Source organism: Maylandia zebra, linkage group LG16 (genome assembly GCF_041146795.1).
Source record: "Maylandia zebra isolate NMK-2024a linkage group LG16, Mzebra_GT3a, whole genome shotgun sequence".
NCBI classification, from domain to species: domain Eukaryota; kingdom Metazoa; phylum Chordata; class Actinopteri; order Cichliformes; family Cichlidae; genus Maylandia; species Maylandia zebra.
Genome location: NC_135182.1, coordinates 33,167,833 through 33,437,679, shown reverse-complemented (window position 1 = coordinate 33,437,679; position 269,847 = coordinate 33,167,833). Strand labels below are relative to the sequence as shown.

The 269,847-nt window shown below is 39.9% G+C and overlaps 9 protein-coding genes and 2 pseudogenes across 19 annotated transcripts; 8 read left to right on the top strand and 3 right to left on the bottom strand.

The window, feature by feature from the left end:
- The first annotated feature begins 7,646 nt into the window (after positions 1-7,646).
- LOC143413090 (protein mono-ADP-ribosyltransferase PARP14-like) lies at positions 7,647-36,592 on the top strand (annotated as a pseudogene). The gene is made up of 14 exons (XR_013093663.1): positions 7,647-7,821; positions 7,937-8,037; positions 17,060-17,090; positions 18,496-20,033; positions 20,260-20,490; positions 20,637-20,858; positions 27,171-27,249; positions 27,448-27,597; positions 27,767-27,829; positions 28,047-28,223; positions 33,056-33,280; positions 33,380-33,666; positions 34,063-34,237; positions 35,669-36,592. The product of XR_013093663.1 is annotated as a protein mono-ADP-ribosyltransferase PARP14-like (transcript).
- An 11,306-nt stretch (positions 36,593-47,898) lies between these two features.
- On the top strand, positions 47,899-58,130 carry LOC143412915 (uncharacterized; annotated as a pseudogene).
- Positions 58,131-70,787: 12,657 nt separating this feature from the next.
- Positions 70,788-74,340, bottom strand: LOC143412914 (paraneoplastic antigen Ma3 homolog). The gene is made up of 2 exons (XM_076874718.1): positions 73,754-74,340; positions 70,788-73,045 (listed from the first exon to the last, which is right to left on the bottom strand). The coding sequence occupies exon 2, from the start codon at positions 72,417-72,419 to the stop codon at positions 70,788-70,790; it is 1,632 nt and encodes a 543-aa protein (XP_076730833.1). The 5' UTR covers positions 72,420-73,045; positions 73,754-74,340.
- Positions 74,341-74,524: 184 nt separating this feature from the next.
- LOC112436089 (protein mono-ADP-ribosyltransferase PARP14-like) lies at positions 74,525-95,888 on the top strand. The gene is made up of 14 exons (XM_076875350.1): positions 74,525-74,695; positions 74,842-74,942; positions 75,413-75,443; positions 75,903-78,112; positions 78,987-79,214; positions 79,354-79,575; positions 83,592-83,652; positions 83,862-84,011; positions 84,221-84,283; positions 84,513-84,689; positions 92,321-92,548; positions 92,634-92,932; positions 93,213-93,387; positions 94,903-95,888. The coding sequence occupies exons 1-14, from the start codon at positions 74,530-74,532 to the stop codon at positions 95,184-95,186; spliced, it is 4,395 nt and encodes a 1,464-aa protein (XP_076731465.1). The 5' UTR covers positions 74,525-74,529; the 3' UTR covers positions 95,187-95,888.
- A 6,308-nt stretch (positions 95,889-102,196) lies between these two features.
- esyt3 (extended synaptotagmin-like protein 3) lies at positions 102,197-115,098 on the top strand. Its single transcript, XM_004559205.5, has 23 exons — positions 102,197-102,728; positions 103,419-103,460; positions 103,773-103,907; positions 104,020-104,096; positions 104,195-104,264; positions 104,350-104,439; positions 104,522-104,577; positions 104,688-104,808; positions 105,010-105,186; positions 106,208-106,290; positions 106,671-106,719; positions 106,857-106,946; positions 107,081-107,143; positions 107,230-107,289; positions 109,640-109,711; positions 110,581-110,667; positions 110,916-111,065; positions 111,190-111,545; positions 111,680-111,778; positions 111,873-112,004; positions 112,148-112,253; positions 113,479-113,528; positions 113,873-115,098. Exons 1-23 carry the CDS (start codon positions 102,381-102,383, stop codon positions 113,904-113,906), a joined length of 2,547 nt encoding a protein of 848 aa, XP_004559262.2. The 5' UTR covers positions 102,197-102,380; the 3' UTR covers positions 113,907-115,098.
- A 2,575-nt stretch (positions 115,099-117,673) lies between these two features.
- Positions 117,674-121,764, top strand: LOC101464625 (extended synaptotagmin-3-like). Its single transcript, XM_076874717.1, has 11 exons — positions 117,674-117,682; positions 118,295-118,429; positions 119,036-119,122; positions 119,207-119,296; positions 119,351-119,421; positions 119,522-119,642; positions 119,834-120,010; positions 120,284-120,366; positions 121,260-121,308; positions 121,460-121,549; positions 121,687-121,764. Exons 1-11 carry the CDS (start codon positions 117,674-117,676, stop codon positions 121,762-121,764), a joined length of 990 nt encoding a protein of 329 aa, XP_076730832.1.
- Positions 121,765-121,843: 79 nt separating this feature from the next.
- LOC112436147 (extended synaptotagmin-3-like) lies at positions 121,844-128,825 on the top strand. Its single transcript, XM_076874716.1, has 9 exons — positions 121,844-121,849; positions 123,994-124,065; positions 124,225-124,311; positions 124,600-124,749; positions 124,894-125,249; positions 125,401-125,499; positions 125,821-125,952; positions 126,077-126,182; positions 126,684-128,825. The coding sequence occupies exons 1-9, from the start codon at positions 121,844-121,846 to the stop codon at positions 126,687-126,689; spliced, it is 1,014 nt and encodes a 337-aa protein (XP_076730831.1). The 3' UTR covers positions 126,690-128,825.
- A 1,512-nt stretch (positions 128,826-130,337) lies between these two features.
- LOC112433957 (extended synaptotagmin-3-like) lies at positions 130,338-154,121 on the top strand. The gene is made up of 24 exons (XM_076875347.1): positions 130,338-130,522; positions 130,629-130,957; positions 131,268-131,309; positions 138,769-138,903; positions 143,817-143,893; positions 143,997-144,066; positions 144,151-144,240; positions 144,326-144,381; positions 144,474-144,594; positions 144,796-144,972; positions 145,177-145,259; positions 145,487-145,535; positions 146,594-146,683; positions 146,824-146,886; positions 146,968-147,012; positions 148,873-148,944; positions 149,575-149,661; positions 149,954-150,103; positions 150,231-150,577; positions 150,711-150,809; positions 150,914-151,045; positions 151,177-151,282; positions 151,843-151,892; positions 153,319-154,121. The coding sequence occupies exons 2-24, from the start codon at positions 130,652-130,654 to the stop codon at positions 153,356-153,358; spliced, it is 2,487 nt and encodes an 828-aa protein (XP_076731462.1). The 5' UTR covers positions 130,338-130,522; positions 130,629-130,651; the 3' UTR covers positions 153,359-154,121.
- LOC143413089 (uncharacterized) lies at positions 131,796-134,328 on the bottom strand. Of its 3 annotated transcripts, none has more exons than XR_013093662.1 (5): positions 134,143-134,328; positions 133,198-133,331; positions 132,605-132,779; positions 132,295-132,460; positions 131,796-132,142 (listed from the first exon to the last, which is right to left on the bottom strand). XR_013093662.1 is itself a non-coding variant. In XM_076875349.1 (5 exons), the coding sequence occupies exons 2-4, from the start codon at positions 133,237-133,239 to the stop codon at positions 132,295-132,297; spliced, it is 396 nt and encodes a 131-aa protein (XP_076731464.1). In that variant the 5' UTR covers positions 133,240-133,286; positions 134,143-134,296; the 3' UTR covers positions 131,796-132,142. The 3 variants fall into 3 exon arrangements, 2 of the variants coding, with proteins under 2 accessions (XP_076731464.1, XP_076731463.1); XM_076875349.1 differs by having other exon boundaries at positions 133,185-133,286; positions 134,143-134,296; XM_076875348.1 differs by having other exon boundaries at positions 133,185-133,331; positions 134,143-134,295.
- A 527-nt stretch (positions 154,122-154,648) lies between the features above and the next one.
- On the top strand, positions 154,649-230,114 carry dnah7 (dynein, axonemal, heavy chain 7). Of its 3 annotated transcripts, XM_076875344.1 has the most exons (66): positions 154,652-154,970; positions 155,875-155,971; positions 156,097-156,277; positions 157,040-157,103; positions 157,841-158,021; positions 158,255-158,327; positions 158,474-158,599; positions 158,905-159,024; positions 159,640-159,823; positions 159,940-160,119; positions 160,201-160,473; positions 160,749-160,876; positions 161,228-161,306; positions 161,594-161,818; positions 161,910-162,056; positions 162,264-162,443; positions 164,543-164,683; positions 164,777-165,144; positions 166,080-166,266; positions 171,441-171,634; positions 174,746-174,944; positions 175,218-175,358; positions 175,719-175,931; positions 176,029-176,138; positions 176,948-177,116; positions 177,806-177,908; positions 178,845-178,972; positions 179,195-179,407; positions 180,406-180,504; positions 182,378-182,626; positions 183,617-183,766; positions 186,605-186,787; positions 188,499-188,675; positions 188,942-189,073; positions 191,520-191,741; positions 192,535-192,732; positions 196,339-196,494; positions 196,677-196,845; positions 197,942-198,068; positions 198,595-198,814; positions 199,006-199,632; positions 199,734-199,979; positions 200,203-200,432; positions 200,606-200,936; positions 201,016-201,362; positions 202,018-202,198; positions 202,481-202,666; positions 203,371-203,534; positions 206,655-206,809; positions 209,127-209,317; positions 210,996-211,129; positions 211,263-211,598; positions 211,757-211,883; positions 212,180-212,374; positions 215,570-215,662; positions 215,746-215,922; positions 216,122-216,283; positions 216,371-216,571; positions 216,722-216,883; positions 217,901-218,086; positions 219,898-220,035; positions 221,873-222,103; positions 225,162-225,314; positions 227,077-227,254; positions 227,990-228,093; positions 229,834-230,114. In XM_076875344.1, exons 1-66 carry the CDS (start codon positions 154,902-154,904, stop codon positions 230,038-230,040), a joined length of 11,997 nt encoding a protein of 3,998 aa, XP_076731459.1. In that variant the 5' UTR covers positions 154,652-154,901; the 3' UTR covers positions 230,041-230,114. The 3 variants fall into 3 exon arrangements, with proteins under 3 accessions (XP_076731461.1, XP_076731459.1, XP_076731460.1); XM_076875345.1 differs by lacking the exon at positions 192,535-192,732; XM_076875346.1 differs by lacking the exons at positions 225,162-225,314; positions 227,077-227,254; positions 227,990-228,093; positions 229,834-230,114 and adding an exon at positions 224,997-225,078 and having other exon boundaries at positions 154,649-154,970.
- A 1,343-nt stretch (positions 230,115-231,457) lies between these two features.
- Positions 231,458-266,960, bottom strand: slc39a10 (solute carrier family 39 member 10). 6 transcript variants are annotated; one of them, XM_004559198.4, is made up of 12 exons: positions 266,832-266,867; positions 254,460-254,768; positions 253,918-253,996; positions 249,210-250,397; positions 248,137-248,314; positions 239,201-239,376; positions 238,137-238,301; positions 237,867-237,975; positions 237,488-237,781; positions 236,865-236,945; positions 234,540-234,730; positions 231,458-234,370 (listed from the first exon to the last, which is right to left on the bottom strand). In XM_004559198.4, exons 4-12 carry the CDS (start codon positions 250,374-250,376, stop codon positions 234,218-234,220), a joined length of 2,514 nt encoding a protein of 837 aa, XP_004559255.3. In that variant the 5' UTR covers positions 250,377-250,397; positions 253,918-253,996; positions 254,460-254,768; positions 266,832-266,867; the 3' UTR covers positions 231,458-234,217. The 6 variants fall into 6 exon arrangements, with proteins under 6 accessions (XP_004559255.3, XP_004559257.3, XP_004559259.3 ...); XM_004559200.5 differs by lacking the exon at positions 254,460-254,768 and having other exon boundaries at positions 266,832-266,960; XM_004559202.6 differs by lacking the exons at positions 254,460-254,768; positions 266,832-266,867 and adding an exon at positions 260,840-260,957.
- Between the last annotated feature and the right edge of the window lie 2,887 nt (positions 266,961-269,847).

The window sequence follows — 269,847 nt, the reverse complement described above, 5'->3', positions numbered from 1 at the left end:
ACACTGTGCACCAGTCCAACACAATACTTTACTGTGAATGCACTTACACCTGCATCTGCACAAAACTACACGGTATTTTCATGCAACATTTGAATAACACAATTTTGTATATCCTTGTTTCTTTTGCAGGACATTTCACAATGTGAAAACACACTTCTGTAGCGCTATTCTGAAGTACTTCCGGTCCACTTTAGCTCCTGAGTATGAGTGCTATAAATGAACCTAAAGTAATGAGTCTGTTTTGAAAGTGTAAGCAGTAGAAAGTAAAAAGTTGTCAGAAAAATAAATACTTACATAAAGTGCAGCTACATGAAACTTCTACTTAGGTGCAGTAATCAGAATCTGAATACTTTGTTAATCCATAAGGAAATTATGTAGTTACAGTTGCTGCAAGTGTTAGATTTGTATTGTTGGATTGTTATTTATGCTTAGAAATATCTACTCATATATGCTTAGAGTTGTATAATCAATGTCATGTTGGTAGAGGGTTGATCCTTAGGAGTCTGCAAAGACTTTGTGTGCATTCCAGAGTGTTCTGGCATTCACACCCACATCCTGGGAGCATGGGAGAGGTCGTACCTTCTCTTATTGTTTCATGGTAGGATAAACATATCTATATCTATATCTGCTGGACTTCCAGACCAGCAGGTTTAGGGAAGTCCTTTATGGGGTCACATCTTGACCACACACACACACGCATACCTAAACACACACACATACCTACACATACACACAGACGGTACTCTTTGTATACATGTACACCTATGTAAGATGTCATATGTTAATGAACCTATGTATATTCACGTAACCTCAATAAAAGAGCAGTGTTATGAGGGAACGGACGAGAGCAACTGGGGTCGACCGAAGGAACGGCGTTTGTCCAGTTGGTCTCCCTCGTATATATGGGCGACGGTGGCTCAGGGGGTTGGGAATCGCATCTGTAACCGGAAGGTCGCCGGTTCGATCCCTGGGCTCTCTGTCCTGGTCGTTGTGTCCCTGGGCAAGACACTTTACCCTACTTGCCTACTGGTGTTGGTCAGAGGGGCCGATGGCGCGATATGGCAGCCTCGCTTCTGTCAGTCTGCCCCAGGGCAGCTGCGGCTACAACTGTAGCTGCTTCCACCAGTGTGTGAATGCGAGAGTGAATGAATAGTGGCATTGTAAAGCGCTTTGGGTGCCTTGAAAAGCGCTATATAAATCCAATCCATTATTATTATTATTATACGAGAATCACAAAGAACTTTGCCTACTCGTGTCTTGCTTTGCTGTGTAGTTAAATTGTCTTGAACGTTCCAGCGAATAGGTTTAAGCCAGCGGTCCCCAACCCCCAGGCCACGGACCGGTACCAGTCCGTGAGTCATTTGGTACCGGGCCCCGAGAGTTGAGGCTCAGGTGTGAAATGTATGGTTTTCAGGATTTTTATTGGTTTTTAGCATTATTTTGTTATCGTTTTTATCGTTTACTCGGTTTTCCTGGGTCTTTTCACGTGTGTTATGAATAAATCTTCTTTTTTTTGGTACCGGTACTAGTTTTATTTTATTGTATCTATCCACGACACCTTAAAGGCCGGTCCGTGAAAATATTGTCAGGCATAAACCGGTCCGTGGTGCAAAAAAGGTTCGGGACCGCTGTTTTAAGCTACAAACCTATCATTAAGACAATAACAGGCTGAACTACATTAAACATTACTGTCACGGTATTGGGTCGTGTGACCCAGCGTGTGGGTGTTAATGTATTTTGTATTCATTTGTGTTCTAGTTTCAGTTTAGCTCATCTAATTTATTTCTAGGTTGCTGTTTAGTCCTTTGTTTCTTAGTTCCTTTTGCCATCTCCCTCTGTACTAAGCCTCCCTGGTTCATGTTTCTGTTCATCCGTGTTTAAGGAATTGTGGTCTCATGTATTGTTTGAGTTCCATGTGTTATGTTCTGCCTCTCAGTCTGCGTCTTTGTTTAGTGGTTTATTGTTTCCTGTTGTATTTTGAAGGATTGTGTCTTATGTTAGTGTGTCCAGCTTTGCTCCCCTGTCTAGTTAACCCCAATCTCTCCCAGCTGTGTCTCCCTCCTGTTTTCCATTCCTTGATTACTTCCCTGTGTATATTAGCCCTGTGTTTGCCCTTGCTCAGTGTCGCGTCGTACCCTCAGATTCTGCCTGTGTGTTTCCGTTTCTCAGTGTTCATTGTTCTGTTCATGTTTTTTTCATTGCCAGCAATAAAGCTGTGGTTTTCTATTGAAATTTGGCTTCACGAGTCCTGCGTTTGGATCCTCACCTCTGCCTGCCTGCCTGCACACAGAGCCCTGACACATACGTTTGAATTTTTTTTTCTTATTTTCAGTCCCCCCCCCCCCCCCCCCCTGAAATTTGCGTGTCTGTCTGGTATGGAGCCCCACAAGGGACATGCGTCATCTGTTCCTTGTTTATTGTATTTACTTTCACTTCTCCTGTCCTGTCATTAGGTTCATGTGTGTCAGCTGTTCTCCCTCATGTGTTTCCACCTCCCCTAATCATCCCTGTGGGTATTTAGTCTCTGTGTTTCATCCAGTCTGTGTTGCGTCATCTGTGTTACTTCCCCATGTTTCCACAGTTCTAGCCTTCATACTCTTCTTCGTCATGGTCTTCAAAATTTCATAGTTCCAGTTTAGTTGTCTTGCCTGCACTCGCCTTAGCTTTTGCTTGCCTTCTTCAGGTTGTAGAAGCATATTTGTTATAGTTGTTGTTGCTGACTTCAGATCTTCCTCAGAAACATGATGTATCCTAAATCTGCCATGTGTTTTTTCTGATATGTTTGAATTTTTTTTTCAACGTATTTTTATTTTACCACCACCCCCCCCCACCCCCCCTGAAATTTGCGTGTCTGTCTCGTACGGAGCCCTGCAAGGGACATGGGAGAAAAAAAAGAAGATGAACTTCTGCGAGATCTTGCAACAGTAACTTGGTATCTCGCAAAACTATTCCAAGATCTCGCAAAAGTCAAAGTCCATACAACTCCAGGTCTGAAGGCCTGAAACCTTAGGAACAACCACAGTGATGGAGGATACACACCCATGTGAGAGATTCATAGATTTTTATTTTGAGCTTGGACTACACTGTAAAGACATTAAACAGTAGACACAGTTTTCATATAAGTGAGAGACATCTGAAGAGAGTTCTTAGCACAAGGGGACACACTCGTCACAAAGCGTACTCTGACCTAGCAGTCTTGGTTGAATTCATTGACAACCAATTGCAGTACTCTGGGCAGCTTCACGGGTACCGCTGGATGTACACTAAATGCAGGGAATATGGACTACGCGTGAGGAAAGAGGACGTGCGCTTGGTGTTGAAGGAGCTGGATCCTTGAGGGGTGGCACTGAGGCAAGCAAGATGTTTCAGGCAAAGGAACTATTTTTTAAAAGGGCCGAACTTCATCTGGCACATGGACTCCTACAAAAAACTGAAGCCATATGGCATCTGTATCAATGGGAGTATTGATGGTTCCTCAAGAAAAATAATCTGGCTTAGTGCGTACACAACAAATAGTCCGAAAGTGATCGGGGGGTATTACATAAAAGCCGTGCAGCTTTTAAAGGCTGCCCTAGAGTTGTGAGGGGCGATCTTGTCCTTATTTGCAGACATCAAAGACAACAGGTACTTTGATGGTGGGTTTCTTGACAAAAACCACCTTCAGTTTTGTTTCATGGGACTTATCCAGGTGAGTTAATAAATTATGTTTTGTTGCGTGCATGGATGTATGCATGTGTGAGTGAGAGATAAAGGGAACGGAGGAAGTGATAGAGAAGTAGTACACGAAGTATAGTGAAAGATGAGACCTGGGCCAGGTTGAGGGAATGGAGAGACTTGCAGGAAGAAAGAGACAGAAGAGGTTATGTGGAGAAGGGGGTAAATGAAATGAAAATTGTAATTGGCTCCTTAAGGAAGAGCTCAACAATAAAGATTACGGTAACGTCTATGTTCAAGATGTTGACGTGGCTTATGAAAACTTCTTATCTGTAATATTAAGTCTTTACAATAAACACTGTCAACCACTGCTAACCTACTGCATCACGGTATGGTACGGCAGCTGCACCAAAGCAGATAGAGTGAGGCTTCAGAGTGTGGTCAAGACAGCACAAAAGATCATCGGCTGCCCTCTCTACACGTGCATCAGCACAAAAACCCACAGACTCAAAAACAGTTTCTTCCCTAAAGCGATAACCACCCTGAACTCACACATGCACAGATAACACAGCCCCCCACTTCCCACTTCCTCTATGGACCACCACTGTGCAATACCAATTCTATGTGCAATAACTCAACTGTATATACATAACACTATTTATTACATATTACTTACGTCTTGTATATTGTACATTTTACATATATATATGTTTTTCCCTTTGTTAATACTGTCCATATGTACATAGTGCTGCAGAACTGTACCCCCCCAGCATGTTTACACTGAGTAGGAGATGCTCTGTATCTCATTGTACAACTGTATAGTGACAATAAAGGCATTCTATTCTATTCTAACCGGTGCATAAAACAAAGAAAACTGTAAACTCAAAAAACATGGCTAACAACGGGGATACTGAACTTTATGTAGACTTTATGTAGCTTCATGCAGTTTTTCTATTTAGCTACATTCATATAGTTTTTGAGTGTGGAGAAGGAAATGTGATGCAAGGGGCATGACAGTGTGACTGGATATAAAATTAATGGTGCCCCCATCAGCTGACCTGTTTTTCATGGGTTCCTTAGCTGTTATATCACAAGGCAAGCACCATCCAGTTTCATTATATGAGAAGGAAGATATCTCTATCTCTACAGCTAATATACCAAAACAATCTAGATGGATAAACAGCAGGCCAAAGGAAAATGTGTGTCATGGTGGGGTACGCCGGTTTCTTTGAGAGAACATAACCAAAAGCAAAAAATGAGAGAGGACACTGAACTTTAAACAAAAGCGAGCCTTTATTTGGGCTGATGGCAGGAGTAAAAACAAAAGCTAAGGCCAAACATTGACAGTGTACAGCTGATTGTGATTCAATTTTATTTATATAGCACCAAATCACAACAACAGTCGCCTCAAGTTGCTTTATATTGTACAGTAGATCCTACAAATATAGATACAGAGAAAAACCCAACAATCATTTGACCCCCCTATGAGCAAGCACTTCGGCAACAGTGGGAAGGAAAAACTTTCTTTTAACAGGAAGAAACCTCCGGCAGAACCAGGCTCAGGGAGGGGCGGCGCTATCTGCTGCGACCGGTTGGGGTGAGAGAAGGAAGACAGGACAAAAGACATGCTGTTGAAGAGAGACAGATAATTAGCAGGTATGATTCAATGCAGAGAGGTCTATTAACACATAGTGCATGAGAAAGGTGACTGGAAAGGAAAAACTCAGTGCATCATGGAATCCCCCGGCAGCCTACGTCTATTGCAGGATAATAAATGGGATTCAGGGTCACCTGATCCAGCCCTAACTATATGCTTTAGCAAAAAGTAAAGTTTTAAGCCTAATCTTAAAAGTAGAGATAGTGTCTGTCTCCTGAATCCAAACTGGAAGCTGGTTCCAGAGAAGAACCAGCAGAAGTGAATTATAATTTTACTGAATTTACGTTTTTTAATGCCTGTTAGGGCTGAATGAATATGATTTGATTTTTCTGGAATTTGTGTTTTCACTGCCTCACAGTGTGATTTCTTTTGTATATGTTTGGGTTCCATCTGGAAATTGTTTTCTGGTTCACAGATTCACAAACTCCGAAAACAAACAAAACAATTCTTGTTTTCAGCAGCCAATCACTTACTATATGTTAATGACAACAAAGCTGTAAGTCTTTTACACATGTATTAAACGTACCTTGCCACACAAGTCAACAACAAATTCCTGGAATAATTCATCATACAGAAGTGCACGTATTTGTAGATGTACATAAAGCACTTGGATAAGACAACTCTTTATTGCCGTTGCACAGTAACACCTAGTACAATAGTACACTGAAATTAGAAAATGTCCCATGTCGCCACAAAGCACTACTAAACACAACAAAACAACACAGTAACTTTAAAGTGATTATTATTTGTAATAATATCTTTCTTACTGCCACAAACCTGTTCGTCGGTGTCACTGTCAGATTAATACCCATGGTCAATTAGATCTGGGACGAAATCATCTGTCTCACTGTCAGATCCAAGTAATTTCACCTCTGAATCTTCGTCGGTTATCCTGACAGAGAAATCCTCTTCAGATGAGAACTGAACTGCTCACGGTACTTCATCTTTCGTGCAAATGTAAAATCTCAGAAGCTTCAATTTGGTTTGTTCGTAAAGTTTGCCAACAGTGTCATTTTAAAGGAATCTGATTTCTTTTAAAATCACAGATATCAATGATAAAGTCTTCAACTCTCCCTTTTGGCGAGTTCCCATCTGGGGAGAAGGAAAAAAACAAAAAAACAAAAAAAAAAACACACAGGTCCTTTCCCACTTCCAAAATCTGAGCTAGAGTTGTTTTTTCTACTGTTGCATGTCTTTTTCCTCCACCATTTCTGGTTCTCACTTGATGGTATTCAGTACTGCTTAAATGAAGCCATCCGATTTAAATTTTTATGCAGGTCCTCTCTCCTGTAGCGTTTCTCTTTCTTGCCATTCTTGCTTGTGGAACACACCGGATGGACCACACAGTGCACCTTTGGTTTTTGATCTTTCTTTCCGTGTTGCAATTTTATCTCTTAGGTTCTGCAGAAGAGTCTCTTTACCTGTGCTGTACTTAGTTTGTTGACAGAAGGACTTGACAGCTACTCTGTCACCATATGTAGTTATGCATGACGGATAGCACTGCCTTATCCACCTGCAGACATAAAACATTAAAGAAATGCTATAAATGAAATTCAGTTCCCAGAGGAACCCACCCGAGAGGTTAATAAAGTTTTATCTTATAAAAAAAAAAAAAAAGATTTCGTGAAGTAAGGTTTAAGTAAGATAAGTTCCACCAAGTATTTCGTGCCATGACGTCCACGTTACCATTATTCATGGCAAAGCCAGATAACAATATGAAATTTCTAAACATATGTTTACTTGATGTTTAATGAACCTGAACATAATTACAAGAGTTAATATTAAAGGCTTGCATATACAAATTCTGTTTTTCAACAAGTTACTCGCCTTCTCAACTCCAGTGTTTTATGCTATCTTGTTCTTTCACTTACTGAATTTATACGTACTTTGTCTTGTTGCATGTGCATGATGTCCTCTTGTGAGACCTCTCTTGACCGCAGGAAATGCTCTAAATCCTCCTCCATACCGTACCCTTCTGGTACAGAAACAGAACCGAAAAGTAGCAGGATCTTTTGTGAGATCTTGCAAAAGTTCATTAAAAATTTTTTCCCTCCCATGTCCCTTGCAGGGCTCCGTAGTCCGGTAACCGTTGTTTGGGTTACAAGTTTACTTATTTTTCTAATAATTCCACCTATGTAAATATTATATGAAACATTAAAAGCTTTTTGTTTTTTTAAAAATTGCATTTCAACATTTCTAACACTGAGACTTAGAGGTTGTTTTTTTTTAGTTTCCACTTATGGGCGGATACCAGTCCAAGTGTAGTCTACTTATACCAGTGAAGCAGAAAGTGAAAGAGTTTATTCTCCTTTGTGCGTCTTCCCGGCGTCTAACGATGGTCGAGGTATACTCCTATCCTCTGCTCGTCGGATTTGGAGAAACCAACATACCCAGATTAGAAATAATGTTGGTGAAGTACTTTAGTAGTGAGAAATCTGCCAGTGGTGACTGTGAGATCGAGTATGAAAATGGCAGCAGCACAGCGGTAGTGCGCTTCAGGAGAGAGGAGGGTAAGTTTGGCACCATAAAGTGAACTGAAAGTAATAATAACAACAATAATAATAGCTTCTACGCAGTATTATCGGTGGAGTTATTCACTGCAGATTTTTTTCTCTTGTGTCACAGATCAGAAAAATGTTCTGGCGAAAGAGTCTCATCAGATCAGTTTGGAAAAGGGTGTCTTGAAGCTGACGGTTTGTTTACCCACTGAAGAGAAATCTTCACAGGTATTATTCACAATAGGCTGGTGTAATCAAGGGAGATCTGCATACCAGTAAAATGTTCAAGAATAGTTTTGTATTCCCTTGTCAATATAAATACAATAATGTAAAATATAGTAATGTTACACTATTTGTGGGTGGAAGGATTACGATTAGTTTATATTAAACTGATCTCCGTCTTGGTTTTGAGCGGTTTTTCCGATTTTGGAAGTCGCGTGACTTAACATGAACTCAAAGCTGTTCTCGCTGATCTCGCTTCCTTTTTTTGTTTACTTCCCTTTATTTTTAGTCTTTGCACAAAAAAAACCCATTTACAATATAAATATGTGTAGGCTTATTCTTCTTATGACATTTTATATTTTCTTTTCTGGCAACACTTTAACATAAGGCTTACTTGGTACAAAAAAATGAAACATTCATTAAAAGGATATTGGGTCACATTTTCACATAAGAAAGCAGCATCTTTACATGAATCCTTCAGTAGTTCTAAAGATGAAAAAATGATTTTTAATTCAGTCTTCAACCCATTTAGGGAAGGTTTTTTGTTTTGCCATTTACACTGTGGTATTTGCCCATAACATTGTGTGTTTCTGTGTTTCTGCTGCTGGGTATTATCCATTGATTATTTTAAATTGCATTTCTTTAACTTTGGGTGGGATAGGTCATTTCAAAATGTTTATATTTGTTTGTTATTTTAATATTATCCCTTTTAATTTTGTTTTATTGTTGGTAATAAACTAATCATTTGATTCAGGTGGGTTGACCCAGGGTGATATCTAAAACCTGCAGGACACTGGCCCTCGAGGCCTGGAGTTCAACACCCCTGCTCTAGACTATAGAAATAAGATGTTTCCTCCTCCCCCCCATGTTCAATCCACTTGGCTTTAGACCTCACATATGCTCCTTTAGCCTTATCCAGGTACTTTGTCTAGTTGGGTTTTTTTTTGTTTTTTTTTTACATCAACAGTGAAGTCCAGGTTTTATTTATTTATTTATTTTTTGCCTGTCCCGTTTGGTTCTTTTGCTATGAGAATTATTGTCTAAAGGCGAGGAAAGATGCCCAACGGATTTACTTTACCAAACTGACCATCCCAGCCTTGCCGTAATGGTCTATTTGATTCACCTTTTATTGTTTATTTTATTTTCACTTGCTAGATATGGGACAGACTTGAATGAGGAAAAGAGAAGGGAGAAAGGAAAACGGGGGGAAGGGAAAAAAAAACAGTGGAGAAGAGGGACAGGGATAAAGGGCAAAAAAACAAAAACCAACTAAATAAGCAGACAAAAATAAAATAAAATACATATATCAATCACCTGTTGAGAAAGAAAAGTTGGAATGTTACATTTCAGACACTTCGATAAGTCTTCACATATCTCGCGCCAAAACTTCTGAACTGGTGGACAGAACCAAAGAGCGTGGATATAATTGTCCGGTGTATTGGTTTGACAGTGTGAGCAGTTGTTGGTAGACATAAAGCTCTTGAACATCCGATGACCTGTATAGTGCACTCTATGTAGTATTTGTATTGAATTAATTGAAGACTGGGATTTCTAATTAGATGAAAGGTTTTTAAGCAAATCTGAGACCAGAAGTTTAGGTCTAAGTTAACTGATAAATCCGCTTCCCATTTTGCAATAGGAAGTGATATTGAGCTGATCAGCTCCATCACCTAGTGGGGGTGGGGGGTCATAGTTTGGTCCCGCCTTCACTGTTGTGATTGGTGTGGGGGTAGGGACAGGCTTAGGGCGTCGGGGGGTTCCCCGGAGGCATCTTCCTTGGGGGGCTCAACCCGGGGTAGCGGTCATGTCCGGTTAGGGGCTCTGTTGGCTCTCAGGTGACTGTTTCCTCGCGGCTGCGTGCAGCGGGGCTAGGGGAGGGTCTGTGCTGACGGACGTGGGTTACTGACCTGGTAGCCTGGCTGCCCCTGGGTGGGTCCGGGATGGGCGTGAGGTTCTGGGGGCGCTCCGTCTCTGGGCTGGGGCCCGGGCCGGGCCTCGGGGGCTTGGGTCCTGGTTGGTGTGTTGCCGGGGTTGTGGGCGGGTGGGTGCATGGGGGCCCAGCCCTGGAGCAGGGTGCCGCCGGTGCATCGAGCCACCTGGGGGGCTCTTCAACTGGTGGGGAAGATTGTCACATCTCGCAGGAGCTTTCCTCTCCTCAGGAGCTCTCTCTGCAGGAGGGGGAGACACAGGAGAGGTGGAGGAAGATCTCAGCCTGGGTGTTTATTGTCTTATGTAGTCTGGAAGATGAGTGGATGGTGGGGTGGGTGCAGTTTTCTCTGTGGTGGGGTTGGGTGGACTGTCCCGGGCTCTGTGGGGCCGGGAGGCGCTGCTGCGCTGGGCCCCGGTCTGGATGGGCCTGGGCCCCCTTTCCCTGGCGGGTCGCGGAGTATGGGGGTGCCTACTGGGGTCAGCGGGGGAGCTGGCCCCAGGGAGGGGTCACTTGCCCCTCCCTTCCTTCCCTCCCCATCTCCAGCTGCCTCCCTCTTCCCGCTCCACCACAACCACCCACACATGCAGGACCTTGAAGTTGGGGTATGTCACCAGGGTGCAGAGGAGGCTACCCCCCCCTGTCCCCTTCTGGCTGCCTCTGCCTCAATTTTATCCCACAACTTAGACATTCACATTACTCACACTCTCATTACACATACATATAGGATCTTGGGGGTGGGCACGATACACGGAATCCAAAGTACCATGAGGGTGTACACCCCACCCCTGGCGTCATTGCCCACCTCTCAATGTTAAATACACGTAGACATTGAGGGCTAGCAGGACGGACCATGCGCTTACCTGCTGCTCTCTGGCAGGTAGCTCCATGCCCTCCTGGGTTTTAAATGCACCTTAGAACACACATGCATCAACACTACAATGAGCGGGTGGAGGGAGGTTTGGAGTCTTCTCTCACCCCCATTCTCTGCGACCTGCTGGAGCGGGGGGGGGGGGCTAGGAGGAGGAGTTGGCCGTCCGACTGCGGTCTGGAGTGTGGGGCCTCCCTGCTGCTGCGGAGTCGGGGCGGTCTGCCTCCCCCCACCGCAGGGAAAAGGGTAACACCACCTGGGTCTGGGTGCAGTTCCCCCCTCCGGCAAGGGTACCTAGACCCGGTTTGTTGAGTACGCTTGGGGAGTGTGATCGTGTGTACAGCGTCTCTTTATGTCTCTCTCCACGTTGGTTGAGTGTGGAGTAAGTGCATATGAGAGCATGAGGGTGGGAATGGATGTTTGTATATGTGTGTGCCTGTATTTCTGTGTCTATATGTCAGGTTGGGTGTCAGGCGCCACCTCTCTGGGGACATCTTAGGCCCTCCAAGGTTTGGAGGCCTATCTCCCCCTACCACCACTTCCCCTGCCAGTGGCGGACTCCCTCAGACATCGGTGCGTTGGTGGTTCTTTGTGTCCGGGGATGGGCGTCCAGGTACACACCGGCTCACTCCTTGGCGGCCGCTTATCGGGGCCTGGAGCCTGGGGCTCGCTCGGGCCACTTCGGAGGTGGGGTGCCCCCGGCCTCTCGGCCTGGGGCTCGGTCACTCAGGCACGGCTGGCTGCCGGCGGAGCTCACGGGCGCGTCACTGCAACCCCCCCTGGCTTCTGCTCCGCGGCTGCTGAGTGAGCCCTCATCTGGGACTCTCCTCAGCTCTTTCTGGGACAGTGGCGCGGCTGCCCCTCTGTTGGTCTTCCTTGGTCTCTTGTGTTCTGGGGGCCTCTGGATGTCTGGAGTTTTGATCTCCTCCATACCTGCTTCATGCCCTGGAGGACGGGGCTGTGGCCCCCCCACACCCTCTAGCAGATCATTACATGAAGGAACCTTTTTTTTAAAAAAAACAAGCGCGTCCATGCTCACAGGTGTACACACGGGTGATCACACCCACAAACTACACCCTTTTTGGCTCCTACCTCAAAGCACACTGTGTTCTGTTGATCTTATGTGCTGCACAATAATGTTTAATATTTAGTATTTACTGTCATATTCCCATATATCATTGTGATGTTGTTTATTCTATTACTCTTGTTCTCTTCTGCTTGTTTTCTTTTTTCCTTTCTCAGCAGGTGATCCAGGTGATTGATATATGCATTTTTTTTCTCTGCCCGTTCTGTTGGTTTTTGTCTTTTGCCCTTCTCCCCCGTCCCTCTTCTCAGCTGTTTCTCTTTCCCTCTTTCTTTCTCCCCTTCTTTCCCCCAGTCAAGTCTGTCCCGTATTCAGTAAGTGAAAATAAAATAAACAATAAAAGGTGAATCAAATGGACCATTACGGCAAGGCTGGGATGGTCAATTTGGTAAAGTAAATCCGTTGGGCATCTTTCTTTGCCTTTAGACAAGAATTCTGATGGCAAAAGAGCCAAACGGGACAGGCAAAAAAAAGAAGAAAAAGAAAAAGGAAGTGATATTGATTCATCTGTTTTAGAAAGCATTCTGTATATTTTGGATAGTAATTTGGGGGGTTTAAGAGTAAGAAATTGAACCACACTTGGTGGTGTTTGTAGTTCAACTTGACCCGGTTTAAATTTCTTTTTTACTATGGATTTAATTTGTTGATATTCTAAAATTCTTTTCTTGTTGATCCCATATTGTGTAACTAGTCCGTCAAACGTAATAAAGTCTGTTCCTTCTAGTACATGTTCTAAATATTTGATTCCTTTACCACTCCAATCTGAAAAGTTTATCATATTATTGTTTTGTAATATGTCAGGGTTGTTCCAGATAGGTGTACGTTTGCATGGGATTAATGAAGACGCCGTCAATTTTAGAAACTCCCACCATGCTGTCAGAGAAGAGCTGATGTTGATGCTTTTGAAGCATTCATGTCGTTGGATGTTTGAGCTGATAAATGGTAGGTCTGAGATCTCTAGATTATTGCAAAGTGCTTGTTCTACATCTAGCCAAGGTTCATCTAAGAGGGTGTGTTTTAGCCATCCTGAGATAAACTGAAGCCTGTTGGCTAAGAAGTAGTGCTGAAAGTTAGGTAGTTCTAGTCCTCCTTTATCCTTGGTCTTTTGTAGTGTTTTTAAGCTGATACGCGGGGGTTTATTTTTCCAAAGGAATTTGGACATACATGAATCTAGAGATCTGAACCAATCTTGTGGTGGTTTAGTTGGGATCATTGAGAATAAATAAATTTTTGGTAAGACCATCATTTTTATAGCGGCAACCCTTCCCATGAGTGATATGGGTAGACATTTCCATCTAACCAGATCACCTTCTACCTTCTTTAAAAGTGGGATATGGTTTAATTTAGTTAGATCTGCAAGCTTGGGAGAAACATTAATACCTAAATATTTTATATTTCCCGATTGCAGTAGTGTAGAAGAGGAATTATGGAGGGAGCAATTAATTGGTAGAACTGTAGATTTTGACCAGTTAATTGAGTAATCTGATATTCTTGCAAAAGAGTTTATCAATTAAATCACCCCAGAGATATTGGTTTGTGAATTTTGGAGAAAGAGTAACACATCATCCGCATAAAGGCTGATTTTATGTTCCACGTTCTTGCATTTTATGCCCTTAATTACTGAATTCTGTCTAATTGCTGCTGCTAGTGGTTCAATAAAAATTGCAAACAGTGAAGGGGAGAGTGGGCATCCCTGCCTGGTGCCCCTCAGGAGACAGAAGCTGGAGGATGTCTGGTCATTTGTTCTAACACAAGCTGTTGGGGAATTATATAATATTTTTAACCAGTTTATGAAAGAGGATCCAAAACCAAATTTGTGTAAAGTTGCAAATAGAAATTTCCAGTTAACTCTGTCAAATGCTTTTTCTGCATCTAAAGAAAATATTGTAGTTTCAATGTTTTTACTGTATGAGTAGTCTATCAAATTTAGTAATCTACGTGTATTTGTTGATGAGTGCCTACCTTTTATGAAACCAGTTTGGTCAGGATGAATTAAGAGGGGGGTTATTTTCTCCAGTCTCTTCGAGAGAGCTTTGCAGATTATTTTAAGGTCTACATTTATAAGAGATATTGGACGATAGCTTGAGGGATATACAGGGTCTTTGCCTGGTTTTAGCAGGAGATTAATGTTTGCAGAATTCATATTTGATGGAAGTCTGCCCTTTTCTTTGATTTCCAACAATGTTCTGTAGAAAACTGGTGCTAGAATCGACCAGAATTCTGCAGGAAAGCCGTCTGGACCTGGAGCCTTATTATTGGGCATACTTATCAGAGCTTCCTGGAGTTCACCTGATGTCAGTGGCGAATCCAGTGCCATTGCTTGAGTGTCCAATAATTTTGGAAGAGTTATGTTGTCCAATAACTGATCAATTTCCTTTTTAGATGGGTTTATTTGTGGTGAATACAACGTTTTATAGAAATCCCTGAAAATGTTGTTTATTTGTTTCGGTTCATATATTGTGTTCCCAGATGAATCTTGAACAGCACATATAGTTGTTTTTTCTTCATTTATTTTTAGCTGGTTTGCTAGAAATTGACCGGATTTATTACCATGTTCATAATTTTGTAGGCGTAGTCTTTGTACTAAGAATTTTTTTTTTTTAAATCAATTATCTCATTTAATTCTAGTTTTGTTTTGCGTATTTTGTTCAATGTTTCCTGATCTTGGTGGGACGTGTAGGCTTCTTCTAGTGATTTGATGGTTTTTTCTAATTCCTGAATATTTTTGTTTTCTTTTTTCTTGTTATGTGATGAGGAAGAAATTATTTTAACTCTCATCACAGCTTTCCCTGCTTCCCATAGAACAGAAGCTGATGTTTCGGGAGTGTCATTATAGTCTCAATATGAAGTCCACTCTTTTTTAAAATATTTAATAAAGTCTTCATCTTTAAGTAGTGATGTATTAAATCTCCAGTTTTTACTTGGCGTAGTATTATTCTTGTGCATTAGTGTTAAAGATACAGGAGCGTGATCGCTGACACCTATAGGGTGAATCTCAGTGTCTGAAATGTCGCTCAGCAGTGAGCTGCTGACCAAAAAATAATCACCTCCAAGAACAAGTGTGCCATCTAAGTGTTCAGAGAGTGCACTGAAAAAACCGTGAAAGAATGAGATAGATATCTATTTATTTATTTATTTTTAAAGACTGAGACTCTACAGTACGCAGTGGTAGCATCTCTTCCACAATGTAGCCTTCAATCATTTTTTTAAGCTCACCTTCAGATGCTTTCTGTGCTGCTAAAGTAAAATCAAGTTTTGCCTGCTTAGCAGGAGTTGCCGCGGTGTTATCCATGGATGATGAACAAGGATCACTCAGAAGTGTTCATCTATGCTCTCGTGTCAGGTGCTTCAGTAGATTACTCGTGCTATTAACAGCAGCTGATAGTTTTTTCTCCCCAGGACATAGCTTACATATTACTGTAATATTCTTGTCTGCTTGTTTCAGAAAAGTGAAGAGACGGGAATATGTCCATTTCATAAAATGGACATATTGCTGTTGGGAGGGAAACAGGAGGGAAACACAGCTGGGGCAAATCAGGCCTAACGAGACAAAGGAAGCAAAACCAGATGCATTTACATGAGACACGGACTTTCAAAGTAAAACAGGAAACATAACGCAGACTGAGCTTACAGACACTGGCTGTATCCCAATTCAGGGTCTGCAGCCTTAAAGTACGCAGCCTCAGATTTGCACATAAATAAGTGACATAATATTCAGTACTTAAAGTTTACTCTTCGGGCGCCCCTCATCATTTTTTCGGCAAAATTATCCACACCCACCGCCGCGCTATGCATTCTGGGATATGTTGGGCCACGAAGTCTACACCGCATTCTAATAATGCAAGGCAAGGCAAACATTCTAAACAACAGAATGTTTGCCTTGATTTCTTTGCAAAATAAAAACGTGGCCTTATGTTTAACGCTGTTTTTAAGCCTCAAACATTTAAAGAACTTATTAGAACAGCCAAATAAAAGGTGAAGAAAAGGAAATAACAAAATACAAAACAAGAACAATACCAGCTTCTTTTGGCCCTTACGAGAAGAAAAAGAATGCTTCAAGCAGGAATAAGCCTAGTGTCCTACATATGTCATTATAACAATACTCATACACATTATCAAAGTACTACCCTGTTTTTATGAGTAGCAATTATAACTCCCTCTAGCTCAACACATAGCTAAAACATTGCTTTGCAACCCTCACATTTTTTTTCTTTTTTTTTTACTTAACTTGTAGTGACTTTTTTAAGTGTATCTCACAGATCGATTCAAATTCAAATTCAAATTCAAATTTTATTTGTCACGTACACAGTCATACACAGTACGATATGTAGTGAAATGCTTGGACAACTGCTCGTGACCTAAAGAAAACAAAAAAGGAAAAGGCTATGAATAAGATAGGAAATAAATATGAAAAATTAAAAAGGGTAAATTTAACTAGGAAGGAATAAGATATAAATTAAGGTTAAAAATGAAATAACTGTACAACACAAATTAGAATGAAGGGTAAATTTAACTGGGAGAATAAGATAAAATATATAAATTAAAGTTGAAAATAAAATAACTGTACAACAAAATACACAATATAGAACTATATAAGAATGTATGAAGAAATATAAATATTCTTTTACTGTCTATTATAGCATAACCCTCCTTTAGGAATGCTCTTCTGCTGTTGTTTCATACTTCCTGTACCTTTATGGGCTCAAAATGTTGTCATAAATATTTTGTACTTGTAGATCAAATGCGCATTTGTGAACTGTGTTTTGTAACCTTGTAAACCAAAATATGTGAAAATTTTATATTTGTGCATCAACAGATGAGAATATAAGTTACAGATTTTTTGTTAAGGTCTGCTTACAGATACAAAGCAAAAAACTATGTGTAAAACTCTGCGCTCAGGCTCCCTGGCTGTGTGTAACTCTCAGCTTACATGTACAAAATTTGACCCGATTTTTCTTCCTTGCAGCTGATTGGTCAATGTCATGTCAATCACAAATTTAGCAATCCAATCAGAGAACAGATGGGTTTGGCTTTTTGGCTAGATTACTTTTAAGACCAACAGCTATTTATGGCACTGGTCACACAAGACTTCAGTATAATAAAAAAAATGGTGAATAAAATGTATATTTTTATTTGTTCCACACAGGAAGTCCAATTGGATAAAAACAACATGAAATGTAAGTACTGAAATATCCAACACACCAATCATGTGCCATGCATGCAGTGTTGGGAAGGTGCAGTGTTTTAAAATGTATTCCACTACAGATTACAGAATACATGTCCCAGAATGTATTTTGTAACGTATTCTGTTACATTACTCAATCAGAGTAACATATTTTGAATACTTTGGATTACTTAATATATTATCATGCTTTTTACAGCTACATGAATGTACTATTACTGTGTGATTTATTACTATTACTGAAGGTTACTCGCCATGCCAATACCAACTAGATTTTTAAATCTTAATATAAAATGAGTAACAGTAGGGTGGACCCTTGGCAGCAATCTCATAACGAAAACTATTCCGCGCATATATAAAACAGGTTCACGGCTCCGAACCGTAGTAAAGGGACCTGTGGCTAATACATTGGGTTCCGTGTCAGGCTCATAACCAAAAACTAGCTTTACTTTGTTGTCTGGGTTAACTTTGCTAGTGAGAGACAGAGAGAGGCATTGAAAGGCTGCTCCAACTGAACTTATTGTTTCGGAGGAAAACACGAACACGGTGTACAGTCGAGTCTTAATAGCTTACTTACAACTGGGCTCGTCAGGCACTCTTCTTGGCTGCAGTGGTTATTATTATATTTGCATGCTTCCAGCTCCCGTTTCTGGTCAGTGACACCTAGTATTTTTTGACTCTCCTTTATATCCCTGCCTCGTGCTCACAAGACACATAGCGGGTATGGCAGTCCATTCTCCCTGCAGCACGATGAAGCAAACATTCTTTAGGGCAGCGGTTCCAAAGCTTTTTTGAGCCATGGACTGGCCTTTAAGGCAACAAAATAATACTATATAATAATAATAATACAACAAAATAATTACAAAAGTACAATTACCAAAAAAACAGAAGATTAATTCATAACACACGGGAAAAGACCCAGAGAAACCGAGTTAGCAATAAAAATGATAAATAAAATAAAATAAAAACCAATAGAACTCCTGAAAACCATACATTTCATACCCGAGCCCCAACTCGCAGCTCGGTACCAAACGACTCACGGACCGGAACCGGTCCATTGCCCAGGGGTTGGGGGACCACTGCTTTAGGAATATGCCTCATATTAAATTAATTTTTGACTAATAATTTTAAAAAAATATTTTTTCATGTCATTAAGCGGGCCGCAAGTGAGGCCGCGAGATTGCAATACAGGCATTACAAAGTAACTGTATTCTGAATTCCACCTTTTTAAACAGTAACAGTAAAGGAATACAGTTACTCATATTTTGTACTCTAAATATGTAACACTGGTACATGTATTCCGTTACTCCCCAACACTGCATGCAGTGAACAGGAAGAAAAAGTCTTTCATATCTACAATGTTTCACATGTTTTTCAAGGTTTTTGTTTTTTTATTACAGCTGTTGAAAAGAATGAAGAGGCCACAGTTAATTGGTTTTCTAAATATTTTAAAAGAGCCCTCTATGGCAAAGAAAAGCCTTCACTAAAACTTCCTGCTGCCATCTCAGAGCCCATTGACAGTGCTATCCTGAGATACCTAGCTAAAAATAAATCAGCAGCACAGACCATTTGTAGTGAAATGGAAAAACATTTCTGCATCGTCAAGCTCCACCAAACCACTGTGACCTTGAGTCCTGTATCTTCTCTACTAAAGCAAAAGGATGCCAAAGCCATCATCAAAGAATGGACTGATACTGTGAAGTCAGCGTTTGCACAATCTGTGTCAAAGTTCAAATCTGTGAAGTTCTGTCCAGATTCAGATGCATGGAAAGAGTCTGAGAAAAAGATCAGAGAGATGTTACTGAATGAAAATGTGATCGTAGTACCTGATAAAAACAGAGGTGCTTTATCAGTGGCTGGTCCTGTTAGTGATGTCGACAGACTGGAGAAATCTCTTTCTGAAATTATTAACAAGATCCACAGGGAGAAATCAAGTAAAACCGAAGAGATCAAAGTGTCACCATCAGTTTTTCATCTCCTATGTCAGAATGGCCTCATGGACAAACTTCTACTTGTGTATCCAGAACTCAAATTGTCACCAGAGAGTCCTAATCTGAAAATAACTGGTTTAGGGGAAGAGATTAATGCAGCAATCAATGCTATATTTGATGCAGTACTTGCATTAAAACGACAGAATCTGGAAGTAGATAAATATGTGCTTGAACTGTTGAAGGATGAGCAACAAGAGGAGCTTACAGGTGCTCTCCTCACATCTCATCGAATAAACGCAGCGTTTGAAATCAGTGGGAACAGGGTGCAGCTCCTTGCTGTTTCTGACACAGATCTGTCTCATGCTCAGGATCATCTAGGACAGCTGTTAACATCTCAGTACATTAATGTTGAAGACAGTAATGTCCTGAAGAAGCCAGAGTGGCAGCAGCTGGTCAGTCACTTAGAGCAGGCTAACAGTAAGCCATGCAGAACTCGAATCAACACAACTGCTCAACAAGTCGTGGTGTCAGGCTACAAGGATAGTGTCAAAAATGTTCAGCATCAGCTTGGTGTCTTCTTAACACAGAACGCTCACATAGAAGAAACTGTTGTGGTCAAAGCTAATGCTGTCGTTGAATACTTGAAACATTTCAACACATCTTGGATGGAGAAAGTGAAAGACAAGGTGAGAGTGTCCTACAGAAATGAGGCCATCTGTCTGAGTGGATCCAGAGTGAATGTGACACATTGCAAGACTGTGGTTGAAGGTGCCGTCTCTGCTGTAGTCTTTGAAAGTCTGAATGTCTTCAAGTCTGGAGTGAAGAAGCTCTTCCAGGAAAATGAAGCGCTGTATGTTTCCTCAATCAAAACTAAAACTGGTTGCCTGGTTCAACTAGTCGATAGGCCAGTTCTGCAGCCTACTGGATCTGACCAGTACTTGTATCATATACAGTCCAAAGAGGGTCTGGACATCCTTCTTACAAAGGGAAATATAGAGGCTACCATGGTAATTTGGATTCTTATTATACTTAATCCAGAGCACGTAGTTACTTTATGCCAGATTTTTTACTCACACAAGATGCCAGACTACAAGAGTACACATGTAGATTAACTAATCACCCTATCCTCTAGTTATAAATTATCTTTAATAGTGAAGGGTTTGACGGTTTCTTTTATTATTGTTTTTTGTTTTATTGTTTATAATAGTTATGTTCACTTTCATAAACTTTTAGACAGAGGTGATTGTGAACAGTGTGCCTCCAAACCTCAACCTGAACAGAGGTGCAGTTTCAAAAGCCATCTTGCGTGCAGCTGGACCCAAACTTCAGCAGTCAATAAATGCACAGGGTGCTACTGGAAATGTTGGTGAGATCATTGTTACTGAGGGCTGCCAACTAAAGAACAAAAAGGTTTTTCACACAGTTGCACCTCACTGGGATAATGGACAATGCACATCTGAAAAGGTAATGTATTCTCATCATAAATAATATATTTTAAATAATCTCTACAGTCTAAAATTGATGACATATGAATATTACTGAAACTAAATGTCATTATATTTATTACTATCATTATTATTATTAAATAGTATTTATTTGTTGCCTTACAGTGTTTGCAAGGAATCTTTATGGATTGTTTGGACATGGCAGAGAATAATAATCTAACCTCCATATCCTTGCCTGCAATTGGCACTGGAGACCTGTGTTTCCCAACAGCTGTCGTAGCCTCCTTGATGTTGGATAAAATCTTAGAGTTTAGCAAAAAGAGAAAACCCAAGCACCTGAAGAAGGTTCATATTGTACTTTACCCCAGTGATAGACAGTGTATTCAGGTAAGAAAAGCTTGCACATTAATATATCACATTCAAATACACAGCAAGTCAAGTTTTTATTTGAACATTGGCTGCTTTTCCCTTGATTTTCACTCCAGTTCTTGTATCTGGCAATTTTCAGCAGAATATTTTTTTTAATTTGTTTTGTTTCTTTTGGCGCTTTACACTGATCTATGAATCATCCAAGCATAACAAAGGCAACTAACTGTTTTGTATTCACATCTTAGTCAAGAACCAACTTTAAATTATTTTTCTTTAAGCATGTCATCTGTTCCCATTTCTTTGCCTGACTACATAAAATATCACAGATAACACAGTTAGACAAACATAAAACAGGATTTTTCACAATTATATTCAAGCTGAAAACTTGGCATCTCAAAATGGTGCACAGTTTGTTCTTCAAAAAAATCTGAGAAAAATGGACAAGTGGAGGACAACGGAAGAAGTGGTGTGCATCTTCTTCTTCTAGATTCAACAAGGTGCAAGAAACATTCCTCGGAGATTCTGGGCCATACTGATATAATAGCAAATGTAATAATGATGTAATAACATATATAAATTATATAATTATATATATAAATTGGCTCCATCTTCAGCTTTAGATGTATAATTTTATGGCCCCCTTGTGAATCACTACCTTATCATGGTAGAGGAGTTTGTGTGTCCCAGGGATCCAAGAGGCTATCTTGTCGGTAGAGTCTCCCATGGTAAATTGGTCCTGGGTGAGGGACCAGACAAAGAGTGATTTTAAAAAAACCCTAAGAGAAGAAAATCCAGGGAATAGTTCACTCTGCCTGGGATAGGGTTACAAAATCAGCTACTGTGGCATGGAACATTACCTCTCTGATGGGAAAGGAGCCTGAGCTAGTACTTGAGGTCAAGAGGTACCAGCTAGATATAGTTTGGTTAGAGTTGCCTGAGGTGAGAGACAGCGGGCTCGGGGTGGGTATCTCCTCAGCTTGCTGCCTATACATTAGAGTTTTCCCCGATGGACGAGAGGGTTTGTTCTCTGCACCTTCGGGTCGGGGAACGGCTCATTACTGTTGTCTGTGTCTATGCGCTAGGGCTATCATGATTAGTCTACTAGTCACAATTACGTCGACTATCAAAATCGTCGACGACTAATTTAATAGTCGACGCGTCGTTTGAAGCTTTATAAGATCCCAAACAGCGCAAGAATAAGTAGTAGGATTTAAGAGTGTAATAATGGACTGAAACAGAAGATGGCAGCACTGCATGTACAAAGATGCCAGCTGCCGTTAAACCCCGAAGAAGAAGACGAAGCTGTGTCCAGTACTGTAGTTGTGTCCAAATTCAGGACCCGCGTCCTCCTGTGCCCGCATTAGTAGGCCGATTACGTTACAGCGACATGACGAAGACTGTCCAAATTCGAAGACTCCAACAAATGCGCCCTTCATTTAGTTAGTGGCCCAACCTATCCCAGAATTCATAGCGCAGCCCAGCGTGGCCCTGCTCAGTTTCCAACAATGGCGACAATTAGTTAGTTTTATTTTACTCTTAATATTCTTTCTGGGTCACAAAATAAATGTTTAACATATTTTCAGGCGAGAATGTAGCTGTGTAAACTTCCAATATCTGCTCAGTTTAAGACACATATTTTCAAAAGCGCTCCGTTTTCGGAAACGTCTGTTACCCACTAGCTCGATAGTTAGCCTCGGTTCAAGGCTCACTAGAGCCGGTGAGAACACCAGTCTCCCGGCAAATCGTTTTTTAAACCCACAGTATTTTATTTGTTCCCGAGTAAATCGGTTTGGCTGAGATTAAAGTTATATTTTTTACACAGCTGAATAAACAGACAGACAACTGTTTATCAGAAGTGTGAGATGCTCGAGAATTTATTCCGGTGTCCTGTTATATTTTAGATAGCAAGGAGCAGACAGCTGAGTTTATTAAACTTAACCGAAACAATCTGCAAATGTCATTAAAATTTAATAAACTATCATCTTGTCTTTATTTTTAGTTAGCACATACCGTAAACACTTAAAGCTGTAAGCTAATGATAGTTATATAAGAGCAGATGCATGCTGGTGCAATAAACTGTACGTTTTACGTCCAGTGGACACATGATCTGATTAGTCGACTAATCGCAAAAATAATCAGTGACTAGTCGACTATCAAAATAATCCGTTGTGGCAGCCCTACTATGCGCCAAACGCATGTGCTCCAACTATAGAAGGATCACACCCCTCAGCCTCCCAGGGAAAGTCTATGCCAGGGTGCTGCAAAGTAGAGTCTCTCCTTTAGTCAAACCTCAGATACAGGAGGAACAATGTGGTTTTTGTCCCGGTTATGAAACACTGGACCAGTTCTTTACCCGCTTGAGGGTACATGGGAATTTGCTTAACCAGTCTACATGTACTTTGTGGACTTGATAATGGATTGGATTTATATAGCGCTTTTCAAGGCACCCAAAGCGCTTTACAATGCCACTATTCATTCACTCTCACATTCACACACTGGTGGAGGCAAGCTACAGTTGTAGCCACAGCTGCCCTGGGGCAGACTGACAGAAGCGAGGCTGCCATATCGCGCCATCGGCCCCTCTGGCCAACACCAGTAGGCAAGTAGGGTAAAGTGTCTTGCCCAAGGACACAACGACCAGGACAGAGAGCCCAGGGATCGAACCGGTGACCTTCCGGTTACAGATGCGATTCCCAACCCCTTGAGCCACGGTCGCCCCTTGAAGAAGGCATTTGACCGTGTCCATCTGAGTATTCCATGGGAGGTGCTTCTAGAGTATCGGCCATTTGATCCTTATTGAACCATTGCAAGAGCTTAGTCCACATAGCCGGTATGAGTCAGATTTGTTCCCGGTGGGCCACGGCTGCCCTTTGTCACCAATTCTGTTCATACTTTTTATGGACAGAATTTATAAGTGTAGCCAAGTAGCAGAAGGCTTCCACTTGGGCGGTCTCAGAAATCCTGTCTCTGCTTTGTGCTGATGATGTGGTTCTGTTGGCTTCTTAAGGTGGTCTTCCAGGGCAGTGATGAAAAGAGGTGGTGATGTGTTTACCAATCGATCAACATCCATACCCTCACTTATGGTCACAAGCTTTGGGTAGTGACTGAAAGAATGACATTGCTGATACAATTGGTGAAAAGGAGCTTTCTCTGAAGGGTGGCTGTCCTTTCTCTTGGAGCTAGTGTGAGGAGTTTGGACATTTGGGAGGGGCTCAGAGTAGAGCCATGCACCTCCTGGGTGAGGTGCATGTCCCACCATGAAGAGGCCTCGGGGCAGACCTAGGATACGCCAACACGTTCTCACTCCCAAAGCGTAACATTTTACGCTAGGTGACAAATCGTCACCATATTACGTTTTCGGCTACCCACCACGTTCCTAAATGACGACCTCGGAAAAAAAAGGAAATATGAGAACCGTCTGGACTGAATCTACACGTGTTCGCTCTTTTTCTTCAAATCGCTTAGAAACACGCTATTTAACATCATTAAAGTCCTGGTTAAGGTCAGGAATAAGGTTATGGTCAGGGCTAGGGATAAGGTTAGGTTTAGGGCTGGAATACAGGGCTGGAACGTCTATTACCGCGGGAGCGTCATTGCACTGGATTCCAGCCATAAGAACGCCGAAGGTCTCCTTTCGCGTTCCTCAGGAACGCCGCGGGACCTGACAAAACGTCGACATGTTACGCCTCGGGAGTGAGAACGGGCTGGATACGCTGGAGAGATTTGTTAAATTTTTATTTGCTTTATACTTTGACTTTTACTCACTGGTTAGCTGTTGTTATAGAACTATATTAAGTTTGACAAAAAGGAAAGGAAATTAGAATTTCATTCCACATATCCTTCATTTAGCATGACTAAAGATCAGCTTAAAGGTTCCGTACATACAGTCTTCTATGATGAAACAGTACCTACGTTTTGTTGTCTGTAGCACAATACTGGACCCTGTTAATAGTATTAGTTTGGAAGTTGGAGTTTCCATATAATAATGTCTTCGTTTCTTAGCAATGCTGCTTCCCTGCTGACTTATTCATAGTGCTACTTCTTGTGGTGATGTCACATGCTATATTACATATCTAAAACACAGGATTGTGCCAAGGCCTCTTTAATGTCAGTTTTGATTCAATATTTTTAGACTGAGATTTCATAATATGCCAAAGCTTCATTGCATAGATTCTTGGACAAGTTCCAGAGTCTGCTACATATTGACATGATAGCATCACACAGGTGCTGCAGATTTATTAGCTGCTTGTATCCAAATTTCTCTTTCAAGTACATCCCAAGAGTGCTCTACTGGATTGAGATCCAGTAACTGTGGAGGCCAATGGTACAATGTTTTTCCAGTTTTCTATTCTCCAGGGCTGGTGAGCCTGTGTGAATTGTAGTCTCAGTTTCCTGTTCTTAGCTGACAGGTGTGGTCCCCACTGTGGTCTTCTGTAACTCATCTACTTCAAGTTCAGATGTGTTGTGCTTTCATAGATATTTTTCTGCATAACTTGATTGCAATGAGTGGTTGAAATACTGTTGCCTTCCTATCAGCTCAAAGTAGTCTTGCAAGTGTTCTCTGACCTCTGACATTAAAGGTATTTTCAACAGGGAATGCTGGATAATACTGGAACCTCACAGGATATTTTCTCTTTTTCTGACAACTATTTGTAAAACTGAGAGATGAGTATGTCGAAAAATCCCACTAAATTTGCAGTTTCTGAAACATGAAAATATGAATCCATCCTGCCTTTTATCATCGCTTCAGGGCAGCTGCTGATGGTGTAATGATACTGGGGGATATTTTCTTCTCTGGGCCCCTTAATACCAAGGAAGTGTAGACCCTAACGCTGGTGGGCCTAAATGTCACACCACGAGGTTTATTTTCAGAGAAGGAAACCAGGAATAAGTAAACACAATATACACAATAAAAAAAAAGTTCTGTTTAAACTAAAATCCAAAACAAACCTTCAATAAAATTATACTAAACCCAAGAAGAATGTTCATTATATTTTAAGAGAGACAGAAACAATTCCTCTTCTGACGGTGAAACCGCATCAGTCTAGTCCCAGGAACAAGGAATCTCTTCTCTCTGCTGCTTGTTTCTCCATTGAGCTCATCCTCTTTCGAGGATGCCAATGTTCACATTTTGGACAGAGAGGACAGATGGTTTGAAAGAGGAGTGAAAGAAGCCATCTATGTCCACTGTGAGCGACCATCTTTGAACAGAGGCGGGGGTTTACGACACCAACTCTCTGCCATCTATAATCCAGTTTTGAGATCCCTTCCCAGACGCCTTAACGCCCACTCACATCCTGGGCCATCTGACCTCAGGAATTCGCATGATAAGGTGGGGCCAGGTTTCACAATGAACACACCCGAAACTCTGGCTGACTGGGACCCACACCCAGTTTCACACCTTGGCTCAGGCGATTAGAGGATCATCAGGGGGTCCTTTTGTCCCTCTGTGGGGGGAAACTCCCACTAGCTTCTTCAGAACTGAAGAAGCTTCTCGGATGAGAGGTGAAACGTCTTCAAGCAACTTAAAGAAGTCCAGACGCTTTTCTTTGCAAGCTCCTTTGACTACGATGACCTGGATGACTGAGAACCTTCACAGACACATTGAGCTCATTGCACCACAACCCAGCTGTGGCCCACAATGTGAGTCCCTTGCTCACTGCACCAATGACCTCCCTGATGGCACCATCCTGTTAACAAACAGACACTGGACAGAAACACTGTCCGTGAAGCTGGCCTGGCTAATCTCCATTGTGACTCTCGCCCCAACAAAGCTTCACTTGGTGAGCGACAGTGAAACATGTCAACAGTACACCATGTCAAGTCCTCTCGAACATGTTTCTTGAACATGACAATGAGTTCACTGTACTCAAGTAGCCCTCACAGTCACCATATAAAATCCAATGGAGCAACTTTAGGATGTAGTGGAATGTACCTAATAAAGTCTCAGTGTAGACTGCGAATTAAAAAAATACTACATTCATAAAGTGAAGACATTGCTTACATGCCTTAAACGTGAATTCTAATCAAGAACATGGGAGGCATCTGATTAAATAGCAATTTAGATAAATTTTTAACCCGGCTATTAACGTGCTTGGATCTATTGCAAAATTCATTTTGATGTAGAGTCTTTGGAGAGAGACTCACAACACGGAAATGAAGTCTACAGCTGGCCTTAAGTGGCCTTTTAGGAAATTGAATGGCTCTTCTTTGTGAACTTTGTTTTTAAACTCTACGGGTTGCTGCTGGGTATATTGCATTGTTTAACTTCTGTTTTGGTTTAAATATTAGTGTTTTTTTCAGTTGAAGTAGATTGTTTTGTTTTTGCAGGCTTTCACTGATGAATTTAAGAAGTTTCCCAATGCCTCAGGTGATTCAAGTTCTACAAAAACTGAAGGCACATAACATTGTTTGTTTTTAATTTTTTATCACAAATTGCATATTTTCAAAAACCTTATAATGAATAGTCTTTTTGCTACTCAGCTAACAAATAGTTTTACCAACATTAAATCATATACGTTTGAAGTGAAAAGTGTATTTATTTATTTATCCATTAATTTAATTTGTTGGCTTTAGTTGTTCATGTTTTTTCAACTGTTCACGCCAGGACGCCCCTTCTCTAAGCTCACCTCAACCTCAGATATGCATGAGACTAAAATGGGAAATGTGACTATACAGGTAGTCACAGGAGACATAACCAGGGAGACAACAGATATCATTGTCAACTCTTCCAATGAAAGCTTTTCCCTTAAGTCAGGTAAATCATAGAAAAAAGTGGAATATTACAGTTTTGAAAAATAATTATAGTTATATGTATTCTCTCCTCACTATTGCACAGTGGACATAGAAGAATTAAGCATCTTTTTAAATTAAGTATGAAATTACAGAAAAGATGAATCCACCTAATTTTTTTTAACCTCATCCAGGAGTCTCTAAAGCTATTCTAGATGCAGCTGGTGAGGCTGTTGAAGAGGAATGTCACAATGTTGGTAAGAAATCACTTTTAGATTTTCTAACATTGTACCTCAGAGTAGACTCCACCTATAACAGTTTGTTTTTTCAACAATAAAAATGAAGCTGACTTAATATGAAGCCCAATTTTGTAATCATACTCTAAGATTGCCAATAAAGGAAATATGGCCTAATGAAGCATTCTTATGGTCATTAAGGGTAAAAGACATAAAGATCCACTATCTCCACATTTAGGTGCCAAGTCCAATCCAGGCATGATAATGACTCAGCCAGGTAACCTAAAGTGTAAGAAGATCCTTCACGTGGTTGGAGATTCTGACCCAGTAAAAATCAACAAGGTTGTGAAAGATGCACTTCAGATGTGTGTGAAAAGCTCCTACACCTCTGTATCATTTCCTGCAATTGGCACAGGTGAGATTTGTTCATGTATGTCAGAAGTTCATGATATGGGAAATCTACATACCATAGTTACGTTAAGCCCAAACCAGAAACGTGTATTATGAAACAGGTTATGTTTTGGATTGTGGATCAATAGACATGAAATCACCTTCTACTGACCAATCAATTCTCTGCACAATAGCGATTAAAACAATTACTCTATAAATATTAATGCATGAATTTGCACTAGTTAACTTTATGTCAAATTTGCACACAGTCTAAGCCGGATCTTTACTTACTGTCAAAGCTTTAAACACCAACATCATATGTAGCTGAAGGAACTTCTGAACTGAAAAACTATTGTCAGCAGAAAGTATAGTTGTTTGCAAATAGTATGTTTACACATGAAGCAAACTTTTCACTGACAGTAACTCAAAACTGTAAGACCAGAGTGACCAGTCTGTGCACTGCCTGAATTAAGTACAAGAAAACCTACAACTCATGGCCTCACACATGGATCTTGGAATGCCTAGAGCAGATGAAAAAGCACTTCGGACTACCTCAAAACAGTTCTGGCAACTCAGGATCCCACTGACACATCTTTCATAGAGGTGGCAGAGTGGGGGATAAGGGAATGACTAACCCATCACTGAGGGTGAGGTCACTAAGCCAGTTAAACAACTCCTCGGTAGCAGGGCCCCTGGGGTGGATGAGGTTTACCCAAAATTCCTGACGGATGCTTTAGGGCTGCCTTGGTTAACATTAGTGGTGCAACGGATCACGGTTGATCCAAAATCTGAACCGATCCCACTCCACGGTTCGGTACGCACGTGATCCGAAGAATTGAAAAAGAAAAAAGAAAGTATGTGCATGGTGCGCACGGTCAGTCTGTCAAGTGGTAGTTATGGCCAGCGCTAGCGGTCCAAGTAACGGAGCAGAGGAGTTTGCAGCATTTAAGCAGCCCTTTGCTGCCCAGTCCGACCGGGCTAAAGCTATTACTAAAGCTAATGGGGTGTTTAGCTGCAGACGGGAGGCCGTCGTCTGTTGTGCAAAACAAGGGGTTTAAACTGTGATGAACGTGCTTGAGCCACGCTATGATTTCTTGTTGCGCGTCCACTTCAGTGACATCGTTCCAAGCATGTATGAGCAGGAGAAGTTTAAAGTTATGGCTGAACTGTCCCAGGCATCTTCTGTTGCTCAAACTACAAATGGGTGGAGCTCCTGGGCAACGGAAAGCCACGTGACCGTCACAGCGGAGTGGTAGATACAAAGCCCTGCACTGCCCTATAGATTACATTAGATTAGATGAAACTTTATTTATCCCTCGGGTGGGTTCCTCCGGGAAATTCAGCACAGCACCGACAGAAGTTGCAAAAATGTGAGCAGAAATATACCACATATACACATTTATAAATACAGAGAATACAAAAGGGATAAATAGAATAAATAGGAATAAGAATACAAGGGAACGGTACATTTTAAGTATTGTGAGTCTATTACACCGTTGGATATTAACAAAAACTATTGCACAGTGAAAAGGCACTACAGCTACTTGTTCCCCTCTCCTCTGTCCCTGTTTCCCCTCCAGCGAGGAGTTAAACAGTTTGTTGCCGTGTGGGACAAAGGACTTTTTAAGTCTGCTGCTCCTTGACTTTGGGAGAAGCAACCTGTCACTGAACAGACTCCTCTGGTTGTTTATAGCCATGTGCAGAGGATGCAGAGGCTGCCCAGCATGGTCCATAATGTCCATATTGCACCTTAATTTGTTTTATATAAGTGCGTGGAATGAGTCTTCAGTTGAATGTTTTTTAATAGGCAAAAAATACTTAAATAAGTAAACGGCGAGTAGAATTTTTGTCTTTTTTTTCTATTTTTGCTGATCCGAAAATTGATCCGATCCATGACTTTAAAACCGTGATCCGATCCGAACCGTGAGATTTTTGATCCGTTGCACCACTAGTCAACATGCCTCTACAATGTTGAATAGAAATCTGGAGCGGTACCTCTGGATTAGAATAGAATAGAGTGTGGTTTTTGTCCCGTTTGCAGAACATTGGATGATTTCTTTACCCTCTTGAGGAAATTTGAGGGTACATGGGACTTCATCCAACCAGTGTACATGTGGTTTAATAGACTTTGACCATGTCCCTCTGAGTATTCTGTGGGAGGTGCTTCTGAAGTATGGGGTGTCTGACTATGAGCTATTTGGTCCCTATACAACCATTGTAAGAGTTTACGTCATACTTGCTTCTGGTGGATGTTGGTCTACACCATGTGGCTGCCCTTTGTCGTTGATTCTGTTAATGATTTTTATGGACAAAATTTCTAGGTGTAACTAAGTAGCAGATGGCTTTCATTTGGGTGGTATCAGAATCTTGTCTCTGCTTTTTGTAGACAATGTGGTTCTATTTCTGTGGGAGATCAACAAATGTATTGGGGCTGTAGCTGCAGTGATGAAAAGAGGTGGTGATGTGTTTACCAGTCTATCTACATCCCTACTGTCACCTATGGTCACAAGCTCAGGGTTGTGACCAAAAGAACAAGATCACGGATGAAAGTGGCAGAAATGAGCTTTCTCTGAATGGTGACTGTTATCTCTCTTAGAGATAGGGTGAGGAGTTCAGCCACCTGGGTCGGGCTTAGAGTAGGGTTTGTTCTCCTCCACATTGAAAGGAAACAGTTGAGATGGTTCAGGCAGGAAATAACAGCTAGATCTTTTTGCGCAGGATTTTTGTATACTCAGTATAAACAGCCATGTCATCTTCTTTCTACCTCACTCACATGACACACACAGCTTGCTCCCTGAGTCATTTCCTGTTGGGATTTTTCATTGCACCATTATCCAAGATGGGTAAAAGCTACTTCTTTCTAAATTAAGGTAAACATTATGTAGCGCCTCTACTCAGCACCAGTACACACTCACTTTAAATAGAGACCCTAGACATCTTTCTAGGTTCAGGAGGAGGTTTTGTTTTGGAGACTCACAAAAGGAGTTGGCTTGGAAGTGAATAACTGGGACCTTTATTGCCTCAGTACCATTTATACACATATACAACACAATAACCCAAATTGCACACTAATAGTGCATTTTAAAGGTGAATACATGTAAAACAAAACAAAATAAAGACATTTAAGTGGAAGATTTATACTGAACAGTATCAGAGCTCTTGGGAATGAATGAAACAGATTAAAGTGTTCCTGTTGTGACGTTTGAATTGTCCAGTCTGAATTGTCCTTTAAAGTCGTTGAAAACCCAAACAGGTGTACTGTAGGGGAATTGTCAGTGTGCAAACCCTATTATCCGGGTAGGAAAAGTAGTGCATAGGGCTTATCTGTAATCCAGGGTTGCTTGAATCAGTTTCTCAGGCAAATCCCACAATCCGATCGCATGGCTGGCCACACCATTTCACGATCATCCAGGATCTCATTTGGGCTGTTCTCGCCGTCAGTGGTTCTCCAGAATTCTTCTAGTAGTTCAAAAAAACCAATCGGGATTTTCAGACACAAATAACTTGACAGACCTTTGTGGTCAGAGTTCGGGGCCAAGATACTTTTTCCATGCGCTCCGACACGTACTTGACCGCCATCAGAGGGAAAATCTCACAGGAAGAGAGAGGTAATACTTCCTGCGCACTAGACGCAAGGTCATCAGAACACAAGACTGCATCACAGCGCCCCCTTGTGACAATAACAGGCTATAGCCTTAGATTACAAAAAGGGATTTTGCAGCCCTGTATTTCACATGGGTTACAATTACATTCATTTCATTAAAATAGTTAAATTTTCCAACTCATTTTAAACATTACTTTATTCCAATGCAATTGTTTGGTTAGCAAAATAAAAAAATGAATTCTGTATTCTTTTCATTTATAATCTTCTGTGATCATGATCTATGTGCTGCAGCCATGGTGGGTGAATTTCTGTGATCTTCAGCCCTTTTTATGCAGAAATTCCATATAAGTCTGCTTGATATTTGTTCTTCTTCAGTATGCCTCAAACACTAATAGGCACACAATACTGTAGCCTTTAAAATACCGTAATCTAAGCTCTGTTTTGCTAAATGAGGGCTACACACCTCTTAAGCTTTATGGTGAAACAAAAAAAGTCTAAATTTCCCTGGCCAGATAGTTTTTTGCAGTCTGCTTGGATTCACAAAAATTGCAGTCCAAACCAAATTGTTTGTATCTTTTAAGGTAGAGGGCATGAGGGTGTGCAATGGCAAAATAAGTAAAATATCCAAAGGCAGGTTCTAAGATGGTACGCTTCTGTAACAATGACTAAAGATTTTTTGACAGAGATGAACTTTTGAATCTGGATCATCCAGTTAACAGTGGGACCCATTATGTATGCAAGGGACTTAGGTACACAATAAAAAAAACAAAAAAAAAACTATGGAAATAAAGCGAAACCCATCATTTTTGAATTGGTATGTTTCTGTGTTTCATTTTTTTTCATTGTTATTAACCACACATTAAATTTTGGAATTTATGAATTGAATGTTACCATTTATGGAAACTTCCATTAAAAAAACAAAACAAACAAAAACAGTGTACATGAAATTTATGTTTCAGTAAGATAACTGATTAGCTAATATAAACTCTGTAACAACTTCTACTGTAAAAACTTCTGTAGTTTTTGTAGTCTTATGTCTATTCTTAGAAATGAAACTTGCTAGCGTATACACCTGATTATCAGACAACGTAACTACTAAAGTTCTGTCTGTGTAACTTGCATCAACTTAGAGAAAGTCTTTGATGCCCTGGAAATCTTACTGACAAACCTTGAGACTACACATATTCAGCATGTACCTTTAACAAATCAATTCTTCAAATTATAATTATAGTATTATGGGTTTTTTTTTTTAGGTCAAGGTAATGTAAAAGCAAGACTGGTGGCAGATGCCATGTTGGATGCAGTAATTGATGTGTTGAGCCAAAACTCTTTCGGTCCCCTGACCACAATCCGCATAGTTATTTTCCAGAAACCTATGCTAAAAGACTTCCACAGCAGCCTGGAACAGAGAGCAGCTACTGATCCTAATCCCAAGGAAAAACGAAAGGGGGCCTGGAGAGGCATTTGCAAAATCAAAGGTAAAAATATGTATAAGAAAAACCTACTAGGACTGTTCTAGTGTCTCCAGTTGGTGTTGAACCTTAATTTCTAATGTTTTTGATTTTTTTTTTTTTCAGAAATGTTTATGGGTGGAAATACTGATGCTACTTGCTTCCACATTTGTGGTGACACTCAGGCTGATGTAAAATTAGCCAAGAAACTGATCCAAAAACTTCAGACGATCAAAATTGAAGACAACACTGAGATGCTAAGCAGGAAAAGAGATGATGGCATTCCGGGGCACTGGGAACTCATGCCAGCTACCCCATGTCAGGTTTTTGCAATACAGGCCAATACATCAGAATATGATGAAATCCTGAAGCTGTTCCAGGCATCATGCAATCAAACTGTTGATGTTACAAAGGTAGCATTAACAATTTGGTCTTTTAATTTCTTATTTATCACTCAGATCACTAGAGCAGAAAGTTTTTGGTGGATGCATGGATAATGACTGATTATTTCAAAAAATGATTTTAATCAAATTTGTTTAAAATTACTTCCATAGAAAAGTTTTTTGGGTAATAAAATGTCCACAAAAGAATCTCTCACTCAAAATGTATTTAATGTATTTAAAATGTATTTTTGTACATACGTTCAGGGATTTATGCAGTCAAACTGTTATGAAATTAGCATTAAACATTATTTTTTAGCTTTTTAAAAAAAAGTCTCTTTCAAGGAAAACAGATTAACTTATTTTGACTAAAAGTAGTTAAAATAAACTTACATCAGTCTACACAAAAAGCACTTTTCTTCTTCTCAGATTGAGCGTATCCAGAATCCTGGATTGTGGAAGTGTCTACAGATCAAGAAGCGTGACTTGGAGTTGAGAAATGGTCATCAGAATAACGAGAGACGCCTTTTCCATGGTACCTGCAACACAAATGTGCCAAATATTAATAAGCGAGGTTTCAACAGGAGCTATGCAGGAAAGAATGGTGAGATGTTTGTGGACCATGTTTGTGGGTCATAACAGAAAACATCAAATATTTAAACTGAGATGTTTGACTTTTTATAAAAAAAAATATTACCTCATTTTGAATTTAGCAACACAGCTCAAAAAAGTTAGGGACACAAAGAGACTGGAAAATAAGTGGTCCCAAAAAGCAACAGCCAAAGGGTCATTTTGCAACTAATTAGTACAACTGATCAGTAACATGAAAGGGTATAAAACATACCATCTTAGAGAGGCAAAGTTTCCCAGAAAAACGGGCCTAGGTTCAACAGTGAGCAAACTGTTGAACACTTTCAAAAAAATATTAATCAATGTGAATTTGAGAATACTTTGAATACTTCATTATCTACAGTACATAATATCAACAAAAGACTGAGAGAATCTGTCTTTGGAATAAACAGCTTCCACATTTGGAAAGATATCACTAATGCGGAAAGATATATACAGGTTTTAGAGCAACATATAATTCTCATTCAAGACCCAGCTACAGTGGGGCACAAGGCAGTGTACTCCTAGTAACAGACCCAAGCCTGGATAAATGGCGAGGGTTGTGTAAGGAAGGACATCCTGTGGAAAATCTTGTCCAAATCAAACATGCAGATCATAAAGATTGAGATTACCATGCCAGATCCATTGGGGACTGGGTTAACACCAACCACCTCTGGTGCTGTTGGAGAGAGGCTATTGTGGAAAGTGTGCTAGTGTGTGGGTAAGGGTGATTTCTCAAAGACAATAAAGAGGACAGGTGCAATTCGTGTTAAGCAGCAGCAAAGGGGAGCGAGCTGTTTGATATGACAGATAGGAGGAGGACAGATGCATTGTTACTGCAGGAGATGAGGTGGAAGGGAAGCAAGGCCAGGACCTCTGGAGATGGATTCAACCTGTTCTACCATGGTATAGACAGGAAGGAAAACAGATTAGGTGCAATCTTGAATTAAGAGTATGTGAATAGTATCATCAAGGCAGAATAAGGTTGAAGAGGATGTCAGACCAGGGTAATGTTAAATGTATGTATGTCTTATAGGTGTGATGTCAGAAGAGAGAGGAATTCTGGAGTAAGTTTGATGAGGTGTTAGACTGCCATGAGTTGAGAGAGAGCAGTGACTGAAGTAACTGAATTACACTCAGTTTGAATGTCTGTCTCCACAGTATGTTGCATTGTAAATAGAATCTTAGTTTATGAGATTAGCAAATCATTCCTTTCTGTTTTATTTAAAAAAATGTTTTGCCCCCGCTTTTTTGAAATTGGGTTTTAGTATTTAAGTTTGGAGTGCTGTGACTCCTACTATTATTATTATTAATAGTAGTAGTCATTACTATTATTATTATTAATCATAATAATAATCATAATGGCAGATAATATGTTATATCTTTTTCATTGATTTCTCTTCTTTTCTCTCTCTTCTATTTTCAGCTACATGCTACGGCAATGGCACATATTTTGCTGTCAATGCAAGTTACTCTGCTAGCAATACCTACTCCAAGCCTAATCAGAACGGGGAGAAGTTTATATACGTCTGCCGAGTTTTGACTGGTGACTTCACTGTTGGAAAACAAGGCATGATTGAACCACCAGTGAAAGGCCCCGCCTCCACTGACCTGTACGACAGTGTTGTGGATAAAACCCCCAATCCCACCATGTTTGTTGTCTTCCATGATGCCCAGGCGTATCCTGAATATTTGATTACATTCAAGTGAATTAGATAAAAACCTCAAGAAACAGCTCTTAGAACAGTCTGTAGCCTGATTTTTACCTGCACTGTTTTTGATGCATGTGTACATCAGATCAAGAATCATTTTTAGCTTTATAAGAAAACGGAAATTTGCTGCTGTTCAAATAAACAAGCCCTCAGAAAAAAATAAAGCACAACAATTTAATCTTTAGTATACAATACTTTAAAATGACTTACCTACATTTTGTCTCTAATTTATGACTGTTAAAGGAAAATATGTCATAGTCTGGAATTTTTATATGTTTGTACTTTTTTTTCTGAACAGCATCTGTTCAATGTTTTTAGTAATTTCTTTGAACATATATAAATATCTTCCAATTAGACACAGGTAATAAAGATGCTCTTGTTTTCAATGAAAGTGATTGAGAGGAACAGCCAGCCAGATCTGAAAATCTGTCCATAATTTTGATGAATTTCTAGGTATAGCCAGCTGGAGGACGGCTTACACTTAGGTCGTTTTAGAATCTCATTCCTGCTTTTTGCAGATGATGTGATTTTGTTGGCTTCACCAGGTGGTGGCCTCAAGCTTGCACGATTTACAGCTGGATGGGAGGCAACGTGAGTGAAAATAATCGTCTCCAAATCTGAGGCCATGGTGCTCAGCTGGGAAAAGGTGGAGCGCACACTCTAGGTCAGGGATAAGTTACTGCACCAAGTGGAGGAGTTTAAGTATCTCGGGATACTAGGGGAGAGGGAGATCAAACTAAGGGTCAAAATGTTTCCAGATATCTTTCAATATTTCAATATTCTCTTGTTTAACCTTCTTTAGTGCATCAGATTGGGTAATTATATTACTCTTTAATACTGCTTTATATGCATCCTCCATCAGGGGTGGTGCTACTATTCCATTTAATTTTGTATCTGTTTAATTTACCGTTTCATCTTGAACCTTTGGATTGTTTAAGATATTCAAGTTCAGTTTCCATATGGTAAATTATTATTAAAACATTATTAATGCAAATTGTCAACCAATTAGGTGAATGATCTAAAATATCAACTGTTTGGATTTTGTGCCTGTTTCCCTTGAAAGAGGTCATAAATGTTAAAGTCTGTCATATAAGTTCATCTTGAACCTGGTTTGAGATAAATGGTTAAAGATGAATGCTGTCTGTCTCATAATGACTCAGTGACTCAATGTGAAGAGAAATTGTAGAAGGCAAAGGAACTCAGACTCAAGATATCTTAATACATGTGCACACATGGACGACCCCCCCTCATCGCCCAGATCCATCCCGCAGCAACGTGTGCAGGGCAGATATGAGTGAGAGGGAAGACCGCCCAGTGCATCCAGAGCTTTCTTTATTTATCCTTCAAGGAAGTAGGAGTGGCATGTTCAGAATACAAAAACATTTCCATATTAGGAAAAAGAGACCGTTAGCTTGCCTGTTGACAAAGGAGGTAGTATGTATAGAAATGCAGACATTCCATAAAAGGGAAGAGAGAGAGGGGGAGCGCCAGTCTGTCTGTTTAAAACCGGATGTCACCACATTCCTCTAAACATATGGCTTCAATCTCTCTCTCTCTGTGTTGGCTCCAATTCACAAACTCCTCTTCTTTAATGAAGCTACAACTAAGCATAATTCACAAAATTAAAAAAAATCTCTCAACACTCAATAACTCGTAATGACTCACAATCACCTGGTTGTGACTATTCTTTGCCCCTCGGAACTGGCAGGTACATAACCACCACAAAAAGCTAACTACTACAAATAAGAACATACGGCAAGAGAATGTCCAATAGAGCTTCCAAAGTAGGAAGTTTGTTGATAGAGAGCAGCTTTGATGAACGAGATTCCTTTGCCCAAGAGTCCTGGCACAGTCTACACTAAGGGTGTCAAACTCATTTTGCACGCCTCGGTTTTCTGATAAATGTGTTTCCTATAGAAAGACGCACCTTTTCCTTCCTCAACTTTGATAAGATTTCATTACTTTTAATTGGATTAAACATTTCATTGACATTAAAAGACAGAACGTTTATGGCTTGAATGCTGTCTGCTGTGATCAACTGCAGAGTCTTTGTTTGCAAGCTCTTATGTTTATGTGAAATTTTCTATGACTTAACTTTTTAACCCTCTCAAGGCAGACGTTGCCGATTTGCAACAGTTAAAAACTAACAACCTGATTACCCCACATACATATTTTATGAGTTTTTTTTACTCAGAAGTACCACTGCAGGACTTGGTTGTGCATTAGCAACAAAAAACTTAATTTGAGCCTGAGAGGGTTAAATTCAAAACTCCATTTTGCTCACAAAAGGACTAAATAATATATACACAGATATATCCAGTTCAGGGGATAATTATTTAATCTCCTGCTGAATATGCTCACTTACAAAGAAAGGAATGGTGGACTATAGCAGACTTTTCTTGGATGTTTTAACTAATATAATAATTAAATTCAGGTGTTCCAATCACTTCAGTGGCCACAGGTGTATAAAAACAAGTACCGAGGCATCCAGATTGCTTAAAGAGTCTGGATCTCAACATTTTATTGCACAAGTGTTCTTTTCCACTATTGAACTGAACAAAAGGCAGTCAACAGCTTAAGAAGAGCTTTGAATGTCCTTCAAGAAGTCTGAAGAAAAGTATTTAAAGCAATTTCAAAAAGCTTCTTTAAGAGAATTTAGGATTTCTTGAACAATAAAGGTAGTCATATCAAATATTGACTTGAAAACTCTGTTTTTTTGCCATTCAATTCAATTCAATTTTATTTTATTTATATAGCTCCAATTTACACCACTGACCTCAAGGTGCTTAATATTTTAAGATAAACACCCTACAATAATAGAGAGAACACCCAAAAATCAAACAATCCCCTATCAGCAAGCACTTGAGACAGTTGGAAGAAAAACTCCCTTTTAACAGAAACACATCTCAGGCAGAACCCGGCTCAGGGAGGGGCGGCCAGAAGAGAGCAGGGAGACTGTATTTGCATTCATTGTCTCCATTTATTGTTGCACCCATTTCCAATTTTCCCAGAAAATTAGGTCAAAACTTTTCACACTGTTTAACACAGAAAACATAACACAGCAGTACTGTGGTTTGATATAAACATTGTAGTAACTGTCTGACAGTCTGATAGCTGGAACTGTCCACAGAGACCGAGTTAAAAAGATGAACAGTGATGAAGGGCTAACCACTCTCTCCTTACACTAATGCTCATGTTGTTGAAAAATGAAAATTGAGTAAAGTGAATAATTTTTTCTTTCTTTGTAATTTATAGTAAATTTCTGTGTTTTATTCTAATGTTTCCATATTTGCAGTCTATTTAAAAGTCGAGCATCTGTTTCAGAAATGTGCAATTCTGGAAGACTTAACCAAACACAGACACAAAAACATACATATCAACCAACCAAATCCACCTCATCTAGTATATGCAATACGTCAACGTTTTTTGTCTCCTACTAATGTAACAAAGCCTTCAAGATAAAGGAATGGCTATTTTATTGTATGCCATATTTGACATAGCATCCTACCTCATGTTATTTTATATTACTGTACCTGGGGTTTTTTATTGTTGCATTTATATTTTCTTTGTAATTATGACTTTAAAAATGCATATGAATACACCAAAAGAGTTTACTTTTTTGTTTTTCACAGAGGCTGGATGCAGTTAAATTATTAAAAGCATTACAATTTGAAATATGAAACCAATGAGCAGTACATTTTAAAAGACCTGCGTCTTTAAATGCTTATGTAAATGTTTGTACCCCTGTTATCCCATCACTACAGCAGAGGGAGACAGAGAGAAACTTTTTTTTTCACTCAAATCATTTCCCAGCTCAAGAAACAATAAGCTTTAAAATATATAGAGACTGTTCAGTGGCCTTTAGTGCGTTTGACCCTTAGGACAAAAAACCTTTCCACAGGTTCATAAAATGTTACATGTGTAAATTTCACATTGACAAAAAATAGTTAATAAATTCTTGTTGACTTGGACTATCTATCCACTCTTGCTCGTCTCTTTTTGCTCTCTCTCCCTCTCACCTTCTTTGCTCAAGCTTTGTGCCATCAGCAAAAGGTAAATGTAACAGTTGAACAGAATTTACAACCCAATAAAAGGCTGTCACGATACAGCAACAAGATGCAGACCAGAGGCAGGTGAAAGTTTAACTAAGGGATAGCCCTTTATTGACCTGATATAAAATCCACATAAGAGATAAACACATAAGACATAAAACTAAACTGAAAAACAAATGCAAAGTATCAAAGTCACTAGAAAGCTGATACACTAGGAGAGAAACACTATGGGAGCAAATCATGAACAACAAGACATAGGACGTAAACTCAACACAACGCACAGACAAGAGATTATCACAATAAAATAGGAAACATGACTAATGTTGAGACTGAGACTGCAACCCCGACTAAGACATGCAGACTTGACACTGATAGAAGATACACATGGTTACAGAACACAGATCTGACTGAGGGAGCACGGGAACCACAAAACATAATAACTAAATATTATGAAACCGGGAAGAAGAGCAAGAATAGAGATTACAAAGGATATAATAAATGCTAAACAGAATCACTTATATCAATATACAAATTCAGCAACACTTTTTACATAACAGCGACAATGATCCTGTGATATCAGAACACTTTACACTTTTCCTGGCTGACATTTCAGTTAATGTATATTTTAAATCTGAAATGTGTCATTAAATTACCTAAAAAATTACCTAAACTCTCAGACTATGACTCACTCTTGTTCTTTCAGAAGAAAGCACTGAGGTGAAGGAGAAAGCGAAAGGGTGAAAACAGGATACTGACCTCTCCAAATAGCCTCTCCAGGCTGTAGCAAAGTTTTTTTTCCCCCTTGTCAAACAGCACTGCTCAAGAGTCCTGCCCAATCTATGCCAACATCATTTATTGGAGAAAAAAGTATTGAGAGCACAAAGCACTGACCTACTTTTACTGGGAAGCAGTTAAAATTTTATAAACATTATTCAATTCAATTCAATTAAATGTTATTTATACAGCGCCAAATCACAACAACTGTTGTCTCAAGGACCTTTATATTGTATGGTAGACCCTAAAATAATACAGACAGAGAATGAAATGAAATGGCTTTTTGTTTTTCTACTTTAAAATTAATATTTAAATTTCATTTCTTGTTATATGTTGAGTATAATGAGTCATATAAATAATACAAAATAAAAATCTGATATAGAATATATTTCATACGTAAGTAATTACAGAGAAGCGGATGGATGGAAAATCCGAAGAGTTGTTTGGGAGCCAAAAAAGTGTTCTTTTTAGTTCTTTTTTTAAGAGGCGGTTCCATAAGAACTGTGATGAGCCAAGTCCACCACCAGGGGGCCGTGTTCACGTTGGTGAAGAAGTAACGCACATGTGCACAGACAGGTTGCAGAATCTGGTAACAAAAAACTGTACTTTATAGATACACATTTAATTCATATCTTACCTATTCCCCTTAACAATTATTTGTTTAAATAAATAAACTTTTGTTTTGTATATTTGATTTGGATTTTACTGACAGTTATATAAGTCAAGAAATGTCTTTTTGTGTGTGCGCTGGACTCTTTGCAGAGCTTGCCTGGTGTGGTAGATCCCAGCCTTTATTGATCTTCATCTTAGAACTTGTTCCTATACTGCCATGATTAATGGCCCCGTGCTTTATTTCAGTCCAGTTTTATACATACATTATGCAAGCCTTTAAAATTTTCCATCTCTGACAGGACAGCGATGTGTGAAAGTGAAAGACTGACAGCAGGCAGACTGAACCCGGCCTGCAACAATGGCTGGCGTACACTCCTATCCTCTGCTCATAGAGCTCGAAGAAACCAACATCCCCAGATTAAAGATTAAGTTAGTAATACTTTCAAAGTAACAAATCTAACGGTGGTGGCAAGTGTGAGGTGGAGTATGAAAATGGCAGCAGGACATTGATTGTGTGGTTCCAGAGAGAGGAGGGTAAGTTTGTAACAATAAAGTCATGCTTTATTTGGGCAGCTAAAAGATAATGTATTATTAGTGGAGTTAAGTAGTGACATGTGTTTGTGTTGTGTCACAGATCAGAGAAACGTTCTGGCCAAAGAGTCGCATCAGATCAGTTTGGAAAAAGGCGTTTTGAACCTGACGGTCCGCTTACCCACAGAAGAGAAATCATCACGGGTGCGAAAAGTTTGTAATGAATCATTTATCAACAGCTGTTCTGCTCTGTGTACCTTAAAGCTATTATTATATTCTGGTGATGGACAATATTTTACACAAAATGTCAATATAATCCAACTGTTATTTTTATTTTTTCTACACAGGAAACTCCATCTGACCAAATAAAAACAATACATACAAAGAAAACTAAAACATTCCTGTACTTATTATGCATGTAATTTAGGTATTTATGGGATCTAAAAATATTAATTATATAAATTATTTTATCCATTATTTAGTTTTCTTATGTAATTTTGTAAAATTGACTGCTAAATAATATTGTCTTTGCTTGCATATCTTTGCCAAAAAGTTTGTTGTTTAAAATATTCACCTTGTGAATATCTGGATCTGGCTAAATGAAGCACTATCCTGTTGTCATTTTGGGAAGTTCCTCTCAGACTGAATGATGATCAAACAGCATATTCTGTGTTTATTTATCTTTATTCCACCAAATGTGTTGCACGATGTTGCCGTTGTACGTGGCAGCTGATGAATGCTGTTGAGCTGGGTGGACAGGAAAAGGAGTGGAGGGAGGACTTCCCTGCATGTTTGTCAAACTAATTTTAATTTTTTGTTCTCAAAACATCAAAATATTGTCTTCACACAAATGCAATGACAAGATATGAGAGACAAACATTCTCAGCCTTGTTAGAGGATTAAAAAAGGATAATCCACTCAGAAAATTAAACTTGAAGTTCATAAGTTATCAGTAAATCTACAATGTGGGTCAGCCCTAGGCAATTAAACATTTTAACAGTTAAAACAAGTTCTACATCTAACAGGTGACAATTATAATGATGCAAGGATGAGAGTATGTGGCCTTGTCTCTTTAAATGAAAGTGTGGCAGCAGAGCTTTGAATGAGCTGGAGGTGGGACATTCACTTTGGATGAGACCTAAATAGGAGGCAATACAATAATAGGATAGTGTCATAAAAGTTCAGCAACAGCTTGGTGACTTCTTAACACAGAACGCTCACATTGAAGAAACTGTTGTGGTCAAAGCTAATGCTGTCGTTAAATACTTGAAACATTTCAACACATCTTGGATGGAGAAAGTGAAAGAAAAGGTGAGTGTGTCTTACAGAAATGAGGCCATCTGTCTGAGTGGATCCAGAGTGAATGTGACACATTGCAAGACTGTAGTTGAAGGTGCCGTCTCTGCTGTAGTCTTTGACAGTCTGAATGTCTACAAGTCTGGAGTGGAGAAGCTCTTCCAGGAAAATGAAGCGCTGTATGTTACCTCAATCAAAAATATAACTGGTTGCCTGGTCCAACTGGTTGATAAGAATGGTGACTTTAGACAAGTACCAAAACCTTTATATAAAGTTAAGACACCTAACGGAGTAGAAAAGCTGTTTGCAAGGCAGGTGGGGGTAGGTATTCATATACACATACACATAAGTTAAATGGTACCGCTAATACTGTCCCACAGCCGGGGCTGTCCAAATTCAGACGCTGCATCCACCTGAGGACCGCGGTCTAAGTGGGCTGGGTCCTCCGAAAACCGGGTAAGCCGGAAGTGAGCAACTGACAGTCTAGCCTTCAGAATTACGTCACAAGCTCTCTCGGTGGAGTGAAACTCTGCCGTCTGCTCCCTGCTATCTAAATATAACCGTACGCTGGCGTAAATTCTCGACCATCTCACATTTCTGTTTAATCAGTTTTCTGTTTGACGTTTATTCAGCTGTGTGAAAACCCCCGGAGGAACCCTCCCGAGGGATTAATAAAGTTTTATTTAATCTAATCTAATAACTTTAATTTTAGCCAAACCGATTTACTCAGGAACAAATAAAACACTGAAAAAAATCGAACAATAACATTTTTAGGTTATCTAAGTGACTTATATGTAACGTTTAACCTAAATAGCGGGGGTTTGAAAACAATGTGCCGGGAGTTCGCTGTTTTCGCCAGCTCAGATATTTGAAGTTTACATAGCTACATTCTCGCCTGAAAATATGCTATAAATTTATTTTGCGACCCAGAAAGATTAATAAGAGTAATATTAACCCGTGTGCGCCCGCCGGGTCTCAGGAGGCTTAAGCTCGGTGAGGAGACAGCTGGGTGGTGACCTGGTGTTACGCTGGGGGGTGGGGCTGGGTGTGACCCCCGAGGAGCACTTGTGTTATTACGATGACAGTGGCGAAGCAGCGGTGCGGGAAGCGGCACAGTGGGGACAGTACGTGACGGCGCAGTTGGTGCACACGTACACTCGACACTCGTGGCACAGGATCTTGGTCTTGACGTCTTTGCTCCTGGGACACCTTCGCCTCTTGACCGGAGAGGAGTCGCATGGCCCCGTGAGAGGTGGCGTAACGGTGATGGTGGTGGTACTAGTAGTATGAGGAGTAGTAGTAGTAGCAGCAGAAGCAGCATCAGTAGTACCTCCTCGTGGACCGCTTTGCCCAGTCGCTAGAGGAAGAGCCTTCGTTTGTTGAGCTTGCCCACCATCCAGTCAGGTCGGATTTCCCTCCAGAGCACGAACGCGTTGTAGGCCAAGACATCAACCATGTTGTGGAAAAGGGCCACGGGCCACCAGCAGGTCTTTCTACTGCAGCTGTACATGCTCACGACCTTGTCCAGGTTGTTGACGCCTCCCTTGGTGCGATTGTAATACAGCACCAAGGCTCTGCCCTTGACGCAGCGCAGCTCTCTGGGGATCTCGGGTCTTTGCTCATAGAGTGCCCATCACGGTGTGGCCTCTTTCGCAAAAGAGCCTCTCGGCGAGCTTGCACGAGGTGAAGAAGTTGTCGCAGGTGACATTGCATCCTGGCGACAATCCCTCGGTGAGGTCCACGACTACTCGAGTGGCAAGGTGCTTTTTGGGAGGGCCGCGCTTGTCGGGCATGCGGTGTAGACTTGCATCTTCCACGCATAGCTGGAACGTGCGTCTCAAGCCACCTTTATCTTGATCCCGTTTGTGGCCGGTTTGCTGGGCATGTACTGTCTGAACGGACACCTTCCTGATGCCGAGCGATTCAGAGAGAGAGAGAGAGAGAGAAGGAGGGGGAGATTGGGGTAGAAATGGAAGAAGAGACGTGAGTTTGACAGAGAACACACGTGGAAGCATGGAAGATAAAGTGATGTACAGTGGCTTGCAAAAGTATTCGGCCCCCTTGAACTTTCCCACATTTTGTCACATTGACTACAGAAGACACAAGACAGAAATCCAACCACTAATCATCAGCGACGACTGTGTGGAGAGGGTGGCAGACTTCCGCTTCTTGGGAGTCAGCATAGAGGGAAACCTATCCTGGAGTGTGAATACCTCTGAGCTACTGAAAAAGACACAACAGAGACTGTACTTTCTGAGAGTGCTTAGGAAGAACAACATCACACAGAGACTGCTGGTGTCTTTCTACAGAGCCTCCATCGAAAGCATACTAACGTACTGCATAGGCATATGGTACGCTAGCTGCACAGTGGCTCAGAGGAAAGCACTCCAGGGAGTAATCAACGGTGCCCAAAGGACAATCGGCTGCCCTCTCCTCAAACTGAAAGACCTACACAGTTCCCGCTGCCTCAAAAGAGCCCATAACATCATAAAGGACACCTCACACCCTGGACACTCCATGTTCGAACTGCTGCCTTCAGGTAAACGGTATAGAACAACATACACAAGGACTAACAGACTCAAACACAGTTTCTACCCAATTGCAATATCATGTCTCAATGCTACTAAAAGTAGATGACTTTCATTGCCCCTGTTGTCATTTGTGCCCTTGATGTTGGAATGCTTTCAGACATGTTTTGTTGGATGCGCTAACAAATTGATTGAGTGATTGATTGTTTGAGTGATATATCAACTAGGTCGTATGTTGAGTGTCTGTATGGGGCCTTAGGCCTGGATTGCTTGGGTGTATCTACGGTATGAGAATACTGTATTTTATATGTATTTCTATCTTTTATATCCTATCATTATAGTTTTTAAGTATTTAATTATAGTTTTTAAGTATTTATCTTTTGTGATGTTGCACTGACCAGAGACATCTTTCAATTTCATTGTACCTGTGACAATGACAATAAAGAATATTCATTCATTCATTCACATTACAGCCACAAACATGAATCAATTTTATTGGAATTCCTCGTGAAAGACCAACACAAAGTGGTGTACACGTGAGAAGTGGAACGAAAATCATACATGATTCCAAACAATTTTTACAAATAAATAACTGCAAATTGGGGTGTGCGTAATAAATCAGCCCCCTTTGGTCTGAGTGCAGTCAGTTGCCCATAGACATTGCCTGATGAGTGCTAATGACTAAATAGAGTGCACCTGTGTGTAATCTAATGTCAGTACAAATACAGCTGCTCTGTGACGGCCTCAGAGGTTGTCTAAGAGAATATTGGGAGCAACAACACCATGAAGTCCAAAGAACACACCAGACAGGTCAGGGATAAAGTTGTTGAGAAATTTAAAGCAGGCTTAGGCTACAAAAAGATTTCCCAAGCCTTGAAAATCCCACGCAGCACTGTTCAAGCCATCATTCAGAAATGGAAGGAGTATGGCACAACTGTAAACCTACCAAGACAAGGCCGTCCACCTAAACTCACAGGCCGAACAAGGAGAGCGCTGATCAAAAAAGCAGCCAAGAGGCCCATGGTGACTCTGGACGAGCTGCAGAGATCTACAGCTCAGGTGGGGGAATCTGTCCATAGGACAACTATTAGTCGTGCACTGCACAAAGTTGGCCTTTATGGAAGAGTGGCAAGAAGAAAGTCATTGTTAATAGAAAACCATAAGAAGTCTCATTTGCAGGCCATGTGGGGACACAGCAAACATGTGGAAGAAGCTGCTCTGGTCAGATGAGACCAAAATGGAACTTTTTGGCCAAAATGCAAAACTCTTTGTGTGGCGGAAAACTAACACTGCACATCACTCTGAACACACCATCCCCACTGTCAAATATGGTGGTGGCAGCATCATGCTTTGGGGGTGCTTCTCTTCAGCAGGGACAGGGAAGCTGGTCAGAGTTGATGGAAAGATGGATGGAGCCAAATACAGGGCAATCTTGGAAGAAAACCTCTTGGAGTCTGCAAAAGACTTGAGACTGGGGCGGAGGTTCACCTTCCAGCAGGACGACGACCCTAAACATGAAGCCAGGGCAACAATGGAATGTCTTAAAACAAAACATATCCATGTGTTAGAATGGCCCAGTCAAAGTCCAGATCTAAATCCAATCGAGAATCTGTGGCAAGATCTGCAAACTGCTGTTCACAAACGCTGTCCATCTAATCTGACTGAGCTGGAGCTGTTTTGCAAAAAAGAATGGGCAAGGATTTCAGTCTCTAGATGTGCACAGCTGGTAGAGACATACCCTAAAAGACTGGCAGCTGTAATTGCAGCAAAAGGTGGTTCTACAAAGTATTGACTCAGGGGGCTGAATAATTACACACACCCCACTTTTCAGTTATTTATTTGTAAAAAATGTTTGGAATCATGTATGATTTTAGTTCCACTTCTCACGTGTGCACCACCTTGTATTGGTCTTTCACGTGGAATTCCAATGATGCTACCGGAAATGTTGGTGAGATCATTGTTACTGAGGGCTGCCAAATAAAAAGCAAAAAAGTTTTCCATGCCATTGCACCTCACTATAAGGCTCAAGCCACATCTGAAAAGGTGAAGTACCTTACATTATAAGGTAATAGTTTAAGGTAAAAGGTTAAAAAGCCTGTTTGATCTAACTTTGATGATGAATGTCTTTATATATAACTGTCTTACAGACTTTGAGAGGAATCTTTAAGGACTGCTTGGACATGACAGAGGATAATAATCTAACATCCATATCCTTATCAGCCATTGGTGCTTTAAACCTTGGTTTCCCAAAACATCTGGTAGCCTCTTTGATGTTGGATAGCATCTTAGAGTTTACCAAAAAGAAACACCCCAAGCATCTGAAGAAGGTTGTGATAGTGCTTTACCCAGCTGATACACAAACTATCCAGGTAAGAAAAAATAAAAAGCTTTGAAGAAACACATTCTCAGTGCTAATCAGAAATTAACCATCAGCCTTTTCAACCACTAAAAACCATTGATATCAGCACTATTTTTCTTTTCTTTCCATCGTAATATTCTTGGAGGTAGAAGTGACCATATGGGGACTGTGTAATCATTAGACAATTTTAGCAATTCTATTGTTTCTTTTATTGTTGTAATTTTAAAGTTCATCTGAACAGGTCTGTCTTGTACATGTTTAGCCTCAATGGGACTACTTGTATAAATAAAAAATAGCAGCAAGTAACAAAAAACAAATAAATAAAAAAAACTTTTTTTTTAACTCATCAAAGCGTCTGTTAGTAATACTAACCATGCTGACTCAAGTTAACAGAAATAAACTTATTAACTTATTTTAGAATACAGCTTACTAAGAACTATGTTTTCTAACTATGCCTGTAAAAAACAGTTAGTAAAAACATTTGTACTAAATGTAATAATATACTGTATTTTTGTCCATATCCTAACTGACAATTAGTCAAAATTCAGGAAGTGCTGTTTTGTAATTATTTACTGCTGATAATTCATTATTTTTGTTTATTTCCAGGAGGCCCCTTTTCTAAAAATACCTTAACCTCAGAAATGTATGACACTAAAATAAGCAATGTGACTATACAGGTAGTAACAGGAGACATAACCAAGGAGACCGCTGATGTTAGTGTCAACTTCTCAAATGAAAACTTTACTATCATAGCAAGAACTACAGAGCTCGAGTTGTGCAAAATCATTATCATTAGTTGGTTAATATTCATTTTTTTTGTTGCTGTAAATATTTATATTTACATATACATATAAGTACTAGGGGTACGTGGTACGCCCGCCCAAGATGGCAGCTTAAGTTGGAGACGCGCACTCCTCTTCCCCCGAAACCTCGTTAAAAATAGGTCAGAGCCGGTTATTTGTCTTATTTGGGATCTGCCCTGGTAAATTCAGTGGAAGGAGTCAGAAGAATCATTACGTTTTACGCAACGATTCGATTATGCCGCGAGGAAAAACACACAACACTCAGGCTACTTCACTAACTACTATGGCGGAGACACCTGATGGAGTCGATGCCAGGTGTCCTTCCCAAGATGGTGTGGCGGCCGAGCTGACTTCTATAAGATCTCTGCTTGAGCAGGTAGCACAAGACATGACGGCGGTGAAAGGTGGTATCGAGTCTCTCAAGGAAGCTGTGAACAGTTTGGGTGTGAGAGTGGATGAAACAGAGACAAGAATTTCTCGATTGGAGGACGAAGAGGCTAAAGCCAGCTCAATATGTAAGATCTTGAAGATACAGAACCAGCGGCTGCAGGAAAAAGTAACGGCGCTTGAGGGTTCCTCACGGCGCCAGAATATTAGAATATCGGGTATTAGAGAAGGATCCGAAGGCAGTAATATTGAGGATTACGTGAAGAATCTGCTGTCTGAGGCTCTGGACATTGAGATGGGAGATTACTACGAAATAGATAGAATCCATCGAGTGGGGCCAGCTTTTCCGAAGCCCACTGCGGACTCCAGACCGAGACACATTATTGTTCGCTTCCTACGGGATAAAGCCAAGATGTCCGTGCTGGCGGCTGCCAGAAAAAAGGGGCAGATCGTTTGGAAAGGCATGAGAGTTCTTTTTTTCCAGGATTACGCTCAGGAGGTACAAGAAAAACGCAGGAAGTTTGATGAGGTGCGCCGCTTGTTGCAACAGTACAAGATTGGCTATTCTCTTCGTTTTCCGGCTGTTATGACTTTTTCAGTGGATAACCAGTATCATCAGTTTTCCAACCCAGCTGAGGCTAAGCAATTTCTAAGCGGCCTGGATTTGGCTAACATTCCGGGTGATGTAGATTAAGAGGATTTGATAAGCTATGGGTTGGTTTACTTCTGAGGGGGGGGGGGAGACGTAAGGAGGGACACCATCTGGGAATTTTTTTTGAGTGCCACGGACCTGCGATTTTTTATGTTTTCATGTTCTTTTGTTTTTTTGTTTGTTTTTTTTTTTTTTTTTTTTTTTTTTTTTTTTTTTTTCTTTTCTCGTGTTTGGTTTTGTTGTTGGTTTTGATGGTATGGTACCAACTGTCCTGTATAGACCTAATTTTTGGATCATTGGGTTGTCTCATGTTACTGGCTCTAAGAGTTGTTATATGGGTAAATGGGATATTCCTCTGGATAAATTTGTATAATAATTCGGCTCACATGGTGTTATGGAGTTATGTAAAATTGTGTCGTGGAATATAGCGGGTTGTCATAATGTTATTAAAAGGAAGAAAATCCTCACATATCTGAAACAGAAAAAGACTGATATAGCCCTGATTCAGGAGACCCATCTTGATGAGGCCGAATCATTAAAGCTTAAAAGAGACTGGGTGGCGCAAGTTTATTTTAGTGCATTTTCGGCTAGAAAAAGAGGGGTGGTCATATTGATTAGAAGAAACTTGGATTTTCAGGTCTTTAAGCATTATACAGATCAGGAGGGTAGATGGGTGGTTTTGGATGCATGTTTACAGGGGCGGAAAATGACATTGGTCAATATATATGCTCCTAATTCTCCTCAGCCACAATTTTTTCATGAAGTCTGTAACATGGTGCGGACTATAGGTAACACACACATTGTAATTGGGGGAGATTTTAACCGGGTCAGGGATGTCTTATTGGATAAATCTTCTTGTACTGGACTAAGCAAGGACCCAACAAACGCTGCGGTGGACGTGATGTCAGAGGAACTGAGTCTAGTAGATATATGGAGACTTCTTCATCCTCAAGAAAGAGATTATACCTTTTTTTCGCATCCTCACTCAACCTACTCCAGGATAGATTACTTTTTGGTGTCCCGTTCTTTGGCAAGTCAAACTATTGGGTCCTCTATTGGTAACATTGCTATATCGGATCATGCTCCCATTGACCTTGTTCTTACTGACACTGATAATATTAAACCGTCACCTAGGTGGCGCTTGAATAACTCAATACTGAAGAATAAGGGTCATTGCGAATGTATAAGGGAAATGATAAAGGAGTTTTGGTTGTACAATGAGGGCTCTATTGACGACGTTGGAATGACCTGGGATGCTTTTAAGGCCTATTTGAGGGGGCGCCTTATTCAATATTGCTCCTTGATTAAAAAAGCTGAGAGGGATAAGCTGATGAAGTTGGAACAGGATATCAAGGAGCTTGAAAAACAACATATGTTGCTCCCAGAGAGGGACTTATGGAACAAATTAATTAAATTTAAATTTGAGATGAATAGCATATTGGAGAAAAAAGTGGAATATGCAATGTTTTGTTTAAATCAGAAGTACTTTGAACAAGGGGAGAGAACAGGTAAAATGTTGGCACACAGGGTTAAGCAGATAAAATCTAGTAACCTTATACCATCTATTTTTGATCCTAGTAATAATAATAAGTTGACTACTAGTAAAAAAGAAATAAATGATATTTTTACTAAATATTATCAGGAGCTGTACACTTCTAATGGACTGGTGGAGGAACAGAGGCTGTCAGATTTCTTCTCTTCTATTAAAATTCCCAGCCTGTCGGAAGATCAAAGAAGTATATTAGAAGGTAAGATTACATTAATTGAAGTTAAGCAGGCAATCGGCAGCCTTAGAGTGGGTAAATCTCCAGGTAATGATGGATTTCCATCAGATTTTTATAAGGTGTTTGTGGACGAACTAGCTCCAAGACTACTGTCGGTATATCAAGATGCGTTTCAAAGAGGGAGACTACCGTTTAGTATGCGATCGGCAGTGATCACGTTATTACATAAAAAAGGGAAAGACCCACAGCATTGTGGGAATTATCGCCCAATTTCATTAATTAATGTGGATGAAAAAATTATTTCTAAGATATTAGCTTTTAGGCTTGAAAAAGTTCTTCCGTATTTGGTGCATAGGGATCAGGTCGGTTTTGTGAAAAATAGAAGCTCTGCGGATAATCTACGTAGGGTATTGCATATACTTTGGAAGAGCAGGACTAAGCTAGACCCTGTCGTTGCCTTCTCTTTGGACGCAGAGAAAGCTTTTGATAAAGTTGAGTATCCTTTTCTGTTTCATACCTTGAAGAGATTTGGTTTCGGTCCCTTTTTTAGGCAGTGGATTCAGGTGGTATACACAGATCCAATGGCTACAGTTATTACCAATGGGATAATGTCACCCTCATTTTCGTTAAGTCGGGGTACTAGACAAGGTTCACCCTTATCACCTCTCATTTTTGCTCTGTTTTTGGAGCCTTTAGCCATAGCTTTACGTGAATGTAAGAAAATTAGAGGGGTGGATTTGGGTCAAGAAGAACATAAAACTTTTTTGTATGCAGATGATATTTTACTAATTTCAACTAACCCAGAACAGGCCGTTCCTGCAATTTCCTCAATTATTGATTCTTTCTCTGTAATCTCTGGATACACTATAAATTGGTCTAAGTCTGAAGCTATGCCTATTTCTAAATTGTGTCCGCCTGTTATGAGGAGTTCATGGCATTTCAAGTGGATGCCCGAGGGTCTGACTTATTTGGGGATTAAATTGACCCCTGGTTTAGACAACATAATGAAAGTAAATATTTCCCCAGTGATTCAAAACATCCGTTCGCTGTTGCAGAATTGGGTTAAAATAAATCTGTCCCTTTTGGGCAGAATTAATTTGGTGAAGATGATTATTGCCCCTAAACTTCAGTACTTTCTTCACATGTTACCGATAGCAGTCCCACATAATTTGCTAAAGCTTTATAATACATGTGTAGAGGGTTTTGTGTGGGCAGGTAAAAAGCCATTGTTCAATCGGTCTAAATTATATGCTGCTAAAGAGAGTGGTGGGTTGGCATTGTCTAAGATGGTCTGGTATCATTATGCTTTCTCCCTCTCTCAGTTAGTTAAGATACATAATTCCTCTACTGATAAGCCATCATGGGTTGGGATTGAGGAAAGTCTTGTGGCCCCTTCGTCTTTAGAGGCCTTCCTTACTCAGAAGGGAAGGCCAGTACCGTTTAAAGATCCAGTACTGTCTTTCATGCAAGAGACCTGGCTTAGAGCTCACCAATATACCAACAGCAGCCCTTATCTCACCGCTAGAGCCTCTATTTGGTATAATAAGAAAGTATTAATAGGTAAGAAACCGGTCTGGTGGGAGGCCTGGGCTAGGACAGGTATTAATCAGATGGGGGACCTATTTGGGCAGACTGGCATGAAATCGTTTGCAGAAATCAGATGAGAATTCAATTTGGATCCAAGGGAAATTTGGAGGTTTTTTCAAATAAGACATTGTATTAAAGCCATTTTGAAAAATAATCTAGACCCTCCATCTAGTGTTCAGAAGATGTTTGCAACCCCTGACAATAACAGAATCAGGGCATCTAAATTTTATAGGAGCTTCAGAGAGGCACACGCTCCCAGTTTGGGGGGACTGAGGCGGTGTTGGGAGAAAGATCTGGGTATCCAGATCTCAGAGGACAGTTGGAAGATGCTGTTCTCATCATGGTATGTTTGCTCACCTGAAACACAGTCTCAACTTATCCAGTACAAGTTGCTTCACAGAAATTATTGGACACCCAGTAAATTAGTCAGGTTGAAGCTCGCAGATAAGGACATTTGTTGGAAATGTCAGCAGGAAGTCGGGACTCTAGTTCATATGTTGTATACATGTCGGAAAAATGATTATTTGTGGGATGGGATCATCAACTTGGTGAATGATATTTTTAAACTTAATCTTTCTAAATCTCCAGCTATATGCGTCCTGGGCCTACTACCTGACGATAACATTCTCTCAAAAAAACAGAGATTGTGGATGCGTCTGGCTTTTATAACTGGTTGCAGGGTAATTCTTAGGCATTGGAAGTCATCCAGCCCCTGCTCTTTTAAGGAATGGACCGAACAAATGTCTAGGATGGCATCATATGAACGGGTTATGTATAGAATGAAGGGAAGAGAAGATATTTTTGAGCAGGTCTGGGGTCCCTTTTTGCGGTACATTGACAATGTCTCTTAGACATTATGATAAATGGTCTCTTAGAGGGATATTTCATGTGTCATTGGTATTTTGGTTGTTGTCCTTTTTTTTTTTTTTTTTTTTGCACCAGGGGGTTTTACCCTTATTCGTTTTTGTTTTTGCTGATGTTTTCCAGGAGGCGGTGTATTATTTTGTTTCTCCTGGGTTTTATTTATTTTATTTATTTATTTATTTATGTAATTTTTTTTTTTTTTTTTTTTTTTTTTTTTTTTTTTTTTTTTGTTAGTGTGTTGTTTGTTTGCTTGTCTTAGTTTGTTTGTTTGTTTAGAAACGGACAGAGAACTGACAGTATGATTATTGCAGTTGTATATTTATTTATTAATGTTTCTGTCCATCCAAAAATATTAATAAAAAAAAAAAAAAAAAAAAAAAAAAAAGTACTAGGGGTGCAACGATACACAAAATTCACGGTTCGGTTCGGTTCGATACTTTGGTGTCACGGTTCGATATTTTTTCGATACAAAAAAAATGTTCATGCCTTTTTAATTTGTCATTTATTAAAATTATAAATATATATTTTAACTCAAAAGTACAGTTTTTAAATTTAACCCTAACCCTTGTGCGTGTTTTTTATTTTGACAGCGAATGCGCACCTGCGGACCACTTATGTGCAGCCCTGGTTATTTAGCTTGTCATATTGCAGCCACAGAAATTCTTTTGTCCATGAAACCATAAAGCTGCACTTTCTTTTTGCCTTATAGTCTGATTTGTCATAACTTCTCCGTTTTGTGGTAAGCTTTTCTTTGGCTGTCACTTCTTCACCCTGACCTGTCTTATTTGGCTCAGCAGAACTAAAATATAAATCCTGCTGCTTTTACACACGCACTCACATAATGTTCAGCGATCCTCTGCGTGATCAACCTCTCACATGTTTAAGCTTGCTGCGGGAGATTTCACTTGTCATGTTTGCATAGTAAGCTAACGATTAATAAGACGATGTCAGAGGAATTGGTGCACAAATTATCATCACTCACAGATCAGTGCTGTCGCTCTCTATACACAGTTCGCACGATTGCAAAGTGAAAGCAAAAAAACAAGCGCAAATTCAAACGCGATTTCAATATGTCACATATTGACAGTGGCTCACCGATGCCAATGACATAATTACCCAGCTACATTTCTGAAAGAATGCAAAAGCATTGACATATATTTTTCCTACAATAGCCCGACGGGCAGGGAAGAGATAGATTTTGGTAGCCCGACTGAAAAAAATCGCTAGCCCCAGGATGTCGGGCTAGCGATATTGCAAGCCCTGTATCTGATTGAGGAATCACTCATCTTTGGAAAAGAGAGTTTATTACAGAGAAATGTCTCTTTCCAAAATAAAAGCTATACGATCCGCTTCTTCTGGGCTATATTCTCAGCAGCATAAGGAGAATCATGTGCTAACAGCTGTCTAAATGACTCGGCTAAAGTTAGTAGCATGCTTGCTTTTTTTGTCTGCTTCCACTTGTCTTTGCACTAGGATGATGTCGGCGTAAATGTGCAGTCATATTCGTTGTGTTCCCACTAGTGCTTTCAGGTTAATCTCGTTGAAATGATCTTAACGCCACAACACGGCAAATCTCCGTTAACGAGCTACCGCCGATTGCCCTGTGCATGGGGCTAGACGGCCAACATGTTAACGAGCTAACTGCGCTAACACACTAGTTCCCACCCATGTAATTGAGCATTGCATGGCACATCCAACATACTGTTTTACTTTAGTCCATGACTCGCTTACCTTCAGGGTCATACGTCACATGAAAACCAAAATAATTCCAAACGCCAGATCTGAATGAGGGTGGAGGAGGTCCATGTTGCAAGGAGAGCTTAACTTCTGTCTTGCTAGCTTGCCCTGCGCTCTTCCTTCTGACTATGCTGTCTGTGTTGAGCGCTCAGTGGATCTGCGCTCGACAGTGCAGCCTAGGCGGAGTAGTCGAACACAGATTCACTGAGCGCTCAACACAGACAGCATCGTCAGAAGGAAAGTTGATAAAATAAATTACAAATGTTGTATTGTTCGATACATATGCGTACCGAACCGAAAGCACTGTATCGAACGGTTCAATATCGATACGAATATCGTTGCACCCCTAATAAGTACCATATATATTATAATAATCTTTAATTTAATATTATATATTATAAATAATGTATATTTATATTTACACATAAATATTTAAGTACAGAGGATATTATATAAAAATAGTCCCACATCTATAAATTATTTTTATAAAATAATACAATAATAATTATAAAAAGGTAACAAAGTAATTGTGACTTTTAGATTATATGTACAGTATGTATCCAATAGTGATGTAACCTTCTCCAGGAGTTTCCACAGCTATTGTAGAAGCAGCTGGTCAGGCTGTGGAAGTGGAATGCCGCAACTTTGGTAAGAAATCACACCAACTTTTTATAACGCTGTAACTCAGAGTTTACCTTTAGGTGTTGAGCCCATCCAGGGCTTGGTATTGACGAGCCCAGGTAACCTGAAGTGTAAAAAAAATCCTCCACCTGGCTGGACAGTCAGATCCAGTAAAAATCAACAAGACTGTGAAAGATGCACACTAGATGTGTGTGAAAAGCGCTTTCACCTCTGTATCGTTTCCTGCCACCGGCACAGGTGAGATTTAGAAAGCATGTTGTCACTGGCAGGTCACATATCCAAATGTCAGTTTTAGGCCACCATATTTTTGTAGGTTAAGCTAAACCAAGTCGACAGGCTGCAGCTTGTGCTGTACTAGAATGCAATCGTTCAGGAAGCTATGAGGAACGCTATGGTTATAAAGGCCTCCTCAGCTTCCTACAGTAGCTTTATAACTGATAAACACAGGGTGATGATCAGTCTGTTTGCAGCCAGCAAAAGGCATTTTGTTGTCTTGGGGTGAAATGTTTCCCCAAATGTATGATATGTTGTGCTCTTTCTCTATTGACATGCTTAAATTAGACACATTAGAAGAAGGCATTATACACCTAAATAATAATAAATAATATAAATTCTATCACTGACATGACATTTTCACCAAAAATTCTGCAACACAATTTCTTTTTTTTTTCAACGTTTCAGGCACATAAATTTTCCCTGCCTTATATTGGGAACATAAACTCAGAGCTGAATTCAAAAAATACACTTTTCTTTTTTCTTTTTTTTTTTTCAGACCAAGAGGATACAGAACTTTGGATTGTGGAACAGTCTACAGGTTAAGAAGCGTGACATGGAGGTGAGAAATGGTCACCAGAACAACAAGAAACGTCTTTTCCATGGCACCACTGAAACCACTCTGCCAATTATTAATGATCGTGGTTTCAACAGGAGATACACAGGACTGAATGGTGAGGCATTCGTGGCCATTTATTTTGCCTTTGTCAGAGAGCTGATAATACAGACATGTGGGAAATGGAGATGCTGCTCCTAAAGATATATTTAGAGACACAGAAGTAAGCCAAAAGGCCCCAGAAGGCTGAAAAATTAAAGAAAGAAAGAAGAAAAACCAAAAAACGTTCATGCTAACTGAAAACATTATTAGTTTAATTTAAATTTAGTGTTACACACCTATTTGTTATTACATTTTTAAGACCTGCAGGCTACAAAACACCTTCAAAATCAGCTTTAGTTCACAAATAGAAAGCAATGTATTGTTGACGTTCTCCTGTGCTGTCATAACCATACAGAACAGTTGCTCTATGACCAATAATAATAAAAGAAAATATGTCTCTTCCACTTTCAGCTACATGCTACGGCAAGGGGACATATTTTGCTGTCAATGCTAGCTACTCTGCTCATGACAGCTACTCCAAGCCAAATTCAAATGGGGAGAGGTTTATGTACGTCTGCCGAGTTCTGGCTGGGGACTTCACTCTTGGACAACAAGGCATGATTGTACCACCAGCAAAAGGCACCGTCTCCACTGACCTGTACGACACTGTTGTGGACAAAACCCCAATCCCACCATGTTTGTTGTCCTCCATGCCACTCAGGCTTATCCTGAGTATTTGATTACATTTAGGCAATGAGGAAGATTATAAATCATTGATATTACCTATTATGCTCATTTTAGCTCCATATTTTTATTCTTGGACTTTACTCAAGCGGCGTTCCATAATTCAGAGTTCAAAAGAATCCTTATATAGAGGGTTTACTGCAGCCCCATCAGTTCACCCTCTTCCTGAAACACCCCTTTTCTCCCTTGGCTTCTATGCCAAAGTCAGAAAGATGTGCATGAAATTATTATATTAAGCAAACAGATTGTCACTGACACAATAAAGACTCATATTCAATTCAATTCAATTTTATTTATATAGCGCCAAATCACAACATAAGTCGCCTCAAGGCGCTTCATAGATACAGAGAAAAAAACCCAACAATCATATGACCCCCTATGAGCAAGCACTTTGGCAACAGTGGGAAGGAAAAACTCCCTTTTAACAGGAAGAAACCTCCGGCAGAACCAGGCTCAGGGAGGGGCGGCCATCTGCTGCGACCGGTTGGGGTGAGAGAAGGAAGACAGGATAAAAGACATGCTGTGGAAGAGAGACAGATTAATAGCAGGTATGATTCAATGCAGAGAGGTCTGTTAACACATAGTGAGTGAGAAAGGTGACTGGAAAGGAAAAACTCAATGCATCATGGGAATCCCCCGGCAGTCTATGTCTATTGCAGCATAACTAAGGGAGGATTCAGGGTCACCTGGTCCAGCCCTAACTATATGCTTTAGCAAAAAGGAAAGTTTGAAGCCTGATCTTGAAAGTAGAGATAGTGTCTGTCTCCTGAATCCAAACTGGAAGCTGGTTCCACAGAAGAGGGGCCTGAAAACTGAAGGCTCTCCCTCCCATTCTACTTTTAAATACTCTAGGAACAACAAGTAGGCCTGCAGAGCAAGAGCGAAGTGCTCTAATAGGGTGATATGGTACTACAAGGTCATTGAGATAAGATGGGGCCTGATTATTTAAGACCTTGTATGTGAGGAGCAGGACTTTGAATTCAATTCTGGATTTAACAGGAAGCCAATGAAGGGAAGCCAAAACAGGAGAAATATGCTCTCTCTTTCTTTCATATGTAGAACAAACTGGAGGAATCAGCCTTCACAGCAGTCTTTAGCCTGAATTTTGGCTCAGGGATTATTTGTACACATGGTGTCTATTAAAATACCCACCCATGATCAATTAGCCTTTGATAGGCCTACCATACGGCAAAGCAAGAGTCCTGACAGCACAGCTCCTGCGAGCACTGGGAAACTCAAACCTCTACACCACAGTAACGCTGTGGTTCGTTGAATTTACTTTCTTTTTTCTTTTGTTCAAACAACTTCTGTTCAGTGTTTTTAGTAAGTTTTTGAGCAAATATAAATGCCTTTCAACCACATTCATGTCACAAGAGAAAACCGCCAATATAATGCAATCACAGATGCACTCGTTACACATTCTAAGATTTATTCAAACATGGATTATGGCATTTTATCTTGTCAATCAATAAAACAGAAGTGTGGTCAATGCAAATTTTGATTTGTTTTATTATTATACAACTTTCAGAATTGTTTGAAATTCATCATATCGGTGGCATTGTCTGTTTTTCTTTTTGTTTTGTTTTTCCCAAGTTTGTTTTTTGTTTGTTTTTAAGTCTGTTTGCAGTCTTCTATTAACATGCTAAAGTGCTAATTTTGTGTATCCAAAGAAGTGCAAACTCACAACTCTGTAAAAATGAAAGTAAAAGGATAGATAACCTTTTAATCTTCTCTTTCTCCTTTAGAACTGGCCTAGTTCTTTATGGCATGGATTGAACAAAGTGCTGGAAACATTCCTCTGACATTTTGACATGACAGTATTGCACAATTGCTGCACATTTGTCAGTTGCATCTCACAATGACAACCTCCCGTTCTACTACATGCCGAACATGCTCTGTTGGACTGAATGTACTTATGAGAGTGAGAAGCCACAATAACATTTCCCAGAAGCCAGCAAAAGCAACAGACAAAAAAACGACTTAGGAGATCCAAACCATTCGCAACCCTCAAGAGTACTGAAGATCTGCGGCAAGGAGTTTAAATTACTTTATTGTCTTATTTTGTTAATGTTTGAGATTCTGGATGAACTGTGTTTCATGTCTGTTGTAGACAGTGAATTATGGTATAGACAGAAACACTGACTTATTGGAAATGGCCAATAAGTCAGTATCAATGGCCAGGAGCAACCCACATTCAACCCACACATGATTTTTATTTTTCCCCACAGCGAGAGGTGGCAAAAGTACAGACTTTCCTTAACTGAGTAGAAATACTGGTTATGAGTGTTTAAAAATACTCTGGTAAAACCTGAAATACTGAAGCAACTTCTTCACTTAAGTAAAAGTAAGAAACGTCCGGCTCTGAAATCTACTCAAAGTAAGAAAGTAAAAAGTAGCTCTTTGAAGGACCATTCGAATAACAATTTTTGTACAAAGGTAGCAGGGCCTTGTACTAGGGGCGATCGTGGCTCAAGAGTTGGGAGTCCGCCTTGTAATCGGAAGGTTGCTAGTTCGAGCCCCAGCTTGGACAGTCTCGGTCGTTGTGTCCTTGGGCAAGACACTTCACCCGTTGCCTACTGGTGGTGTCCGGCAGCCTCGCCCCTGTCAGTGCGCCCCAAGGTGGCTGTGGCTACAATGTAGCTGCCATCACCAGTGTGTGAATGTGTGTGTGAATGGGTGGATGACTGAATGTGTAAAGCGCTTTGGGGTCCTTAGGGACTAGTAAAGCGCTATATAAATACAGGCCATTTACCATTTGTGCTATATTAATATAATAATAAAACAAAATTAGTGTATGAGAATACAAAAATTATCTTAATTCTTGCAAACTGTTAGGTGGGACACATAGTGCACAGTGAAAGAGATTTAAAAAAAATAAAAATAAAAAAATAACAATTTTCTGTCGCCTACATTGTAGAGAGTGACTTTGCCTCCAAACCTAAAAAAAGAGTATAGGCGTTACAGTCTGATCTGTGTAGGTGCTCAGTGTGGGTAAAAGAATCACAGCTCACAGTAATTTCTAATGTGAGCTTCCACAGGATTTCTTAGTGTACAGGCTGTGATCAGCTGACCCACTGCTCTTTGTAGATTTATACAACTAATTTTAACAAGATGTCAGCAGTTTCACAGCTATGTTGGGTTTCACAGCTGTTGGCATATAGCCTACCTACACTGAGAGTATATTGTTTACTGTCTTTATAATAGACTGTATAAAGGTGATATAAAGGTGGAATTCAGTGAATTAATCTAAGCATCATCAGCTTTAAATTATTTTCTGCTATGCTTGATGTAAACCTAAATCTGACCATGAGCACCACAGACACTGTGCACCAGTCCAACACAATACTTTACTGTGAATGCACTTACACCCGCACCTGCACAAAACTACCCAGTATTTCCATGCAACATTTGAATAACACAAGTTTCTATATCCTTGTTTCTTTTGCAGGACATTTCACAATGTGAAAACACATAATTTAACAAAACACATCATATACAAATGCAACATGTGATCAACATGATGGCATTACATGCAAGCTTTAAATTTACAATTTATTAAGCGTCACTGAGTAGTCATTTACATTGAGCTGTTAGATGCATTAAATTGGAAATTACCTGACACAAAAAAACTCCCTTCACTCCCTTCATGCTTCCTCCTCTTCTGCAGCGCGAGCTAGATTCTGAAGTACTTCTGGTCCACTTTAACTCCTGAGTATGAGTGCAATAAATTAATCTAAAGTAACGAGTCTGTTTTTGAAAATGTAAGGAGTAGAAAGTAAAAAGTTGTCAGAAAAAGAAATACTCAAGTAAAGTGCAGGTACAGTACATGAAACTTCTACTTAGGTGCAGTAATCAGAATCAAAATACTTTCTTAATTCCTAAGGAAATGATGTGGTAACAGTTGCTCCAATACAATAAAAACAGTAACAGGCTGAACTAAATTAAATAACATAACACATTAAAAAGTTACAAAATATAAGAAATAGGACCTCAACAGCTACAGGCCGGTGGCTCTGACATCCCACCTGATGAAGACCCTGGAGCGGTTGGTCCTGGCTCAGCTTCGGCGCCTAATAAGCTCATCACTGGACCCACTTCAGTTTGCCTACCAGCCTGGCATTGGAGCGGATGATGTTGTCATTCACCTCCTACATCGTTCCCTCGCTCACCTGGAGACCGCTGGAAGCACTGTGAGAATCATGTTCTTTGATTTCTTCAGTGCCTTCAACACTATTCTTCCCTCGGTTCTGAAGGACAAGCTGGTGAACTCTGGAGTGGACCATCACCTCACTACCTGGATCCTGGACTACCTCACCGACCGACCACAGTATGTGAGGACTCAGGGCTGTGTGTCGGACAGGGTCGTCTGCAGTACGGGGGCCCCACAGGGAACGGTTCTGGCTCCGTTCCTCTTCACCATCTACACTGCAGACTTCTCCCACAATTCCACCCAGTGCTTCCTGCAGAAGTTCTCTGATGACTCTGCAATAGTCGGCCTCATCACTGATGGGGACGACAAGGAGTACAGAGGTCTGACCCAAGACTTTGTGGACTGGTGCCAGCTGAACTACCTCCAGATCAACGCCAGTAAAACCAAGGAACTGGTGGTAGACTTCCGCAGGCACAAGCATTCTCCACTGCAACCACTGAACATCCAAGGTATGGACATTGAGGCTGTGGACAGCTACAGGTACCTTGGTGTTCATCTGAACAACAGACTGGACTGGACTCATAACTCAGACGCCCTCTACAGGAAAGGGCAGAGCAGGCTGTACCTGCTGCGGAGACTCAGGTCGTTTGGGGTGGAGGGCCCACTCCTGAAGAAATTCTATGACTCTGTTGTGGCTTCTGCTATCTTTTATGGTGTGGTCTGCTGGGGCAGCAGCATCTCTGCTGGGGACAGGAAGAGACTGAACAGGGTGATCCGAAGGGCCAGCTCTGTTCTAGGATGCCCTCTGGACCCAGTGGAGGTGGTGAGTGACAGGAGAACGGCGGCTAAGCTGTCATCCCTGATGGACAACATCTCCCACCCCATGCAGGAGACTGTGACAGCACTGAGCAGCTCCTTCAGTGGGAGACTGCGGCACCCACGGTGTGGGACGGAGAGATTTCGCAGGTCTTTCCTCCCCACTGCTGTCAGACTCCATAATAAAGACTTTAACTGATCAAGCACACACATCCATACATATGCAATAATACTAAGTGCAATAATCCTTTCTGTCATCGTTGTATTTTTACTCAGTTGTATATAGTATTTGTATTTGTATTCTATTTTTATCTTATTGTATATTTATTTTATTCTATTCTACTGTATATAGTATTTTATTTTATTCTATTCTGTACAGTTGTGTACTGTATTTATTCTTATTGTATTCTAATTTTTGCCTCATAACTTTTGCACTGTCCACTCCTGCTGTGACAAAACAAATTTCCCACGTGTGGGACTAATAAAGGTTATCTTATCTTATCTTATCTTATCTTAAATAGCTCTAATATATACAAATAGTTCAATTATAAACATGCAGAATATTACAGGTGTTGACAGTTGCTTATCGACACCAGAAGAAAATCTGATTCTTTATAATGACAGCTTTGTCTTAATTAACTTTGTTGTATGAAAGACTCAAACCGATTATGTTAACTGTGCATATTTTAAACCTCTATTGAAAAAAGGAAAAAGAAATGAAATGTTTGCCTTTTAGAGAAAGTCTAGTTGCGAATAAAAAAAGGGCAAATTTTAAAATTCAGTCAACATTTTTTTTTTTTAAACTTCTCCCCATTTGAATTTGGCTTTTTACAATTTACAAACTCCGAACACGTTGTCTTCAGGTTGTGGAAGCATATTTGTTGCAGTCGTTGTTGTTTAAGCCAGTTTCTCCTCATAAACATGCTGTATCGTGAATCTGCGATGTGTTTTTCTCAAAAGTTTGAATTTTTTTCTTTTCTTTTCTGTTTTCCCCCCGAAGTTTCTGTCTAGTAAAAGTAGTTTTTTTTTCCGTAAATGTACAAGTTTACTTATTTTTCTAATAATTCTGCATATATAGTAATAATAATAATGTTATAATAATATTATGTAACCAAGTACAGGATAGGGTAGGGGAAATTAAAGTAAGATGGAGAGAATGGGCCAATAGCTAGATTCGCAGGAGGGATAAAGGGAGTTGCGTGGAGAAGAATGACTGGAGCCACAGGTAAAGTTGCTATGAATTGTATTAAACTATTTAGCAACAATTTAACAGCATTTTATGAACAGGAATGAAAACATAAAATAAAATACAGTGACAGCAATAATAATAACAGTCAGAATCCTATCTGAGCTCAGATATGTCAGTCTTGCCGGCTTAATAGTCAGTGTTCAGTCAAGTCAAATCCAACAGGTCAAAAGTTTGTGATTGGTGCGATTTCGTCCTACCGCACTGTTGCAATTGTTCGTGAGAGAAGAGCAACCTGCCCTTCTGGGCCAACTCAGAATGGCTGTGGTTCGGTTCGGTTCAAAGGGAAAGGCTCGCCATCTTCCTCGTCAGGAAGAGATCCAGGTCTCACGATCCCATAAAAAAAAACCTAGCCTGTAAACAACAGGACTATTACTAATTCAGTTCACACTCTAATGATATACATGGCCATATGTAAATAATGTAAGTGCTATAACAAAACAAGCACAAAACATTAATTCTAATTTCTAACTATAGTCTATACAGTGCATCTTAATCATGAATGCAATCTTTAAATCACAATCAGCTTATTCTATCGTCAAGGTGCACATTTCTATCAGAAATCAGAAATAAACCATAAACTATGGTAGATTATTTTTTTACAGTATTGCCCTTTAACTGAATTACAGGAGCATTGCTTTACACTGCATAGCAATGAAGCAATATATTATTTACACTCAATGTACAGAATAAAATTACCAAAAGAATATACAAAAACCCACAGGCTGTAGTTTTACAGTATGTGGTAACGTATCAGCACAGTAAGAATACACACGGACATCTATCCAGTGCCACTCGAGCATCAAATGTAACAAAATAAAATAGATTCATGACCTTTAAGATCAACATTAACTTATTCCATCATCTAATTTTAGTGCATTTAATATTCAACAAGTAATACTAGAACATCATCAGCACACAAGCTGAGTGCTCAAAATGGCTGAACTCAGTGAGAAACCCCGTGTGTTCTCCCACAGTGAAAACGTGGTCAGCTACAGCTATGAGCATTAGGCTAGTTAGCTTTTCAATTAGCCTGATTCGCCCAGTCCCAGTTTAACTCACCAGCACACTTCTAATGTTCAACTCTCAGAGAGGATCTTGTTCAACTCTCAGAGAGGATCTTGTTCAACTCTCAGAGAGGATCTTGTTCAACTCTCAGAGAGGATCTTGTTCAACTCTCAGAGAGGATCTTGTCCACTTCATCCGCTCCTGCGCAGATCTACAACATTGAAATCGGGCCATTATATTCCCTGTTAACTTCTTGTTAGCTTTTTAGCTTCAAGGTTAGCTTAACAGCTTCTGACTCACCGCGATGGTTTCAAGGTCCGAAATGTTCACAATAAATCAGGTCCGTTTCTCCAAGGTCCATGCAGATCTCCGGTATGGATATTTGCTCAATTTATCAAGTTAATAGTTATTTTCCAGCGAAAAGCTTGGCGGTGAAAATCAGTGATGGTCTCGTGCACCTCCGTCTCTCTCTGTGTCTGAGCACGTGACCGTACAGAGCAGGGGAAGGCGGGGCTTGTTCCTTCCTAACCAGTAGGGGTGTTAAATATACTCTTTGGGTTTTATTCTTATATTTATAGTATTTATCTTTTATTATTGATTTATTTTTGATCAACTCAGTGATTAACAGAGTAATGATAAATCCCAATTAACAATAACATGTTGTAGTGCATTACTGAGTCGTGTAAACTCACTGGGTTACATCCTCCCCTCTTAAATCTCATGCACGTCCCCGTGCATGGCTCTGGTGGAATAGGTAACATCATGAGCAAGGGAGTCGATGAAAGCTTTGTTCAATCCTTGAAAGAGTGATTTAACCACTGTTACTAGTGGGTTACCTAGCTGAGGATAAGTGAGTCTTTGGGATGGTTGGCGAATTCTTTCAGATCTTCTGATCTGTGTTTCTGTTTGCAAGGTTTCAGGTTCATCATCGTTTTCAACTTGTCTTTCAGGTGAAAGTTGATGAGTTGAGTTCTCTGACAACGGTGAATCTGACAAACTGGTCGACAAAACATTTTTGTCTTTTCGAGTGTCTGTTTCAGACTCACTTGGTGTGTTATTTTGTAGGCTTGTGTCACTTTCACTTGGTGATACGTTTGCTTCACTTTCACGTTCTGTCTGAGGTAGGTCTGTTTCACGGTCCATTTCAGGTAAGTTGGTGTCAGTTGAACTTCCAATTTCGCCTTCAGGTAAGTATGTTTCAGTTTCGTTCTCAGTTTCCTTTTCAGGTAAGTCTGTCATGTCCGGTAATGTGTTAGGTTGTTCGTTATCATTTACAGGATCTTTGTTTTGTTTGAATCCTTGGGTTGGCGGTATGGCGCATACTTGGTAAAAATGTCTGTTTTTCACTTGTGGAGGTTCAGGGTAAGAAAACTCATCTTCCTCTTCCTCAAGTGTTTGGTCGGAGTCAACTTCCAAAGCTGAACTTTGTCTTGTGCGTGGTCTGTTAGTTTTTGTGACTCGCTCGGGTTCATGCTCTGTTGGTGAGAGAAATCCACAGGGAAGTAACAGATCTCTGTGGAGCGTTCTGTTGTGTCCATCTCCGTTTTCTGGTTTTACAGTGTATACTGGTAAGTTTTCCATTTGTTTGGTAACAATATACACTGTTTGCTCCCATTTGTCCGCTAATTTGTGCTTCTCTCTCAGGCGGAGATTTCGAACCAAGACTCTGTCTCCCACATGTAGTGTGGATTCACGGATGATTTTGTCAAACCGTTTCTTGTTTTTGTCTGCTACTTTCTGGGAGTTTTTGATGGCTATTTCGTAGCTCTGTTCGAGGTAGCTTTTCAACTGCCTGACGTATTGAGAGTGAGTCAACTGTGGCTTGTTTGGCTGTGGCAGGCCAAAGGCAATATCAATGGGCAAGCGAGGCTGTCTACCAAACATTAACTCATAAGGAGAATAGCCTGTTACATCATTTTTTGTACAGTTATAAGCGTGAGTAAGTGGTTTTACGAAGTCACGCCAGTGATGTTTCTCGGTGTCTTTCAAGGTACCAAGCATACTGAGTAATGTGCGATTGTATCGCTCAACAGGGTTGCCACGAGGATGATAAGGACTTGTTCGGACTTTGCGGATACCGAGCAAAGAGCACAGTTCTTTGATTGTACGCGATTCAAAGTCTCTCCCTTGGTCGCTATGAAGTCGCTCTGGAAAGCCATAATGAACTAAGAAGTTCTCCCATAAGTTCTTTGCAACGGTGGTGGCTTTCTGGTCTTTGGTTGGAATGGACACAGCATACTTTGTAAAATGATCCGTGATCACTAGGACATCTTTAGTGTTTTTACTGTCTGGTTCTATTGAGAGGAAGTCCATGCAGACTAGCTCCATGGGCCTGGAAGTTTTAATATTTACCAGAGGAGCAGCCTTGTCTGGCAGGGCTTTTCTACGGACACATCTCTCGCAAGCTTTCACTTTCTTTTCGACATCAACTGCCATTTTTGGCCAGTAGAAACGTGACCGAATGAGTTCCAGTGTGCGTTCGACCCCTAAATGCCCCATGTTGTCATGAAGATTAAGCATAACTGTAGGGCGTAAGGAATCAGGAAGGACTAACTGCAACAAGGTCTCTGGCCCCAACTGGCGTTTCCGGTACAGTAAGTCATTTTGGAGGTCAAGACGTTTCCACTCCCTTAAAAATAAGAGAACATTGTGAGACTCAGACTTAGTATCGGCTGGTGGACGTGAGTCAGCTGCCAGCAGCTTGATGACTTTACTAATGGCTGGATCTTTTCTCTGCAGGTTGACAAGATCAGTATGGGTGTATCTGGGTAAGGCTAGGAGATTGTTATCATTGCCTTCTTCTTGAAACATGTCTGGAATGGCACCTGCAGACATGGCAAGTGACTGGACTAGAGCACAAGAGGGTTCAGTCTGATCCATAGCCATATATCTTTGACAGGCTGCCATCACGGTATCGGATTGAAGTTGGAGCTCGACATCTTTGACTGAGGACAAGAGATGGGATCTGAACTTATCAATGCGCTGACATTCCTGGGTAAAAACTGGATCGTCTTCAGGTTTGTCATGTGGTTTCCTAGATAGTCCATCTGCATCAAGATTTTGTCTCCCAGCTCTGTACTTAATGTCAAAGTTATAGGTGGACAATGCAGCCAACCAACGATAACTCGTGGCATCAAGCTTTGCTGTGGTCAGAAGGTAAGTCAATGGGTTGTTGTCGGTGATGACTGTGAATGTGTTTCCATATAAATAGTCATGAAACTTGTCAGTTATGGCCCACTTTAAAGCTAGAAATTCTAACTTGTGGGCGGGGTATCTAGCTTCACTACGGGATAGACCACGACTTGCATAGGCTATAACCTGTGTGGTTCCATTCTGCACTTGATAAAGAGCTGCCCCAAGTCCGGTTGTACTGGCATCTGTGTGTACCAGGTAAGGTAGCTTTGCATCAGCATACCCAAGGACTGGTGAGGTGGTGAGTTTTTCAATAATAGTTTGAAACGATTTCTGGCACTCTGGTCCCCAACGATCACCAAAGGGCTCTTTGGGGTTCAGATACTTTGGATCACTGGGTGAGTTTTTACTATGCTTTCGTCTCGGAGGATAGCCAGCTGTGAGGGAGGTGAGGGGCTTGACAATTTTTGAGTAATCTTTGACAAATCTCCGGTAATAACCGGTAAAACCAAGAAACGATTGGAGTTCTTTTAAGGTTTGGGGTCTCGGCCAAGTCTTGAGTGCTTCAGTTTTTTCGGGATCAGTCTTTACGCCGTCTCTAGATACAATGTGGCCTAGATAACGGACTGATGTTTGGAAGAAACGACATTTGTCGGGCGAGAGTTTCAGCCCGTACTCTCTGAGTCGCTCAAGAACATGAATGAGTCGGGTCTCATGATCTTCAAGGGAACTGGAAAAGACTATCAAATCATCCAAAAAGACTAACACTTCTCTCAGATTGATGTCTTTCATACACTTTTCCATAAGCCTTTGGAAAGTGCTTGGGGCATTTGTTATTCCCTGGGGCATACGATTAAATTCGTAGAAGCCGAAGGGGCACACGAAGGCTGTCTTTGGCTTATCTTCTTCACACATCTCGATTTGATAGTACCCTGACTTAAGGTCCATCACAGAGAACCACTGAGATCCTGCAAGAGCAGAAAATGACTCCTCTAAGTTTGGCAAGGCATAGGCATCGCGGATGGTCTGCAAGTTAAGCTTCCTAAAATCAATGCATAACCGCACATCACCATTCTTTTTGCGGACCACCACTATCGGTGATGAGAATGGAGATTCAGATTCTCTGATTATGCCTGCATCTAAGAGGGCTTGTAAGTGCTTTTTAACTGCCTCGTAATCATGGGGATGAATCGGGCGAGATCTCTGTTTGAAGGGGGTTTCATCTTTTAAGTTGATGTGATGTTTTACATGTGTGGCATGCCCAAAATCAAGATCATTGTGTGAGAAAACATCAGAGAAGGTGTTTAGCTTTTCAGCTATCTTCTCTTTCCACTCTTCAGATAGTGGTGATTCACCAAAGTCGAAACTGAGAGGGGGTCTTGAGGTTGAAGTCTGCTGCTGAGAGTTACACGTTGCAGACACCTTTTGGTCGCCTTTCTCAGGCTCAGGACATGGCATGACACAGTCAGGGGCAACTAGCTCAGCAATTACACAGTTAGTGGGCAATGTAATGTCATGGTTAGTCTCGTTTCTCAGCAACACAGGAACTTTATAAGGTCCGTGCTTTGGCAGAGATATAAGGCAACAATCTACAAACACACCACCAGGTAGGGAGCCGGTAGTGGGCTGTTCAATAAGTGCACACTGTTCAGGCTTAGCGTGGCTAGCATGCATAAAACCTTCCACTAGTAGCTTTTGATTTGCAGGAAGGACTTCTTGGGTTCTACTTTGAAGTTTTACCAAGCCGATCTTGCCACTGTCACTTTGTCTTTTTCTGGATGCTAATGTCTTTAGCACTTGTTGGTATCCATAAGGGAGTACCTTAAAGTCAGGTAAGGTGTTCTCACAAAGATGCTCATATAAGGGGTCAAGTGTATTTGTGCCAATTAGTAGAGGTGTGTCTGAGTTTGAGCGAATGTCAGGGACAACTAAGGCAAGAGTAGATAGTTCAAGCTCTGACTGATCGAGATCTTTGGGGAACATGATACTCGTCTCAATGTATCCCAAGTAAGGGACTGTCTGACCATTCGCACCTTCGACCTCTAGGAGATCACTGATGGGTTTTATAGGATGATCAGGTAAGTGTTCTTGATAGAAGGATTTGGCAATAGTGGTTACTTGAGAGCCTGAGTCGAGCAAGCAACTACATTCAACGCCATTGATAACAACTCTGGCTGTGCATTTTCTACCCACAAGTCTTTTGGGAAGTTTAGGCACTGAGTGAACATTAGCTGTTTCACATTGGGCTTTTGTTGTCTTTTTCTCAGTGGGACTTGGTTCAGATTTAGCACCCATCTGTCCCGCGACAGGGGCTCCTTCTAGTTTAAATTAAATGACTCATCAACTGGTCTGGATATTTCCCATTCTCGCTGCTTCTGTCTGAGGGCATTCCTTTTAGCTGCTACTAATGCTGGGTTGGGATCATTACTACAGCTGGAAGCGATATGACCATCTTCTCCACACTTGAAACAGTATCCAGGTTTGGGTTTGGCCGACACTGCAGCAATTTGTGGTATCTGTCCCGGCTTGTTCTGAGTTTTGGTACTTGGGTTCCTTTTTGCTTCCTTTTGAAGTTTCTGCGATCTTTTCTCTGTTTTATCAGCTCTGAGCTGTGCGATTTGAGACCTGAGGTCAGCAATTTGCTTCTGGAGGTCAGACGAATTGCTGTCCATTTCATGCTCATAATCGTTCCTACCTTGAGAGCGTGTGGTTTGCACGTTAGAATAAACACGAGTCTTTTGGATCCCCAAATGTTGTTTCATGCGGGTTGCTTTACTTGCCTGTTTGTCCTCCTCGGTGCGTAGGTGGAGGAGTAGCTCTGCAAAATGAGGTGGGTCGTCTTTCTTTTGTTCAAGTTGAAGGTTTGCAATCAATGAGCTGTCCCAACACCCTCTACAAAACTGTCTCAGGAGCTGTTTATTGATGTCACTAGAAGCAATTCCGTCTCTTTTTATGACTAGGTTTAGCACTGTGTGCAACCTTTGCAGGTAATGTGAGGGTTTTTCACCTCCATTCTGATTGGTGTTTAAGAAGCGAGCAAAGAGTTCGTCGCCGTCCTCTACAGTTGCATAGGCAGAATCAAGATGTTCAAGGTAAGTTTTGGGGTTTGCTTTTGGACCAAAAGCTTTCACCAGGTCCGCTGCAGGGGGTGAAAGACTTTCAACAATCTTTCGCACAACTTGAGTTTCGGTGAGCGAAGGATCAGTCAAGCAAAACTCTACGCTGCTGCGCCAAGTGTCATAGTCAGTTTCGAAAGGAGGATGTGGAACTCTCCCTGAAAAAGGTTTCAGTCTGTATTGCGAGTTTGGTGGGGGAATGACTTCACTGCTTTTAACAATGTGCTCTACAATAACCCGCTGCACTTCAGGTGTGCTTAAAAGGTTGGTGGGAATCTGAGGGGTTTGTTTCTCAGCCTCTGCCGGTGGGTGAGTATTCAAGGCACTTACATGGTTGCTATTGGGTGTTAAAGGAGAAGAAGGTAGGGCCTCATCACTGTGGGGCACTGGCTCTTGTTCAGTGGAAGGCTCAACTGTGTGGACATCCCCTCCCAATGACTCCCCAATTTTAGCTAGTTCATCCATCAAAAGGTCTTTAAACGATCGGTTGCTTCGTGCTGCCACATCTTTAAGCTGTGACAGGTAAGTTACAGTAGCTGATGCGCTGGTTTCAATGCTATACGCACTGGCTAGGTCTCGAACGTGATAGACAACTTCAGGTTTCACAGTGCAAGGTCTGTCATAAGGCAAATATCTTTTCTCTAGTTCTTTAGCAGTAGCCTCATGTTGAAATTCCACAATAATCTGACCACCAGTTGGTAGCTTAATCTGCCTACTGACAGGACCGAAAGCTTCTAAGAATTCAATTATTTCTTTATCAATGTCTGTGTTAGTTAAACCACTGACCAAGACAGCATTTTGAACTTTAACATTCTCTGTTTTCACAACTTCCATGGTTAGGACACGTAAAAGTACCAGTAGAAAAAAATACAAGTCACTGTGAAGCTCCAGGCACTCTTAATCGTTTTATTAAATTTTGGGTGGACTAACAACTCTGCAAACCCTCCTGGCTGGCTCGCCACTTTCTGTAACCAAGTACAGGATAGGGTAGGGGAAATTAAAGTAAGATGGAGAGAATGGGCCAATAGCTAGATTCGCAGGAGGGATAAAGGGAGTTGCGTGGAGAAGAATGACTGGAGCCACAGGTAAAGTTGCTATGAATTGTATTAAACTATTTAGCAACAATTTAACAGCATTTTATGAACAGGAATGAAAACATAAAATAAAATACAGTGACAGCAATAATAATAACAGTCAGAATCCTATCTGAGCTCAGATATGTCAGTCTTGCCGGCTTAATAGTCAGTGTTCAGTCAAGTCAAATCCAACAGGTCAAAAGTTTGTGATTGGTGCGATTTCGTCCTACCGCACTGTTGCAATTGTTCGTGAGAGAAGAGCAACCTGCCCTTCTGGGCCAACTCAGAATGGCTGTGGTTCGGTTCGGTTCAAAGGGAAAGGCTCGCCATCTTCCTCGTCAGGAAGAGATCCAGGTCTCACGATCCCATAAAAAAAAACCTAGCCTGTAAACAACAGGACTATTACTAATTCAGTTCACACTCTAATGATATACATGGCCATATGTAAATAATGTAAGTGCTATAACAAAACAAGCACAAAACATTAATTCTAATTTCTAACTATAGTCTATACAGTGCATCTTAATCATGAATGCAATCTTTAAATCACAATCAGCTTATTCTATCGTCAAGGTGCACATTTCTATCAGAAATCAGAAATAAACCATAAACTATGGTAGATTATTTTTTTACAGTATTGCCCTTTAACTGAATTACAGGAGCATTGCTTTACACTGCATAGCAATGAAGCAATATATTATTTACACTCAATGTACAGAATAAAATTACCAAAAGAATATACAAAAACCCACAGGCTGTAGTTTTACAGTATGTGGTAACGTATCAGCACAGTAAGAATACACACGGACATCTATCCAGTGCCACTCGAGCATCAAATGTAACAAAATAAAATAGATTCATGACCTTTAAGATCAACATTAACTTATTCCATCATCTAATTTTAGTGCATTTAATATTCAACAAGTAATACTAGAACATCATCAGCACACAAGCTGAGTGCTCAAAATGGCTGAACTCAGTGAGAAACCCCGTGTGTTCTCCCACAGTGAAAACGTGGTCAGCTACAGCTATGAGCATTAGGCTAGTTAGCTTTTCAATTAGCCTGATTCGCCCAGTCCCAGTTTAACTCACCAGCACACTTCTAATGTTCAACTCTCAGAGAGGATCTTGTTCAACTCTCAGAGAGGATCTTGTTCAACTCTCAGAGAGGATCTTGTCCACTTCATCCGCTCCTGCGCAGATCTACAACATTGAAATCGGGCCATTATATTCCCTGTTAACTTCTTGTTAGCTTTTTAGCTTCAAGGTTAGCTTAACAGCTTCTGACTCACCGCGATGGTTTCAAGGTCCGAAATGTTCACAATAAATCAGGTCCGTTTCTCCAAGGTCCATGCAGATCTCCGGTATGGATATTTGCTCAATTTATCAAGTTAATAGTTATTTTCCAGCGAAAAGCTTGGCGGTGAAAATCAGTGATGGTCTCGTGCACCTCCGTCTCTCTCTGTGTCTGAGCACGTGACCGTACAGAGCAGGGGAAGGCGGGGCTTGTTCCTTCCTAACCAGTAGGGGTGTTAAATATACTCTTTGGGTTTTATTCTTATATTTATAGTATTTATCTTTTATTATTGATTTATTTTTGATCAACTCAGTGATTAACAGAGTAATGATAAATCCCAATTAACAATAACATGTTGTAGTGCATTACTGAGTCGTGTAAACTCACTGGGTTACAATTACATATTAAAAGCATTTAATTTTAAATTGCATTTAAACCTGTCTAACACTGAGACTGAGTTTTTTTTAGTTTCCACCTGTGGGAGGATACCAGTCCTACATGTCTACATATACAAGTGAAGCAGAAAGTGAAAGAATTCATTCTTCTTTGTGAGTCTGTCTGCCCTCTAACGATGGCCAAGGCACACTCGTATCCTCTGCTCGTTGAATTTGAAGAAACCAACATACCCATATTAAAAATGAAGTTACTGCAGTACTTTTTTACTGTCGGTGGCAACTGTGAGATTGAGTATGAAAAGGGCAGCAAGACAGCGGTAGTGCACTTCAGGAGACAGGAGGGTAAGTTTGGCTGCATAAAGTGGACTGATAATAACAATAATAATAATAATAATAACAATAATAATAATAATAATGATAATAATAGGTTCTACGCCTTATTATCAGTGGAGTTCTTTACTGCAGATTTTTATTCTCTTGTATCACAGATCAGAGGAATGTTCTGGCGAAAGAGTCTCATCAGATCAGTTTGGAAAAGCGTGTTTTGAAGCTGATGGTTCGTTTACCCACTGAAGAGAAATCTTCACAGGTATTATTTATAATAGGTTGGTATAATCAAGGGAGATCTACATACCAGTAAAATGTTCAAGAATAGTTTTGTATCCTCTTGTGAATATAAATATACTGATGTAAAATATAGTCATGTTACACTATTTGTGGGTGGAAGGGGTCGAACCTCCTCCCAAGACTTCAACTTTAGGATTAGTCGTGGTTTTGAGCGGTTTATCTGGTTCTGGAAGTCACGTGAGTTACCATGAACTCAAAGCTGTTCTCGCTGTTCTCTCTTCCTGCTGTATGAATATTGCAAAAAACAAATGAACAAACAAAAGAACTTGGAAAACATTACTGTGTGTCTTTTGTTTATTTTACACAAATGAATTATGATTAAAATATTTTTCCACTGTATTTCTTTTAAGACCAACACCCATTTATGGCACTGGTCATGCAAGATTTCAGTTTAATTAAAAAAAAAAATTATTTTTTTTTTGTTCCACACAGGAATTCCCATTGGATAAAGACAACATGAAATGTAAGTACTGAATAAAAAAAAACACCTCAGACGTATGCCATGCATGCTATATATGTAATGAAGGTATTTAGTTTAGTTTAGTTTTCTAGTATCTTTTTACATGCATGTGTTTGTCAAAAACTTCTAAAATCTATTATTTAAAGTGTTTTTTCTCTAAGTATGTCTGGGTATATAAAAAACATTCCTACTGTGATTTTGTGAAGGATGACTGAGATTGACTCAGGGACTCACTCCTCAACTCAAATTGTCTGTCTAAAACATGAATTTGTCAGTTCTATTCAGTTGTTAACACCTCTCTTTTATCAGGTATGTGTTGTCTTTATTACACCAAAGTGTTGCCTGGCATCGCAGATGTTAGTCATAGCTGATGTATGCTGTTGAGCTGGATAAACAGAAAAACATGTCTTACATATCTACAATGTTTTACATGTTTGTCAAGGTATTTTTTTTTTATTACAGCTGTTGAAAAGATAAAGGGGAAGGATTCCATCAAGAACGAAGAGGCCAGAGTTCATCGGTTTTCTGTTTTAGAAGTTGTTAGAAGGTCATTCTATGGCAAGCTATCACTAAAACTTCCTGTGGCCATCTCACAGCCCATTGACAGTGCTGTCCTGAGATACCTAGCTCAAAAAAAATCAGCAATAGAAGGCATTTGTAAAGAAATGGAAGAACATTTCTGCATCGTAAACCTCGGCCAAACCACTGTGACCTTGAGTCCTGTGTCTTCTTTACTAAAGCAACAGGATGCCAAAGCCATCATCAAAGAATGGACTGATACTGTGAAGGCAGCGTTTAAAAAATCTGTGTCAAAGTTCAAATCTGTGAAGTTCTGTCCAGATTCAGATGCATGGGAAGAGTCTGAGGAAAAGATCAGAGAGATGCTACTGAATGAAAATGTGATCGTAGTACCTGATAAAGACAGTGGTGCTTTATCAGTGGCTGGTCCTGTTAGTGATGTCAACAGACTGGAGAAATCTCTTTCTGAAACTATTAACAAGATCCACAGGGAGAAATCAAGTAAAACTGTAGAGATCAAAGTGTCACCATCAGTTTTCCATCTCCTGTGTGAACATGGGCTTATGCACAAACTTCTACTTCTGTATCCAGGATTGAAAATGTCATCAGAGAATCCTAATCTGAAAATAACTGGCTTAGGGGAAGAGATTAATGCAGCAATCAATGCTATATTTGATGCAGTACTTGCATTAAAACGACAAAATCTGGAAGTAGATAAATATGTGCTTGAACTGTTGAAGGATGAGCAACAAGAGGAGCTTACAGATGCTCTCCTCACATCTCATCAAATAAACGCAGCGTTTGAAATCAGTGGAAACAGGGTGCAGCTCCTTGCTGTTTCTTACAGAGATCTGTTGCGTGCTCAGGACCATCTAGGACAGCTGTTAACATCTCAGTACATTAATGTTGAAGACAGTAATGTCCTGAAGAAGCCAGAGTGGCAGCAGCTGGTCAGTCACTTAGAGCAGGCTAACAGTAAGAAATGCAGAACTCGAATCAACACAACTGCTCAACAAGTCGTGGTGTCAGGCTACAAGGATAGTGTCAAAAATGTTCAGCATCAGCTTGGTGACTTCTTAACACAGAACGCTCACATTGAAGAAACTGTTGTGGTCAAAGCTAATGCTGTCGTTGAATACTTGAAACATTTCAACACATGTTGGATGGAGAAAGTGAAAGACAAGGTGAGAGTGTCTTACAGAAATGAGGCCATCTGTCTGAGTGGATCCAGAGTGAATGTGACACATTGCAAGACTGTGGTTGAAGGTGCCGTCTCTGCTGTAGTCTTTGACAGTCTGACTGTCTACAAGTCTGGAGTGAAGAAGCTCTTCCAGGAGAATGAAGCGCTGTATGTTTCCTCAATCAAAAATATAACTGGTTGCCTGGTCCAACTGGTTGATAAGACAGGTAGTGGACAAGACAATTTGGTTCTTAAACAAGTACCAACACCTTTATACCAGCTTAGGACACATGACGGAGTGGAAATTGCTGTTTGCAAGGCAGATATGTGCAGCTATCCAGTGGATGCAGTTGTGAGTCCATGTAATCAAGACTTGAAACACAGTACTGGAATTGCAGCAGCACTTTTGAAGGCTGCTGGCTCTCAGTTACAAGATGAATTTCAAAGAACGATAAAATTAATGGGGAAATTGAATGCAGGAGACTTTTTTCTAACTGATGCAGGAGGGCAGCTTTGTTGCCAAAAAGTTATCCATGCCGTGGGACCCATGTATGAAAAAGATAAACCTCAAAAAGCTTTGGATCAGCTAACAAAAGTTGTTAAAGGAAGCTTAGAACTCGCTGAAGCCTGCAGATGCGTCTCAGTAGCTCTTCCATCTATTGGCAGAGGCCTGGGCTGTTTTCACCTCAAGCAGTGTGAACTCACCATTGTCAAAGCAGTGAAGGAGTATTGTGATGAGAAATGTGATAACATCCTGCAAAAGATCCATTTTGTGAACAATGATGACATTGCTGTTCAGGATATGGTGGCTGCTGTCAGGCAGGAGTTTGGAAACCTCAGTGTCACTCCTCCTCCCACAGCTCACAAGCCATCAGTTCTACACCCTACTGGATCTGACCTGAACTTGTATCATGTGCAGACAAACGAAGGACTGGACATCGTTCTTAAAAAGGGAAACATAGAGTTTTCCAAGGTAATTTTGATTTTTATTATACTTAATTCAGAGCATGTAGTTACCTTAGTAGTTGCCTACGGAGCCCCGCAGGGAACATGGGAGAAAAAAAAATTAAGACGGACTTTTGCAAGATCTCGCAAAACAAACTCGGGATCTCGCAAAACTCTCGCAAAAGTTGAATTCCAACAATGGCGGCAGCTACTTAGTTGTAATATTCAGAGGTGTGGACTCGAGTCACATGACTTGGACTCGAGTCAGACTCGAGTCCAAGTCATGTGACTCGAGTCTGACTCAAGTCATTAATTTTATGACTTTAGACTTGACTTGAAAAAAGGTTGTAAGACTGTGACTTGACTTGGACTTTTACACTAGTGACTTGGGACTTGGACTTGAACCTGTTTACTTGAAAAGACTTGATATTTTACCCAAATCTAAAATTTAACATACATATTATATAAAAAGTGTGGACCATTAATTCACTTTATTCATTCATTCATTCATTCTTACCACACTCCGTATGTATGTGAGCGTGAGCTGTAGCACAGCCAATCAAATTAACCAGATTTAAAGAAAACAAAAACAAAAACGCTCGAGCCAAAAATGCTCCCAAGAGTAATTTCCTTCGGCTACACAAACTACGAAGTAGTCAACAAAAAACGAAATGCAACATGCAAAACATGCAAGAAGAGAATTACAGACGGAGATGGAACAACTTCCAACTTTGTCCGACATTTGAAGTTGCATAAAGAACGGTAGGTGCTGCCTAAAATAAATTATCTATTTATTAGTGAAGGGGTTCACTGTTTCTTGTTTTATTATTTTTGTTTTCTTGTCTATAATAGTTATTTGCACTGCTGAACACACAACTGATAACTGTTTCATAAATTTTTAGACAGAGGTGATTGTGAATACTGTGCCTTCAAACCTTAATCTGAACAGAGGTGCAGTTTCCAAAGCCATCTTGCGTGCAGCTGGACCCAAACTTCAGCAGTCAATAAATGCACAGGGCGCTACTGGAAATGTTGGTGAGATCATTGTTACTGAAGGCTGCCAACTAAACAGCAAAGTTTTTCATGCAATTGCACCTCACTGGGATAATGGAAAAGGTACATCTGAACAGGTAATGTGTTTCATCATGTATAATACAAGTATATTTAAATAATCTTTACAGTCTAAAATTGATGACATGTATATTACTGTAATTAAATATCATTATCTTTGTTATTACTATTAAATAGTATTTATTTGTTACCATACAGTGTTTGCAAGGAATCTTTAAGGATTGTTTGGACATGGCAGAGAATAATAATCTAACCTCCATATCCTTGCCTGCAATTGGCACTGGAGACCTGTGTTTCCCAACAGCTGTCGTAGCCTCTTTGATGTTGGATAAAATCTTAGAGTTTAGCAAAATGAGACGCCCCAAGCACCTGAAGAAGGTTGATATTGTACTTTACCCAGCTGATACACAGTGTATTCAGGTAAGAAAAGCTTGCACATTAGTGTCAGAGGTCAAGAGGTACCGGCCAGATATAGTTCGGCTGGAGTTGGCCAAGGTGAGAAGCAGCAGGCTGCTGGGGTGGGTATCATAGTATTCCCTCAGCTTGCTACCTGTACATTGGAGTTTTCCCCAGTGGACGGGTCGGGGAAGGGGTCCTGACTGTTGTCTGTGCCTATGTGCCAAATGCATGTGCTCAAACTATAGGAGGATCAGACTCCTCAGCCCCACAGGGAAAGTCTATGCCAGGGTGCTGGAAAGGAGAGTCTGTCCTTTTGTCGAACCTCAGACACAGGAAGAACAATGTGGTCTTCATCCCAGTCATGAAACGCTGGACCAGTTCTTTACCCTCTTGAAGATACTTCAGGGTGCATGAGAATTTGCTTAACCAGTCTACATCTACTTTGTGGACTTGGAGAAGGCATTTGACCGTGTCCATCTGAGTATTCTTTGGGAGGTGTTTCTAGAGCAGGGGGTTTCTAACCTGTTGCTACAGGCCATCCGCAAGAGCTGTCCTTTGTCACCCATTCTGTCAATACTTTTTATGGGCAGAATTTCTAGGCGTAGCCAAGTGGCAGACGGCTTCCACTTGGGCGTTCTAAGAATCTTGTCTCTGCTTTTTGCGGATGATGTGGTTCTATTGGCCTCATCAGGTGGTGGCCTCTAGTGCAGTAATGCAGTGTATTTTTTGCATACAAGTAATAGCTTTAGTGTTTTGTTTAAAAATTTTAGCATGAACTTGTACAAAATGCAGCAAGATATTAAAAAAAAAAACACTTTTATTGATTATAAAATAGACTATATTGGATTCATATCGGTATTGGCAGATATACAAATTTATGGTATCGGTATGGGACACAAAAAGTGGTATCGTAACATCTTTAGTTACTAGTATTCGTTTGGAAAGTACTTGGACTTTCCATATAATTATCTCTTCATTTCTTAGCAATGCTGCTTCCCTGCTGACTTATTCATAGTACGACTTCTTGTAGTGACATTGCATGCTTTAATACATCTAAAACACAAGATGGTGCCAAGGTTTCTGTAATGCAAGTTTTCATTCAATATTTTTAGAATGACATAATATGCCAAAGCCTGATTGCATAGATTCAAAAAGGTCTTGGACAAATTCCAGAGATTCTACTGCATATTGACATGAAAGCATCACACAGTTGCTGCAGATTTATTAGCTGCTTATCCAAATTTCCTTTTCAAGTACATCCCAAGAGTGCTCTACTGGATTGAGTTCTGATGACTGTGGAGGCCATTGGTACAATGTGTCTTTCCAGTCTCCTGTTGTCCAATGTTGGTGAGCCTGTGTGAACTGTAGTCTCAGTTTCCTGTTCTTAGCTGACAGGTGTGGTCCCCACTGTAGTCTCTCCGTTGCTGTACCTCATCTACTTCAAGTTCAGATGCATTGTGCTTTCATAGATGTTTTTCTGCATACCTTGTTTGCAACGAGTGGTTACTGTTGACTTCCTATCAGCTCAAAGTAGTCTTGCTACTGACTTCTGATATCAACAAGGTATTTTTTTTTAGCAGAAAACAGCTCCTCACTGTATATTTTCTCTTTTTCTGACCACTATTTGTCAAACCAAGAGATGGCTATGTGGGAAAAAAATCACACTAAATTTGAAGTTTCTGAAACATGAAAACAAGAATCCATCCTGCCTTTTATCATCGGTTCAGGCAGCTGCTGGTGATGTAATGATACTGGGGGATATTTTCTTCATTGAGCCCCTTAATACCAAGCAAGTGTAGACCCTAAAGCTGGCGGGCCTAAATGATTTTAAACGAAAATCCAAGACAAATCCTCAATAAAACTGTCCTAAAAACCTCAATCAGAATGTTCCTTATGCAACCCTGTCATTATTAAAAAAGACTCTTAGCTCAAGATTTGCTTCACCAAAATCTGATGCAAAGGAGCTCAAATGATTTGGACCAGAAGGTTCGGCTACGTAAAGAAGAAGTGAATGAGACTCAGACAGCTTTGAATTTTGAAAATGCCGGCTTATATATTTTTCCTCATTAAAAGAAAAGAAAGAAAAGAAAATTAATAACAAACAAACAATAAAATATTTCAAATAAAAGTTTCTCTTTTTGGTATCAATGTTTCTCTCAGTGACAACCTGAGCACAATCACAGCAGTCACCTTAAAAAAATCTTACCTGGGTGCACCCCTGCTAAATGTACAATTCAGGTTTCCAATTCAAAATGAAATACAATTTCAATGACAAAAGTCCAAATGACAACATTCATCTGACATTGCGTAGACTTTGTTAGCTGACTGCAACAAAACCCCTAAATTGGAGGAACAAGTCCAACTTGCCCACACCAAATCCAGTTCCTGTGTGTCGAGATGTCACAGTTCACAATCTGTTAGCGCATAAAAGTACTGTTGTAACATAGTAACTGTTGTTTACAATTAAATTAGGCAGTAAAATGTGTAATAATAATTGCACTGGTTTCAAATGCTTCTTCTGTAGTTTAAGTATTTACAATTTCAATAACATTCTGAATATAACACAGAACTGTAGGGCATTGCCTCAAGTTTTTTTCTAGCAAACCTTGTAAATGATTTCTTCTGTAAATGCTAGAAACCTTTTACTCACAGCGAACTCATAAAAAGTGCAAATAAACAATGAACATGTAAAGTAATTTGCTCACCGATCTCAGAAGAGGACAGTGCAGGAGCGCGAAATGGCGCCTTCTCTGACTTTCTACAACCAAACAATGTGAAGAGAATGGTAAATGGCCTGTATTTATACAGCGCTTTACTAGTCCCTAAGGACCCCAAAGCGCTTTACACGTCCAGTCATCCACACATTCACACACTGGTGATGGCAGCTACATTGTAGCCACAGCCACCCTGGGGCGCACTGACAGAGGCGAGGCTGCCGGACACTAGCGCCACCGGGCCCTCTGACCACCACCAGTAGGCAACGGGTGAAGTGTCTTGCCCAAGGACACAACGACCGAGACTGTCCAAGCCGGGGCTCGAACCGGCAACCTTCCGATTACAAGGCGAACTCCCAACTCTTGAGCCACGATCGCCCTGAATGTATGCATTACCCGATGCAGAATGTGAACTAGTTACTTGTTTTGAACTTAACACATTGTTTTAGCACTACATATGCATAAAAGCATTTTTAGCATAAGTAGTGGGTGATAACTCTTCATTCTTTATCATTTCTGTACTTTTTTTCAGTGAATCTCTGTCTCTTTTTTCCCTGCTAGTGCATTCAGAGCTCATGCCGTATCTGCGAGAAAAGCCTGTGCTCTCTCAGACAGGCGGGACAATGTGCCACTTTAGCCCACTGGCTAAAAGCAACCCATGTGTGCTTCAGAACAGTTAACCCTTTAACTGCTGCACATATAGTTTATAAAGCTCACGTGCTCTCAGACTGGTTTCTTGAACATGACAATGAGTTCACTGTACTCAGGTAGCCTCCAGAGTCACCACATAAAATCCATTGGAGCAACTTTAGGATGTAGTAGATTGTACCTAATAAAGTGGCAGTGTAGATTTTGAATTAAAAAAAATACTGCATTCATAAAGTGAAGACATTGCTTACCATGCCTTAAACTTGGATTCTGATCAAGAACATGGGAGGCATCTGGCTGCAAAAAAAGACCAGCTGCATAGAAGTCTATGGTAAAACAGCCTTTAAATCTCAATCAAAGACTCTCAGCCCTTTAAATGAATAGCAATTAAGATAATTTTTTAACCATGCTATTAACTTGCTTTAACCATGCATGTTTGGGTCTATTGCATAATTAGGCATTTTGACATAGAGTCTTTGGAGAAAGACTCATAGCATGGAGATGAACTCTACAGCTGGCCTTAAGTGGCCTTTTAGGAAATGGAATGGCTCTTCTTTGTGAACTTTGTTTTTAAACTTTACAGGTTGCTACTTCATTTATTGCATTGCTTAACTTCTGTTTTGGTTTAAATATTAGTGTTTTTTTCAGTTGAAGTAGATTGTTTTGTTTTTGCAGGCTTTCACTGATGAATTTAAGAAGTTTCCCAATGCCTCAGGTGATTCAAGTTCTACAAAAGGTCAAGACACATAATATTGCATTTTTTTTTTATCAAAACCTGTACATTTTCAAAAAGCTTATAATAAAGTCTTTTTGCTACTCAGCTAACAAATAGTTTTACCAACATTAAATCATATACGTTTGAAGTGAAAAGTGTATTTATTTATTTATCCATTAATTTAATTTGTTGGCTTTAGTTGTTCATGTTTTTTCAACTGTTCACGCCAGGACGCCCCTTCTCTAAGCTCACCTCGACCTCAGATATGCATGAGACTAAAATGGGAAATGTGACTATACAGGTAGTCACAGGAGACATAACCAAGGAGACAACTGATATCATTGTCAACTCTTCCAATGAAAGCTTTTCCCTTAAGTCAGGTAAATTATAGAAAAAAGTGGAATACTACACTTTTGAAAAATATTTATAGATAATTCTCTCCCCACTACTGCACAGTGGACATAGCAGCCAAAAGAAGAATCAAGCATCTTATTAAATTAAGTTTTAAATTACACAAAAGATGAATCCACCTACAGTAATCGTTATCTTTAATTTTTATTTATGCGTATACTTTTTTCACTTGATCCAGGAGTCTCTAAAGCTATTCTAGACGCAGCTGGTAAGGCTGTTGAAGTGGAATGCCATAACTTCGGTAAGAAATCACTTTAACTTTTAGATTTTATGACACTGTAACACAGAGTAGACTCAACCTACAGTATAACAGTTTTTGTTTTTTAACAATAAAAATGAAGCTGACTTAAAATAAAGCCCAATTTTGCAGTCATAATCTAAAATTGTCAATAAAGGAAATATGGCCTAATGAAGCATTCTCATGGTCATTAAGGGTAAAAGACATAAAGATCCACTATCTCCACATTTAGGTGCCAAGTCCAATCCAGGCATGATAATGACTCAGCCAGGTAACCTAAAGTGTAAGAAGATCCTTCACGTGGTTGGAGATTCTGACCCAGTAAAAATCAACAAGATTGTGAAAGATGCACTTCAGATGTGTGTGAAAAGCTCCTACACCTCTGTATCATTTCCTGCAATTGGCACAGGTGAGATTTGTTCATGTATGTCAGAAGTTCATGATATGGAAAATCTACGTACCATACTATATTAAGCCCATGCCAGAGACTTGTTTTATGAAACAGGTTATGTTTCAGATTAGAGATCAATAGATATGAAATCACCACCTACTGACCAATCAATTCTCTGCACAATAGCGATTTAAACAATTACTTTATAAGTATTAATGCGTGATCCTAAAACTGGCCATGAATCTGCACTAGTTAACTTTATGTCAAATTTGCACACAGTCTAATCCCAAGCTAGACTGGATTCGACAGTCAAAGCTTTAAACACCAACACCATATGTAGCTGAAGTAACTTCTGAACTGAAAAACTATTATCATCAGAAGCTATTGTTGTGGACAAACAGTATTTTTTACACAGGAGGCAAACTTTTTACTGGCAGGTGAGGTCACAGGTGAGTTAAACAACTCCTTGGTAGCAGGGCCCCTTTTTTATTAAGCTTTTAATCACTTTTCATTTTCACCAACGTCACTCTATTGTCATGGAACTTCCCTGAGTTATTCCTAACTTCAAGCTTTAAGTATGTTTAATCTCGCATTTATGTCATGTATTCACATTCATGAATGTAAGCATGTTCTTCGTTGCATTTATGTTATATGTTCATAGTAACATTGAATGTAAGCTGCTTCTTCATTGCATATGTATTTTATAATCAGGTTTAATTCATGCCTCTTTGCACTGAGCTGTGGATTCAAACTGTCTCACTTTGGCTTCTCTCCAACAATAATTTCACATGTAACAATTTGTGTATGTGTGTTTTCTATTCATTAATGTAATTGTTAGTTAATTTCTCTCTTTAGCTCTTTTCTTTTAATCATTATTTTTACCTTTTTTTCTTTCTTTTTTTTTAACCTCATTGTTGTGATGTGGTGAACATTTCTAAACCTTCATGAGTTCAGCTTTCAATCCAATTTTCCTATATGCATTCACTATATCACAGTCAGGTTCACCTCTCACTGTTCTCACATTTTCTTGTGGGGCCTCGCAGATCAACACAGGCCCAAATCAGCTGTTTCTTCTCTCCATTGCTTCTCTCTTGATCTTTTCAGTCTTTTCTCCCAGCATGGCAAATATGAAACTCGGTGTCCGGTGCTGTCCAGTACTTTCACATCATCATCTCACTGTTCTTACCAGCCTGTAATTCACAGTGCATGTTGCATCACGTGCTTTCTTACGTGCTGCTGCTGGAGTCGTCAGTGTTATAGTTCAGTTACACTGTCTTTTTGCCTGCTGTTAGTTCTTCAAGTACACGATGTTCTGTCTCTCTTCTGTCTTAATCAGGAGATTGACTATCCTTTAAGCTTCTTCTCAGGATAAGGAGAGAATGAGAGGTGAAGCTGTCAAATTTTAAGCCAAAGCCTGGCCTGTTTTCCTCCCAATTCTGTTAATCTATCATTTTGTCGCTGTACTCGTGTTTCCAGGTTGAGAGAAGTCCACCTGTATTAACACACTAAAACACTTAATATAATTTTATTACTTTTTCTTAAGACATTTCTTCCTAAGTCTCTCTCTCTCTGGTCCCACACTACACACATCAGCCAGTGTCCTTTTATGGTCAAGGAAGTGGTCAATGACCACTTGGTTTTTAATGGGTGCCCGAAATCCTGCGGGCACCACCCGGACTTTACCTGGACGCCACCAGGGCTGGTGACGCGTCAGCCACCAGGAGTCGCTGTCACACGCTGAGCGACCACGCTCCTAGGAATCGCCGTTCCCATCCTAAGTAATTTAAATAATTCTAGAAGCATCACTGTGGACTCTAACCGCCAGTTTATTATCTGATGCCCAGGTCCCACCCTATAATCAATGTGGGAATAAAATTCCCTGACCAAATGTCCTAATCTAATCTCTTTTCTTGGCTGACGTAACAGTCACATACCACACCAACTTCAAACATACGTCACAACAACTTTTAACTTCACCCTAAAATTAATCACAGTAAATTTTGTCAAATATCCCCAAACTTTAATTTATTTCTAATTACCCAAAATTATCATGGACATGTCACCTGAAATCTACTTAACAGATTTTATAATTTAGTTTAATTTCCACTACTGAGCCAATTTAACGGTAACAATCATCAATTCGGCAGACAACTAATTTAGAATTCATCCAATGTGCACAATTTTCAACAGGCTTGTGCGCTTACCTTTAATCTTTTAGACCAGTCTATTGTCCACCTCATATCAGATTGTACCTTAAGGTCCAAATTAGTCCCCTCAGCCGCAAAAGAATCCAGGTCACTGGCACCAAGTATTAAATCCCAGTTCTTTGTATTCTTGAACGGCCAAGAAAGACACAGGGCTCAAAGTGGTCAAACTCAAAAAATGATTTTTAATTTTACATATCCCGGGATATGGAGACTAAGCACACACAGAAACGCCTGCTCACAACAGCCAGTCTCAAGCAGTACAGGAAGCCAGGTTATTTATATATGCGTCACACACTTTAAGTTTCGATCATACACCCTATGTAGTTTCACTTTCTGCTGCAGTTACCATCCTTCTGCAAAAGCATGTTGTTTCCTGTCAGCCTGCAACCTAGTTTTACACTGAAGTCTGGGCCTCTCATAAAACACACTAATCAGCATTTAGATTATATATTTTATTTCTTAACAGCCCCTAGGGTGGGCGAGTTTCACCCACAGTTCCTGAAGGATGCTGTAGGGCTGTCTTGGTTGACATCAGTGATGGGAATAACGGCATTACAAGTAACGACATTACTAACGGCGTTACTTTTTTCAGTAATGAGTAATCTAACTAATTACTATTCCTATCGTTACAACACCGTCACCGTTACTAACAAGTAAATGCAGTGCGGTCACGTTACTATTTTTCAACAAACAGGCGGTTGAAGCCGTCTTCAGCTTACCGCACCTTATATCAGTTGCACAGAAGTAGCTGTAAGTAATCTGGGCGCTACAGCTTTAAGTAGCTGCGCGTGCTCCTGCGGACAGCAATCACTTTCTGGAAGACGATCACTTTTTGGCACAACACCTGGAGCTAAGGGGCCAAACAATCGCATGAGTGCTGCTGTTTGACTGAGGAAGAATAAAGTAGTCGTGGTAAGCCAATCACATGACCACTCTCTGCAAGTACCCTCTGCTTATAACCAAAAAATAAAAAAATAAAACAAAAAACTCCCCTCTCGTGTTGGTGGAAAAATGTACCATGTCTACCAATCAAAAAATGATATGGCAACATGACATTTGGTTGTTTAGGAAGAGGGGGTTGGTGCTCAAAGTTAAAAAGGGGCACATTGAACCAGGCTGAAAAACAACACCCACTCGTCAAGCAATATGGGGTTGCATCATACTATATCACTGTTGTGAGGTGGCGACAAGGCAAAGCAAATGTAGCCTTGAGCAATAAGGGGGAACAGAAAAGCACTATAAAAGAATCAGTTCATTCACTGTCTGTCATGTTTTGTCATGTTACCTTTGCACTATTATGTTCTGGCACAGACAAGACTTGTATTATGAGTATGAGTCTGTGGTCTGGGAGAGAGTCCTGTAACTCTGTCTGCAAAATACAGTATATAATGACCAATGTTGGGCAATTGATTATATAGTTACTTCTTCAAAAAAGTTACTGAGTTTTGCAAACAACAAAGTTTTTTGCAGCTGTTTACTTAAAAATGCTGCCAAGGCATTTTTTTAAACAAAGATTTCAAAATATTTACAGAACAATCAGCTGTTCTGCATCAAATTTGATCCTACACAAATTATTTGTGCCACTCCAAATAAAAATTTTTGTCCACTATGAGATAAAGGAGAACAACAGCCTGATACCTGCAGGTGTGACAACAGGAGATGTGTCACTCCTGTAACACCTGTAATATTCAGCAGTCGCCTCATTGTTCTGACACACACAACAAAACGGTTGACTACACTACACACTAACTACACAAGACGACACACTAACCTTAGACTCCAAACACGCTAAATGTTGCAAATCTCTCACATCTCAAAATACCGCCATCACTCCTAAAACTTCCCTCCTCCCTAAACAACCAAATGTCATTTTGCCATATCATTTTTTTGATTGGTCGACATGGTACATTTTTCCACCAATAGGAAAGGCTGGGGTGGGGGTTTTGGTTTTGCTCACAGGTGGAGAGCGCTTTCGAGCGTTATCCTTATAAAATGCAGTTTTTACCATTTCTTCCACAGTAAATATAAACAACGACAGTATTCAGGAAGAAAACCAAACATTGCAGATATTTTTATCATAACTCTGGTTTTACGTGGCCGATCAACACAATTTAAAAACTGGTATAAAGTCCACACTTTTTCCGTCAATTGTTCCATCTGTCCTGCTCACATCTCCAATGGTTGTACAGGTTGTCATTAACGTTAGCTGTGTATATACGAATGTGAATCGCGTGATTGGCTGGACTATGGGATAAGGTGGCATCGTTCTAATCCCATACTGGAGCAGCCAGTCACTTACTAACACTGCAAAACAGAATTGTTAACGTATTTACTTTAATTTCAATTCAGGTTAGATTCTTTTGGTTTTTTTGTGCGCAACACAGATTTTTTGTGCGCAGAGACCATGGCAGCAGTGGGCAATTGCACACGCGCGCAGCTTAGAGGGAACATTGGCCAGGGGTAATCCACACATGGGCTAGCACAGGACCACCAGTGTGTCTGCAACTGGCCGTGTGATGGCGCATGTGTGGGCCACCTCTGACAAACCAGATCTGGGCCACAAAATGGCCAACATTCTTTGTGGTATGTGGGCCATGTGTAAGCACATTATGTGGGCCAGATCCAGGCCATACCAATTTTGCTATGTGGGACTATGGCCACAAGTTTCCATCATGGTGCTGATCCAAATCCTTCCCTTATTATTTATTACTAGGGCTACAATAATAAAGCAATGAGGGGGGGAAAGAGTAATAAATATGAAGTAATGTATTTATGATGGTTTCATTTGTTTCACTATCCACTCTGTAGGGAGAAAGCTCATTAAATTTTTAAACTGTAGAGATTCAATAATTTTACCGCTGTAAAATCAGCATTTATAGATTTGAAAATATAAATCTAATATAATCTGTTTCTTAATGTATGTTCTTTAAAATAGAGTGTGTGTTTAAATATCATAATTATAATAATACGCAATTATGTAGACATGCATATTAGAAAGTTTAGTGAAATATAAGTTCTCCAGAAAGGCAGGAAAAGCCCTGTAACTTACTCTGCCTCTCTTCCATCTCATCTTATCAATCACTCTCCACTTGCTGTCCATCTGAGAACAAGACACAATTTGCTATTTCATTAATCTAATATTTAATTATCCATAATTAAAAACTCTCACACCTAATCCATAATAAAGTAATGACAGAAAATGTTAAACATCCTCACAAGGCATGTCTGGACTGTATTAAATTATGAGTAATAATTAAAAAAAAAAAAAAAATCCCACACACCCACACGCAGCTTTTGTGTTTCATCCTTCGTCTCCCCAGTCTGACGTGTGTTCCCATATTTGTCCCTGTCTTCTGTCCTAGTGTCAAGCTGGCATGTCCTTGTCTGTCTCAGTGGTTGTGTTACTTCCCGATTTCTTTTGACAGCCCCTTGTCTTGCGTGTTATGTCTAGTTTTGGAAGGGTTCTGCATTTGGGTCCTCTCTGCCTGTCACACAAGACCTCCAAGACAGGTGACCTGTTCATGACCCAAAAAAAAAAAAAAACCAAAAAAAAAAACCCCACACAACAACAACAAAAACACTATGTGCTGCAGCTATATGGGTGGATTTTTTGTTGTCTTCAGCAGAAATTCTGCTGAAATTTATTCTTGATATGTATTCTTTTTTTAAAAAAAAAAAAAAAATCCCTTGGCAAGTTAAACGGTTTTGCAGTGTGTTCAGATTCACAAAAAATTACCATTTGTTATTGTTTGAATTTGAAACCATTTATGCGTTGCCCCCTCTTGAATAATGAATCCGTACAAAACTCAAAACACTGTGACATCACCTAATTGAAGTTTGTCTAGTCTGAAAAAGAAAGTCCCCCATGCCTATTGCAGGATTTTTATTGTTATCCAATATGAGCATACATCTAGATGTAACGCAAAGTTATTTAAGGGCTAGTTTTATTGCAATGGGTGAGTTTACTGACTGACGCGTAGAAGAAATAGTTCTTTATGGAGCCTAGATGGTGTGAATGACGAGACCAGAGACTGCAATATCTTGTTCAGGAAATGTACAATGAATAAATGGGGAAAAGGGGAAATGGAACAAAATAATTAATACAACACACAACATAAATAAATGCCCACAATTAATAAATTAATGCTGTGATTTTCTGTGCAAGAGTCCTTTTTCAAAGAATTCCTCCTTAGGGTCCAGCTTCATGTAATGGTGAAATATGTCCATAATCCAAAGACTGCAAAGGGGGGGGGGGGAGGGAGAATGGTCCTACCGGCTCGCCACTTCGATATGAAGAAGAAGATCAATTCAAAGGTGATAAGTAAATAAAAGTGTTCAAAAACAGCAGTTTTTGAACCGGAGTTCTGCTCGTGGTGGGAACGCCGCCGAACAAAGTCCTTTTTTAATCGCGGAAACGACCGACTCATTACTGACAACTAACAGGTTGTTTTTGGTAGATGTTAAAGACACTTACCGCTGAGGTGATACAATTTTATAGGCGAATTGAGGGGAGAAAACGCTTTGTTTTCCAACGCCGTTCTAAATGCCATAAGCTTACAGCCATAGCAGGAATGGAACCCGGAAGTATCCCCCCACAGCCGGTTTTCATAAATGCCGCGACGTGGAAGGAGCAAATCAGGAGAGGGGCCTCAAATCAGCTGACGTGAGTCATGTAACAGTGCGTAGTTGATATGGGTTACATAGAACCATTTCCAATTGTGACTAATTGGATAAAGCCCAATAGCACATCATGCTGCAGAGTGTTTCAAAACAAAATCTATTAAAATGATGATTGGAACTCTGTCCAACACAAAGCCAGTCAGAGAAAAGAAAGCCTTTAATGAAAGACGAATTCATTGTCGGTCTCTGGTTTTGACACCTTCTCAGATGTATCAGAATCAGAGAGACTTTATTTATCCCCAAGGGACAATTAAGATACAACAGAGCAGCATGACGTTGAAGATAAGGACAGGGCATAAACAGGCAACAAGAATGAGATAATAAATACACAGAATATACAGTATATACACAGTTTTAAAATCACACAGTTTTAAAATTAAAGTGACTGAATATGTGAATAAGTAAAGTAAGTGAATAAAGTGTCAGCAGTATAAAAAAAGAGTATAGAGTATTTTATGTTTATAGTGTGGGAAAACACACAAAAAAACAGTACAAGTAAGTTCATGTTTTAGTAAACTTTTTAGATAAGCTAATATAAACTCTCTAAAAACTTCTACTGTAAAAATAATAGTCTGAAAACTTCTTAGAAAAGAAACCTGCTGGCCTATACACCTGATTATCAGACTGCATAACTAAATTTCCTTTCATGTAACTTGAATCAACCTAAAGAAGGGCTTTAGAAAGTTTACTGACACATATTTAGCATGTACCTTTAACAAATCAATCCTTCAAATTATAATAATAGTATTATAATATTTTTAGGTCAAGGTAATGCACAAGGAAGACTGGTGGCAGATGCCATGTTGGATGCAGTGATTGATGCGTTGAGGCAAAATACCTCCAGTCCCCTGACCATAATCCGCATAGTTATTTTCCAGAAAGCTATGCTAAAAGACTTCCACAGCAGCCTGGAACAGAGAGCAGCTACTGATCGCAAGCCCAAGGATAAACGAAAGGGGACCTGGGCAGGCATTGGCTCCAAATTCAAAGGTAAAAATATGTAGAAGAAAAATCCAGTACTGTTCTGCTGTCTCCAATCAGTGCTGAACGTCTAATGTTTTTGAATTTCCTTCAGCAATGCTTACTGGTGAAAATACTGAAAACCCAAAGAAAGAGAAAGATTTAATTAATGAAGGTCAGAAAGTTGATGCCACTTGCTTTCACATTTGTGGCGACACTCCGGCTGATGTAGATTTAGCCAAGAAACTATTGAGCCAAAAACCCCAGACCATCAAAAATAAGGACATTCCTGAACACTGGCAGCACATGCCAGTCAAAACCACATGTCAGGCTTTTGTGGTAAACACCAAGACATCGGAATATGATGAAATCCTGAGGCTGTTCCAGGCGTCATGCAAACGAACTGTTAAAAAGGTAACATTATAAATATTGTCTTTTAATTTCTGAATGGAAATAGTGAATGGATCATCAATAGTTGATAATGACTAATTATTTCCAGCTATATTCATGATTTTAATCTTTTTTTTTTTTAAATGACTTCCATAGAAAAAGTTTTTGGATAATAAATTGTCCACAAAAGAATACTTGATACTGTAATTTACTCAAAATGTATTAATTGTATTTGAAATCTATTTTCGTGCATCATTATGTTAACTATATCAGACTACACAAAAGGCACTTTTCTTCTTCTCAGATTGAGCGGATCCAGAACCCTGGACTGTGGAAGCGTCTACAGATCAAGAAGCGTGACTTGGAGTTGAGAAATGGTCATCAGAATAACGAGAGACGCCTTTTCCACGGCACCTGCAACACAACTGTGCCAATTATCAATGACCGTGGCTTCAACAGGAGCCATTCAGGAAAGAATGGTGAGATATTATAGAGGACCCTTTTTTTGTTTGTTTGTTTTTAGTGAGTTGATGTCATAGCCTTGGCTATGTTAAATTTGGTCGTAACACTGAGAGATGCACAGTTGGCCAGAAAAGACACATTTTAAAAATAAGCTTTTGTCCAGATATAGAATGTAGAAAGGGAGGCAATGGTTTACTCAACTAATTAGTACAACTGGCAAAAGGGTCAGTAACATGAAAAGGTATAAAACATAATATCTTAGATAGGCAATGTTTCCCAGAAGTAAAAACGGGCATGGGTTCAACAGTCAGCAAACTGTTGAACACTTTCAGAAAAATATTAATCAATAAAAGTTTGAGAATACTTTGAATACGTCATTATTTACAGTACATAATATCATCAAAAGATTTAGAGAATCTGGAGAAATCTGTGTGCAAAAGCACAAGGCTGAAAATCAATTCTGAATATTGGGACTGCTAAATCAAAACCCTACATCGTTGGTGGCAGTGGGGGCATTAGTGTATGGAATCAACAGCTTCCATATTAAGAAAGGTACCACTATTGCGGAAAGATATATACAGTTTTCAGAGCAACATATAATCCTCATTCAAGACTCAGCCACAGTGGGGCACAATAATAATAATAATAATAATAATGGATTGGATTTATATAGCGCTTTTCAAGGCACCCAAAGCGCTTTACAATGCCACTATTCATTCACGCTCACATTCATACACAAGCCAGTGTACTCCTCATGACAGACCCAAGCATGGATAAATGGCGAGGTTTGTGTAAGAGAGGACATCCTGTGTAAAATCTTGGTCAAATCAAACATGCAATTAAAGATTGTGATTTTCGTATCACATCAGTTGAAGACTGGGTTAACAACAACCCAGTCAAAGACAAGAAAGAAGAGAGGTGCAATTTGTGTTAAGCAGCAGTATAAGGGAGCGAACTGTTTGATACTGTTTGAGGTGGAAGGGAAGCAAGACCATGACCTCTGGAGATGGATTCCACCTGTTCTACCATGGTATAGACAAGAAGCAAAACAGATTAGGTGCAATCTTGAATTAAGAGTATGTGAATATCATTAAGGTAGAATAAGGTAGAAGAGTGTGTCAGACAGGATCATATGTTTGAAGCTCAAATCAGAGAGGTAACATTAAATGTCAGTATCTATGACTCAAATGTCAGAAGAGAGAGAGGGATTCTGGAGTTAGTTGGATGAAGTGGTAGACTGCCGTGAGTGGGGAGAGAGTAGTGAATGTCAATGGGATTTCAGTTGTTACTTTCATTGCTATTCTCAATTTAAACGATTTGTACATTTTCTAAATCATGTTGTATTGTGAATAGAATATGAGTTTATGAGATTTGCAAATCACTCTATTTTGTTTTATTTACATTTTTTTATTGTCCCAGTATTTTTGGAATTGGGGTTTTAGTATTTGATTTCAGAGTGCTGTGACTACTATGAATAACAGAAAGTGTTACAGAATTTGTTTCATTGACTTTCTGCTGTTCTTCATTTTCAGCTGCATTTTATGGTGATGGCACATACTTTGCTGTCAATGCTAGTTATTCTGCCAATGACACCTACTCCAAGCCAAATCAGAACGGGGAAAAGTTTATGTACGTCTGCCGAGTTCTGACTGGTGACTTCACTCTTGGAACACAAGGCATGATTGAACCACCAGCAAAAGGCACTGCCTCCACTGACCTGTACGACAGTGTTGTGGACAACCTGACCAATCCCACCATGTTTGTTGTCTTCCATGATGACCATGCTTATCCTGAATATTTGATTACATTTAAGTGAAGTAGATAAAAACTTCAGGAAAATGTTTTTTAGAACAGTCTGCAGCCTGATTTTACCTGCAGTGTTCTTGAAAATCATGTGAGGATAGATGCCTGTTTATATGACCATCAAAGGAACAAATTTGATCATCGGTGATATACATTTTTTCTGAACAGCATCTGTTCACTGATTTTATTAATTTTCTTTGAACAAATATAAATACCTTCCAATTACACACTGGTAAAAAGATGCTCTTGTGTTCAGTTCAGGGGTGTGATTGGGAGGAACAACCTCCAGAGCTGAAATTCTGCCTATAATTTTGATGAACAGAATTTCTAAGTATAGCCAGTTCGAGGAAGGCTTCCACTTAGGTGGTCTTAGAATTTAATCCCTGCTTTTTAGGATGATGTGGTTCTGTTGGCTTCATCAGGTGGTGGCGTCCAGCTCACACAATTGACAGCCAGATGTGAAGCAGCAGGAATGAGAATAAGCACCTCCAAATCTGAGGCCATGGTCCTCAGCTAGAAAAGGGTGGAGTGCGCACTTTAGGTCAGGGATAAGTTACTGCAAGTGGAAGAGTATAATTAACTCAGGATACTAAGGCAGAGGGAGATCGAACTAAGATGTTTCCAGATTTCTTTCAATACTTTGTCATGTTAATATGTGTTTGAGTGTGTCTGTGTGTTTCTGTGGATAACTAATCAATTTTGATTTTATTTTCATCAAGAATAATAAATTCCTGTCTTCAACTCCAACTTTCAGTGGCTTTAAATTGATCATACACTGCTCAAAAAATTAAAGGAACACGTTTTAAGTATAGCACCAAGTCAGTAAAACTTCTGGGATAATGATCTGGTCAGTTATGTATCAGAGGAGGTTGTTAATCAGTTTGAGATGCTTTAGTGTTAATGAAATTAGCAACAGGTTCACTAGAGAGGCAGCAATGAGACAATCTCCAAAACATACTTGTTTTAAAGGCCACTGACATTTTTTTTATTCTTGTCTTTTAGGACAGACTTTCCATTCTACTAATGAATGTTATCTTGTTTCAGGATACATAATACCTCCCATTATCCAAAGACACATCTGCTTATCTGTATCTTTTGCCCATTTCTCCTCTTCTTTTCTCTTTTTTTCTAAACTGAGGACCTGATGGCTTTGACCTTTTCTTGTCCATCTTCCATCAGTAATACCATCAGTAGTTTTGTTAATCACGATTATTGCGATTGAAATTTTTAAAGCAATCAACCCATCTGGAGCGCAGAATGGACAATCTTTGGACAAACTGCCCGAAATGTGTTGACAGAGACATTTCAGGGATTTTGAGTCATTCTGCACTCCAGATGGATAAATTGCATTAAAAATTTTAATCGCCTTTTTTGTGATGATTAACGTTGACAGTTTATTGGTTTTTCTTTTGTTTTATTTTGCGAGCTGGTTAATAGATGCTACTCCAGTGGCATCTACTGAGGTGGACAGAGAATCCCCCGCTGCCCCGCCCCACCCCTCTCCTCGCTGTGTTTGGCAAGCACCAGGCGCCTTTACTCCCCGCAAATGGGCAATAGAAAACCGACTGGTGCACATGCAATCCCAGAAATACGCTGGCATAATGTCGGGGCAGCATGGGTGCGAGCAACTTTTTTTTTTTTGCAGATGCCATAATGTTGCCCCCGGCACGACAGTGCCACCCTGGGCAACTACCCATGTCGCCCGTATCTAAAAAACGCTACTGATAACAAATGATCTGTCTTCTTCTGGCATCCATCCTGAAGTGCAACCTCTCCATCCACATTCGCTCACTCCTGTCGACCTGAACATTACCGTACCTGAGTTTATTTTATTGTTGCATTTAAGGTTGGGTTTTTTTTTTGTTGTTTTTTTTTAATTATGACTTTATAAAGGCAAGTGAATACTGTCAAGAATGCTGAGGCTGGACTCACAAGCAGGACTCAAACATTGCAGTTAAACAGGGGTTTATTTACACATCAGTGAAATAATGTACATATATACAGTAATGGGAAAAAGGAGTCCAAGGTTCCAAGGAGGGGACTCTTTTTCGCTTCTATCTGCTCACTCCAATACCGTAAGCACACTGACTCACACTAATTCGGGTCGGGTCCAGAAAACACAGGCGCTGGTCTAGGGTTGTACAGGTGGGTCAATGCTCCAGCAAGGGACAGAACTCCAACCAGGCCTTAAATCCCATAGGGTCTCATCAACAGCTGCAGGTGAGTGTGTCGGCGGAGGTCAGCAACCCCAGGAACAAAGAGGCCACACTAGTAATAGCACTCCAGGGTGGTCATAGATGACCCCTGACAGTTACAAGAAAAGAGTTTACTTTTGTGTTTTTGACTGAGGTTGTTTACAGTTATATGATTAAAAACACTGTAATGTCAAAAATGAAATCAATGAGCAGCTCATTTGGAAAGACCTGTGTTTTTGTACTCTAAATATTTATATTAAATATTTATACCATTGTTATACCATCACAACAGTAGAGGGAGACAGAGATAAAGATTTTTTTCACTCATGATTTACCAGCTCCAGAAACAACTAGCTTCAAAATTTATATAGACTGTTCAGTGGGCTTCAGTGTGTTTGACTCTCAGTACAAAAAAGCTTGACACATGTTAAAAAAAATGTTACATCTGTAAATTTTACATGGAGAAAAAATAGTTAATAAATTATTGTTGATTTTATTATTCGTTGATTTTGACTATCCACTGTTGCCCGTCTCGCTCCTTCTCATCATCTTCACTCAAACTTTGTGACATTAGCAAAAGGTAAATGTAACAGTTAAACAGAATTTACAACCCAATAAAAGGCTGTCACGATACAATGTGAGGTCCCAAGATGCAGACCAGAGGCAGGTGAAAGGTTAACTAAGGGCAAGGCCTTTATTGACCTGATATAATAACCACATAAGAGATAAACACATACAAATTAAACTGAAAAACAAATGAAAACTATCAAACTCATTAGAAAGTTGCTACACTAGGGGAGAACACCACGAACCAGAATAACACCAGGGAACTGAACAGTACGCTCTGACAAAGGACAGACTGAGACAATGTAGACACAGGGCGGTGAATTGTGGAAGTGGAGACACAAGTGAAACACTGTGGGAGCAAATCATGAACAATGAGATGTGGGAAGTAAACTCAACACAATGCACAGACAAGAGGATGTTGAAACTGAGACTGCAATGCTGACTAAGACATGCAGCAGGGCTCGCAAAATTTCAAAATCCCTGGTAGCCCTTCGGGCAGGGACGCTTCAGTTTTTGGTAGCCCAAAATAAATTTTAAGTAGCCCAAATAAAAAAGAGAGCAATTTTTTGATTGATGTTTTGTTTCCTGTTTTGTTTCCATTACAATATTATACATTAAAGTATAATATTGTAATGGAAACAAAACATTAATCAAAAAATTATTGAAACACAAATTACAACATTGTATAAAAATTACAATCATCAACTCAAATATTTGGTTCTAATTGAACAGAAATTTCTATGAACTTGTAAGAACTGTAGAACATGAATCAGTCTGTGTCAGATCCTGAATATGAAATTTCCACTGAAGTCACGGGTAAGAGGCAAGTGGAACCAAGATCGAGGCCATTTGCTTTTTGAAGTTTGCAAAGACTGCTAAATTTTGCCAGAGGTAGTTCACTCTTTGCAACATAGTAGCTGTTCTAAACAGATTTTTCAGGTTTATTTTTAGTATGTTATTTGCAATTGGTGTTTGTTCTGGGAAAGATATTGCAGACTGAGCAATAATGCATTTCTTGCATTTCTCATGGGCTCTAATGGGGGCCTTTCTTAAAATGACTGGTCCCAGTAACAAAGGCGCTTGTCGACTCAGAAATCGAGGGAAAACCAACAACACACCCGGCAGAACATTAGGCCTATGTTATTTGCACGGGTGCACATAAGTGGTCCGCATGTGCGCATTCCCTGTCAAAATAAAAGACGCGCACCAGATAAGAAGTTTATATGGACGTTTGCGTCCATATAAAAGGCACTGTTTTTGTCCGCTAGAGTGGGATTTTCACGGCACATTCTGCATCACATCTCTGTGTGTTCATCATTTGTTTGAAGCCAGCTCACCTCCTGCAACCAGTTTTCCGAGAATACGTGCTTCTTTTGTGGTTCTGACTCCTGACATTTCTTTGGAGGTAGAGGAACACCAAAGTAATTGCTTAAAGGAGTTTCTTCGACATCTTTAAGAGTTCTAAACAAATGTCTGTCCTCCTCCAGAAAATCTTATGTAAGCAAACAAGCGTTGCAACTTCTTATCTTGTGCACGTTTTTTATTTTTACAGCGAATGCGCACCTGCGGACCACTTATGTGCAGCCCTGGTTATTTAGCTCGTCATATTGCAGCCACAGAAATTCTTTTGTCCATGAAACCATGAAGCTGCACTTTCTTTTTGCCTTATAGTCTGATTTGTCATAACTTTTCCGTTTTGTGGTAAGCTTTTCTTTGGCTGTCACTTCTTCACCCTGACCTGTCTTATTTGGCTCAGCAGAACTGAAATATATATCCTGCTGCTTTTACACACGCACTCACATAAGCTCAGCGATTCTCTGCGCGATCAACCTCTCACATGTTTAAGCTTGCTGCGGGAGATTTCACTTGTCATGTTTGCATAGTAAGCTAACGATTAATAAGACGATGTCAGAGGAATTGGTGCACAAATTTTCATCACTCACAGATCAGTGCTGTCGCTCTCTATACACAGTTCACGCGATTGCAAAGTGAAAGCAAAAAACAAGCGCAAATTCAATTGCAATATGTCACATATTGACAGTGGCTCACCGATGCCAATGACATAATTACCCAGCTACATTTCCGAAAGAATGCAAAAGCATTGACATATATTTCCTTTCTACGATAGCCCGACGGGCAGGGCAGAGAAAGATTTTGGTAGCCCGACTGGAAAAATCGCTAGCCCGACGTCCCGGGGCTAGCGATTTTGCGAGCCCTGTGCAGACTTGACACAGTGAAAGAAGATACAAGATACACATGGAGACAGAACACAGATCTGACTGAGAAAACACAGGGATCAAAAAAGATAATAACTAAATATTATGAAACCAGGAAGAAGAACAGGAATAGAGATTATAAAGGATATAATAAATGCTAAAGGGAATTATCACTTTTATCAATATACAAATTGAGCAACACTTTTTACATAACAGGAACAATGACCCTGTGTTATCAAAACAGTTTGCACTTTTCCTGGCTGACATTTCAGGCAGGAAAAGTGCAAACTTTTCCTGCCTGAAAAGGAAAAGTTTGCACCACTGAAATATCTACACCACATTTCAGTGGTGTAGATATTTAAAATCTACACCACTGAAATGTGCCATTAAATTACTTAAAAATTGCCTAAACTTGACTATGACTCAGTCGCCTTCTTTCAGAAGAAAGCATTGAGGTGAAGGAGAAAGCGACAGGATGAAAACAGGATGCTGACCTCTCCAAACGGCCTCTCAGTTCTGTAGCGAAGTTTGTTTCCCCCTCCTCGAACAGCACTGCTCAAGAGTCCTGCCCAATCTAAGCCAACATCATTTATAGGGGAAAAATTGAAAGTAATAAGAGCACACAGCACTAACCTACTTGTACTGGTAAGCAGTTAAAATCTTATAAACGTTATGAAATGAGTTTTTGTTTATCCACTTTAAATTAAATTTTTTTGTTATACAATACATATACCTAATTACATTTTATATTTCTTACATAAGAAGGAGCTTGAAGACGTAGTCGACCATCAACTTGGCAGTTTTCCGCGGCAGTGGGGAGTTTCTTCAGGGCAATGAAGTGGGCAGCTTTAGAGAATCTGTTGATGTTAGAAAGCACCACCGTTTTACCTGAGGAGTTTGGAAGTCTGGTGACAAAATCCAGTGCAATGTGAGACCAGGGCCAAGAGGGTATGAACAGTGGTTGCCGCAGTCCAGATGGTCGCTGGGTGCGGGTCTTACTCCGGGCGCAGGGTCCGCAGGCAGCCACATACTCTTGAACATCACGCTCCAGGGACTCCCACCAAAAGTGGCGCTTGATCACGGCAGTGGTACGGGCAGTTCCAGGGTGACAGGAGATCACCACCTGATCACTGTAGCACGAGCAGCCGAAGGAACGTACTGACATCCAGCAGGCCCTGTTCCTGGGTCAGGTTCATCCTGGAGGGCCTGTCGGATGGTCTCTTCAATTCCCCACGACAGAAACGCCACTTGACAAGCCGCGGGCAGCACTGAAGCATGTACGGTCTGGTCTGTGTCTGGAGCAAATTTCCGGGAAAGAGCATCAGCTTTAGCGTTTTTATGACCTGGGTGGAAAGAGAGGGAGAAGTTGAAACGGTCGAAAAACAGAGACCATCGGTTTGGCAGGTGTTAAGCAGTTTCGCTGTTCTGAGGTAAATGAGGTTCTTATGATCAGTGAAATAACGAACGGGTGCTCTGCTCCCTCCAGAAGGTGGCGACATTCCTCCAAGGCCAACTTAAATCAGAGTCTCTGGTGTCGCCTGCACTCTGGCGCTGTCTGCAGCACACAGTGAGTCACCGCACTATTATATCTGGATTTCTGCTGCGCTGTTCGCCAAAGACTGAAAGAGTGCACGCCATTTGAAAATGATTTTTCTTTATGTGTGCGCGCGTGCGCAAAAGCCACGCTTATGTTTTTTTTTCTTGTTTATTGTTAGGGTGGAGTTTTAGTTTTTTTAATTGTCAGACAGAATCATGGGTTTCAGGCTGGAAATCAAAGGGTTGATGCTAAATGTTGTCAGTGTGTCTTCAGGGGGAGAAAGTGGTGATTGGAACAGCCTTCAGTGGAGATGTAGGTGAAAGGAACAGAGGTCAAATTTGGCAGAACAGATGGAAGTGGGTTTTGCTAAAAGGATGAAAATGGCTGTGGCCATCAAGTAAAGTCAAAAATAGAATATATGGCTCCACAGTTATTGTTTGGGTGGAGTTTTATTTTTATTTTTTTAATTAAGCTGACTGTATTCCCCACCCATGGGCGCAGGTGTGTCTACCTGCCATGGGAAGTTTCGAACGCGGAAGTTTGTAGGACTGTCATGGTTGCAGGGAGAGTGCGGCGGACTGGTTTAGCTGCTCTGTAAAACGAAATACGCAAAACAGCAGCTTGTTCGGGCGCTGCGCCTACACAGGTTTTCTGGACTTCCCGACCCGAGTCGTCAGCCGTACAACGACCCAATGGCATCTCCCGGACCGGGGAGTACCACCGGCCCGGTGCAGGGAGCGGGGCTCGGGGAGAGCCCGTCGATGAGCACTGAGAAACTGAGCTCCTCGGCTGTCAATCGCATGTTAATGGAGTTTCTGATTTACTGCGGGAGAGCCGTGTTCATCTTCTACCCCGTATACCTGACGGGTTACCTGGGCCTCAGCATTAGCTGGGTGCTGCTGTGCATGTTTGTGCTTACTTGGTGGAAGAAAAATCGCCAGTGGAAGGACGCCCGGATCGGATCGGCTATTGACTTTGTGGACAATGAAAAGCACACGATCAACACCGAGCTGAAAGGTTCCCTACAAATGGCATCTTGGGTAGGTTATGTGTAAATATGTGTACAGTAAGAAACTGTCGCTCTGCGTCTGTTTTGCTTTAGAGCACTTCAGCAGCCTGGCAGCAAAGCCTTTCAGGTCAGCAGCTCTCCAGTCATGGTAGAAAAAGCTACCATGTCATTTATTTGTTTAAAACTGTAGGAAATAGTATCGTTCTTTCTTGCACTGTTTTGCATAACAAGACACACTCAGGCTGGTCCATTTTTTATTGCACCACACTCACCCAAAAGAGTGACTCATGGCACGCAACAAGGGTTAGGACAGACAATGAAATAGGTTTCTTCTAATGTTACAGGAGTTCAGCACGCACAGTGGCTGTGAAACCAGGTCAGATTTTACTGATGGCTGTAGTTCGTGTCTGACAGGCTTATCTGTTCGTGTGTCCATGACCATGAAACTTGCTGATGACAGAGCCCCTGATGACAATTAAATCAAAGTCTCAGTTCATGCAAGACATATTTTAAATACAGCACACCCGAATTCTCCTTTTAAAGCAGTTGGATGAGTTCATTTTAAATGAATTATATTTGCATGACTAATTCTATAATTGTATTGTATAATTAATAAGTAATTCATCTTCTGCACTCTTCATGTCAGCATGTTGTGCAGACAGTTTCAACGGAGATTATGTTTACAAAACCACTTCTAACTTTAATCTATTTTTTCCTAAAGGTGAATTTCACTGATGTGGAGAAGGCTCAGTGGCTTAACAAGGTATAGTACTGAAGTTCACTTACTCCACCTCATCTGAGCTTTATGAGGTATGACACCAAGTATGTGTCCCATCAACACTCTGGGGGGGTTCATTGATAAATTAGCTGAAAGCAGACTGAATGAGTGACGATCTTTCATTTAATTACTGTTAAAAGAAATCGTATTAATTGGCTGTGACTTTGAAATGATAAACAAAAGTTTAATACTATATGCCTTTTCGAGTTCACCTAATTTAAAAGTACACTGTAAGTACGATTCCATTTACTGTTTGATCAAGGTGTTTCCACATGGTGTTTTTTGTTATGTGTTCAGGTGTTGGAGCAGGCGTGGCCCTTCTTTGGGATCTACATGGAGAAGTTATTAAGAGAAAACATCCAGAAGTCTGTCAGGACCTGCAGTACTGCACTCAAAGCATTTACTTTTACCAAGATCCATTTTGGACACGTAGTGAGTTGCTGTGATTTATGCACCATTCCTTTTTGTACTGCTTCAAGTCCACTTTAATATGCAATGAGTTTTGTGACTGAGTGAGTTTCTTTAAATGCTTCTTTATTTTCAGCCTCTCAAGATCACTGGAATAAGAGCGTACACACATGAAGTGGAACATAGGGAAGTGATTCTGGACATGAACTTAAGGTCGGTCAAATACATTTTTAAAATGTAAATTCCAAGTAGTCTGCATGTTGTTTTCTCTTGCTATCATTTATGTCTGACCAGCTCAGTTCACTCTGCAGTTATTCTGGTGATGTGGACATCGATGCTCAGGTGAACTCAGCAATCACAGCTGGTGTGAAAGGACTTAAAGTGAGCATCTCATTTTTCTGTCTTCTCTCTTTCTATCTGCGTCATGTTCTTACTGTTCTTCTAAAACTTTCTTTAAATCTTCCAGCTCCATGGGATGATGAGAGTTGTTTTAGAGCCTCTTATTGGTCAAGCACCTCTGGTGGGAGGAGTCACTTTTTTCTTCATTCGCCGCCCTGTAAGTGGCCATAGATTTTAATCCGTTATGTGATTAACATTGCTTAAATCTCCAATTGATCTCCAATTGATTTTTTTTTCAGACACTGGAAATAAACTGGACTGGCATGACAAATGTTCTGGACAGCCCTGCTTTTGGGTAAGAAAATCCCAGCGGTGCTTTTAAATTGAATCATTCTCTTGTTGTCTCTTTAGGGTCATCCAGACTTTTTGATATTTATTTGTCTCACTCCATCTTTTGCCTTACAGTTCACTGTCAGAGGAGACTATCGTAGACATCATCGCTTCTCTCATGGTGTTGCCCAACCGCATGTGTATTCCCCTCATAGACCAGGTCAAAATGGACCAAATGAGGTTTCCACTTCCTCGTGTAAGTACCATCACATTTCCAATTCACACATTTAGCTTCACCTTATAACCAGCAGCTACTTGGATTTTTTTGAGTAAGCACAGTGAATTTTAAGACAACATACATTGTATATGTATACTTTTTGCTCTTTTAACCTATTTTTACTTGTTAATTATACAAAGATTCTATCATTAATATGAATCATGTGCTTTTTCTTCCTAGGGGGTGGTGAGGGTCCACTTGCTGGAGGCAAGAGATCTGGTGGCTAAGGATACATACATGATGGGTTTAGTGAAAGGCAAATCAGACCCCTATGCCACACTCAGAGTGGGCAACATACACTTCAAAAGCAAGACCATCAAAGAGAATTTGCACCCAAAATGGAATGAAGTGTATGAGGTAGGCTAACACAAACACACTTCAGTGACACGCACTTTGATTTCAGTAATGGGATTACTATTTGATTCTGCTGTTTTTGTCCCTCTTTTAATTCTCAGACAAAATTGATTTCAGGTCGAATCGGCTAGTTTTTAGAACGATTTCTGCACAACCGTCTCTGATCTGCCTAAAACATTTTGAACTTATATAATGAAAGCTGTGAAAGTTTTGCTTCACACATCAAATCATTTTCAACAGTATTTTTTTCAAAATTGATTTTAAAACATATTTTAACTGCAGATATTTATCAAAAGTATTTTCTCTTCAGTTTGTGGTAAGGACCCGACGCACACAAAGGTCTTTGCTGTGCTGATGTTTTATTATATATGGAGGCACGCTTGCATCAGGAGGCCGCTCCTTCCTCAGCTCCTCCACTGCACACTCACATCCCCACCATCCCCACCATCTCCACCATCCCCAGATATATAGAGAGAGCGACAGTCGTCAGTCACAGCACGCACCTGTCTCCTCTGCCACACCTACGCAGGACAGACAAGATAACATTTTAGGCTTTTATCTTTAACAGTCTTTGAGATATTCATGTTCAAACATTGCCTCAGATTGTACACAAAAAGGCCTGACAGTGGCTCAACAGACCATTTTCCCAAAAATATATATTGAAAAGTATCTGATATGCAAAGCTAAAATCTTTCAAGAATCATTGTATATGTTAAAATTTGTAAAATTTGTACGTAACTCGGAGATGGTTGAGCAGATGGCCTGCGCAGATTTGATGCGATCATCCTAACACAGACGTTTTTCTTACACTGTAATCTCGTCTGCATCATGCTATTGAAGACAGAGATGCTTGTTTTTGCTTGTAAAAAACAAATAACTCATTATTTGAAGACTACAATTTATTAGTATCTAATATCCCATTTTCTATAAGTAATCTACTAAAAACCTTACCCATAATATTCTAAGAAGTCAGACTCATTAAACTTGAAAGACATTTTGAGATATCTTTGTTTTTTTTATGCAGTTTGTTGTCCATGAAGCGCCGGGCCAAGAGCTGGAATTAGAGCTCTATGATGAGGACACAGACAAAGATGATTTTCTTGGAAGGTATTTAGCATACTTCTGCCATTTTGTGTTACCTATGATTTCTTTGGTTCTTAGCCCTCTGCTGATATCAGTAAAAGGCTGATAGGTTGTTGTTGTCATCCCGCCAGCCGGGCAAAGGGGGACATTGCCTCAGATTGTACTGGTGCAGAGCCACGTCTGCCTCAGTGCATTTTAAGAACCAGGCAACAGTTTGAAACTGTTGAGGTCTTTTTTTTATGGTCAGAAAATCGTATTGGACAGAATCTGTGGATAGCATCAATCATCTTGTATTAGTCCTTCCCAGAGTCATTGACATCAGTGGATTTGTAGCTATGAAAGTGATATAAACACGCAGTTCTGACGCATTGTTGACATTATGTTTTTATTTTACATCTATTTAGATATAACCTCGATTTGGGAGAAGTGAAGAAGGGAAAACAAATGGATCAGGTGCGCTCTTTTATCCTGAATAAGCTCAGTAATCTCTATAACACAACATGTCTTATCAAATGCTCTTGTATGTGTTACTATTTTCTATAGTTTTGTATTTACATTAAAGCTTTTGAAACATCCTCTTATTCTCCCAGTGGTTTGCTCTGGAGGATATACAGCACGGTGAAGTTCATCTTAAGCTCCAGTGGTTTTCCCTTCAGACTGACACCAGCCTGATGAAGGAGGTACAGCAGCCCAGTGTTTCTTCAGTCTCGCGTTCATACATTTTACTTTGAACTAAAAGCTGCGGCGGGATGTGCACTGCGCTCAGCTGCTCCATAAATCCCATTATTTTTCCCTCTCCAACACTTTCTTCCAGTCCACCGACAACCTTGCCTGTGCTATGCTTGCAGTGTATCTGGACAATGCCACTGATCTACCAGTAAGTATCTTCTAATGGGAAATATTGCTGTTGTTCTAAGGCATTGATTCAAGTGTGCTCAGCCATATTCTTCCACGTCTGTATAGAAAGATGGCCGTGAGGCTGCAGACCGTCATAAACATGGGAAGAACCCCAAAGAAGAACGGGTAAGACGAGAGCGTCGTTGCATAACTGATGCCAGTTAATAAAATTGGCGTCATTTCTGCATTTTCAACATTTCATTTTGCTTGTTCAAAAAAAAAAAACACATCACATAATTTTTTTTCCTTCTTAATGATAAATCGAGAAGATGTTTGCCTCAAAGTCTGTCGTTCACATACGCAGATGGTTGTTTTCTTTGACTGTCCAATAAAACTCGGCTTCTGTTTCATTTTAACACTGTGCAGTTGATAGCGCTTTCGTATCTTGATGTCTCGGTCAGATTAGCTTTCTCTTGTAGTTCTAGGTGTGGTTGTGTCTGAAAGCTGGTTCTTCCAGTTTGTCTGGTGCATGCCTGTCATTTTGTATGGGTGTGTTATTGTCAGCTAGTTTTCATATCACGTGAGGCTTTTCCAGGTTAAGTTTCTCACACTCGCAAAACTCGTCAGGACTGTGCTGAGAAAAACTCAAAACTACTACAATTTTAAACTAGTTGTAGAATGATGTTTCTAAGGTAACAATATTCACATTTTTCTTAGACTTTATGAATAAATATGAATCCCATCCATCTGATATTTTGGGCAATTATAGGAAAGTGTGGGAATTATTTAAGAAAACGTTTTTACTCAGAGCGTTTAAGCTTCCACTTTGTGCAAGGTGGCATAATTTCATTGCCTCTGACTGTCCTCTGCTGGTCATAGGATGAAAAAGCAGTCAAAAGTGTGTGAAAAGTAAAGTGTGAGAGAACACTGAGTGTCTTAAGTTAAGGTTTCATTATCCTGAAATGCAAAAAAGGAGGGTTGGCCATTGTTTTGTGTGTGTGTGCGCGTGTGTGTGTCCCCGTGCCTCTAATGAATCTCAGCTTACACTTCTGTTTCCCACACGTCCCAGTTTCTGTGGTGTGTTTGCATTTAATACTGGGTTGAATTCATAAGATTCCAGTCTGCTTGTTGACAAACACCCAACGTTTGTAGAACCCACATAGAATTTCAATGACAGAAGGCAGACTGCCACCAGGTGTCACATACTGCAGCCTGCCTGTCAGGTATGTAGTGATCCATGAGATAAACGCTGTGTTTAGTGAGATTTCCTGTGGCTTCTGTCTCAGTAGAAGCTGCTCATGTTAAATACAGTAGAGGAATCCCAGAAGGTGATGTTCACCTTGTAGCTATTATTATCTAGATCTTATGTGGATTTTTTGTTTTGTTTTTCATCATCCATCCATCTTCTTCCACTTATCCGGGGCCAAGTCGCGGGGACAGCAGTCTAAGTAGAGAAGCCCAGACCTCCCTCTCTGGGAGGCATCCTTGTTAGATGCCCAAACCACCTCAAGTGGCTCCTTTCGAGGTGGAGGAGCAGCTACTCTACTCTGAGCTCCTCCCAGATGGCTGAAGGTCTCACCCTATCTCTGAGGGAGAGGCCAGCCACCCTTCATAGGAAGCTCATTTCTGCTGCTTGTGTCCGCGATCTCGTTCTTTCTGTCACTACCCACAACCTCATAGATCGACCGGTAAATTGTGAGCTTTGCTTTTACAGACAGCTCTCTCTTCACCACAACAGCATCCGCATCACTGCAGCCGCAACACCAATCTGCCTGTCGATCTCCCGCTCCCTACTCCCATCACCCGGGAACAAGACCCTGAGATACTTAAACTCCACTTGGGGCAGGATTTTTTTGTTTTCTTTTTTCACAGTTTACACAATTACTTCGTTATTCTTAACATATATATATATATATATATATATATATATATATATATATATATATATATATATATATATATATATATATATATAATGTGCTCCTTTATAGACATTTTTTGTTCACTGTGGTTTTGCAAATGGATGGCATGTGTAAAAAGGATGAAATCAAAGGTAAACACTGACTTAAGCTCACAAGCACAGGTTTGGCCACAGCTGAAGAATTCATACCGTATGTCTGTGAAGGTTCTCAGTCATCCAGGTCATCGTAGTCTAAGGAGCTTGAAAAGAAAAGTGTCTGGACTTCTTTAGGTTGCTTGAAGACGTTTCACCTCCCATCCAAGAAGCTTCTTCAGTTCTAGGGTCAAATGGTGGAGAGTCCCACTGGGTTTAAATCTGGGACTCTCCACTATTTTACCCTAGAACTGAAGAAGCTTCTTGGATGGGAGGTGAAATGTCTTCAAGCCACCTAAAGAAGTCCAGACGCTTTTCTTTTCAAGGTCATACCGTAATTATGACAAAATTTCACACGAAAAGATGTACTTTTATTAGAGGTTTACAACTGCAAGTTGGTCATTCTGGTATTAATGTTGACATAGAAGTCAGTAATTAGAAAACTGATACTCTCACTGTCTCACTGATTTGCTTTATTTTCAGCTCACAAAGAGAGTCGCCTGCCCCAACTCCTTTGTTGAATTTTCCATTGACAAGGATGTTAAGAAAAGCAAGGTATTGCTCTCACTTAAACATGCTGATACGTCATTTTCTCCTTTAAATGTTTCTGTTCTTTATATTCTTGTTCATATGTGATGAATCCAGATGGTTAGACTTGCTGATTTGCTACCGTTTATCCACTTTACAATTTTGTTTATATACAGTAGTTATGTTTGAGAACACTTTGTGTGATAATATTTCCCCTTTGTTCATAATGTAGCAGATTATTTTTTTAAACCAGAGAATGGTCTACATTGAGAAGCTTTATTATGAAACATGTTAGAAAGCATAGCAGGTATATTTCAAGTAAATTCTCACATACACACAAAAATCCCACTTGTGACAGAAACGTGTCTGTCTGTGGATGTCTCAACAACCAAACTTATTTGTTATTTCCGTGAGAAGAAGAACAGAGAACAGAGATTATCTGTATTTCACTGCTCCAGATCCTACGAGTCACAGTACTGTCAACAGCATATTTTAAAAGAAAATATTAGTTGTGTAAGAGGGCATTTAATAAATTCACTTTAAGCCCAACATAATTAAACCTGAATGAAGTACTACAGCATTTGGGCTTGTTTTTTTTTGCCAAAGTTCAGGTGTTAAAACACACTTTAGTCATTTCTAGTTAAATCAGAACTTTTAGTTTTAGGACTGACTTAGCATGGGGAAAAAAACTAAAGCCCACCAGCAACTCTAAGCATTATTTTCTCTAAAGTGGCCTAAAATTAAAAATGTTTGACTATTTTTGTTCTAGAAGCACTTTGACCTTTGATCAGTAATATATATAAAGTCTGTGTTGTAAAAATATTTCCATTGCAAACAAGTAGCACAGTAACTGTCTTAAAACTTTTTTTTTTACTACTCGATTCACTGTTTCCCAGGTTGTGTATGCTTCCAAAGACCCGGTGTGGGAGGAGGGCTTCACCTTCTTTGTGCGTAACGTCAAAGCGCAGCAGCTCTCTATTCAGGTTTGTTTTCTCTCTCTGGCAAAAAAAGCAACAAAGCTATTTTTTTACTTTTTTTTTTTTTAAACATTTTTTAACAGAAGTAAAGGTTTCTAATTGTTTTTACCATATTCTTCAATCATTATTTTTCCACAACTACCTTATAATTCTAAATCATATTCTGAAACTAGATTCTTTCAATCTGTCTGATCTCCTCATGAGGTTAATGTAATTTGTATTTTTCATATTTTCTTTGTTCATGTGTGGTTCAGGTCAAAGAGCCTGAGAAGAAGAATCCACTCGGTGTTCTCAACTTGCCCCTCAGTCGCCTCCTCAACACCTCCAACCTGACTCTAGACCAGCGCTTCCTGCTGGAGCGCTCTGGAGCAACCAGCCAGATCAAACTGAAGGCCACTCTGAGGGTGGGCATGCAAACATACACCCAAAGCAAATTATCTCTGTTGGTTTCCCCATTGTGTTTTCCACCTCTCTCATAAGTGATGGTTTTAGCCACAGTAGCACTGCTCATGTCTTCAACTCACACAGATTCTTAAATTGGAAGAGCCTCCACCCAAGCCTATCGTCAATCCTCCTTCAGAAGTCAAACAGCAACAGACCAAACAAGCAGGGAATACCTCAGTCTCCAATCCCTCCAACGCTCCATCCTCTTCTAACGCAGTTTCCTCCAAAGAAATTCCTGTTGTCTCTACTCCGAAACAAGTGCCAACTTCACCAAATGAAGGTTATTTAGCTCAACGCCGTGGCTCCTTCCAGGCGCCTGAAAACAGGAAGGAATCATCGTCATCAGCAAACTTGCGTCGGTTCGACTCTCACAGCCTGCTATCGGAGAACTCTATTGCTTCATCACGATTCGACCTGTCAGATGGAGCCACCTATCCCGAGTGAGACTTTGTTCTCTGCATGTTCTGTTAATGTCGACATCTAACCTTTTTAGAAATATGGTGAACTGAGGCAGTTGCTGCATTTTTGAAAGAGTAGAAATAAAAGTGACCTTTGCATATTTGTTTCTCTTTAGGGCCATTAGGAATCATCAGGGTTCGTTTGGAGAGATTGAGCTGGTTATACGCTACGCAACCCTGAGACATAAGCTTGTTGTCATTGTTAACAGTTGCAGGTATGTCCCAAAAATCTGTCTTCAATAGTATTTAAGGCAGTAAAAAATGTAATTAAATATTCAAAACTTAAATACCGTGGTCTGTACCACACAGGAACCTATTCCCCTGCAGCGAGAATGGCACAGACTCTTACGTCCGCCTGTATCTCCTCCCCGACCAAACCTGGAAGCATCGTAAGAAGACGCATGTCAAGAAGAGGACAACTAATCCTGTCTTCAATGAAAAGTACGCTTACCTGATTCATTAACCATCTTGTACTAATTTTTTCAAATAGGAAGAATTGATCATTTATAGTTTGCAGATTGTGTATCTTTAAAGCTCAGCCATTGACATGGTTTCCTTTTTGTCCCAACCTGCTTTCATCACAGGGTTGAGTTTGACGTCTTACTCGAGCAAGCACAAACTAGGAAGTTGGATGTATCTGTGAAAAATAACAAGATGTTGGTTTCCAGAGAGAGAAAGGACATTGGCTCGGTGGGTAATTATACTTATAGATCAGATGAGCTACTCATGTGGTAGTGATTCCCTGAAAATATAAATAATAAAATATGTAACTATGTACAATGGGGAGGAAAGCATTAGAGCCCCTGCTGAATTTGCAATTTTGCTAACTTAGAAAGAAATGAACACACTCTAATATTGATGCAGAAACACAGAATATGAACCGAAAGTCCAGAAAAGAAAGCATTACATCAAAGTGATAAATGATTTACATGTTGGTGGTATGTTTTAGGTCACTGTCATTTTGGAAGACCTATCCACGACCCACCTTCAGTGTTCTGTCTGAAGGAAGGAGGTTCTTTTATGGCCCTGTTCATCGACCCCTTAATGTGCTGAGATAGTCCTGTACCCTTGGCAAAAACAAGGGAAAAAAGTCTCAAAGTATTATGTTTCCAGCTCCGTCATACTCAGCATTTCCTTCCTTGTAAACATGGAGGAAACTGATCCTGTAGACAGGTGTGCTTTATAAATATAATGAATTGACATCAGTAGTATCTTGATTGATTAACTGTAATCACAGTAAATTGGTAGGAGCCAGAATAATGGCTTGGTTTTAGGCAAATACTTATTTCAGTCAATGACATGCAAATCAGTTTATAACTTTATGATTTTTTTTCTGGATTTTTGATAAATATTATGTCTTTAAAATGAAACTACCATAAAAAAAATTCAGACTTTATTTCTTTGTGTGAAACTTACTTCCCTTTCTATATTTCTGTTCCTGACCTAAGCTTTAAAACTACTTGCAGCCGTCCAGTGCCACTCTTGGCCACCTAGTAGATGAACCTATGGTATAAATTTGAAATTCCTAGGTAACTTCCTTCTTGAGTTATCACATTAACAAGATTCTCAAAAAACTTGACTTTTGAAATGCACATTGAGGTTGAGGTCACTAAGATTCAAAATTCATACACGATTTTGAGGAGATGTAGTATCAACTTGAAATTCCTACATCGCCACTGGTGTCTGCCTGACGACAAGACCCCAGAAAGCCTTTTACAGCTGTGGGGTAAAAGGTTGTTAGTGAAACTGCTCGGTGCACTGCGATTTGTCGAACAAATATGCAACCTTTCATTTTCCAAACGGGCTCATAACAGTTTTCTTTTTTATTGATCCCTTTCATGTCAAACTGTCTTTGGCTGTCACTCTTTTGCAGCCTGTTCCAGATAATTAATGACACTTTTGCTTCTGTCCACAGATAATAATAGATCTATCAGAAATGGATCTAGTCAAAGGCATCACAGCGTGGTAAGGGGACACTTTTCTTTTTGCATGGTTTATGTGACACTAGCTACAAACAAAATGTTAGTAATTCCTGATGTGTCGCTCTGATTGCCCCTTTGCTGTGGGGCACTTTTTTCCTGTTTCATTTTTTTATATAACTTCCTGGACTATTGCTGCCGTTATGGAAGTTTTATAGCAATGTAGCATAAACAGTTTTTGTACAAATTCCCAGATGAGTGTAATTGTGGAGGGCATAGAGCCTATCTGCCTGATGGCAGAAGGGAATTAAAACAATAGAAGATAACCTTTGCTAATTTTTATTTTATACTTATAATCACATAAACGTGTGATATTTCTTTTCTCTGAAGGTATGAGCTCACTCTACCCGGGCTGAAGAAGTGAGTGTAACATGTACAACTGAGAGAAACTTCAGCTTGAAAAGCTGCTGCTGCAACCGCTGCAGAGAAAATGACAGACGTTCATACTCCTTACTCATCCGAAACACAGCAAACCAAGATTTATTTGTGTGTGTGTGTGTGCTTTTTTTTTTTTTTTTTTGGTAACAAAAAGACCCTTAATAACAATGAAAAAAAGGTTTGTGCAAGCAAAGCAACGCCTATATTTTGGTTATTTCATCTGAACCAAAGTTCATCTTTAGTGTTATATTGTAAATAGATTTATTGACAGTTTTTATGTATATATATTGGGGCAAATCAGGTAAAAGCCAAATGTTTGTTACAGCAATGTAGATGAGTGAGTGCATGGTGAGGAAGGATTACAGACTTCGATAAACACTGAAATGCACGAAGTCCCACTAAGCAGATTTTACATCGAGGCAGCTGAGCTGTTCTGCAGCTCATTGGAAGTAAAACTGCATCCAAGAAGGGCACAAGCCAAGTTCTTTGGCCTCAGTTACTGACTCAATAGGATGTCATTTCTTTTAAAGCTAATCTTCTCAGACCATTCAAAATAACATCTCAGTACGCCGTCACTCTCTTTATGAGGGACTACAGTTCTGAGCTAAGTAGTTAATCAGAGGTTTGACATAAACACTTTAAAGAAAGATTATTTTTTTTTGTATTTATGTATTATTTAAAAAAAATCTCAATTGTAGTTGGTAAATTTGTTACAACAGGTGGCAGAATATTTTTAGTAGAACTGTCTTCAGACTACCAGAGATCTATAGTGGATGAAGACTTTGTCTTGGCTAATAGTTTGATGTTTTTCTGTTTTACATTAATTATTGAGCAGGGAAGCTGTTCCCAGTTGTTGTTTTTGAGCTGAAACTAAAAGGGACATTCATTTTCAATTCATATTCATGGCAAATAAATATCTTCAAACTAATACATGGTTGATTTGACATCATTTCAGTGTGAAAGTGTGATTGTGAAAAGAATAAATCTCTTCAGGCAGATTCCCAGATGACCAGCTGGGGGTATAGAGTCCCTATTCTCCCCACTGAACGCAGGGAGTATGTAATCAGTCACGTTTGTTAGTCTGTTTAGCGTCCAAAGCTTTCCAAGATATCCTTTTCAAATTTTGTGTGATGGTAGATAATATGCATATCCAAAAATAAAGATTGTAAGTGTCATGATCTTGGGTCTGGTGAATATTCTCTATTTTGTGGCTCTCGTGGCGTAGTCTTTTGTATTTGTAGCTCCCTAAGTTAGCTTTTGTATTTTGTCATTTCTAGGCTTTAGATTTTGTTACTGTGCCTCCCTGAATTCCTTGTGTTATGCCTGGTCGCCCTAGTTTCCATGTTCGTGAATTTCTTGTTTTACTTTGACAGTCCTGCGTTCGTCTATTCTGTTTCACTTTCTCCCTGTCTCATGTGTGTGATTAGTCCCAGCTGTGTTCCCTGTTCCTGTTTCCCTCGTTACCCTCTTGTGTATTTTGCCCTCTGTCTTCCTTTATCTGTTGTTGGTTTGTCTGATTGTGTCCCTCCATGTTTCCCGGTTCCAAGTATCATACAGTGTTTTGTAGTTAGTTTTTCCAGTAAAGAAAAAAAAACGTGCAAAATTGTGAACCGCGTTATAGCGAGGGACCACTGTATTGCTATTTTATTGCTTATTATATTCCTCGCACTGTTTGCAATTTCCACATGCTCTTATATGAGTGATAGAGTGCAGTACTACTTTTCAAGGCTGACTGTACTCTGGGAAAGAGTCGCTAGGGGGCAGTACCACCACATATACAGAGTCGGCTTGCTAATCTAAACAGGCGTTCCTGTTTAGTTAAACATAACATAACACCGAAGAGGAAAAGCAGTTGAAGCGTACATGCGCGTGGGTCCTCTTGTTCACAGGCTTTAGGGCGAGTTAATTGGTTACCTAGCAACGGCGCTGAGTTTCTCTAAAGAGTTTATGATAACTATGAACCTTTACAGATAGTTTAACACATGTAAGTAAGTGTTAAACCAGGGTTAACACAGGTACGTTCAAAATACAACAGCTGTCTGTGTCTTCTGATACAGCATCATCGCTGTCAATTCACATATCAATTTATGTTGAACACTACCTGAACAATGACTCAGCAGGCCAAAACTGAGGGAAACTGAAGTGCCTTTAAAAACAATCCCTCCAACAGTATTGTACACAGCTCTTTCATATTATTCATGATATGCAAGCTTTGATATATAAGTGCTTGAAAAATTATTTGAAAGGACATTAAGGTTTGTATGCAGAGAAGTTGATCAGCGGTCCACTCCCCTCCCTGGACTTAATTGCCAGCTCAAGATGTCTCTCCAGAGCCAGGGCAAGTATACAGGACCACCTCCATCCTAACCACCACCTCTTCAACATCCCGCCCTCTGGAAAAAGGTTCACATCCATCAGGTGCAAAAACAACAGACTAAAGAACACCTTCTTCCCGATGGCCGTCAGAACTCTTAATGCAAACTAAGAGTGAGTAAAGACTTGTCCAACACATCCACTCTGACACTGCTATTGATCATCCATGTGCAATATCTCAATCTTTCCATGTTCTGTGCAATATTTTTTGGGCTCATGTGCAGTATCTTTGGTATGTGCAATATTTTCCGGTCTTGTGCAGTACTTTGGTCTCAGTAGAATTACCATCTCCACCCTAAATGACCACAGCACCTCCACCCTTATTTATTTATTATATTTTATAATTGTCCTTGTATGCAGACCCACAATCAGAATCAGAATCAGAAACTTTATTGTCATTGTCACGAGAACAACGAAATGAAGAATGGTCCCCGATCATTGCATCATCCCTAGCAATATCAAAATATAAATAAAACAATAAAATTCAATAAATAAAATAGATAGAATACTTAAAATACTAATAAGATGTAACAGTAAAACATTCACATACATTCCCACACACATGCTTCAGACCGTGCATAGATTAACACAAGAGTGGCGTGATGGACATTTTTTTTGTAGTATTCAGATGTGTTATTGCAGTTGGATAACAGCTGTGTTTGAGTCTATTAGTCCTTGCTCTGATTGCCCTGTACCGTCTGCCTGAGGGCAACAGTTCGAACAGGGAGTGGCCAGGATGTGAGGTGTCTTTTATGATGTTTTGGGCCTTTTTAAAACAGTGGGCGTTGTGTAGAACTTCCAGTGTGGGGAGAGGGCAGCCAGTGTTTCTTTTTCAATGTTTCTTCCTTGTCTTTATGTCAGTGACTTCTATCTGCTCCTTTGGCCAGCTTATTATCCCAGCAGGATACCTGATCACGGGCAGGGCGTAGGTGTTCTTACCATTCAGCTGGCTCCTCAGGAATTGCCTGACCCTCTGCAGGTACTTGGTGGTTGCAGCTTTCCTAACGGCCTCTTCATGGTTCCCATTTGCCTGTGGGATCCCCAAGTACTTGTAACTGTCCCCAGTGTATGCAATGTTTCCTTCTGGTAGTTCGATCCCCTCAGTTCTGACTACTTTCCCTCTCTTTGTTGTTGTTGTTGTTATCATCCGACTACGTTTCTCCAGTCCGACTGACATTCCGATTTCATTGCTGTATATCCTGGTGGAATCGATGTTTCATTCACTCTTGGCATACAGCTTGATGTCATCAATGTACAGGAGGTGGCTGAAAACTGGCCCACTTTTCATCAGGGTGCCCTGGTTCCTCAACACCTGACGCGGACCTTGTTGATCTGGGTGACATCCGATCCGGCATCCCTTCATATTTATCTGTCTCGCTCATGTCTGCGGTAGGCTCACTTAGCATACAGTGGCTTGCAAAAGTATTCGGCCCCACATTTTGTCACATTTCAGCCACAAACATGAATCAATTTTATTGGAATTCCACGTGAAAGACCAATACAAAGTGGTGTACACGTGAGAAATGGAACGAAAATCATACATGATTCCAAACATTTTTTACAAATAAATAACTGCAAAGTGGGGTGTGCGTAATTATTCAGCCCCCTGAGTCAATACTTTGTAGAACCACCTTTTGCTGCAATTACAGCTGCCAGTCTTTTAGGGTCTGTCTCTACCAGCTTTGCACATCTAGAGACTGAAATCCTTGCCCATTCTTCTTTGCAAAACAGCTCCAGCTCAGTCAGATTAGATGGACAGCGTTTGTGAACAGCAGTTTTCAGATCTTGCCACAGATTCTCGAGAAATTTAAAGCAGGCTTAGGCTACAAAAATATTAAAATAAGTTGTCATTTTAAAAAGTTAAATAAGCCATTTGATACATTAAGCCTTTTTGTTTTCACCTCATATAAGAGAGCAAATAAAATTCTATGTACCATGTGATCTCATAGGTGCTGAATCAAGTTGTGCTAAAGTGGTGTGGTGTTTTTTTTATGTGTTCAGGTGTTGGAGCAGGCGTGGCCATTCATTGGGATGTACATGGAGAAGCTACTTAGAGAAAAGATCCAGCCATCCATCAGGTCCTCCAATCCTGCACTCAAAGTGTTCACATTTACCAAGATTCATTTTGGATACAAAGTGTGTGGTTTTGATTTATGCACCATTTTTATTTGTTCTGCTTCAAAAATTCAGTAACATTCATCATTGGAAGTGCATCATAGGTGATGTATTGTGGCCGAGTGATTTTTTTTTATTATTTTTTTTTTCAGCCTCTCAAGATCACTGGAATAAGAGCGTACACACATGAAGTGGAACATAGGGAAGTGATTCTAGACATGAATATAAGGTTGGTCAAACAAATTTTTTCACCTTAGTTTACAAAGTAGTAATAATAATAATAATAATGGATTGGATTTATATAGCGCTTTTCAAGGCACACAAAGCGCTTTACAATACCACTATTCATTCACTCTCGCATTCACACACTGGTGGAGGCAGCTACAGTTGTAGCCACAGCTGCCCTGGGGCAGACTGACAGAAGCGAGGCTGCCATATCGCGCCATCGGCCCCTCTGGCCAACACCAGTAGGCAAGTAGGGTAAAGTGTCTTGCCCAGGGACACAACGACCAGGACAGAGAGCCCAGGGATCGAACCGGTGACCTTCCGGTTACAGATGCGATTCCCAACCCCCTGAGCCACACGGTAGTGTGATGTTTTCTCTTGTCATCATTTATGTCTGACCAGCTCAGTTTACTCTCCAGTTATGATGGTGATGTGGACATGAGCACTGATGTGAGCCTGGCAATCACAACTCGTGTGAAAGGACTTAAAGTGAGCATCTCATTTTTCTGTGTTCTCTCCATCGTCTATATCACATGCTTACTGTTCATGTAAAACTCGCTCTGAATCTTCCAGCTTCAGGGGATGCTGAGGGTCATTTTAGAGCCTCTTATTGGTCAAGCACCGCTGGTGGGAGGAGTGACTTTTTTCTTCCTTCGCCGCCCTGTAAGTGGCCAGAGACTTTCTCACAGCCTTATTATGACGAGTGGAGCCTTGTAGTTAGTAATGTTTAAAACTCTGCACATAAACTGGACTGGTACGCCAAACCTTTTGAGCATCCCTTCTTTAAGGTCTCAAATAATATTTTAAATATTTGAAATGAATGATTTTATTACTCGGTGTTTACTTGTTTGGTTGCTGTCCTCTCTCATCACATCTTTCACCTCACAGTTCACTGTCTGAGGAGACGATCTTGGATGCTATAGCTTCCATCATGGTGTTGCCCAACCACATGTGCATTCCCCTCATAGACAAGGTCAAAGGGGACCAGATGAGGTTCCCACTTCCTCATGTTAAATATTTTTGGAGTTATTTTCATCTTATAACTTGCAGCTACAGTAAGCAGCAGTTCACATTAAAAAACAGAATCCTATCAAAATAAAAAAGTATAAAAATTTTGAATGTTGTTTTGACTATTGCTAGTTTTTTGCTCTTTCAGTTTACCTGACTGTTAATGTGAATACTTGTGCTTTTTCATCTCAGGGGGTGGTGAGGGTCCACTTGTTGGAGGCCAGAGATCTGGTGGCTAAGAACACACACGTGATGAATTTAATGAAAGCGAAATCAGACCGATATGCCACACTGAGAGTGGGCAGCACGCATTTCAAAAGCAAGACTGTCAAAGAGAATTTGTTCCCAAAATGGAATGAAGTGTATGAGGTACACAAACACACTGCACTTATCCACACTTTGATTCAGTAATCGATTACTGTTTGATTCTGACACTCTTTTTTCCCTTAACAAAAAAATGTGTCACTTAATTCTCATGGACAAACTTGAAAACACAATTACGTGGAGTTTGTTTGCATTTTTGCTCAGTATCTTATATCCACTTTTTCTTAATGTAACCCACTGAAATCCCATTCAGTGAAATTTAATCAAAATACTTGAAAGACAATTAAAACATTGTTGTTGTTGTTTTTGTGTGTGCAGTTTATTGTCCATGAGGCCCCGGGGCAGGAGCTAGAATTAGAGCTGTGCAATGAGGGCGCAGACAAAGATGATTGTCTTGGAAGGTAAATCGAATATTAAATGGATTTTGGCCAAATTCTTTAATGATAATAATAATAATGATGGATTGCATTTATATAGCGCTTTTCGGGGCCCTCAAAGCGCTTTACAATACCACTATTCATTCACTCTCACATTCACACACTGGTGGAGGCAGCTACAGTTGTAGCCACAGCTGCCCTGGGGCAGACTGACAGAAGCCAGGCTGCCATATCGCGCCATCGGCCCCTCTGGCCAACACCAGTAGGCGGTAGGTGAAGTGTCTTGCCCAAGGACACAACGGCCGGGGCTCGAACTGGCAACCTTCCGGTTACAAGACGAACTGCCAACTCTTTGAGCCACGATTGCCCCATCTTTAGGCAGCATCTGCCAATCAGTCATCAGTAGATTTCTCGTTGTAGTGCCTCCTGTAGTCACTGATGTCAACAGATCCAACTTAAAGACAGTTTTATCACTCAATATTCAACATATTAAATTTTTGTCCATAATATGTCATTTACTTGTATTTGTATAGCACTTTTCTGGTTTTACTGGCCATACATGACCAATCAAAGCTTTCACGCTTCTGGGTCGTTTGACCCAGCATTTTCTGTTTCTGGTGTTTTTGTATTATTCTGTATTATGATTTAGGTTCTGATTCCTTAGTTGTGCTGATTATTATTATTATTATTGTAATCTTCATGTTAGGGTAGGTTTAGTTCAGTGTCTTGTCTGTGCCTGCCGTGTTTCCTGTGTTAATTTGAAAGTCCGTGTCTCATGTCAGTGTGTGTAGTTTTACTTTCTTTTTAAATGTAGTGATATGATTATTGCTTTGGTATGCATTTCTGAGCCACGAAACTGATTAAAATAATGATCTGTCTGAGTTCTGATGTTATTCTACATTTCTTGTCTAATTTAGATATAACCTTGATTTTGGAGAAGTGAAGAGGGAGAAACAAATGGATCAGGTGAGCTTTTTTAACGCTAATAAACAACTAATAGCAGTATTTCTGTGCTAGAGGACATTGCAGGATTTATGTAGTGTTCAAGCTTCTGTTATAATTTCCTCTAGTTCTAGATTTGTATTTAATCCTTTTGAACATCCTTTTACTCATGCAGTGGTTTCCTGTGGACAGGGCACTGCATGGTGAAGTTCATCTTAAGCTCCAGTGGTTTTCCCTTCAGACTGACACCAGCCTACTGAAGGAGGTACAGCAGCTTAGTGTTTCTTTGATGTCACTAACATCAGGATTTTATTATTCATCTTTTAACTGCCGCTGTAGGTAGCTCAGTGTCCAGCTGCTATGTAACTCACGTTCATTCTCTCTCCCAACTCTTCCTTCCAGTCCACGGACAATTTTGCCTGTGCTGTGCTTGCAGTGTACCTGCACAGTGCCGCAGATCTACCAGTAAGTATCTTCTAATAGGGAGTATTAGAAAATACTGACGTAAGTCAGTGATGCAAATGTGCTCAGCTGTATTTTTGTACTGCTCTACAAAAAGATGGCCGTGAGTCTCGAGAAAAGTAGTTTCACTTTATTATCTTCTAATTTTATAAGAATATTTGGCACCAAAGTACAGTATTAGAGCGCTTTATATTTAACTGAGTGTTGCGCCACTGAAAAACAGTAAAAGTGTGTTTATTTGAAATTAAAATTTGACATAGGTATATAAAAAATTCAAGCTTTGTTTTACTCATTAAAAATAACAGAGAGTGATATATTTTACTTCTCGGCAGCGAGCACATAAACATCTAACTTTCTGTGTGATTGCACATATTGTTGTTAAAACCAGCCCACTGGTCATAATGGAGATATTTTTTCATCTGATATCAGATAAAACTGGCGTCAGTTCTGAGAATGCATTTTGTAATTTAATTTCTGCTGCACTAAAAAAGAAAAATAAATCACATAAATTTGTCGTTAATGAAAAATTTAGATATTGGGGGGGTGTTAAATTTATTTTCTTTCTACTATAAAATTGTCCAAAAATGTAACTCTCTTGAACAATATTTCAACTTTGCTTTCGAGTTTGTGGCTCATAACAAAGGGCAGTCCTTATCTTTCATTGGTACTTAGCTTTTCTTTCATTTTTGTGTCCTAGAGTTGATGATGCTTTTGAATGTTGATGTCTCAGTTTGATCAGGAGCTTTGTGTTATCACTCCAAGTGCTCTTGTGTCTGTGAAAGCTGGCCTTTTTGTCTGGCAAATGCCTCTGATTTTACGTAGCTGTGTTACTGACAGCTGGTCTTCCTCCTGAGCAATGTTCAGGTTACGTTTGCTAGCATAAAGAAGAATGCAGAAAGTGAACATAGTCGGGAACTTTTGAGGAAATTAGAACTATTAAATCTTTTTTTAAATCAGACACACACTGACACATTACCAAGGTTGCTATACTCACAGATCTTTTTATAGTTACATGGTATTATGTGTGAATCCATTCATCTTGTTATTTAGGCACTGGCAGGCAAGGAGCATGTTTTCACAGAGACCAGCTAAACATTTCTCAGTTCTGTTGCCTTCAGAAGCATTGCCTCTGACTGCCCTCTGGTGGCCATAGTGTGACAACGCAATAACACAGTGAGGTGTGATGGAGCATTGTCCTGCATGAAAATCATGTTTTTCTTGAAGGATGCAGACTTCTTCCTGTACCACTGCTTGAAGAAGGTGTCTTCCAGAAACTGGCAGTAGGACTGGGAGTTGAGCTTGACTCCATCCTCAACCCAAAAAGGCCCCACAAGCTCATCGTTGATGATACCAGCCCAAACCAGTACTCCACCTCCACCTTGCTGGCGTCTGAGTCGGACTGGAGCTCTCTGCCCTTTACCAATCCAGCCACGGGCCCATCCATCTGGCTCATCAAGACTCACTCTCATTTCATCAGTCCATAAAACCTTAGAAAAACCAGTCTTGAGATGTTTCTTGGCCCAGTCTTGACGTTTCAGCTTGTGTGTCTTGTTCAGTGGTGGTCGTCTTTCAGCCTTTCTTACCTTGGCCATGTCTCTGAGTATTGCACACCTTGTGCTTTTGGGCACTCCAGTGATGTTGCAGCTCTGAAATATGGCCAAACTGGTGGCAAGTGGCATCTTGGCAGCTGCACACTTGACTTTTCTCAGTTCATGGGCAGTTATTTGGCGCCTTGGTTTTTCCACACGCTTCTTGCGACCCTGTTGACTATTTTGAATGAAACGCTTGATTGGTCGATGATCACGCTTCAGAAGCTTTGCAATTTTGAGACTGCTGCATCCCTCTGCAAGATATCTCACTATTTTTGACTTTTCTGAGCCTGTCAAGTCCTTCTTTTGACCCATTTTGCCAAAGGAAAGGAAGTTGCCTAATAATTATGCACACCTGATATAGGGTGTTGATGTCATTAGACCACACCCCTTCTCATTACAGAGATGCACATCACCTAATATGCTTAATTGGTAGTAGGCTTTCGAGCCTATACAGCTTGGAGTAAGACAACATGCACGAAGAGGATGATGTGGACAAAATACTCATTTGCCTAATAATTCTGCACTCCCTGTATGTGCAAGGGTTTATTTCTGGTTTAAATGTTGACAGTGGCTCACAGAAACACAGACTCAGCTAACAGTAGTTGTAAACTAGAACAGATGTTCTCACTGCCTCACTGGTTTGCTTTTATTTCAGCTCACAAAGAGAACCACCTGTCCCAACTCCTTTGTGGAAATGTCCATTGACGACGACGTTAAGAAAAGCGAGGTAGGTATTGCTAATACGCCATTTCCACCTTTAAGTGCATATGTCCTTTTTTCGATTATTTTTCTTCTGTAAAAATTTAAAACACTGGTCAGTTCATCTGCTTCAGAGATTGCAGTTACATCCACACATCACAGTGACCGTCTTGCTCTCTTTCCACAGGTTGCGTATGCATCTAAAGATCCAGTTTGGGAAAAGGGTTTCACCTTCTTTGTGCATAATGTCAGTGCACAGGAGCTCATTGTTCAGGTTTGTCATTTACTCCGTACTGTTTGTAAAATAATGTAAAATAAATAGTTTAAAACCTTTAATTTAATAACCTAATTAGAAAAGTAATAGCATGTTCTCACATTTTTTCCAGTTTTTAATCAGATATGTTCTTCATACAGTTTTTGTTTTGTATGCCTGTAAACCAATCATTCAAACCTTGATTTCTCCAGTGTGTTGCCAATGTTGCAACACCATATTCCATCTGATCTCTTCATAAGTTTAATCTAATCTTTGTTTTTTCATATTTTCTTTGTTCATGTGGTTCAGGTCAAAGAGCCTGAGAAGAAGAATCTAGTCGGTGTTCTCAGCTTGCCCCTCAGTCACCTGCTCAGAACCTCCAACCTGACTCTAGACCAGCGCTTCATGCTGGAGCGCTCTGGAGCAAACAGCCAGATCAAACTGAGGGCCACTCTCAGGGTGGGCATGCAAGGCTAAAGATCTCTTAGGTTTCCCTGTTTTATTTATTTTAGTTGTTGTTTTTGTTCCCCCCCGCCCCCATTGTGTTATTCACTAGTACTGCCAATACAATTCCTCATCAGCTCTGATGTAAATCTCACACAGATTCTTAATTTGGAAGAGCCTCCATCCCAGACTATCTTCAGTCCTCCTCCACAAGGCAAACAACAACAGGCCAGAAAATCAGGGTACAGCTCAGTCTCCAATCCCTCCAATGCTCCACCCTCCTCTCACACAGCTTCCTCCAACAATATCCCTGCTGCCTCTACTCCGAACCTGGAGGGAGCATCACCAAGCAAAGGCTATTTGGCTCAAGGCTGTGGCTCCTCCCAGGCGCCTGAAAACAGGAAGCAATCATCTTCATCAATAAACTTGCGTCGGTTCGACTCCCACAGCCTGCTGTTAGAGAACGTCATCAATTCATCGCGATTCGACCTGTCAGATGGAGCCTCCTATCCAGAGTGAGAATTGTTCTCTGTGTGTCCATTTCTGTCCTCTAACGCTGACTTTTAATATTTTTACAGATATAATGAACTAAGCGAGATGCTGCATTCTCAAAAGAACTGAAAGAAAGAAAAGGTGACATTCATATATTTATTTTTACCTCTAAAGGGCCATTAGGAATCATCTGGGTTCATTTGGAGAGATTGCGTTGTCTGTACAATATGCAGCCATGAGGAACAAACTCATGGTCTTTGTTAACAATTGCAGGTATGTCACAGCGATCAAGCAGCACCAGTTATGATTTGCATTTTTAGTGTGATGACATTAAACTCTTTTTCTAATAAGCACCATATGTTGAAATAATATATATATACACCTAGGTCCAGGATATTGAAAATATGTCATATAATATGTTTGCAGTAGCTGGTATAAGTCATAAACAGGCTTAATTTAAGAATATTAAGATATTCATTATTTTTGTTTTAAATTATCTGAACTCAACACATCAGATGAGAAAAAGGCAACAGTTAGAGATTGTAAATTGCACATATAATATACAGTTTTCTTTTAAAATCCTCTGTCACGCAGGAATTTATTCCCCTGCAGTGAGAACGGCACAGACTCTTACGTCCGCCTGTATCTCCTTCCTGTCCAAAGCTTGAAGCATCGCAAGAGGACCGGTGTCAAGAAGAGGGCGATCAATCCCATTTTCAAAGAAAAGTGAGCGTAATAAACTAATTCTACATATCCCGTTTGTTTTTTAAAAAACGAAGAGCTGGGAGTTTTAAAGTTTGTGCACAGTGTTACTTTCTTTTACTTTTCTGACAATCATCTTTTGTCACAGGTTTCAGTTCGATGTGACACTCAGGGAAGCACAAACTAGGAAGTTGTATGTGTCTGTGAAAAGTAACAAGATGTTGGTCTCCAGAGAGAAAAAGGGCATTGGCTTGGTATGTTATGCTACGTCAGGGTAAACGGCATTGATACCTTAAAAATAATAAAACTATACACTGAGGAATATTCCTATTTGTAAATAAACATTTTTATAGTAATTAGAGTGATATATGCTTCTGATAAAAATAATCTTAATTTTTAAAAACATATTAAGAAATAATCAGTATTGGTGTCATTAAAATTGAAACAAATATAATTACTATCTAATATAAACAACTCATTTTTTCTGATACAAGCTTTAAAAAGCAGTTTAATCTATTTGTTTTCTATCTATCTATACATACATATGAGTGTCAGTATGAAGCATCTTATAAGGGGCAATACTTGTTTCTGGGTTTTCACTAAAATAACCACTTTCAGCACCAAATACAAACTGGTGCTGGTTTCTTTGTTTCTTTGTTGATTGCAAGTCATGGACTCTAATGTAAAACCGTGTGTGGGTGATTATTTGTTTTTAGATATAGTCATGTGAATATTTCACACCTGTTTCTCTAAAGGTATGAGCTCACTCTGCTTGGGCTGAAGAAATCCATCTAGCAAGTGGATCTGAGAAAAGCTTTGCAACTTAAAAATCACCTCATCAGCCACTGCAGGGGAAACTGCCGACATGATGCTTGAAGAGTTTCATACTCCTTTATGGATTTTTTTTTCCGAAAGTAGCAGAAAAACTATCTTTGATCGTGTAAATAAGGAACACTCTGATCCCAGGCACAAAATTCATCTTCCAATCTAGTAACACTGGAGGTCTTACTTGAAACTGACACACTTAAACGTAAGATTAAAACAAGTTTGTGTCACTTTTTGTATGCAAGAAAAGACAATTTGTCAGAACTATAACTGATGAGATATACAAGCAAAAATCAGCTTGTTTTTCAATGCTAAATAATATTTTCACAGTTTCCATCAAACTGCAGTAAGTTGAGGACTTGACCATTAATGCTGATGGTTGATCAGACAGTACCACTAAGTTAATGAGTGTCATGTGCTCTTTGTTCAACATGTATCTGGTCCCACTATCCTCGCAAAAATGCAACTTGGACATAGCTTATGGTGTTAAGTTGGCAGTAAATGAAGTTGCTTTTGGTGACCATAAGTCACTCTTTTAATGTTCATTTTAACTAAGTATTAACAACGTGTTTGTATTAGGATCTGACATTCAATTGATGACTGTTATTTCAGAGATGAACGTTTGATCCTCTTCTTTATTTGAAAGATCCTCTCCACTATTATAATGAAGCAGTGAAAGGGACTGGATCTTTTTATTTCAGCCATCTCAATCTAATTGTGACAAGAATAATCCCAGGATGACTGTAATGTATTTCTCAATCATTTTGTAAATAAGGTGACCGAGTTACCATAAGATCCAAGTTCTCCTTATGTTCCTCAGCATGTGAAGATGGCTCTTAGTGAGCTGAGTCCTTTACGTCATTCTTTCCAGTTATTGTTAATGGCTTAGTTACAGTAATGGACTCGATAAAACCCTCTTCATACTTATTTGAGATTTTACCTCTTTCCTGTTTGGGACTTTTACAAGTATGGTTCTTCATTTCTAACTACCGTTAACAACTGTTTGAAGTAAGGTTGTGGCATTCCCCGTTTTAAGCATTCCGAGCCAGTTTTGTTACTTTAAAAAATGTAATCTTGATGTCAGTTCTGTTGGGAATTATCCATCTGTTTCAAAATTGCCATTTACTCTATCAGGAGATTATTAGAAACAGTTGTGGGGAGTCAATTGAGATCCTTTTTATACAAAAAACAGATTTCTGACTGTTCCAGTTTGATTTTCCAAAGCAGCACTTCCTTGAGATTGAGAGTCTATAATACCATTCTAATGGTATTTGATTCAGGAAATTGTTCTGTACTCATTTTAGTTGATCTCAATAGAGCCCTTCATACCGTTGACTATGGTATGTTACTTAATAGGCTTGAGGTTTCGGCTGGTATCTCTGGCTTGGTGTTAGACTTGTTTTCCTCTGATTTTTCAGACAGGACTTTCTCTGTTTAGGGTAAACAACATTTCTTCTCTAAGCTGTGAGGTTCCACAAGGTTCAGTCCCCGGTCTCTTACTACTATATCGCTACATCCTTCCTTTAGCTGCCATCGTTCAACCTTTCCATTTCTTATTTATTTATGCTGACATTCAGCTGTTTTTGTCTTTTAAGCCTTACCGGCTCGAGAGGCTATCCACCTAGTTCAATGTCTATCCCAGCAATTGATTTGTTTTGAATTTCAACAAGACTGAGGCCATGATTGTAGCTCCTCCTGAACTACACTGAAAAACCAGTCAAGTGATTGCTTCCTTTTGCTCGTCCAGCATTCATAATTTTGGTATAGTATTTGTTTCTTCTTTAGGCTTTAACTTTTATATAAAATCTATTTGACATTTCTGTTTCTTTCATTTAGGTGTATAGTCTCCTCGGCTGATTCATGCAAACCGTAAAGTCCTTTTTTACTGACTTAGTTAAATCATCTATTTTTCACATCCAAGATTTACAAAACGGTGCAGTCAGACTGCTGATGTGTTTTACGTGTTTTATGTGTGAAATTCACATTCTTGCACAGAGATCACTAAGTGAACAAGGTCTAGACTATTTATCTAAGCTTGTTTTTACTCCTTCGAGCCTTCGATCACAGACTCTGAATTTAATAACTGTTCCTTGTTAGCGACTGGGGGGGGGGGGGGTATTGCTATTTATGTTAACTGATTTATTGCGACTTTTATTTTATTCTCTTTGAACTTGCTTTTGTATTATTGTTAACAGTGTTTTTTTAATCTTCTGATTTATTTTTATTGTAATTCTTCCTCATTTTCATTTATTTGAATGCACAGAACTTTGTGCCTATTTGTCTGTGAAAACAGGTGTATTAATAAACATTATTTAATCAAACAAAGCTCAGTTCCTTACTACTGAAGAAAGGTAATGAAATGTTAACGAGATGCTGTACAACTGGCTGGGTGAAAACCCTCACTCCCAGTCATTCCCATAACGGCATCCAGACCAGCTGTCTTTCCATTCTCCATCCTCTTCACAGCTGCCCTCACTTCCTCCTTACCAATCCTCTGCATTTCCTGATTCACTAACTGTCCTCCCCTCTCTCTCCTTTTGTTCCTTAAAGTTCCTTTCATCTTATCAACACACTCGCACGCATATTAGTACATTACCATCTCTGCCCTTACACCATAACCTGCTGCACATCCTTTCCAGCTCAATCTTGATGTCTAGCTTAAGTGAAACTGGGACCGTTGTGGGGGGGCCACACAAACCACACGCAATTTGATTCTGCTCAATATATTTTCTCTTATAAACTGCTACTGGTAAGAGTAGATGTTTACAAGTGGGTAATAAAAATGTGAAACATGCATAGTGAAAATGCCAGAATTAATCAGCATTGCCAAAAACAACTATGAAGAAAATGTGCACTGACACAAACGAGAAAAAGAATACATTGAAAAAGAGTAGAACACAAACAAACAAACAAACATTTGTACATATTTGTAGAGTTTGCATTCAATTAAAACTGGGTGTGAGTTTCATGTGGTTGAACCCAATGCGTGGATATGGGGATCTACATTATGTGGTTAGATGAGTCATCATTAAATAATAATAATATCAGTAATAATATTAAAAATATTGGTAATAATAACAATATAAGTAATAATACCACCGCCAGTACTATTTGTACCACTACTGATGGTAATGATAATACTAAGAAAAAGACAAAAAAAAAAAATCAAATGAAGCTAAATAAAGATATGAATGAAAACATGAATTGAAATAATGATAAAAGAAAGATGAGAATTGGTAACAAAAAATATATAAGTTTCCTTTTTGTTAATTACGTCATCTGCTATTTCTCCGTTCCTTTTTTTCTTGTCCATGGAGAGAAATGCGGTCTGTTTGGGACTTAAACGAGCGCAATAAAGTCGGGTTCAGTAAGAGAGGATCTGTATCTGTATTTGTTAAACTTCATCACTGAGGAATTTTAAGATCCAAAGAGAACCGAGACCTTATAAGCACATCTCCGTGTGCGTGGAAAGTCCTGACTTGAAGCGCACTACTGACACAGTAGGTGCCAGTAAGGAATCAAAAGTGCAACAACGTGCGTGTGATTGTGCGCTCGTGCCCTGATGACGTTACTGTGTAGTTACAACATCAACAATATGGTTCGGGGTGTTTTGGCACTGACTTACACAGCACCTCCCGGTGCAGAATAGGCATACAGCGTGGAAATCTAAGTTCCAGGTCTGGATTTATTTCCGTCATTTTATCCTGCATATTTATTTTTGTTTAAAAAAAAAAACACGGAGAAGGTTTAGGACTACTATGAGCGCGAGGTAAGTGGGGAGGACTGGTTTGTCTACTTTTCAAATGAAAATGAAATGAAATACACAGAAAGTTGTTCGCCCTCTGATCATACAATAAGTGCGTTTTCTGAACCAGGTCCTCAGACCGTGTCTGACCCGATGGCACAGAAACCGTCCGAAAGCATGCAGTGCACGGACAGGCTGAGCTCCTCGACTGTTAACCACGTAATAATAGAGTTCGTGATGTACTGCGGGAGAGCGGTGTTCATCTGCTACCCTGTGTATCTGTTAGGCTATCTGGGCATCAACATCAGCTGGGTATTGCTGTGCGTGTTTATGCTCACCTACTGGAAGAAAAATCGCCAATGGAAAGTCGCCCGGATCACATCAGCCATCGACTTAGTGGACAATGAAAAACGCGCGATCAAAACCGAGCTGAGAAGTGCCTTACCGATGGCATCCTGGGTATGTTCTGTTTTTCTGTTACAGCCTAAACTTCTGAGGGAGGTTTTTAATCACCACACCTCTTCGTCTTCCACCAACGCCGTCATGCATGACACTGTGACACATCAACTTTTAACTTTAATGTCCAAAAGTTGATTCTGTTCATCTGGACGAAGCGTTTTGTGGGAGAAACGTTTCACTTGGATGAGTGACGAAACGTTTCTCCCACAAAACGCTTCGTCCAGATGAACAGAATCAACTTTTGGAGATTGACTTACCTGGATGATTGAGCATGCATCAAGATTTTAACTTTAATGCTTTTCCCCCAAAGGTGCAATTCTCTGATGTAGAGAAGGTTCACTGGCTTAACAAGGTACAGTATTCAAACATTTTTCACATGTTAAGAGTGATATTATCTATTAAGTCCTTTTTTTTAAACAGGTTCTCTCGGTGAGATTGAAATCTCTTTTTCAAGAAAGATACCAACACTGTTAGACATTTTATTGTATTTTTACAGCAACTTACTGGCAACACTATTGCCAGTAAGTTACTGTAATTACTGATCTACAGTATCTTTACTGTTGTGATGTTTTACAGTTCAACCACTTTACTGTAAACATATATTACAGTATAACAGCTTTACTGTAAACGTGGTTTACAGTTAGAAAGACTTACCGTGATTAAGTTTTATAGTATCACTGTACTGCAAATGTGGTTTATGGTATAACACTGTAATTGTGTACAGTATAATTTGTTTAGACTGTAATTGTGTTTTACAGCAAATAAAAATAATGTTAACATTCATATTCAATATAAGAACATTTACAAAAAACAATATAATTCAATAAAGTAGTCTCAGAATAGTGAATTAAACCAACATTTATTGTTGATATTTTTTTTAACAAGAAAAACATTTTTCAACTGAATAAAAACAATGTCAATAACCAAAATAAATAGAAGCGTACATGAAAACTACACAGTCCTTCACCTTTCTGTGTCTGATTTTTTTAAGGAAAACAGTTTTTCATTCCACTAAAAACAGGTCAAACCCACCAGCATGAACATTAAATAAACTATTACAATTGTAAAACAAAAATCATTTACAAAATGTAATAATTATCAGTGGGTCCCAGGAAATAGAATGTGACATGGGATTTAGATTTCCGTTACCAGGATGGTCGGGTTCAGTGTAGTCTTTATCACCACCTGTCAAAGACACATCATCAATATTCATGTTTGCTCAGGTTATTCACTTGTTCACATCTGTCTGAGATCATTCATACTGTTGTATGGATGAGTGTACAGTATGTATATAATTATCAGCTATGTAAAAGATATTATCATCTCTGTATTCTTACCTAGTTGGAAGTCCTCCATTCAAACTCAGAGAGCCGCTGGAGGAAGGTGGTGATCCGAGGGCTGATGCTTGTAACCTTCCTCTTTACGACACGACCTGTCTTGCAGCTTGTACCAAGTTTTGCAGGGCATTTTGTTCCCATGTCTGGATTGATCCTCACAAAGAACCTTTTAACGGAAAAAAGGCTGCTTTAATTTCAAAATTAAAACATACATTACAGCAATCACTTATATGTTTCTGCAACTGTAGTCAAGCTATCACATATATTTCATTCTTAAATGGTGTAAGCTTTAATGGTGTAAAGTATTTACCTCTGTATCATCTCCTGTGTGATGGACGCTGACTCCTGATACTCAAGGTTGAAAACGTAGTATGACGCAAAGAAGACAGCAAGGGTGCTGGCAAAGTCATGCATCTGCTCAGGCTCATAAAATGCCTTGCCCTCCAAACTGATCATCCAGCGGCTTGCAGACATGAAATTATTCCCTAAAAACAGACAAGAGTCCAATAAGACAATGTGCTCACCGTTACAAATAAGGTTTCCACAAGAATGCTGGATAGCAGGCCTCACACTGTACAAAAATAGAATCCACACAGTTTGCTGCTATTTCTCTTATTATTTATTATGTAATGAAAATTATGATCAATTACAGGAAAAAACTGCCTAATGTTTTGGCATTTTGGCCTGTGCTGAAATGTTAGGCTGTTTTTTCCTGTTGGTCATTGTGTATAATAAATAAGAGAAACAGCAGCAAACTGTGTGTATTCTATTTTTATACAATATAAAACAGACAAACCCCTGTTAAGTAAGTTGTTGTGGGTACAAATACCACAATAATTACATAGATTTTTTACAAAAATATTACAAGAGGATTGAAAGTATTTACTTACCAAGCGCTATTACCCTTGGTGTGATGGGTAAGGTCATCTCTCTCTCAACAGACATCTTGGTGGAAAAAGCCTTTAAAACACAAACACTGAGGCTACATCACACTGTCAGCGCAGCCAGCAAGGGCAGGAGGACAGCAATGCACCACACTGGGCGGGAAAAGACAGAGAGACAATTGTTAATTTAATGTTGCATTTATTTAACCCTTGAAAAATATATTTACATAAGTAAATAAAAGAAAAAAAACACACAACCCATCTTTTCCAGAATAATTCAACTAATTGCTCTTTTGACCAACCTAACACAGACGTTACACGGTTTTCCTATGAAAAAGACCCTGGAAGACGTTGCATTAAAGGGAAAAAAACATGCTCCCCTTCCCACCTAAAAAAATAATAATAAATATTAAACTTAGGTTGGAGTTCCTCACGCCACCAACCTAATGTTATATTAACTTTTTAATGTTGTGTACTGCAGCTCACACAAAATTAAATAAAGCAGGCTAACCTACATGAGCAAGCTCAAAACTGGATAAGATTGTTTTAGCAGTCTCTAAATTTCCAAAAAAAAATTGTCTTTCTTTATTCTCATTAAATGTGTATTTTTACCTGCTGCTTTAGCTGAAGCTAAATGTCCCACTGTTAGCGTGGCTAGCTTCTCAATAGTCATAGAACAGAAGCCCAGGAGAACAATGCACCACACTCGGCGGGAAAAAGACAAAGACTGTCGTTGCGCCTGTGTTCTTCGCCCCTCCCCGTGGAAAATATATATCTAAATATATATTTAAATAAGAAAAGAAAAAAACACACACAACCTATTTTTTCCAGAATAATTCAGCTAATGTGCTATTCCGACCAAGCTAACACCGATTTTAAGCCCCCTCCCCCCACACACAAAAAATATATATGCTCTTAAGAATTAATAAACGAGTATGTTAGGTAGGAGAGTCCTTTGCATTACCTTATGACGTCCCGTTTGCAGTTTCCACACAGAGGCCCAACAATAACGAGGTGCAAAATCTTTTGTCCTCTCGAGCATATCGTAATGAAGAGTTAACAAAGTTGGACTGTCTTTCCTCTCCTGTCAATCACTGGATCACAGGTCATGTCAGTCAGGATATGGAGTGGTGGTTGGTAGAGGTAGGTGGGTGGGCCAGCATGCATTCAGTGTGTGTTTCACTAAGTTGGGTTGACTAGTTCCCAGAAGAGTTCTGTACATGTTGCACGTTCAGTAAATGAGCAATTCAGTTACTGCTCGACTGAGAAGCCTCCGCCAAATTATTACAATATTCTCCACTGACTGAAGTTCGCCTTTGGCAACGCAGTGGCAAGCACACATTTGCAGCAGCTGTGCATGTGCATACAACTGCATGCAGCAGATTAGATGATCAGAATTCTTGAACCTTACACACAGGCAAGTCCCCTAAAAAGTCAAAACCATAATACTTTCACTGGTATCATACTGACAAATGGCATAGGTTGGAGGAAAATCTGGAAATGGTTGGCAGTGAAAGAGTTAAAATGTAATGCACTATTGCAACCAACCACTGAAAGAGTAAAAATACACAAACAGTATGATGAACCATTCAAATCACATAATACAGTAGCACTACTGCTAATGTGTTAACGGTAGGTATAACTACTACCGCAATTTTAAAAAATACAGTAAGTAAATGTAAATAACCTTAATATACCCATAATGCAAAGCAAATTACAGTAATTAACTGTAGAAATGTTTTCAGGTAAGTTACTGGGCATTTTGTGGTATTTTACTGTGAAAAATACAGCAAAGGTTAACAGTGAAGACTAAAAACAGGTGCAAGAGTAGTTGCAGATGCACAAATACAACAATTTAAAATTTTCACATTATGCACTGTGATACACAGAATTTAATTCAAATTAATTCAATTCAATTTTATTTATACAGCGTCATATCACAACAACAGTCACCTCAAGGTGCTTTATATTGTTAATTAGACCTGACAATAATGCATACAGACAACATATGACTCACTGAGCAAGCACTTTGGAAACAGTGTGAAGGAAAAACTCCCATTAGAGACCTTAAGGTGGATATAGATGCACTCATAAAACAATAGCACCATAATCAAGTGGAGACAAAATTGTGGGTTGTGCAATGATCTTGCAGCTTATGAATGAGATTTTAAAAAAAAAACTATATAAAAACCAGATCTTCATCTTTTTTCTTTTTTTTTTTGTAGAAAAGTCTCTTTATCATCCAGCCAGAGTCTCAAGTATCTATAACAATCAACTGTTTCAGCTTTACAACCATAAAAGGTTTGAATATGGACTGTAGGGTGATTCAGTAAGAAGGACTAGATGCTACAATCCCTGATAATGCACTGCTTTAGATGGAGAGACTCTTGAGGGATGGCTGTTATGAGGAAAGGCAGCCCAGAAACTTTGTCAGCAGCACGCATCGTTGTGTGACTTTTACCCAGGCTAATCTGACATTTTCCTTCCTTGGTTAGGTTTAAGGATTAGAGATCTGATCTAGCTTATGATTTTAAAATTTAGGACAAATTGGATTCATCGGGTATTTCGGCCATCATCACTAGACACCCTCATCAAGGAGGCCCTGCCAGGGTTGATCAGGCCCTGGAGTGTGTCACTGGTTTATGTTAACTTGTTATTTCTCTTCTTCTTTCTTCTGTTTAGTTTCCCACAGTTTATTTTCTATCTATTCACTGCAACTGAGAAATAATACTTACCTCTTTAGCATTTATGGAGCCTAACTTCTTGAAAGGGATAGAAAAGGCGATAGAGAGAAGTAAGACAAAAACAGGGGGCGCCTGATCTGGCGTCCCACACCTCCCTGCCGGATCGGGCTGTACTGGATACCTTTAGGTGACCTCATTAAGATCAAGTAGAATCCCGCCCATATTTGTAATGTTTTGTTCTTTTGATGCATTTTTAGGCTAATTTATGACAATTGTCATCTTTATTTTGACACAAACATTGGAAGAAAGATGGAAAATGTGGGAGAGAGAACATGTAGGCACACTGCAGCCATTCCAACAGTGGATCTGCTGCTTATGCCATATGGAACCTAACAACATGCACCAAATAATGATTTTTAACAGATTTAAAGAAAAATCTGTTAGTTTCATATAAATGCAAAATTATGGCATGTTAAAAATCAGTCAAAAAGAAAAAAAATGGAGTCATTGTTGATTAGTTTATTCAACAGTCTAGTTAGACCTAACCAGAACTTGGCACCACTTATTTTTAAAATGTACTGTGCTGCATGTAATGAGAGTCAGAACTGCCTTACTTGTCCCATATTTGGGGGGTGTGAAGTGGTAGCACCATGACTCCTGGTTTGAACCTTTTGTCGTTCTATGTGGCGTTTACATGCTCACCCTGTTCCATGCATGTTCAGTTAATTGGTGATTTAATTGGCACTGAAAGTATGTCCAAATAAGCCCACATCAAATATCATAAAATCTGGTATCCAATACATCAGTTAGTCTGTAAATATTGAATCAGCTACACTTAGGTCCATTAAATCTTGGACAATGATAAGTTTTACTACTGTAACTTGCACTCTCCACTTTCTGCTGTGACACAACAAATTTCCTACGTATGGGACTAATAAAGGTTTCTCTTCTCTTCTTTTTTAAAAAATAATTTTTCGTCTGTATTTCGCAACAGTGGATTTGAAATCAAACAGTCAATATATGATAGAAGTGCTGACTTCCAGCTTTACTTTAAAGTATAGTATTTTCAGCTCACCTTGCAGATGAGTTTGTGCAGTGATGAGGTGTCTGTCATCTGTCCTTCCATCCACAATTCCCAGGAATCATTCCTACCAGATTACTGATCAGAGTTTATGGTCACCTAATGAACTTATGGGAGTTCCTAAAACATGCTGATGCATGTGAATAAGGACTTTATGAGACTAAAACAAAACAAAACAAAAACCTTTCAGAGAAAGAGAGAGACAGAAAGAGCAAAAACCTGCAGCCAAATTAACAATCTGGTATATTCTTACAAAGATTCAATGCCCTAGCCAGCTCAGCAACACCAAAAGCAAAGAAAGACCACAGAAGACAACTAAAGTGCATTATAACACAATTGTTTCCATGGTTAAGAAAAACTTCACTGCATCTAACCAGGCCAAGAACACTCTTAAAGAGGTAGATCTATCATTCACAGAGCAAAAAATCAAATGGACAATTACCCAAAGTATAGTGTAAGAGTTTCGCAGGGCAATAATGGATATTCTTCAATGGCCAAGTCAGCTACCTGTGCTCAACCCAACACAGCATTCTGAATGCAGTGACACAGACAAGCAGCAACTTGTTTTTTGGAATGTATGTGGTATTTGTTTTCAGGCAGAAACAAAACAAAAGTTCTCCTCATACAGGAAATGTTATAGATTTTAATTGTACCCAGGTCCCTATTCATGGACATAATTGACACAAAAAGAAAGAGTTCATAGAAACAAATGATTTTCTTTGTACAACTCCTTTTTTACTTTGTTAAACAGAAAAAGCAAGCTCCTTATAGAAGAAAAAACAGGACAAAAATTGGAATGTGCTATTGAAGGAAAAGTAAAAAAAACTAACAGACAGACACATAACAAACCCAAGCCAACAACCATGGGGAGAATTACAGAATATTTTATGTAAGAACACAACCTAGAAATAACAATTTCAAAGAAAATAATAAATCAAGCAAATTCCTAGCAAATCAACTCCAGCGTAACAAAGGAAAGTCACTCACAGTCAGACATTCAGCTGGGCAATACACACAACAGGACATTAATAATACCTTTTATAGTCCAGCCATTCGCTTCCGCTTATCCTTTTCAGGGTTGCAGGCAGCACTGGAGCCTATCCCAGCTGTCATAGGGCGGGAGGCGCGATACGCCCCTGGACAGGTCGTCAGTCTGTCGCAGGACTAACACACAGAGAGAGACAACCATTTGCATTCACACCTATGGGCAATATAGATTAATCAATTAACCTATCCCCACAAACTGCATGTCTTTGGACGATGGGAAGAAGCCAGAGTACCCGGAGGGAACCCACGCAAACATGGGGAGAACATGCCAACTCCACACAGAATGACCCCAGCCTGATGGAGGAACTGAACTCAGGACCTTCTTGCTGTGCAGCAACAGTGGTATCCACCCTGCCACCGTGCTGCCAGATAACTTTTATGCCTTTATATACCTTTTGTAGCTATTACTGTGATTTCTATTCTGCTGAAAATAAACACAATCCAGAAGATATTCGGTTATTCCTCTATAACACGAACTGGTTAAGGCCCTGCTGATCTAGAGTACACAAAACCTACACCTTGATGCAAAGCATGAGGACAGAAGGTCAAAGTCAGAGATAGATTAGCTGAAAGCAACACGGAGACTGCAGGAAGTGCAAACTATATTAAATAATTACTAACAAAATTATTTTACAACTAAATTGTAATTTTAGAAAGCTAAACAAAGCATTTGATACATTAAGCCTTTTAGTGTTAATCTCAGTTAACGTTGTGAGTACATTTCAGTTTGCTATTCTGAATCAAGTGTTCACATGTTTTTTTGGTCATGTGTTGTCAGGTGTTGAAGCAGGCGTGGCCTTTTTTTGGGACGTACATGGAGAAGCTACTTAGAGAAAACATCCAGCAGTCCATCAGGTTCTCCAGTCCTTCACTGAAAACTTTTACTTTTACCAAAATCCACTTTGGGCGCATTGTGAGTGTCTTTGATTTGTGCAGTTCTGAAAACGAACTGGGTCTGTCATGGTCCTGTGGCTGCTACCCAGCATTTTGAGCTTTTTGCACTTTGAAGTTTTGTTTAGTTTAATTATTTATTTAATTCCTGGCTTATTTAGTGTTTACATTTACTTCATTCATTCTGTGTTCTGTGTGTTTTCTTTTGTTCCTAGTTCTCAGTTGCTTTAGAGTTTAGTTTTTCCCTCAATGTCACTTCCTGTTGCGTTGAGTCTCCTTCATTTTCATTTGTGTGTTTTCCCTGTTAAGGTTTGCTTTTCCTGCTTCATTTTGGGAGTTGGTTGCTTGTAGCACGCTTCGTTCCACTGTGTGTGTATGTATATATATATATATATATATATATATATATATATATATATATATATATGTGTGTATATATATATATATATATATATATATATGTGTGTATATATATATGTGTGTGTATATATATATATATATATAAAAAAAAACACCCAGCACGCCCCTGCGGGCGGTTTATCCTTCAAGCTCGGGTCCTCTACCAGAGGCCTGGGAGCTTGAGGGTCCTGCGCAGTATCTTAGCTGTTCCCAGGACTGCGCTCTTCTGGACAGAGATCTCCGATGTTGTTCCTGGGATCTGCTGGAGCCACTCGCCTAGCTTGGGAGTCACCGCACCTAGTGCTCCGATTACCACGGGGACCACCGTTACCTTCACCCTCCACATCCTCTCGAGCTCTTCTCTGAGCCCTTGGTATTTCTCCAGCTTCTCGTGTTCCTTCTTCCTGATATTGCTGTCATTCGGAACCGCTACATCGATCACTACGGCCATCTTCTTCTGTTTGTCTACCACCACTATGTCCGGTTGGTTAGCCACCACCATTTTGTCCGTCTGTATCTGGAAGTCCCACAGGATCTTAGCTCGGTCATTCTCCACCACCCTTGGGGGCATCTCCCATTTTGACCTCGGGACTTCCAGGTTATACTCGGCACAGATGTTCCTGTACACTATGCCGGCCACTTGGTTATGGCGTTCCATGTATGCCTTGCCTGCTAGCATCTTGCACCCTGCTGTTATGTGCTGGATTGTCTCTGGGGCATCTTTACACAGCCTGCACCTGGGGTCTTGCCTGGTGTGATAGACCCCAGCCTCTATGGATCTTGTGCTCAGAGCTTGTTCTTGTGCTGCCATGATTAGTGCCTCTGTGCTGTCTTTCAGTCCAGCTTTGTCCAGCCACTGGTAGGATTTCTGGATATCAGCCACCTCCTCTATCTGCCGGTGGTACATACCGTGCAGGGGCCTGTCCTTCCATGATGGTTCCTCGTCTCCCTCCTCTTTCTTGGGTTTCTGCTGCCTGAGGTATTCACTGAGCACTCGGTCAGTTGGGGCCATCTTCCTAATGTATTCTTGGATGTTCGTTGTCTCATCCTGGACTGTGGTGCTGACACTCACCAGTCCCCGGCCCCCTTCCTTCCGCTTAGCGTACAGCCTCAGGGTGCTGGATTTGGGGTGAAACCCTCCATGCATGGTAAGGAGCTTTCTTGTCTTTATGTCAGTGGCTTCTATCTCCTCCTTTGGCCAGCCTATTACCCCAGCAGGGTACCTGATCACGGGCAGGGCGTACGTGTTGATGGCCCGGATCTTGTTCTTACCATTCAGCTGACTCCTCAGGACTTGCCTGACCCTCTGCAGGTACTTGGTGGTTGCAGCTTTTCTAGCGGCCTCTTCATGGATCCCATTCGCCTGTGGGATCCCCAGGTACTTGTAACTGTCCTCTATGTCTGCAATGTTGCCTTCTGGTAGTTCAATCCCCTCAGTTCTGACTACCTTCCCTCTCTTTGTTACCATCCGACTACACTTCTCCAGTCCGAACGACATTCCAATGTCATTGCTGTATAGCCTGGTAGTGTGGATCAGTGAATCGATGTCTCGTTCACTCTTGGCATACAGCTTGATGTCATCCATGTACAGGAGGTGGCTGACAACTGCTCCGTTCTGTAGTCGGTATCCGTAGCCAGTCTTGTTAATGATCTCACTGAGGGGGTTCAGGCCTATGCAGAACAGCAGTGGGGACAGAGCATCTCCTTGGTAGATCCCGCACTTGATGGTGACTTGTGCTATGGGCTTGGAGTTGGCCTCTAGTGTTGTACGCCACATCCCCATTGAGTTCCTGATGAAGGCTCTTAGGGTCCCATTGATCTTGTACAATTCTAGGCATTCCAGTATCCAGCTGTGGGGCATTGAGTCATAGGCCTTCTTGTAATCAATCCAGGCAGTGCACAGGTTGGTCAGTCTGGTCTTGCAGTCTCGGCTGATTGTTCTGTCTACCAGTAGCTGGTGTTTTGCGCCTCTGGTATTCTTGCCAATTCCTTTCTGTGTCCCGCTCATGTATTGACCCATGTGCCTGTTCATCTTAGCCGATATGATGCCTGACAGGAGCTTCCATGTAGTACTGAGGCAGGTTATTGGTCGGTAGTTGGAGGGGACCGGTCCCTTCTTGGGGTCCTTGGGGATCAGGACCGTCTGGCCTTCAGTTAGCCATTCCGGGTGTCTCTCGTTAACTAGCAGCTGGTTCATTTGTGCTGCCAGACGCTCGTGGAGTGCAGTCAGCTTCTTCAGCCAGTAGGCGTGAACCATGTCGGGCCCTGGTGCTGTCCAACTCTTCATACTGGAGACCCTTTCTTGGATATCTGCCACTGTGATGGTTACTGGACCCTGTTCAGGGAGGTCGCTGTGGTCAGCCCTCAGATCCTCTAGCCACTGAGCATTGCCGTTATGGGTTGCATCCTTCTCCCATATGCTCTTCCAGTATTGCTCCGTCTCCAGCCTTGGTGGTGCTGTTCTCTTATTGTTCCCTTGCCACTGAGAGTACACCTTTGCTGGTTCTGTGGAGAACAGCTGGTTTATTCTCCTGCCTTCTATCTCTCTGGTGTACCTCCTCAAGCGGCTGGCCAAGGCTGTGAGTCTTTGCTTGGCAGTTTCCAAGGCCTCAGGTATGGACAGCTTGCTGTATTTCTTAGGCACCTTATTTGTCTTACCTTTCTGCAACTCCGTTAGTTGGCTAACCTCCCTCCGTGCTACTTTGATCTTGCCCTCTAGCCTCCTTCTCCATGGGGGGTACTGCCCCTTGTCGCTGTTCAACTTGTAGCCAAGCATCTCACTGATCACTGTTGCCGTATTGTAGATCAGCTTGTTAGTGTCGGTAATCGTGGTTGTAGGTATTGCCCGTAGTGCTGCATTAACATCATCTAGCAGACCTTCTGAGGGAACTTCACGTAATCTTGGTAACCGGCTACGCGGGATCCAGGTTTCAAGCTTGGCCATGATCCTATTTTTCAGGTCAGTTCCTCTCGCACTCAACGATCCTTCTCCTATCGCACTTGGGGCTATGTACCCAATCTCGGGTGGGGGTGATGATATCTCCCCCCTGACCTGGCGTCCTGACTCCTCCTTGCCGTAGCATTTGTGTTGTACCTCGTCAATCTCTAGCTGTGAGAGCAGTCCCTTCTTTCGAATGTTGGAACACTGAGCTACTAGTTGTTTCGCCGTCATTGTGGATGTTGGGTGTCGAAGAATCCATAGGTCCCTCATCCTATTCATGTAGCCCCTTCCGCCGGGGTTACTTGCATAGTAGCATTCCAACAACGCCCTGTTTTCGTCTCTTGCCCACCGATGCCTTCTTGTTCCAGTAGCCCACTTTTCGTCAGGGTGCCCTGGTTCCTCAACACCTGACGCGGACCTTGTTGATCCGGGCGACGTCCGAGCCGGCATGCCTTCATATTTATCTGTCTCGCTCATGTCTGCGGTAGGCTTGCTTAGCATAGGGGGTCTAGCCTTAGGACCCTTACTGGATACAGACGCCCCAGGCAGGAATCGAACTTGCGATCCTCTGTTCCAAAGGCGTGTAGTCTAACCACTACGCTATCCAGCTGCTGGATATATATATATATATATATATATATATATATATATATATATATATATATATATATATATATATATATATATATATATATATATATATATATATATATATATATATATATATATATATATATATATATATATATATATATATATATATATATATATATATATATATATATATATATATATATATATATATATATATATAGAGTTTCTGTCTCCCCTTGTCAGCACTTCTGTTCACCTTTCTCAGTGTTCCATAGCCCTAGTATGTTTCCAAGTTTGTTGTTTTTCAGCAACTTTTCAGTTATACTGTGGTACCTTATTCTTTGCTTCTTTTCTGAAATCTGTCAACGATCTAATCAATGACTCGTGTTCAGTCTGCACTCGGGTCTTCATCTCCCTACACATTATAGGGTGACTGTAATGGAAATAAAAACAGAACGCAATGCAAATCTCATAAATCTGTATTTCATTCACAACAGAACACAAAATATGTCAAATATTTCAAGTGAGAAAATACATAATTTAAAGAAAAATGTTAGCTCATTTTGAATGTGATAGCAGCAACACGTCTCAGAAAAGTTGGGATGCAGTCACGTTTACCACTCTTCTTTCTGCTTCTGATGTTTTTAGTTGGTGAAAGTTCTTCTACTGCAGGCAATCCATGTTTTTGCAGTCCATCATTACTTCTTAGAAACTCTCTCTTTCTAAGATGCTCCAAACCTTTTTAAGACATGGAGTTCAAAATGAACTATGAGTATTTTTTTTCTTAAAATGGTCCATTTTCTCAGTTCTACTGTGAATAAATTATAGGTCTGTGGGATTTGCAAATTTTGCATTTTGCTTTTATTTACATTTTAAATCGAGTTTGTATTTGTTCTCCTGGAAATCCACCCTAATATCCAGTGACATTTATTCATTGGAAATGCGTTGGAGGTGATGTGTTGTGGCTGAATGGTTTTCTTTAAATGCTTCTTTATTTTCAGCCTCTCAAGATCACTGGAATAAGAGCATACACACATGAAGTGGAACATAGGGAAGTGATTCTGGACATGAACATAAGGTCGGTCAAATACTTTTTTTTTTTTTACTTTAAATTCTAAGTCGTGTGCAGGATGTTTTCTCTTGCCATCATTTATGTCTGACCAGCTCAGTTTACTCTGCAGTTATGACGGTGATGTGGACATTCGTGCTGACATGAACTCAGCAATGACAGCTGGTGTGAAAGGCGTTAAAGTGAGCATCTCATTTTCCTGTTTTCTCTCCATCATCTGTATCATATGTTTACTATTCTTGTAAAACTTTCACTGAATCTTCCAGCTCCAGGGGATGATGAGAGTTATTTTAGAGCCTCTTATTGGTCAAACACCGCTGGTGGGAGGAGTCACTTTTTTCTTCATTCGCCGCCCTGTAAGTGGCCACAGATTTTCTCAGTGTGGAGTTGTGAGAAGTGTAGTTGTGTGTTTAATATTATCGAAAGCGCTCTTTTTTTCAGACATTAAAAATAAACTGGACTGGCATGACAAACCTTTTGAGCAGCCCCGCCTTTAGGTCAGAGAATCTTTAAAAAAAGAATCCTATTATTACCGATTCATCCAGAATTTTTGATGTTTGCTTGTCTCACTCCATCTTTCACTTTACAGTTCACTGTCAGAGGAGACCATCATGAACATCATTGCTTCTTTTATAGTGTTGCCCAACCGCATGTGTATTCCCCTCATAGACCAGGTCAAAATGGACCAAATGAGGTTTCCACTTCCTCGTGTAAGTACCATCACATTTCCAATTCACACATTTAGCTTCGCCTTATAACCAGCAGCTACTTGGATTTTTTTTATAAGCACAGTGAATTTTAAGATTAAAAAAATATGTTAACTATTTGCTCTTTAAACCTATTTTTACCTTTACTTGTTACCTATACAAAGACACTATCATTCATATGAATCTCGTGTTTTTTCCTCATAGGGGGTGGTGAGGGTCCACTTGCTGGAAGCCAGGGACCTGCTGGCTATGGACACATACGTGATGGGTTTAGTGAAAGGCAAATCAGACCCCTATGCCACACTCAGAGTGGGCAACATACACTTCAAAAGCAAGACTGTGAAAAAGAATCTACATCCAAGATGGAATGAAGTGTATGAGGTAGGCTAACACGAACTCCCCCACACAAAATTCAAACACATGACTGTATTTCATACCCTGTAATGCTGGGTGTGTCACTCATCTTCGGTTTTACTTGTTTCATTGTATTGTTGTACAGCATCAGTATCTAATATTCCATTTTCTGCATGTAACCTTGTCGTCTTAGTGCTTTTAAAAACTTCCTCGCTTTTTTTATCTGTGCAGTTTGTTGTCCACGAGGCTCCTGGCCAAGAGCTAGAAGTGGAGCTGTATGATGAAGATGTAGATAAAGATGATTTCCTTGGAAGGTATGTCGTACAGTTTTGAGTTATGATGATGTTTTTCTTGGCTTTTCCTTATCTCATCATGCAGGCTGCAGTCCTCGTGTCAGTTATGCCTCAGTAAAATTCTAAGAAAAGCCCTTCTCAAAGTTCCTGGCATCAGTGGATTCTTACCTATGAAGAGCTTATAAAAAATCTAACTAATATTGACATTAACAATGTGATTTGTATTTTACATTGGCTGTCTGCTTTAGCTATAAGCTCGATTTGGGAGAAGTGAAGAGAGAGAAACAAATGGATCAGGTGAGATCTTTTACCCTGAAGAGCTGACAAATGAAAAATGTATCTAAAATCAGGGTTAATGGAATTGAAACTGAAAGAGTGTACAAAAATAAATTTCTTGGAGTGATAACTGATGATAAGCTTAGCTGGAAGTCTCATATAAACCACGTGAAAGCAAACATTTCAAAAACCATTGCTATTCTCTACAAAACAAAGCATGTCCTGAACAAGAAATCATTATACACACTTTATTGTTCTCTGTTGCTTCCATATGACTTATTGTCTTGAGACATGGGGTAATGCATATAAACAAATACTCTTCCTATTTCCGAGTTACAAAAAAGAGCTATAAGAATTATAAATCAATCGAACTATATAGAACTAACTAACATTTTGTTTATTAATCTGAATACCCTGAAATTTTATAATTTAGTTGAATATAAAATGGCACAGATAAAGCACAAAACAACTTGCTTTGCCACAGTACCCAGAAGCTGCTTAAAGTCAGAGAGAGTCAATATGACTTAAGGGGAACAGATTTCTTAAAAAAAACAAGATAAGGACGAACATAAAGCAGAGATGTGCTTCTGTTAGAGGAGTTAACCTGTGGAATAGTTATCACAGTGATTTAAAACGGTGGAGTTCATTTTCCTTGTTTAAAGACATGTTTAAAAATAGAGTATTAGAAAAATATATAAATCAAGAGTGAAAAAAGCAATAATAATAATACTGAAACTCTTGTTTTCTTTGTTTTGTTTTACTCTTTGCTTCGAGCCGTATGTACATGAGCTGCATGCTAAAAGATCTTCTGTTAAAAGGGTTGGCGTAATAAGCATGTGCTTCAGCCAATACCTTTTGATTAGCCTTGTCTCGTGCTTTCTTACTTTGTGGTAGATCTTTTTTCTGCATTCACTGAGATATTTGAATGCTAATCAATAAATCAATGTTCAATAGATTAATCTTCATAACACAACATTTCTGTACCACAGTGCACTGTTTCATATAAAATGCATGTGCTACCATTTTTCCTGGTTTTCTATTTGCACTAAAGCCATTCAAACATCCTCTTACTCTTGCAGTGGTTTCCTTTGGAGGATGTGCCACACGGTGAAGTTCATCTTAAGCTCCAGTGGTTTTCCCTTCAGACTGACACCAGCCTACTGCAGGAGGTACAGCAGCCCACTATTTCTTCAAAATAACATTCGAATTTGTATATTTCACTTTGAACTAAAAGCAGCAGCTGTATGTGTGTCAGTGTCCAACTGCTGTGGAAATCACATTTCTTTCCTCTCACAACATTTTCTCCCAGTCCAATGACAACTTTGCCTGTGCCATACTTGCGGTGTATCTGGACAATGCCACAGATCTACCTGTAAGCACCTTCTGTTGATAAGTAGTATTGTTCTTGTTGTTGTCATGCAAATGTTCTCAGCTGTATTTTTGTCCTGCTCAGACCTCAGACCACCAGAGGCTCAGGAAGAACTCAAAAGAAGCGCAGGTAAGACGACAGCTTTTCTAGCATTAATGCATCAGGCTGTGTCCTTGTTTTTCTTGTTGCAATTTGTTTTAATGCCAAATTTATACAGATATTTGGATCAAATGTGCAATATTAGCTCTAATAATAGAGACAGCAAAGCAAGTCCTTCACTATCACTTGTTTTGATCACGTTGAGGACCCTTATGTCTTTCTGTCCTAAACATGTTTATAAAAATATCCGTGATTTTGGGGGTTATTGGGAGCCCAAAGCTTATTGAGTTTGCCAGTGAGAGTATGTTTTCTTTTACAATAATAGATGAGCATATTGAAACAAAAGCTTTGTTTTACTTTTATTTAATTCATTTCAATGTCCTGCAGCTGATAGTGCTTTTGTGTATTGATGCCAAAACACCATATCAGTCAGGTCATCTGCTTTCTGTAGCTGTTCTAGATGTGCCTGTGCGTGTTCAGAGGTGGTCTTTCCAGTTTGTCTGGCGCATGCCTGTAATTGTATATGCCTGTTATTGCCAGCTGCTCTTCATCTAACTCCTTGAACCACGACATGTTCAGATTAAATTTCCCAGCCTTAAGAAACATGCAGGAAGGAAACTTAGAACATGGAGGAAACAAAAGGAAAAAAAAAATTAAGGTTCTACTTTCACAGATTTCATAATTGATATGAATTCCATTCATCTGGTATTTTAGATAATTATAAACCAACTGGTAGAATTATTGAGGATTTTTTTTTTTTAAATAACAAAACTCTTTTACTCTTTTCTCAATTCAAGGTTTCCTAATTTCATTAGTACTGTCCTCTGCTGGTTATAATGTGAAAATGCAGGATAAAAATAAACTGAAAACTTAATTTCTTATCTTTATGCATCATTATTTGGAAGTGTAAAGATGCAGGTTGGCCATTAGTATTTTTTTTCTGCTTCAGTAATGATTGTCAGCATAAATGTTTTTCTTCTTCCTCGTCTTAGTTGGTGGTGTGGTTTATTACAGAGTTGAATAAAGAACGTTGCAGTTTATTGTTGGAAGACTCCCAATTTTGGTTTTGTACAAGCCAAATAATATTTTTATGAAAGGAGTGTCATAAGAATGCTACCAGAGAATCCAGGTGAAAAATGAAATAGTAAAGTAGTTGCAATTATATGTTTATATAATCCCACTCAAACTCATACATACATTTGATAAATGACATTTACAAATCCATAGAGACACCGTGAACCATTCTCCTAATGAGGACTTCATCCTGAGTGTTCGCAGGATTCCTCGGTCACTGTATTAATTAAACACTGCTTACAATTGGTTATGCAGCAATCACATTTACTATAATTATTCTTTGTTTCCTGTAAAAAAGCTGACTTGTTACCTCCCTTTTGTGCCTACCTTTAAGGATTTGTGGGTAAATATAATTACACAGTAATTTCAAATAAAATTCTGTGAAATTCCATTTAATTACATGGGACTTGGTCTTGGTCTTACCAAAAATTTGAACGTCGATTTCCTGCAGAATCAACTACATTTAAAATATGAGTATAAACAACCAGATAAACTAGTTCTTCAAAACACATTTAAAGTCAATATAAAAATCCAAAATATTCACCCGGTTATAGGAAAAAGGTCACGGAGATCTCACAAAGCACACAGAATTCATCACATAATTATGACAAAATTCACACAAAAAACAGGAAAAAAATATGGATCAGATGTAAACTGCTACCTAACCTGGTTTGCAGAGGTTTACAATTACAAGGCAGGTTATATGTTTTTTTATATTGACACTGACTGAAAGAAACAGATCCACTTGACCGTATTGGAATTGGAATAGAGCTCTACGGATGTTCTGACCAGGTCATTGTTTTGCTTTGTTTTCAGATCACAAAGAGAGCAGCCTTTCCCAACAGCTTTGTTGAATTTTCCATTGACAGCAATGTTCAGAAAAGCAAGGTATTGCTCTCACTTTACCATAAAAACACATAACTTTCCCCTATGATATCAAATATGATCATTAAAGCTGTTGTTATAGCTGTATGGGCACTTGCTTTAAATGGTAGTGCTTCACCTTTTTTCATTAAGTTACAATTTGTTATGAATGAAAAAGTCACTTTTATGATATTTACAGATTTTAGACCATTTCCGCTACCAGGAAGATCAAAACTGAGGTTAGAGTAGAGGTCTACAGATCAAATGGAGATATCAATTCATTTGAAATTTGATAAAAGCCTAAATTCAATAAAACTGAAGAATAGTTTGGGATGAGAACTCATCTGAAAATGAGCACCTACCTGCATTTTTGGCAAAATTCAAGTCTTAAATTCAATTTTTGTCATTTCTGGTTTCAAATAAGAACGTGTGTCACTTACCTACCAACAGTTTTAAGCAACATTTTTAGGTTTAGTGATCCAAAATAAATACATTTTGACTGCATTTTATCTGGAAGCATTTTGACTCTAGATCAGTGAAACTATTATAAAGTCCGTCGAAAAAAATACTGCAGTTACAAACGCAAAGCACAGTAACTGTGTCATCTTTTTGCAGTGAATAACTTGAATTACTACTGATGCACTGTTTCTCCAGGTTGTGTATGCTTCCAAAGACCCGGTGTGGGAGGAGGGCTTCACCTTCTTTGTGCGTGACGTCAACACGCAGCAGCTCTTTGTTCAGGTTTGTTTTTTAATCCAGAACAAATTGCTGTCAAAAACAACCATTTGGAAAGTATTGTTTTTAAAAACTTGACTATAATCACTGCTGCTAATAAAAAAAAAATATAGTGCTATATTTATCATGTTCCCATTTAATTGTCCAATTTTGACTCAGAATGAAACTTTTACTACAATTGACACAAATGATTCTGAAGCATATTCTGAACCCAGACCTCTTTCAGTCTATCTGATCTCTTCATGAGGTTAATGTAATTTGTGTTTTTTTAAATATTTTTTTTATTCATGTGGTTCAGGTCAAAGAGCCTGAGAAGAAGAATCACCTCGGTGTTCTCAACCTGCCCCTTAGTCGCCTCCTCAACACCTCAGACCTGACTCTAGACCAATACTTCCTGCTAGAGCACTCTGGAGCAAACAGCCAGATCAAACTGAAGGCCACGCTCAGGGTGGGCATGCACACACACACACATCCATCTGTCTTCCTGTACAAAGCAAATGTTCTCTGTTGGTTTTCTCATTGTCTTATTCACCTCTGTCATAAGTAGCATTGCTCATGTCTTTTACCTCACACAGATTCTTAATTTGGAAGAGCCTCCACCCAAGACTTTCATCAATCCTTCTTCAGAAGTCAAACAGCAACAGGCCAGAAAAGCAGGGAATACCTCAGTCTCCAGTCCCTCCGATGCTCCATCTTCCCCTCACACAGTTTCCTCCAACAATAACCCTGGTCCCTCAACTCCGAACCAAGAGACAGCTTCACCAAATCAAGGTTATTTAGCTCAAGGCCGTGGCTCCTTCCAGGCATCTAAGAAAAGGAAATCATCTGCGATTGTGCGCCGGTTGACCTCTCACAGCCTGCTGTCACAGAACTCCATCACTTCATCCAGTTTTGACCCCTCGGATGAATTCTTATTTCCAGAGTGAGACTTTGTTCTCTGCGTGTCCTTTAATGTCAACTTCTAACCTTTCCAAAGATATCCTGAACTGAGCTGGATGCTGCATTTTCAAAAAAGTATAAAAATGAAACTGACCTTTGCAATTTTTTCTCTTTAGAGCCATTAGGAATCATCAGGGCTCATTTGGAGAGATTGAGCTAAATGTACGCTATGCAACCCTGAAACATAAGCTTATAGTCTTTATAATCAGATGCAGGTATGTCACAAAAATCTGTCCTCATTACCATTTAAGTTATTAAAAGGCTTTAATTAAAATATACAGAAACAGTTCTCCTAAATACCGTGGCCTCTCCCACACAGGAACTTGTTGCCCTGCAGTGAGCACGGCACAGACTCTTATGTCCGCCTGTATCTCCTCCCCGACCAAACCTGGAAGCATCGTAAGAAGACGCATGTCAAGAAGAGGATGATCAATCCCGTCTTCAATGAAAAGTAAGTCTAATACGCTCATTCACCATTTGTTTGTTGTAAAGGAATAATTTATATTTTTATACTTTGTAGTTTGTGTGTCTTTAAAGCAGACACTGAGATGGTGTCACTTTCTTTACCTGCTTTCATCACAGGTTTGAGTTTGATGTGTTACTTCAAGAAGCACAAGCTAGGAAGTTGGATGTGTCTGTGAAAAACAACAGCATTTTGGTCTCTCAAGAGAGAAAGGACATAGGTTCGGTATGTTAAGCTCATTTTGAAGCTGAACTACTCATTTGGTATTGATGTCTTAAAATATATAAAAAAATATAAAACTATATGGAACAATATTTATACATGTACATTTTTTTTCTTATACATATTTATGCTGACATTTGCTTTTTATTAAAAAAATCCTAAACATATATTGCATGGTTTATGAAAATATAACTTGAAAACTATTTTTTAAATATTTTTAAATAACAAGTACTGCTATCATAACAATTGTAACAAAAATAAGCAATATTTTTTGTGCTAATAACACTCATGCTGCTCCTGGTAAATTCTGCATTTTTCTTCCTGTCACAAGCTTCAAAGCCTTAAAAGCTTAAATCTCTCTAACTCAGCTAAACTGCTTTATGTGTTTACTCATTCTTCAGACAAATATGCGACCTCTCATTTTCCTACTTTTCTTCATTGTGGTTTAAATATTTATTTTATTTTCTTCATATGTGGCATAAATTGAAATCCTAGCTGCTTTCACTATCACACTTTTGCAGCTTGTTCCAGACAACTGATGGCAGTTCTGCTTCTTTCTGCAGGTAATAATAGATTTATCAGAAATCGATCTAGTCAAAGGCGTCACAGCGTGGTAAGGGGGCCAGTTTTCTCTTATTACAATTAGATTTATGTGACACTGAATGTGAATGTGCTGACTTTAAGTATCAATACTTCCTTCTTTTATTGTCTTGCGGTCATCAGTTTGTAAAGAAAATCCTCCCTGACCAGCTTAATTAAAGGAACAGTTTGAGGAAAATTCACATATTGACTTTCTTGCTGAGAGTTAGATAAGATTGATGGTTCTCTATTCCTCTGTCTTATCTGGTGGTAAATGAAGCTCAAGCCTGCAGCTCATTGACTTAGCACAAATAATGGAAACAGCTACAGCGGCTTTGTCCAGCAGTAATAAAATCTGCCTGCACCTTTGTTGCTGGGCACTTTTTAACTGGTTTCCTTTTTTCTATATAACTTCCTGGAACTTCCTTGCTGCTTTTATGGAAGTCTCACATTGTTTTTGTACCAATTACACAATTGCGAGGCATAAGAAGACAAATGTTTCTGTGTTTCTGTGTTTTAGTTCATTTAGCTGAAGTACAGATAAACTTGTGGTCAGATTACAGAGAACAATCACAATTCCAAAAATGTTAGGAAACTGTGTAAAACATAAATAAAAATTCAAAATGATTTGCAAATATATATAAACCCATAATAGAATATAGAATTTAAACATATGAAATGTTTAAACTGAGAAACCTTCAAGAAAGTATTACCTTATTTCAAATTTCATAGCTGTAACATGGTCCAGAAAAGTTGGGAGAGGGCAACAAAGGGATAGAAAAGTAAGTGAAACTGAAAAGAAACAAATTTTTTTGGCAAAGGTTATTAAAATATTCAAATATATAAAAAAAAAAAACAAGTAAAGACTTGCAATCTAAGGGCTTACACATCTGGAAAGTCACTGTCACTGCTTTAGAGGAACTTATGCTCTCGTCCAGGTGATGCCTTTTTCAAGGAAAGGCCTTGCATATTTCAGCAAAACAATAATAAACTACACCTGTTAAAACAGGATGATCTCTTCAAATGGCAAATGTTTGTGTGCTTTTAAAAGACGAGTGTTAAACATGATTTGGAAACAGTTATGCTATGGTTCTTACGTAATAATGGTTCCAACCTGAACTCCTGGTGAAGTTGCATATTTGTTATTTTATCTGCACTTCTCCATTTTGTCCATTTTCAAATTTCACAAGTCTGATTCCAGTGAAACAAGATCAATTTTTCATGACTGTGACTCTGCGAGCCTCCTTGACATCTCAGTGGAAATGAATTCTTATTACTTTGTGCAATAGAGCCACCCAGTAACAGGAAAACTCATTTAACTTGCAGCAACAAATACACGTTTTGTAAAGAACTGGTTGACCAAATCTGGTTGTAGGGCATGGACCCTAAAAAAGCAGAGTATGCATGCTTATTTGATGCTTAATGATCTTATGAACATTTCATGCTTCTTTTCTCTGAAGGTATGATCTCACTCTGCCTGGGCTGAGGAACTCCATGTAGGAAGTGGAACAGAGAAATACTTCTGTGTGCTGTGATCTGATATAAGAAGTCAGTCTGGTTTCCAGACAGTCCTACTGAAGATCTTACTCGGAATAGAATAAACCTGAGAGCATTCTGATTCTCTTGTTTCCACATGTTTTCTGGATAAAAACCAGTGGTTGTTAATAATATAATTTCTAGGCATTAGAAAATATTCGTTTCTCTACAGAAACAAGGCAGTGTCTGTATTTTTAATGTTTTATCCGAGCCAAAGCTACCTTTGTAATTTTGTGTAAATAGTTTTTACAGTTTTTATGCAATATACTGAGGGGAATAAAAGAAATGTGTAGATGAGTCAATACAGGGCAAAAAATGTTTACACACTTTGATAAACACTGAAATGCACAAACTCATACTTAAAATATTTTACATGTCAGTTACCAATATAGGGAGAAGTACAGTATGCATTTTAAACCTAAAGACCTCAGACCAGCTACATTAATCTATTTTAAAAACTCACTCATAGCCTTTATGAATAGCTTCAGTTGTCAGTTGAATAGTTCATAGCTCAGTTGGTATTTGGTAAATTGGTTTCAACAGGCATCAGAATATCAGAGTGACTCTATTATTAGACTGTCAAACATTGATGGTGGGATGGTAAAGACGTTGTCTTGACTAAAAGTTTAATGTTTTGTATTAATTATTAAGCACAGAACCAGTTTCAGGTTGTTGTTTTTGAGTTGATGTTTAAAGTGACTTTTATTTTTACTAATATTTATGGCAAATAAACATCGTCCAGTAAACACATGGTGTATTTGAAATAATTTCAATAAGTGTATGATCATAACAGATTTCTTCATCTTGATCTATCTTTGTGTATCTTTATTTTATACAACATTATTCATTCTTTGAATGTATTGAGGAAATAAGAATAGGTATATGCAGGCACAGTGACTGTGCAGGAATGTTTTTTTTTTCTATATTCAGTTATTATAAGATAGAAATATCTCAAAGAATGCTGAAATGAAACCTATGAAGTATAATTACAAGGAGCGTAAGCTAAAAAAAAAGTTTATGGGAAAGTATACAGTATTATATAGAACATATGAAGTGCATCTTTATTAAACACGGTTTTGTTTTTATTGCTTTTCTTATTGCTCTTAGTTTCCCTGTTTTCCACTTCTCAGCGCTGTATCAGAAAGGGGGCAGTACCACCACGTGCCACACAATGAAAGGACTCGCTCACCTAAACATTGATGTTGCCAGGGGAGATTAAAGTCTAACAGACCCGCGAGGACTTTCACGACACAACGCGAAACACAGAAACAGTGTTCACGACAGACACAAAAACTCCAGAGAAAAGCAAATAAAACGTCAATTATTTTAAATATGAAGCTTTAGATTTTTGTTGCTGTTCTACCCAAACGTCCACGCGCGCGGGTCTTCCTGTTGTCCACAGGTGTTTACGCGAGGTCACCGTTAATCACTTGGCAACTGCCCTAGCAACGGCACAGAGCTTCGGTAAAGAGTTTAGCGGTGGTTTTATGGTTGCTTTGGCACGAATATGAGTTCAGCGAAGAAAAGAAGAACTATCACAGGTAGTCGCTCACTTTTGCCACTGAGTCCAGCACAGGTAAGTTCAGAATACCTGAACTCGAATATCGTCTGTGTTTCTGTGCTGCTAACTGACCGCAACAAAAAAGTTAGGAAGCCGGTGTTAGCGCACTGCGGACGTGAAGTCCAGCCTATGTGTGTAAAGAAGACAAATGAAAGCTTAACCCTGGTTGTTATAGCAAATTATTAAAGTTAATTGTTTTATTTATTCACTTACTTATTTTCAGGTGTATGTGTATGCCTGCTTTCATTTAGGTTAGCTTAGTCTTATTTGTTTTCAGGGGAGGGCGGAGGGGGACTTACCTTGAACTCCTCTCTGTTGTACCATAATAGATTCCAGTATTCTGGAGTCAAATGTCAGAGGTCATTATTATTATTATTATTATTATTATTATTATTATTATTAACAGTTAAAGCTTGGCTGGTATTGGGTCTTACAACAGGACAGTGATCTGATGCACACCAGTAAACCTCTAACAGAGCGGCTGAAAAAAAAAGAATCCAGGCTCTGCAATGGCCCACTCAAAATTCAAACCTCAACCCACTGAAGTGCTTTTGTTGGATCTTTAAAAAGAGGTGTGCATAAATGACTGGTCTCAGACCTTGCTAAGCAGAACCAACTGTGAAAAGCTGAGTGGACCATAATTACTCCACAATGATGTGAGAGACTGAAAGCCATGCAGAAAACCCTTACTGTTACTTCACATTATTGCTGTTAAATGTGCTTCTGGGGTGTGCTTTTTTTTTTTAAGGGACTGCTTCGAGTCCTGAGGAGACTTTATTTCATATGGCTGTGTATTTAATTTTTTTAGAGTTTGTTTTTATTTTTCTGAAGTCTTGTATTTCTGTTAACTCAGCAATTATCTCAATTTCTAATTTATTTTAGTTTTTGATAACTCCAATAACCTCTCTCCACTGCCCAGGTCCTCAGAAAGCAGCCCTGGATGGAAGCAAGACCGTCATTTTCGCTGTTTCCTCTAATCACACAGAAACCTGATGGGACTGAAACAGCTTCAAAACGTGGGTTCATTCCTCTAGGTTTTGAGTTGTTGCCTCTTTTTTTGGATGGTTTTATGCCAGCAGTTTTGTTTTTTTGTTTTTTGTAGCTTTACAGTTTACCTTCCTGAACTGTTTCTGTGCTGTAGGAGATGAGTTAAATGATGAGGCAGGCAGCAGGGCCTTTCAAAGCCATGGCAGACCTCAGAGTCAGTTTGAGGACAGAATGTGGATGCAGAGCCGTTGGACCTCCAAGCGTCGCAGCAGAATCCGCAAAAGCATCAATCGAAAAAACCTGAATCTCAGAAAAAACCTGGTTAAATTTATATGGTGAGTTCACTGTTTATTTCTGGTCCTTTATAAGTACTTATTTGTCTGTTATAGTACAGATATCAATCTGTTTAAAATATAAAGTAAAGCATGTTTATCTCCTCCCAGTGAATGGTGATTTCTTTCACAGTAATACACTAATTCAAACTAAAAAGCAGCTAAAATAAACATTAAATAAACTGCTAAATGGACGGATCTTTATGTCAGATTTCTTTTAACTTTTGCAGAAGCCTGAGAGCAGCCAGTCTGTCTCTTTCTAGCAGCAGTGAGGGTAGCCTGCAAGTGAAAGCACAGCTTTTACTCCACTGCATTATTTTAAAACCTTAGATGCTTTGTTTCTAATTGAAATATGATATCTAAATTATGCTAAGCTTCTAGCAGTATGTAAAGTAATTAAAGTTGCTTTTTTGTGGGCCTGAAAAAAAACATATTACTGGTTTGGTTGTCCAGCATGGAAAAAATGCTCTGCATGCTGACACCGGACTTTGAGTTTGACATGTGCTGTATGCTTTGGCAGCATGGAAGGGATGTGACTAACCACTTCACCACACATTTATGGATGGTTTTTGCATTAATATTGAATATACATTTTATGTTCTTACTATAAAGTATAATCAGAAAACTTTTTCAAAGGCAATTTTTTACTACAAACCATAACTGAGATTAAAGTATTGTGGCTTTAATGTGTTTAATATATGGAAATACTGTTTAATATGATAAAGTGGCATCTGTTTTTACTCTTATTTGCATTTTCTGACTTAGCCGGCAGGAAGAGGAGGAGGAGGAGGAGGATGGCAAAACACCAGAAAGTAGAGACTGTGAAATGGTAAAATTGAACTGTGTGCTTCATGGTCGGTCACTTTTTTTTATTGTGTATATCCTCATTAACAAGATGTTGGACCTGAAGTGTAAAAATTCTGTAACAGAAACAAAAATCCCCATCCAAATGTTTGCAATATGGTGATGTAGTCCCAGCTTCCCCTACACTGACACCCATGCATAGATTTTAATGCACAGATAAAGGATTCAGGTTTAGAGATCATTTATGTAACAAGTTTACTGGAAACAAAATGGTAAACCAAATCCTACAGGGAATTTGTAAAGATGACTTTTTTCTTCAGTTTTTCTTGTTTACTTCGATATCATCTCGGTTGTAGTTTTGAGCAGTTCTTTTTGAAAATCTTTATATAATATAGTAATCATGTTTTCTCAGTTAAGTGCTTGCAGTTGGTAACTGCAGGATTTTTTATTTACTGTGAATGATTTCCTTTACTTAAACATGCATTTTGATTTGGTAGTATAGTAAATGCAAGAAGTAAAAACACATTAATTTGAACTTCCATAGTGGTGCACCTTAAATAAATGAAAACAAGTAATATACTAAGAATATATTGCAGGTCATTCAGAAAGCACGCACAAAGAAAAATGTGCGTGCCCAGTAAAAATGGGATATTCACATGTTGAATCATATCTTTGAGTTGCATATAGGTGCAGAGTGATTCACTGGATATAGATGGATAATTTTATCAACTATTTTTTGGCTTTTTTTTTTTGTCCTGTCAGAGATATAACTACTACATTGAGAATGGTATAGACCTGGACCATGTGTCACCTCTGGAGGAATCTTGGGTGGAGAGCATTATGAAAAGGGTCTCCCCAAACCTGAGGCGCCACAGCGCATCACTGGAACTGCTGGTTGATGAGATCAAGGAAGACTATTTGCACAGCATCAAGACAGCAATCTGTATTTATTCATATATATATATACTTTTAATCCGCAAATCATTCTGAGAATTGTTTATGAAATCCAAAACTAATTTATAGTCTTTTTTTTATTGGGTTAATATGTTGGGTTAACACAAAACCTGAAGAGTTTAGTAATAATAAGAATAAAGTGGTTTTTGTGTGTGTGTGTGTGTGTGTGTGTGTGTGTGTGTGTGTGTGTGTGTGTGTGTGTGTGTGTGTGTGTAATTGCAGTGAAATATACATTCAGAGAATCAAAGGAAAGTGACAAAGAGAAAGAAAAAGATCTGCCCCCTCACAGACTAGAGTAAGTCTGCAGGATATTTATTGCATTAAAAACCTCTGCTAATATTCATAAGCAGTAACTACAAGACTAAACAAAATGTTCTAATTGTGTAAAGGCTTGTGGAAAATAGTTTTTTTCCTTACTGGCCCTTTATTGTTTACTGTCAGAGTGGAAAAGGTGCCAAAACCATGGAACAAGTCTTTTGTCCATGCACGCAAGAGGATTGGTGAAAAGCTTTACTCTGTCAACCCCACTGTGCTGAAAATACTCTACCTTTGGCATTTCTCCTTCAAGTGAGTATGGTTGGAAACATGATAGCTTCAAATTAATTTGGTTAAAATGAAATATTTTCTAATTTAGAAACTTTTAAATTACAAATGAATATTTAATTTAGTCACAAGTCCAGTATGCTGAAAATAGACTGTTGTTACTGGTATTTGGAAGCTGTTATGTAATAATTGATGGTGTAAAATATAGATCTCTCTCTGCTTTTTGAAAATTTGTGGCATTGAAACATTGCACCATGTCACAAATGATCAAAAAACAAATGATCAATGTAGAAGAGTCTTGTTTGCCCTGCTTGGCTATCTGGTTACAGAAATCTCCGGCTGATAGATGTAGAGGAGTTCCACTGCAGAAACGAGTCCATAGAGCTTTCTGAGTTTCAGCAGATTGTCGCTCGACATGTTGACAGTGCCAGAGGAGTCCTCCTCCAAGAGTAAGTCTGCTTTGAAATTCCACTGTTTTCGGTTTGAAACGCATTTGGTTGTAAGATGTTTAATGACTTATTTCATGTACTGCCTGTTTCAAATCCACCCACCTCATTTCATTAGGATTTAAATCTGAGCTGACTCAGTATTTTAAAACCCTCCATTACTTATTTTTGAGTCATTTTTTGCAGACTTTATAAGTCACAGTTGAACCAATGGCTAGAAGGTTCCACTCACAAAGGCCACAGCAGACTATCCCAAAAGTCCTTTGCCTATGCATTTAGGTATGGTGGTGGAGTCGTTGGCATGGTCACAGGAAAAGGTTTCCCTGTTCAAAGCTTGACTGAGGCCCGTCTGTGTGGAATTTTCATGTTCCCCCTATGGTCTGTAGGGGTCTTCACCTTCGTCTCACAGTCAGAAGACATACATGTTAGATTAACAGTTCATTCTAAATAGGCCAGGGTAGATAAAATGCTTAAAGTGAATAGAATAAAGTGCTGTATCAATGTGGCTTGTAGTTAAAGTGCTTTGAGTGGTCAGTTAGACTGTCGGGTATCGACATGTGTGGTTCTCATTAACGTAATGTAATCTTGAAGCTGATGTTGTGTTTCTTTTTGCCCTAGTTGGCTCCTTGAAGTACAGAACATTTACCACCAAGGGTGCAAGCGTGAACTGGTGCCTTTCAAAAGCAACATGACCAAACTAGAATCTTTTTTCAACTGTGTGGCTGCGCTGATGACTTCCCAACTGCAGAATCTTCTAACAGATTCAATCATCGACTATACACACTTAATTTCACAAGATCCGGTAAGAAGAAACTGAGTAAGCTAAAGGGATTTAAATATATTTTGCTTATATTTTATGAGAGGGTGAACACTTTTTTTTTTTTTTTTTTTTGGTATCATTTTAATTTGGACACCTAGCGTTCAGAACGAGCCAGTGAGCACTCAGGCTTTGTTCTGCATCTGATCTTGGAGGACAGGGAGATCAAGTTTGAGCCCAACCTCAAAATATATGAGGAGGCCTTCCTAAATGTGTACGAGTTCATGCTCAGATCTGTCAGTGTGATACCTCGTGTGGAAACCAAACTGTACTCTGACTGGGTAAGGAGACAACTCTATATATAGCCCTGTTTAATAGCACGCTTCCCCCTGATTTTTATACCTTACTTTGCTTTTCTCCAGCCAAGCTCACAGTTTGGAAGTACCCTGAAGCCCATCATCCTTCCAGAGGTCCTTCATGCCCACCAGGAGGAGGTAGGCAGGGTATTCTGGGCTGAGTGTGTCAGGCCCAAGGAGTACATCCACAAGTATGATAAATATGCCACACTGGTATCGAGGCAGGCGGAAAGAGATGTGGAGCAGGTCCTCCGTGACCAGCACTCTTTCCAGGAATTTATGGTGCAGGTGCTATACTACCAGAAGCTTATCGATGAGATCCGGTATATGCCTTCCAAGGTAAATGCATTAAAAAAAATCCTTAAACCAAGGTCCCATAACTTACTCTGTAACATTTCATGTTTCCTTCCAGTTATACTGATATATATTTTGCTGAAATAGTGTCAAATCAAAAAAGCTAAACAGTGGGAAAGCTTAAAACTAATAATCTAATAATCTAATTCTTAAATCTGTGTTTCTTTGACTGGGCTTATTTAAAAGCTCTTGCATCATTTATCACTGGTCATTTCTTAAATTGTGTTAACTGTGTCACTTATTTATACCATGGATTTTAGGTGGTACGACTTGGCATGTTTGAGGTCCAGTCCTATAAGCTCATCCAGTCTCTTGTCAAGCGTGCACGGGACATACAGCAGAAACTGGTTACACGGATGCTAGATGACCACCAGAAAGCCAACAAGAAGTTAGTTGGTTCTCTTTTTTTATACTCAGCAAGAGTGTTTTCTCTCTACATCAGCATAGTTCACCAATACATCTGAAGGAAGTTATCATTAAAAAAAAGCTGAGAGGGATTAAGCAGCTTCTGTTTGGCAGATACTACTGAAATATGCATAGGGAAGCTTAAGAGCTGGTCACTCTAAAAGAATACACTGTGAAAGTCATAAGGGATGTCGTTTAGTGCTCTTTGTGATTTTCGGCCCCATGTTAGCTGCTCTGTGGTGTTCTCTATTGCCAAGCGGTGCCATAATAAGATTGTAAATCTGTGAAATCCTCCGTATACAGCACTGAATTAATGCCATTCTTCCTCTCACAGGCTCTGTCATGAATTTGAGCAGATTTCAGAGAAGGCACTGAGCACACCGCCAGATACTCAAAAGCTGATGGAACTTAAGGTGACTGCACCAAAAAATCACACATACCAGGCTTGTTGCATTATGCCATGCACAATTGTCCTTTACAGATTGTTCACAAAACAGTTATGGTGTGCACTTAACACCAGTCAGTAAGCTTTGTCTTTTATTTCTTTTCTTGTGGTTTTGAGTGTTTTTGGTAGTAGGCCCTCAGCTGAGGCTACAGAAAGCCTGGAAGGTCTTGCATTCCTTCACACTTATGAACTACCTTAGTATGGTTGCTGTACATTTTTTTTAAGATATAAATGACAATTTTTTTTCTTATCCAGGCTTATATTAAAAAGGTGGAGACCACAGAGATGCCTCTTTTGCAACAAAGACTAGCAGACTCTGCCACGCAGTTGTGTTTCCTGGTGGAGTTTGCCACCCTGTCAACACTGGATATGAAGCTCAATACAAAGACAATCCAGTGGTTTAAACGTATGCCATCCATCTTTGAGGAACACCAGCAGATAGTTAGCAAAATGACGGAACAATATCAGAGTGGGCTTAAGGTCTGTGTTTTTCTGTTTCAGTGTATTTTAATGTAGAGAAAACATACTGGTGGCTAAAATACAAGGACATCTTTCCTTACCCTCATTCCAGTTGTACCGTGAGCACTTGTTGCAAGAACTGGACAGCTACAGTAAACAAGTGGAGGAGTTTAAGGCCTTTCGTGAGACAGCCAATCTCAGCAAGTACCTGACAAAAGCTCAGGCCCTCAATACCAAACTGGAGTTAGCTGCTGAAAAGGTATATCACAACTTGTTACCTGTAAGCCTAGAGATATATATCTGTACATTAGTTCACAGGCATTATCTCAGGCTGTATTATGTGTTGATGTCTTATTTATAAATCAACTATGCATCTACTCATTATTTTATCTTTTCTTTCCATGTCTTTGTTTATTTCTGTATTTTACTTCTACTCTTACCTTTTGATCCTTACCTCTGTGGAAAGATTAATGATTTAAATCTAGACGAGGAGGCTTTCGGCTGGTCTGTTTCCCAATATCCAGAGCGGAAGAAGGCGCAGGAAAAGTTGACACTATTCCTGCGCCTCTATGAGACAGCTACTGATTTCATAAAACAGCGTGAGAAGTGGCTGCATGGACCTCTCACCAGTGTGAACCCAGACAAGGTAAAAGCAGTAGAAAAATTACTTTGTATTCAATGCAGGAGTGACTGGGGAGTTTAGGTGACAGATTGAGCTGAGTTCTAATTTTCTGATTTTCATTCATATAACAACGACATTCTCTGTCTTATTTACAGCCTCAGTGGTCCAACAGTAGTATAATAAGGGCATCCAGACCGTCATAAAGATTCAGATTTCTATTTTTTTGTTGAATGGTGCATTTTATCAAGTCCCTGGGAAAAAAAAACAAAAAAAAAAACTGAACAAATATAAATGCATAAATAACACAGAGCTTATTTTGTAGTATTGTGAACATTCAAAACAGCTAACTTGGGTAGTTCAATAAGAAAGTGGTTGGTCAGAGTAAGAGTAGACCGAGTAAGAAAGCAATAAGATTAAATCATGAATATAATGTAAAAAAAAAAAAATCAAATGAACTTAGTCAACTTTCTTTGTATAACTAAAGCCCTTGAAGGAGCTGATGGATTTTTTTGACTGCATTTTTATCTGTTTGTGCCTTCTTATTTACATAATGACATCACTGCATGTGGTACTTTTTATTATACTCTGATGGTATTAGTATTATTTGCACTGCCATTTCCCTTTTATATTACAGCCATTCTTCCACATACTATATATATATATATATATATGAAAGCAGCAAAGCACTCAGCATTTTTCACTTCGCTGATGTTGAGCTCCACAGAGCAGAGCTCCACATGAAACAACGTTTTCTGCTTAAACTCCTTTCCTTTTTTCCTTTTAATGCTTATTTAAGTACTTCTTTCATTAACTACATTCTCAGCTATTATTACTATAAGTACCTCTGTAAGCATTGCTAACACTGCTGCTGCCTCTACTACAATCAATAATTGTACTATTAAAAACACATTGTTAAATCTAGCATTTAATACTTGCAAGCAAACACCCTAAATACTCATAGCAACCATCTACCTTTTCATCTTGTGTTGTGGAAGTTTTCCATTAAATAAAGCCTGCAGATGAGCGGTGAGCAGTAGCTAACATTCTTTAATCAAAACACAAAAGAACAGAAAACCCAAGCTTGTGGAGAGCCTGCATGATCGCGGGGCAGACGGTCAGCAGAGTCTCTTCTGAGTCTAACATGGCTCTCAGTTAAATACCTTCTCCAGGAACAAAAAGCAGTACACAGCTGTTTCACACTTTAAGGTTCACACTCCCTTGCTACCTCCCAGAGTCCTCGAAGAGACAAAAGACTCTTCCTGTGGAGTTGTCTGCTTCCCCCAACTTCCTTACTAGACCCCCACCATTTGTCTTACTGTATGAGTGTGAGACATGTTAGAATCCAGTGGCACCAAGGTATCATACAATGAAATGATGTGATTAGTACATAAGTAAAAGAAATTTCTATACATCTTGGCAACAACAACAGTACAAATCTTGGAATAACCTTTAGCTTTCTGCCTTTATGTCCGTTTGTTTAATGTCTGTGTTCTTTGATTTATAAAAAAATTAAAAAATAAATTTTCTTTTTGTGTTATTATAAATCCTGCTGTAGAGTGGAGAGCTAAGTTATGATGTAATGCTAGCAAACATGATTCCTAAGGTCCACACACAGATAGCAAAATCCAAAACTGCAGTTCAGGCCTCCAAGATGGTCAGTCAGCTGACCACAGCTTCAGTCATTCATAATTTTAAACTATAATATGATTTTAAAGAGGGCGTCTATTTTTTAAACACCCTGTAACTGTAGTAATGGAGGAAACTCAAACCTTTTTTTTTTTGGACTAGGTGGTACACATATGCATATTTCTATTATAAATTTGGGCATTTTAACAAGGGAGTCTAAAGAAATTGACCTTTGGAGCGAGGATGAGAAGACAACTTTATTATTCAGTTTAATGAGTCATTATGACGTAACTTAAGTAGAAAAAGTTATTTAAATTTTTGCTAAAAGTTATTTTAACTTTTGCTAGAAGTTATTATAGCTCTGATGAATAAACATTTGGTGGTACAAAAATATGACATAATAAATATTTTTATTGAATTACTTGATGTGAAATTTTTATAAATTCTATTTATGTCCTGTTGTTATGTAAAAAAAAATACCCCCATTCCCAAAATAGGTAGAAGGTGATGTTGGCAACTATTGGCGCGCTCTATACAAGCTGGAGAAATCCTTAAGTGAAGTACCCAATGCCCTTAATATAGCAAACACTATAAAGGCTAAGGTGGAAGACTTCAAGGATCACATTCCTATGGTGCAGGTGAGAAATCAAGAGTAAGATTTGGTATTTGACTTTAATACAATATCATTTGAAATTTTGGAAGTAATTTGGACTGGATGTACTTTTTCATAGGTACTGTGTAATCCCGGCCTGCGTAAACGTCACTGGGATGCCATGTCGGACTTGGCTGGCATCTACCTGGAGCCAGCTGATGATCAGGTGTCTGTGTCTAACTTCCTATCAATGCACCTGGAACAGCACTTGAGCAGCTTCGAAGGCATCAGTGAAGCAGCCAGCAAGGAGTACTCACTGGAGAAGGCCATGGAGAAAATGGCCAGTGAGTGGGATCACATGGAGTTTAATCTCCTTAGCTACCGAGAGACGGGCACCTCAATCCTGTCATCGGTGGAAGAAGTGCAGATGCTGTTAGATGATCACATTGTGAAGACACAAACCATGAAAGGCTCACCCTTCATTAAACCTTTTGAAGTGGAAATACGGTGAGAGTCAAGAGGAATTGCTTTTGAGTAATTTTACTTTGCTTGCTTGGAAAATAAGTTTGGTGTAATGTTATTAAGGGGAAAATTCCATACACTCACTATTTAGCTGCAATCTGTTGGCAGTCTATGTATTGATTGCTACAGGGCTCGGCTGAGATTGTGTGGCAAACAGACATCTGTGCCCCACCGCCCTTACTGCTAATGTGAACTTGTTGCATAATTTAGCTGCCAAAATTGACTGTTTCTGTGAGCATCTGTGCTGCCCAAAACACCAACAAAGAAGCCCAGAGATGTACGGCTTATTCATAGATGCTGTGGTGATAGTGAGCTAATGAGTTCTCTCCAGAAGGACTTCACATTTAAACAGATGCCACATGTGGATTAAAGTACCCACAACAATCCCTGCTGAGATCAGAAGAGCTTGAATCATTTTTTCAACCTCTACAGAGAGGTAAAAGGTCTGAAATGATGAACTGAAACAGTTTTATAGGGAAACATTGCATGTCATTGTACAAGTATAATAAGCAGCTATAGAAAATGTCTTATGGATGTTGTGTGAGTTTTCATCAAAGACATGGAAAGCACACATGTGTGGTCTTAGTTTAGGCCTGGTCGTGTTTTTTTTTTTTTTTTCTTTTTTAAATAACTGTGATCAGGATGAAGATGACAAATATTATATGTAATCATTGAAAACAAAAACTTTAAAAATCAGTTGGAATTTTTTTTTTAAATGCACCAACCTTTTTTATTTTTGTGAACAATGAAATATTATATAGCAAAGATTTCAAAACAAAACAAAAAAGAATAATAGCATGTAAAGGAATCAGTTTGTCTTTTCCAAAGCTTGAATCTGACCCTCTGCATCTGATTGCAACATTTTAACTGCAAAATGACTACACATCAGTAAGTAATGTTATTATAATTTTTATCATTAGGGAATGGGAGGGCAAGTTGCTGCTTCTCCAAGAAGTTCTGGACGAGTGGTTAAAGGTGCAGTCTACTTGGCTGTACCTGGAGCCCATATTCAGCTCCCCAGACATCATGGTTCAGATGCCTGAAGAGGGACGCCGATTCACAACTGTTGATAAAACATGGAGAGACATCATGAAACAGGTTTCACTGGTGAGTGTTTTTGATCTAACACTATTTCCTTTGAAAAGCAAAAAAAAAAAAGACCTGTGTATTTGTACTTGTTCTGTGGTTTGAAATGCAAATATAGCTATAGCGCATCCAACTCAGGACATGTATTTATTACTAGACAGCATACACCTTAAAATTTCAAGTGTTCTACTGTAATCAGATTAAATTCAGCGCATTAACCTGAGCAGGTGGGTCAGCGTGCAGACACATAAACATAAACGCACACTGAGAGATTGTGAGAATATGTAGAAAAAGAACAATGTCAGCCAAATACACCGATACAGCCAAAGCAGAAGGGAGCATTCAGACAGAGGGAATGCGATAAGAGTGAATCAGTCCGAAGCGGATGGAGAACGAGGCAAAAACAACTGAGCGGGGATAGAAAGTGAGTGTTGCAAGAGCATCCTCAAAGAGTTTCCAAAGGGTAATTGGCGTCCTCAGTAGACCTGAAATGAGACACATCAATTTCAGGCAGTGTCCTCCGAAAGCCCAGCCTGACTGCACCATCAAATAGAAATTATGGATTTTGTCTGGAAGGGGCAGGGGTGTATGGAACCACAAAGAAAATGAGGTCACCGAGGGATGGGCAGCCTGCACACAAAGACGCTCATGTGTACACTCTAAGCTGCTTTGATATGTTACACTGTGTTATTGAGCATGCCAGCATAAATACTAAAGCAGTACAGTTTAAACTTAATTTTTTTCCTGTATAATGGAGCTCAGTTTCTAAAGGCTATATGTACTTTTTTCTTTTATTAAAGTAACATATGGCCAAAATGTTGTATCAATATAAGGATTAAAAATTTAATAGAAAATTCTGTAAATAGAAAGATTTGTTGGAGTGAGAGAAAAGGATAGATTATGAAGGCGTGATCAAAAAGTTTGGGGATTGGTTCATTAAAAATCAGAAATTTTACCTCAATAGATTTCAGTGTTTTTCTATTCAAGGTCATGTTTTCAAGACCATCCAGATTGCTTTCAGTGTGGTGGATATTTTTAGATATATTTAGAAATCCTGTTCTGACCACTTGGACTGTGCGTCTGGAATTTGGCTGTAGACCTTAAATTCGTCCAGAGAGCAGCCATCAACTTCAGTTTCAAATTTAGCCAGATTTTATTTAAAGGATCATTAGAGCTGGGCCTCCAGCTTCCACCGAGCAGTTTTCAACAGCTTTCAGTTACCGAGCCTGAGTGCGGTGTATCAGATTCAGTTCTGCACCGCGAAATCATACTCCAAAGTAAACCTATGCTCTAAATTGACCTTTCTGCAGTGTCCTGAAGCGTTATGTTGGAAGGAGAGCGTTCATCGTTGCGTTGTATCATGCCACACATACACCACAGTAAAACAATCTGCGCTCAACAACTTGACTTCTTGCCAGATTTGGTTCATTGTAAGTTTGTCAAACAAAAATCAAACTATTTGGAAGCAGTGGAAGAGATGTATCGCCAATATATAGAGTATGAGGTTGGGGAAAAAAATTGGTATGGCATAGTATTATAATATTTTGCATGGGGGATATTGTATATATATTAGTGCATTGAACCAAAGAGAAAGTAGTTCAGCGTGGCACCAGAAAATGATCTTAAACAGATCCCTAAAATTAAATTATTTTTTTAAAAAAAAATTTTTGATAGGGTTTTGATAGGGAATTCCTCTAACTTTTTATAAATGTGAATGTATAGCGCTACCAGTAATGACAAGGGGAAAAAGTGATGAGTGATGAGCTCAAAATCTGTAACTGTCCTCTGCTGCTGTAATACAACCCCAAATCCAGGCAAGCTGCGATGCTGTGTGTAATGTAAATAAAAAAAAAATGCAATGATTCAATGCAAATCTCATAAACACACGTTTTTTTTCACAGTGCAAGACTGAAAACATAACAAATTTTGTCAGTCTAAACATTTGATATGTTTCTATCTCCTCTTGTGTATAAAATATGTATTTATTTCGAGTCATTGCGTTCTCGTTTATAATTTAACAGTGTCCCAACTTCATTGTAACTGGGGTCATAAATCATTTCAAACAAGAGTTCCCCGACAAAATTGTAATTATGGCCATAAAAATTATGTTTTTCTGCTTTTTGTTCTCAAATTTTGTTCATTGCTTAAAGCTCATTTTAATTCACCACCACACGAGGGCCAGTTACAGAAAAATACCTCCTTGGCATGATCTTGTACTGCATCAAAATCTGACAAACAGTACATCCCTTCTCTTTGTCAATAAGACTGATCAGTGATGCATGAAATTAGAATCATCTCAACTACATGCTATGACACGAGTGTGAGCAAAGTCAGATCCTCTGTCCACATCAGGACGTCTTTGCCCAGGTTGTTGTCATCACATCAGCCACTGGGAGTTGCTCAAGATCCACTCATCTTCTAGCACCTTACAGCATCACCATCTTCACTTAATTTTCCTGGTCTTTTTTTATTTTTTTTATTTGCTGCTTGTATTAGTGTGTCACTTACTTTACTATTGCATGCTCAGTTGAAAGTACAAACAGGGTAAATCAATTTAAAAGATTTATTTCTATGAACCTGCTTCCTTTTAACTATGCAGCGCACCACACCCAAGTTCCTTTGAGTGAGTGAAGAAGGAGAGAAACAGCTTACCTATGAGCACAAAGAGAAGACGACTGGCATGGTGTTTATTATATTATCTATATATAACCACATATATAGATATACCTCTAATAAACCTGAGAATGAGCTAGTAAACTAGCCAAAGACTAGTTCATACTCATATTGTGTAATAAAGGACAACACAATTTTTGTCCTGGATGTGTGTTATTTTTTTAAGACCTGCTATATCAGCTGGGAACACTTCCCACCCTTTGTGGGTGCATAGGAATCTACATTACCTCACAGTACCTCCATAAAGCAATATTAGCATTTCAACATAAAATATAAAAATAGACCTGTTATTACAATGTACTCCTAAAGAATGGACCAAAATCACAAATGTGAAGATTCATAGTTCATCAATCAGGAACACTTTGTCAGAATAATTACATGCTGACAGAAATGCAATCAAATGTGCCTTGTCTTTGCAATTGAGCTTGAACGTCTGATTTAGGCTTTCATTTCTCGGTTACTGTATTTTAAAATTGTATCTTTTGGCCTGATTTAAGAAAGGAAAAAACACGATCTAGAACAGTTTAAACCTCTCATTGTTTAAATGTTACTTTCACTATATTTGTAGGAAACAAAACCTTGGGAAAACTGCCTATACTTAGCACATTTTACAAAGTCAAGAGCAACCACGTGTTAAGGATGACTAAATCATTGCAAATCAGCATAAGGTGATACCGTGTCTGCACCATTTTTACCTTCAAGGTATAATCAGTAATCGTTTTGGCTTTTTCTTTCTTCTACATCCAACATTTGTTTGGCTTCCAGACGTCTCTGTGTCAAACCTTTGATCAAGTTATCCAGCCAGTATATATACTAGATAGCCTTGATGCTTCCTTGTTTTACCTGATAGATTTTTCATGTGCATTACTGTATGGAGCCCCTTACCAGATTTGTTTTCTTTTGGTGCCTGTTTCTTCTTGTACATGACCAGCAATCGGGAGAAATGCCTTGTTCTTCTCTTACTCCATGTTTATGAAATTTTGCACAATTTTGAAAAATTCACAATCTAAGGAGACACAAACACGGGTCATCTGACCAGGAATCAGACCGCGGGCATTGTGATTATGTGTTGTAACCATTAGACCAAATGTTCATCCATGTTTTTTCATGTTGACTCCACACTGGCTCTGCTCCTTCCTGTCTGTTATTTCATTCCTAGAAGATGATATCAGACTTCATTTCAGAACTGCCAAAATCTTCATGTGAGCGGGTTAGAGGTTCACTGTCCAACCTTGGAAATTAGACAGACTTTTTATTTAGACGCTTCCTGGGGGTGACAGCTCCAGAGGATATTGAATTAGTGTACAGATGAGATGATACGAGAGCTGAAATATTTCAAAGGTGCTAGACATGCCTCAGGTGAAATCTCTATTGCTCTCTCCCACCATAGATTTTTCTCTAGACTCTGTGTGACAGGTGGACCTCAGTGTGGAGCATAAAGTGGATTTTGTTAAAGGAAGAAATTGCAGTGTTTTAGTGTCACCTTCAGAGCAGCATTGACAACACTTATGCAAAGCAGAAACCTAAAAGGAATGTGAATTTCTCCTGAATGTTAATGTTTTATAAATAAATCAACTCACTCCGATCACTATTATTTAGTCATCGGAGTGGTCACTTTTGCATTTTTCTCACTTTTCCAACATGGTAACTTCATTCATTTGTAATTCTGGTATTTATGTTGTGCTTTAAGCTGTCCAGGGTGCACAGCCTGCCACTCAAAGCCAACTGGGCTAGACTTCAGGCTGTGTTTTACACTAATTTTCTGACATTTTTGGTTAATAGCTGTATACTCAACATTTCTGTTTCCAGGCTGCCACACTGTTGAGCCAGTTGTAAAATAGCACATTGTTCCTCACCAAATGCTGCCGTGCATGTTATTTGTCTCATTATCCCTCAGAATTTTGCTCTTCTGATGGATTTGAATTTGCTCTCTCTGTCAGTGGGTCTCAGTGCTGTGTATTGATATGAGCTGAGTCCTGAATTTGCATCCAGGATGTTTTCAAACTCTTATGTATAATTGTCAGTGCAGCCTCACCAACTTGGATGCAGGAAAGATGTGAAAAAGAAACAAGTGCTGATTCATTCAGGACTAGTATTATCACAGGACTCTGTATGGTATTTCCTTTTAACTAGAGCTTTATCAGACATTTATCTGACTATGACTAAGACTAGTGCTACTTCTCATTGAACTAAGTCATGGTGCTGTACAAGATTGTGACTATCTGGGAAGCTAATGTGATATAACGTTTGTATTCTAGTATTAATAGCTAACCCAGTGGAAAGCTTTATGTTACAAATAAGCCAACATAAAAAAAAACATTTTGGTAACACACCTGTGAAACTGAAGTGTGTAGTTGCCTGTTTACCACCCAAAAGAACATAAACTTAGAACTTAGAATAATCCATTTCAAACGTTTTGTACTAACTAGTTTTTTAAATGTGCTGAAGTGAGTTGACAATGAAGATCAAATTTCCCGCATTGACAGTGGACAAAGCATTAAAGGTGATTCTCTTCAATGCAGAACAAGCACGTGTTGGCTGTGATAGCCATCGACAAGATCCTGGAAAGACTGCAAATGTCCAATGAGTTTCTGGAAATGATCCTCAAAGGTCTTAATAACTACTTGGAGAAGAAACGTCTCTACTTTCCACGGTTCTTCTTCCTCTCAAACGAGGAGCTGCTGGAAATCCTCTCTGAGACCAAAGATCCTACAAGGTAAAGAACTATAAGTGTGCACACAGTTAGATTTATTTTTTATCATAACAACAGTAATAATAATTTTAATCAATTAGCTATGGATGTTATCGACAACCCTTAAAGAGAAAACCCCCCATCAAAACTAGCTTTGTACTAGAGATGGCACGATACCACTTTTTTATGTCCGATACCGATATCATAAATTTGGATATCTGCCGATACCGATATGAATCTGATATATAGTGTTTTTTAATCAATAAAACAGTTTTTTAAATATCTTGCTGCATTTTGTATAAGTTCATACTCAAGTTTAAATAAACAACAACACTAAAGCTATTCTGTTATACCTGTATGTAAAAAAAAACACAACTGCACCCAAAATATTTCATAGTTCAGCAACACTGATCAGTCTAATAAACTTAAACCTGCACCATCCTCCCTATTCTGGTATTTTAAAGAGTACTTAGGAGAAATATTAAGCAACCTAACTAATAGGGTTGCAAACTCCCAGCAAAAGAAAATAGGGAACCACCCCCCACCCTCCACCTCATGATGCTTAATCGATGTAATCAACTTTAATTTAATGCAGGGTGAAAAAAAAATGCACAGAAATAAATTATTTTTCAAGAATAATTAAATAGATTCAACATCTTTCTTCAACAGAATTGCAGACTGCACAGATGGTACCTTCCCAAAGGAAAAAGTACTATAGCTTACTAGGGTATATTAGACTTAATAGTTACTATATACAGTAATTGACTTCTATTCATTTTACATCAGATTAAAACTTTGGGTGTAAGATTCAGATAATTATTAAATAATTAAAAGCTAGATATTTTAAATGAGAATAAGAAAGAAAAGTATGTCTTTGTGCCCCCTTTTCCCTGTTCATGCCCTATCGGTCCCCCTGGCTAAACTTTGCTAGATGCGCCCCTGCACAGTTACCAGCCATCAGCTGCGTAGAAAAAGATCCTCGAGTAGAAAGTAATATTAAATAAATTCTAACAATAGCTTATCAAGCTTAAACGTGCTGCTGTTGTTCAGCCGCTGGTTTCCTCTTTCTGGTGCAAAGTGGGCCAAAAACAAAGAAGAGAGACGGACTCGCGACAGAAAAGCCGATCAGCGGATCATTAAGCAGTTTCACGATTGAAGTAGCAGCAGGAGAGGGAGGGAGAGAGAAGAGGCAGTCGCTCCATATATCGGTTGTTAAGCTTAACATGGGAATTTTTTACAAACATTCAGAGATGAACTTACACACTTGCTTTACTTCTCTCTGGGATAACTTCCTCGAAGATGAAATGCTGGGAGCCTACAAATACACACAGCCGCTCTATCACGTGGTACATACTGCTCAGTTATAAGCAGAGTTACGCCATGTCGCAAGTTTTGTGAGGTGCTTTTTTGATATTTAATGGATCGATTACATTTTTTATTTCTCACCGATATCCGATCCAGTAATTTAGGTCCGTATCGGACCGATACCTATACGTAATATCGGATCGGTCCATCTCTACTTTGTACTACAATGTATAGTATATAAAAAGGTCTCAGAACATTTTCCAGTAAAAAGATTTGAAACTGAGATTTATGAAGTGAAAGAAGAAATGCAGAAAAGGAAATGGAAGACTATGATTGGGGGCTAGTTATAAATTAATCATAACAGCCCTTTGTTTTCTTGTGCTTACAGCAGCTACTTTACCTCCATAGTGGTTACCCAGAAATCCTCACTGATAACCAACACTTGTCTCATTTCACCCTGGGCGTTTAGTTAATAATAAATGTGATTTGAGGCAAGATGTTCAAGCCTCTTACTCTCCTCCTGTTATTTCTTTTTCTCATTTCATTTTCATTCTGCTCTCCCTCAATTCGCTCTCTGACTGCTGGGACTTAACAGTACATCTGTACAGATACACAGTCATCAGCTCTTCTGTAAAGAAGGGATTTCTGCAGCACTGATGTGGATGGTGGGTTTGTGTAGGCCACAGAGGGGTAATTAATGTTGGGGGAAATTTGCATTACTTGTCACTGAATGTAATGTCCTGAGAAAAATGCATACTTTAAATTCAGGGACTGTTTAGCAAATACCACAGACAAATGTGCCATTTACAACATAGCAAACCACAGGACATGAAGCGTTAAATTAGGATGCTTGACTGAGAGTTATCTCTTTGAGGTTTTATAGGTCCAAGTGTATGAAAATTCTCCAACTAACTAAATTCAGTGATTTAATACTCAAAGAAGTCATAATCATACACTTGTGTACCTTTGGAAAGTAACCTGATACTATTAAGACCTAAAAAAAAATGCTTTTTTGCCTACCTATGGATAGAAAATCATGTAGCAGCTGGTGTCTTGTGGCAAACTGAAGAACACTGAAAGTATTGAGACTTGAGTGCATTTATCTTTTTTCATGTGTGCTCTCTTTTTCTTTTTAAGAATTTCCGTTTTTAAACTCTTCTGTAATTGACAAATCCAAGTTTTATTATTCAGTACAACAAATGAGAGCTCAGCCAGTATAAATGCAGACCAATAAATCACCCTCATTGCTGGGGACATAAGCATCAAATAAAACCCCCTTTGTACAATTTTGTTTCAATATTCTTTGAAATGATTATGTTTGCAAAAGTTTCTATTAGTAGAAAATTACACTGTTCAAATAATAATCCATTTTTTTGTTGCTTTGAATCAGTTTGCTCAATTTCCTCCGATGAAAGCGGGAGAGAAGATTTATTACGTATGTCTTTTTGAATACAGCAAAATCAGAAGTTTTCAAACTCTCCACATGGGGAATTTCGCACATAACGATATTGAAATTGTCTGGGTGATATTGATCCAGACACACAGACAATTTACTGCTTGTCTCACTGACAGTGCAGTAAAAGAGGGGCATCAGCAGCTCGCAGACAAAGCTGTAGTTTTGTCTAAAGTGGATTCATTTCAATCCAAATTAAGCTTCACAAAGCTAACAGACAATTGTATATATGGCTGTGTGCAAGCTTGATACTGTGTGTTAAAGTGAGGGACAGTGTAAGTTTGCATATATTTTGGCCATTTGATCAGATTTACAGGCCTGTGGAACTTGAACTGTAACTTTGAGTGATTCGCTTTTCTTGCATTCCTTTCCACAAGGGTGCAGCCCCATCTGAAGAAGTGCTTTGAAGGCATTGCTAGTGTGTTGTTCACTGATGTGCTGGATATCACCCACATGAAGAGCAGTGAGGGTGAAATGGTGCAGCTCCTGGATGTTATTTCCACCTCCAAAGCCAGGGGACAGGTGGAGAAATGGCTTTTAGAACTGGAGAGTGGCATGGCTGCCTCCCTGCATAAGGTGTTGTGTGGATTTTTATTGAACTATTTTTAAAGATTAATTCATTTATAGCATAGAGAAACGTTTGAAAACAACATATTTCATACCTCAGATGCTGTTTTTAGATTGCTTTATAAAAGTAGTAGGATTGAGAATTTGCTCTTATGTGTTATTTCTGTTTCCAGCCACAGTTGACCGCGTATGTTCCAGGTTGCACCAAAGCCTAAGGGTGCAGCCAAACCATCATGATACACAGTTGTTTGAGTGATTTGCTGCTATTGTGGTCAATTGCAGGTAATAGGGGAGGCTATCGAGGCATACCCCAATGAGCTGAGGATAAACTGGGTGCGTGCTTGGCCAGGCCAGACTGTATTGTGTGTTTCACAAGTCTACTGGACGAAGCATATCCACAAAGCTATCAAAACAGGACAGAAGGTAATCAGCTCAATATATATCTATTTTTATATATATATGTCATATACAGTATATCCTGAATATGGGCTAAAAAGTTGATTGTTAACAATATCACCAGATTGCTGTTGTAACCAGCTGCTGGATGGAAACATCTCACAGAATAAATATTTTTTTTAATATCCGTCAGAAATTCTTTACAATTTATTTCACAGGATTAAGGACATAGCCAGCCAATTAGAGCACTAAGAAAAATGCAATCTCTTGATTGTGGACTTTTTTTTTTTATTAGTAATTTCAAAGATTGAACTTGATGCTGTTATCTTTCTGTCGTGATGAACTCTGTCTTCCTCTTCTTTCTGTTTAATGACGTTTCTCCCTTAGGCTCTTGATGCTTACCTGGAGCAAAACAACAAACAGATTGATGACATTGTGGGTCTTGTGCGTGGAAAACTGTCCAAGCAGAACCGGGTCACCCTCGGAGCCCTTGTCGTGCTGGATGTCCACGCCAGGGATGTGTTAGCCACACTGGTGCAAAAGGGGATAAGTGATGAGAACGACTTTGAGTGGCTTAGCCAACTGCGCTATTACTGGGTGGTATGTGAAAGGAGTGATTGGGGATACTGGGCATTCATGGCAACTCATAATACCATTGCAGTCATTTACTTCAGACTCTGCATCACACGCTTTGCAGGAAAACCATCTCCAAACCAAGATGATCAATGCTGGTTTGCCATATGGCTACGAATACCTGGGCAACACTCCACGTCTGGTCATTACACCACTCACAGACCGCTGCTACCGGTAAAGCTACTGCAGTAACATACTCAACAGTTAACTACACTGTTAGTTAGTCTCCTGTCTTATTACTTTTAACACAAAGATAAATTTTTTAGACTTTTCCTATCATCTTAAGGTGATATAATGTTACAGGTATAACAAGAACCAAACAAGGCTTTCACTTTCACTTTCAGTTTTTGTTACCCTTCAGCTATGCAGAGAAGGGTGAGGGAAATTCAGTGTAGAGGCTACATAGTGTAAACATTTGCATCTGGAAAGCCAAGAGCGAGTTGTCTGTCTAGGATACGCTACACATAGCTCAATGCTTACTAGTAAACGAAAAAGTACTTTAAACAGGAAAGGGTCCAAGAGGACCAAGAAGTTGCTGCAGTTTAATTTTTTTGTAGTGAAGTTTCTTGCAAATTATTACAGCCTTATTCTCCCTGACAGGAAGAACGTTAAAGAGTATTTGACATTAATGTTAAAGGTTCTGTGCTGTAAGTCCACAGGTGAAGCAAAGTTTTTCAGAAAGCTTGTTGCTGTCGTCTGTGGCAGTGTCCAAAACAGTTGGAAAAAGAGTTCATATTGTTGCAGTAATGTTAAAATACCATAAAAGCTGTGCACACTCCTTCAAAACATAAATGGTGATCAATCAATGATTTTGGAAAATAAATATACATACACATATAGAAAGTGTGATGTACCTCACTGAAACTTTAATCTCTAGATTTCAGATTAAAAAGCTTGTAAGCCATCAAACATTCAAAGTTATATTTTCATTTACCTGAGAACAATAAATTCATTTTACTTACTGGTCATTTTTCCTTTTTCAGCACGCTGTTTGGAGCACTCCACCTTCATCTGGGAGGTGCTCCTGAAGGCCCAGCTGGCACAGGAAAAACAGAGACAACCAAAGACTTGGCCAAAGCTGTGGCCAAGCAATGTGTGGTCTTCAACTGCTCTGATGGTCTGGACTACATTGCTTTGGGCAAATTCTTCAAAGTGAGTAAATTGTGTTAATGTGAGTCAGTCCCAGCAGACATAGGCTACAGAGTTTTAGACGTAAGTGAAACGTGGCACTCGAAAAGATGTTTTACTTCACATAGCTCATCAAAGGAACATATTCATACATGCTGTTTCCGTCTTCTTTGGATGGAAGTGCGGCAGAACACACACATCTACCTTGGAATGTCCCACTGGTGTAACTATTAGCACTTCAAAGATGTAGATAATAGAAGAAGACACAGGGGTAAGGTTTCATTCTTACAGTGTTTCCCCTTCCCCACATGGCACACAGCCCTTTAAATGTCAGCCTCTTTACAGCCTGTTCTGAAAAATAAAATGTGGCACAGTGGTGCATTTGTTTGTGGTATACAAATATATGAAGACTGCGCCCACCATAATTTTCTGATGTAAATATTGTGAATATTTATCCTTATAACAATAGCACCACACTAATAGGCCAGCAAGGCCGCCTCAGTGACCCACAGCGCCTCTGCGGCGGATCAGTGTCATGTAATTAGAAATGATCAGAATAATATAACTCCTTACACACATTTTTTTCCACGCTGATCCAAAAAATAGTTTGGATAAGAAGTAATGCTTATTTATTTAAGTGTGTGTGTGTGTGTGTGTGTGTGTGTGTGTGTGTGTGTGTGTGTGTGTGTGTGTGTGCGCGCGCGCGCGATCAGGGCCTCTTGTCCTGTGGAGCTTGGGCCTGCTTTGATGAGTTTAACCGCATTGACTTGGAGGTGCTTTCTGTGGTGGCGCAACAGATTCTCACAATACAGAGAGGTTTGTGTTTGTGCCTTTCTCTCCCTTTGATCTTTAAGAAAGTTGGTAGCACACCTGAAACAAATTTGACATAATCTCAGCAGTGAAAAAGCAGGCTTTTCTACAAAGCACACTAACACTGGCGATGCCCAGAATTTCTCCCAGAAAAAAATTAAATGTTAGTAGGTTTTGGTTAATTAACAGATGTTAAGATGCTTGTTTTAACAGTCGTACATAAACATAGAGCTTTTCGTTGTTTCCTATTATGTCAGATTTTGGACCAAATAAAATTCCCTTGAACTTGTCTGGCCTACGCAGGATTTGTTTTAAACCATGGGAGTATTTTTTATTTTTTTATTTTTTTTACACAGATGCTATAACTTTAAGTTGGATAATCTGTAATGTTATTAGCCTGCTGTTGCCATTAACCATTTCACACACATAAAACCAGCTAAACAAACCTAAAATTCTAAAGAACCAAATTATAACTTTTACCTGTTTTACCTTTTACCATTTATTTATTACACATTAGAGTATACAGCATAGTCTATCTAAATAAACTGGTTTCTCTCTCTTTTTTGTCAACTACTGTACGTGCAGAGATGCAACTAAGGCCAACAGAGCTGTGCTGTTCTGTTCGTGCCTAAAAGCTACTGTTATAGCATACTGCTATCCCTATCTGTTTCCAAGTTGTCCTCCCCCGTCGCCCCCACTGGCACCTTAGTGCCAGTCGAAGTCAGTATTGTTAACTTTTATTACTGGAATCGTGCTAAGTTGACAGATTATTGAGTTTCTTAGCCTGCTGCCGCAAATGTTAGTACCGGTATATCAATTCATGTTTATATGTGCCACTTATGGAAATGTCCTGTTAGGAAATTCCCTAAATCAGCAGTTGGATTGAATCAAAAATCCATTTGTAGCTGACTATATTGTTTCTAACTGCACTCGTGCCCCCAGGAATTGCTGCCCACACCGAGATGTTGATGTTTGAAGGGACTGAGCTTAAACTGGATCCCTCTTGCGCTGTGTTCATCACTATGAATCCTGGCTATGCTGGACGGTCTGAGCTACCAGACAACCTTAAGGTACAGTATCAGTTCTTGTCACTGTTCCTGTTTTAATTGTTCAAAATCTGATTCTTTTTTTTCTGGTAATTTAGGAAATGGTGCTGTCTTCTAAAATTAGCTCAAATTAGATTCGATTGTTTTATGTTTCTCTCTTCTACTACTTCAGCTCAGAATCTTTTGAGCCTTAAATCATGTTTTCATTTAGTACATCTTTAACTAATTTTTTTGGTTTCATACCAGGCTCTGTTCAGGACTGTCGCCATGATGGTACCAGACTACGCAATGATTGCAGAGATTGTCCTCTACTCATGTGGTTTTGTTAGTGCGCGACCCTTGTCAGTGAAAATAGTGGCTACTTATCGACTCTGCTCTGAGCAGCTCTCCTCACAGCACCACTATGACTATGGTATGAGAGCTGTCAAGTCTGTGCTAACTGCTGCTGGAAACCTTAAGGTACGTGAAAACAGATTCACGCTCATATGAAGGGAGACTGTGTTCTTAATTAGAGGGGCAGGGGAGGGATCACCGATCCGGGACGAGCTTCGAGCAGCAGAGAGCAAAATGGTTTGAATGTAAGCAGGCAACGTTAGCTCTGTTCCTCAAGCTCACTTCTGTGTGCTTTTTATTAGGAGCAGCACACATGTTCAGTGTGTGTATCCTCAAAACTGCCCTATTCTCAAGGCAACAGTGTTTAGGGGACATCTGTTAATTGAGCTCCAAAAAATAACCAGATTTCACTGTCAGCTGTTAAACTGCTAGACTGCAGTGGTTGAACTAAAGGACCCAAAAGTAAGGAAAGCATAATTGGGGTGTGCAACATTTCTCAGCTCTTGCTCAGTCTTTCCTGATAAAAGTGGTGCTGAGCAACTTAAAAGGCAACCACTCACATAGCTGAGTGTAAGGAATTGCTTCACCCTAAAAGAGATTTACTTACATTTTTAATGCACCAGAAGTAAGTTTTAAGTCAGGTTGGGTTATAAGTTGGTGTTTCTGGGGTATTATTTTTTAATCTATTTTTCCCCAGGAGCAATCTTTTAAACACAAGAGTCTGAGGACTGGCTCATATCGGTGCATTTCAGAAAAACAACATGACAAACTGTTTTGCAGAGTACTGTAATTTGTGAAAGAGAGGGATGTGAGTCATAGTGACCTTATGCATACTGAGAATTTTATCATCGGGTTCTGTACAAGCATAGCAGAAAAATTAAGCCTGTCTTTTAAAATTTTGGTTTTTTTGTTTTGTTTTTTCATATGGAAATGTGTTTTGTGAGTTCCCTAGCAACAGCTGCTGATTTCTATTTTTGGCAAATATGGCAAATATTGTTTTTCTATGCATTACATATCTTCATCCTTTTCCACTGTTGTGGTGTTTAGCTCTTTACATTTATGCTCAGAATGGTGCCTTGTCTGATTCTCTTCTCTTCACCTCAGAGTTGTTTGTTTTACCACAGCTCACCTTTCCAGAGGAGAATGAAGACACCCTGTTGCTGAGATCCATTATTGATGTCAATCTGCCCAAATTCCTGGACCACGATCTGCAGCTATTTGAGGTGTGTGGAGCTCTGCTCGACTTGATAAATGGAGTCGTTCACATCAACTGATGTCAGCTCAAGTTAATTCCAGTCAGTTCATTTGAACCCATGATGCACAAGGACAATTTAAGCACCAGTCAGAATATCTGACTGGGTTATACGTGTGTTTGCATGAGTGAACGAATATTTATGTGTCTATCATTTGTCCTCAGTCCAAACATCAAAGTCAATGTGTGTTTCCGTTGTATGTTGTGGTTAGTATGTAAGGATCTGTACAGGGAGTGCAGAATTATTAGGCAAATTGTATTTTTGAGGAATAATTTTATTATTGAACAACAACCATGTTCTCAATGAACCCAAAAAACTCATTAATATCAAAGCTGAATGTTTTTGGAAGTAGTTTTTAGTTTGTTTTTAGTTTTAGCTATTTTAGGGGGATATCTGTGTGTGCAGGTGACTATTACTGTGCATAATTATTAGGCAACTTAACAAAAAACAAATATATACCCATTTCAATTATTTATTTTTACCAGTCACATCTCCACATTCACAAATAGACATTTCTGACATTCAAAAACAAAACAAAAACAAATCAGCGACCAATATAGCCACCTTTCTTTGCAAGGACACTCAAAAGCCTGCCATCCATGGATTCTGTCAGTGTTTTCATCTGTTCACCATCAACATTGCGTGCAGCAGCAACCACAGCCTCCCAGACACTGTTCAGAGAGGTGTACTGTTTTCCCTCCTTGTAAATCTCACATTTGATGATGGACCACAGGTTCTCAATGGGGTTCAGATCAGGTGAACAAGGAGGCCATGTCATTAGTTTTTCCTCTTTTATACCCTTTCTTGCCAGCCGCGCTGTGGAGTACTTGGACGCGTGTGATGGAGCATTGTCCTGCATGACAATCATGTTTTTCTTGAAGGATGCAGACTTCTTCCTGTACCACTGCTTGAAGAAGGTGTCTTCCAGAAACTGGCAGTAGGACTGGGAGTTGAGCTTGACTCCATCCTCAACCCGAAAAGGCCCCACAAGCTCATCTTTGATGATACCAGCCCAAACCAGTACTCCACCTCCACCTTGCTTGCGTCTGAGTCGGACTGGAGCTCTCTGCCCTTTACCAATCCAGCCACGGGCCCATCCATCTGGCCCATCAAGACTCACTCTCATTTCATCAGTCCATAAAACCTTAGAAAAACCAGTCTTGAGATATTTCTTGGCCCAGTCTTGACGTTTCAGCTTGTGTGTCTTGTTCAGTGGTGGTCGTCTTTCAGCCTTTCTTACCTTGGCCATGTCTCTGAGTATTGCACACCTTGTGCTTTTGGGCACTCCAGTGATGTTGCAGCTCTGAAATATGGCCAAACTGGTGGCAAGTGGCATCTTGGCAGCTGCACGCTTGACTTTTCTCAGTTCATGGGCAGTTATTTTGCGCCTTGGTTTTTCCACACGCTTCTTGCGACCCTGTTGACTATTTTGAATGAAACGCTTGATTGGTCGATGATCACGCTTCAGAAGCTTTGCAATTTTGAGACTGCTGCATCCCTCTGCAAGATATCTCACTATTTTTGACTTTTCTAAGCCTGTCAAGTCCTTCTTTTGACCCATTTTGCCAAAGGAAAGGAAGTTGCCTAATAATTATGCACACCTGATATAGGGTGTTGATGTCATTAGACCACACCCCTTCTCATTACAGAGATGCACATCACCTAATATGCTTAATTGGTAGTAGGCTTTCAAGCCTATACAGCTTGGAGTAAGACAACATGCATGAAGAGGATGATGTGGACAAAATACTCATTTGCCTAATAATTCTGCACTCCCTGTATATACAGTATGTTCCATCATTCCACTCCAGTATTCTCTACCAATTCTCATTTTTCATATCAGGGTATCACCTCTGACCTCTTTCCGGGAGTCAAACTCCCAAAACGTGACTACAATGTTCTACTGGAGGCCATTGAGGATAACTGCCGGCAAATGAACCTTCAAGTCACAGAATTCTTTGCTGAGAAAATCCTGCAAATCTTTGAGATGATGATAGTGAGACATGGCTTCATGTTAGTGGGTGAACCGTTTGGTGGAAAGACCAGTGCTTACCGTGTGCTGGCAGCTGCCCTTCATGACGTTTTTAAGAAGGTGAGATGTTGTTTTAAATTTAAAAATCTAACCAGTGGATTGTAAAATAGAAAGTCCCAGCTCTATTTGCACTCTATTGACACTTGGACTTAACGGGGTGGTTTGAGTGGTTGAATAAGAGTCATGATAATGGCAACAACAGCATAAGTGGTTAAAAGTGGCACTTGGCCTTAGGTTGAATGGCATTTAATATGTTCACATATCATGTTCTGAAAGAAACGGAAAACAAAGCTTATTTTTAAGTAGCTGACAAAGCAGAGTTAGTAGTTTTTAATAGTGCTACCTGAGTCCTTAATACATAAATTTAATCTGTGAAAGAAAAAAACAAAACCTAGCCCTTTGTGTCAAGTAAAAATATGTCTTACATGCAATATTCAAGGCTTATCTGAGCTACATGATTGTCCCAAGTAAACACATCCATCCACTTTGTCAGAGCTGTAGTCTTTGTTTAGTAGTTATCGATCTCCCAGAAAGGACCAGAACTGGCTTGTTGTATTTACATGGCTGAGAGGGCTGAGAGGCATCCCACCAAGGAGACAGATGAAGGCTTGCTGATGGAGCGCCTGGGAATGCCACATTTATCATCGTCATCCTTGTCGCTGCACATCCACTGATCATGTCCAGCCTCCCTCCCCTCACGCTCCATTTTTGTTTTTTGTTTTTTAACTCCAGCAGTTTTTTAACTCAAACTGACATCCTATCTGAAGTGCCATTTGAAGCAGGTTTTGCTTCTCTTCTTCAGTTAGCACGAATCCTGTCATACTGGCAGTAATTTTGTAAGCAATTTATGTGTCAAGGCAAAGACAGGTTGGTCAAATGAGTGTCATAGAAACACATTTAGTCTGTTTTTGCCTCAACTACGGAGTGCAGTCATCTTATGTATAATCATGTGGCTCACGTTTGTCTGATTTGTATTTGTCTGGACACCTTTTGTTTTTCCCAGTAAGAATATCTCTTTGCACACATGGCTTTTTTGTGTTGTTATATCAGGGTCTGATGGATGAGAACCAGGTACAGATCACAGTAATCAATCCCAAATCCATTACCATGGGCCAGCTGTACGGCCAGTTTGACCCTGTCTCTCACGAGTGGTCTGATGGCATCCTTGCTGTCAGCTACAGATCCTTCGCTGCCTCCCAGGTAAGACTGCTGCCTATGAATGGTTTGCAAAAGCCTGCAGAGTACTAGCAGGAGATCATCAGAAATTTCAGGTCAGAAACAGTCAATGAGTCAAAAAGTTAAAGCAACTCTACTAGTACTTACTACTACTGCTATTACTACAGGTATCTGAGCACCAAAACATCAAAATCAGCTGACCCTTTGCTATGCTAACTGTGCTCTAAACAGGGTTATAGTGAATCCTTTTTTCTATTTTGCATCATATTTTTCCTCTCCCAGTGGTGGATGCTTGTTTCAGATATGAGATAAATAAGAATTATTTTTAACAGTTAGTCATGCACAGCTATTATATCAGGGTCCAACTATAAAAGTATGAAAATGGAACTGGGCAGAACAGGTGTACACTAAATCCTTTTTTTCTGTTGCTTTTCTTTTTGGACAAAATGCTTTTCTGTTGAGAATATAATTAGCAGTTTTATGCATGTGATTTTAGTGCTTGTAGTTTAAATATATTCTGCAGATAGTGCAGAACTGTGATTAAACTGTTAAAGGTCGAGTAAGCTTTTTGAAATTCATGAACTACTGGACTAGCTGTCTCTTTCTCGTCCCTGGATCCAAGCAACATCATCCTGCAAGGATGTTTTCTTTGTGGAGTAGAAATTGACTATACTTTATTGCCGCATAATTTTAGCATTTCTGTAACATTATTGCACTTATCTGTCAGCTCATAAAAATGTTTTTGGAACAACTTTGTATCAGTTAAAAGTAAAAAAATAAATAAATAAATAATTTATTATTTGTTTGTCTTCGTGCAGATAAATAAAAATTTTGAATGGGAATGTTTGCCAGTGTAGATTATTCTGACTTTATTGCGAGGCAGGCGGCAATACAGCATATGCTTTGTTCGTAATGAGTAATTCAGAACTGAATCAGGAAAGCAGGAAACTGCTGTTGCACTCCCCCTGCAAGGTAAAACTTTAAAGCACATGGTAATTGTGGTACAGTTGGACCAAATGTCCTATGTGCATCCACCTACTGTTGGTAGCTGTGCAGGAATAAGATGAGATCGAGATACATTATTGTCTGCTCACCCTCAGTTAATGAGTTTTGACGGATCTTTATACAATAGGCATGACATTCCAATTAATTGCAAGCTAGTAGAAAGAAAGGCTTCAGTGGCAGGTAAACAAGAGAAACATTCGGCTGTCTTGTTAAAATTAGGTCTTTAATAACTCTCTTTCATTGTGATACACACACACACACACACACACTAGACACACACAGGCAGACAATTTACAGGCTGCACTAGAGGCATGTCCTAATGGAAAATCATTTCTTCCCTTTATTCTCAGTGTTTCCAAATTAAGTTGTCATTTAAAAAAAGTGTTAGTATATAAAGCTGTCATATTACAAATTGTAAGGAGTAACATTATATACTGATGCAAACAAAACAGAAAACAAATCTAGCTTTTTTAAAGTCATTTTCTTCTGCAGACAGTGGTCTTCCGTTGTTTTTGCTCTCTTTTCCTGCAACACATTTTACTAAACTCATTTCATGTGCACTAATCTGGAGTAAACTGCGTTGTAGTGTATTAAATTTCTGCATACAAAATGCTTTTTTTTTTTTTTCCCCCCAGATCATTAAATTACTGCATGTTCACTTCCCTCACAAGCACCAGATGGCCCAGGCCCAGGCATCTCCATTTGTTTATATTATAACAAATCAATTTAAAGTACAGCTCTTGCCAGCCCATTTAACTGGAGAATTGACACTTGTTGTCAGCCCCCATTATGACAATGTGGGTGTTAATTTCATTTATTTAGCAGACATTCTTCACTTACATTGTAATTCACAGGAGTTCAGTTGTGACCTTGGAAGTATGCACAATGATTTCAGTGTGCAGTATGTGGGCAATACTGGCACATAAAGTTGTAAGACATGCACTCTTTTCACAAACCTTTAAACACATTTTTTCTAACCCTGAACATCATAATTATCAACACTCGTGTTTTTCCTGGTTTCTCTGATATTTTCAGACCACGCCCACCTTCTTTGCATTTTCTTCTGGGAAAATTCCTTAATGTGCATGATCCTCAAACTTTATTTTGAATATTTGTTTTGTTGTTAAATTTGTTGATTACCAAAGTTTCCAGATCGCCATGCTTCATGCACGGCATACACGACATACAGGTAAAGCCCACACAACCTGTTGGTGCAACTGGGCAACATGCATTTGGACTGAAGGTGTATATGTGCTTGCTAATCTGTGCACAGGCAGGACAGACCGAATTACCTCGCTATCTTAGCTGTTATTTTGATACTTCAACTCTTCTCACAGACTAAAATAAATAACTGCAGGTTGAGTACATCTGCGACTCTTTGGATGCTGAGAGCTGTTGACTTTTTTTTTTCCAGCAACAGAGTGAGTAACAGCTATTTTCAAAATGAGCTGGACATTTCATACTGATCTCTGACTGTAGCTGGCTGTGAGATGAGTGTGCAGGGATCATCTATAAACTGCAAAAATGAAGATACTACAAAAATATAAAACTTACAGAGTCACCAGAATGATTTTACACATCACTAAACTTCTGTTGGTTGTACTAAACAGTCATTTTTAAAGGCTTTATATTTCACTGTACAACACTGCATAACTTCAGTGTTATACAGAGTCACTGCACTCATAAATGGTCTTCTGATGAATATATCAACATACTGCTGGCAAGCAAGCAGCTCATGATTGTGGTTAATAATCGTAACCTTACTTTATGTTTTGACCTCACAGCTTAACAATTTAGCTTCAGTTGTGTTGAAATGATTTCTTATGGTATGAATTTCATATTCCTTGTGTGTCTCAGAGCCCTGACAGAAAATGGCTCATCTTTGATGGTCCAGTGGATGCTGTGTGGATCGAGAACATGAACACAGTACTTGATGACAACAAGAAGTTGTGTCTGATGAGCGGTGAGATCATTCAAATGTCACCACAAATGAGCCTCATCTTTGAACCCATGGACCTGGAGGTGGCATCTCCAGCCACGGTGAGAGATTCCTTTAATTTAATCTGGCTATCAGGCAGGTTCTACTTGTGGCTCTGTATGATGTCAATGAGTGCAGATACCTCTATCATGGCACACAGCTGTGCCTTCAATCTGAAGAAAGCCTTGACAGTAAGGTGGTCTTAAGCTAAAACAGCTTATTTCAGGCAGAAGATGAACCGAGGTCCTGAACCAAAGCCAAGCACAAGATAAATAACGACAGAACTATAAATAGTGAGGCCACCTTGAAGTTCAGTCATTCATGAATACTCTGGTCAAAAGCCTGTTTTAGAGGACTCGACCTCTGCGGTCTCTGGGTTTGTTTATTGGGATTTTTTTTTTTGTTCTATTGAAATTCTCTTTTTTTTAATGTTTCAATAATTAGAATGACAGATGTTTCTGTTTTGTTGTGGGACTGTGAAGAATTTTATTCTTGGGAATTCAGCCCCCTTTTCTGCCTTTTTCTGCCATTTTGAAATGTCATATTAACAACATCAGTGGGGGTTATTTGACTGGTTGATCTTCTCTGTTTGCAGAATTACTGAAAATCTGAACAGATATATGTATTCACCCATTCCATGTCCTGGTGAATACATTTATACAAATAAAAACGGTTCTCAGACGTAATTTTCAAGATAGACAAACACACTCTAAACGAGGTTCAGGCTCTCGGTTCATGCATGCTGTGGTATTTTGAGCCTTTGCAGAGGTATTCAGTCTTCGAATGCTACTTTTCTGTTTGCACTGTTGTTATTTATACGGCCACCTCTGCTATTGGCTTTGGGAGACTCTAGACAGCCATGCGCTAACATAAGCCACATTTCTTTACGAAGCCACAGTGACATTTATCAGGAGGGCATAACACTTGAGATAGCATCCTCCCCAACCACCTCCTCACCGTTTCCACCCTCCACTGTGTAATTTCAAAGGTGCTAAAGGAAATGTGTGCTATAGGGTGCGTAATCTGTCAATCGTCAAAACAAGAGATCACAGGGGTGACACACCTCTGTCTTCCATTTGAAATAACCTGCAGTCCTTGTGTACCTGTAGTTTTCTTGCAGTATATATTCTTTGGTTATTTGTTGTGAGGCATAAACAAAGGATGTGCTTCAAATGCATAGATGTCTTGAGAGAATAGCTTCTGCCTCTGCTTTTTTTATTAAACAGACTTCTATTTTTGATACTCTATAGCCTGGCATCTGTTCCTTTCATTACGCTGAATGAAGAGGCATCAAACATTTTGTGATCACAGTGAACTCTTCCCAATTTGTGCATTTCCAACACTTTTGTGCACTATTGATCCCTCAGTTTTTATTTCTCTGTTTAAGAGTATGTTTATTAAAACCTTAACTTATTTACTGTTTTTGATAATATCTTCTAGCTTTATTAGTACTTCTTTGCCAAGCTATTAATGGGATGTTACAGAGAACTTCTGTCTTAAGGCAGCAACTCTTTCATTAGATAATAATTACAAATGATGTGATCAATGCACTGTGCATTAATTTGCACTATCAGTATATGTTTTTTGCTCCACTGCCATTTTTATATCACATCTACTTTCAGCATTGTATAGCTTTGTCTTCTGATAAGGAGTCTATCATAATTCTGCCTGACGGTTTATAGTTAATGTTATTTACGAACAATATTCTTGTGAGTGATGAAGGATAACTGTTTACATGTTTATTTTCTAATGTGATATAAATGATTGTGGCAGGTGTCTCGCTGTGGTATGATCTACATGGAGCCACATATGCTTGGCTGGCGGCCTCTCATGCTGTCCTGGCTCAGTACCCTGCCTCCTACAGTCAGTGCTACGCACAAAGACCTCATCACTGCCCTCTTTGACCGCCTACTGCCAGCCTGCCTACAGCTCATTCGAAAGGCCACCAAGGTGCTTAGAAACTTTTTTTAAAACACTTTCAAGTTGCCAGTACTTCGATTTTAGAGCAGCAAGTGGTCCAGTCAGCCAGAAATTGAACAGAAACTGCCTGGGGCATTTGCATGATTTCTTTTGCAAATGAATTTTGTGTAATTTTAGTTTTATGCTTCTGTTACTTTCAGATGTTTATAGTTGCCTTCTATACTAACAAATTAATTTTTTCTGAGGCTGGTTGACTTTTTTTTTAAACATCATTCTTATTCCAAATTTGATTTTAGGAGCTGTCTTCAACGTCTGACACCAACCTAGTGAAGTCCCTCATGAATCTGATGGACTGTATGATGGATGAATTTCAGGATGAAGCAAAGATTAAGAATGTGGATGAAAAAAATATTTGCTCCTGGCTGGAGGTTTGTTTCCACACTACTGCTGCTAATGCTGCTACTTTCTATTGAAGTAATATAAAACATAGTAACATATGAAATAAGTAAAGGTCTTTATACCTTTTTAGCATTTTAGCCCAACCCTAAAAGATGGCTTTACAGAGCAGTCCACAATATACAGTTTTCACTTCCTACAGTCATTGCAGCTCTGTACCTCTTTGATATGCATAATTCGGCATACAGCATTTTGGCTAATTAGTTGATATGACACAGTACAAACAGAAAAAGTCAAACTCGCAAGAGCTTAGAATTACTGAACCAACATCCAAGACTCCCCATTGTGTCCGTTCTCATTTGATCACATTAAAAAATATGCGGTGTACTGCAAATCTGAGTCCTGTTATATGCACAGAATACAAACTGAGAATATGTCTCATAAAAAATTGGCACTGTCAGGTTCTGTTTTGTGTTGACGCTGTAAGTCTGGGATGTTGCTCTTGGAAGTGTAAGGAAATGCTTACATGAACGTAAATGAGAAAAAAAATACTGCTGTTACTTTGATACAAAAAACCCCCAGTTTGTTTCTAAAATCATACTTGAGTAATACAAATTAATACTGTAGTTTAAAGTATTAAAGTGTGGAAGCATTTATTTTCTGTAATCTGTAGCTCAGTGTTAACAATACAGATATAACACAGAAAAGAAAATATTCCTTTTGTCTTTCTAAATTTACTGCATTAATAGGGTCTGCCCCGACAAAAAACGGAAAAATTTTAGCAGATGAGCCCTTTCATCCCCCCCCATTCCAATTGATTTTTTGCCTCTGAATCATGTCTTTTGAAAGCACTGCTATTATCCCCCTGTGGCATACTGCACTGATGAATGCCTTTCAACCCTCGCTCCTATGTTTCTCAGCTAGTCATTATCAAAGTGTTGAATTAATCAGCTTTTTAACAGCAGGAGCTATCATGAGGCTGCTAAGCTTCATTTCCAATTCCTACAGTATCCCCTGCTGGGTTTTTGTTCTAACAAAGGTCCTCTCTTTTTGGATTTTGTTTTTTGTCTCATTTAATAACCTGGACAGTACTTGGAGCTGGGCTGGTGTGCCTGAATGCTTTAAATTAGTATAATAAACACAACCTATGACTCTTTAGTAAAATGTTTTAGAACAGATCCTATATGTCCATGGGATTTTTATTTTTATGCTAGACTGGTGGTATCTGTTTACCTTCTCACGCCCACCAGAATATGTAGTCTATTTAGTCGTCTAAGACTGCTCATTGGGTAAATATACTACGGTGTAGAAGTCTTTCACCAGGACATTCCAGGAGACAGGCGGGCCCTAAAACATGTCCTCCAGCAGGCGATTGGTGTGAATTTCACCTAACCAACCATCAAAAACATACTTCATGAAGGTGGCCTCAGAGCCTGACATCCTCTAGTGGGCCCTGTGCTCACTGCATGGAGCTCAATTGGCATTTGCCATAGAAGTGGCAGGTCCACCACTGGAATCCTGTGCTTTTCACAGATTAGAGCAGATTCATCATGAGCACATGTGACAGGCAGGATCTGGAGAAGGCATGTTCAGTTTGACCAGTTTGGTAGTGGGTCAGTGACAGTCTGCGGAGGCATATCCATGGTATTTGAATGAAATCCTTGGACCCATCGTCAGATGCTGTTGCAGAGGGGTCCTGGGCTTCTCCTGGCCTCAGGTAGTGAGATGATTCCTCGAGGATTAAGGAATTAATACTACTCAGTGGCTCCGCACAGTTTTTCTCATCAGACATTTTTAAATGTCTTGGAAAGTTGTCTTTTCAATGTATTTTAATGTTGTTTGTGGTGAGTGGGATGTGATTAGCTCATAAACAACCCCAGTTTCCTGAGTAGAGGAGTAATTTTTTTTTTTTTAACTTTGAGCTTTCGCCATTGATTTCATCAATCATATCCACAACATATATCCATACTGTAGGCGCCAGATGTCTGCTTTAGAATTTTATTTACATTTGAGTTCGTATTTGTTTTATAATTCATAGATTCATTACATAAGTCATCTTTTCAGGATTAATAAATATGAAAATATATGTTGTGTTTACATAAAGTAATGTTTGGGATTGGAATCTAAAAGGGGGTACCTCTTACTTTAAGTATGTAAGTGCAATAGTAGCATGAAACCCTGTGTGAGGGGGAAGGGGAGGAGCATGGACAGAGCGGTTAGGAGTCTCACGGTTTTCTGACCGTGTGCACAGGTAGTTCTGGATAACCTTTTTTTTTTTTTTTTAAACTTTCATGCTTATTTAGGAAGGAGTTCATTGTTACATCTTCAGTTTGTGATAAATAAACAGTCTTCAAATGATAATGCAACTGGAAGCATTTCTTTTGGAAACCAGGACTTGGTTTATTGGCAATTACCCTACACATACTGATATGCTTGAGCAGTCAAAACCAGTAATGATGTTCCTTTTCTTTTACAAAGGGCATGTTTACGTTCTGCCTGATCTGGTCAGTGGGTGCTAGCTGTGACGATTTGGGCCGAGTAAAGTTTGATGCTCTGGTAAGAGAGGTGATGAATGGCCCCTTAAGTAAGGAGACAGCAGCCCGCCATGGCATTCTGGTCACTGTGGAGGCTCCACCGAATCAGCTGACACTCCCCTTACCCACTAAGGGAACCCTCTACGAGTACTGCTTCGTTAAAGAGGTAAGAGTGCAAGAGGTAAGATACTTTTGTGCATGATATTTATAAGATGCTGGTATATAAATTTCAAGTGTTTTAGGATTAGAATAAATCCTAACCCTGAATAAAATAGAATAAAAACAAGAAAACTGAAGATAGCAGTGGTTTTGTTTTTGCCATAATCACAATATGTACAAAAAAGAACTTAACTCTGAGTTTTGTTATCTAGATGGAGTGACATACCAATAAATCTTTCCTCCCCTGAGATTGTTGGGGAAAAGGGACAGTAATTTATTGTCTGTCTGTGACCTTTATGGTTGCATACTGCAGTCTCTTTCACATCCCGCCATCTGGCTTTAATGTGCTGTAAATTTTAGTAATTTTTTATTTTTCATTCAAGGATTGTTTTCTTAGAAAAAGGTTAGTTCCCTTTTCAACACGGACATTTGAGATATTCTTAATATCTGCTTTGAAAAGGACATATGTACATGAGAGATAACATACCAGATGATGAAACAACACACACACACACACACACACACACACACACACACACACACACACACACACACACACACACACACACACACACACACACACAGGTTGTGATCCTTGTACCCTCTTATTCCTCGTGCTTGTGATCTGAGGAGAGCAATTCCTTCCTGTTTTAAGCAGCAGTTTAACTGTTGACAAGCCCGGTGGCCATTTCATCAAATAGTATTATCTGTGATTAGTAGTCTGGTACTGTATGTGTCCAGCACTCACTGAGCTTTATATCGTAAATGAAAGTTTCGTCTTTTCATTATTTCCATGTCAGGGCCCGGGCAGGTGGGAGCTTTGGACAGATAAGTTAAAGGCTGCTCCCCCCATAGGCAAAGACATGCAGTTCAATGAGATCATTGTTCCCACTGAGAACACAGTACGCTACATGGCACTGATGGAGCTACTCGTCACTCACCAGAAACCCACTATTTTCATCGGTCCCACTGGCACTGGCAAGAGTGTCTACATTACAGTGAGTCATGCAATACATCTACTTTACAGATCGAACCTTTCGAAAGCACTACAGTATTTTGTGTTAACGCAAACTGATTTGAGGTAATATACACAGTATAGCAAACTCTATGAAGCTCAAAGCTGTTAGTTCAAATGATGTCAGACAAGAACAGTCTTTTTACATTGCTGTAATAGAAGGATGTAATCATTACTTAGTGCCTAATTTGTAGTTACATTTAGAATAAAACCACTTTTGAATGTGAAATTGATCTAAGATGTTAATAGTCCACATTATTATAATAGCTGTCATTTAATACAACCTTTGTTAAGTCGTGCCTACCTACCCTGTCTCCCATCATGGTTGACGTGATCAGCAACTCTGTAGAACTCATATGGTAACAGCTGCTTTTTGCCTCTTTCTCTAAAAAACAAACAACAACAAAAACAACTGTGTCACCATATGGCGACCTTCCACTGATGCTCTATTGTATCTCAACTACAAGTTGTCCAATTAGCTCCCTCCTCTGGTTTTGTCGGTTGGTTGAATGACATCAGAATTTCAACCAGCTTTTTCAAAATAAAGTACAATAAAAATGAACTATTGGTTGTGGCTTTCAAAACTTTGCCCGCAAAAGTGGCTCATCTTCATCTTAATGTGGGTGGATGTTCCATTTCACACACATTTCTAGAAGTCTGCGAACTGGGTGTCAACCTGGACTCTGCTCTCTTGTTCCCATCACATGTCAAATCCATCTTTAAATCTGCCCTTTACCACCCAAAGAACTTCTCCAGACAATGGCCTTCATTCTCAGACTGAAACCCACACTCATATCTTCATCACCTCCCTCCTAGACTACTGCAACAGTGTACTGTTTGCCTAACAAAGCCCTTGGACAGTATATTCAGAACTTACTGTAGCTGCCAGTCTCTTACCCACACTAAGACCTGGCTCTGTTCAAGTTCTTCTCCTCACCTGCAAATACATACATGTCCTTGCTCTTACATGTCATCCTGAACTCTAATTTTTAAAATGAATGCCTTGATTATACTTTATTGCAAACACTGATACAGACAGCTGGCAACCTGATGGTCCAGTAGTCTTTCCTGATATACTTTAGGGCAGCTGATTTAAAATTGTCTAGTTTTCTTTTGTGAATGATCAGAAAACCAATCAAAGATCCAGGATTGCAATAATAGTGTTTCCTACTTTACTACAGTTCTGTGAAAAGCTATTTAATTTGCAATTGAAGGTGGTTAGTTGTGACATTTGGAGTGTAAATAAAATTAATTTGGTTGCATTTTTTTACATAGCTTAAATATTTCTTTCAGAACTCTAATGTTGCATTTTTCTATTTCCTGTACTTAAGAAGCTATGAATGCTCAGAAGACATTAACTTAGTGATGCAGTAGGTCACATGTCCACAAACAATGATGATAATATCCAGTCAGAACCACATCTTACATAGTACAAACAGTTAAATAAGTCATCTACGAGTAATACATATTGCTTTGGCAAAATGGCAATATGTATGTATTTTGATGGCCTGTAACTTTTAAAAATTGCATTGTAAAAAGGTAAAGATTATTCAAATTTTGATTAAATTCACTGAAAATCAGCTCACTCTGATGTGGTCTGTTAGGACATTTTTCACTTTGAGACAAAACTGGGACATTGCCCTGTTCTGCTATTATTATCTTGTCCACTTTAAAGCTGTACATAAATTGTTATCAGATACAGACAAACATTGCCTGTGCCACTGATAGCATCACTGACTCAGATGATTAAACTTATGTGTAGGACTTGCAGTCCCAGGCTAGAGTAAGTGCTGCGAGCACACCAATCATTTGGAGGCAGCTACAGAAGCCAGGTGTGAAATGACCACCTTGGAAGAATACAGAGTATCTCTCAGCAGTGCTTTGACTATTTATATCAAGGACTAATCCGTCCTCCGTTCCTTTGCTTCATTAGTTCATCCATTAGCAAGTTCAAACTTCAGACTCTGGGGTGAGTGGAGATCATCTCACTGGGGAGTCTGCCTTGTACTCCACTGTCTGTCTGTCTGCCTGCCTGCTGAAGTGGCTCTGTCCCATGTCATAACCAGCAGACCGTGGCAGAATCCCAAATCTGGCACAAGTGATAAACGCTCAGACTATGTGAATATGTATGGCACCGTGCCCGCACTTGTATCCTCGACCGACTACTTAAAGCAAATTCACCTGCACCACACTAATCTGGGGTGAGACTCAGACGAGTGGTGCTGCTGGTTTATAATTTAGGGAAGAGGGTGATGCACTTTGTCTGCATCTTGTGATCATTCACATCACACGCTCCCTTTGATTAAGCAGCTCATTATTCAAATAGTTTGACAACCTCCATATGACCGCTTAATATATGCAGAAAGCAAGCTAAGGATGTGCTCTGAACCTAAAGATAAAATCCTAATAAAATGCATCAGCTCTCTATGTATGCTATGTTCCCTGTTCATATAAACACAGAAGGAGATTTGTTCAGTGGGTGCCCGTTATTTTGAGCTTTTAGTAAAATGTCCTTTCTGTAAACTCATGCAGTTTGAAAAAGTCACTGATTTTACCGTTTTAGCCTGTGCACCATTACTTTAGAGCTTCTCCTCAGGGAGACACCTCTTTTCACAATTTATTTTGGAGTCATTTTCAGGGATTAACTGAGAATTTTTTCTAATGAAATACATACTGACAGCCACTTTTAATTTTAATTAGATTAAAAAGCTTATCATAATCATTTGTCCAGATAAAATTGAAAATGATCCTTTTAAGGTGTATTTGTAACAGGTACTTTTGGTGTGTTAATTTAAAATGGGGTGAAAATGAGCACAGTGTTTTTTGTTTGTTTGTTTGTTTGTTTTTTCTGTGTGCGGCAATCAACAAGGTTATTAATTTTCTAGAAGTATTACTACTACTGACATACCTAGTTCTTTATAAATCACTTGTAGGATTTGAATAAACCAGAAAGAAAGCCTTTATGAGTATAAACCCTCCACTGAGTGCAAGAGCAAGATTTCTGTTTGTCTCATGTCTTGGAGTGTGATACCTTGTTGTCGAGGTCAAAAATATTAAGCCAATTTGATGTAAATATCCAGAGGAACTTTTACTTAGTGCCTCTGATATCGACTTTTTAGGTTAACAGAAGGTTTCAGTTAAGGCTGTGATATATACCTGGTTATAACATAGAGAAGATCAGCAGGAAAGGAGAGGAAGGTGAAGTAAATAAACTGAATAGCTGGAATACGTTGGTGTGACCATCACCCTTTCTACTAACGGAACACCAGATCTCTGATCAGTAACACATTTCTGTGTGATGTGTTATTAGTGTTTGTTCTTGCTTTATATCTGTGTATCTTTTTTATTACAAAGTATTATGTGACCTGCCCTGAAACTACAGATGTAAACTAGCAGGTTTGCTGTAATCTGCCATGTTTACAGTTTATATTTTTGATACACTGATGTCCATTAAGATGCATTACTCCTGGTAAATAAACAAATAATAAATAATGAACAAAGAAAGAAATGTAATATACTGTTTACCGTATGCTCCCATACCTTGAGATCTGATGATAACTTGTGTTCATATTTCAAATCTCTTGCCTAGGACTTCCTGTTGAATAAGATACAGAAGGATGTGTACACCCCATTGTTTATCAACTTCTCAGCCCAGACGACAGCTGCCCAGACACAAAACATTATTATTTCCAAGCTAGATAAGCGGCGCAAAGGAGTGTTTGGCCCTCCAGTGGGGAAAAAAATGGTAGCGCCTCTTTATCACCTACATTTTATTATTTTTGAACATCTTGTTTCTTTGCTGGTGTGCACTCGATCTATTGAGCATTAAACAGTGTGGCAGCGTACAGTTTTAAATACACCAGATAATTTGTTTTTCTCTAGTATATGCAGTTTAAGTTTAAGAATACTAATGTTACATTCTATTAGGTGGTATTTGTGGATGATGTAAACATGCCAGCGAGAGAGGTTTATGGTGCACAACCTCCTGTGGAGCTGCTTCGCCAGTGGCTTGATCACTGGAACTGGTATGACTTGAAGGACTGCGCCATGATTAATCTGACGGATATCCTCATCATATGTGCGATGGGACCACCTGGTAAGTAGCCGCACTGATACTTAAAGGTTAATTAGAAATGCCGTCAGCCAATGACAGAAATGTCAGTGCTTGATTAAAATGTTTGTAGAGTGAGTATTCTTGTTTTTCTGTTGCTCGAGCGACTGTTGAGTCAGTGTCACAAACCATTTCCTGCCGTTTTGTGAGCTTCTCATTGCCTTAAGGTTTTTACAAATGGAAAAAATGCTTACCACATCTGTCTCCAATACAACAACCAGTGTAAACATGAAGGCAGCCTCCTCCACTGAAGCAGCTGGCAGTGACAGCTGCAAAAGGAAGGGGATGGGAGCCACTCTCAGGTGGCCACAGTTTTGGTGATGCGTGAGCTGACAGTTTTTTAGTTTTTCTGAGGTCTGCGTATCTGGCAGCCACAGAAACTAAATGCTGTCCCAAGTGTTTACCAGCTGCCACGGTGATAGCTGGTCAAGATGACTCATCTCAAGAATTCAAATAAAAACTAAAAACTTTCACATGTTTAATTAAACCAATAGATTTTATTAATGTATAATTTTTATGTTAAGTTTAGATTTTTTCTTGCCATTGTTTGTCCCAATCGAAGAAGGTTGGAGGGATTGTCAATCTCAGGTAAAGGAGAGAGGAGAGGTACTGTGGCCTCAGTTGAGTTTTTCATTGATTTGACTGCTAGGTGCCCACCTTCTACACTTTGTTTCCCTGCATTAAACTATGACAGCAGGCCTCTTGTTCCTCTGGAAGCTGCTTGGTAGTCTGCCAAAACCACACTGGTTTTGCTGAGCTTCAGGTGATCGCAGTAACACCATGTGATCGTGGCTTCTATTGATCTTCTGTACTCAACCGTAAAAACTGTCTCAAAGGGAAGCCAGTATGTTTCTCACTGGAATCATGCCCTTCATTATATTGATAAAATGTCAATATATTAATAACTTGCATTTTGCAACAAAATGCGCTCAAAACCTTTGAACAAATTCCTTAAATTTTTACTACATATACTATACTGTGTAAGTATTTTACAGACAAGGATGTAAAATACTTGCTTTATCAGGCTTCAAACTGTGAGTTAGTAATTCCAGTTTGTATTTTGTTGTCTGCTTTTTTTTAGGTGGGGGGCGTAACCCTGTCACTCCTCGGTTCCTGCGTCACTTCAACATGATCACCATTAATGACTTTGATGAGAAGACCATGTATACAATCTTCTCCAGGATCACAAATTGGCATTTTACCATATGGTAACACTAACAATTAGGATGTTGAGACAGTAATTTTATTCAAATTTACCAAATGTACCTGTGTAAATAACCATGCCTTGCATATACAGGATAATCAGTTACTCAATACTGCAGAAGATCTTTTTGAGCAAAATATAGTAAATACCAGCTAGGATCCAATTATTCTGTACATCAGTGTCTGTGTCAGTCATTTGAGGATTAAAGGTGGTACTTTTGCTCCCCCCTTTTTGCTCTGCCACATTGTTTACTTCAGAGACTATAAGACCAAAAGCAATCAGATCTTTTGGACAGATTTCAGATCTCCACTAGCACTCATCCAGGCACATATGGCAGCTGCATTTTAAAAATATATATGTTTTAAAGATGTTTTTGCATTTTGAAAACAGTTATATTTGTTTGAAGATAGATTCTTGATAATACCATATATTTATGAGTTCAGTGTTTAGTTAAAACAACAATTACAGATTAATTTTTCTGACTAAACTCCAGGAACAGGATCTCACCAATGAATTCATTTGATTTGCAGCTTTTTATTCCCCAAGGCATTTGCTACTCTGACCTCTCAGATCGTCCATAGCACTTTGTCAGTTTACCAAGAGGCCACCAAGAACCTGCTACCAACCCCCACAAAGTCCCATTACTTGTTCAATTTACGTGATGTCTCCCGGGTTATCCAGGGCATCTGCCTGTCACGGCCAGAGACTGCAGAGGAACAGTCTGTCATCAAACGGCTCTGGGTCCATGAGGTAATGTCGTACATTACAAACAGTATGAGGTACATGAAAGCAGCATTACTAAAGTAACCTAACGTATTGCTGTGGAAAGTGGAAATCCATTATATAATAGCTTCAGTCAAGCCAACAAGATTTGGTGTTGAGATCTGTCCATATCTGTCTCTGCACATGTCTGTTTCTTTCCTTTTCTTGTTAATCCACAGGTCCTGAGGGTGTACTACGATCGACTGGTCCACGACACCGATCGATCCTGGCTTGTAAGTCATCTACAGGTTGTGTGTCAGTCTCACATGAAGGAGAACTTCCATCAGCTTTTCCAGCATCTGGACCAGGACCAAGATGGAAAGGTGACTGAAGATGACCTGCGCAGCCTCATGTTTTGTGACTTCCATGACCCCAAAGGTGAGGACCGCAGCTACCGCGAAGTTCATGACTTAGATCGGCTACGACAGGTTGTGGAATCACACTTGGAGGAGTTCAACAACACCAGCAAAGCACCAATGAATCTGGTGCTCTTCCGTTTTGCCATCGAGCATGTGTGCCGGATTTCCCGCATCCTCAAGCAACCCAGTGGCCATGCCCTGCTGGTAGGGGTTGGTGGGAGTGGGCGTCAGTCTCTCACCCGTCTGGCTGCCTACATGGCAGAGGCAGAGCTTTTCCAGGTGGAAATATCCAAGACCTATGGAACCACTGAATGGCACGATGACCTGAAACAAATCCTGAGGAAGGCTACGGAAGGAGAGGCTCATGGAGTTTTCCTGTTTACAGACGCTCAGATCAAAATGGAGTCATTCTTGGAGGACATTGGCAACTTGCTCAACACTGGTGAGGTAAAGTGGATGGAAGAGAGAGACTGACTACTTCATTCAGGTGAACAGATGGTGACACATGGAGAAAAGGTGCGAAATTGTAAATATTTTCTTATTTCCAGGTGCCTAACCTGTTTGCGGTGGATGAGAAGCAGGAAATTTGTGAGCGAATGCGTGTGCTGGACAGGCAGCGTGATAGAGAAAAACAAACAGATGGCAGCCCCTTGTCGCTTTTCAACATGTTCTTAGAGCGCTGTCGCACACAGCTGCATGTGGTGCTGGCCATGAGTCCCATTGGAGATGCTTTCAGGGACCGTTTGAGACGTTTCCCCGCACTCATTAACTGCTGTACTATTGACTGGTTTCAGGTGAGTGTATGTATGTTACATACATGTTTTGCTGTGCTTTTTGTCCCATCAGAGGTTTGCACTAATAGTTGACCAGTAAACACAGAGCATGTAGTGTATTTCATGCTCCATGCTTCATTAGTAACTGATAACATTACCAGTACCACATAGCAGAGGGTAAATAGAAATGTCTGGAAGCACACCTGTTAAAAACAGGAAAACAACCTATTTCCTTCCTTGTTAGACTTGGCCTGAAGATGCCCTGCAGGCAGTGGCCTGCCGCTTCCTGGAGGATGTTGAGATGACGGAAGAGGCCCGAGAAGGCTGCATCACTATGTGCAAGAGCTTCCACACCTCAACCGTTAATTTGTCTCACCGCTTTTTGACTGAGTTGCAGCGTCACAATTATGTCACCCCAACCTCATATCTGGAGCTCATTTCCACCTTCAAAGCTTTGCTGAAGACAAGAAGAGCGTAAGATCAAGATATATTTTATGTATCTCTATTCCTTTGTAACGTTTTTCATTTAAGTGCTGCTTTTAGGTTTTAGTTTAAATTGACTTCATCAGTTGATGTGAATCAAGCGGCACAAAAATCTAGTTTGCAGGTGTAAGCGTTTCCCTTTAATCCCTCTGTCCTTTGCTCAGTGAGGTGATGAAGATGAAAAGTCGCTATGAGGTCGGTCTGGAAAAGCTGGAATCAGCTGCAGAACAAGTGGCTACCATGCAAGTTGAGCTAGAGGCTCTACAGCCACAGCTGCTTGTAGCTAGCAAAGAGGTTGATGAGATGATGGTGGTGATTGAACATGAATCTGTGGAGGTGGCTGAGACAGAGAAGGTGGTGAAAATAGATGAAGCAGTGGCCAACGAACAAGCCATGGCTGCCAAAGCTATCAAGGATGAATGTGATGCTGACCTGGCTGAAGCTATGCCCATCCTGGAGTCGGCCCTGACTGCGTTGAATACTCTGACCCCTCAGGTAAAAGCTGAATATTTTAATATGGCTCAAAGGCTAAATGTAGTGTACAGCAAATAGTGATTAATGATTCTGGCAACAGGATATCACAGTGGTGAAGTCCATGAAAAGCCCACCCACAGCAGTCAAGCTGGTTATGGAGGCAATTTGCATTCTTAAAGGCATCAAACCAGATCGTGTGCCGGACCCCTCAGGCTCTGGTAAAAAAGTGGAAGACTTTTGGGGCCCAGCCAAAAAGCTTCTGGGAGACCTAAGGTTTCTCCAGAGCCTCCATGAGTATGACAAAGATAACATTCCTCCAAATCTTATGGCCATCATCCGCACCAAGTACATTACCAACCCAGACTTTGTGCCAGAAAAGATTAGAACTGCATCCACTGCAGCTGAGGGTATGTGTAAGTGGGTTTGTGCCATGGACAAGTATGACAAGTAAGTAATATTCTCATCTTCTGTTCTTAGTTCTGAAAACTAATGTATATGCACCAAGCCTGGGAAAGCTTTTCATCCGTCTTAGTGATTAACATGAGGCTTAGTTAGCTTCAAAGTTTCTGGCTGTATACCATGAATATGCCAGGTCCCAAGTGATTCATCTGCAAGGCCAATTCCAAGATATGACTCATTGAAAAGGAAATGTTAGCATCATTATTGTTGTGACATTTTTAAATGCTACTTTTATTTATTGATGCAAAGTTTGTCATAAAATTAAATTTTCCTGTCTGCAGTGAAGTTCTTAATATTTCTCAACAACAGTATCCAGTTTCATTATAAGGATGGCATCGGGTGACACTTTCCATACACAGTAAAAGCCTTAATTTAAAAACAATAAGATGAGATATTATTTCATTCATATTTTCATGCTGCCACGTAGTATGAAGTATTTCATCTTTTATGTTCTGAAAGCAGTCAAGAAGTTGCAGAACTTTGATATCTGTTAATTTATATTTATGCAGTGTAGATGAGTAATTTTGTAAAAAATAAACTAACTCATAATGGTTTGTTTCACCTGTACTTCACACATATCTAGTAAATTACTCTTATGTATTGCACATTTAGATTTATGAAGATAAGATTATATGTTTTTCAGAGTTGCTAAGGTGGTGGCTCCAAAGAAAGAGAAGCTGGCACAGGCTGAAGGGAAGCTAAAGGTGGCCATGGAGGGCTTGAGGAAAAAGCAGGCTGCTCTAAAAGAAGTCCAAGATAAACTTGCAAAGCTTCAGAAGACTTTGGATGCCAATAAAAACAAGAAAGCTGACCTAGAGAGTCAGGTTTGCTATCTCTGATGGAGAATCCAATTGATTTTAATAATTGCCATATTTGAAATTTTAAACAGATCTGATCACTGGAAATGATCATATCTATTACGTGTTCTGTAAATGTTAATGTTAATGTTATAACAGTCAGCAGTTTCTCCACTGAATGTAAACAAATGTATGCAGTTATTCATCAACACCAAAAAAACAACAAAGAAAAGAATATGACACAGACAGGAATCAAGTACACTGTTTTTGAACTGTTGTTCAGTTTCCTTTTGTAATGATATCTTCCAGGTCGATCTTTGCAGTAAGAAGCTGGAGCGAGCAGAGCAGCTCATTGGAGGTTTGGGTGGGGAGAAGACTCGCTGGAGTGAAATGGCCTTACAACTTGGAAACCTCTACAATAACCTGATTGGGGACATCCTCATCTCAGCAGGCATAGTAGCTTACCTGGGAGCATTCACGTCAAGCTACAGACAGGTACAGACCATAGATTGTATTGAAAATAGCTTAATGACTTTTTTTTATGGCTCTGCCATAAAAAGCTGATGTTGTTGTCACTGTAGCTGGAAGGTGGCGAGAACACCTACATTTGTGAACGAAAATGTTTCAAGTTTTCTGAAAATCTTATGAATGTGATAACTTGAAAACGCGGTGAACACTCTGTATTATTGTAGGGTCTATACCGCAGAATGTAAAGTGCCTTGAGGCCACTTTTGTTGTGATTTGGTGCTATATAAATAAAACAGAAACTTTGTACCATAGGTGCATCTACTAAAAATCTCAGATGAGTTCAAATCTCAGTGATTTCCACTTCTCTGGGTAGAGTAAGTTTTCTGAAAAGCCTGTGAATGTGATAACTTAAGAACAAGACGATGTAGGATTTTGAAATTGATACTATAGGTGTATCTGCCTGGAGACTGAAGGGTAGCACTGGCAGTCACCAGTATTTTTATTGTTTGCTATTGAAAGTGAAATGCAAATTAGCATTTTAACCCAAAAGATGAATTTCAGCAGTGCTAACACACTAGCTAAACTAAGCTATCAGAAATTTAAAAAGAACACTGGGTACACCAGTGTCTTCAGGTAAAATGGGCAGGTGATGTATTTGGTAGCAGGTTAGTGTGTTTGTCTGCATCTAGGAAAATGAAGAAAGTCGTTACTAGTAATCTGCTGCTTTCCAGGATCAGACACAGGAGTGGATGAATCTTTGTAAGAGCAGAGAGATCCCATGCTCCCACAACATGTCTCTAATGAAATCGCTGGGTGATGCAGTAAAAATTCGCACGTGGACCATCGCTGGCTTGCCATCGGACAGCTTCTCCATAGATAACGCAATCATAATCTCGTAAGTACTGAAGTCCAACTTTCAAAGGCCCAAATATTACCGTAATGTTTAACATTGTATTCACTGTGACTTAAATGGACTTGACTTAAATGATCTTGTATGTGAATTCTTTACAGAAAACTGAATTAAATTGAAAGGAGAAAGACAGGATTTTGAGAATCTCTCAAAGGCAAAAATAGAAGGAGAAAAGAGAACTTGAAATAGACTTTTCACCAAAGCACTTTAGAGGTGCACTGCACCTTTGGATTGTTGCTGTAATAGAGACAAGGGTATTTTATTACTCTGCAGGAATGTGTTTAGATGCTGTGTTTGAGGTCACTGTACATGTGGATTAACAAAGAACCAGGATAAAATAGGTCAGTTTGTCTAAAATGAATGGTAAAAAAATAACACTGTTTGTGTAAACCAGGGGTAGGCAACCTTTCTGATGATGTGTGCTAGTCAATGTGCCATATAATTGCATTAGCAATAAATGTAATAATGCTCTATATTAACAGTTACACACTATATAGAACAACTTTATAGAATTATATTTATTCCCAGATGTTGGCAGCTATCAGCGAATAGTTATCAGCTATTTTGAAACAAAAAAAGACACTTTTGATCCATAACAGCAAATGAACTGTACAACAGAAAATGCAAATGCTATTTATGGCCTCCTCACAACAATGATAAGAAAAATAAACTGAGCGATATGGCATGTTTGTTAATACAGGGATACACATGTTAATCTGATCTCTGGTCTCCCACTCAGAGACACAGGTCTCCGAGTGTCCAGCGTTCAGACGGCTACCTGAGAGAAAATCTGCTCACACAGATATGTAGAGCCAAATATTGTCAATGATGCCTCTGCAATATTCTGAAGACAGTTAAACTTGACAGGTAGTGATGTCCAGCAGCTGAAAATGCAAGCTCCATGAACACACACAGCTATGGATTCCAGCTGCCTTCGTAGTTCTGCAAACTTTGACCCCCACATAGTCAAGCTTTTCAGTTCAATCAGCTGCATTTCGATGTCCTCTGTGTCCAGCCAGTTAATGCGAGACAAACCCAGCTGCTCATTAAACCTTTCTGGTTTGATCAGAAAAGAAAACATTGGTCCATACACCTGAAAGTCCTGAAAACACATAGTGAATTCTATCTCGAGTCTACGGATATATCCGTGTATTTCCGTGGGGCTGATGCTGCACTGAGTGGACAGCTCCTGAAGCATTTGAAGTGTCGGAATTTAGCCAATTACAAGTTGAATCTGGTAGTTGGGGGTGTTAGCTAAGATACCGTCATTAAGAAGCGGCACAACTAATGTGTCTATGCGAGCTAATTTGCGATGTGCACCGCGGGCCCGGCCATTTATTTTTTTTAGTGCACCTTCTCAGATTAAGTCACTGTCGTGCCCAGGGCTGGACTGGGACAAAAAACCGGCCCGGGCATTTTGACTAGAGACCGGCCCACCAGGTATTAAAGCCATAAAGCCTTTGAATAAAAATGAACATTGTTGTGACAGTGATATACACTGTCTTGTTGGTTTATGTATGATTTCTATACATTTTACATCAGATAAAAACTTTAGTTGTAAGATTCAGATAATTGTTTATTAAAAGCGAGACATTTTAAATGAGAATAAGAAAGAAAAGTATTTCTTTGTGCCCCCCTTTCCCTGTTAATGCCCTGCCTGGCCCCCTGACAAAACTTTGCTAGACCCGCCCCTGCACAGTTACCAGCTGTCAGCTACATAGAAAAGGATCCTGGTGTTAGTTGTCTCTCAGAAACAGTTCATGACTTCCCATCAACTCATTCATGTCACCTAAAAGGTAAACCTGTTTCTCCATCACCAGTTCAGCTCTGATGATTCAGTAAGGACATCTCCTGGTTTCATCTTCATGTTTCCCTCTCACCAGATAACCAAACTGACATCACGACCAGCAGCTTTACAGCTGTGGCTCCAGCAAACATCAGCTGATACTAGAAATTAATATTAAATAAATTCTAACAACAGCTGATCAAGCTTAAACGTGCTGCTGTTGTTTAACGCGACATCCGCTGGTTTCCTCTTTCTGGTGCAAAGTGGGCGATAAACAAACAAGAGAGAAAAGCCGATCAGCTGATCATTGAAATAGCAAAAAGAGAGGGAGTGGGAGAGAATGAGAGAAGAAGAGGCAGCTGACAGCATAACGACAGAATAACTCCAGCTTTGTGTCTTTTCCATTCTAGCTGAAGTCCGGGACAAACTGTGTTCCTTTTCAGCTCAATGCGAAACGCGTAATATTTTCTCTGAATGCGAGACGATTCAGTTTTTTACGGGATGGTTGGCAACTCTACTAAGTAATCTTATGAATAAAATAAAGTTTACTATCAGCAACATCAAAGCACCCACCCAGCTGTATAGAAACTCCGTCATGCTAGCTAGTACGCAGTACGAGTTATTGTAACTGACTGTAAAAAGTCAGCACAACGAAAATAAACTACTATTTGGTTTATATCTGACCCAGATAGACTGCAGGTCATAACTTCTTACCTGAAGTTCAGTTCATTGACAGTCAGACCGGTGGCCGCCTCGGGTCTCTCCTCCTCCTGCCTCCCCTTTCCCTCATCCACCTGCTGGCCTCATTGGAAGCTCCTCCATTGCCACCACCAAACAACTGAGTTATTTTTACACATCTGCCAGCATCTGGCCAATCCACCATCTTTCATTGTTTATACCGTAAAAAAACAACAACATAAAAACGAAAAATCACTATTGGGCATACCGCGCATGGCCAGTCCAGCTATGGTGGTGCCATCAGTTAACCCCTTGTGTGCCAGCTGTGGCATGCATGCCCAGGGTTGCCGACCCCTGGTGTAAACGAAGAACAAAATTGTGCTGTAGTCACAGTACTATTGCCACTGGGGTTCTATCCAGCTGTGAGCTGTCTAACTGCGTTTTCACCTCTCAGCTGCTCTCTGCATCGCAGTTGTTGTTCTTCAGCATTCCCCCCAACCCCGTATGTCTCACAGTTAAAAAGATCTTTCTCACTGACAAGGTGGCCTCATTTGATCACACACTGCTGTGTGTGTGTGTGTGTGTGTGTGTGTGTGTGTGTGTGTGTGTGTGTGTGTGTGTGTGTGTGTGTGTGTGTGTAGTAATGCCAGGCGGTGGCCATTGATGATCGATCCTCAAGGCCAGGCCAACAAGTGGGTGAAAAATATGGAGAAGGCCAATAACCTGCATGTTATTAAACTGAGCGATGCTGACTTTGTACGCACTCTGGAGAATTGTATCCAGTTTGGCACACCAGGTAAGTATAATAATTCTTCTAGTTCAATGCGACTGCCATGGCTGCCTCAACCACACTGTTGCACTCCCTGTTACTGCCTGCTGAGGTCTCTCTTTACCACAGAAACTAATTACTGCTGCCCCAAGACTGCAGCTCTCTTTTGTTCTCTGTTGTTCTGTAGTGGCAAAATTGAAATTAGCGATGTTTCTGAGTGAGACATTTCTGAGTGAGCCTTTATTCGGCCTAATGTACTGTTTATATGTCAGACTACTATAGATCACATAAAAGCTCAGGAGAAATCAATTATATGTTCTGCATTTATTTTTTTCTCCTGCCCGGTGTTAGGCTCAAGCTGCGATGTGTAGGCAGATGTGACGATGTTTTTGGACCGATTTTATGTGTCCAAGTGTGGTTGAGGCAGCCATGTGTCTGATTTTATTAATCTCTGTAGCCCCGAAGTGGAAAAGCATTCAATCCCCAGTGCTGCTGTGTAGATGTGACCTTTTGGTCCTCAAACTGGTTTCAGAAAAGAGCCCACCATGTCTCATAGAAAAGTATACAACGTTTTTTTAAAAGTTGTGGTATAATATTGTAGATAATTGCTTCTCATATTATTTTGAAGGGGCCACGGGGGGCAACTTCAAGAAGGAATTAAGACTCAGAAACACAGAAAGCTGCACCACCATTACAGATACATCTAAATAATGAGCTGACCCAGCCAGCCGCTAGGTCTTTGCTTACTGCAAGGCTAACAGCTCAGAGAGTAACTTGTCCTTTTACGGCGCAAAAGAGTCCCCTAAGGGTACAGTTTCATCCTTCACAGCCTGTTTTCTTATTTCACAGTTTTACAGTTTCTTGCTGTTTGTATTACCACTTATAATCCTGATGATGCACTACTATTCTTTCTTTTAGCACGGTTGGGCTGGTGCTTTCATGGCAAATCTCCTAGGATATGCATGTGTTTATTAAATTTAAAAACATGCTTTTTAATCTGGTAACATATATTAAATATTTATGCCTATAAAGGGTTGACCTGCTTTGGTAACTAACTTGTAAGAGAAAGTTCATCAGCTATCACTCCATCTGAAAACTGAAGAAAAAGTTAGTTACCACCTAAAGGCAAAATGTCAATTATAGATGGGCTGATGTTGGTAACATGAGAAGAGCATTATCATACTTAATGTGAAATCGTATTAATAATGATGTCATGGGAGTAAGGCGATTGCATTTTCATGTGCTTCACTGATTTCTTGATATTACTCATGTATGCAACTGCAGTGGAAGTTCACGGTTGAGTACTAATCACAGAAAGCTGAAAGACAGTTTGAGTTTAACTTTAATTCATCACACAACTTATAAAATATAGTTTATGCGAGCCAGGAATGCATCAGCACAACTATTACAAGTCTCTGTATGGAGTATAAACTTTCGTTGTTGGGAAGGGTCTCCCACTGCTCCTTAATATGATTTTAAAGATTTTTAAATTGAAAGAACATTTTCAAGCAAGATGCAGAGTACTTTCCAGAGGCAGGAACATGGCCACAATGACATGAAGTGAGAGTCCTGCATGAAATAAATGCACCATGAAATAAGTAAAATGACAAGCCGTGACACAATGCAGTACAGCGCATTTAAATCAAAACAACTGAATAAAACTAATATTAGAGAGAGATGTAAAATGAAACATGACAACAGTGAAATGATAATGGTGAAAAAAAGTTGTATTAGATAGTTAAATTGGGTGAAGAATTAAATATCAAAAGGAAAAGACCAGATTAAAGACCATTTATAGTGTATTTTTAACCAGAAAGTGAAACATTTGGCATGAAGAGTCTCTTTTTCACAGGTAGAGCAGGCGACCGTATGCAGGGTTTGAATGCGCGTTTCTCCCAGTTCTGCCAAAATGGCTAACTGGTGATCTATAAAATACTGGTAAAGGTGTTGTAGGTAAAATGCTTTGTCTTGGCTGAAGAGTTTGGAAATATTTGAAGCTTTGAAGCAGCTCAGCTGTTGAGGCAGTAGTACAACGCATCCACTTAACACACTGTTTGCTGCTACAGCTACACATGTTTCTTTTCCAACTATTTATTTATAAGTGACTTATGTATGTATGTATGTATATATATATGTATATATTGTACTATTCTTAGTTAGCGTATTGTCTGTCTTGTCTTAATGTTGGTTTAAAATGGAGCACTGTAACAAAAAATAATTTCCCCCAGGGATCAATAAAGTATTCTGATTCTGATTCTGATTCAACAGTTTGACAGCTTTTTATATTTATAAAGACGTCTCTCTCCTGATTAGAAAAAACATTGATTTGAACATTTTCTGTCAGTGCTGCTGGAGAATGTCGGTGAGGAGCTGGATCCCATACTGGAGCCTCTGCTGCTTCGACAGACCTTTAAACAGGGCGGTGCAATGTGCATCCGTCTGGGAGACTCTACCATTGAATATGTTCCTGACTTTCGCTTCTACATCACTACCAAGCTACGCAACCCTCACTACCTGCCTGAGACTTCTGTCAAGGTACTGTAGGGATACTGCTGTCACCACTGTTCTGTTTTTCTTCTCCCTACTATAGGATAATGTGCAGTAATTATAACTATGAAACCTTTTTTCATGTACTGAAGTCCATTTGGAAGGTGCAGTAGGATGCAGGACTGGTAGTGCAGGTTTGCAGCAGTTTCATTATAATGGCTTGCTGGGAGTTTCACTGGCCAGCTTGTTGGATCAAGTATCTGAGCATCCAGAAAGAACTTGAATGGATAAAATTCCCGGTGATTAGTTTTAATGTTTTAATTCTACGTTGTGGAGACACGCAGAGAAACCTTCTATTCAACATATTCCATCACTGAGACGTAAATCTGATACCACCTTTAGTTAAAGCAGAGGATAGCATTCATAGTCACCACACATAACAGTGCTGTTTACAGCAAGTTTCAGTGTTGCTGTAACGAGCCGTATGCAGTCCTCCATGCATTCTGTACTAACCTCTTCCACACAGATGGAGCTACAACCCTTTAATTGTGTCACAGCTAAGGATAGATGTATCTACCACAACAGAGCCAACAAAGAAGGGAATAATAAAACACAAGCACACACATAAACCAACAGAGTCATCTGCAGGCTTCTGCCCTAAAATATCAATAATAATAGTGATAAATAGCATCATTTAGAACTGAAGTTTGATTTTCGTTTTGTTTTTTTATTTAAAGTTTTCATTTGATATCAGAGAGATCTACTTTTCTTCTTTGGCTCTTAGTTATTGATACCACCCAAATGACATTTTTACCTCAATAACACAGTGAATCATTGTTCAGTGATATCACCTATATCACCTTCCCAATGGAACACAGCCCCCATCCACTCTGAAAAAAGGATTCCAAGAAAAGGAGCATTAAAGGAAAATTGCATTACTGAGAGGCAAGGGGTTGGAAAGCATTACAGAAGATCACATTTCAAGCATCTATTTGCAGGGGCTCTCCTCTTTATGGGCAGCCATTAGATTGATTCAACTCATTTTTCACAGCTGGCTCAATTCTTCCCTTTTTTTCCCCTCATTTTGCTTAAATCTTTTTTTTTGTCTTCTCTACAGTACACTATGAGTTTCCATTATTCCCATTAAACCCTATTTGAAACGCAATAGCTCCAAATACAAGAGGGTAAGCATCTAGAAAAAAAGCCCTTAGGAGCGCAAGGGACGAGGCGAGGCAAAGAAGGAGGGTGTATGTGTGAAAAGGACAAACTGGAGATTTATACAGGCTCTGAGTCTTTACCACCAGCTGAGTGGGTCTCACGGCATCAATAGAAATGGAATTAAGCCCCGAAGAAGTGCACTCGTTTATTAGGGCAGGGAGTAGATAGCATATATAGGCTTTTAACCTCCGGGTAAGTGCAGCGCAGGATGACTACGCCTGTGGTAAAAGACACTCCTTCAACTCCTGCAACACCTTTCCACAGAAAAGGAGAAAAAAGTAAATGCATCCTACCTGTACTTTGCCAAGGCTGAAGCAGTTACTGGAATTTATTGGGTAGGAGGTTTGGCCAGGAGAACAGCTCTAAAGCCGAGACGATCAACACTTCACTTTAATGGCTGAGAAAAAGGGCGGACACCTTCCTCTGAAACATACACACGTACATCACTTATTCTTCAACAATTATGTCTCCATAGTTGTACGTGAAGTGGATATTCTGTGTGATGTAGGTGACACTGCTAAACTTCATGATCACTCCAGAGGGCATTCAAGACCAGCTACTGGGCATTGTGGTAGCCCGGGAGAGGCCTGACCTGGAAGAAGAGAAACAGGCTCTCATTCTGCAGGGAGCAGAGAACAAAAGGTACAGAGGCATATGTTAGACCAAGGTCAAATCCATTCAACTAATTCAATAAAATCTCTACTTCCCCGAGTGAAAAATACTGTAGACTATTAATTCAGAGTTTCTTCCCTTTTTTTTTTTTTTTTTTTTTCAGACAACTGAAGGAGATCGAGGACAAAATCTTAGAGGTCCTGTCCTCCTCTCAGGGCAACATCCTGGAGGATGAGACTGCCGTCGAGATCCTCTCTGCTTCCAAGGTGCTTGCCAACGAAATCTCAGAGAAGCAGGCCGTGGCCGAGGTGACAGAGAAGAAGATTGATGAGACCCGCATGGGTTACACACCTATTGCCGTGCATTCGGCAATCTTGTTCTTCTCTATTGCTGACCTGGCTAACATTGAACCCATGTACCAATACTCCCTCACCTGGTTTATTAACCTCTTCATCAGCTCCATTGAGAGCTCAGACAAGAGTGATGACTTGGAGCAGAGGTAGGCAGGCCTGACTAATGTACTAGCAAAATACTAGTTCCTGCTGGTCACCAAAACAGTGTTTTAAAGGTCTCTGTTAAAAAATTAAATGCAATGCTGGTGATGGTGCATTAATGTGATTAAAGATTATTAAATGATGGCATGCGTCTCTTTTTCAGACTGCAGATCCTGAGAGACCACTTTACCTATACACTGTATGTGAATGTGTGTCGCTCTCTGTTTGAGAAGGATAAGCTACTTTTTTCCCTCTGCCTCACTGTCAGCCTGCTTATGCATAGCAAGCTGGTAGGAATTTACACACGCACAGACACACATTTGATAATGGAGAACACACACATATTGTTTGGGTTTTGTTTTTTTTAAATAAGTGATTAGATAATCAAACAAGCTCCTTAGTGTCAGTTTTCAGCTCTGGTCTTCTCGAGGATTGTTTTAGATTATCTGTTTCTTCTATTTCCAATTTGCATAAACTACTTATCCAAAGATAATCCCCCAAATTGTCAAGCATTAATCCACTTAATTACAAATTCTGGTCATTCTGCTGCTGTGTTAACAGGACATGTCACTAATTAATGTTTTAGGTGGAAGAGGGGGAGTGGCGCTTCCTTCTAACGGGCGGTGTGGGCCTGGACAACCCCTACTCCAATCCCTGCACCTGGCTGCCTAAAAAGTCTTGGGATGAGATATGCCGCTTGGATGCGATGGAACATTTCAAAGGCCTGCGTCAGGACCTGACAGGCTGCAGAAATGAGTGGAAACAGGTCTATGACAGCCCAGTAAGTCGCCTCTCGCTGGGTTTGTTGAATATAGTAAAAAAGTATGATGACATTTTTCATTTATTTTTCTAGTTTAAACTCAGAAAAATAAACTTTGATGTAGTCTGTATTAAGTCACTTGAAATGAAATATTCAAGTCGGTTTATGTTTTAAATTTGATGATTATGGTTTATAGCATATGAAAATCAGAATTTCAGTGTGCTATTGGTACCATTGCATTGGCAATATTAACAATTATAGGGAAGACTGCTGATTCAAGAAGTAGAATCTGCCTCCATGCACAGGAATGGAGCTACACTGTCTGAGCCAGAGACCACATCAGAATATTTTACCTGGACTTTTGCTCAGTGGTTCAAAGTCTTCTTTTCAGATGAAAGTACATTTTGCTTTTTATTCGGAAATCAAAGCATCCTACCGTCTGGAGGAAGAGTGGAGAGAATCAAAAGGTGTTTCAAATCCAGTGAAGTTGGCCAGTGTTGGGTGCTATGTTATCCGCTTATGTTGGTGGTGGTTGGCCCACTGTGTTTTATCGAGTCAGCCATCTACCAGAGCACTTCATGTTTCCATCTACAGAACGCTTTATGTGGATGCCGATTTTCTTTTCTCCACCAGAAGTTTGCTTCTGCCCACAATCCCAAAACTGCTACCAAATGGTGTTTTGACCATGTTGTTAGTGTCCTTTATTGGCCAGCTAGCTGAAAGAGACTATATGGGGTATTGTCAAGAGGAAGATGAGAAAGATCCAACCCAAAAATACAGATCAGCTGCTATCATAGGGGCAGTAAATCATCCTAAAATGTAAAGTTAATCAATATTAAACATTAATTTAGCTTCTGTGACTTGTGTCATATTTTAGGAAGTGTGTTAACTTCTAGGTGGAAGTGAGTTTGGTTACAGTTTACATCAAACTGGTCCTCTTTTGGTGTCAACAGAGTATTGAAATTAAAACATCTGTCTGCAGTCTGTTGGTTTGATAGATCAGAGTGGATCCACTGACCCAAAGTTTACTTTGGAAAATTAATATGTACATCAAAAGATTTAACAATTATTATTTTTTTGTTTGTTTCTATGTTTTTCATCTCGCCCTCTTACCCAAACCTTATAGATTAATTACTTGACGTACAGCGGACAAAATATTATAATTATTTTTCGGTGTGGGTGTTATCTGTGTCCTGCGGGTGGCATGGTGGTGGTTTCCTGGTTTAAACGACCACCAGCTGTTTGAGGCCTTTCTGTGTGGAGGTTGCATGTTCTCAGCGGGGTCTCTATGAGTATTCTGGCTTCCTCCCACAGTCCAAAGACATGCATGTTAACCGGTGATTCTAAATTGTCTGTAGGTATGAATGGTTGTGTCTCTGTGTCACCTTGTTACAAGCTTGTGAGCCTGTCCAGTGTGCACCCTGACTCTTTCCCTGTGGCAGCTGGGATAGACTCCAGCCCCAGAATTGGATGTGTAAGTGGAAGAAGATTGATGGATGCAATGAGTGTTTTGGAAGTGCTTGTCTTGTAGACACAGACTAGAGTAAAAGTTGCTGCTTTGCTGGTGAAAGCACAACAAGAAACAGAGTCTTAATTTCTTCTTAATATGAGTAAAAGTGTTTGATTGGCTGTGCAGATGTAAAACAATCAAACCTTGGGAAAACAGTGAATGAGATAAAATAGCAGCATTAAACACAAGACCAGCTTCGCCCAACTTTAAGCTTAGCAGGGTGGCTCTGTGGAATCTCACAACTGGGGTGCAGCGGCGCTCCCCCCTTCCCTGCCTGGGAACAATGTGGATGCAGAGTACTTCAGTTTATATATTCAGTGTAGCATGTATGCTTTGACTATTTTACCACCTTTTGTCTCGGCTAGATTTCTTTATTAATCATAACATGTGTTCTCACTTTGATTCCACACACATGCCATAATTTGATTCGTTACATTGTTATCTTTTTTCTTTTTAGTTTTGTCAATACAACATCACTTCAAATATTGTATTTTTTTAAATTAATGATAGATATGCCAAACAAATCATAGGATTAGTTGTTTTCTCATACTGTACCCTCCTATAGTACAAGAAAATGTCTGATTCAAAAATATTGGCCCTGTTCAAATTAGCTTTTTTATTAATTTTTAAAGCCACTGGTTGATCTGATTTATCTGACACATTGAAGCTTTAACTTTGTACTTTGTTTTAAGAGTCTTTTTTTCAGTTATTATACATGTAGTGAATATAAAGGGCATACAGAACAAAGGAGGTTGAAGAGGGAAACATTTTCCTGTCAGATTATGATGCACACAGAGACACTGTCCATCTTTGAAACACAGAGAATCACAAACTGAGGTTTCATCTAATCTAATCAAATCTATTCAGCTCCTGTTGTGCTCCTCATATCTATGCAATCTAAATGCAAGAACAGCTGCTTAATCAATGTGTGGCGCATTCAAACATGCGTGCGGCGTACAGGCTTGTGTCTTTGCCGTCGCACATACGTACACACAAACCATCTTTGATTTATAATCAACAAAATCAGCCACAACACTTCTGTCTAATTAAATCGAGTTTGTTCCAGTTGTAGAATTCACATTTATTCAATTTTGATGTAAGAACAGCTGTTCAATCAAGCACACGGGCACTCACACACGCTAACACACCCTGTTCACACAGTGAATCCCCAGGAGATCCTAAATAGGTGTATCCATCTCAAAGCACCTGCCAACACACATAGCCAGAAGTCTCTCGACAAACAGCCTAGGGGAAATAATTCCAAAAGTTCCCTCTACCATTGCTCACTTCCTCCGGTGCACTTGTTCCACTAATTAATCAAACATATTGCTGTGACCTAAAACCCATTTCCCTTTTTTTTTTTTTCTTCTCTTCCCCATTTCTGTCTGCTTCCATTTGTTGCCTTTCTTCATGCTTTTCATTTGCATGTCTAGTTATGTACAATATTTCTCTATTTTTTTGCACGATTGCACTGATTAACCTTGCCTGTCACCGAAAACTTGACATAATTATTCCTCAGCTGGTATTTGATTAGGATCATTTTGATCAACAGATTTAAAATATCTAGTGCTTTTCTACAGCTTCAAATATATATTTATGACATATGACAGGATTAATATTTGGAAAGTTATGCAGTGTGAAACTAAAAGTACTTCCCATGCATACTTAGTCTGAATCAAAACTGACTCTGCTTTGTCTATTTGCAGGAGCCCCATCAGACTCAGTTTCCTAATGAGTGGCAGGAGAAGCTGAGCCAGTTTCAGAAGATGCTGGTGATTCGCTGTCTCAGGCCAGACAAAGTCAGTCCACATGGGGAATGATCTCTTTTTATAACCTTTTTTTCACATAAAACCTCTAAAACATTCCTTTAACTTGTCCTCAGATTGTTCCCGTGGTTCAGGAGTTTGTTTCAGACAAGTTGGGCCATCACTTCATTGAAGCACCACCCTTTAACTTAAGTAACACCTTTACAGATAGCCACTGTTGTGCCCCCCTTATCTTCATCCTTTCCCCTGGCTCCGACCCCATGGCGGCTTTGCTCAAGTTTGGAGATGAAAAGGTACAGAGACATTACAACTATAGCTGTCATCCTGCTGTGTGCATCAAACTGTAAATGAAATCAAAATTGCCTCTAACAATGAAAGAAATTCAATCTCAATATTTACTGGGTCTAAAAAAAAAAGAGAGAGAGAGAGAGAGAGAGACCTCAGTCAAAAAGCAGCTAAAAAATGAAGTGCACCACTCTTCTTATCTCTCAGGGCTTTACTGGTAACAAGCTGACGTCCCTCTCTTTGGGCCAAGGCCAAGGTCCTATTGCTATGCGCATGATTCAGACAGGCATTAACGAAGGCACCTGGGTGGTTCTGCAAAACTGCCACTTGGCCACTTCATGGATGTCAACACTGGAGAGAGTTTGTGAGGTGAGGACATGCGTTTTTTCAGTACACAGCAAGTTATATTGTTCCAATATATGCATGTATTTACTTGCTTTTTGCCTCTGTGAGCAGGGGCTGAACCCAGATACCACCCACCCAGACTTCAGGCTGTGGCTTACTAGCTACCCATCTCCCACATTCCCTGTGGCGGTGCTCCAGAATGGTGTTAAGATGACCAACGAGGCTCCAAAAGGTCTCCGCTCCAACATTGCACGTTCCTTCTTAATGGATCCCATCTCTGACCCAGAGTTTTTTGGCAGCTGCAGCAAGCCGGTCAGTATGCAAACATGTCTTGGTGGCTTGCTGTGCATGTCTACCATGGCTCCATCAGCGGGTGGATTTCAGGGTGTGTGTGTTTTAGCAGTGGGATACGAGCACCACTATTTATCTTAGATCACATCTTTCATCTGTTCCACCTCCCAGGCTGTGTTCAAGAAGCTATTGTATGGCTTGTGTTTCTTCCACGCCCTGACCCAAGAGAGGAGAAAGTTTGGACCTTTAGGCTGGAACATTCCATACGAGTTCAATGAGACTGACCTCCGGATCTCTGTACAGCAACTACACATGTTCCTGGAACAGTACCAGGTAGATGTTCTTGAATTGTTTCCATTCACGGGCAATTTTTTTGCTTACTGTGTTTTTCTCTCCAAAAAACATTGTATTTCATCGAGTGAACGCAAGCGTTTAACCAGTTACAAATTCCATGCGGTCTGGGATGTAGTGCTTTCATATAAACTTTACATAGAGCTGTATGAAGTGAGTTTATCTCACATGCAGACCCACATCCACGATGTACTCCTATATAGCTGTCAGCATCTAAGCTCATATTAAAAATTCTGGCTTTTACAACTACCGTCTGCTTTGCTCAAGTATTCCTTTTCATAAGCCATATTCAAAACCCCTCTTGACATTTTTCCACATACAGATAGCACTCCAATCCTCCACCATCCCCTCTTCCTGTGGAAAAAGCAGTAGGCATAAACTACTGAGGATCTTTTTGGAACGCAGTGACATTTTCAGCTTGTGGCTGAGTGTTGCTCAGTGCATTTTTAAGTGAAGTCCTCCTCAAGAAAATGCCAAACTGGCCACAACTTCACCCTTCTGCATCCTCACACGCTTTTTTGTGTGCGAATGCTGATTCTAAAGTGACAGGTGTGTCAGGTCACAGCATTATAACCCCCTGACAAATACTGTGTATGTCCCCTCAGTGCTTCGAAATACTTCTAACCTGTTGTGGTTTTGAATGGGATAGTTTGGATGTTTTATGGTTTCTGGCAGTGGGCTGTAGTTGGATCCTCGGGTTCTGTGGATTGTGGGGTGGGGTCTTTGTTCATCCGGCTTGTTTTACAGCTGTTAAGGAATTTTTGCATTGTGACAGAGCACATTGCTCTGCTGAAGAAGCTTCTACCATGAGGTAGAAGTCAAAGTAATGTCTGCATGAATGCCATAAGTTTCCCATCGTTTTGTTTCATTTTGCAACGAAAAAAAACGATCACTTCACCTGTCAGAGCTGGCAGATCTGTGTACATTGAAAATCAACTACCTCTCACTTACCTGCTGTTATGTTCTCTTATGAAATGAATGATTTATTGTGTTGTACAGGAAGTGCCGTTTGATGCCCTCTGTTACATGACCGGTGAGTGTAACTACGGCGGGCGAGTGACTGACGACTGGGACAGACGAACCCTGCGCACGATCCTCTCGATCTTTTACACCCCAAAGATCATCCAGGACCCTGGCTACACATTTGACCCCAGTGGGCTGTACTATGCACCAGCTGAGGGAGATGTAAGATATACAGAGTCTCAGATAAGATTTTTTTTTTAAACGAATCACCTCTTTGGTTAAAGTCTGGCTGTAGGCAACAAAATAAGCACAGGATTTATGGTAATATGTCAATACCAGGGAAATGTTTTTGCAGTATTCATGATGCAGTCTCACTGATCTGAGTTGTAACTCTCTCCTTTAGTCACATTTAGTAACTTCTCGTTACTTTTATTATCTTCAAAATGTGTGTTTGGTGCCACAACAAAAACTCCATCTAACTCCTGTTTATGGCCCAAATATAATATGTTTTTTATCAGGCACGCTCCATTTCCAGGGACAATAACTGACTGCAAACCTCATGATCATATGCTCAGTTCAGACTTATGGTAGATGCACTACCGGTCAAAAGTTTGGACACACCTTCTCATTTAATGTTTTATTCTTTCTTTTTTTTAACTTTTTATATTGTAGATTCATACTGAAGATAGCTTCATGATGTGGTCTCCTAAAATGGTTTCACTTCACAGGTGTGCTGTGTCAGGGTTCATTTGTGGAATTTCTTGCTGCTTTGCTGGCGACACTGTTGGGGATTTAGTCAAATTTGAAGGCACACTGAACCAACATGGCTACCACAGCATCCTGCAGTGACGTGCCATCCTATCTGGTTTGTGTTTGGTTGGACTGTCATTTATTTTTCAACAGGTCACTGACCCCAAACTCAGCTCCAGGCTGTGTAAGGGCTATGTGACCAAGAAGGAGAGTGATGGAGTGCTGTGCCAGATGGCCTGGCCTCCACACTCACCTGACCTATCCCACCTAGGGTGAGATGGACCACAGAGTGAAGGCAAAAATGGCCAACAAGTGCTCAGCATCTGGGAGCTCCTTCAAGATTGTTGGAAAACCATTTCAGATGACTGCCTCATAAAGCTCAATGAGAAAATGCCAAGAGTGTGTGCAAAGCAGTAATTATAGAAAAATATAAAATGTGTTTTGAGCTATTTCACACTTTTTGTGTTCACTACATAATTCCATATGTGTTCATTCATAGTTTTGCAGATTCTCACTGAAGCAACAATGTAAATAGTCATGAAAATAAAGAAAAACCATGCAATGAAAAGGTTTGTCCAAACCTTTGACGAAATAATACAATTTTCTGTATTGTAAGAAGAACTGTAAGTGTATCTGTACCTGTAAGTGTTCCTTCAGCTTTAACCTCTTCACATGTTCTACTCCTCAGTATTTGCCTTGATGTCACAATATGTCAACCAGGTTTAAGTGCAGTCTGCTAAACTAGCAGATGCTGAGTTTGTTCATGCTGTTGAATTTTTGATATATAGTACAGCATAGGTATGTTATTCACTCGTGTTTTCATTCATATTCAAATATCAGTTACACAAAGCTGCTGGCAGTATCATTGCCTTAAAATTCAATAAAAGTAAACCTGGCAGTTTTTCAAGGAAGCATATTGCAGGACTCCTTTGCATTGTTGTTGAGCTACCTTTAAAAAGTCATTAACAGATAAAATGTGTGTAACAAGGCACAGCAGGAAGCCACCATCAGTGAGGGCTGATATATTTGTTAACACTAGTACAATCTATGGTGCACACCATTTTATTTGGCATTTAGTTCTCCAGCACTGCACCCCCCTCCAACCACATCTTTTATTCATGAAGACACATTTACATAGTCATTAAAATAAATGTCAGCAATCTAAGGAGCCGACTTGTTTTTCAGCGAGTGTTATTACTCGAGATGTTTCCTGATGTTGCGTTAAAAAATCGTCCTCTTACTTCACTCGTCCCCTCTCCCTGTTTTCTGCATCTCTGTCGCAGTACAACAACTACATCGAATATACCAAGTCGCTGCCACTCAATCCGTCACCAGAAATTTTTGGCATGAACGCTAACGCAGATATCACCAAGGACCAGGCTGAGACTCAACTTCTGTTTGACAGCATCTTGCTTACACAGGTAACGCTACCTTGACCCTTGATAAGTCTGTATTGTATTGATCAGCTGTCACAGGAAGTTCAGACACACATGAGTAATCTTTTAGGAAAAATAAACGGGCATATCCAGGAGTACTTTGTAGAGACCTTTTTTTACTACCACAGAAATGGAAAAAAACACAGCACTGAGGCCAGACCTCGGCACAAATTTAAAAAAAGAAAGAGCCAGCAGTCTTTGGTTGCTTCCCAGGCCAAAGCGCCCCCTCTTGGCCAACATCCCAGATGCTCAGCTGGAATGACCCCACCCACTCTGACCCCGCAAATACATAACACACAAACAAACACAAAATAAACAGACCGGAATACATGCATGGGAACACATTTACCTAGGCACCAAAGTTATTTCTCCCATAAACACACACAGCATCGGTATGCCTCCTGTGGATCTGTTCTAAATATTTTATCGGCCTGCATTAAAATGCACCGTGCAGCATTAATTAAAAACAAAAAAAAATCGAAATAAATATTGCAGTTGCTTTTAGAGAGACTTCTCAAAGAGCAACATTGTGCTTTGAGGCTGCAGAGACACAGTCACAGTGGCTTTGGTGGAGCTGTGTGATCCAGCATCATTATAGCTCAGCTTTGTTAGACGAGGTTAGCTTGTTCAGGATTATATATCTTACCGCTTCCCCGCTCCAGTCGATGTTTGATGGAAATCAAATGTGAGGGATTTTGCATCAAGGCCTACTCGAACATAAAAGAAGTGTGGCTTCTACTGCAAAGTGGAAAGGGGTTTTTATTTATCTGTGTATCCATTTATTTAAAGAACCACCACAGTGTCTTTGACTTCTGAAAAAATATTTCTCTATGCTAGAAGTTTTAAAGTGGATCGACACACAACACTAGAGAAGAATTCCACATTCAGCTCAGCATATATAGTGAAAGTGTATTTTTATAGCATCAGACCTGCGTTGCTACAAAGACAGAATTATCTCCACATGCATCGTGACTTCTAGATCTCAAGTTAAAATTAGAGCTCCGTGCAGTCTGGCATTTATTCGTATAAATTCCATTCAACAAGATTAATAATGGCTCCAGTCATGTGTGGACTTCATTAGCATCTAATACGATCTCATCAGTCTCAATGACCGATAAACAGGGAGACACTTCAAATGGAATGAAGCAGCTATTTATCATTCTCCTACTGTAACCCTGTTGCCATCAGCCAATGATTATCCATTACCGCTGGCTAGTGACTAAGCATCATATAGGTAAATGGTGCAAGTTGCACTAAGAAGAAAAGCGTAAGAATCACAGCTTAGAGTGAATAATTATCACCATGAATGATCATTATAATTGTTGATAAGAGTGTGTCAAATTACTGCGTGGGAGAAATCGGGGGTAAAATGCAGTGAAGCCTTTCATCTCGCGCTGTATGATGAAATCCTGAGATTATACTTGCAGTGATTCCTCTGTGGACAGTGTTGCAGCTATAACCTGAGAAATGTGTACAAATTAAGAAAGAGAAGGTAAAATAAAATATAAAAACGTTGATATTCTGTGTCATTCCGTGTTCTTTTAGATGCATAAAATGTGAATCACTCAGGCACAAAGATGATGAAATATAAGCAAAGTCGAGTCAGAAGTCAGGCCCTCTTAGCATCAGGGTCTTTTCAGGATCAGAATAGCACTAGTGCAAATGAGTCTTTAAAAGAGAATACATAATTTGACAAGTCAAAGACAGCAAATGGTAATTTTCCCTAAAAAATATGAACTGTCAATCGATTGAGAACCCCACATCCTGCCTTCCCTTCTCATCAGCCCTCTGTCGCTCTGTTGTGCTCTATGTCTCTGATCAGTCCCGCTCTTCAGGCGCAGATGCCAAATCCTCAGATGACATGGTCTTTGAAGTGGCAGCTGACATCCTCAGTAAGCTGCCTGAAGACTTTGACTTGGAGGCAGCAATGAGCCGCTTTCCTACCAGCTACAACCAGAGCATGAACACAGTGCTGGTGCAGGAGATGGGTCGCTTCAACAACCTGCTCGGCACGATCCGAGACTCTTGCATCAACATTCAGAAGGCCATAAAGGTACGTGGAGAAAGGGCTGGAATGTATCTGCAGCAAATTTGAAGAGTGTCTTTTTTTTTTAATCACTTTTCACAAGAGAAATATGAAAATATCAAGAATTAAGTGTCGTCACTTAGCAGCCATCTGAGCAAAAGCCTCTAACTAAATAACTGAAAGGAGAACCATAAGTCTTATTTCAGTGGTCATGGGATATAAAAACACTATTATGAATTACTTATAACTCACTTCAAAAAAGCAACACGATCAAAGTGTGTGGCTCACCCCACCAGAGCGCACAGAAAATGTGCTGGTTTACATTAAGGAGACTGTAAGATGAGAAAAAGTACTCCTGGCTAGAACTTTAGCATGATAACAGATATATCAGCAGCCGCACACTTGAAACTGTCATGAACTTCAACTGTGTACTTGCAAATGTACAAGATGACTGGATCATATGTTTCCCAGTTGGGCTCTGTGGTGGCTCTCTGGGAGACAGGTGAGACACTTGGCATTCAGGAGTTTTCCCATCACTTTCTATTGATCGTTTTGAGAGTGCCACGCCTCTCATTTATACCGCCTCTGGGTAATACCTGACCTACCAGAGAGGGGAGTAAGCATTAAGTGTTTAAGTCTGGTCCAGGTCTCAGGAATCATTGTTGTCTGGATATTGTCCAAATGCCAAACGCTGTGTAATTGCAGTAAATTTGTTTAAGAAAAACAGTTACGCCAAATGATGAATCATCATTGATTTTACATTTCTGTTCAGTGAAAGTAATAATTCATGTGTGGACGCACATCTCTGCTGAATGATTATAGAGGAAACACTGGTAATGCATCCTCAGAAATCAGATACTATAAACATTCAGCAGAATACAGTTGGGTGCAACAACCTAATATACATCCTCTCTTTGTTAAACCAGGGAAAGTGTTGACATTATCCTGCATATAATTTTTGTCTACGTAAAAGTCTGTGTGTTACTGTTATTCATACAAGCAGTGTTGCTACAGTGGGGCAAAAAAGTATTTAGTCAGCCACCGATTGTGCAAGTTCCCCCACTTAAAATGATGACAGAGGTCAGTAATTTGCACCAGAGGTACACTTCAACTGTGAGAGACAGAATGTGAAAAAAAAATCCATGAATTCACATGGTAGGATTTGTAAAGAATTTATTCGTAAATTAGGGTGGAAAATAAGTATTTGGTCACCTCAAACAAGGAAAATCTCTGGCTCTCACAGACCTGTAACGTCTTCTGTAAGAAGCTTTTCTGTCCCCCACTCGTTACCTGTATGAATGGCACCTGTTTGAACTCATCATCTGTATAAAAGACACCTGTCCACAGCCTCAAACAGTCAGACTCCAAACTCCGCCATGGCCAAGACCAAAGAGCTTTCGAAGGACACCAGGAAAAGTATTGTAGACCTGCACCAGACTGGGAAGAGTGAATCTACAATAGGCAAGCAGCTTGGTGTGAAAAAATCAACTGTGGGAGCAATCATCAGAAAATGGAAGACATACAAGACCACTGATAATCTCCCACGATCTGGGGCTCCACGCAAGATCTCATCCCGTGGGGTCAAAATGATCATGAGAACGGTGAGCAAAGATCCCAGAACCACACGGGGGGACCTGGTGAATGACCTGCAGAGAGCTGGGACCAAAGTAACAAAGGTCACCATCAGTAACACACTACAACGGCAGGGAATCAAATCCCGCAGTGCCAGACGTGTTCCGCTGCTGAAGCCAGTGCATGTCCAGGCCCGTCTGAAGTTTGCCAGAGAGCACATGGATGATACAGCAGAGGATTGGGAGAATGTCATGTGGTCAGATGAAACCAAAGTAGAACTTTTTGGTATAAACTCAACTCGTCGTGTTTGGAGGAAGAAGAATACTGAGTTGCATCCCAAGAACACCATACCTACTGTGAAGCATGGGGGTGGAAACATCATGCTATGGGGCTGTTTTTCTGCCAAGGGGACAGGACGACTGATCCGTGTTAAGGACAGAATGAATGGGGCCATGTATCGTCAGATTTTGAGCCAAAACCTCCTTCCATCAGTGAGAACTTTGAAGATGAAACGAGGCTGGGTCTTCCAACATGACAATGATCCAAAACACACCGCCCGGGCAACAAAGGAGTGGCTCCGTAAGAAGCATTTGAAAGTCCTGGAGTGGCCTAGCCAGTCTCCAGACCTCAACCCCATAGAAAATCTGTGGCGGGAGTTGAAAGTCCGTGTTGCTCGGCGACAGCCCCAAAACATCACTGCTCTCGAGAAGATCTGCATGGAGGAATGGGCCAAAATACCAGCTACTGTGTGTGCAAACCTGGTAAAGACCTATAGTAAACGTTTGACCTCTGTTATTGCCAACAAAGGTTATGTTACAAAGTATTGAGTTGTATTTTTGTTATTGACCAAATACTTATTTTCCACCCTGATTTACCAATAAATTCTTTACAAATCCTACCATGTGGATTAATGGGTTTTTTTTTCACATTCTGTCTCTCACAGTTGAAGTGTACCTCTGGTGCAAATTACTGACCTCTGTCATCATTTTAAGTGGGGGAACTTGCACAATCGGTGGCTGACTAAATACTTTTTTGCCCCACTGTAAATTATACAAGTATTACAGGAGTCTGAGCAGTTGCACTCCCAAATAGATTCTAACACCTTCATATAATTTTGATTAGTTATTTTATTCTTTTCTTAAATTGCGACAAACACACTTGGAAACTTGGAAACAGCATTCGATGATTGACTGTAATTAGACTAAATGAAATTAATAAAGCAAAGTTCCTCTACATATAACTGCAGTCCTGTTGTTCAAAGGTTAGAAAAATAAGCCTAGACACTTGCGTGCTTGTCTTTGTAAGTTTAATGAACACATCTCTTTCTGAGATGTTCCATCGTCACCAGACTGAAGAGAAAGCCCAAGACTCACAAGGGGAACAAAGCACATCATAGTTCATTGTGGTATCAAAGGCCCCCCACAGAACAGTAAGAGTTCCCCATTACGCACCTGTCTGTCTCCTGCTAGCTTCAAAGAAAGTTAATCACATGTGTGGGTGTGTTTGTGTGCAGGGTCTCGTGGTGATGTCTGCAGAGCTGGAGGAGGTGGTCAGCAGCATCCTGAAGGGTCGCATCCCAGCCATGTGGATGAAGAAGTCCTACCCCAGCCTCAAATCATTAGGAAGCTACGTCAACGACTTCCTAGAGCGACTGACGTTCTTGCAGGTGACTAAAACAAGAGAACTGCATCAAATAAATTGGATTCTGGTCTGTTGACTGGAGTTTAGTTATAAGGATCTGACCATTTTGCTTTTTTTTTTGAGCCAAAAGTGAGCATACTTGGATGAGATGGTGGCTAGTGAGTTTGTTTAGGAAGCTGCATTTGAAAAGTGCACAGGTGTAACAGAGAAAGTAACATTTTACTTCCAGCCCATCTAAGTCCTTTACTGTGAATTAAGCTCATGAACTTACCAGATCAATGCATTAAAATTTTCCTACATGCAGCACAAGGCGATAAACATCACCAACAGGTTCAGATCAGCTCTTCAAGTTACAGGAGCGAGGCCTCGCAGACCGTGTTGTTCAGCCCTAATGTCGATCACTCACCAGGTTAAACTGGAAAAAATCTATGCCTACAGTTTTAATGGATGAAGGTCTAAAACTTTCGGAGAGCATCTTGGGGTTAGTATCTTGCCCAAGGATATTTGGCATGACTGGAGCAGACAGGGATTGAACCACCAGCCTTCCAATTAGTGGAGAACATGAGCTAAAGTCGTGCCTAAGTCAGGTATTATCACAGCACAAAATAAAAATAGTAAAGCTGATTAAAAATTAAATAACAACATAAAAATGTTTTAATAAGGTATTAACCGCATTTTTTACACATAAGTGTTATGGATGAAAAACTTAAGTCATTGCATACTTTTGCTGTATAACGATCTGCCTTAAGCTGTGCCACACTTGGCACACTTACACAAGAGTGCTTTATTCCACAGTGGCTTATCAACACGGAGGAGGCAGGGAGATCTGCTGTATTATGCATTTTAATCATGAGCAGAGTTGGCACTGGAAACACTTGCAGCCACATGACCTACCATGTGAGTCTGCAAAGTGAAGCGCTTCATCGAACAGTGCTGTCAGTTCCCACGGCAGAAATATCCTCCTCCTGTTAGTACCCACTCAAATGAAAAGAATACTGTGTGTGTGTGCATCCACTCGCAACTCCCTAAAAGTGAGCTGGAAAGTGCTGTGTTTCTTAACTGTGACTGCATGTTTGTTTAGGAGATGTTGGTAAAAATAATAATCCCTGTTAACATTTATGAATACAGAAATCAGTAAAAAAAAGGAGGAAAAATTTAACTTTTGACCCTACAGTGCAGGGATTTGGTGCTTTGTTGTTCTGTGAGAGGATTTTGCTGGTGTGGGTTGGGTCCACCTGCAAACCAGTACAAAGTTGCTCTAAAGATCATATTTATCATCTTTTCCAGGAGGACAATGCCCCCATCCCGACGGACGTGAGGGGTCTGTGATTGGATGAAATTGTGATCACTTTTGTTTCGGGGCTGGGGGTCGAAGGCTACAAGTGTTTTCTTATTCCTGTAGTGATTTCCTGAATTGGCAGGTTACATTTATTGTAATGCCACAGCACTAGCATGCCACATGCTAGTGCTGTGCCTCAGTGTGTGTCGCTTGATTTGTGGTCCAGACTGAAACATCTCAGGGATCAAGTGAAGAATTCAGTTTTAACATTACAATCTGTCATTTAAATAACATATGTGCTGTAATTCCTTTTGTTTGTATAAATCAGGAATTATCACAGGTTAAATTAGCAGCTCAACATAATATTAAACATATTGTACTTTAGTTACCTGCAGTGTGTAATGTTAACATGGACTTTCTTGTTCTTCTGTGCATTTATTTTTTGACTTGCTTTTCCTCACTGACTGTTTTGACTCTAAATGTCTTCTTTTCCTCTGTGTGTGTTCAGGAATGGTACGACAAGGGCGTGCCTGCTGTATTTTGGATATCAGGATTCTTCTTCACCCAAGCCTTTCTCACAGGCAGCCAGCAGAACTACGCCAGGAAGCACACCATCCCTATCGATTTGCTGGGCTTTGACTTCGAGGTCCTGGATGACAGACAGTACAATCAGCCTCCAGCGGATGGTAGGATGCTGCTAGGAGAAAGAAAACAGCAGATAGGATGAGGGAGCGTGGCCTTGGGTTAATAGTGTAAGCAGGGTATTAGGACAGGTTTTCTAAAGGCCCCTCTCATTAAATGAGGGTAAATAAAAGATACGGGGAAGATGGAGAGCACTTTTAGTAGGAAGGAATCTGAGAGATGAAAGAGGGGAATTCAAAATGAGGTTTCAAAGCAGAGAGCGAAATGAGAGGAACACAAGTGGTGGGTGTAGGAGAAGAAACAAACAGATGAAAGTGACACAAGGCTGACTGAATACGAGAGAAGCAAAGTATAAAGTGAAAAAGTAAGTTAAAGTAAAGCATCCCTGCCTCTCTCTTACATGCGGGCCTGCATCAGCCCCTCGCTGTGCCTCCAGCTCCGCTGTGAGATTCTCAGTCAAAGTCTCACATAAAGTCTCATCCTCAATCAGCTCCCTGCTGGGCCCCCACCAAGCTAACACAAGCTATACTGCCAAGCTACAAATCTGACAGTGTGTTTGTGCATTTGGGTGTGTCATACTGTAGGGGTGCCAACATCTAGTTATCTCTAAGTCATGCCCCCTTTTCCAGCCTATTAGAGGAAGAGCCTGCTGCACTCTGCAAACAAGCAGAGGTCAGTTCAGCTTAATTCATGTAGAAATGTGTTTGTCCAAATCTGCAGTTTGTAGAAGGTAAGGTTTTAATATCACAGTAAGAATGAATTGTGTGTGTTTGTGTCAGGTGTGTACATCAGAGGTCTGTTCCTTGATGGGGCGCGCTGGGACAGAAAGACCAAACGTCTTGCTGAGTCCTATCCCAAAGTGCTGCACGACTCCATGCCTGTGGTGAGCAATCGGCATTGCGTTCATGTTGGTCCTCACCTTTTATTTCTAATAATTTTGTGCTTTTTATTGAATTTTTTGCAGCTGTTGTGAGCCCTCACAAATAAAGCGCATCCTTATGGAGTTTTTCAGGGCTGATAAACAGATTAAGCTCTGTTTAAAAACTGTTTTCTGATGTCACAGCCTAAAGGCATCATTTAGTTTTCACTCAGCACAATTTTCTATTCCAGATTTAAGCACCAGTGTCAAGGCAAAAAATCATGATGTGTATGGCAGAATAAGAGGAAAAAGACATTATTTGTAACCAGCTGATAATTCAGTAGAAAAAAACCCCACAAAACTTTGAAATGACTGGATTTGAAAGGCCTCGGTTGGAAGGTAAACGCTGCAGCGCGTGTGTGAAACTGGCTTATGAATGCCTTCCTGGTGAGGCCCCATGCAGAAACACGTAGAGAGAAGCGTGTTGGTTTATACTTTATATTACAGCTTGTGGATTTGAAAGCTCATTGTGGGCACTGTTAAATGAATTTGTGGCGCTGATAGCAAAACACTGCAGGCACCTGGTCCAAAAAGGCCCCAAAAAGCCGTGTTGCATAACAAATTCTTACATAAAGTTTGCAGGGAGGAGGTTTATTGATTGTGCTTGTGTGAATCCCTCTGGCCATCAGAAAGAAAAAGTTTTTAATTGTTGCGTTGCTCGTAAACCCCAGTGCGACAGCTCTTACTTAAGAAGGGACAAATACTGCAAAGGAAGCGAGCAGCAGCCGCTGCGGGTGTAGCTGCTGCTTCACCCAGGAGGATGTTCTCTGGACTCGGCTGCAGCCTCGGCACTATTTTACATTCTGCCTGCAGGACACTTGTCTCCTTCCCATCCTTTTATTAATTAGCAGGGCATGCTGTGGCCATATGAAAGCAGAGTGATGGAAGTAAGAGCCGGTGGCTCAGAGCAGCCACTGATCAAGTTTTCCTTACGGTTTGAATCTTTTCCATTCTCTCTTCTTCACAATGCAGTCAGCGCCTATGAATTATGCACGAGACTGACTTTTTTTTAATATTCAGACAGTTCAGGGCAAGTTATTAACAGAATCAGTTCTTGACAAGAGCGGAACTTAATTAAAAATGTGTTTATTATTTGTGGGGAGAGAAAAAAGCAGCACAACAGAGGCTGCCGCGCCTGCCTTTGAAATGCAAATCTTCGCTGAGGCGCCCGTTATGGAACCAGATGAGCAGTTTTTCAGGCTGCAAGTCTACAAACAGTTTTTGTTTTTTGGGTTTTTAAAGATGTTTTTTGGAGTGGCCCAGTTTATCCCTTTTGCATAACCAAGACTTCTTAATAGCCCAAGGGAGCTCTTGCTCGTTAATGCTATTGTTTTATAAGTTTGTCCCCAAAGTTCCAATTTGTAAGTTAATGTTTCGATAACAAATCGAGAGCCAGGTTAGTTTCCACTGCAGCGAATGCTTATCGCTCCATCCTGACCTCTGAACCCCTTTGAAGACACCCACGCCCATCACAGTGCATTTATCCTGCAATCAGGGCTGTTTCCTTTTGTGTGTCATCAGCGGAGGCGAAGCAAACCCCCAAAGCCAGCTGAATTATTCCACCAGTCAAATCTTATGAAAGGAAAACAACCTCTACACAACCACGGCTGCTTTCCAAACTCTAAACAGATCACACCCCAACACTTTGAGGTGCGACCACCCCATCCCGTCCCCTCTGTAACACTCTGTGCTTCTCTCTGTCAGATGTGGTTGAAGCCCATGAAGCGAGGCGACATTCCTGAGAGGATGTGTTATCTGGCGCCCGTCTACAAGACGAGCGAGCGACGTGGCACCCTGTCCACCACTGGACACTCCACCAATTATGTCATCGCCATGACACTCAACTCCAACGTTCCTGCGGAGCACTGGATCAGAAGAGGGGTCGCTCTACTCTGCCAGCTCAGCTCGTAGTCTCAGCTTTGGCTTACGTCTGGATTTGTTTTACACTCTGACGTGTAATTAAAAAAATCGGGAACAGAAACCGACGCAGGCTCTCTGGGCTTTTTTTCCAGAATGTTACAAACCTGCAACGCCAAAAAATGACACCAATAATCATCCACAAAACACACAAGAGCACGTGTCGTACACAATGTCAGTGCCACGATGCATCAGCTGGACGACATCAGTGAGGCTGGTCGAGCTCCTGTAAAGGACCTCTTCACGCTGCACTGGATAATAACACAAACCACAATCTTCTCCTAAACGTAACCAAGCTTATTATAGTTAAATAAAACTACAACCAGATATCAAAAATAAACATTAGTTAACTGTTGTGAATTTGGAAAACTAAAATGACTTAAAATATGGAGGTAATACATTTGGTTTTAGTACCAGTTAAAACATTAAAACTTGCTGATGAGGGGCTGATGGACACATTTCTTCAGGCTTTGAGTGTCTACAAGACCAAGAAGACATATGCCCTCCACACAATATCATAATCATTACAAAGTCTGACAGTGATCTAACAGAATAAAAACTAAACTCAGCATGGTTCTGCCGGAGGTTTCTTACTGTTAAAAGGAAGTTCTTCCCACAGTCGCCAAAGTTCTTGCTCATAATGAGTGATACTGTTGGGTTTTCTCTGCAAGTATTATTCTAGGGTTTACTTTACAATATGAAGTGTCTTGAGGCGACCGTTGTGATTTGCCGCTGTGTAACTAAAATTGAATTGAAAATTGTAATAACACTGAACGTCAAAAAGTCGTTTCTTAACACCGAAACTTGACCAGTGAAAACCAGCAAATCCACCATAGAGACAAAAGCTGCACTCATACTTGTTTAACCTTAATTTACTTCACTGTCACCCCTCAAACCTCCTGATCTCAACTCCTTATAGGATTCTTAGCCCCAATAGTCCTGATCCAGATACCTGACACTGTGCAATAGCAGCATCGGACAGATACATGCGAACCCTGGAATAAAATCACAGCTTTTCTAATGAACAGGGCATTGACTCAGCTGCACAGTCTGTTTGGTTTCTTCACAGATCCATCTTCTGGGTCACTCATTTACAAACCAGCTTCAGCAGATAAAGTGAGGGGAGGATTGGCAGGAGTGCTGCCAACAGGGTTTCTCAGCTCTCTTCCGCCAATTTGTGCCGGTGTGGATAAATGTGAGAGCCAGAGCGCAGTTTGACGGGTTTAACAAGCAATTATTACGCATTAGCTCGAGCAGATGTTCAGGTGATATATGTAAGAAGGAAACTGTGGTGGACAGAAGGTCTGTGGACTACATCTGCCAATCACCGGTGAATTTGTTGTGGTAAATATAAGAGACAGGCACCGAGGGGCAAGATTATGGCAGAACCATCAAAGATCAGGAGTCCACGAAGTTTCCAGAGTTTATTTTCCTTCTGTAGGGGAGAATGTACAGACAGGCAAAAAGCAAGGATATCACATTTTGCATTTTATATCCAGGTCACTAAACAAATATACACAGAGCAAAGCAAATATGATCATGGTCTTTCTGCCTGAGAAACAGTGAGGAAACTTTGGGCGATGTGTCACAAAGTCTTACTGAGCACTCGACAGGGCGGTAAATGTTTAAATTATTTAAAAAAAGAAAACAGTCTCTATTGGAGGAAAACAATCAAATAGATGTAAACTTATATTTTAAAAAGGGGGAAATAATAAGCTTCATTTGATTCTGAATTAAAATACATTCAGGTCCCATTGCACTAAAATTCCATGTGAACATAAGATGAAATAATAAAACACTTGTACAAAGAATAACCGTGCAGATAATAAGACGACTGGTCACGACATAATCTGCTTCAAAATAATAAAAAATTAAAAAAAAAAAAAAAAAAAGGCTTGTAACACCGTCACAATACACCCTGGACAACCTCCCATGATCTTCACACAGTTCATTTAAAAAGGAACAAAAGTTTTCACCGTTTTTACTCTTGCAGTACAAAGAATAAAAACACCCAACACGTCTGTACCGCTTCACTCATGATTCAGTCAGATCGGTGAGACTCATGACGATTTACAGCCAGTTAAGACAGACGATGGATGTCACACAGTGACAGGATAACTGAAGTCTGCGTGCTCCAGCAGCTGAAGCCAGGATTGGTAGCTTTAGCATGTGAGCCACAGAGCAGCCAATGGAATGTCGGGGTGGGCGGGATGATGGGTGGCGTCAAGCACCAGCCGCTGAAAATCCACACTGTGGCAGGTTTGGGCACAGCCAGCACAGTGACTACACATGGTTGGAAAAATACTCCCATTAAATAACCTTTGTGCTGTGGATCGATAACCTGGTTAATCGATTACTAGAAGTGCTGGGATGTTTAGAAGCACTGGAGTGTACTGCTCTTTGCGTCATCTGTCACAGATTGTCAGGAATTCATTCTTCAAACAACACTTTTAGCAGGAAGAATTTTTAGCTTCAACTTTTAGCTGCACAACAAGTGACGCTAGACAGACCTCATGTATTTACAGATGTATGTCTCATCAGTGAAGATGAGACAACTGAACCTCCTACCATAACTACAGACCAGTTTGGTCCAATGGGACAAAGCACCTTTCATGAACTCAAAGAGGCACCCTAAATAAAAATCGAGTAAACTACAACACTTGTTATGAAGATAAAAATAAGTTTAATTCACATTTTGAAGTCGGTGACTCTCAAAGAGGCCTAAGTAAGAAACGTTCTCATTTAGCTGGAGATAGTTAGACCCTTACAGAACAAAGTTGGCTGGACGTTTGCAGCATTTGGTTCCCAAAGTAGACAAAAAGAAAACACTGATTACTGTAAATGCTAGTATGTAAAGGCTTTGGCAGCTGTTAGCAGCAGCTGTCAGTAACCCTTTTCAGACACGCTTTAAAAAAAAAAAAAACAACAACTTTCATTTACAGGATCTGAATGTTCCCAATTTAGTTTTTAGATGCACTCCATACAGACATATTTTGATGACTTTAGTCACATTGGCTTTGCGTGTATTTGCATCTACTCCCACTAAGAAACATTTGGGTTGGCGGTCTGATGCTTGCTGGTGGGAAACGGCCACGTTGTGACGGTGGTGTCATGTTACATCCCACCAGCAGCAGTAAAAACATTAAAAATCTCTAAAAACAGTTTTTGTCTCAATTATAACATAACTATTCAAAGCACTGAAGAAGAAGAAACCTATGTTTGAATTACAGAATACTCTCACTTGTTACCTATCCCATGTCTGAAAAGGGCTACTACAAACTACAAAGGTTTAGTAGTCTTAAAAAAAATTAGGCGGTAAAACATAATTCTAAGGGCAAAACTAAAGTTAATGGCAGCAAAAATAAAATAAAAACTGAGTAATTAAGACAATCTCCTACACACAAACAGCTGAATTCTTTTCTGTTTTGATACTGCAGCTTAAAACTGTCAGCGTGTTTTGCAGGTGAAGCAACACCAGCTAAAATAGTTTATTCCACATGTAGCAGCCAGGTGGGGCCGGGCCGGGCGTCGCTTTTAGGGCACTGTGCGATGCAGCTGTGGAGCTGCTCCAGTGGCCGGGGCTTGGCACGACGGCGTTTGATACACGACGTGATCACATAAGACAGCGACGATGGATGGCAGGTGAAACACACACCACAGATGTACGCAGCACAGCTGACAGGACACAGCACAGAGGGGATGAGAGACGAGGACACGGGGAGGTGTACGACGACAACACACTAACAACAGGTGATGATGGATAGGCGGCGAGCTGCTGAGCCGTGACAGCTGCCTCTCTGTATGAACACACGCCCTGCACCACCTCACTATCTACATTATTTTATTCTTTTAAACGTTCAGAACAGAGGAGGTGTATCCTGGTTGGGGCATAGCTTTGCTCCTCCGTCACTCTGCCTCTTTATGTTTCACGGGGAGCAGACAGATTGGAACTGACGGAGGAGAAGTGATGGAGGAGCAGAGTATAAACACCACTACCAGAGTCATGAGATATGCATAAGCTACCGCAGCATGTTTGGAATGGAGGCACAGGCCATGAACGAGACACGTTGCATGCAAGACCGGGCCGTTACATTGCAAACAGAGCAAGTGAAGGCCAAGAACAACACTGATACATCCAGCTCTCCCCTCCTTCTGCTTCCTCTGTCCTCCACTAGAAGCCAAAATCGAAAACAATGCGGTCTTCGAAGATGGCGATGAGCAGCATGATGCCGAACCCAGTCAGCATGCCCAGGTTCTGCAGGATAAAGTGTCCCAGCTGGCACCGCTTGTGGTCCTCACTGTCCCCGTGAAGCATTTCTGGCAGCTATAAAAGAGACAAAGTAACCAGTTGGGATAAGACTCAGACTTTCTGGGATTAGCATTGCAGATCAGGAGGCAACGAGAATACGAGCGACTGCCCGTGTGTGGGAGAGGAGACGGAGTCGGGGGACAATTATCACTCTGGGGCTGTGGAGCGCGCTCAGCCAACTCACCATATCCACCAGAGCCACATAAAGGAACATGCCAGCTGTGATGGCGAAGATCCAGTTGGTGACACTGTGCGTGTACTGGCCCACCGCGGTGCCAATCAGCATGCCAACGTAGGCCATGAGGGCGGACAGCAGATTGTAGACAATAGCCTGCTTCACCGACATCCCGGCTTTCAGCAGCACCGCAAAGTCACCTGTTGGCCAGAAGACACACTTGTTTAAACAACACACACACACACACACACACACACACTGTGTGTGTGTGTGTGTGTGTGTGTGTGTGGTAAAAGCAGAATGACAGCTGTATGTCTGACTTCTGTTTACCGTCTGAAGAGTGACATGCTCTTTGTGGAGTACGAACCCCTCGGTGAGCAGCGAGGCTCACTTCATGTAGTTTTATTTATTTTTCCGGTTTATTCCATGACTCACTTTGCCTTCAGTGATGAGGTGAGCTTGTTCTAAACAAACCTTCCCACACGCATCCAACCACCACCACTTTCTGTCTTCACATAGGTGGAGGAAAAAAAACCCAGAGCCGCACTTCATATACTTATGATTACATATGCATGCAGTAGCCTCTCTACCCTCTTCAATCATCGCCGGGGCCAAATGCGAGAAGAGGCCCGAGTCTCAGCGGAAACGCCCTGGATTTGGAGAGAGAGATGAATACTGAGAAGGGGGGTGGCCTACATTTCCTGCGCCGTGTAACAAGCGGCCTCTTTTCCTCGCTAATTACCACAATGAATATATTACCACTCTGCTCTCATCCATCAATCAACCCCGGAGAAAAGAGGAGAGAACTTAACAGAGACGGTCCACGCACACCTCGCTTCACTGGCATTTTTTTTGTCAGCCCCCCTCTTCAACTTTTCCTACTTCCCCCTCCTGTTCCAAACCGTCAGACACTCAGACACGCCTGCTGCCGCCTCATCTACCGCAATTAACACACCCATCACTGCCAATTAGTTTCACTCTGGGTGGTTAAAGAACCCTTATAATCATCATCTTTTCCATCCAGCTGCCAGTCGGGGGACAGTCTTTGTGTTGAGGAGGAGCTGAGAGGTGCACTTGTCAAACTGCTGCGTTTGTCTGACAAGCTGCCCGACGGGGGTGAAGGCACGACAGCGAGCGCTGCTGAAGAAACGGGCACCGAATCAACAGGAAATGTGAAATTACGCGGGGACAAAGGGACCGAGCTCGCATATCTCCACATACCGCTCGAGACTGTGCTGCAGCAGTTAGCCATCTGGAAACTTAAAATAGAGAAAGGATTTTTAAAAATGTGTTCTATATATCTATCTATCTATCTCTAGACAGACAGACATCTATCTATCTATCTATCTATCTATCTATCTATCTATCTCTAGACAGACAGACAGACAGACATCTCTAGATAGATAGACAGATAGATATGGAGATGGATATACATGCTGATTTTTTTATTTTTGCAGACGGTCATTAACTGGTACTTTCTGCTAAGCGCTTTAATATTACAGACTCAAAAGCCTGTTTCTTCTCCTTTACTCATTTCCCCTCTAAAACACAACAATAAGAGAACAGGGTGCTCTTGATCAACACAAGGGGAGGAGGCAGCCAGACAAACCTAGGTTATTATTCACCAGTTCACACGCAGCGGTAATTGACACTAGTCTATTCATCAAGAACACAAACGAGGCAATGACGCTGCAGCACAATGAGACACATCATCAGTACTGATCTGCTGTGGACGGGCCCATTGTCTGTCTTCTTTGCCCCATCCTCTTCCTCTCTCTATAAACAAACCGGCAGAGGAGAGCACTGCGGCGTTATTTACAAAAAAAACAAGCATGCCTGAACAAAGCTGTTCACTGCTGCTGAATCACACGGCTCCTCAGAGGAGGATAGCTGAATGCAAACGAGAGCACCGGCAGCTGTATTGAACAGCGTGTGCCAGGCTCAGTATATCATCTGCTCTGACAGATATTGGCGAATCATCTCAGTGCCGTCGTGTGAAAGCCATTAATTTACAAAAAACCCAGCATTTTTCTGGAGTGAAGAGCACAGCGCTGATTATTGACGCCACTGGTTTTTTAACAAGTTTCAAGGGACGGAGGGTCGCGAGACTCGCTCTGATTCAAGTTTCAGTTCAAGTAAGACGAGAGCTTTTCAGCACGAGGCGGTGATTTAGACGCTGATTATCATTACGGGAACCAAAGCCTCCACAAAACAGCTTTGTTCCACTTGTTGAATAAATGAAGCGTGCAGTGTCTTGTGTGTAATGAGTAAATGAGTTGCTTTTGACAGTTTTATTTATTTTATCCCCCCTTCACAGTGTCTTAGTGCACGTACCGAGTTCATGAGGTAATTCGTGGCAGAAAACAGCCACTGATGTGCTGATGCCACCTGTCAGGTTTGCACTGAACGCAGCGCCTGTAGAGTTCAAAGTGTCAGAGAAAAGAGAAAGAAACAGACCATTAGAGGAAACTACAGACTGCTGGGCATCTACCAGTTAAATATTAATCTTCTGCCAAAAGACTGCTGGTTCAAGCTTCAAGCTTGGTATATAAAAAAAAAAAAAACAAAACCAAAAACTGTTTTGCGGGAGACCAACAGCACCGTGTTTCCAGACTTCAGACTTAACATAGACCCATTAGGCCTTATTTTCTGTCAGACATGTGCCGTTACATGACTGGATGTTAATATTAAATGACTAAAGTGAAGAATTTCATCTATTTAAAAGTGATCTCAGATCTAAAAGCTCAAGCTTTTATAAACTCTAAAACTAAAAGCTCGAGAGACAGATATGGGAGCTGGGAGTGATGTCATGCCCAACCGGACTGCATTCCAGCATAGTCCTCACTGCTTTCCTCATCTAATGGGCATCATTTGGAAAACTGCTGGTATTTCAGTCTCTGCTTTCAGTGCCACTGGATTTAAATCCTGTATACTGGTGAGTTACAAAATCGTGGTACCTATGGCGAGGCCATCGCTGAAATTGTGCATGCCGTCTCCCATGATGACCATCCAGGCAATGCTGGCTATCCCAGCGTCCTTCATCTCCTGATCCGAGTGGCAGTTTCCTCCATGAGAGTGACCGTGTCCGTGCGAGTGCTTCTTGGTTTTACGTCCATTCTCCTTGGTGGGGGACTGACTGAGGTTTGCGGGTGCCAGCGGCGTCTTGTTGGTGGGAGAGTCGGGCGTCTGGAGCTCGGTGAGCTGCGTGTCGTTGTGGCTGTTGTCGCAGGAGACAGCTGTGCTGTCAGGGTCTGGCAGAGGGAGGAAATGTTAACGGGAGGACCAAAGGAGCTAAAGCTCGTAACCTGCTGTAAAGATTCACGAACAAACACTAACCTTCATTGAGCGGCTTAAGGTGGAGCCACTCTGCATCCGAGCGCCGATTTAACTTATGATCTGACAACTTCCTGCCAATCTTGCCCTCCTCATTCACCTTCTTCATGCCCTGTGAGCAACAATGCTCATTATATATATATTTATACACATTTCTTACACTGTGTTGCTTCAAAAGAGTTTGAACAAAAGACAAAACCTAAGGCAGAAACAGAGGTTTAGCGTCTGATAACGGCCCACTCCATCACCTGCAGCTGGATCAAGGTAACTCACCCTCTGGTCTTTGTAGTGCTTAAACATGCCAATACAGTGTTCGATGATGAAGAGGAGGTAGATGCCGGCCAAGGCTGTAAGCCCCTTCCACACTCCATCAAAAGCTGTTACCATATCTTCTTCCTGGTCGGCACCATGTTTGCTGTGATCGTGCTGCCCTTGAGACTGAAGACAGGAAGAGGAGCAACAGTTGACTGAGCGACACATGACATTCACACATTCATCAGAGCAGCGTAACCTGGACTCACTAAGAGGAAACAGTTACAAAACTGTTCAGTGGAACTGACGTTTTCATGTCATCAACATAAACAAATAAACACAAATGTGACACTGTTGTACAAAAACAGATGCTATAATTCTCCACAGTATACAAGTTACACATTTAACACAGAGTTAACAGTTGCTGATTTCCTTTTCTACATAGATGTTAAGGCTGTCAAGTCTCGCGTCAGGTCAGAGGTGACATAACATTTGCAATAAATTCTCAAGATAATTTTGATTTTACTCAAAGGGTTTTTAATTCTATTCTAATAACGTTTAATATAAAGAATTTCTCTTTTCTTTGACTTCATTAAATGTCTGTTACCATTTCACAGCGATAACATCAACGTGTTAAAATTAACTCAACGAAGCCCGAACCATGAACAAACTATATCAGTATTTTTTATATGGAGCAAGCAATTTAGTTTTTTGGGGGACCAAAAAAAACAAAACAAAAACACACTGATGATCTGGAGGTGTCACAACTCACAAAAACTCAGGTATCAAATATCACAATGGATGTGAATGGAAGTCGTTTGTGGTTCAGTATTTAAAAACGAAGAAACATGAAGCCACCGTTCTTCTGATTAACCCACAGAATCCACACGTTCTGGTTCGATTCATTTCCACTGACGGAGCAAGTTGTGCTTGTAGTTTTAGGCTCTTTGTCACAAAAAGGTCATTTCTGTTACCACTTTACCCACTTCCATCGATTGCACAGGGGACTTAATGAAGTCGCCGCTAAGGCACCACAAAGACATTATTCCTGTGTTTAGAAGCTGCCGTCTGTCTTTTGTACTTACGTGAGGCAGCAGGTGAAGGAGAGCGTCACCACTGAGCGTGCCCACTGCCAACGCTACCAGAAAGGTGAGCAGGAACTTGAAGCACGATTGCTTGAGGATGGGCACGAGTACGACCCCCAGCAGAGACAGCAGGCTGATGATTGTGATGGACACAAATCCCCAAATCCAGACCCACACTGGAGGAGGAAAAATAAACACAATAAATTAAATGATAAAATATGAGTATTATTTATCGGACAGCTTATTTTTTCCCCCATTTGTTTGGTAAGGACTTTTTGTTTTAGAAAAGGTACAAAATAAACGCTTTTTTCATTTCCAGTCAAACAACGAGAGACGACACCATCAGCTGCAGCTTTATCATCACATGGCTCATGGCTGCAGGTGTTTTCCCCCACATTGTTCACACATGAAGGAAAGCATCCTCCAGAGGTTTTAAATCCATGTGTCCTTGTGATGACACACGATGCCTAAAGCAAAAAACACGAGGTGACATTTCAGCAGAATTCTTCTCGCCTCATTTTTCATTCAAGGCCAGAGTCAAGAGACGTGAAGCGCCAGAGAAAAAGTGAGAAAGGTACACTATCATTTAAACTGTCAGTCGAGCTGTCAGCCCAGGACGGTCTCAGAAGCGAGAAAAAGTTTTGTCGTCAAACACGACAAAGTGTTTAATGTGGTATGAAATTCCATGTCGCACCAAAGCTGGTCCGTGCTCTCTAAAGCGATGCTGGTCCTTCACTGCTGACATTCACCTAAAGGACATCTATTGACTGAAACACTTAGTGCATGTAATGCACATATTACAGACAATTGACTTCAGGGAGGCTATTTGAGAACCATGACACGAAACACAAACAACACTCACCAACACATTTCAGAGACTTTTTTGTTAACTATAGTTCGATGTAGCAGCTGTTTGTGAGGCCAAACAAGTTTTCCATATGACAAACTCTAGGTTTTGGTGGAGCTTCAGTCATGCATACAGCCGTATCACAGGTGACACAGAGCCAGCAGGAAAACCCGACAGGCAGACCTTCTCTCCTCTTCTATTCGGCCCCAGTTGGCGGAGCTTTTGAAGACATGATCTGAAACATGTCTTACACCTGACGGAGTGGTCTTTAAAGAGGCTGAATCAAGCTGTTACTGTACCATTACACAGCTGTGGGATTAAAAAAAAAAAAAAAAAAAAAAAAAAAAAAAAAAAAACACTACCAAAGACATCTCTCCCCAAGCGCCAGGCTCACTACTCAGAAACAGGAGGCTGGAGATCCTCCTGGGGAAAGTATTGCGTACAAGTGGTGTGTCTGATGCTTGTAATTAGCTTTTGGGAAGCTACTCTTTTCCTCTGAAGCCATGAAAAAAGTCAGTATTTGACTGAGGATCTGTGTGCGATGGATTTACTTGCTGACGCCCCTTTGACAATGGAGTGAATTCAGAGCACAGGCCGAAGCTGAGCACTGAGACTCTTTGAGCCATTTGGATTCAGGCTGTAACGTGCACGACATTGTGCTGATGTTTTTTTATTCCCTCATTAATTAGACCGACTTGGGCTAAAATCCTCATAAACCTCCCAACATTACTCTCTGCAGTTTATACCCCATAATGACGGGCATGTTGGATACAGTTCACCAACATCAATTAAAAAGGTTCTCCTCTCGCTGGCTCCTTCCCTCGGCTCTCCCTGTTTACTGTGTTCCCATACAGTACTTTGTGTAACACCATGCAGCATCATCTTTTAGTTTGTTCAATTAACTCGTGCCCGCAGGACTTCAGACTACTGGAAAATGCTTCGTTTTGACATTTTATTAAAGTCTTCACAGATATATTCATCTTGGCCACAAGGCTCTGGGTGTGAACTGAAAGCCCGCCCACCTTCCATTTAAATCTTCTGTTTGTACAAGGCAGCCAATTGGATGAAAGCTGGCTTAAAAAAAAGAGAGAGAAAGAAAAAAAGCCTTGTTTGAGATAGACTAAACTAAAGAGCTGAACAAAGACCCAGTTTAAGATAAATAAAGATGATTTTGTTTGTGGATGGTGATCATGTAAAGCTACTCAAGCTACTAAAGGTCCCCTTTAAAAACTTTGACTCCAACGTGTTCAGAAAAGTGAACAGAAATAACTAAATCTTGCCTTTAATTCGAAATAATCCTGACATCAAAATATTTCCTCTCAAACTGGCAAAAGGGCGTGAATGACGAAGGCTTCTAACACGCCCACTTATAACATATGATCGCTCCTGGGCTCGCCATTTTTCCTCACACTGCAGGCCGTGAGTCAGCACACAAAAATACCACAAAATGCATCTGGCGCACCCAAAGGATACCAGCCAGGGAGCATCTGACTGATCTGCACTGCCGAGATTCACCAAGGCCTCAGTGGTTTATTCATGAATCATAACATGTATATATGCATATGAATATATAAAAAAAAAAAAATTATGTTTTCTACCATTCTTTTCTACTTTGTTGTTCAAGGATATTTTCTTTTGGGGAGGAAGCAAAGTCAAAAATGTTTAATTCATAGCTTTAAAGGTTCTCTTGGACCAAAGCAAAGTGTTTGCGTCCTAGTATGAGTCACTACATATGTATTTTTAATCCTACTTTATGGTAAGAATGATGGGAAAGCCTGTTTTTAAGCAACTATCAGTGATTAGAGTACAACAAAGAAGTTATTTCTCCTTCGTATGTTAAACTTCAACCTCAGTCCTGTGCAGATCGCTGCTGCAAAGAAGCAGTGAAGCATCAAGCCAGCAGCGGGCTTAGTAAAACAGGAAGGAAACGCTAATTTCAGGTAATCATACAAACAAGTTTTAAGAGCCACGTGACTTGTTGTAGGTCGGTGTTGTGTCAGCACAGCTCATATTTGTTGTGTATCCCTTCCAGCGTCTTCATGGATCTATTAGAGCTTCTTCGTTCAGTTAAAGAGAAAAGGATGCGCTGCGTTTCTGCAGAACATTTTACGCACTCTACTCCCACGAGAACCTTTGAAAAGTCAGCACTCTTTGCTCTGTCGTCTGCAGCTCACTCAAACAGTATGCTGAACCCGGCAGCGAGCGCAGCACAAGCCACGTCCTGCGTGAAAGCCCCTTGAGGCAGAAGCTGCTCAGCGATTTGACAGAAAACCAGAGAGCGACGCTGAATATCAAGACACCTCCGAACCCTCTGGAGTTTTCTGAAGGTGGAGGACTTTTCCCTGCTGAAGTGGACTTTAGTTTGATGAAGGCAGTCACAAACAGAATCGAGTCGAGCTCGTCGTCCCCTCCTTCCTTCTCTCTTAATATCACAGGACGATCGTGCCATCTGCACCTGTGCCAAGCCATACGTAGGAGTGAAAAGAAAGAATGCTTCTATTTAAAAATGGGCACAGCTTTGCAGAAGCCCACTAAATAAAATAATTTAAATAATTTTCTTTAAAATATAAATTCATCTCATTCCTGCCCCGAGGATGCTTCAAACATCAGCTTGTATTTTCAACCCCTGAAATGCTGTTTTATTTTATTTATTTTTTTTACGTAAATGTTATATACCTATGTGGTATGTGACTTTTGTTGCTATGATGCCAGGTCTCTCTTGGAAATGAGATTTTTTTACCTGGATAAATAAAGGATAAAAAAAAAAAAAAAAAAAAAAAAAAAAAAATCTGCAGAAATGTCACTGTTACCACAATGTGGTAACAGTCACGATGCTAGCATCACGATGCTAGCCAAAAGTGGACCTTTGGGATTTAAGAATCAGTCTGTGCATCATCCTGGTATTTTGGGGCATTTTAGGTATTAGTAACTGTATAATTGTTACAAACAAGAAACCCTCTATTAGTCTCTGTAAAGCACTTTGAATCACCTTGTTGTTGAATTGTGCTATACAAATAAACTTGCCTTGCCTTTATAATCACAACGGTGAGATTGATGGCCAAACCCTGATTGTTTGTTGCCAGCAGTTTTAGAAGCATGACAGTAGAATTATAAGAGTTATTCACAGCTCAGACAACATGTTTATAAGAGCGCTCTACCTCTTGAAGCAGCAGACTACAGCTATTAGTCTCTTCAGAGCCGCTTTACTGATTCCACACATTACAAAGAGCGGCTCATCGTGAGACAAAACAGTCAATCTGTATTCAAATCTCTTCGCTAACACTCACCTTATTGTTTTTATTATAACCACCATTTTCAATGTACATTATATAAGTGAAGTTTTACAGATGAATGCTTTTCTATTTGTTGCTATCATGCGGAACAACGTGTAACCCTGAGAGGCAACTGTACATCAGCCAGACAGTCCATCGCCACATCACCGCAGGTCCTTCACACTCACGCAGCTCATCTCCCTCTCTATCTCATTACCTTTATGCAGCTGTGGTTGTGTGGGCGGGTGTATGTATGTGTGTGTGCTTAGGCGTAGACATGGGGGTGGGCAGGGGGTTGCAGCAGGGCAATTTAAAGGCGGTGATAAGGGAACAGAGGAGAGAACGAAAGAGACCAACTTCTCTCCAATTACGCATCTCCTGTGAGCCACGGCTCAGAAAAATGGCCCCCGGTGTCGCTTAGGCTCTCCTAATTGGCACGGCGCAACAAAAAAGAAGAGGGGAGTGGGGACCAGAAAGAAGTGAACTGCAAATTTTCCGAGCTCCCCCGCGGATGCCGGCAGGAGGTAAATGAGAGGCAGCTCTGCAGCTTGTGGTGACGTCTATGGTTGAATCTTGGTGCACCATTTCTGAAAATCTAGCGCCTCTAGTTTTGCACTAATGAGGAGCCGTTGCTGCCCTTTTGACTTGTTTGTGCAGTCCTCCTCGTCATCGTTACGGTTTTAAAAATTTATTATTATTATTAATGTTTTCAGGGGCGGCACACTTTGGCCTGAAGCCCGTATGGCACAGGTTTCTCCAGGAGGAAGTGTGTGCTTAACAATTAAGGCACTTTGGGAATTTCTCCAACCTCACAGCTGAACTTCAGTCCCTTTTGTCTAATTCTGTCCCCGCTGTAAACCTATCAAGTGTAAATCTGTCTTCAGTCACAAAAGCCACTCCTCTAATTAAAAGTAAATCTTATGACCCAAAGTCACTGTGATGTCTAATTTGCAGCATGTACACAAAAACAAACACACTTACACAGCAGGGGGGGGGGGGGTCACACAAAACATGAGAACTCACAAACTGAGACAGAACTCATTATGCTTTTCCCTAATTTTCTGTCATACACAAACCATTATAATGCTGGATGTTCATATTAGACTTGGCCAAAGTTTCACATAATGAGGTCAGTCTATAGACTAATCCCACCAAGCCAAAAGACTCCGGCTGCTCAATTACAGCAGAAATCATAACTACAGTTATTTTCCACAAATAATAACTATCTTCAACTGTTTAATTTAACACCATGCAGCAGTAGCTACACTTGACCGAGATGAACACCATGTCTTAAGAGACCAACACGGAGACAGACAGAGTTAATAATCCTTCCACAGGTTCACCAATGGTAATTCTGGAGTTGCACTAAACAGCAAGTAAGTCTGAGCTTTCAGGACGCCGCTGTAAAGGAAGAAGGTGGGTGTGATTTCTATAGAAACGCTGAGCTTTGCTGTGAAAATTCATGGGAAAAAGTCTCATTGTCCCCTGGTTTGACTCACAGCTAGCTGCACACAGTGTTCCTGTTGTTAGCCAAAGTCTGAGGACAACTAGTTTTATTAAGACTGAGCTTGTAGTTCATAGTTTGACTTAATACCACAACTACAAAGAGATGCTGCTGCTGCTGATGTTTCTCAGGAGTTTCTGATCCTTGGAGGTTAAAGTTCTGAATTTTTTTCCAGCCTAACCTTGAAAAGTGGCGTGATATCAGTCCTTGACTAAATCGAATACCTACATTTTTTTTCCTTATGTTTTTCTTGTAAATTTAGTGTTTTAATCTAGAGATTTTTTTCTCATTATTATCCCCCTTCACACCTTCTCTTTGCACGGGACAGACACTCTGAAATAACTTAAAGGGAGGCTGGAGATGAACTCACACTGAACTTACAGAGGATGAGCTACACCGAGGCCCATTATAAGTTAAAGAAAGATTATTTTTAAACATGAATCATGCAAAGCTACTCTAGCAGAAACCAAGAAAACAAATACAGAGCTGGAAACGAGCATAAGGTCCCCTTTAACTGCCACAACGTGATTAGACTGATTATTACACAAGTTTACAAAATACTGTAATTCCAGATGGCTTTGTGCAATCTATTCTGAGATTTACATGCTGAGCCCACCAATATAAACACATTAATGTACCGTAAAGCGTAAATTCAAAGAAACCCAAAGATGTGCAGTCTGTCTTGTATTTTTGGTTTGCAGTAGCTGAGATTACTGCTCCTCCTTTGATTTGTAAGAAAAGTTTTATAGCTTCGAGTTTTATTTCACGACCTGTAACTCATTAACTTTTAAACGCTATGATTTTATAATTTGCATTCCCATAAACCTGGAAACATTGTAAGGTCTCAGAGCAGGACTTAATACTGACCTTCTGACTTTATAGCTCCGCTTTTGTCCTCTTTCGGTTTTCAGATTTTCTTTTTTTGAATATTATTGATTGGAGGATGTGATCAGAATACAAACTGAGAGAAGAAAGCTCACTGAAAGAAAGAAGTAGTTGGGCACTCAAAGGGACACAAACGGTCCTTCTTTGCTCTATTTAGAAAAGACAAAAAAGGACCACTTGTTCACTGCCATGGCAACTGAAATAATTTAATAAGGAGAAGAGACAGATGGAAAGCTCCAAACACAGACTGAGTGCTGCAGTTAGGTGTGTGAATAGCCCAGAAATGTCCTGTATTAAGATGACTGCAAGAAGGCCAACTGTAGCACATTAATGGGGTGATTCCACTATGACCTCCATCCTAATCAGCTCCTGATGCTCACGGTGAATTATGGTAGCCTTTTCATATAGACAAAACTGTAAACTTGCTTATAAAGTTTTGTGTTTCACATATTTTTCTTTTTTCTGTTTAAAACAAAATCACTACTTTTAAGTCAGTTTAGTTTCACTTTGTTTACAATTTCAGTTTTTAGCGCTCAAAGTCACAGATTTCCTAGTCTCAGTAAACACACCAAAGCTGCCACCCTCTGTGTGTTGACTTAAACTAAAGACGTCCACAGATACATGTTTACATGGAGTCTATGCTTGATCTATAGTTCAGTTAACTCAAACATTTCCCAAACTTTTTGCTTTTTCTTTAGTTAACTATATAAAAAAAAGCCCTGAACCACAGTTGAGATTCACAGTGGTTCCACAAACTACACACTGAGCAGAAGCTCATGAGGTCAGGGTCATGCCTACAGCAGCAGACGCCATAAAAAACGTCTTGAGTGGTTTTAGAGGAACATTTCCGTCTTGAACAAAGGTTAGTGTGAGACAACCTTGCAGCAGGTTTGATATAAAGAACAAAGTACATGTTTAGCAGTAAGCAGGAAAAAGCCTCCTGGACAATGATGACATCGCTCACTGCTTTAAGTGACTCGAGTCTCAAATTTCTCCAAGTCTACATTATTAGCGAGAACTGATGTTACGCCTTCCTTCAGCTGTAAATAAAACTCATGTTGTGTAAATACATGAAGCAATTTGAGCATAAGAAGCACTCTTCAACGACTGCTCTGGCTTCCAATACTCAGTTCTTCTTTTTTGTTAATGTCGCTGCTCAAACTGCTCTCCTGTGTCTCCTCTGCAGCTCTGCACAGCAGAAGGATGCCGCAGAGGTATGGTTACACAAAAATCACATTTTCATTTCCAAAACCTCGATCTTGGAGTCACGTTTGAGCGCACAAACACAAAACTGTTTTATTTATTTATTTGAATTAAAACTTTTCAAATTGTCAAAGTTGCCAAAATGAAATGAATGACTGTAAAGAAGGCAAGACGTCACCAGTTTAATGTTAAGTATATTATAAATTAAATGTGATCAACTCTACTCCAGATTAGTCTTAATATTGATTAAGAAAAACGCTATATACACCCACCGGCAGCTTCATTTGTCCCACCTTGTCAATGTGACAGGAGTGGCATCTCATACGGTCTTCTGCCGCTGCTGTCACCTTTCTGCTTCACAGTTTGCCGTGTTGTGAGTCAAACCAGAGCAGAGACGCTCTTCTGCATTGCAACAAGTGGTTGTTTGTATTGCTGTTGCATTCAAATCAGCTCAAAGCAGTTTAGCTAGAAGTAAAAACGTTCTTTTCCTTTTTTAAAGTATTTTATATATTATACTAAATATTTTAACATTTATATTTAATGTTTCTTATATTTTTTTTAACATTTTTATTTATAACTCTCTGTTTTGGGTCCAGTTTGGCACACATTGCCCTGTCCCCTTGCTATCAGGCTCTGAAAATTAAAATAAAATAAAATCAGTAAAAGATAGCAGCAGTACCAGGAAATAGAAGTCTCAATATAAAATACGGCTTAACCATTTTAAAGAAACATTATATATTTTGCAGATCTTCCACTCTTCCCTAAGAGAGGAGCTCCAGGTTACGTAAAGACAGCATTACATTAATGTTTTATGATGGGAGTCCCTGTGGTTTTACACTTATGAAGAAAGCAGTTTCCTATGGCCGATGGCATCAGACAAAAACCCTGACTTACAGTGTGCTTTGTTAACCACATTTTTTAATGTTTCACTGTGACTTTTTCCTCCATTCCAATTTCTTACCATCATATTCAGTGTCTCAACAATTTCATAATAGTAGATGCTTTTTAGTCCACCTTCCGTGACTGCTTAGCTTGCTGGTCTCACACCAAGTATCCAAAACAAGGATAAAACACTAACTTCAGCTGCATTTTGTCATCCAAAAGAATGAAATGAAAATAAAATGAGCACCGTGGACTGAACTAAGCAGCTGACACTCATTGAAATTAATATTTCTCCTTGCTATGTGGTTTTTTTTTCCGAGCAGATCAATGAGTTTGCTCTTACCAGAACTGGCAGGCTCAAAGGCTTCCTGCTCCACATCCATCTGCTCGTAATGGAGGATGCAGACCCGCCTGTCTATTTGGTAGAGCAAGGCGGGACACAGATACGCAAACTGGCGGGGGGAGATGAGCGAGTCGGGATTGAGGCCGTAGTAGGTGAGGAGCTGAGTGAGGTTCAAACACTGGAGTGAGAAGGTGAGAACATGAAAATATAAATAAACACAGGGAACCACTGAAAAACATTACAAATAACAGAATCACTTCTTGTAAAGTCAAATTTCACTCAAACACAATGTGAGCTGCAGCAAAAGACAGATTTTATGTTAAGGGAATTTCACTTTGGCAGTACTGACTGATCCAAACATCCACGAGGAAAGCCAACCATTCATTTAAAAATGCTGAGAGAGATTCCACACACAGAAAACCAACACGATATAATAACTTAAGCAGTAGTGCAACAACAAACACTCGACTAAGCACTGATAACTTATTAGAACAATAGCATTTAAATAAAAATCTGGTTTCTTGTGTCTGTTTATTTAATCCTTCTTGTTTTTTGTCCTTTTGTGAAAAAATACACATTTATTACAAACAAGTGGACTGTTTTCAAGGCTTTCAGATTTCCCAACACTATATTTAACTTCATCAGGGGGTTTATGTAATAGTTTTAGTTTGTCAGTCTGTTTTTTTTAACAGGATTGCTTAAAACTTTATGGACAGTGTCACATGTAAATTTGACCAGTTAATTGTTTTGATGTTCCCAAGAAGATCAAAATCTAGTCCAGATTCAAATATCCTGCTGGATCCATGGGCTCAATTAATGTATGACTTTGATGTTATTTTTAGAGTTTGCAGGAGTAACAGATCAATAAAATAAAATTAAAAAAAATGGCACAGGCTACCAATCAGAAAATAGTGGGTTAAAGATGGGGGAAAGGAAGCTTCAACTACTTGTTTGACACAGCGGAGGAGCTCAGAATGACGCAAAACTATCACAAAAGTTAAAAAAGCAAATTGGAAACCACAACAGGTGCATTTAATAAAAAAAAGAAAAAAACAAATAAAAAATAATCTTACCTCCTCATGCTGATGGGTTAATCCACCTGGATGACCAGCTGGCATGGAGACTGGCAGAGTGGGCACGGGAAGTGCCCCCGGTGCCTCTCTCTTATCTTTATGAGAGTGGCTGTGACCATGTGTGTGGTTATGGTCATGAGTGTTGTCATGGTCGTGGTCATCAGATGCAGGTGTGTGAGAAGATGCGGTTTTGTCTCGCCCTCGCTGTCCTCTGACTCTTCCCGGTTTCCAGGGTTTCTTGGGTCGGTTTTCTGTCGGGGTGGGCTGCAGCCTCTGGGGCACCTGAGATGGCTCCAGCTTTTCCTGGTCGAGGTGAGTGCCGCCTATGTCTGTGTGCACTTCATGAATATGATTGTAGTCATGTTCATGATCACTGTGGTCGTGATCAGGGTGAGGCTGAGAAGACAGGTCCCTGTGGTTGACCTGCTGGTGTTTGTGCTCTTCATCATGTGTGTGATTGTTGTGGTCGCCAAAGTGGTGTGTGTCATGTTGATGGTCATTCTCCTCTACCTTAGTGTGATTGTGATCTTGTTCGTGATCATGTTCGTGATCATGTTCGTGATCATGTTCGTGATCATGTTCGTGATCATGTTCGTGATCTGTCGGTCCAGCAGTGGTTTGGCTGCACCGAGTGGGAGCTCCTTCTGTGTGTGGATGCTGAGAGTCTTGTTTTTGGTGTGGACGCATCTGTGTGGTGTGACTGTGCCGGTGGCCCTGGCCGTGGCTGTGGCCAGCGTTAGTGGATGAATGTCCGTGCAGCATATCCAACACCTCGAGGTGGGCTACATGGTCATGGCCCAGATCCTCATGATCCAAACCTACAACCTTCACTTCTCCCAATCCCAAGCTAAACAACAGACTCTGAAAGCCCTTGAAATCTAGCCGGTCTTCCTGGCCATAGCGCCTGAAAAGCTGCTGGATGTAGAAGCGCTGTTCCTCCTCAAGAGCATCCCCAGCGTGCCCACTCTTGGACCCTGGGGACTCTGTGACCCCTCTCACGTATGGAGCCTCAGAAATCTGCAGGTCGCTGTGAGCGCTGTCATGATCATTGTGGTGATGCCCATCGTGCTGATGGTGGTGTCCTCCTTCATGGCAGTGGCTGCACTGATGAAAGAGGAACGTGAGCACACACAGGAAACAGAACTTGGTGTGCATGTGGACTCTCATTGTCCCCTCAATTCTCGTCACCTGCAATAAATAAATAAATGGATAAATAAGTAAAAGAATAAGACCGTGACAAAAGCACTGAACTGATCTAAAGCCTGGATTCCTGTTGTACTTGCCTGTTACAGCGTCAGGCTCCCATGGAGCTAATGCATACTTCTATGGTACACTGTAATGTAAATTCTCCATAGATGGGTCTGCGTGGTCTCACAAACTAAGCAGACATGTGGACATCAACTCATGGACACAAGGGGAAGTGTAATCTAGCCTTTTTAGTCCCAAGTAAAACTTCACAATTAATCTTTTCTTTTAAGATAATCAGCACCATTGAGACTATGCTGATTAGTGCATCAGCAAATCAATCTACGAGAACAAATAAAGGCCTTTTATTTAGCTTGTAAAAGTGTAATGTATTTTGCATCTGTTTGTTTTCCTTTGTTCTTTGAAACGTATGATAAGTTTGTAGTGCAGTAAAAATCATTTTAAAAATAATGTTGTTATTTCACTTCTTGAAACCCATTTTAATATACTTGATATAATTTTGAGTCTAATGAGTTTTAATTTGTATTAATTTATGTGGCTACACAACATGTTTGATCATAAGTTTTAAAAAAAAAAAAAAATCATACTTATTCATTTGGAATATTATTTTTTGCAGTGAGGATATATTTCCTCATTGTCACCAAATCACAGTGAGGATCCGAATCTTGATTTATTCATCTTTTACAAAATATGTATTTATATGCAAACAAAACTTATTTAGTTAGTTTCCTGTTACTGTTTCCCTTGATTTGTTTCTTTGGATAGCAGCTTTGATTAAACAGTCAACGATGATTAAATCACCTCAATGAGACTGGTTACAGTCAACAAACAACACACATTAATTATGGTCTGTCCTTAGGTAAGAACAAATAAAAACGGACACAGTTACAGTTTCACAGTGAAACTATACTTTCTTGCAATCTTTTTCAAAATGTGGCAATGCAACAAGGAATAATAAAATCTTCCAGAATAAAAGCAAACAACCAAATGTTATTGGTCTATGTTACATACGGGAACACCATATAAAATAAGTAAATAAATAATACAAACACGAGCCACTAGTATCAGATTACACAATCCTGAGATCATTAAAATCTGTGATCGATATCAGGCCTACTAACACAATAACACACTGACATCCTCCAGTTTAAAAGTTCACATACAATGTTAGACACACACAAAAAGATGCGAGATAAAAAGCTGGCACACCACAGATAAAAAGACGATTCAAAGCTGCTACCTCCAGCTTAGAATAACAGATCTAATGACTAAATCACAAAGCCTTCTGGAGCATAAATTTGTGTAACAAATTGCTTGTTTTCCCCCTACTTTAAAATGCCTGAAGCAGCAGTATCATTCCAGTCAAATGATCCTCATAAGGTCTCTCGTGAAACCCGTGGGTGGGTGATGCGAGAGAGGAGGGGTGGAGAGAAATAAAGAGAGGTCATATGAGGAATACTGCTGGATAATGGTGCGATGGCACACAGAAGAGACCAGACAAATGTGTGTAATCGCTCCTCCACACACTTCAGCTTGTTAGTAAAGTTTATAGAGGATTTACAGCATGCACATCATGAGGGAATAGATCTGTGTTGTGCAGACCACAAATACTGTCGTAGACAAAGAAGATGATAGATCCTTCTCACAGCTGTCAAGGCTACTAACAACAGACTGCACACCGTAGGCATGTGTGAGAACCACAAACAAAGAACATCATAATTTAACCGCATTGATTTCTTTCTGGATATCCACAAAACAGCAAGAAATATCAAAATAGAAACTCAAAGGAAAGGAAACAGATCTGTGCACAAAAACTTTCCTTGGTTATTAGTATAAGGAGAATCTATCCAATGACAATATTTTATCTTAGGATGATGCATAGTTTTCCTTCCTATAAGATAAAAATATCTCCTTACATGCGTAACACAGGAGTCATACCCACAACAAAAAAAGCCTTTTAAATCTATGCACCCAACCAGTGACGCCTTCTGATACAAATATATTTCCACTCAAATTTATAACAAAAGGAAAATTCTAGAAGAAGCCAATCAACATAAAATCAAAGCCCTATTCATTCATCAGTGCCTTGATCACTGTCCAGACAGCATCAGTAGCTTATCAGCCAAAGACTATTAGCTCATAATGGAGTTTAGAATCAGTGTGTTACAGACTTTTGCAATATAATGCCATTTTTTGTTTTAAATGAACACCATAATTGTTGCTCTCTGCACCAATTACAGTAAACACACCCAAACCTCTACAAACACATTTAAACCGCATTCAAGCAAACACCTTCAAAAGGTGGTTAAACATTTCAAAACCACAAAAAAAAATTCAGTTACTTAATCCCAGCTTCACTCTGAAACTAAAATCAAGCCAACTTACCACAGTGTGCTCTTGAATGAATGGTGTGTGAAATTTGAATGAGGGCGTTCTGACTCAAGGTTGCAGTAGTTAAGTGTGGTTAGAAGCATACTTCGCCGCTGCCGGCAAGACGGTGTTTATAAACATGAGACAGCAGTGACCTATGAACCTAACAGCAGATAGGTTGGGGCAAAGCAAGACCTATTTTTAAGAGCACACCCTCTCAGCAGCAACAGAGCCTGCAATGTCTCCTGACTGGAGTCTTTGTTGTGCTTGGCCTTTATTGGAAACAACAGAATCTCTATCGAGTGCTACAGTTTAATTGTGTGTTACAAAAGCTAATGTAAAACGTAAGCAAGACAAATCAATTTTAAGGGATATTTTTTCCTCTCTGGAATTTTTATGTTCACATATACATGAATTTAATATAAAATTGATTTCACTGAGCGGTCAGAGAACTGTTTAATCGCAGTTGTTTCAGTACATGTTAAGAAAATAATCCTATTATCACCAGTGTTTCCCACACACACACTTTACTTCGGTGGGCTGCTGAGGTGTATAAACAGGTGCCTATGTACCTTGTTTGGCAACTCATATTAGAAATCTATCTATTCCTGTCTGAGAGAACAGAACCAATCAGACAATCCTCTAAATTTGTGTTTAAAGCCCCAGCTGTCATGTTGTCCCTACAGGCTGTCTTGCTAGCCAAGCTACTGTTGTGGGAATCCTTGATATCATTCAGCTGCTTTCCCAGAGAGGACATTGTCCCACGCTGGGATGAACTCCAACACTGTCTTGTACTGCAGCTGGTCGGTAGATCCACTATGAGCTAGATCCACTAACAGAATCTGAAGCAACCGACACCAGTTTAAGCTCAAACACAGAAAGTATGTTGTATGAATGATTTGCAGAGGGGAAAATAAAAACAGACTTGTTACCCACCAAACAGATCTCTGCCTTTCAGCACAGGTAAGTCACTCTTTGCCTTAAACTAAATGTAGACTACGTGTTCACAAGGCAATTTTGAGCCAAGAAAAACCCTGACACATTTCCCCACATCCCCAACACAGTCACACACAGAACCTGAATCTGTGGGAAATCTGATTACACAGCACACTGCAGTAAGTTTTTCACTCACCAAACACTTCTTTGCCTGCTTGGCCCCCAGTCTTGGTGTAATTAAATGGGGGTGTAACAACTCTTCTGAAACTTGCACCCTGAAAAAAAAAAAAAAAAGGGAGGCAGAGAAGTGAGAATCAGTCTTTCGCATAAAGAAAAGGTGATGAAGCATTATGGCAGTAACAAGCTCAACAACATCTAGGCGTAGCTACATGGTGGAGGGTCTCCACTTTGATGACCTAAGGATTTCCTGGTCCTGCTGGCTTCATCAGCTGTTGACCTGCACTGAAATGGTTCATGGCCCAGTGTGAAGCAGCGGTAATGAAAATCAGCACGACCATATCTCTACTATGTTTCTTAGGTGGAAAAGAGTGGAGTGTCCAATCATAGTCTGGGACAAGTCAATGCCCCAAGTATCTCAGGGTCTAGTTCATGAGTAAGACAGAATGGAGTGTGAGAGTGACAGACTAATAGGTGCAGCTATATTGATATGTTGCGGTGGAGAAAAAGCTGAGTGTAAAACCTTTTGATTTACCGGTAAATCTGGGTTTGTACCCTCACCCATGATCATGAACTCTGGGAGAATGAGGTTCCAGATACAAGCTGCAGAATTAGTTTCCTTCTAAGGTTTGCTGGTCAGGGTTGCTAGATCTGCTGATCCTCCACCTGAAAAGGAGCCAGTGGAGTTTGTCCACCTCTTCCAGACGGCCCACCATCTAGGCAGATGGGCAAGAAGAGGTGGCCAGGATGAGGGAAGTCTAGGCTTCTCTGCTTGGACTGCTGTTGCAAATTGCCTCTATCATTCAGATAAGTGGTAAACAATGGAAGGATGGGTGGAAAAATCAGACTTCATGGACATATCTTCTGGGTCTGAAAAGGAAAGTGTAGCCCAGTGGCAAACAGATGGAATTAGAGACTGTTTATTGTAATTATTATTAAAGGTGTTTTATTCTGTTCAGTTAAAAACACTCATGATTGGAGAGAGACTCTAAAGAAAAAATCCAAATTATTTTGTATGGAATTGCATTATTTGTTTATTTTTGTTTCTCAAAGGTTATTTGTTGACATGGATACAAATGCAGTCCAACCAATGGGATTGTATGTCCCGCCTTGTTTTTTTCTATTGTTTGGTTGCGCTGCTAAGGCTGTTTAGACCACACGCGCCATAGCTGTACCTGTGGGGAAAACGTGGTAGCTGTTGAAACAGCGAAGCTGTTGGTGTCTGCTTGATTAGCCGCCAGATTTGGATAGCCGAAGCTAGTTTTATGAATACGAAGTGCTTTGCACTGGTGAGTAACGAAACTGTTGTAGCCGCTGATCGGCATCCTGAAATGTTAATGTTGTTCGCTTCAAAAAACAAACGCTAATGGTGACGGTACTATGCAAGTAGCTAGCAAGTGTGCTAGTAGCTAGCGAGTGTGCTAAACGCTCACTCCCGTTGTTCAGCGTTAGTTGAGAACTTATTAGCTGTTGTTAGGTTAAGGAAAAAAACAGTATGTCTATCTGTTGTATTGAAATGTTTTGTGTTACTTTTTATTCATCACTGTTGTTACTTGACCGTGAGCAGAGTATATTGAGTTTGCTGCTTTTAATGAGCAGTGTGAATTGCTTTAATGATTGGCGATAGCTACATTGCCATGTAATGAAAACGTTTAGAATTTGATTAGTTGTACAACATTAGAAATTGAAACACATTTTGTTCATGCTTTATACTTTAAAACAGAAGTGTTGTTAGTTAAGTGTGAACAATGTTCATTTGAAGTAATTCTGACCTCACTCTTAGGTCAGGTTTTTTGAGTTGGAGAAAGGAGCCGAGACTCCCCGGAGAACTTTGGATTACAGACTTTGTGGAAATCCGCAGAAGAGGAATAATTTTCCATTGAAATGGATGGCGAGCCACAGCCCATTTGGAATTGAATCTTGAAGTCTGGTTGCCTGAACTGTGGTAGGACAAAACAGTGCAAACCATACATCGATCGTGGACTGAACTCACACCAATAACTCACCAGATCACCAAACAGGCCTGATCTGGATCCTATTGACACTTTAAAAGACCCGGGTCTAACGTTCTTTTCTTTTGGGTATCTGTGCGCGCACACACAATTTTGGTTGTTATTGTAAATGCAATACAGTGCACAAATTTCAAATACAGTTGAACTATTGCTTCATCATTTGCAGTTGTGTTTTCATTGTGGTTACCCATCCTCTGGGCTCCTGTCGTTCCTGAAATCTTCTGATTTGCCCATTGTTTATATATTTTGTTACATACTGGTTACAAAAGCCCAGCTGAAAATGGCTTAAACCCAAATACCTGCAGGGAGTGACTTTCCTTGCCAAACGACGTACTAGAAATGTGTTTACTGAGATCATAGAATAAGGTAACTGGAGATTAGTTATATATAAGCTTCAAAAGAACAGCTCATGGACTCGATGGGGGGGAGCTTTCAAATTTCAGTGATATTCATAGACAAATTCATTTTGTAGACTTTGGTCTTCAGAAGGAGACACAAAGCCAGCCTGCAGTGTGAGCCTGTAGTCTCACAGTTTCAGTGCTCATAACATCTGGTTTCAGAAAGAAAACATGACAATGGCAAAAACACTCAGCTTTTACAAACCAATGGATAACATCACAGTGATGGCCATCTTTTATATACAGTCTAATGTAACCTGCAACATCTCAGTACCTTCTGCAGGTGACCCAGACCGTTGTACTACTGCATAATCTGTACTTGATCTTGTTTCTTTAGATATTTATACTTTAGATATTAAGAATTTGGGAAAGAAATTACCTTGTCAATGTAAACCTCTAGTGGATAACCAGCACAACCTCTGGCCAATTTGCCCAAGGAACTACAACCATTATAGTGAGACAATAAGTCCAAAAATAGAGCAAGGCCACATCGAGGCAACAGAATTAGATCTTGAGTGATACATATTCCCCGAGGACGATGGTGACCAAATTTAATCTTTACACCTGAGGACAAATGGATAAATCTCACAACTAAAACAGCACACACAAAGACAGAAATGTGCATTTGCATTCTTGTTCTCAGATGGTGTGTGCGTGCATGGTGCAAGAAAGAGTGGATGCACTGTTAACTTCTTTTATTTAATAGTTTTTAGTTAACATTGCTGTTTGCACCTTCTTGTGATTGCCAGACACAGCAATAAAAAGAATAAGAAAGAAGTGTAGTTTCACCGAATGTGAATCTGAGACATTTACCAGAGAAGCGGCGAAAAGGAAATGGGTTTTTTATGTTCTCAGCTCTGGGATCACAAACAGAAGCAAAACGACCGAAAGGGAAAGGCTATCAACTCTAAGGTGACAGAAATTTAGCTTAGCCAAGGGAAGAAAATTAAATCATTACGCATCAGCGCAGTAATTTATAGTACCCATAATCAACAATTAAAACTTAGCCACTGAAAGCCATTTAGTGTTTACTAACTGCACATATTAGCACCACCTGTATTAATTACCCGTTTTGACTACACTGTACAATATTAGGCTTGACCTGACCAAGAAAATGGTCTGAAATCTGACTCCGTTTATATGGTGGAAATGTATTTTTGTTTTTCTATAAATGTTAATAAATCTGACATCAGAACATGCCAAGAACACCACCATGTGCCCTGACCTTTAAAAAACAAACCACCAAAAAAAAAAAAAAAAAAAACATGGCTGCATCTAGGGCTGTGCGATATGAAAAAAAATCTCATATCCCGATATTAAGACATCTATCGTCCCGATAACGATATAAATCACAAGAATGTAATATTTTCTGTAAATTCTGTGACTCTCGGGCAGCTCGACTTAGTGAAGTGTTTCCAGCTGGGCGGCGTACCTGGAGTCGAGTGTTTTAACCGATGCATGAAACGATACATTTTTAGACGTAAGTTGTAACACCCGCCGTTTTCTTTGTAAGTATTTATTACACAATGTGCTGCGGGGAAAAGCCTGTTCTAACGTTTGAATCTAAGGTTTATTTTTTAGCACCTGACGGCTCTTTTTTGCTTCTCATCCGTAAACGCTCTGCATACCCTTTCATGTGATTCAGTTTATTTTGAAAAGTCTCAACAGGATCTTGAACTTTATTGTGAAAGGTTAATGTGGAAACTAAACCAGCGGACACGCGATGGTTTTGCCGTCGTTGTTGCTAACGACAATGCATAAAAACAGGCGCTTGTCCATCTGTAGTGTGGTTATATTAAAAATAAGACAAAGAGAGAACTTTAGGAAATTAATATAGCCACTACAGTGACCATCAAAACCATGAAAAAAATATTGCCCTAAACAGTTTATTTTACAACACCACGAAACAAACGATAGCGTAAAATGAAACTATAGACGATTTTATATCGTTAGCCGATACATATCGTTATATCGAACAGCCCTAGCTGCATCTGGATATTTGTAGCTTAATCACCAGGCTGGGTGGCTTTTCTTTATCACCTTCTGAGATAAAAGTGGTAAATGCCCAATGTGCTTACATGACCAGTATAAGGCAATACACCAAATGAAAACTGTTGAATATTAAGGCTGTTCTTCCTTCCCTGAGGACTTCAGAACACTGAATTGTGCCATTTATGCGCCCCCAAGGAGGGGAAAGCTACAACCCAACTGTGCATCTGCAACATAAACCAGATGCTCCCATCCCCATTTTAAAACCTTTTGACCACTGGCAGCTTTAAAGTCTCACCCTGACTTTAAAGTGTATCTAGAAATCTCTCAAAGAGATGAACAGATGAAGAAAACTAAAAAAAAAACAAAACACCACAGCTGAATTCACTGTTAGGTTCTTACGCATGTTTGTTTCATAAGAGGAGCAAACCTCTTATTCTGGTCCACCAACAGCACTCAAACCCTGAAGGGTTTTACTTAAGCACACTTCGGTTCATAAGTCAGCTGTGTGTAATATTAGTTTAGGTGAGACTCCAAACGACAATGGTGCTATATTATATTAAAAAAGAGACACTCTGAGCATAACTACTATTGTTCTACAACACACAAAATTAGAGAACATCTATATGGTCTAATAATAGTTTATCTGACTGACTCCTGATTCATTCTGCAAACTGGAGCTACCATATGAGTAGGAATGTGTTATCTCATTGCCAAATGACTAAGCCGTACAGCTGAAAAAGCTAGCATTATAATACTTATAAATTAATCTTTAAAAACATGTCCTCGTTTCTCCTCAAAGTTGCTGATAACTAAAGGAATGCTGTTATTTCTCTGCAGGAAAAAAAAAAGAAAAACCAACTTTGACCCGTAAGCTGGTTCATATGATTCTCACACGACCATACACATACCTCTCATCTCGGCATGAGGTCGGTGTCTGCAGGGAAACAGGAATGAAGCAAAACATAAATTCTGGTACCAAAGACATGTAAGTGAAACCTCTTGTGCTCACTGTTACAAAACAAGTATATTGGTTTGTGCCAACAAGACCAATAAAAGAAAAAATTTAATAAGAGATTTGTGAGGCTGGGAGAGATATGCACATGGGTACTTTGTCACACTGCGTATTTGACTACAACTCCTTAGAAATGTAATTCTACTTAAAAAGCAATAAATGTACACATGGTTTCTCAAGTATTGCAATATTTTGAGCCCTTGAAATGTGATAAATCCCCCCAAAAGTCAGGCAGTTTTACAGACCTGTGATGGTTACATCAGAGCGGATTAAGCCTCCACTTTTTGATCCACACCAATAAGCCGGGAAGCTACATAACTAAAACCTTGAGCCAAGTGGGGAATGGGAACAACTTTTTTCTTGAGACAGGAAAAAAACAACATGTCAGAGAAGAGGGTTTTCTTAGTAAGGCCTCAGGCCCACATAAGAGGGCAGATGTCAGCTGCCACATGGACAAAACTGCCAGCAGATGGTCTGAGGAAAAAATGAAGGACCACAGTCACAGTCTGGCGTGGCAGGAGAGGAAACATATGACACACCTGAGTTTAGGTCATGCATCTCTGCAGACAATCACCAAAAACAGCAGGGAACATAATAGGTTGTGAATTGTTTTTTATCTCACACATTACTGCTGTCCTAAGCAGTCATTCAACAGTGGTGAGACATTACAGCACTGACACACAACAGCAAACTGTTACAGCCTAGCTTAACTGCCTCATAAAGCACAAGCAAGCCTACACTTTGCGGTTACAGAGGGACTACTTTCGTCAAACCGTGTACAAGCATTTACCAATGTTATTGGTAACAACAATGATAAAGGTAGTCATCTCAACAGGTGAAACCAGCAATCCTCTTATCAGAAGTAGCTATTCTGTATATGCATCATAAGAACCATCTCACCATGAGCTGCAGTGCAGGTTTCATTGCAGCAGACTCAGCACAGGTGGTAGGTGAAGACTACTACAAACTGATCCCAAGGTACTTTGTCAGCAACTGAAAAACATGGTAAATGAATGACCAAGAAATCCTTCCAAAAGCCCTTAAATGTCCATGTAAAACAAATCTGAGAAAACAAGGTTGGCACATGCCATATGGTTAAACCCCAGTATCCCACTGGGATTTGAAAATAGGTTGTCGGCTTCTGTGACACCTTCAGGTTCACATGTAAACAGACCGCAACTCCCCTTAAACTCCTTGCAGTCAGAGAGCGTGACAATGCTGTACAAGCATAAACATCTTTTCTGCACGATGCCACTGACTCACGCGTACACTGATGCTGAATTTGCTGTTTACAGCCATGGATTCTGCAGGAAAATTCAAGAAGCAGCTAAATGACACGAGGTTGCTGTGGTGAGACGCAGGTGCATGGCTGATGCTCTGTGGCCTGGAAGCGTGCTCATCACAGTGCAAAAACAGATTCAGACTGCAGTGCTGGATAGTGTACATACAAGTGAACTCAACTATCAGCAAAGGAATACACAATGCAAAAAAGACAACAAAATAAAAGAAATATAGAGTGATCCTTACCTCTGATTTAAAAGTATGCCCAAAACATTTGAACAAAGGCACAAATTCACGCCGGACAAATGCAGAATGTGGACCGCAGCACTAACATAAGTAACAGGTTGACTGTTTTGAGGCTTTTGAGTCCAGTGATTTAACTAATTTGTGCAGAGAGGCGGGGAGGCACAGAGGGGGAATGTGCGTGTCTGCGTGTCTGAGCAGTCAGGGATCGACCACCTGACCAACTACTTGGTCATAGATGTGTGAATGTGTGCATAGATGTGTAATACCAGGACATTCTGCCCATTTTATTATTTGACTTTTGATGTAAATTAGTTACTTGCAAACCTGAAATGAACCAAATGCCCCCTAACAGTGTTGTCTCATATCTGTTCATGAAAAATTTAAAAAAACAAATAAAAGAATTTAAACTCCTGTACCTCCTGATGTCTGCACCACTGACCCAAGTCATGTCTACTCAAGTTTTTCTTACACAAGACTGAGATTAGATTAGTTATATTTATTATCATTTCACACATCTTTGTATCTGGGGCAACTGGAAGACATTAGAAACATTCAACAACAGGCTCCAAAACAGTAACTTTACTTTAGCACAACAACGCACATGTAACACACCTATCACCTTCCAAAGCACACAGGACCCACAGCACTGTGTTTTTCTCAGCACAATTTTCTTGGACACTTAAAATCTTACTGAGTCTGCAATAAAGCAGAAGGTTCAAATACTTTCTTAACAACTGCTAGTTTTAAGTCACCTAGTCAGCTAACCACAAAAGACACTTAGCTTAATTTTTTGAACATACTACCTTGTGATACTCAAGAACACACTAATCCTCGTCACTGGGCTGATGGTGAAACGAACAAATACCAGGACCTCTGTGTGGACGCTCTTCAGTTACAACATGGCAGCAGTGATACTCTGTGCGGAAGCCTTTGCAGTACTGACTTTACCACAATAAAGTATCTAAACTTTGCCCTCAGCACAGGTGTTGTTTAACTAAAGGTAGTTCAACTCCAGACAGTGAAAGTTAAAGCCACTGGAAAGACTTTATCACCCAAATCAGATTCCAAGGGTATTGTTACCTGAAGCTAAACTAGAAACTGAAATCAGGTGTTTAAAAAAAACAAAACGTAAATGGATAAGGAAGAAAAAAACTAAAGCAGAATTTTGCACTTACAGACCAACTGCAATGAAACATACACTTAGCCACTCTATTGCACCGCACCATGTTCTGCATAATTTCCTGATTTAATTACAGTTAACAGGGAAGTAATGTAAGTAATTAGTAAGACTAATTTTGTGGTCAAAGTAGAAAAAAAAAAATCAAGTGACAACGTTAGATTTAAATCAGTGGCTTATGGTGAAACAAGAGAACATTATGGCCAAATGCCATTTTAGTAATTACACTGCAGGACAAGCCTTACAGAAAAAAAATAGTTATAAACAAAAAAAACAAAAAAAAAAAAACCACACAGGCTACAAATAATGTACAAGCATTTATTAGAGAAAAATCACTAAAAGGAATTGTAGGGTTAGTCCCGGGCTTGTTAATCACATTAGTGTTTCCCCAGTTAGACAGTGTTGGCCTCCCTTTGGCAATTATTGCCCAGCTCTGGCACTCCAATTGTGTCAGCCAGACTTGATCCAGCCTTGGTTTTTGGTAAGTGGTGAGCAGGTCAGATGTGGCCCAAATGTCCTAGTTCATATAATACACACTCAGGACAGAAAATTTACTTTGTGATGTGACCAGTTCTTTTTTTTTTTTTTTTGGCGCTTGCCATCTCTGTATCCCAGTGTAATCCATAAATAAGCAACAAAACCATCTTCAAACACTTTCACATACATACCTGTTTTTTCTCCACACAGTAAGCAAACTTTAGAAGTTTAGCAAGCAAAACTGACACCAAAACACAATTTAAGCTACAGCATTCAAGCTAGTGTGCATTTGATGTGAGAGATAAATTTGGTCCCACACTCATAATGGATGAACTAAGAGGGTTCCCATCTGTACTTGCTGGAGCCAGATGGTTTTTGGTTTTTTTGTTTTGTTTTTTGGATTTTTTTTTTTTTGGGGGGGGGGGGGGGGGGGTTCCAGCACTGTTTCAATCATACATCTGTCTCTTAAAATTCTTCAGAACTTTTAGTGGTTCTTTAGTGCATTACAAAGCAGCACTTTTTCATTCAGCCCATTGAGCATTTAAAATGTACAATGATTCTTCTGTTTCTTATCTCAGTATCAGACAAACTTTGATTGTCAGCTGATCGTCTGACATTTGACTCTAGAGCACGCAAGTGAACAGCCCAGGGTCTTTGACTTTGTCATATGACCAAAAGACGTTTTGTGGCTTGTTCAGATGCAATTTTCCAAACCTTTGCATTGCTGTCTGCTTATTCAAAAAGAAGAGGCCTTCTCCTGAGAGCCTCTTTCCAACAAGTCATACTTGTTTTTTCTCATTGTAATGTCATGAACTTTAATGTTCAACATACTAAGTGGGGCTTATAGAAGCTAAAATGCATGTTGCTTGCTTGTTTTTTCCCCTAGTTTTTCTGACCACTGACCTTGGGGTGAATTGGTTGGTATGTTGACTTCTGGGAAGATGGACAACTTGAATGTTTTCCAGTTGTGAATAACTTTTCTCCATGTGGAATGGTAGACTTCAAATTGTTTGGAAATGACCTTAAAACCCTTTTCGCATTGAAGGGCAGCATCAACTGCTTCTCTAAGCTCAAAACTGATGTCTTTCCTCCTCAGCAGCGTGTTAACACACCTGAACGATCCAGACCACAAAACTGCCAAAACTTCTTTTAACAAAGAATCACATTTGTATTTGCTTGGTGGCACCTGCCTGCTACTTACCCTCTTAACCCCCACAAAAGAATTTCTACTTAGTTTTCCCACATACAGCTTCTAAACCTCGGCTTATTTTGTTAAATAAATAATGGCATAGTATAAAATGTTGTTTTATTCACATGAGGTTTCTTATCTAACGAGACTTTTTGTTTTGCTGTAAAAACCTTAAAATCAAAGGCCACACTGTATTCACATGACTGCATATGGCAAAAAAAGGTTTAGTACCTAAGCTTAACAATTACAGGATAAACAGACCTGTATTGTAGAGTAATCTCAGCCTTGGTTTAAGACTGCTGGTTTACAACAACCCATGTATTATAAACTCAAGCCCTTAAGTTTGAAAATCAGTGGTATTTGCAAACTAGAGAAAGTCTAACATAAGAAACAATTGCATTATGGGAATTACAGGATCCAACATAAGCTACTCTTATTAAGGTGTCTACACACTCTGATTTCAGCAATCTTATAAGTTCATCACAAGTTACACTGAGCAACACGAATCTAATAAACATGGACATCAACTTTGATGCAAGTACACTGTATGATGATAGCGCCCGTTATTGAATCAGGGCCAAGAACCACGGCTGTTATTTCTTTTCTATTTTCTACATCCTCTTTAGTTGGAGAACAAATTATACACACGTTTCTTCTTCGTCAGAATCAGTTTTCCTTTTTCACATTTTTTATTTCATTTCATACAGTTTCCTGTTGGTTACTAGCAGACCGGTCACGCATTATCCAAATTTCCTGGATGTCTTTGTAGGCAATGGAGCATAATCAAGAGTCCAATGAAATGTAGATAAACAGACATGATTCCACTATTTAGTCTATGAATAATGATCAGTATTGGCTAAAATAACTACGTATATAATTTCTGGGATTATAAAGGGCCACCAATGTGGTGCCACAACATTTGGGACTGCCCAAGACTCATCTAGTGTGTACCTGACTTTAGGGATTAAAAGTCAGTATATCCCAGGAGCCTTTCTTTATTCTGATCCTTCTAGTCCTCCTCACTCAAAGAGTATATCTGAACAAGGAACCACACTAAAAAGAGTTATTTAATTTAATTACCTAACGAAGTAGAACGCATATGTACAGAAGTGTGGACATCTAGATGCTAACAGGTGCTGCACTTGTGAGATCTTTAACCTACTCCCTTAATTGTGGTTGGTTTGGATATGGCATGTAATGCAGTGGAACCACATTGGGGTGGGGATGTAATAAGCCAACCTTTCCAGCTTTAGCAATTCAGCCAACGGCCTTAAGTCAGACCAAAGCACACCTAAATAAATGAGTGTGTATCCTGCAGTAGCTGTTTCATCAATTTTCCACCCAAATGTTACACATATATTTTAAGCAGAGAGTAAATATGATTCAGTACATAACTACATACTTCAATGTGACTCATTGTGTTACATACACCAAATAAGGCACTGTGCTAGGAAGTATTTTTAGCCTTTCTGGTTACATAGAGATGTGAAACTCAGAGTTGCATTAAACTTCATGACATCACTTTCATAGTGCCCACATTACAACATTACATAATATTTTTAGAAGTGTTAGACTAGAAGCTATTTTGCCACAAGGACCATGACCAAGGTGAAAATCTAATAAATTTGTTGAATTTGTCTGCCTCAAACTTATTACGTTTATTCGTTTTTCTTCCCCCTTAATTTTTTTAATTTTCTATAAAGGTTAGTTTCAATTATTTTATTTAATTACTATATCATAGATGGCATTTGTCAAGTGCAAGATTTAGGGATTTCAGATTAGGTATTACAACCTTCCAAACACCACCAGCCACACACTCGGATCCTTGCCAGGTAGAACTCGCTGTGTTAAAAATAAATAAATAAATGAATTAATTAAATAATTAATTGATTCCCAGTAATGAACATTTTTCCCCTTTCAGGATTCCTTATAGGCAGAAATGAAATGCCAAAGTATTATTATACCAACTTAGTACACTTTAAAACTGCAACTTAATATTGAATGAACTAGGTTACAGCACTGCCGCTGGACCGAATGTAGAGGAAACACACGCACGCAATATTTTACTCAAGCTGGCTGTTAATCAAGACGGTCAAACATGGCAGTTGCAATTGCAATAAAATCAGCACTGCAAGAAAAGTAAGGGGGGGGGGGGCGTTTACTCCACTGCATCCATTTTAAGCTTTAGCTATTAGTTACTTTGAACATTTAGTTTTTTAAAACAAATATCCAATCGTTATAGTAGTACAGATTAACTTAAATTAGTTTTACGCGGGTCAGTAAACTCTGCTGGCAACAGGAAGAAAATAAATGTTGGACGCTGAAAAGGGGATCACTGATTCAACGAGACAGACGATGAGAAAATGAACAAATGCGCGGACATTTCACCCGGATCACGATGCTGATTTCAATTAAGAGCTTATAAAAAGACTTTGTGGTGATGCTCAGAAATTTAGTACAATAGAGTGAATATTTATAGAGAGGGAGGGTACTGTTTGAATGCCATATTTGCATATCACCAAATGCAGTCGCTCCACAATGGCAGCTCCCCACGCATGCAGTGTTCAGCAAGGTGGGTGAAAGCCGTGTAATGTCTACAAGTTCAATAAAAATCAGAAACAGACCAGTCACACAAGTTAAACTAGGGAGAACCGTCTGCTGTTGAGGAATCGCAGTAAAATCGCCAATCACTCATCAATAAACTGATCAGAGGGAGGGCTGAAATCCGCACGTGGTTCGAATATCAGACTAAGCGTGCTACACTTCCGCGTCCTTGAGACGTGATTTCAACACGACAGCGTTAAAAGGCACAAAAATGAACACTTGAAGTAGTCGCTTATGTTCAAAACACCGGAATACCTCACAGAGGTACTATTTCAAAGCCCCTCACTCCACAGTCAGCCCGTTCTCGGAAGGCTAACGCTAGCCTGGAAAGGAAGACAACAATCCAACCAGCTAACATAAGCTAGCAGACGACTCACAGGAAATTAGCTCACAGTCTAGAAAGACCAACGATATAAAGAACGGTGTTATGTTTCGTTACAAATGTTCGCAACAGCGGCGAACAAAATCCACGAGCCGTGGATAACGCTGCCCGGGTCCATGTTGTGGGAGTGAATGATAACAAATGGGTTTTTTTATATAGTTACCTCACTCGAGTGCCGTGTGCATCTCCTCTCCGCTCGTTACCAAAAAAAAAAAAAAAAGTCGTCCAGCTTTACGTGAACGCACGAGAGACCAGCTCATTCACCAACGCCTGCTGAGAACTTTACGTGGAGTTCGTGGGGGTGGTCCTTAAGTCTACGTAAAGTGCGCAGTACACCAATGAAAGCGCTGACGTTTCTTTCCGCCAAATGGTGTCTGGTCTGTCATATGACTGTCTGAGGAGTTCACGTTCTTTTTTCCCTCAAGCTGTTTGTAAACAAGAACACGGCAAATAATTAAATATTACAATTATTAACGTTACACTTAAGGGAGACGAGGCGCAAATTATAAATAGTTATTATTATCTTACTTCATAAGAAATATATGCGCAGTAAGTAACAGCACAATTTCAATAATAATAATAAATATTAAATAGCAAAAAGAGTTTAAAAGCAATCAAGTTAAATTAAACCACTGTATCTTAAATAAAGTCAAGTCAAAATTATATGGTTATAATCAGTTCATTGATTTTACCTCTGCTCTAACTTTATAAAACAAGTTTGTGGAGCATTTCACCCTCTTTGTTATATTTTCTTGGTCTAGTCAAATGACTTTCAATCACCAATAGAGCCAAAGTGACCATTAAAGGAACCACCAAATTGTGACTGGGTGACTGGACTGTCATATGACTGTCTGAGAGAGATCATGCTCCTTCTTCTTCTTCTTCTTCTTCTTCTTTTCCAGGCTGTTTTTAAACAAGAAAACCATAAAGGAATTATAATTCGCAATTAGGAGAAACCAATGGCAATTTCATACTTAATAATTTATTTGTTTATAAGTTACAATAAGCAACAATACGACTTAAATTTACAAATACAAGTCTTAAATAAACTGCATATCGCAATGTTTCTGTTACTTATTTGTGTAAGAATATAATGAAACAGTTTGGCCTTTGTTTGAAAGTCATGAAATATGTGTGTCTGGCAGTTCATCTTCTTCTCTGACATTTAGATGAACTTTGCATTGGCTGTTTCTTTCTGCCAAACTGTGTCTGGGCTGCCACATGACTCTAGAATAATCTTCTTGATTATTTTTTACTCATTTTGAAAAAGAATACTTTACATTCCTTAATAACTTATATATACTTATATAGGCTACAACAGATAATTAGCAAAGTGAAAGTGTCTTGGTGAATATAATTTTTAAAAAAAAACCCCATAATTGAGCAGTATGTATATTGTTTTTAATAGATCTATAACCGAAAAAGTTAATTCCTTTTATAAGAGGTTTCAGAAGAAGAGATGGGAACTGAGAGAACTGTACAGCCAGCAACAACCTGAGAGAGTGAACAAAGCCTTCATCAGATGAATACACCCTCTAATTTTAACTCACATCCTCATTACTCGCGATCACTGGCTGTGTCACATTAAGGTCAACACCTTTGCTCTGACAACAAACATGCCATGATTACAGGGCGTTAACAGTGTATGACAAAGTGTTCAACTGGAGTTTCTAGTTTTGTGTCAGTCATCCTTTTCTATGAAGTGAAAACTACGTCTTAACATTCTGTCCATTTTACTTTAGTCTTCACTTGCTACACAAACATCTCAGTGGCCCACACCAAACATTCAAAGCAGTCACACAGAAGCACAAACAAGGGGGTCTATTAGAAATCTCATTTTATATATCACACAAAATAACCATCAGTCTGAACTAAACGTGACAAAGTGGGAGCAGCTCTGCACTCCATCAGACAGGGAATGTACAGAGGCTGAATAAGCAGCTTAAATAAGCTGAATCTTCCTTTTTTTAATGTGCAAGTTCTTTATTCACTTTAAACAAAGACACAGCTTGTACTCCAGCAACAGAGTATTATAAAAGTACAGGAAGCATACAATAATAATAACAATAACAACACAAAAACGAGAGTGAAGCTTGCTAAGAACATAACTAAACAATTTTTGTCTTACAATAAACAACTTGAGCAGGGTTTTTTTTTTTTAATCAAAAGTCTGTGTGTGGATTACCACTGGGACATGAAGCCACATGACCATCAGAGGATCATAGCTACCGCTGAAGGCACAGAGGTCATGTCCTCAGCACTGTCTCTGGGAATCAGGGATTTTAATCACCTAGACAAGGGTTTATATTTATATTACATTAGAAAATGTGTCTCCTGATGTGCGCCTCAAAAAAGGAGAAAGAGATCTTTGAAGACTTACCTTCAAGACTAAGCTCAGCTGATTTAGCCAAAAGAGGATCTTGACCTTGGATATCACGCAGCAGCATTTATCTAAAAAAACAGAACTACATCTGGGTCTGGACAAACAGCAATCACTGAGGGAGTCGTTAATTTCCATCTTCACCAAGATATCTTGCAGAATACTTTCAGTGTGGCTGCCTGCCAGCTGTAGCTCAGCAGAAAGCTTAGTGATGCAGTAAAAAATGATCCCAAAAATAAAGTTACTCAAACCATTGGAGTTAAACTATAAAGCCAAAGGTATTTGCTCGTCTGCCTACTCAAATATATATGTACTTGAGTGACATCCCATTCTTAATCCATACGGCTTAATGTTGGTTCACTCTTTGCAGTTGTAAAAGCTTTAGCTCTTCTCGGAAGACAAAGTTTGAGGAAGTTTGGAGGTCTGTAACGACTGACAATGCAGAAAGTCGGTAACCACAGCCTGCTCTGCGATTTTACATGGTCTACCACTTTGTAAGTGACTTCCTGTCATTTCCAGTTGATTCTACTTTGTTATAAGACCACTAACATTGACTATGAGGTATTTTTACAGCTGGATTTTATGCGCAGAGGTGGCATCCTATCAAGGCAGCACACTGGAATTGATTGAGCAGCCTGCATGCCTAGGTGCTTGATTTTATGATTTTGTAGAGTAAGACTGCACAGATTGGAACACCTGAACTGAATGATTTGGATGCTTGAGTGAATCCTTTTGGGAATATAGTGTAATTGTCTGTAAACGCTCCCTTGAGCGTGATCCAGTTATAACATACTAAGTT

Excerpts from the sequence above, each read along its gene's own strand:
- LOC112436089 (XM_076875350.1), top strand. The coding sequence starts at position 74,530 with ATGGCCAAGGCACACTCGTATCCTCTGCTCGTTGAATTTGAAGAAACC. Across the intron at positions 84,012-84,220 it reads AAGCTTTTCCCTTAAGTCAG|GAGTCTCTAAAGCTATTCTA; the intron begins GTAAATTATAGA and ends CACTTGATCCAG. Across the intron at positions 92,933-93,212 it reads GCAAACGAACTGTTAAAAAG|ATTGAGCGGATCCAGAACCC; the intron begins GTAACATTATAA and ends TCTTCTTCTCAG.
- dnah7 (XM_076875344.1), top strand. The coding sequence starts at position 154,902 with ATGAGTTCAGCGAAGAAAAGAAGAACTATCACAGGTAGTCGCTCACTT. Across the intron at positions 166,267-171,440 it reads TCATGAAACAGGTTTCACTG|AACAAGCACGTGTTGGCTGT; the intron begins GTGAGTGTTTTT and ends TCTTCAATGCAG. Across the intron at positions 186,788-188,498 it reads AGGTGGCATCTCCAGCCACG|GTGTCTCGCTGTGGTATGAT; the intron begins GTGAGAGATTCC and ends TGATTGTGGCAG.
- LOC143412914 (XM_076874718.1), bottom strand. The coding sequence starts at position 72,419 with ATGGAAGTTGTGAAAACAGAGAATGTTAAAGTTCAAAATGCTGTCTTG.
- LOC112433957 (XM_076875347.1), top strand. The coding sequence starts at position 130,652 with ATGGCACAGAAACCGTCCGAAAGCATGCAGTGCACGGACAGGCTGAGC. Across the intron at positions 130,958-131,267 it reads CCTTACCGATGGCATCCTGG|GTGCAATTCTCTGATGTAGA; the intron begins GTATGTTCTGTT and ends TTTCCCCCAAAG. Across the intron at positions 143,894-143,996 it reads ATTCTGGACATGAACATAAG|TTATGACGGTGATGTGGACA; the intron begins GTCGGTCAAATA and ends TTTACTCTGCAG.
- esyt3 (XM_004559205.5), top strand. The coding sequence starts at position 102,381 with ATGGCATCTCCCGGACCGGGGAGTACCACCGGCCCGGTGCAGGGAGCG. Across the intron at positions 106,720-106,856 it reads AGGGAAAACAAATGGATCAG|TGGTTTGCTCTGGAGGATAT; the intron begins GTGCGCTCTTTT and ends TTATTCTCCCAG. Across the intron at positions 107,144-107,229 it reads ACAATGCCACTGATCTACCA|AAAGATGGCCGTGAGGCTGC; the intron begins GTAAGTATCTTC and ends ACGTCTGTATAG.
- LOC112436147 (XM_076874716.1), top strand. Across the intron at positions 124,066-124,224 it reads ACGACGTTAAGAAAAGCGAG|GTTGCGTATGCATCTAAAGA; the intron begins GTAGGTATTGCT and ends CTCTTTCCACAG. Across the intron at positions 124,750-124,893 it reads AACTGAGGGCCACTCTCAGG|ATTCTTAATTTGGAAGAGCC; the intron begins GTGGGCATGCAA and ends AATCTCACACAG.
- LOC101464625 (XM_076874717.1), top strand. Across the intron at positions 118,430-119,035 it reads AGATTCATTTTGGATACAAA|CTCAGTTTACTCTCCAGTTA; the intron begins GTGTGTGGTTTT and ends ATGTCTGACCAG. Across the intron at positions 119,643-119,833 it reads TGAGGTTCCCACTTCCTCAT|GGGGTGGTGAGGGTCCACTT; the intron begins GTTAAATATTTT and ends TTTTCATCTCAG.
- slc39a10 (XM_004559200.5), bottom strand. The coding sequence starts at position 250,376 with ATGAGAGTCCACATGCACACCAAGTTCTGTTTCCTGTGTGTGCTCACG. Across the intron at positions 236,946-237,487 it reads CAGCGATGGCCTCGCCATAG|GCGCTGCGTTCAGTGCAAAC; the intron begins GTACCACGATTT and ends TGAACTCTACAG. Across the intron at positions 234,731-236,864 it reads CGAATTACCTCATGAACTCG|GTGACTTTGCGGTGCTGCTG; the intron begins GTACGTGCACTA and ends TCTGGCCAACAG.
- LOC143413089 (XM_076875349.1), bottom strand. The coding sequence starts at position 133,239 with ATGTCTGTTGAGAGAGAGATGACCTTACCCATCACACCAAGGGTAATA. Across the intron at positions 132,780-133,184 it reads ACCAAGGGTAATAGCGCTTG|GGAATAATTTCATGTCTGCA; the intron begins GTAAGTAAATAC and ends GTCTGTTTTTAG. Across the intron at positions 132,461-132,604 it reads ACACAGGAGATGATACAGAG|GTTCTTTGTGAGGATCAATC; the intron begins GTAAATACTTTA and ends TTCCGTTAAAAG.